The 242,931-nt window shown below is 45.0% G+C and overlaps 5 protein-coding genes and 4 long non-coding RNA genes across 13 annotated transcripts; 8 read left to right on the top strand and 1 right to left on the bottom strand.

Annotated features, from left to right (window-relative positions):
* The first annotated feature begins 4,297 nt into the window (after window positions 1-4,297).
* Window positions 4,298-26,909, top strand: EI24 (EI24 autophagy associated transmembrane protein). Of its 3 annotated transcripts, none has more exons than XM_083713777.1 (11): window positions 4,298-4,468; window positions 11,365-11,512; window positions 14,375-14,520; window positions 15,378-15,438; window positions 17,417-17,483; window positions 19,065-19,189; window positions 20,682-20,801; window positions 21,786-21,897; window positions 22,955-23,066; window positions 23,881-23,955; window positions 25,172-26,909. In XM_083713777.1, the coding sequence occupies exons 2-11, from the start codon at window positions 11,471-11,473 to the stop codon at window positions 25,335-25,337; spliced, it is 1,026 nt and encodes a 341-aa protein (XP_083569903.1). In that variant the 5' UTR covers window positions 4,298-4,468; window positions 11,365-11,470; the 3' UTR covers window positions 25,338-26,909. The 3 variants fall into 3 exon arrangements, with proteins under 3 accessions (XP_083569903.1, XP_083569904.1, XP_083569905.1); XM_083713778.1 differs by lacking the exon at window positions 4,298-4,468 and adding an exon at window positions 6,644-7,032; XM_083713779.1 differs by lacking the exon at window positions 4,298-4,468 and adding an exon at window positions 9,050-10,898 and having other exon boundaries at window positions 11,262-11,512.
* Window positions 26,910-29,089: 2,180 nt separating this feature from the next.
* On the top strand, window positions 29,090-42,910 carry STT3A (STT3 oligosaccharyltransferase complex catalytic subunit A). Of its 2 annotated transcripts, none has more exons than XM_083713574.1 (18): window positions 29,090-31,959; window positions 32,338-33,828; window positions 34,063-34,123; window positions 34,856-34,977; window positions 35,269-35,414; window positions 36,123-36,213; window positions 36,314-36,420; window positions 37,003-37,167; window positions 37,704-37,884; window positions 38,402-38,557; window positions 38,892-38,983; window positions 39,122-39,277; window positions 39,539-39,727; window positions 40,925-41,041; window positions 41,252-41,354; window positions 41,465-41,653; window positions 42,038-42,153; window positions 42,646-42,910. In XM_083713574.1, exons 2-18 carry the CDS (start codon window positions 33,741-33,743, stop codon window positions 42,682-42,684), a joined length of 2,118 nt encoding a protein of 705 aa, XP_083569700.1. In that variant the 5' UTR covers window positions 29,090-31,959; window positions 32,338-33,740; the 3' UTR covers window positions 42,685-42,910. The 2 variants fall into 2 exon arrangements, with proteins under 2 accessions (XP_083569700.1, XP_083569699.1); XM_083713573.1 differs by having other exon boundaries at window positions 29,877-30,228; window positions 33,706-33,828.
* Window positions 42,911-45,163: 2,253 nt separating this feature from the next.
* Window positions 45,164-64,410, top strand: CHEK1 (checkpoint kinase 1). 2 transcript variants are annotated; one of them, XR_014558137.1, is made up of 14 exons: window positions 45,164-45,771; window positions 49,026-49,110; window positions 49,762-49,985; window positions 50,604-50,668; window positions 50,764-50,833; window positions 53,295-53,483; window positions 55,612-55,716; window positions 55,998-56,093; window positions 57,219-57,327; window positions 59,169-59,346; window positions 60,447-60,578; window positions 61,669-61,770; window positions 62,942-63,873; window positions 63,978-64,410. XR_014558137.1 is itself a non-coding variant. In XM_083713611.1 (13 exons), exons 1-13 carry the CDS (start codon window positions 45,585-45,587, stop codon window positions 63,035-63,037), a joined length of 1,638 nt encoding a protein of 545 aa, XP_083569737.1. In that variant the 5' UTR covers window positions 45,164-45,584; the 3' UTR covers window positions 63,038-64,410. The 2 variants fall into 2 exon arrangements, 1 of the variants encoding a protein (XP_083569737.1); XM_083713611.1 differs by having other exon boundaries at window positions 62,942-64,410.
* A 1,546-nt stretch (window positions 64,411-65,956) lies between these two features.
* Window positions 65,957-72,289, top strand: PATE4 (prostate and testis expressed 4). The gene is made up of 3 exons (XM_083714221.1): window positions 65,957-66,090; window positions 68,727-68,840; window positions 71,657-72,289. The coding sequence occupies exons 1-3, from the start codon at window positions 66,027-66,029 to the stop codon at window positions 71,788-71,790; spliced, it is 312 nt and encodes a 103-aa protein (XP_083570347.1). The 5' UTR covers window positions 65,957-66,026; the 3' UTR covers window positions 71,791-72,289.
* A 26,036-nt stretch (window positions 72,290-98,325) lies between these two features.
* LOC310833025 lies at window positions 98,326-101,198 on the top strand. The gene is made up of 3 exons (XR_014558519.1): window positions 98,326-98,436; window positions 98,821-98,940; window positions 100,840-101,198. It is a non-coding gene; the product is annotated as an uncharacterized lncRNA (long non-coding RNA).
* An 18,975-nt stretch (window positions 101,199-120,173) lies between these two features.
* Window positions 120,174-127,234, top strand: LOC310832182 (nucleoplasmin-like). Its single transcript, XM_083713826.1, has 7 exons — window positions 120,174-120,258; window positions 120,347-120,432; window positions 122,132-122,251; window positions 122,519-122,612; window positions 124,218-124,420; window positions 125,692-125,761; window positions 127,174-127,234. Exons 1-6 carry the CDS (start codon window positions 120,189-120,191, stop codon window positions 125,746-125,748), a joined length of 630 nt encoding a protein of 209 aa, XP_083569952.1. The 5' UTR covers window positions 120,174-120,188; the 3' UTR covers window positions 125,749-125,761; window positions 127,174-127,234.
* Window positions 127,235-129,691: 2,457 nt separating this feature from the next.
* LOC310832258 lies at window positions 129,692-132,776 on the bottom strand. Its single transcript, XR_014558215.1, has 3 exons — window positions 132,669-132,776; window positions 131,746-131,865; window positions 129,692-130,263 (listed from the first exon to the last, which is right to left on the bottom strand). It is a non-coding gene; the product is annotated as an uncharacterized lncRNA (long non-coding RNA).
* LOC310832259 lies at window positions 132,679-153,899 on the top strand. Its single transcript, XR_014558216.1, has 4 exons — window positions 132,679-132,809; window positions 149,484-149,604; window positions 151,274-151,393; window positions 153,458-153,899. It is a non-coding gene; the product is annotated as an uncharacterized lncRNA (long non-coding RNA).
* A 6,603-nt stretch (window positions 153,900-160,502) lies between these two features.
* LOC310832464 lies at window positions 160,503-163,658 on the top strand. Its single transcript, XR_014558315.1, has 3 exons — window positions 160,503-160,612; window positions 161,302-161,412; window positions 163,109-163,658. It is a non-coding gene; the product is annotated as an uncharacterized lncRNA (long non-coding RNA).
* Window positions 163,659-242,931: the final 79,273 nt, after the last annotated feature.

The following is a 242,931-nucleotide window of genomic DNA, read 5'->3' as shown; positions in this document are numbered from 1 at the left end:
GTTTTAAAGGAGAATCAACAGTAGTGCAGGTATATCAGTGCTGTTGAAAATACAGGAACACAAATTTCAACCAGATAAGCTTTGGGATCTCAACTGAATTTCACTCTGAGGGTGTTCGAAGTGCAGTGAACTATTAACAGTGCAGTGATGTGGTGCTGCTCACCTGACTGGCCATACAGCTCGCTGCTGGATCAGGCCAAAGGTAGCCTAGGTAGTCCAGCATTCTCTTCTCACAGAGGCCAACCAGAAGCCCCAAGGTGGCAAGCCCATTGGTGGGAGGTCCAGGTTGGCTCTGGCAGTGGGCTTGAGGATGTTGATTGTCTGTTATGGGCCATTGTTAGAAAACCAAACACAGAGGGGTTAAATCTTGACCAGCAGAATATTAAGGTAGATTCCATGGGTCATATTACTGTTGATGAGTTCCAAAATACCAGCAGAAAGGGGATCTACGCTGTTGAAGATGTATGTGGGAAAGCTCTTCTTACACCAGTTGCAATAGCTGTTGGAAGGAAACTGGCACCCAGGAGTTTTGACAGGAAAGAAGATTCTCAACCTGACTACACCAACATTCCTACTGCGGTCTTCATTCATCCACCTACTGGAACGGTGGGACAAACAGAAGCGGAAGCTAGAACTACATATGGAAGCGAGAATGTGAAAACCTATACAACTTCTTTTATCATACTGTATCATGCTGTAACTAAAAGGAAGACGAAGTGTGTAATGAAACTGGTGTGTGCAGCTAAACAGGAGAAGGTAGGCCTTCATATGCAAGAGTTAGGATGTGATGAAATGCTTCAAGGCTTTGCTCTGGCTGTCAAAATGGGAGCAACAAAAGCAGATTTTGACCAGACAGTGGCCATCCACCCAACATCTTCTGAAGAACTCATGCTCACTGGAAGGACAGATCGTGAAGCTGAGGCTCCAATACTTTGGCCACCTCATGAGAAGAGAAGGCTTCCTGGAAAAGACCCTGATGTTGGGAAAGATGGAGGGCACAAGAAGGGGACAACAGAGGACGAGATGGTTGGATAGTGTTCTCGAAGCTACCAGCATGAGTTTGACCAAACTGCGGGAGGCAGTGGAAGACAGAAGTGCCTGGCGTGCTCTGGTCCCTGGGGTCATGAAGAGTCGGACATGACTAAACAACAACAACAAGATGTAATCTTCACAGAATCATGGCAGATTCTGGTGAGATCTTGTGAGATCTCCCTGAGCTCTTGCAAGATCTTACAGAGCTCATGAGATCTTGAGAGATTTCAGGAAGATCTCACAAAGTCTTGCTAGCCTAATACTGCTATTAAACCAACTAGATTTAGTAGGATTATGCACAGGGTTTCCATGTTGGGTTGCAGCTAGCACTGTTGGCAGGGTAAGGTCCTGGCCCTTACATGACCTCCCATTACTGACATTGCTGGTGCTGGCAGGGTTGAGTAAGGTTGGCACAGTGCAAACACACCGGTGCAGCCAAACTGGTGCTCATGCCAGTGTGTTCACACAACATCAACCTCACCTCCTTCCTCCTCTACCTTCTTATAAGCCACAGTGATGTCAGCGTTGGGATATATGCTAAGTGCCTCTCCCCACCAAATGCTATTGGTTGTGGGTGACCCATGATTTTAAAAGATTCCACCTTCTGCCCAAGTAGTGTTTTCAAGTCCCATTGCAGAAGTGGAAGTTGCTCAGCTCATGAACTTATTCCGCCAAATACTGCCTATAATCCTGATCTCAAAGGTTGTCCCCATGGATCCTATTGTCCACCTTCTCCACTGCATATTATTTCATAGTCCATATTTTATATCTTTCCATATTATCCATAATATTCACTACATTACAAGTGTTATTAAAATCCTGCTAAGGTTTTCATCTGCTTACAGTGGTCTCCAAAGATATTTTTTTTAAAAAATCCCATTCTTGGTTGAAGTTTTGGCCTTCTTGGTTCCTGAGCCTTCCAGTCAGTTTTGTCATTTCCGCATAGTCCAACAGCTTGGTTTGCCATTCCTTTCTGGTAGAGACCTTGTCTTCTTTCCATCTCTGGGCTAGTAGCATCTGCATTGCTGTTGTCACATACATGAAAAGTCTTTTCTGTTCCTTTGGAATGTCGGTACCTACAATTCCTAATAAAAGGCTTCTGGGTTTGTTTGTTTTTACAAAAGTTATTTTAAACATTTTTTTTCCAATTCATTATACCAGTAGTTTATAAATTTTACCAAAAGGTAGACCTCTGTTATGATGGACTCAAGTTCTGTCTTTTCTCTGATTTAACTGTTTGCCATACAGTCTTTGTTGAATCTGGATATTAGTTGACAGTATGTAAGCAGTTTCATATTTTTTCTCCTCTTTAATACTTTGGCATATTTTTGATCTCTTCTTGAAGATGAACCATATCTTGGTAAAATATATAGTCGTACATTCTTCTCTTGGCTCTAATAGTAACATTCCAGTGGTGACATTAACAGTGCTGGTGAGTGCCTTTTTGTGATTTTTGTGGTGCAAGTGATGATTTTTGTGGTGCAGGCTGTGCCCCTGGCCATGACGTGTGATTTGACGGTGAGTTTGGGGTTGTTGTTGTTTATTCGTTTAGTCGTGTCCGACTCTTCGTGACCCCATGGACCAGAGCATGCCAGGCACTCCTGTCTTCCACTGCCTCCCGCAGTTTGGTCAGACTCATGTTCGTAGCTTTGAGAACACTGTCCAACCATCTCGTCCTCTGTCGTCCCCTTCTCCTTGTGCCCTCCATCTTTCCCAACATCAGGGTCTTTTCCAGGGAGTCTTCTCTTCTCATGAAGTGGCCAAAGTACTGGAGCCTCAGCTTCAGGATCTGTCCTTCCAGTGAGCATTCAGGCCTGATTTCCTTCAGAATGGATAGGTTTGATCTTCTTGCAGTCCATGGGACTCTCAAGAGTCTCTTCCAGCACCATAATTCAAAAGCATCAATTCTTTGGCGATCAGCCTTCTTTATGGTCCAGCTCTCGAGTTTGGGGTGACCCAATGCAAAAACTCTGAGGATGCATGAGGATCCATGGTTTGGAACCACATTTTTGGCCCACGGTGTCGTCAGGAAGCCATGGATCCTTTTTTTTTTTGTGGTGCTGGCTGTGCCCCTGGACACGCTGTGTGATTTGACAGTGAGTTAGGGGTGGTCCAATGCCAAAAGCGTGAGGATCCATGAGGATCCTTGCTTCAAAACCACGTTTTTGGGCCATGGTATGGATAGCAAGCCGTGGATCTGTGATTTTTGTGGTGCAGGCTGTGCCCCTTGCTATGTGTGATTTGCCGGTGATTTAGGGGTGGCCCAATGCAAAAAGTGTGAGGATCCATGCTTTGAAACCACGTTTTTGGGCCATAGAGTTGCCAGGAATCCATGGATCCGAGGTTTTTGAGGTGCAGGCTATGCCCCTGGACATGATATTTGATCTGATGGTGACTTCGGGCTGATCTAGTGCAAAAATCATGAAGATCCTTGAGGATCCATGTTTTTAAACCATGTTTTTGCGCCATTGCGGCACCATGAAACCGTGCATGCATGATTTTTTTTTGTTCTGCCTACAGACTAAGATGTGGAGTACCATGGTGGTTTTATTTTGTTTCAATATAAAAATCGTGTGAATTCATGAGGATCCATGCCTCAGATCCATGTTTTTGTGGTACTGCAGTGCGGCAGTGTTGGATCCACCTTTTTTATACTCCAGTCTGTAGGCGTGCCTTCCAGATGTGATTTGACACTGGATTTGTTGGAGTTATTTTTTTAAACAGTGGAGGATCCATGTAGATCCGCCTTTAACCCAGTCCCGTAAAAGTACAAAGGATTTCTGAGCTTGTTCCTCCTCCCTTCTTCCTTCCTATATTTAAGCACATCGTTATGTCATCCGCACATGCGGAACCTGGGAATCACCTAGCCCTACTCAGAGGTAGGTTAAGAGCACAAGCTTGTGCATGCCTACTCGGAAGTACGGTAAGTCCCATTAACGGGGAACTACCTCCCCCATCCCGGTGAGTGTAGGATTACAGCCTAAACGGCGGATTTCCCCCCACCCCAACCGGTCTTTTCAGGCATGCTAAAATGGAAGGTTTGGGCACTGATATCAATTGTGGAAGCATCCGCAGCAGACGGTGCTCGCTCTAGATCTATGCACAGAACCCGGCGCTGCGATGGGATCCCGGATGCGTGGGGGGGCAACGCACGGAAGATTTCTCATTGGACGCCGAGAAAGCGGAGAAGGACCCATTAGATTGAACTACAGCTCCCAGATTGCTCTCCGCGGCCACTCAAGGCTGTGTAAAAGTGACACAACCCTCCTGTTATGCAAAGCAAGGGAAGGCTCAGAACTACGTTTCCCAGAGGGCACCGGCTGTGTACAAAGATGTCCCTGGCCTTGGACAGTGGAGCTGTTTGCACAGAACAGAACGACAGAGACTGACAGGTGTGCGGACACCTGGATGAGGTCTGTTTGGAGAGCCTCCGGAGGTAAGTTTGCACCTGGAGAAAGAGGGGCTGTAAATACCGGGGACTCGGTTTGCATAGTTTCAGGTTCTAAGGGCGGAAACTGACGGGTCTTTTCGTTTTCAGTTTTGGATGAAAGCAAAATCAGGTTGTGGCTCAGGCAGGGCGCGGGTTTTACGCATTACAGAGCTGTGCTAGAGAATCTTGTGCATATGCATGGTGGAATATAAACTCTGTTTTCGTACTGGTGATTACAGACCCTCTAAGTTCCCCTATTTTCCAGGGACGTTGCTGATTTACAGAAGCTGTCCCAATTTCTGATTTGATCTGGGAATATCCCACTTTTCCTTAGGATGTCCCTCTTTTCATTGGAGAAATGTTGGAGGCTAAGAAGTTATCCAACCTCCAAGCCGCCTGAAGGCAATTCTGTATATATATATTTAATGTTTTATTATGTTTTTATATATGTTCAAAGCTGCCCAGAGTGGCTGGGGAAACCCAGTAAGATGTGTGGGGTATAAATAGTAAAATTATCATTTTGGAATGGGATGTCCCTATTTTCTTGGGAGAAATGTTAAAGGGTATGTGATTATATATAAACCAATTTACCTGGGGATAAGCACCCCTGAACACAGTGAGCTTTACTTCTCAGTAAACACAGAAGTACATTGTTAGTAGCTATAATCCAACTCAAGATTGATTGTGCCCCCCCCCTTTTTTAAATAGTGGATGAAGTTAAAACAGTCCTGCAAAAAACTAATGGTATATCTTGTTGCACATGTGGACAATGAAAAATGTTATTCATTTAGTACTGCTAAGAAAATACAATATGCTCCTTTTGTGAAATGGATGTATCAGATAAAGAAACTTAATAAAGATTTAACAAGTAAAATGCAAATGGTTGCAGGTTCAGTTTCCAGAATCTCCCAGCTAGGGCTGGAAGAGACCCTTGCCTGAAAGAACTGAGAGCTGCTGCCAGTCGGTGTCGACAGTATTGAGTTTCCATTCTTCCTAAGTATCTTTGTTATGCCTGAATACTATGCAAGAGAAGCTACTTAAACAAGTGATAAACATTGGAGATCTAGGCACCACAACTTCTAAAATTTCCTTCTTCTCTGACACAGATTCACCGCTAGTTTTCAGACTGTGTTGTAGGAAACCATAGGATTTCTCAAAAACTTTTAAGGATTTTTTTTCAATAAGGAAGATCAGTAATAAGAGACAAGCTTCCCTGAAAGGCTCCAACAACCTGCCGCCATAAGAAAATCTTAAGTGTTGGGGTGTGTGTGTGTGTGACTATTTTGCTCACACAAGTTTATGGTGAAACCCAATAGGCCCTGTAAATACCGTGAGCTCTAATTTGCACCCCAGAGTGTATTTCAGTCTCCTCTACAATATTTTTGGGGACCTGGGGCTCCATAGCAGACAAGTTGATGCTGTAGATATTTCCTAAATGTTAAGAAAGGCTGAAAATCACTGGTATATTCCAGGAGGGGTACAATTCAATAGTGTCTCACCAAAGGCTGAACTGTTGAAATGCTAAGAGTTGAATACATATATGCTTGTGTGTGGAATTGGAATTTTAATCCACTTTTTGTGATGATGACTCTGAGATGACGGATGGGTTGGTATTCCTGTTTAACATGGAACTAAATATTGGCCTGTGTATTTCCTCTGTCCATGGATTGAAATGTTTTCAGGAGAGCATCGGTGCAAGTACATGTTTACTCAGAAGTCCAGCTGAGTTCAAATGGGTCTTATTCGCTGAGGCAGCAGTGCTATGCAGCCTTGACAGAAAGTGCTGTTGACTTCAACCGCTTAGTACCTGAGTTAATATTGGCTTGTATTTTATTTACCGTATACAAAGGGGATGCAGCCGAATAATGCAGAGGCCATATGTTTGTGTGTGTGTGTGTGTGTGTTTTCCAGACTGGAAACATCGTAGGATTGCAAGCCACCTGATTATTAATTTCCCTGTCACCTTTTTACAAATATTTACCACAGCTTTCAAAATAAAAGGGCAATGTACTTCTCAGGTTTGGCTTGTTGGCACTGGGTAGAGGAATAAATATTTCAACAGGGCGAACCTTATGGATGTGTGTTTTAAGACAACCTGTAAAAAAAGAGCACAGCAAAAAGCAAACGAGTCACACATTGAGATGCTCTTAATTTTTATTTTCATTTGTCAAAACAGGTCTGTGAGAGACTGAGCAGGGGCGTCTCCATAGCAACGCTGCATTTCCCCCCCCCCCTCTGAGGAGCTTCCCGCTTCCGTCTCCTCCTCCATTACTGCGCTTGCTCTTTACCTCGGGGAAAGGAGTGGAGGGGTGAGAATCCGCGGAAGGGCGCACGCGCGTTTCCGTCATACCCAAGCCGGCCGTCTCGCTCCTTGTAATCTGGAGAGAGAGGCGGGGGGGCGGGAGGGGGTACCCGGTGCGCCGCGCCTGCGCAGTGGCTTCCCGGTCGGCGCTGCCCAAGGAGCTTGTTATTCAGCTCAGTCAGCCTTTTCTGGCGGCCGGGGCAGCTGCTTGTCAATTGCTTGGGTCGGGTCAGCCGCCGCCGCCACGGACTCCGAGCGCCCTAGGCCGGCAAGTATCGAAGACCCCGTATATATGTGTGTGTGTGTGTGTGTGTGTGTGTGTGTGTGTGTGTGTGTGGCTTGCGACACACCTTTACCCTCCCCCGCCTCCCCTCCTAATTCCCTCTTCTGGGGCTCCCCCCTCCCCGGTCCCTCTTTTCCTAGTTGCAAGCCTAGACTGGGGACTCTCGATCCGGTTCCTCCATGCCTGTCTCCTACCCACCCAGCAATATCCTCCTACCATTTCCCTTTTGGGCAACCTCACACCTTTTTCCTATTCATAATCTTAATCATAATAATTTTACTATTTATACCCCGCTCCTCTGGGGTATAATAAATTACCTCGTCCTCAGAAACACTCTTCTCTAATAATTGCATGCAATTGTGACCTGCAATACCTCCCCCCCATCCCTTCTTTTCGTTTGCTTTAATAACATAATACCACCCTTTTTATTTGTGCTCGCCATCCCATCTCTTCTCCCTGGTCTGCAATACATAACCTCAGATCTTTCCCCATATATAAACTTTACACTCCTCCAGATTGTTGCTCTGGCACCTTCTCTCTGTTTGCTCTGACAGGCATCCTTCTGTCTTTTTCTGTTTTGGAGGACCACAAAACACACACCCTTCAAACCTTTTGTTTCCATTCCCATGTACACCCAAACCCTTTAAATCTCGCATCTGTCCCTGCAATTCAGCACTGCTGCACCCAGTTCTCCTTGTCTGCTGTGCTTAAGCTGCCCCTTTTCTCTCTAACTAATTTAGCTTCATCGCTGGACTCTTACCCTCTTTTTGCATCATCCCCACACTCCATTCCCATCTTTTTCTGAGTGTTTCTGAGATCAATTCTCTGTTGAAGTGTGCAGCTTTATTTTCTCATGAAATGACCTAAATTGCCATTTTGAGGTGGAGTGGCTGTTCGTTGGCAGACAGGTGCTAAAGGTGGAAGACGGGGTGCATATCACTGCTGATTGTTTTATGATTTTCTGAAACTAGCACCTATTTGTATATATTGTCTAATTTATAAGTCCCACCCTCCACCACATGGTTCCAGAGTGGCCTATTTGCCCTGTGTGAAATCTGAGCTTCTGACAGCAGCAATGAGACTGAGTGCGATCCTAACCATATATACTCAGAAGTAAGTCCTGTTGAAATCAGTGGGACTTACTCCCAGGTAAGTGTGGATAGGATTTTAGCCTGAACCAGGAAGTCCCTAGTTCAAGTATTGCCACAGCCACAAATTTGTTACATTGGCTTGGTTCTCTCAGCCCATCATGGCTAATACGGGAAAAATAATACTGACGTACAAGACAGGGCTAATGTAAGGATTACTAAGAAATTTTCTTCAGGTTTTTTTAAAGTATGATATGAATGGTCACTATTATCATTAAACTGAAGTGTAGCTTTAATATTGTAGGTTGTGTTGTGTACATTATTTTAACAGGAGCACTCGGCAACTTGCTAGGAACAGCACAAATTCTTTTTTGGCAAGAGGATGAATGGATAGTCAGATCAACACAGTAATTTTGTTCTCAAGTAGGATGATTCAGTGAGCTGTGCTTGCATATTGTAGTCCCTAGGGTGGTGTTAGGCAGTATTTCATATACCAGAGATGGACAAACACTTGTTTCAGACTGAATAGCTTTTGTTAGGAAGAGTTAATGCCCATTAGTGAGGACCTGTGAGACCCTATAATACATAATTATGCTTTGCATCTAACTATCAAAGCTTCTTGCAGTGGTAAGGAAGTAGTGCCATCCTTGTTTAAAATATGAACAAGCTGGGGCTTAATTTGGAAGGGATTTTAGTTGCCATTCAATATGTGCGTACTCAGAGCTATGCTCACTAAACTTAATGGAATTGCTGTATATGTATGGGACGCTAAGGCCAAATTTATACCGCTCATTTTAAACCAGTTTGAAATGGGTGTAATGAACCCAGATTCTCCAGGGGGGTTGTGGGAACAGTAGTTTTATGAGAATGAAAAACTTATTTGCTAACAGATTCTTTGTACCTTCATAGAACTATGCTTCCCATGGGCTCTGGATGGGAGCCTTCAACTAACTGTGTGTAAAACTGATTTCAGTCTGTAGTAGTGCAGACATACCCTAAAGAGAAACTTTCTAATGACATAGAGGTTCTATATCTAATTGTTCACTTTGGAGTGACTGCGCCATTAGTGTGGTCTAACTAGTCTAAACCTGTGCTGAGCAAATGAAACACAAAAGAAAGCACACACACACATTCTGCTCTGAACAGGAACGTGTGCTTTCCTGACACTCCTTCTAATTACCTTTTGCTGAACGCTGGAGGCAAAATGTGTATATGAAGGCATATATTAATACGGAACTTGAGAATCCAATGCAAGACTAGGAACAATATGATTTTGTTCAAGATGAGTCACAAATAGTTTCTTTATAAATGCCAGTTGTTTGCTTTTCTATTTTCTTTATCTACAAAAATTGCTAAGTAGAATGATTTCACTGATGGAGATCACAGTAGTTGTCATTTAAAATAAGGTATAACTTGCTAGAATGGTGGCTCTTATGTACTTGAACTACAATGGAAATAACATTTCACACAGAGCTGATCTGACTCTTTAGGTAATTCCTGAATTGACGGTATTTCCAGTGATTTCAGAAGCTTGGTAGTTTTTCATTATGCCAAACCACACAAACTATAGTTTGAAAACAATGTTTTCTGATGCTAGCTTTCCAGCCAACCCCAAAAGATGGTTTGTCAATTCAGACACCACACTAAAATACATTTGACACAGCATTGTTACCTGTGTTTGGATGCCTGGATTCAGCCTTAGTCTAAATATTAAAAAATGCATTTATTCACAGTTAGCCCAGATTACATTTCCAGTGGTGCTCCTCAATCCGCTCCCCTCCCCCTTGATTCACTGTCTGCTGTCTAAATGTAGATTGTAGATTACTTGGGGCAGAGAGCTTTCTTTTTTTGACACCATTTTGTCAAGTGAGATGTACAGTGAGCATGCTGTGTGAAGAAGCAGCACAAGGAGCATACAACACTGACAAATTAGAACCTTACATTTTATTCAAATTTCATGCGCACTAGAATCAATTGCTTAGCCATTTTGAATATGGAAGACTTTTATTTCCTTTTAAGTGTTCGCTAATTACAGACATCCGTTTATCATTTGTTGGCTTCAGGTTTATTTTCCTCAAAGAGCCTTTTCCGCTGTGTAATGGGATCGCCATACACTTTGCCACCTTCTGCACTCACAATAAATATTCTTCGTGGTTAGGTTTGGTCACTATTTTAGTCTTAAAAGTGCAAGGACATCTATGAAGCATTGCTTTGTTTTATATTATGTGTGTAATTTCATAGCTGAGAAAGCGGAGATTCAGAATAAGTATGTGAAATACACTTTTTAGGGTGTGTCTGTTTTGTGACTCTTTACTTCCCTGCCTCCTTGGAACATATGTATTATTTTTTGGATGAAGGTAAAGAGTGATGTAGAGATAAAGGGAGATTTGGAGAGTTGGGTTAAAGGACGCAGACGGTTTGGACTGGTTTAGCATGTGGAGGAGGGAACTACATGCAGGCATTAATTCCCCACCTATGATGGAAACCACCTCCTGTAATTCTGTCAACATGCTTCACCTCACCTCACCCCACACACAAACCACAACAGCTGAATGCTTGGGCAGTGTGTGAATGCCCAATTACTTGTGGTTGTTACGGCAGCTGGAATGTTTTGCAGAATCTTTGACATTATTACTTGAGTGTAGGTTGCAAGCAGCAAAGTTAGAAATTATCTCAGAACTTCATACAAACCAGAGATCTCATTATTACTGATATAGTCTTGGAAGTTGGAACACTTTTAAACATCTGTTATGCACTGCAGCTGTAAAGGTAAAGGGACTCCTGACCATTAGGTCCAGTCGTGACCGACTCTGGGGTTGCGGCGCTCATCTCGCTTTATTGGCCGAGGGAGCCGGCGTACAGCTTCCGGGTCATGTGGCCAGCATGACTAAGCTGCTTCTGGCGAACCAGAGCAGTGCACGGAAACGCCGTTTACCTTCCCGCCGGAGCGGTACCTATTTATCTACTTGCACTTTGATGTGCTTTCGAACTGCTAGGATGGCAGGAGCAGGGACTGAGCAACGGGAGCTCACCCCGTTGCGGGGATTCGAACCGCCGACCTTCTGATTGGCAAGTCCTAGGCTCTGTGGTTTAACCCACAGCACCACCCGCATCACTGCACTGCAGCTGAGAATGATTCAAATGAACACAACTGTTTTATTTATAATCCATCACAAATGTGTTTTGTTTCTTCAGTAATGGCAATCTCTGCTTTTCTCTCTCCTATAAGGCTCGACCAGTTTTCCACCTCTTCACAATGAGACAGTTCTGGCTTCACTTCTTCCCTTCACCCTGTAGTTGATAGTTCTAGATGTGGAGGCAATGCTGGAGTAGAGATGGCAGACAGTGTCAAGATCTTCCTTAATGATCTCATCAGGGTAAGTCTTTCCTTTTTATTATGGCCATCTATTTTTAAAGTGTGTTTATAGGCTAAAATTTGATTCCAAGTATTTCCAGTTGGATATTAAGATTTGTGGGTTCTAGTTTTCTAAGGTCCCAAGCTAGCCTCTTTCTCTCAGGCAGCACAAACAAGGAGAGGGCTCAGACCCTCCATGGCTATTTCCATCTGGAGTTGCATTTTTGGTGGGCAATAAATGTGATGGTAGAGTAAAATCGTTCTTAAAGCAAATTTCCTTATGAAGGGCTATGCGAGCTGATAATAGGATTGTTCATACAGCCATGGTATGGTCCTATAAGATTAGGCTATCTGGTGTACCCTTTACCCTTCTTACACACTCTACTTATTTAGCTCCTGGTTTGGGGCAAACCATACGTCTGAACTGGAAAACTGGTTTACACTTGCCCTCAGAATTTGATTGTGGAAACCTGGCTTGAAAATCAAGAGCAAACCACAGTGTAATACCCAATGTAATACACAGTGTAATATACCCCTCCAGATATTGCTGGTCTCTAACTCCCATCTCCAACCTTGTGGAAGATGGGCGGGCATGAATTTGAGGCTTCATTTTGCTTTTTCCAATCTTGTCTCCAATTATGATTCCATTTACCTTGTTGCTCAAGCATCTTTGGTTCCTTTCTACTTGATTCAATCAGCTTTCCCATCTTCCTCTATACCACTGCCATACTCCGACTGTTTTCTATTCTTTCTAGGTTTTTTTTTGTCTGTACTCTTATTTCACACTTTGCAACAACCAAATGTGTTTCACACTGACCTTCCCGAATTTCATCTTGATATAGTTATCTCTGTGCAGCATTCTGCTACCACTATTAACCCCCTTGCCAGCTATTTTGATCTCATTTAACCACTCCTCCGTTGGTTTTTTGTTTCGTTTTTTGCATCCAGTCTATGTTTTCTGCTCTTATTTGGGAACTTCTAGAGGCAGCGTTTTGTATGCCATAAGAGTCCTGAACTGTAACACTTTACACAAGTTTGGGGGTGTTGATCCCAAAGCCAGCTGTTGATGGTTCAGGTATAGTGGTAACTCAGGTTAAGTACTTAATTCGTTCCGGAGGTCTGTTCTTAACCTGAAACTGTTCTTAACCTGAAGCAACACTTTAGCTAATGGGGCCTCCTGCTGCTGCTGCGCCACCGGAGCACAATTTCTGTTCTCATCCTAAAGCGAAGTTCTTAACCCTATTGAGCGGCTTCCTAGTTTGGCACTATCATTCCCATTGGCAGGGAGATTTAGAAATGCTCATAAATAGCTCTTCATGGTTCTGTCACAGCTTATCTTTTACCCCTCATTTTCCATCAAGCCCTTTCTTTCATCCTCTGTTCTTTATTCATTCTACAATCCCTTATTCTTAAAACCAGCTCTGCCTCTTACTCTTGGAACTCCTTACCAGACAATGCCCACAATACTGTTTCAGTTTCTATGTTCAGATCTGTTCTTAATAGCAGATTCTTCTCTCTCACAGTCCTAAGCATTCTAGATTTTTTACTCCCCCCCCCCCTCCTTTGTTGCTTTCCCTACCCATCATGGTCTTGCAATTCAATTATGTGCATCTTTTCTCAAAAGGAAGGCCTACCTAATTTAATCAGACTTAGGACTCGGCTACATTAGTAAAGAAAAAGCGTTTTATATGTGTTATAACACTGTGCAGTCTGGCCCGCCACAAGGTCTGAGGGACGGTGAACTGGCCCCCTCCTTAAAAAGTTTGCTGACCCCTGGACTACACAAATCTTTGAAGGAGTAATAGTTTGCCAAAAGAGAAAGCAAACTACCCTCTGATGTCATTTTCTCTGAGTCCCTGGAACATTTAATTATTTTATTCTAGGTCACTGGGTAGCTAATACTAGGTGTTGCTCATGGATTGATTTTTGGCTAAAATTGAGAGTGTTGGAGCTCCTGCTTGGCTAGAAAGCCATTGGCAGACACCCAGGCTTGTCTTTTGAGAAAATATTAGAAGGAAAAAGAAAATGTAATGCAAGTATCTGAGTTGTCCCAAACACTTGAGCTGTGGTTTGCCATATAGTACAATGGACTATGTGTGTACGTTGATTCCATTATTGCAGTATGCAGCTGTAAGATTTGGCATTAGGCTTGTCATACAGCATCCTGAAAACAAAATCTGTCTTATGTTGTCATGTTTCTAGACCTCGAGGCTTGAAAAATATGTTCGAAAATGTGTAGATAATGTTTGACTGAAGTTTCAGAAATCCAGCAGGCGTTGCAATAGGCTTTCCAGTAGCTGGAGTTGCCTATTTCTGTGTAACTTCTCATGGTTTAGTTGTTCCACTCCAAGTAGGTTTCCCTGAGTAAACCTTCATTTCAGACTCTTTCTTTCCTCTACTGGAATTTGGTCAATAAGATGGGAAGAGGGTATGGCTCATCTTTGAGCTGGCAGAGCAAGTGAGTCTTTCCCTTTCTTCTTCCTAAATTCATCCCGTAGTTCATAAATCAGAGTTGTCACAAGGTTATTGATTAATCTGTAAAACTCACCTATTCCGTTTTCCTTCCACAGTTTCTCCAAAATTTACTTAATTTAGGCCTGATTACAGTCGTACCTCGAAAGTTGAACAGAATCAGTTCCAGAAATCTGTTCGACTTCCAGAATGTTTGGAAACCAAGGCGCAGCTTCTGATTGGCTGCAGGAAACTCCTACAGCCAATCAGAAGCCATGGTACCTGCACTGGACATTAGGGTTCCAAAGAATGTTCGCAAACCGAAACAATCATTTCTGGGTTTGCGGCATTTGGGAGCCAAAACGTTCGAGTCGCAAGGCATTTGGCTTCCAAGGTATGACTGCATTTTGTCTCTCTCTCCCTCTTTGTATAGGGAATTAAAGACTCCATATGGGGGATCTGGACAATCTCCAAGTTGGATGCTCGAATCCAACAGAAAAGGGAAGAGCAGCGAAAAAGAAGAGCAAGCAGTGTGCTTGCCCAGCGAAGAGCACAGAGTGAAGAGAGGAAGCAGGAGAAGTGAGTTTGGGAGGGTTTGTTCGCGCTCCCACTTTCAATATACAAAGATAAGAAATATTTTACAAACCAAAGTAGGAATGCCTACTTTGATATGCCTACTATGCCTACTATGATAACGGCACTGTGGGATATATAGAAGTTGGAACCGTGTATTTTATACATGCAGATCCTACTTACCAAACACAATGTTTTCCATGGAGATCATTTGTTAGGCGAGTGTTTGCACAACGAGTCTGTGATTTCCATTATTTCCTATGGAAATATTTCTCAGCCCCCCCCTCGCCGCTTTTTCAGTGGTTTCTTCCTAAAGTGGTTGCAACCAAAAGGGGAAAAAACAATTTGCCTTATCTCTCCTGCTCTCTAATTCACTCAATCCCTCTCCCCACCTCCATGGTTTCTGCCTGAACTTTACTGCTACCGACAAGGGAAAAAACATAGAAGGAAGAAAACTGGCTGTTCAGATAAGGGAATCTATGAAGTGTATAGCGAGACTTGGGCATAATGTATGGATAAGTGAATTTTTGGGAAGTGAGTGTGTGGATAGCAGGACCTGTGTGTATTTCTAAATATGGTGGGCTTTTGGAAAAAGAGAATTAAAAAGTAGATTTATTATTCTACTCGGAAATGGGTGTCCTGGTGGTCTCCCATCCACGGAACTGATCTGGTCCACATCTGCTCAGTTTCAGCATCTAAAGTTATCAAACCAACCACTAGGTTGTGGATAAGTGGGAATTTGACAAGAGTAATTTAAGGTATTTATTATGGTTTTTTCCCTGTTTGAGAGAGAATTGGGCAGAATGTACATTCACATCGTCACTTTTGGGAAGCTCTCACACATTCCCCTTGTTTCTCTTTAGTGAGCCCCGGATAGTAAGCCGAATAGTTCAGTGTTGTGCATGGAATGGCGGTGTATTCTGGGTTAGTATATTTTTGTTGTTTTAAACACCTGAACATCACTGAAATGATTGTGTACATGTTTGCTGGCTTGCATGCAGGAATCTTGTAAATCCGGGAGCAAACCAATAAGTGACTTAAATCTTCCGTGTTAGATTGGTTTGCCAATGTTTTACTATCTCAAATCAGATTTTATTTTTTCAGAGGGTTCCTGAAAAAGGGATTTGGATATGCAGCCTACTTAATTCTTCGGCTGCTTTGTTGCCAGTAATCATTGCCAGCTGCCTTCTGGCCTGCCCACAAAATGTCTATGAGCCACCGGAATGTCTAGACTTACATTTTTGGGGAATCGTTGCCTTCATAAACCAGTCCTTTCATTTGTGAGCCTATTTCTCAAACCTCAAAAACTTCTGCACATTCAGATCTAGAAGTGGTCTTGGGAAGAACACCACTGAACTGAATTGTGTGTTAGAACCAGCTCAGTCTTCTGACTTTGTGATTAGTATAATGGATGTTCACAGCCTTGATTACCGGTATTTATTGTGGGTTTTAAATTTCCATTTAGAGTGTGTCTTGGCTGGTGAAGGTTTAGTATGGAAGCACTAAAAAGGAACCCATCTAATATGGATTTTGGCTGTATTTAGAGGAAAAGTCAGAACGCTACTCCAGATGTTCTTTTGTTTTAATAGAGCTTCTAGCTCTTTCTCTGCTGTGTGCATGCAGACATATTAAAGTGCATAGGCAATGCAAGCTTAAGTGATCGGGGGCAGAATTTGGGGACTATGGCAACAACCATTCCCCCCCCCCCCCAATGGCGGCCGTCTCTGTAACTGCCTCTCCTCAAAACAGGGGTGGGGGACCTTTTGGCTCTTTCCAGAAGTTGCTGAATTACAACTCCCATCATCCCTGGCCATTGGCCACACTTGTTGGGGCAGATTGGAGCTGTAGTTCAATAACTTCTGGAAGGCCAAAAGTTCCCTGCAACTTCCTTAACAACAACAAACGAGTTGTTCAAAGTGCTTCAGATCCCAAAATTAGCCAATATGATTCCTTCCAGATGTTTAGCACTATAAGGTGCATCAGGCCCAGTCTGCATGGCCATTGACCAGAGATGATAGCAGAGTTGTAGTCTAAATCTGCATTGCACCAGATGAAATGTCTACTGTAGGTTCCATGTCTGGTTCTTCCTTGATGATTACGCTGTAGTGTTGATGGTTTAGCTTTATGCAACTCCATCTGTGTCGTTCATAATTCAGAGTGGATTAGCATATGCCTGTAGAATTCCCAACGTCTGTCGCTTTATACTGTTCTCCACATACATAGAGATGCAAGTGCAAGGGGTTACTTTCTGATAGTGTGTGCTAAGGTGCATGGGCAATACTTTGTGTGTGTCGTCTTGTGCACCTGTCTGAATGTGGAGAAGAATAATACACACCTGGAGGAAACTGTAGACTTTGAAAGGGTAAACTAATTTGCAAATATACCGTATTGGCCTGAATATAAGCTTCACTTTTTTCCCAAATTCTGACCGCGCAAAGTTAAAGCGTGGCTTAAATTTGCGACCTTACAAAAATTTGTGGCCTTACAAAAACGATATCGCTGCTGAAACAGACATATGGTAAAACGGAACAAAAAAGTTTTCTTGCCTATTTACGAGCTTGAGAGTGTTCATTTGCCATTTACGGGTGTGAGTGCCTGTACGATAACTTTTGTAGGCTTGCAAGATTAAAGGCTTAAATTGGCACGGAGTTGCAATTCTACCAACTGCAGCGATTTTCAGCCTGTAACCCAATTTTAAGGGAGCGACTTATATTCGGGTATTGTCTTTTTTTCTCTCCCCCCCATCCCGAATTTTAAAGGTGTGGCTTATTCACGGGTGCAGCTTATATTCAGGCCAATACGGTACTGGAGATTTCAGAATTATGGCTAAATTGTAGAACGGAGCATGTCTGTATAAACATGTTAAACGGTACTGATTTCCTTCTTTGCTTCTTCTTCTTAGCTTAGTCTCCTCTTGTTCTATCAGGTATTTATACCTGTACTTCAGTCAGCCACAGCACAAATAATTGGTAAGTATTAGAAGTGCCTTTTATTAGCTGCACCTGGTATGACAACTTTAACTGTTGACCACAGTAGTTCAGGCACTGGTGACTTCAATATTGAATTACTGCAATGTCCTCAGTGTGGGGCTTCCCTGGTGCTTGACCTAGAAACTTCAGCTGGTGCAGAAGGCTGCAGCATGCTTGCTGATGGGAGTGAGACCCTATCAGCATATATCCTCTGCTCAGAGATCTGCTGTGGTTTCCTATTGGTATCAGGCTTTCCTGTACAGTTCATTGGTGCCTGCTTAAAACATTCTTGTTTAGGCAAGCCTAGCCTGGCAAGTAAATGTTGATATGTTTTTGATCTTTTTTTTACTGTTAATTTTAGTTGCCTTTAAATGTTTTAAACTGTTTTATTGATAATTTTAACATTTCTTGTAAACCCATTGGAGGTTACGCTACAATCAAGTGGTGTATATAAATAAATAAATTTCGATGGAGCTCTTTATCAGCTCCATCTGGTACGCAGGCTGAGACCCTACTTGCCCGCGGACATTGTTAGCCGCTTTGAGACTCCTTAAAGGGAGTGAAAGGCGGGATATCAAATCCAAACTCTTCTCTTCTTCTTCTCGCCAGAGTGGTGCATGCTCTAGTTATCTCTCGCTTGGACTACTGCAATGCGCTCTATGTGGGGCTACCTTTGAAGGTGACCCGGAAAGTACAATTAATCCAGAATGTGGCAGCTAGACTGGTGACTGGGAGCAGCTGCCAAGACCATATAATACCGGTCTTGAAAGACCTACACTGGCTCCCAGTACGTTTCCGAGCACAATTCAAAGTGTTGGTGCTGACCTTTAAAGCCCTAAACGGCCTCAGTCCAGTATACCTGAAGGAGCGTCTCCACTTCCATTGTTCTGCCTGGATACTGAGGTCCAGCGGTGAGGGCCTTCTGGCGGTTCCCTCTCTGCGAGAAGCCAAGTTACAGGGAACCAGGCAGAGGGCCTTCTCAGTAGTGGCGCCCGCCCCGTGGAACGCCCTCCCACCAGATGCCAAAGAGAAAAATAACTACCAAACTTTTAGAAGACATCTAAAGACAGCCCTGTTTAGGGAAGCTTTTAATGTTTAATAGGTTATTGTATTTTAGTGTTTTGTTGGAAGCCGCCCAGAGTGGCTGGGGGGACCCAGCCAGATGGGTGGGGTATAAATAAATTATTATTATTATTATTATTATTATTATTATTATTATTATTATTATTATTATTATTAAATAAAAAACTGCCAGGAGACAATTGCTCACATCTTGGTTAGCCAGTCATCAACTCATGGCAACATGAACCGTGTGCGCAAGGGACCTTGGACTTGTTTCAGCTATTAACCCTGCATGCCAAACCTCTTTGGAAACCGATGGGAATCTTAAAAAATAATTGGGAATCTGGTATACAGGGGTCTGCCATTCAAAAGCGGGCTGGGTGGGAACTGCTAGCTTTTGCCATCTCCTTCAGTGCACCTAAAGTAGCTTTTTGGCTCCTGTCACAAGCCTTGTAGAATTCACAATACTTTGGTCCCAGACATTTGTGTGGCTGATTTTTGTATCTTTGTCTCTGGAAGGTGACCCCTCCTTACACGGTGATGTCTGGTCCTGGCTGGAATTTATCCTCACCTCCATCTTCAGTGCCCTTTGGGTTCTTCCCCTCTTTGTGCTGAGTAAAGTTGTCAATGCCATCTGGTTTCAGGTAGGTGACCTTGCCAGGAAGATGTTGCTCCCTTTTGTGCAATGCTTGTCAATTGAGGATTTCAGAACTTGTCTCACTAACACCAAAGTCTTGTACAGTCATACCTCGGGTTAAATATGCTTCAGGTTGAGCATTTTCAGGTTACTCTCTGCGGCGACCCAGAAGTAATGGAACACGTTACTTCCGGGTTTCGCTGCTCGTGCATGCGCAGATGCTCAAAATGACGTCACATGCATGTGCAGATGCAGTGAATAGCGACGTGTGTACGTGCAGACGCGGGTTGCGTTTGCTTCAGGATGCGAATGGGGCTCCTGAACGGATCCCGTTCGCATCCAGAGGTACCACTGTACTAATTTATTCAGAAATAAGAACACTATATTCATTGGTGCTTATTCTCTTGTAAGTACATTTAGGATTGTAGCTTAAGGGTGTATCTCATTTGGCTGGTCCATATCTATTTATATCTGTATATCCACACACACAGGGACATGGGTGGTGCTGTGGGTTAAACCACAGAGCCTAGGACTTGCTGATAAGAAGGTCGGTGGTTTGAATCCCTGCAATGGGGTGAGCTCCCATTGCTCGGTCCCTGCTCCTGCCCACCTAGCAGTTCGAAAGCACGTCAAAGTGCAAGTACATAAATAGGTACTGCTCCGGCGGGAAGGTAAACGGCGTCTCCGTGGTTCGCCAGAAGCGGTTTAGTCATGCTGGCCACATGACCCGGAAGCTGTATGCCGGCTCCCTCGGCCAATAAAGCAAGATGAGCGTTGCAGCCCCAGAGTCGGCCATGACTGGACCTAATGGTCAGGAGTCCCCTTACTTTTATCCACACACACAAACTACACACGCACGCACGCGCACACACACACACACACACACAATGCATGCAATCAGACACACTTGGATATGCACACATACATCCAGTAATTTTAAGGCCGCTCCCCCTAAGTCTGCTGTTCCAGCTTGGTCCCCTTTCGGTGTGCATATTGCAAATTAAGCAGTATGTAAAGTGAAAATGGATACATGTCTGATTATGTACCAATGATGTGCACCTCATGATTGGTTGTATCTCATCAGTTTCCAAAGCGGAACAAAGTAAAGTGATGGTATTAGGAGAATTCTATTACTGCCCTTACTGCCACCTGTTTTGAGTGGTGTATTGAAAGCTTTCATATTTCATTTCATTTTTTAAGGAAGGGAAACAGCACCTTGGAAGTTAAAGCAGCTGTGTTAAAATGCAGGACAGTAACAAATGCTACTGACTCTTACCTTAGGAAGAACATGAATGAAATCCTTGGTTTTCTGATGAGATATTCTGTGTTTTCTTTTAAAACAAATAGCTACAGATGTTTTACCCAAGATGGTTTATATTTACTATGCCTGTTTTTATTCCTTGTACAAGCTGATTGTGATGAGAGTGGTCCCAAGTAGTGAGAGGATTAAATCTTGTCTTAAGAAATCAGTTTTGCAAAAACATTTCCCTGTGTTTCAGGACATTGCTGATCTGGCTTTCGAGGTGTCGGGAAGAAAGCCCCAGCCTTTCCCCAGCGTCAGTAAAATCATTGCTGACATGCTGTTTAATCTCTTACTGCAAGCTCTTTTCCTCATCCAGGTAAGAGCAAGGAAGGCCTGGCATCTCTTAACAACAACCCAGTTACTTAGTACCATCAGTATATGCAAATGTCTGGCAAATTTAAGACTAAATAGAACTTTTAGTTTCAGAAATATTGGAACTCACAAGTGGGGAATACTTTTGTTTTTATGAATCTTTTATTTGTAAAGGGAATATTTGTATGAGTTAATGCTTTATAGTCCCTTTAGTATCTTTGTATTTTTGTCCTTCTAGGCTGTGAAGCTTTATGGTCTACATTTTTGATTCTTTCTTTCTTTTCTTTTTGCTAGATTTGCATCGTTGTTGTTGTTAATAAAATAAAATTTAAAAATAGCAAGGAAGGCCTGGACTCTGGCTGCACAGACACTTAACAGAATAGTAAAGAATGGGACCTGAATATCACCTAGGCCTTGTACATCCACACTGTACATGTAAAGTATATTTATACCACTTTTTGCAGACCTGACGTCTCCCAAGCATCATGGGAACTGTAGTTCATCCCTCACAAATCTGACAGTTCCCAGGATTCAGAGCGGGGGGGGGGGGGAGGGAAGCCATATGCTTTAAATGAATAGTGTGGATGTGAGCTATGAGGCAAAACCTGGCACCAGTCAGGCTTTTAAGAGACCAGACTGTGCATTCAGACCATGAGGTACCTAAAGTAGAAAGCTGCTCAGGAAGCTGCATGCAGGTAAAATATTTCCAGAAGACTCAAGGGTGAGAACTGAGTACCTCTCCTGCCACGCCACTGTAACCTCTTAAGAATGATTACTTAAGCAGCTGTTGCCTCGCAGGAATGATGGTTAAACTTTAGTGGTGCCCAAATGGGTGGCAATTAATGGATGAGAGAAGCAAAAGCTTCTAGTCCCTTCATTTTTTTGCTTTTTGGGGGCTAAATGATGGCGCTTCTGTTGTGATTGGAAGGCACCTGCTTTGCAGATAATAATGCCTCTTTTTAAGCTGATTCCTTCTTGCCTTCTGCAGGGAATGATTGTAAGCCTGTTTCCCATTGATATCATTGGCCAGTTAATTAGCCTGCTTCATATGTCGCTGCTCTACTCACTGTACTGCTTTGAGTATCGTTGGTTTAACAAAGGTAAGTGCTTCTATTTGCTTCCTTATTCAAATAGCTGAGTTTTCTTTAAAGCTTTGGTTTGGTCCATACATATTTACCTTTCTTTTGTGCCTGGGGTCTCCGTGGCAATTGAAGGTGACTTGCCGTAGATTCTGGCGTATTAGTGGGCGTATAAGACGACCCCCCCAAATTGGCAGCTGCCAATTTTTTTGGGGGGGTCGACTTATACGCCCAGTCTTATACGCGGCAGCTTCGCTGGGCAGTGGTAGTGAGCGGCAGGCTCCGTGCTGGGAGCTAAGCTGGCTTTGCTGGGCGGCTTCCTCCTGGGGCAGAGCCCGCCGCCCACTGCCGCTGCCCAGCGAACCCATACCCGGCGTATAAGATGACCCCTGACTTTTTAGAAGATTTTCCGTGGTTAAAAAGTCGTCTTATACACCGGAATCTACGGTAAATGGAAGGGTCTCAGCACCAGCCGTCGAGATTTATGACACTGTCATGGGAGCTTTTAGCGCAATCCACCCATCCCATGTGCTTAATGGATATAAATGTTCCCACCACAGATGAGATCTTGATCATCTATGAACTGTCCCTCTGGTGGTGTGTCTAGGATGTTGGGGTCAGGTCAAGGTCAGGTTCATTTCTCTGCTGCTCTGCAGAGCAGATTGGGAAATACCTTGAGAATGTTGCAGTATTTCAGTCTAATCTACTTCACTGGGTTATTGTGAGTTTCTTAAAATGTCACTCTGAACTTTATGGAGGAATGCAGTGTGTGTGTGTTTGTACACTTATCCAGAACTAATTCCCGCAAATTCAGTGAGACACATTCCTTAGTAAGCGTGCCCCAGCTGTGTGCTGGCAAAAGACCATACCACAATGTATGACCCAAGTTTTTGGCATCTTTGTGAAACTCCCATTTGTTGCGAAACACTGTGAGTTCAACTGCACAAGTTTGCAAATGGCATTTGAGGGACTTCCGCCCTTTTGATGTTGTTGCAGAGAGATCTTGGAATGTGAAATCCAGTATCTATGTGTCTTTGCCTTCTTTTAACCACTTTGTGATTGGCTTTTGTCATGTCAGGAATTGAAATGCATCAACGATTATCCAACATTGAAAGAAACTGGCCTTATTACTTTGGATTTGGCTTACCACTGGCCTTCCTCACTGCAATGCAGTCTTCTTACATTATCAGGTGATTTGTTTGGATATATTTTCTTTGGATATTACAGCAGGCAAATGTAGAATCAAATGTACACAAGATAAAGCAGTGGAACAGGAAGGGAGGGTGTGGGGTTAAAACAGCCACCCCCGACCTGGTGCCCTCAAGATACTTTTGAATCCAACTTGCATCTTACATTACTATTGACTATGCCGGCAGGGTCTGGTGGGAGTGGTAGTTCAATAACTATCTGGGGGCATCAGTTTGGGGAAAACTGTGATGAGTGCAACTAATATTGAGTGAATGATAAGAAAACAGGATAGATGGTACTGGTGTGGGGCAGGGAGATAAGTTGTAAAGACAATTTTTGAGTCTAGGACAGGCATCCCCAAACTGCAATTCCCATCATCCCTGACCACCTGTGTCCCTCGAGTAGGATTAGTGCCTCTTAACTGTTATCTCAAATTAGTGTTAGTGAATATTGAGTGTGGGAAAAGATCTTGATCGCTGACCAATTTTATTGTTGGATTTCTTAACATTAAAAAGGGCTGCAGCAAAACGTTGCAAGGAAAATGATTAGACTTGCTTGTGCGATAAGAATTTGCCCTGAATTTGCGTTTGCATTTCTCTTGCCTCTGCTACCCAATTCTGCAATGTGGATATATACTTGTGTTCAACTTGCACAATGTTATTTGCTCGTAGGTTGAATTTCACAGATCTACAGAGATACCCTTAGCAGTAGTTCTGTAAACATTGCTGCTTTATCTTGTGCCAATAGGCGCACGTGTGTGAACAGAAACCATCTCATAATAAGAATGCTCTGATTAATTTCTTATTTCTTTTCCAGTGGCTGTCTGTTCTCCATTCTTTTTCCTCTGTTTATCATCAGCGCCAATGAAGCAAAGACACCAGGGAAAGCATAGTATGTATTCTCTCTTCCTGTATGAAATGATGGAAAAGAGGTCTACCAGTTGGCTATGAAATCTGTTCAATTCTTCTTGCCATCTTTGTGATTTAGTTTAACCCTCTGTTGGTGAACTAGATAACTTTGGGAGCCCTGACGGCAAGTTTAACATTCTCTGTATTCCTGATGGGCAGTGTGGGGTGTGCTTGCTATTTGATCAGCAGAAACTGGAGTGTTGAGTGGAGAGAGAGTCAAAAGAGGCATTTATCTTCTGTGTAGAGTAACCGGGACAGAGTTAAGATTCCCAAAATGACTACAGGTGCCACTTGCGGAGACGACTTTAGTGGAATGCTGAGACTTGAATCTCAATAAAGCAAATTACATGTTGCTAAAGACACTATCCTATCTGATGCATACTGTAGTGTATACAGTTGCTCCCAACTGTGCTCAGCTACAAAGATATTTAAACCCTGAATGTCCTACAGTCTGCTTATAAAGTACTTCAGTTACGGCTGCATGAAATGCCCTTAGGCTGTGTTATAGCCCTTAGAGTGCACACACATCGGCATATTTTGTATGTTTTGTGTTGTGAACTGCCTTGTGATCTTCAGATGAAGGACAGTATGCAAATTAATTAATTACCGTAGATAGTTTTGAAAGTGTTACTTTTAGACTGCTTGGAAGTAGGGCTGTAGAAAGATACTCGCAAAAGGATCATGTGCACCTGCGTATAAGATTTCTGAGTCTAAACAATTGCAAATCAAAAGGCAGAATTTCAGTGCTAGGTCCCCTTAGAACAGGGCTGAGAAACCTTTTTTTTTTTTTCCAGCTGAGGGCTGCATTCCCTTAGGGCCAGTTTTCCAGAGGCCACATGCCAGAGAGAAAAGTGGGTGGAACAAAGTATGTGATTCTTTCTTTTGCGCAGTGGAGCTTCATTCCAGCTATGCAAAATAAGAGAGGATTCTATGCATGTATATGTACATGCAAACATGCACTCCCTCTCCAGGCAAGCAAACTAGAGCATGCCCACTAGAGTGTGGGCCAGGGCGAGTGAGGGGTGTGGCTTGGGGAGGGAGTGGCCTGAAGAGAAGCACATGAATTGTGCTCTGTTTTTTCATGAACTGATGCAAGGCAGAACTCGGGCAGTGAAAGGTCAAAGTGCTCCGATCTTATTTTGGACCAGAAAGCCTTTGGCTGGGAGCTAACAGCCATTTCCCCCCCTCTTGTGTTCCAGCCACTTCCAGCTGCGCCTCTTTTCCTTGGTGGTCTTCCTCAGCAACAGACTCTTTCACAAGACGGTTTACCTTCAGTCTAGCCTGAGCAACTCTGCTTCAGCCGATCGACTTCAGCCCTCTCCACACTCATCACCTGCCAGACAAAAGGCTGCTTTGGCGCACTGAACCATAACCAAAGCAGAGGGGGGCGGGAAGAGTACTGTTCCTGGCTGCTGTATACATGGTCCTTTGGTGCAGGGGAGGGCAGTCAGTGTTCTGCCAAGGGGCTTGTGCATCCTCCTCCCCCCTCTCATCATTGTCGTGAGCCCCAGTTGAACACCAGCTCTGTGTCACACTGAGCGTGTGGAGCAAAATATTGGGGTGGGGGAGGGAAGGGAGCAGTAGAGCCTGGGTTTTTTAAACACCTTTTGTGAGTTTTTCAAAAGCAAGGTTCTTTGCTTGTTTTCACAGCATGCAATGAACCTGTGTCTATACTGGTTGGTGTTTTTTTGTTCGTTTGTTTTGTTTTTGATACTTCTCCACCTGACCCTGTGCCATTTCCCCCTCCTGATGAATGATTTTTTTGTAATGCATATTTTGTCGTAGCTTTGTGATAACGCTGATGGGGTCTTTACGGTGAACCGCACCAGGAGTGTTTGGGTTTTCTCAATGATCGTAGTTCTTTGTATAGCATATAACTCAGGTCAGGATTTTGTAATCCCTGTTGTGCTGAAATGAAAAGTGGATCATGTAGTTCTAGGTTCAAGATCAAGACACAGAGTAGGAGGATTCCGCCCTCTTTTTTTTCTTTTTTGGTATTTGGTGACATCTGTACAGTTCTTTCTGCCAACTGACACACTTTGGTAGTGTCACTTTAAAGGACCTTGATGAGTGCCACTCAAACTGTTTTATGCTGGAAGGGATCTGCTTTGATGGATGAAACAAATTCCTAACCTTAACAGCAGAATGTATGGATTTTTTTTTAAAAAAAACCTACATCCTTGGAGCTCCCCCACCCCCCCAAAACTCCTTCTGAACTTTCAAAGGGAAAATATGAAAAGTGTACGGGTAAGTTCAGGCACTGAAATGGAAACATGTTAAATCTGTGGCTGGGGTTGTAAAAATTGCAGTATAATATTTTGTTAATGGAAAGAGGTAGATGTGTGTAAAAATTAGTGTCTTTATAGATCCTGGTGGTGTTTGATGGCAAAAACCACAATGGCAGTTCCAAAGGATATCCACGAAAAACAAGAGAACTCTTTTTCCTACAGCACTTCTGTACAGGGTTTCAAGAGGTGTCACTATCTTGTTAAATCTAGGTATGGTGGGTGTGCATTTGCAGCAAAAAGATTTCAAGTCACGGTTAAGAGGCCTCCAGCTCATATGCAACCTGCCTGATCTGCAATTGTTGTCCCAGCCAACTCTTTCACAAGAATGATGTATGCCGAAGAGCTCCTGTGTGGTTGTAGTTGCAGCTGAAACTAACTGCTAGTCAGCTCAGGATATGTGATATTTGTATGTATCCGTCTGTCTGTGTGTACATATGTAACTGTGTATACATCACAAAGGAAGTGCAAATGATCCTGATTTTAGACAGTGTTTCTCATGCATGTCAAGACTTCTGTAGGGCCGAAAACTATGAAATTCAAAAAAGCCCTTTGGTTTTTGCAGAACTGAGGTCAGTCTACAGATAAACCTTTTCTCTAGTATTTTCACACTGAAATATTAAATTAAAATGCAAAAAACTCAACAACCTTACACGACCTTGAATTGATTTTGTGATTGAATTTTGAAGCTAATTTCATTGTGGTGCTGATACAGGGGAGAACTTGGAGTTGCACTCACTGCCAATTTCTGTATATTTTGGAAAGTTGCATTTGGATACCTTTGAACATATTGGGTTGTATCCAGTTAAATACTACTCATAGTAGACCCATTGAAATTAATGAATCTAAGTTTGGCATGCCCATTAACTTCAACTAGACTATGCTGAGTAGGACTAGCACCGGAAACAACCCAGTGGAACCACATTTTTAATTATAGTTCCCGAGATCAAGGAAGGAACAGGTTTTCATTTATTCTTGGATATACAATCGTAGCTTGAAAGTATAATGGAATCCGTTCCGGAAGTCCATTCGATTTCCAAAACATTCAAAAAGCAAAGCGGAAGCTCCTGCAACCAACTGGAAGCCCTGTCAGATTTTCGGCTTCCAAGCTGCAACAGTCACTTCCGGGTTTCAACTGTTTGGGAGCCAAAACGTTCGAGAACTAGGCTGTTTGACTTCCAAGGTACGACTGTACTGTAATAGGATGCTATTTGAACTAAGATGGTGGACCGAACCTTTCAAAACTGCACTTATTTTTGGGTTTCTTAGAACTCCCAAGGCCCGCTGACACCAAACTCTACATACATTAAGCATAATAGAAACACCACTACCCGACCCCACCCCCATCCATCTCCCCTCCCTCCACCCCCCCTTTTTTTTCTTCTCCCCCTAATGCCTCAACAAATGAAACGGATTTGTAAAAATGTTACATGGAAAAAAAAATACGAGGCATTACACTTACACTGTAAAACAAGAAAACCCTTAATAAAATATTTAAAAAAACAAAAACTACATGGATCAATGAGTCTGAGTCAGCATAAGACAGTTTCCTGTTCTCATGAGGACTCTCCTTCCGAGGATTCCTCAGACGTTCCAAAAATCATTTAAAAACCACAAAAAAGAACTCCCAAGGCTGATAGTGAACTAATACTTCTTTTAAAATAGGTTTTCTTAAATTGTTTCTGTACTTAAAGATCTAATGGCTCTGGTTGTCTGAGACTACACAGTCCTAAGTAAGGAGGTAGACTCCACCGTGGAAGCAGGGCCTGGGCGGGAGTGTGCTAAAATTCTGTCTAGTCCTGTTACATGGGATCAATTCCAATCTGTTACCTCCGAGGATGTGGACAGGCTGCTTGGACAAGTGAAACCAACCACCTGTCTCCTTGATCCTTGCCCATCCTGGCTGATAAAAGCGAGCTGGGAAGGGCTGGGCGATGGGCTCTGCGGGGTGGTGAATGCTTCCCTCTGTGAGAAAGCCTTCCCAGACCCGCTGAAAGAGGCGGTTCATTAAACTGCTTCTTAAAAAAAATCTTTAGACCCGACCAATTTGGCCAACTATTGCCCAGTCTCAAATCTACCATTCTTGGGCAAGGTGATTGAGCGGGTGGTTGCTGAACAACTCCAAGCACGCCTGAAGGATGCAGACCATTTGGAATCCCTTCCAGTCAGGATTCAGGCCTCACCATGGGACTGAAACTGCCTTGGTCGCGCTGGTTTATGATCTCTGGCGGGCTAGGGACAAAGGCGAGAGCTGTTTCCTAGTTCTGCTGGATCTCTCAGCGGCCTTTGACACCATCGACCATAATATCCTTCTGGACCGTCTAGAGGGGCTGGGAGCTGGGGGCACTGTTATATGGTGGTTCCGCTCCTTTCTCCTGGGCCGTGTCCAGAAAGTGGTGTTTGGAATACAGTACAGTGGTGCCTCGCAAGACGAAATTAATCCGTTCCGTGAGGCTCTTCGTATAGCGGTTTTTTCATCTTGCGAAGCAAGCCCATTGACAGCTTAGCGGATTAGCGCTATTAGCGGTTTAGCGGCTTTTAGCGATCAGCTGTTAAGCAGCTTATCAGTGGATCAGCTGATAAGCGGCTTAGGAAAAGGGGGGGGAAGGGAAAAAACCGTGCAGGAACTCGCAAGACATTTTCGTCTTGTGAAGCAAGCCCATAGGGAAATTTGTTTTGCAAAGCGCCTCCAAAACGGAAAACCCTTTTGTCTAGCGGGTTTTCCGTCTTGCGAGGCGTTCGTCTTACGGGGCACCACTGTAGTTGCTTTGGAAGACAATAATCGGGCATCCGAACAACATGACCAATCCACCGAAGTTGATGTTGAAGAATCATTGTTATGACACTGGTGATCTTTGCTTCTTCCAGTACACTGGCATTAGTTCGCCTGTTTCCCAAATGATGTGCAACATTTTTTGGAGACAACCTTGATGGAATCTTTCAAGGAGTTGGAGATGACATTTATCAGTGGTCAGTGTGTCACAAGCATACAGTATAAAGGTAAAGACCCCTGACCATTAGGTCCAGTCGTGGCCCACTCTGGGGTTGCGGCGCTCATCTCGCTTTATTGGCCGAGGGAGCCTGCAGACAGCTTCTGGGTCATGTGGTCAGCATGACTAAGCCGCTTCTGGAGAACCAGAGCAGTGCACGGAAACGCCATTTACCTTCCCACCGGAGCGGTACCTATTTATCTACTTGCACTTTGATGTGCTTTTGAACTACTAGGTTGGCAGGAGCAGGGACCCAGCAATGGGAGCTCACCCTGTCGCAGGGATTCGAACCACCGACCTTCTTATCAGCAAGTCCTAGGCTCTGTGGTTTAACCCACAGCACCACCCCTAGCATACAGTATGCATACACCTAAATATGGGTGTATAGTTCTGCAATTCCAAAACTACTCATCTTTCATCTTCCAACGTGTTCTTGAAAAATTATGCAACGCTACCCCCGTTGCGCCGCCCTCCCAGCTCTACAATTCTATAAATCCCATTGCACTAAACGGAGCTCACCAAATGCATCTGACTGCACCCGCAGAGCACAGAACCCTGATCTCCTTCCCCGGCCACGCCCCCTCTGCATCCTGTCACGTGGAGAACTGTGGCCACACCCCTCCTGCCCGTCTCCGAATTCTACCAACAGGGAGCGACACGTCACTGCTCGCGCCCTCAACCAAACTTCCCTGGTCCCTCAAAAGACAGCCTTCCCCGCCGTCTCCCTCCCCTCCGCCAATCAGCGACGGAGGCGGCGGAGCGTGCCTCTGAAACCTCCCCTTTGGCGAGAGACGCTGGCCTCGTCCTAACGGCGCTCTTCGGAGAGGCCGCACCCCTTCGGCGTGATCGGCAGCCGTCTCCACCAACCGCTGGCCGGCAGTTGGGCTGGCGGGAGGCGGGCCGTCTCTGCCGCAGGGAGTGGATGCGCGTGGAGCGGATGGCTGAGGGAGCGGGCTGAGGAGAGGCGCCCGAGTCACACAGGTGAGGGGAAGCGAGCGGGCGCCGCTGCAGGGCTGGGGTTTCCTGAGGGGGGGCGGGAAGGGATCTGGCCGGGGACTGAGGGAGAGCAGGGGAGGCTGAGGGCTTCTGCGCGAAGCGGGGCCGGCGGGACCCGCGACCTCGGAGCGAGCTGGCCGCCGGCTGAGGCGGTTCCGCTTTCTTCTGCCTGGCAGGAGCGGCGACGCCTTCTTTGAAAAGTGCCTCCCCTTCAGCCCTGAAATACGGTGCTTATTTCTCCCACGCCGGTCACAAAGGCCCATGGTGCCGCTCTTTAGCACCCCAGCCGTGCCCCGGCTATTACGCGGAGGGCAGGGCCACAGGCCCCTTCCCTCGAGGGGCTTGCGGTCTGCAGAAGATGAACTCTGAGGGAAGCGGTTTTCCTTTTTTAAAAGCAGCAGGGCAGGGTCTGTGTTGCGAGAAGCAAAACTGCATACGGAGAGAACAGTGGCACGTCCCCTTTGTCATGCTGGTTTCCCCGCTCATAGAATCGTAGAGACTTCTTTGAAATGCCTGGGGAGCTTTGAAAGTGGTAAAACGGTTTTCCCGCTTCTCCAGCGGCCCATCTTGAAATCTAGAGTGGCACATGCCCGTCACCACCTTTAGCTTTGCCTAGATCTAGGCCCAAACTTGGGTCTCCATCTGTTTTTGGACTGCAGTTCCCATCATCCCTGACACGGGTCCTGCTTAGCTAGGGGTGATGGGAGTTGTAGTCCCCAAACAGATGGAGACCCAAGTTTGGGAAACCCTGATCTAGGCAATGCATGCTTAACTTTTTTAAAGGAAGGGTGCCCTCTCCCGCAAATCTTGAAAGCCATATCAAAGCTGTGAGGCAAGATATGTCTTTCCTGCTTAGTTGGCAACCTCCTTCCCTGCCAGGGGCTATAGAGGCAGGACACATGCTTCGTGTGCAGAAGAGCTCAAGGTGTCTCCCGTTAAAAGGCATTGAAGAACTAATGGTCCTTAATGCAGACAGCTGTGGACTAGATGGACTGATAGTGTTATTCATTGTAAATTAGCTTTATTTAAACAAGCAAATGTTTGCAAAGCAGATCTCCCCTATTCTGGTTCTATAAGGATATGCTCCCCACCCCATTTCATCATATTGTGGCAAGTTTCTCATGAACCATAGAATTCCTTCCTTGCATTAAGAAATGTACTGGTGGCACATGTGTATGTGTAGATCAGCAGTATGGCTAATCAAACTCTGGTTAATCCCTGCACATGCACACACCCACAGAACATGCAAACAAGCCCTTACACTTGTATAGCAAGACAGGGTTCCCTCTACAATGTCATCTAACAAAAAATAATAATAATAATTTCTATAAAATTAAGTAGACCACCAGGGTATCAAAGAGATACTGAAAGCATTTCTTCTTCCTATCTCTTTTTTAGTCTTATTTGGACCCTTGGCAGATATAAAATACTGTGTCATAATTACTCATTTTTGCACTCTTTGGGACAGGGCGTTAATTGAGGTAGTAACTGTGTGCCTTGTGTTCCTAGAGGCTGGAACCTTTAGTCATGTAAGAAATATCCCCAGAAATATATAACATTTCATCTTCAGCTCTCTAGAATCTGCTGGGATGAATTCTCTCATCAGAGTATAAGGCATATTGCTTTTTTTTAAAAAAAAGTCCTCATGGTACAAAAGATTTGTTTCTTAAAGGTTCTGCTTGTGATGAGGATGGACATACTGGTGAGTAAGCTGTAGTCTGGGACGCAGGTGGCGCTGTGGGTTAAAGCCTCAGCGCCTAGGACTTGCCGATCGAAAGGTCGGCGGTTCGAATCCCTGCGGCGGGGTGCGCTCCCGCTGCTCAGTCCCAGTGCCTGCCAACCTAGCAGTTCGAAAGCACCTCCGGGTGCAAGTAGATAAATAGGGACCGCTTACCAGCGGGAAGGTAAACGGCGTTTCCGTGTGCGGCTCTGGCTCGCCAGAGCAGCGATGTCACGCTGGCCACGTGACCCGGAAGTGTCTCCGGACAGCGCTGGCCCCTGGCCTCTTAAGTGAGATGGGCGCACAACCCCAGAGTCTGTCAAGACTGGCCCGTACGGGCAGGAGTACCTTTACCTTTACCTTTTAAGCTGTAGTCTTGCAAGTTGAGAACATCCAGTGTAATGCAGCTAGCTATATTAGTTGTAGGTATAGAGTCAAACCTTAGTTCCCAAACGCCTCCGTTTTAGAACGTTTCGGCTCTCAAACGCCGAAAACCCGGAGGTAAGTGTTTCAAACATTTTTCGGAAGCCAAATGTCCAACGCGGCTTCTGCTTGAGTGCAGGAAACTCCTGCAGCCAATCAGAAGCTGCACCTTGGTTGTGGAATATTTCAGAAGCCGAATGGGCTTCCGGAGCAGATTACATTCAACAGCCAATGTTTGACTGTACAATGCTTTTTTGGGACAGTTCATTTCTCTCAATTTCATATCCATATGTGTCTTGCTGGTAGATTTACCCATTTGTCTACCGATCACTATTACTCAATATTTACCTAGTGCTATCAGTGTTGTAGACAGTGACAAGCCAGTCAGTGTCTGCTGCGCTTACACAGTTGCATCAAGTTACTTAAAATGGCTTCTATTTGTTTTGTCTTTATTACCCTTCCAAAATTTTGTACTGCTGAATTTCTGATAGAAAATGCACATTCAGTATTTGTGTGTGTGTTTTAATATGATGTTTGCAGTTTGTAAGATACTGGGTGGGAAAATAAAAGTAACTTTGAAATGTATAAGTGAATATATTTTGAAAGTTGTGACTATATAAGAGAAAATTCCCATTCAGGCTGTCATTACACATTTTATTTATTTATTAAAAGTTTATACCGCCCTATACCCATAGGTTTCAGAGCGGTTCACAACATAAAGTTTTAATATAAAAAGCACAAAATACATAATAAAAATGATTAAAACAGTTAAAAATACTAATGTATACAAACTAATAAAAATACATTCCCCAACAAAAGCCTCTAAACAATACCCAGCCCACAAATATAACTACAAAATCCAAATTAACATATAACATTTAAAAACAAGTTATAAACAATTAGCTGGCATAGGCTTATTTTATACCTGAAATCTGCTATGTTAATGTGTCGGAACAATTGATGTTGGCTAACACAGCTCTATGAGTATATACTCGGAAGCAAATCCTTTTGAGTCCAGTGGAACTTACTCTCAGATAAGTGTGTATGGGATGCAACCTTAGAGACTTTATATGGGCAGAGGATGGTATTGGATCAGTTCCTCTGAAACAGGAATGCTTTTGTGTGGAATTGTGTCACTGAGATTTTAGATTGGTTCTCATAGGAGGGATACCTTGTAAATGACCCAGGAGATGACCTGTCCTAGGAAATATGTTTGATTGTAATGTTATAATTTAGAAAGCCTGAAGACTTGGTTGCACTAGTTCAGTTTAAAAAACCCTAACAACCTTGGTGATCTCTACTTTCTGTTTTCCTTCCAGGTATTTAAGGATTGCTTGCTGTTGCCTTTGCCAAAATGACCAAGTTAGGCTTCCTCCGCCTCTCTTATGAGAAACAGGACACTCTCCTCAAGCTCTTGATTCTGTCAATGGCAGCTGTGTTATGTAAGTTTGAGTTTAAAAAAATTAGTCAGGGATAACTATATAACTATAAGCATCATCTGCATCTGCTGGTTCATTTTGTATCTTATGCCTTGATGCTTATACCGAACACAATGCTAGATGCTTCTTTGATGGCTATAACAGTTTCAAACTAATAAGCTTCCACATAACAAAGGACCAGCATTAAAACATTTTACCTGTACAACTGCATTAATATTCCTTTCTTTTGTGTTGCAGCTTTCTCTACTAGACTCTTCTCTGTATTAAGATTTGAGAGTGTCATTCATGAATTTGATCCGTAAGTATTCCTGTTGCCTCTTAGTAGTCTACTTTGCTTTGAGAGAGCAATTGTTCTGCTATGCATAGGTGTTGATTGTGGTGTTACCCAGAAGGATATTGATAGATTGTCCTTCTCTAATGACAGGGCTTCAAAAATATTTGAACGATAAGAGTTTTTCTGCAGAAAATTTTAATAGAGTTAGCCTTGGTGAATTCAACAGTAGAAGTAGTATCAATTTTAGTTAGACCCATCTGGATTGAATAGGGAATTGATTTAAAAATGTAAAGATGAAAGTATAGTAGAATGAATGTTTTCGAAAGTAACTTCTGAAGCTGTGAGACCAATGACAATTCTGTTTTTCAATGAAACACTTAAATCAGTGGTTGCATGAACATGTTTATGGGAGATGGAGCTTCTTTGCTTCAGATTTCCAGTATGATTTAGAGAAGCTTGTATAAAGCAATGCACTTTGTGTTGCAGTATGCCAAATGATATATAAAAGTAATTTGGATGCTTTTAGTTGCTTGTGGTAAAAACTGTTTAGAGTGTTTGTGTTTGGAAATCAGATCCCTACCAACCGAAACTGGAAACATATCTCATCAATCAGGCTGACACTGGTTTATGTATTAGATGTGGCAGTGCTTTTCCATAGGAACTTTAGATGAAGGCTCAGACTGTAATATGAGGAGCAGCAAATAGTGTGTTGTATATGCAACTGAAGAGGCACTCAGATTTCTGTTGTTATCACAGGTATTTTAACTACCGCACAACTCGCTTCCTGGCAGAAGAGGGTTTCTATAAATTCCACAACTGGTTTGACGACAGAGCATGGTATCCGCTGGGTCGAATCATTGGTGGGACTATCTATCCAGGTAAAATGACGTTCGGAACTTTGTCCTTTTTTTTAACTAGAGAGAATGGGAAACACTTGCCATGCATCTTCCAGAAGGGTTGTAGTGTTTTGTCAAACTTATTTAGAGCAAATAAATACTCTGCGAGTATTGAAGAGGCTTTACTTGGCTGTTTGGAGGTCAGACATCACCCCTTGCTGGATGAGATTTGGCTCATATTTCCAAGTCCTGCACCCGCTCATTCTGTTCTTTTGCATTTGGAAAATCTGTGATTTTTTGCCAATAGAACATCTTTCCTTCCCTCTGTCTCAGGTTTAATGATCACATCAGCAGCGATTTACCATGTTCTGCACTTCTTCCACATTACAATTGACATACGAAATGTGTGTGTTTTCCTGGCCCCCCTTTTCTCCTCCTTCACCACCATAGTAACGTATCACCTCACCAAAGAACTCAAGGTAAAAACAAGGATGGGTCATGGTTGCAATGCTTCCTAGTGCTAATTTCATTCATCACTGTAAAAGATCTGAGGCTGGTATTATTAGTTTCTAATCGTTGCTTACACACAATTTATGAGGCAGTTAACATTGTGCATGTTCCCTTTAATTCATATAGATGATGCAATTGTATGTTTGCATATGAAAATCTTCATTTTTTAAACAAGAAAATCCACATTCTACAAGTAGACCTCATTTGCAAACCTGCATTGTAATGCATACAGTGGTGCCTCGCAAGATGAAAAGAATCCGTTCTGCGAGTCTCTTCGTCTAGCGGTTTTTTCGTCTTGCGAAGCAAGCCCATTGACGGATTAGCGCTTTTAGCGGCTTAGCGGATAAGCAGATAAGCGGCTTAGCGGCTTAGAAAAGGGGGGGGAAGGAAAAAAAACCCGCAGGAACTCACAAGACATTTTCATCTTGCGAAGCAAGCCCATAGGAAATTCGTTTTGCGAAGCACCTCCAAAACGGAAAACTCTTTTGTCTAGTGAGTTTTCCGTCTTGCGAGGCATTCATCTTGCGGGGCACCACTGTACTTGCTAACTTGAAGCCTGTACAGATCTTAAAGTCACTATTGGGATTGATGAGTAAGAAGGAACCGGGAAGTCTTTTGTTACATATCGTGAAAGACAGTCTAGGCAATAAAAGTTCATTTTTTTTTATTCTGTCTAGGATGCAGGGGCAGGTCTCTTGGCTGCAGCAATGATAGCTGTGGTACCTGGTTACATATCTCGTTCTGTCGCTGGATCCTATGACAATGAAGGTAAGATCAGTGTGTAAAGCACACTGCTTACTGGCATGTGGAGATTGCATGATGGGGGGTTTCTTCATGCGGTTGACTCCTATGTCTTGTTTATTTCCAGGTATTGCTATATTCTGTATGCTTCTGACTTACTACATGTGGATCAAAGCAGTGAAAACAGGCTCCATTTATTGGGCAGCCATGTGTGCACTTGCCTATTTCTACATGGTAAGTGATTTTTCAATAATGCTTTGAATTTCTTGAGCAGCAGTTGTTTCACCCATCAGATTAATCTTCCATCATCAGAGCTGGCCAGAGTGAGTGGAATTCAGCCTACCAAGCTGAATCCTGGACCCAACATCACTGCAAGTTTGTGAAGGGACTAGGTATTGGTAATAAGGAGTACTCAGCACCGCTACAGAAATATTGTTATTGCTGTATTTGTGGGAGGGGTGGTGGTGGTTGAATTGGTGATTGGTGCCATAACAGTCAAGTTGTCTGTGAGCCTTCAGATTCTCTTGTGTAAATTTTACTTCAGTCATGAATACACAAGAAAACCTTAAGCAGTCATCTTCACCACATCCCTCCATCTGTGAGACTATCAGGCCCAGGCCCAGCTGTTTCTCACACTAGCTCAACAGGGGTATTGAGTGGCCTTTTCATTTAGCAATTGAACAAGGCTTTTTTGTAAGAGTATGCCTCTGTAGTATTGACTTCTACTTGGAAGTTAAAAATATTTTGCTTTGTGGAGTAAACAAACAATAGTATTTATAGATGTAAAATGCTGTGCTCCCTTTAATCTTTTTTCAGGTTTCTTCATGGGGTGGTTATGTGTTTTTGATTAACCTCATTCCCCTTCATGTGCTGGTGCTGATGCTAACTGGACGATTCTCCCATCGGATATATGTGGCTTACTGCACAGTATATTGCCTAGGAACCATCCTATCAATGCAGATATCTTTCGTTGGTTTCCAGGTGAGAAATCTGGCATACTGAAGAAAGTTGGTTGTGATTTTGTGCAAATCCATGTCTAGCAGAACCTTCCTTTCTGTATGATAGGGAAAAGATGAGATCATCCACTAGGATCAGCCCTCAAATAGCATTTCTCATTTAATAAGAGGAGTATTATTGCATTGTTGCCTCTTGATAAAATGCCACTCTTGCCATAAAACAACCATATTATCTCTTTATTATACTCGCCACAGAAAAGCATGGTCTTTCTGGGCTTTACCCAGATTGTTTAGCTCTGCCTCAGCTACATTAAGATAAATGTTATTAAACTGAAATAGAAAATTGGAGGGGGAGACACTCGTCAGATCCATATAAAGTAACAATAATAGAAATGGGGCTAATACGTAACTGTATTCTATGTTGGACTAATTGTCCATGTGTACAGCGATAATTCTTCGTGGCAAAGAAGTGGCTTACGTATGTGATACTGTTGGCCAGAGACAAATTATTTAGTTGTCACATAATGCAGCTTAATGGTGCATGTTTGTTCTTTCCTGCAGCCTGTCCTGTCTTCTGAACATATGGCTGCCTTGGGTGTATTTGGCCTGTGCCAGATTCATGCCTTTGTAGATTATTTGCGCAGCAAACTGAACCCTCAGCAGTTCGAGATTCTCTTCAGGAGTGTAATTTCCCTGGTTGGGTTTGTCCTTCTGTCAATAGGAGCCGTTCTGATGCTTACAGGTGCAGTTGGTGCTACTAAAATGCATGCTATTCCTATACTCTTACAGTAGGAACAATATTTTTCCTAATCAATAGAGAATTTGCATGTTTTTGTCTGGAACCATTTTTTCCATTAAATATTTTAGTACTTGTTTTTCTCAGCTGTGTGCATACACACAGTTGCTGAACTGTGTAAGCATTTGGTTTTGCCATGCTGGGAATAACAGTTTTTATTTAGATACATTCTGAGTAGCAATAACTGAATTATTAATATCCTTATTATATATTGAATTTGCTTAAGGAAAGGGGAAGAAACCTGTTTTGATATTTACCTGAAAACAATGAAAAACAAATATTACTAGGGGTCCATCAGGTTTTGTTTTACCTTTTAGGAAACTGAACTTTTAAATTTGAGCTTTGGGGAAATTTAGGTATAGAATATGCATATTGGAAATGAGATATTGTGTAAACTTGTTGGGAGATATTAATTACTCTGTAAACTTGAACATGTACATTTGGATCTCTTAATCTCACACAGGAAAGATCTCCCCATGGACTGGCCGCTTCTATTCACTGCTGGATCCTTCCTATGCGAAGAACAATATTCCCATCATTGCTTCAGTCTCTGAGCATCAGCCTACCACATGGTCATCCTACTATTTTGATCTGCAACTCCTTGTTTTCATGTTCCCAGGTGAGTTTAGCATAGCTTTTTACTATGCTTTCATACCAACCACCTTTTGCAGATATCTGACTCTTGAGTGGGGAACTGCTAGTCTCTTATGACACCCTTCCACCATCTGGTGCCCTCCAGATATTTTAGGCAACCTCCATTATTCTTGACCATTAGCCACACTGGCTGGAACTGCTAGGAGTTGTAGCCCCAAACATTTTGAGGGCTTCAGGCTGGGAAAACCTGCCCTAATGCCAGTGTTAAACACTGTTTTAATAAGAATGCTTTATTTGTATTCTCTGCATGCATAGATGTAACTCTTCTGGCAGCTGACTCATATCTCTTTCTGTTACAGTTGGCCTGTATTATTGCTTCAGTAATCTGTCTGATGCCCGCATTTTTATCATCATGTATGGTGTGACCAGCATGTACTTCTCGGCTGTGATGGTGAGTACTGAGAGTTGACTTATCATAGGACTGGCAATTTTTTCATGGAATCTCTTTGTTTCTGCTGTCCCTATGCTTCCACAGTTTTTATTTCATTTGCATAGTAGCCAAGCACTCCGTATACTGCTGTCTTAACAGGTTCGTCTCATGCTGGTATTGGCCCCAGTTATGTGCATTCTGTCTGGCATTGGAGTCTCCCAAGTGTTGTCAACTTACATGAAAAATTTAGATATCAGCCGACCTGACAAGAAGACAAAAAAGCAACAGGATGCTACTTACCCCATCAAAAACGAAGTAAGTGGCTATGTGAGGTTACTTTCTTGTTAGATTCTTATCATACTTTTCTGGAAGATACTAAAAATATGACTCAAAAGGAGAAGGCCGGGTACTCCACTAAGATGTGCATAGGAAAGAAATATTGTGGGAATTGCACTTGAATAGTCTACAGATCACCTGCTATATATGGGTAACAGTTTTTGTGTTGTAAGTAAGGTAGTTTCTGTATAACTACTGAATGGCTGTTTCACATTTTGATGGCTACTCTTGCTTTCCTAGGTTGCCAGTGGCATGATCCTGGTCATGGCTTTCTTCTTGATCACCTACACTTTCCATTCAACTTGGGTAACCAGTGAAGCCTACTCTTCTCCCTCCATAGTGCTGTCAGCACGTGGTGGTGATGGCAGCAGAATAATCTTTGATGACTTCAGGGAAGCTTATTACTGGCTTCGTCACAATACACCAGAGGTATAAATCTCTACAGGGCTGGTCTCTGCACACACATTGTTTGTTTTAGGTGCGGTGGAGAGGTTGGAGGGCCTGCCCTAAAGGAGCAGGTATGCTTCCTAATCTTTATGTTGGCTGACGTTTAGTCTAAAGCACATGTGTCAGCTATTATAAATACTTTAAATATTTCATTTACAAAGATTCCTGAGGCAACTAACAATACACAAAAAGAAAATCATTAGACAGCAGTATTTGAACTGATAAAATAATCTACAGATTCAGTAGGAGCATCATGGATCAGGTCCTACTCAGGAATAAAGCATTGCTCAAGGAGGTACCTTGGCAAGTGAGTGGGAGTTGAGGACAAGGGTAGGGATCCTGAGTAGGGCCTCTGAAGATGATTTTGATGATCCATCAAGTTTATTTGGAAGCAGGTGGTTAGTTTACATTTTAGGGAATCTGCATATATTTTCTCCTTCAATCTGAAATATTTGTGGTGGCATGAATGTTCAGTTACTGCCTGATTATGTATTTGTAATGTCATTATATGAAAGGACTGTTGCCTAGTCTGTCTTGTTGGCATACATTCTTGGCACTGGTACCTGTCTGAATGTGTGCTGTCTCTAATTGTCTTGAATGAACTTCAAGGTGGGGAGAGAAAATGCTGTTGGCTACTGAATCTGTTGAATGTTGAACCTTCAGAATCTGCTGAAACTTCAGAATGTTTTATAATTAATTGGGGGGAACGACGACACATGCAGATACATAGTATTAAAAAACTAAATTCTTCCTCATCTCCCAATAATTTAAAATACATATAATAAATTGGCACTGTACAATTCTTGTAAATACTTTTTAAAAAAGCTTTTTTGAAAATCACTAATGTGAAATGGCATGTGAAGAGTCTCCAAACCCAAGCAGAATGGTTTCTAATTAAAACACTTCTATTGTTAAAAATACTTTGTCAGCATACGTATTAAATTTGTTCACAGTGGCAAATTCATCATTCTTCTATTGTGCAAAAACCTGCTTCATATGGTCACATATGAATTTTTGAGAATACTGTCATTTCCATTCAACTGATAATCCTAGGATACTGACCCACAAAGAGAAATTTTTGTAGTCATTTTGTCCTTTCACTGCATCACAAATCAGCTCAAACTCATTTACTGCCTTTTATTTCACTACATTGATTGCTTTCTTCTGTTTTGAGCTCAGGATGCGAAAGTAATGTCCTGGTGGGATTATGGATATCAGATAACAGCCATGGCAAACCGAACAATTCTTGTGGATAACAACACTTGGAATAACACCCACATTTCTCGAGTTGGTCAGGTAGGTGCAGTAGCTCTGTGAATTCCAGGGTTTTTTTTCCATCGCATTCCAGAGAAACTGAAGGCATTTTGCAGTTTTCTTGTCCCTGCTATTTATTATGAACTACAAAATTGAATGAAGGAGTTAAGACTCTTTATTTATGCATAGATAATAGAAGGCATGGTAACCGAGATACGTGAATTTATAAGCTGCTTTTTGTTTAATTTTCAGGCTATGGCATCCACTGAAGAGCGAGCGTACGAGATTATGAGGGAGCTGGATGTCAGTTATGTGCTGGTAATATTTGGAGGCCTCACTGGATATTCCTCGGATGGTAATCTCATACGTGTATTGTGCAAATTTCCCATGAATGGACCTTTAATTGTTCTTTATTAATGGGCTTTCTGCTCTGTTACATTGACAAAGTTGCCGCTTCTTCCTTAGATATCAATAAATTTCTGTGGATGGTGCGAATAGGAGGCAGCACAGACACTGGAAAGCACATAAAGGAGCATGATTACTACACACCAACAGGAGAGTTCCGTGTGGACAGGGAGGGCTCTCCTGTGCTGCTTAACTGCCTCATGTACAAGATGTGCTACTATCGCTTTGGCCAAGTCTATACAGAAGCCAGTAAGTCACTTTTATCTGGGCACTGCAAATGAGAGCCATAAATTTTGCCTAGGAATTGTGTTTTTGGATGACCCCTGGTCTTCTCTTTGACACGTAATTAGTGTTTATAGCATAATAGATTGTGGCAGGGGAGGTTTTTTCTTTCAGTCACACATTATCCTGTTTAATTTGCTTCCTCTCACTCCCCTTTTATTTAACAATTCATTGGCTGTGAATTGATGGAAAGCTAGATGGGGGGGGGGAGTTGATGTTGAAGCATCTACATTTTTGCTAACACAAACAGATTTTTTCTTACAGTGGTAAAACTAGACTTAATAGGGAGAAGGGCACCAGGGAACTGACTGAAGCTACTTTTGTTAATTCTCTCTCCCACCTCTTTTCCAGAGCGTCCTCCAGGTTATGACAGAGTGAGAAATGCTGAGATTGGCAACAAGGACTTTGAGCTTGATGTATTGGAAGAGGCATATACCACAGAACACTGGCTAGTCCGAATATACAAAGTAAGTAGCTGTGCTGTGTGTGGTCTCTGTCTGCTTCCAGACACTGAGTTTTCTTTCCTGTATTTGAAAGTCATGGGAGAAATGTCGCATGGGCCCCATTTGCTTCTGGAATGGTATGTGTCTTGGCTGTTCAAGGTCCTAAACCCTAGAAAGTAATTAACACTGTCTTGCTACAACATTTAGATCTATCACGAGCCACTACATCACAATACAAGTGAAGTGGAATGGTTGCTCTGCTTTTTACCCAGACTGGATGGTGTTGGGGAACAATTTGAGCACATTAAATTACTAGATTTCTCAGCAGCACTGAATAGCAAAAGCATAAAGAGCCATTTCTTTTTCTATTGAAGATATAAAATCCTTTGTTAATTGCTAGGTTAATTATCAGAGATTTCATTGAAGAGTCCTCTGTTTTTACTGGTTAGAGACCTTTTCCCTAATAAAGCTAAACTGCAAAAAACATTTTTTTTAATATTAATTTTGCTTTAACAGGTAAAGGACTTGGATAATCGTGGATTGTCGAGAACGTAATTTGCCTTCAGATACACCATAATGAGCACTGACCGAGCCATTGCCTGTGAAGCAGTTGGATTTTTTTTATACTGTTTGTCAGTAAGGAATTGGGATTTAATTGCCCAAGAAATCCCGTCCTCATGTAATGAGTCTGTATTAGATGGAATGATTTTTATAAATATGAACTGGCTACCAAATCAGAAACAGTAGCTTTATGATGGGATCATTAAAAGGGGTATGGAAACAGTGTGTATTTGTATTCATTTATCTCTGTCCCTTCACTTGATGGTTTTCGACTGTATTCTACATGATCAGACATAAGTAACTCGGAGAAAAAGGATCTGTCAACGCTTGAATTACTTTTCCTCGTTCCCTCTTGTAAGAGAATGAAGCAGCTGGAATAGGTCTTCCACCTATGTAAATAAGGCTAGCTTCTTAATTTTCACACACACTTGCCATACAAAAAGCAAGCCTCCAGCTGTCGCCATTGAAGGAATCCAAGTAATTTGTGGGTAAATGAAGTATATTTTCATATGCAGTAGGCATCTTAAAAACTAGGCAGTTAACATTTGCATTAACACCAAAGTCAGTCTCCAGACATATCACGTGTATTCTAAAGGTCAGGGGTGAGCAAAACCAAAAAGTGGCAACCATATTGGATAAATGAACAAGCCTGACTGAGAATTGTCTCCTTGTTCTCATGGCCTTTACTTTAAACGCCTGGATTTTGAGCCAGATTCCCAGTGTTTTAAAGCTTCTCAAGTACAAGTTCAGTGAGGTTTGCTTTCAACCAAGTATAATAGGATCCTAAATTTGCAATGCTCTTCAGTGAAACTTAGACCTAGGATTTCTGCTAGAGTGGTCTGTCCTATTTTCCAGGGGACAGTCCTCTGTTTGAAGTTCTTTTTGGTCTAAGTCCAGTTTAAAGAGAACCTTAAGAGAAACCAGGGCTCTCAAAATTGCCCATTAACTGCTACATCTGGACAGTAGTACACTGGGGACATAGATCACCTAGTCAGTCTTCCCCGTACACTAGAGTGGGAACCTCAGTCCTAGGGGTCCTGGAGAAGGGCAGTAGGTCTGTGGTAGAGAATTTGCATGCAGAAGGACCCAGGTTCAAATCCCAGCATCTCCAAAAGTAGTTGGGAAAGACCTCTGCCTAAAACCTGGGAGAGACTTGCAGACAGTACTGAGCTAGATGGGCCAGTTGTCTAATTTGGTATAAGACAGTTTCATTATTGGATTTGGGGGTGGGGCTGAGGCTGAATTTTGAAAAATGACGGTGCTACTAATTTACCCAAAATTTAGCCAGGCATCTCCCAGAAGATATAAAAAGGGGCAGCACTGTTCACAGAAACCCAAAGAAACAAGCCTTGCAGCACTTCAAAGCAGGCATTGGAAACGTGGCTGTGCAGATGTTGGATCCGCCTCTCATCAGCCCCAGTCAGCCCAGCCAATGCCACGGTCAAGGTGCAGGAAGCTGGAGTTCAAGAACACCTAAATGCAAAACTTTAGCACCTAAAGGGCATTCATGCTCTTACATTCAACAACTGGACCATTTGCACACATAGTTGAGCTGCACATTTTCAGTCAGCACACAATAGCTGCGCAGTGTAAATTGGCAAGCGTGCACTCTTACAAACACTTGTACACGACACGAGTACAAGCCAACGTGTGAACGCATCTCTAGAATGAACATGTGCATGGGGGAAGGGCAGGATCCTCTTCCGAGATACGTGCGCTTGTTACAACACAGGGACCAATTGCAATGACGTGGTCCAGCAACCTGTGGGGAAGGGAGGGCTACATAATAGAAATGTTAGTCTGCTTGCCCAGAGCTTGAAAGATGATAAAATACCTGCGAGGGCAGACTGGCAGATGAAATTATTGGACTATGCGGAGATGGCAAGATTAACGTGGAAAATCAGAAACCGGGAGGATCAAAAGTGCAACAGAGAAGGGGGCAAATGTAGATAGTATTTAAAATACCACTGCAAACACATGAACTCTTGGGCAGGCTTTAAATAACTCCTGCAATGATACACAGACTTTGGGTATACGCAATGGAGGACTGTAAACTAAGGGGTGATATGATAGCCATGTTCAAATATATAAAAGGATGTCACATTGAGGAGGGAGAAAGGTTGTTTTCTGCTGCTCCAGAGAAGCGGACACGGAGCAATGGATCCAAACTACAAGAAAGAAGATTCCACCTAAACATTAGGAAGAACTTCCTGACAGAAAGAGCTGTTCGACAGTGGAATTTGCTGCCAAGGAGTGTGGTGGAGTCTCCTTCTTTGGAGGTCTTTAAGCAGAAGCTTGACAACCATATGTCAGGAGTGCTCTGATGGTGTTTCCTGCTTGGCAGGGGGTTGGACTCGATGGCCCTTGTGGTCTCTTCCAACTCTGATTCTATGAAACTAGATGGACTAATAATATGCAGTTGAAAAAGTTGCCTAAAGAACCCACGGAGGGGAGGAGGGAAGTCCTAGGATTCGAAACCACCTTGTGTAAAATTGTAACATTTGCAAGAATATCATTTCTGTGAATGAACATGTAAAATCAAATTAGAAAAATTATGTTAGTGGAGGTAGGAAGCCCGAGTGTCATCACCCTCTGCCTGACTCTTGTCTAGCAGATTCGGAGTGGAAAGGGTCTCAGCAACAGTTATTTGAAATCACTTTCTTCTGATCCCAGGGAGGAGAAAACAAGTCTCCAAAAATCTCCCTACAAGCGTGCAGGAGCAGTTTCTAGCCAAATACCGCACCGCGTCTACTCGGAAGCAAGAAGCCCCGCGGCGGGATGCAGAGAGGCGCTTCCTACTCCCGCGCCAGCCGGATCGGGACCGACGGCTTAAAGATACCGCGAGTTCGCATTAGTTAGCGAAGCGCTGGCTCCTCTGGCCTCGGGACGCCATTATGCTGCCTCACCCGGGCGGCCGGGACAGGAGGCGGAGCCGGCGCCGGATTCCTCCCCTCGGCCCCTCGCCACCGCCTCTTCCTCCCGGCTCTCTCCCAGTCTCTGCCCGGCTCTTGCTCTCGAAGCTCTTCGGCGGGAAACGCCGCTTGCTGATCAGCCGGGGAAGCGGCCCTCGCCGCTGGGCGGGTAAGGACAAAAAAATGGCCAAAAAGTGGAGAGGGAGGTTGGGCTGCTCCCCTTTCCTCTCGCTCTTCTTTCCTCCCCACGTGGGGCGGAGGAGGGTCTCTATTCTTAGGGAGCGGGGCGTGGGAGAGATGCTTTGGCTTGCCAGCCGACCCCCCCCCCCCACCGTGGGAGACTTTTCTTCCTTGTTTCCTTCGCGCATCCCGCTTTCCCCTCCCCGGAACGGCATGCATATGTTTCCCCAATTTGCCCTCCCAAACAACCCTGTGAGGTAGGCTCGGAGGGAGGGCCAAAGGAGCCTCGTCATGGCTTGAGTATTTGTGCTTTTCGTTGCTGTTTTAATAAGTCCATATTTCATATTGAAAATTAATTTTGCATATTAATTTAATAAGTCCATAGTTCAAAACAAAGAGACTTACAACTTCATTTAAAAAAACCAGCTCATTTCATTGGCTGTGCATGCACGTGCCCTTCTGCGTCCTAATGCACGGATGTTTTCAAAAGGGTGGGCGGCAATTCATATATGTTGTGTCTTTGCAGTTTTTGGTACCTTTCTGAAAAGTGAGCATGGGGGATATTTGAGGGAGGCACGTGTGTGTGTGTGTGTGTGTGTGTGTGTGAGAGAGAGAGAGAGTTCTGGGTTGGGATAAACTTTTGATTGAGAGCAGGAATTGGGGCAGATAAGGGATTTTTAGTTTTAAACTCTGATTTATATTCACGATCTGTTTTATGAATGCTGTTAAAATGCTACAATGGTTGAAAGCTGGTTTATGCAATAAATGGCCTGGCAGGTTTGCAGAAGCCCATGGCTGTAGGCAGTAAAGTTATGTCCTGTGTTGGGACCTGCATGCGACAAAAACAGTGCAGTGTGCTCCTCTTCAAGGTGCCATCCAGCTATGTCCTCTAGGAATCTCCATTTAAATCCACATTCTGTGGTTAATCTGCACTCCTCATTTTGCCGTTTTTGTGACTTTTTTTGGCCTCTTACGGTCCTCAATTTTTATTTATTTATTTCTCCAAACTTTTCTCTTGGATAAAGATAATCTAGGCGAATTGAGTTTGCTAATAGTATAGGATGTGTGGGCATTGTTATTGTTTTTTAAAATCCTCCCCCCCCCCCCAACATCCTGACAAAACTCAAGAGTGACTTTGCTGCAATCAGTAGGTGTAGCACTTCATCACTGTGTCTGCAGAACTGGAGAAAGCCTCACCTGTTGAATGACTTCCTGTCTAGCAGTTATTTAAAGTGTAAATGAGGGATGCAACAATGTGTATTGCAGAGAAGGCAACAAATGTTGAGTCATTCATGGAGTTCCTTTCATTTCTCATTAAAAAAACAAAACTTGAAACACAAGCTGTGTTGAACAAAATTCTGTGTAATTGAAAGCTTGTCCGAATTAAAGAAATTAGTGGTTGTAAAAGATTTGAATTTGTTTTGTCCTACTTGCCTTGTTTTGTGCAACCAGGCATTCTCTACAGTGGGTATTTCATTCCACAACACTTTTTAACAACTTGTTGACAGCAATTCAACAAGTGAGGTTCTACAGGCCTGCATAAAAAGGTATAGGAGATTAGAAGCCTTATTTGTACAGTACAGTGGTACCTCGGGTTACATACGCTTCAGGTTACAGACTCCACTAACCCAGAAATAGTACCTCGGATTAATAACTTTGCTTCAGGATGAGAACAGAAATCATGCTCCAGTGGCGCAGCGGCAGCAGGAGGCCCCATTAGCTAAAGTGGTGCTTCAGGTTAAGAACAGTTTCAGGTTAAGAACGGACCTCCGGAACGAATTAAGTACTTAACCCGAGGTACCACTGTACAATATTTAAAAAACCAAAATAATCCACATCCATCCCATAGTCTCTCTACTTCCGCCAGCCATGGAATATGTGCAGCTTGCAGATTTAACATATAGACTAAGAGAACAAGAAGAACAAACGTTTTGAGAAAACTGGATAATGTTTATTGAATATATGGGGGGAATTGTGTACACTTGAAAACGTTGGCAGCATTAAGATTAATTCAACCGTGTAAAAAAGTTTTGATGGATGTAATATAGTCGTACCTTGGAAGGCGAACAGAATCTGTTCTGGAAGTCCGTTCAACTTCCAAAACATTCGGAAACCAAGCACGGCTTCCGATTGGGTGGAGGAAACTCCTGCAGCCAATCGGAAGCTGCAGAAGCCCTGTCAGACGTTCGGGTTCCAAAGAACGTTCGCAAACTGGAACAGTCACTTCTGGGTTTGTGGCGTTCAGGAGCCAAAACATTCGAGAACTAAGGTGTTTGAAAACCACTGTGCACCTGTAATGGAATACTGAATGGTTTCGTTTATGTAAAATATTCAGGGATATAAGATATGCAAAGAGAAGAAGGGAAAGAGGAGAAGGGAAGTCATGGATATTTTAAGGATGTTTAAATGAGTATTCTAAATTGTAAAACAAAATTTAATAAAAATTATATATATAGACATAAACTTCAGTGTGCCTACTCTTCCCCTCCCCCCAATTTTTTTTATTGGTTTTCACAATATTATAAACAAACAAACACATAAGACAAACAAACATAAATCATAGCCTTATTGAAAATTACACTTATTAACTTTGTTAAGTGGCTTCCCCTTGGTTGAATTTCATTGCATTTCCTTTTAACGGTTTCCCAAGTCACAATTCTTATAAAATTTAACTTAAACATTAACATCCTTAAATCTTCACTTTATGAAATTAAACATATTAATTCATCACTTAACATAAATAAAATCCTCAGCCAATTAAGTATCTGCAAGCTGTTTTCATTTAGTTTAACTTAACATAGTTAACTAAATAATCATTAAATTTAATCCATTCTTCCTGATACTCCTCCTCCTTCTGGTCACGGACTCTTCCGGTTAGGTTGGCTAGCTCCGAAAAATCCATCATCTCAGTGCGCCTACTCTTGAGTAGGACTAGCACTGCGCACAACCCCTAGCATTCTGAGGTAAGACTCCTGTATTATCCCCTTTAGTGTTTTTTTCAGAAATAAGCTGCCTTATCCTGATCAGTCCATCTAGCTCAATGTTATCTACAATGGCTGACTGCAGCTCTCCCAAGATTTCAGATAGGGTTCTCTCTTAGCCTTACCTGAAGATGCTGGGGATTGAATGTGGGATCTACTTCATGCAAAGCAAATTCTCTGCCACTCCCCCCCCCCCTTTCTGCCTTGGCAGCCAAATACTTATGACCCTTGACTTCCGATTCCTTATTTCTTTGATCTGCAGAGTGTGTCCTGTTTGTCAAGATGGCCGTGCCTTTCGTGGAAGACTGGGACTTAGTGCAGACCCTCGGGGAAGGCGCTTATGGAGAGTGAGTATAGCTTAGGCAATACCATTCAACATATTATAATAAAGGTAAAGGGACCCCTGACCATTAGGTCCAGTCATGGGCGACTCTGGGGTTGCGGCGCTCATCTCGCTTTATTGGCTGAGGGAGCTGGCATACAGCTTCCGGGTCATGTGGCCAGCATGACTAAGCCGCTTCTGGCAAACCAGAGCAGCGCACGGAAACGCCGTTTACCTTCCCACTGGAGCGGTAACTATTTATCTACTTGCACTGGTGTGCTTTCAAACTGCTAGGTTGGCAGGAGCAGGGACCGAGCAAGGGGAGCTCACCCCGTCACGGGGATTCGAACTGCCGACCTTCTGATCGGCAAGTCCTAGGCTCTGGTTTAACCCAAAGTGCCACCCACGTCCCTTAACATACATGGAGGCAAATGAATGGTTCCAGAACAAGAGTAAACTGTAAATTGAAATTGCTGCTGTATTCTTGTGTCGAGGGTTGTCAAAAATCACAAGAGCTTTAATTTAGGTTGTTGAATTTGCTCATTTTTTTCCAGGAGGAGGAAATGTGTGCTGTGGCTGGCAAGCAAAGCTGAGACTTAACGCGTAATTTTTACTAATGGTGTTTGGTGAGGAAAGCCTATCTATAAAAACCCTGCTTTCAACTTTCTCTTTATAGAGTTCAGTTGGCTGTGAACAGACGCACGGAAGAAGCAGTGGCGGTGAAGATTGTTGACATGAAATGCGCTATAGAGTGCCCAGATCAGATTAAGAAGGAGATCTGCATTAACAAAATGTTAAATCACGAGAACATTGTCAAGTTTTACGGACATCGGCGAGAAGGCACTATTCAGTATCTGTTCCTAGAGTACTGCAGCGGGGGAGAACTCTTTGACCGAATAGGTACAGGGGGTTTTATGGGATAGGAAGGCAGGCCACAGAATGGTAATTGAATGAGGATGCTCTCCAAGGGTCAAATGGTTTATTTATTTAAGTCATCTATATACAGTCGTTCCTTGGATCCTGAACACCTTGCGACGTGAATGTTTTGTCTCCTGAACGCCACAAACTTGGAAGTGACTTCCAGTTTGTGAACGTTCTTCAAAACCCAAACGTCCGACAGGGCTTCTGTGGCTTCCGATTGGCTGCAGGAGCTTCCGCAGAAGCCGCGCCTTGGGTTTCCAAATGTTTTGGAAGTCGAACAGACTTCTGGAACAGATTCCTTTCGACTTCCGATGTACCACTGCAACTTGCATTTCAGGGATATTTAAACACATTAAAAGCAAGCCTCCTCTATGGTAGCCTGCAATCATTTTATGAACTTAAATCCAAACAAAAATGGTGTTTTCTGCTATCAATGCTACTGTGAAACATGGTGTTCAGTTTGTTACCAATAATGCCTTCGGCCATAACTATTTCAGAGCAAACAACCAGAAAGGTTATATTCATTAGAAACACTGCTATCACTGTGTAAATTTCATTAGTTTGTTTCTTCATGAAGCTATGGTGCCTTCCTTGCAGAGCCAGATGTAGGAATGCCTGAAGCAGAAGCACAGAAGTTTTTCCACCAGCTTATAGCTGGAGTCGTAAGTTTATTTATGTTGCTTTTTCAAGCTCTTTTTTGTGTGTGAAAGCAGGTTGAATGAATGCTTTCTATTAATGCCTTGTATCATTTTGAAAGGTCTACCTTCACAGTATAGGAGTAACACATCGGGATATTAAGCCTGAGAATCTGCTGCTAAATGGAATGGGTAAGAGAGAGAGACCGCTTTGTTCTTGTTGTTCTTGTTTAGTCGTTTAGTTGTGTCTGACTCTTTGTGACCCCATGGACCAGAGCACGCCAGACACTCCTGTCTTCCACTGCCTCCTGCAGTTTGGTCAAACTCATGCTGGTAGCTTTGAGAACACTGTCTGTGATGGGTTAAGGGGCTGCTTGTGCGTAAATGGTTGAGTTCTCAACTCATGCAATTAGTTTCTAAACTCTCCCAGTCCGCGGAGCCATGGGTGCATGGCTACCTCAATCGCTGGCAGAATCCGTCAGTGGGCGCTTCCGGAATTTATGCCAACATAAGAGTTCCTTAACGGAAACCCTCCTTCTGGATTCTCTGCGTGACAGTTTCCTGCGCGGAGTAGGCGTCCCCAGCGGAGGTCCTGAAACCTCTCCGCTGTTCTCACGGGAAGTATCTTGGAGCCATCCCTCCGACTGAGTTTCTGCGGGAACTCTCTCCCCCTGCTGGTTCCTTCCTCAGCATCCAAGGGTCTCCTAGCCTCCTTGAGCCCTTCCACCACCTGACTCTCCGATGGCAGTTCCCTGACACTGTCCAACCATCTCGTCCTCTGTCGTCCCCTTCTCCTTGTGCCCTCCATCTTTCCCAACATCAGGGTCTTTTCCAGGGAGTCTTCTCTTCTCATGAGGTGGCCAAAGTATTGGAGCCTCAGCTTCACGATCTGTCCTTCCAGTGAGCACTCAGGGCTGATTTCCTTCAGAATGGAGAGGTTTGATTTTCTTGCAGTCTCAAGAGTCTCCTCCAGCACCAGAATTCAAAAGCATCAATTCTTCAGCGATCAGCCTTCTTTATGGTCCAGCTCTCACTTCCATACATCACTAATTTCTTTAGTTCAGTATCAATTTCCCACAAGTGAAAAAGCAGGCCCGCATTTTGGATGGGAAAGCAACAAGTCCTCTCTGTTACTAACACCAAACATCAAGCAGTCAGAGGACTTGGGTTTGGTTTTTTTTAGCATTTCACTTGGCTGTCCTTGATTCGGGGCAGCAATAGAACACTTAATGCCTGCTTATGTAGACATGGCCCACTAGTACCAATGGGATATTTTTAAGCAGGCAAACTAAGGAGCAGGGTAGATTACCGTATTTTTCAATCCATTGGACGCACCGGACCATAGGAGGGAGAGAATAGGGAATTTTTTTTTTATTGTTCTCCCCCTCTAAAACAAGGTGCGTTCAAGGTACATTCACCCGGGCTTGTGGGGCTGGCGGTGGGGGGAAGCAGTGGCGTAGCGTGGGGGGTGCAGGGGGACCGGCCGCACCGGGCGCAACATCTGGGGGGGTGCGCTTGCTGCCTCCGGAGTCGCCGAAGAGCCTCGGGCGCAGGCTGTAGCAGAGCCCCATGTCTTGCGGAACCGACGAGCTGTGCGCGCGTCCGGGCTGAAGGCGTCCGGCAGGCAGTGGCTCTCAGCGCTCGCCACAGTCCCCACGTGTCAGGGCTGCGGAGGGCGCGCCAGGCAGCCCCTCCTCACAGCCCCGCCGCCGCTTCTGCAGCTGCTGGGCCATGTTGCATTTTCCTCGCCTCTCTGCCCTCCTCCGGGCAAGCGGCGTCGTTTGGGCGGCAGCGCCAGCGGCAACTCGCCTCAGATCACCTGACACGGACCCGCTGCCGCCGCCATGGCTACCTTACCGTAAATACCCCAGCCCAGGCAGCAGCAAGAAGAAGCTGGCAGCAGCGGTAGGTTGGGGCGCAAATTACTTGCCTTGCCCCGGGTGCTGACAACCCACGCTATGCCGCTGAGGGGAAGCGCTGCTTTCCCCCACCGCCAGCCTCAATAATCCCTGAAGCCTTTAGAGCGCAGCGCCCGCTGTCCTGAAGAGGCTGTGCGTGCAGCCATCCCCAAGCTAGAAGAGCGAGACGGAGCCCTCCGCAGTGCTCCGTCTCCCTGTTCTGGCTTTGGGCTTAGCGGCGGAGCCTGCATTCGCTCTATAGGACGCACACACATTTCCCCTTAGTTTTTGGAGGGGGAAAAAGTGCGTCCTATAGAACGAAAAATACGGTAGTATCAGTGACAAATTTCTGAGCTGGCATACTTGAAAGGACCATTTTTGAAAGGTTAAATGTTTGTGTCTTTAGATCAATGTTACTTTAGTGCAGGGGTCAGCAAACTTTTTCAGCAGGGGGCCGGTCCACTGTCCTTCAGACCCTGTTGCGAGGCCGGACTATAATTTGAAGGGAAAAAAATATGAACAAATTTCTGTGCCTCACAAATAACCCAGAGATGCATTTTAAATAAAAGGACACATTCTACTCATGTCAAAACACGCTGATTCCCGGGCTGTCCGCAGGCCGGATTAAGATGGCGATTGGGCCGGATCCAGCTCCCAGGCTTTAGTTTGCCTACCCATGCTTCATTGTGCCTCAAACAAAGATGATGAATTAGAATGATGTGCAAGATACCTTCTTTATGCTTGTATTTGTTTAGATAATCTCAAAATCTCTGACTTTGGACTAGCAACTGTGTTTAAGTACAATGGCCGTGAGCGATTGTTGAACAAGATGTGTGGCACCCTCCCGTACATCGCTCCAGAAGTCCTTAAAAGAAAAGAATTCCATGCCGAGCCAGTTGATGTTTGGTCATGTGGAATCGTACTCACTGCCATGTTGGCCGGAGGTAAGAGCTACACAAGTTTTAATTCGTTTTATTAACATTAGTTTGTTGATAATGTTTCCTGCTTGGCAGGGGGTTGGACTCGATGGCCCTTGTGGTCTCTTCCAACTCTATGATTCTATGATAAGGATTTGCCTCTTAAAACTAATGCTCTACATTTACACAACAGGGATGCAGATCAGTAGTGTGCCTTGGTGTATTATCTCTTGGGAATTCAGGATATTTATTAAGCTGTGGTTCTTGATCTAGTTCATTACAGTGGTACCTTGGTTCTCAAACTTAATCCGTTCCAGGTCCATTCCAAAACCAAAGCGTTCCAAAACCAAGGCGTGCTTTCCCATAGAAAGTAATGTAAAATGGATTAATCTGTTCCAGACTTTTAAAAACAATGCCTAAAACACCAATTTAACATGAATTTTACTCTCCAACGAGACCATTGATTCATAAAATGAAAGCAATAAACAATGTACTGCAGTCACACAATCAGTCCATCAGTAGCTGAACTGGGTTCCACACAGTCACAAAAACAAAACAAAAAGAGCCGCAAAAACAAAAATGTAAAATGAATAGCAAAACCAGACAGACCTCAACGTAACACTCAAAACGGAAGTGTGGCACTCAGATCAGAAGCGTAACACTCAAATCGGAGTACGTTCGGCTTCCAAAAAAGGTTCGCAAACCAGAACACTTACTTCTGGGTTTGCAGTGTTTGGATTCCAAGTTGTTTGAGTACCAAGGTGTTTGAGAACCAAGGTACCACTGTAATAATCTACAGGCCTTCACGATTCAGCAGAACAAATATGCTGGTGGGGAGGGGACATTAAAAAAACAGAGAAAGGCCCATGTACATTTTTCATTCTTGAAAAATTTAAGCAAGAGTAGAACAACCAACACCCACAGCAGTTCTGCAAAAGTTGCTGGCTGATCTTATTAACTTGAAGTACAAACTTAGTGACTGATTCGGTTACATGAGATGAGGCGCCCATGGCTTGGAAGGTCGTACACCACTCTAAAGCTTGAGTTGCAAAGGGAGCCATCAGAGGACAAATACAAATGGTTCTTTTTTCTCTTTAAAAATGATACCATAGTAGCACATTTATTAGCACACAGTTACGCAATTCATATATGGAGTGCCGCTAAATCTTCTTTCCAGTGTAGCTAAGGGGAGATTGTTGAAGCTAATTAATTACCCTCTAACCACCACTGTCTGTATGGTTACTCCCAAGAGGACATCTCTCCAACTGTCTACCACAAGAAAGCTCTCCTCTCCACAAGAAAGCTATGTGAACTTTCCCCTCTCCTTCAATACATCCTTTTAAAATATTTATATATTTTTAGATCAAATTTAAGCAGATAGAATAAAAGCACAAGCATTTTGACCAATTCAACACCAAAAGTAGCAATAATATGCCACAACAAATTTCCAGTGTTTTGATAAACCTGCAAGATACTGCATTTTTTTTTTAATGCTTTGGAAGGAAGAGCCATTTAAGTTAAAGCATTCTATACATTCAGCATAGAACGTTCATTTATAAATGTGTTGCCAAAACCAGCATTTAAAATAATAATAATAATAATAGTAATAATAATAATAAGAAGAATGAATTCTTCACAGTTTTAACAGCATACAACTACTGACTCTCTCAGTGGTAGATAATTTCATATAGTTTTAAATATTGCAAGCAGCCCTGAGCAGTGCTTTTGCACCAGAAGGGTAGGATATAAATGTTGTAATATATATAATAAAATTAATTTTAAAACAAGTGTATCTGCAAGAATTTTTCAAGGGATTTAGCTTACTGCATAAATCTGGAGCATATTGCATAGTAACCATGTTTTCTGATAGTGTGACATTTGTAGCCAAGCTGGAACAGAAAAAAAGAAATCGCTGGAGATTTTCCTTGCTCACAGCTTTAATGGATACTATTCTACCAGTCTAAGTAGTTATTAATTCCACGTTTTGAATTTGCTGTGTAACTAATGTAGTTATTAGTGACCTTATTATAACCCTTGGGTGTGTCTCTTCCTCCTAAAATGCTAACATCCATTTGGTTGAAACCCAAATACATTCTTAGTTTGTCCCCAGATCACTGACAAGTTTTGTCAAGAAATGTGGCTTTCTTTCTTGCAGAATTGCCATGGGACCAGCCTGTTGACACATGTCAAGAATACTGTGATTGGAAAGAAAAGAAAACATATTTGTCACCATGGAAGAAGATAGACTCGTTGCCACTAGGTACAGACCTTTACTGGCTGTTTTTATATTTACTTGGCAGGCAGTCTTGATAGCTTTGCTAAGAAATGTGTGTGTTATTTTTCTCAGTACAGATCATATCCTCCAAAGAACATCTTTAAAGGTTGGGTGACTCTGGTTCATGTAAAAATTGTAATGATTTATTTGGAAAGCCACAATGTTTGAGGGCATCTCAATTGAATTGCAAGCCATTGCCACAGAAGGTGGACAATTTCAGGAACTTGTAGGCCATGCATATAAACAAATTCTTTATTTCTTTGTAGCTTTACTCCTCAAACTATTAACTGAGGACCCCGCATCAAGGCTTACTATTGAAGACTTAAAAAAGGACAGGTGGTACACAAAAGCTTTAAAGAAAGGTAATTTTAAAAAATAAATTCATGTGAATTTTGTATGTAGCTGCATATTTGAAATCTTTTCACATCTGAAAATGGTTCAGTTGACATCTCTCATATATGCCACTGAAAGGAGTGAGTTATATATTTAAAGATATTGATATTTACAATTTAGGTGGCTCACCCTGTTTTAATCTTACTTGAGGATAGATTTTGCTTGCCTTTTCATCCCCTTTGCTGATCAGTCCCATTTATCAAGGTCTGCTACTAATAAGGGCTCATCTTGGGTTAATCCAGGCTTCCTCAACCTCGGCCCTCCAGATGTTTTGGGACTACAATTCCCATCATCCCTGACCACTGGTCCTGTTAGCTAGGGATCATGAGAGTTGTAGTCCTAAAACATCTGGAGGGCCGAATTTGCCTATGCCTGAAATCGGTACATTCACGTTTGAGTCTAGGATGAAAACCAGTGTAAATCATTCCAATATTATGATTCTGCACACACACCCCTCCCTTGTGACATGTGGGAGCACCAATCTAAATGAAAAATGTGATGTGGAAAGCCTCCTTAGTCACTTTGAATCAACATTTTAATTAGCTCTAACAATGGGAAGAAGTTGTTGGCCTCAGAATTCTGCAGATCATTTGGCAGTTCTATTGCAATTATTTGATCCCACCATTCATGAAGTTTGAATACAGTGGTACCTTGGTTCTCGAATTTAATCTGTTCAGGGAGTCCGTTCGGCTCCCAGAATGGTTCACAAACCAAGGCGTGGCTTCCGATTGGCTGCAGGAGCATCGGATGTTCAGCTTCCAAAGAACATTCGCAAACCGGAACAATCACTTCTGGGTTTGCAATGTTCGGGAGCCGATTTGTTCGACAACTAAGCCGTTCAACTACCAAGGTACCACTGTCAGTGGTTTTGAGTTTACATTAGTGTTCACAAATACAAGTGATGTGCGTTTAGCTTCTTTTGGTCTTAGGAAGAATGACAAGCTGGCACACAGCACCTTTGGAAAGGTTGGAGCCATTAAAAAACAACAGCAACAATCCAATCATTTTACTTGGGATTTACTATGTACTTAACAGTGAATGACAAAACTAATGCCCGCCCCCTTTGAAAACTGAGTACTAGTTTTTCTTTCTAGGCATCAAGCGGCCTCGAGTCTCATCGGGGGGACTATCCGATTCCCCAGGGTGTTTTTCTAAGCACATCCGATCCGATACGGACTTCTCTCCAGTGAAAAGTGCACGCAGGTGAAAATATATATTCGTTCATTGTGTCCAACACACAGGCAAAAGCATGTGTGTATGTGATGTCTGGCTAATATTTTTAACTTGATGGGGAACTTTTTATTTTTTACTCTGAAGCTCTGCAATGACTTATTCTGTGCTGCCATATCTTAAGACGTGTTCCACAAGTAACAAAACCAGAGGTGATCTATGGCATGTCTGCACTGTGCCACTAGGCTGCAGTAGCCAGTTTAACAGAGCCAGATCTTCTCTTCCTTCTTGCCCCTCCTTCGCTGCATTGTTGCCTGCCCCCTTGATCTGACAGAATAGTAGCAAAACAACTCATACACAGAGAGCGAGGGCAGCAGCGGAGATGGTTTTGTATCTGAAAGCACTCATTCTATCCTGTTTAAATACCAAAGTTGGGGAATTTTGGGGACTTTAATATGAGGATTAATCTGTTGGTTCTAGCGTCTGGGTTTTATTTAAGTGCAGGACAAAATGGGCAAAGGTGGGGGTATGTTTTAAGTCTTGCAGAGCATAACAAAGTAATATGTTCAAGTTGTGTGGTAAATGCTACTGTCGAGGCTATGTGTGTTTTATGATTCTGCAAGCATGCAATGCAGAAAACAAGTGACTTTTTACATTGAGCAGGGGTGGCCAACTCCCAAGAGACTGTGAACTACTCAAAGAGTTAAAAAACTGGCAGTGATCTACCCCCTTTTAGGGGTTCAGATCAAAGTTGTTGAGCTTTCTTTAAATCCCCTGACCATTAGGTCCAGTTGTGACCGATTCTGGGGTTGCGACGCTCATCTCGCTTTATTGGCCGAGGGAGCCGGCGTACAGCTTCCGGGTCATGTGGCCAGTTAACCTAAACATTAACATCCTTAAATATTCACTTTATGAAATTAAACATGTTAATTCATCACTTAACATAAATAAAATCCTAAGCCAATTAAGTATCTGCAAGCTGTTTTCATTTACTTTAACTTAACATATTTAACTAAATAATCATTAAATTTAATCCACTCTTCCTGATACTCCTCTTCCTTCTGGTCACGGACTCTTCCGGTTAGGTCGGCTAGCTCCGAAAAATCCATCATCTCAGTGCGCCTACTCTTGAGTAGGACTAGCACTGCGCACAACCCCTAGCATTCTGAGGTAAAGGTAAAGGGACCCCTGACCATTAGGTCCAGTCGTGACCGACTCTGGGGTCACAGCGCTCATCTCGCTTTATTGGTGGAGGGAGCCGGCGTACAGCTTCCGGGTCATGTGGCCAGTATGACTAAGCTGCTTCTGGTGAACCAGAGCAGCGCACGGCAACGCCGTTAACCTTCCCGCCGGAACGGTACCTATTTATCTACTTGCACTTTGACGTGCTTTCGAACTCCTAGGTTGGCAGGAGCAGGGACCGAGCAACGGGAGCTCATCTCATCGCGGGGATTCGAACCGCCAACATTCTGATCAGCAAGTCCTAGGCTCTGTGGTTTAACCCACAGCGCCACCCGCATCCCTAAGGAGCTTTCTTTAGGGAGGAGGAAAGCCCCGTTCTTGGGGGGTGCAGGGCAAAAATGTTGAGCTTTTTTTTTTATGGGAAGCCTAAGTTGTTGTTGAGCTTCTTTGCATCAAAACAACACCACCACAAACTGGCTTATAAGTCTAAAACCAAAATTGCTAGAATAGAGATAGACTTGTAACCATTCAAGCATAAATAATGACAAAAATTGCCAAGAAAAAGGCCGACTTAATGCCCAGTTATGAGGACCAATGCATGTAGCGGTTAACTCCCGGGGAAAAAAAAGTTCTAGACAATGTGTTCTTGTGCCATTTAGGAACGTAACACCGCTTTGTTTTCATTGCTGCAGTGAGGAGAAAAAGACCTGCTCCAATTCTCAGCCGGAACCCGGCACTGGACTTTCTTTGTGGGATAGCGGTCCAGCTGGCATCGATAAGCTCGTGCAAGGCATCAGCTTCTCCCAGCCAGCTTGCCCTGAACACATGCTGCTCAACAGCCAACTACTTGGCACTCCCAGTTCTTCCCAGGTAACTTGGTCTGGTGGCTTGGCTATCGACTTTCGTTGCTTTTGGAACTTGTAGAGGCCCTTGTGCTTTTGTTTTGCACCGTAACAGCAACCCGCCCCCCCAATTTAATGCTTCAGCACTCGGAAAAAAAATATACACCCTTGTGCAAATTAATTGAAACAAACAATGTAGTTTATTGTACAAAACTCACATACAGTGGTACCTCGGGTTACATACACTTAAGGTTACATATGCTTCAGGTTACAGACTCCGCTAACCCAGAAATATTACCTTGGGTTAAGAACTTTGCTTCAGGATGAGAACAGAAATCGGGCTCCAGCAGCGCAGCAGCAGCAGGAGGCCCCATGAGCTAAAGTGGTGCTTCAGGTTAAGAACGGACCTCCGGAGCAAATTAAGTACTTAACCTGAGGTACCACTGTATACATGTACAAACCTCACAGATACCTATATTAGTAACGGATATGACCTTCGCTATTTTTAAGCAGCACTTGAACACGGTTTGGCATGGAGTCTACTAGTTTTGAACATTCACTGTACCACACTTAAATCAGTGCCTGAATGACCATCTCCATAGTCTTCCAGTCTACAGCATGGAGACTTTTGCATATAGCCCACAAATTCTCAATGGGATTTACGTCTGGGGAATTCCCTGGCCAATCAAGTACCTGTAGTTGCTGCTCTGTCAGGAATTTCTTCACTGCTTTCAATGTGTGACAGGGGGATAGGTCCTGCTGCAATATCCCAGTACCGCCAAGATACCTCTTTTCCAGCTCTGGAATAACTCTTTCGTAGAACCTCAATATATTGTGGCGAGAGCATCATTCCTTCTATTGGCTGCAGGCTTCCGACACCATAATGATCAACTGACTTTTTGTGTTTGTTTTGAGTACAGGATTACGAGTAAGATAGAAAACATGCCTTGTTTCAGTTAATTTGCACAAGGGTGTATATATTTGGTTCATGCACAGGACACCTATATTTTTAAATGATTGCTATGCAATTCTTTAGCATCATAAAACAATGCAAAGCCTTGATGAAAACTCGACATTCGTTTTACCCTTCAGCTGACTTCTGGTGTCTTCCGTTCCTTTCTCTCTTAGAATTCATGGCAGCGCTTAGTGAAGAGAATGACCCGTTTCTTTTTGAAGCTGGATGCTGACCAGTCTTACCACGTATTGAAGGAGGTTTGCCAAAAAATGGGCTACGTCTGGAAGAAGGGCTGCACAAACCAGGTGCGAATTAATTGTGTGTGTCCATCACACACAAGATGGACAGACAGGCATTGTGGTGTAGGCACGATAGATGGCAGCAAGAGAGAGGGTCTTCTCAGTGGGTGATATTTTATTGAATTTTCACAATAAAAAGATTATAAACAATAAATAAAGAAAATACCAAAAAAGATACAAAACCACAAAAGTACAAAAACACAAAAATACAAACACTCAACCTAAAAAAGAAGAAAAAGAGAAGAAAAAAGAAAAGACTCCTTTCAAATTCATATCCTTCGTAGCCTTATTTTCTTGACTTCCACCCACCATCCTTTCTTGTATTCCACTTCTAATTTAATTTAGCAAATTCATTTGGGTGCATCAATATTATGGAACACCTGGCCCTGTGAGACATGGGCCATTCCTTCTCTGGTAGTTGTTGTTGTTGCTGCGTGGTACATCCATTTTTATTCTGTCAGTTGGCAGGAAAAACCTGCTCTAAAAGTCGTGATTTGTCTGTGATGCTTGCTTTTGTTGTATTTTTAATTCTTCTCTTTTGCATTTTTGTTTGTTGCTTTATTTTATTCAGCGTAATTTTCTTATATTTTCACGCTGTGATTTTAAGTTGTAAGCAGCACTGAGTAGGGCAGGTAATGTTAAAAAATAAAATTAATTTGCATATACATACTTTAAAGCAGTGCTTTTTTCCCTGGGGGGAGGCAGGGGTATGCGTACCCCTAAATATATTTTTAGAAAAAAAGCACTGCTTGTATGCATTTGCATACAAAATAAATATATGTGATTTGTTGTAACTAGGAGATACACAGTGTCCTGGAAGAAATTGTTATTTTTTAATTCAAGGCCTGTTGGGGAGCTCTTTAGACAGATCCTCATTTGGTTGCTAGTGAGAAAAATAGTGTGAAGGCTGCCGTAAACTTAGAGAGCCTAACTTTGCAACTCCAGAGATTTATTTTTTGATTTGATTTGATTTGTATGCCACCTTATATCGGCAGACCTCACGGCGGTTCATAGCATAAAAAGAGTGAGCATTATTGATTGTAAATATGCTTTGTAAACCTCTTTCCCCTGATAAAATACTTGTTTTCCTTCTAAGGTTACCATATCAACCACAGATAGAAGAAACAACAAACTGATTTTCAAGGCAAACCTCTTAGAAATGGATGACAAAATACTTGTTGACTTCCGCCTGTCTAAGGTATATACAAAGTTAACCAGCGCATTTCATTCTAAGGATAAGAAGGATGCCTTGGCACTTGTAGTAGATGTTACCTAACCAGTCAAACTTACTTAAATAGGAATAAAGCTACATTTTTACCTAGCACAATAGAAAGCAAAGATTTTATTCGACCTGGGTTTTTTAATCTCTTGAGAGATTTGCAAATTGTGGGGAGAATGTTTTATGTGCGGGAATAGTACTTGGGCTCCATCCAGTGGTAGCTCCTCAGTATTACAGAAGGTTTTCACACTGCCAGCTGCCAACATGTTCTGATTCAGAATATTATATTTGCCATTGTAGTCATTTTATTTTCTAATCTGTTCTAGCATACTATATGGGCTGGGGCTGGCAGTTAGCCTTCTGCTTGGTTCAAGAGTTGCAGGGTGCTTAGTGGAAAACAGCTATGTGGATGAAAGCGCTCTATGTGAGGCTACCTTTGAAGGTGACCCGGAAACTACAACTAATCCAGAATGTGACAGCTAGACAGGAGAATGTTCTTTGGAAACCTAATATCCAACAGGGCTTCTGATTGGCTGCGGGAGCTTCCTGCAGCCAATCGGAAGCTGCACTTTGGTTTCCAAATGTTTTGGAAGTCGAACGGACTTCTGGAACGGATTCCGTTCGACTTCCGAGGTACGGCTGTACTCATAATGTTGTTTACTTCCCGGCCCCTAAGGAAGTTAGATTAGCTTCAACCAGAGCCAGGGCCTTTTCTACACTGGCTCCGGCCTGGTGGAATGCTATGCCTCATGATACCAGGGCCCTGCAGGATCTGATTTCTTTTCGCAGGGCCTGTAAGACAGAGTTGTTCCGCCTGGCCTTTGGCTTGGACCCAATTTGATTCCCTCCCCCTCTTTCTTTTTTCTTTTTCCTATCTCCTCCTGCGATGAGGCTGCATTTTAATATTTTAATGTTTCAGTATTTTAATTGTTGTATTTTAATCTTGTTTTTAAGTTGTATTCATTCAACTTGTTTTTATTATTGCTTGTTAGCTGCCCTGAGCCCGGCCTTGGCTGGGGAGGGCGGGGTATAAATAAAAATTGTTATTATTATTGTTACCTCCCTCTTGTATCATTTCTCTAGCTAATGCATGCCCTTCCAATGACATATACTGACTTGGATTCTTTCCCCACCTCCCTTCCCTATGCAGGGTGACGGCTTGGAGTTCAAGAGGCATTTCCTGAAGATCAAAGGGAAGCTGAGTGATGTCGTCAGCACACAGAAGCTGTGGCTTCCTGTCACATGATGACATGGTGGTTGAGAGCGGTTCTGTTTTGATTCAGCGGCTTCTGCTAAGGGACAGTCATGCCTGCCGCACCCCAAACTCCAGTCTTTCAATGGAAATCTTTTGTTTTGTTTAGGTTTTATGGGGATAGGCGTTAAAGCTATCCACATATGGTAACAGGCAATAACTGTTGTGAAGTTGCACATTTGCAATGGTTGGCTGGGGTATCTCACCCTTGATTACGATCATGAAAGTCACGAGTGGCTTAGCTTAGTTCACATTCTTGACTTAGAAGTGGTGGTTTTTTTTGTAGGTTGCTCAAGCTCCTCATCCATATACATGTGTTTTCCTTCTTTTTCCCCATAGTAAAAAAAAATTCAGACTGAGCTTGAAAGTTGCTCCTTTGTAAAGCATAACATGAGTCTTATCATGCTCCTTCGATGACTTTGGTTTTAAAACAACAACAAAAAAACATAAGTTGATGTTATATAAACATGATAAGAGTTGTAGGAATGTTAGGTCCAGAATAAGGTCCTTCTCAAATCACTTGACTCAGTTTATGATAATTTGCTCCTAAAGTCAGGGCTTCTGAATGAAGCTATACAGTTGCAGTTCATTGCTTTCGGTTTCTACTGTCACCCTTGAGAAAACATAAAGCCCAGTGGTTGTTTTTAGCATCAGTTCCAATTTTAAAACATTTTTTTTCTATTTTTAGGGTAAAATTTTCTCCCCTCTAATCCTTAATAGGTCTGATTAGACTGGCTGAGCCTCTAAAGTATAAGTGGGCAAACCAGGGTGGGCAAAGATAATGGGTTTTGTAGTCTAAGAACATCTTGTGGGACCATAGGTGCCCCAGGGTTTCCCAAACTTGGGTCTCCAGCTGTTTTTGGACTACAACTCCCATCATCTCTAGCTAGCAAGACCAGTGGTCAGGGATGATGGGAACTATAGTGCAAAATAGCTGGAGGCCCAGGTTTGGGAAACACCGGTCTAAATGGAAAGAGATGTAATGGATTAACAGACCCCTCACTCTTTTTATTTCCTTTTGTACTGTTCTGTCTTTCGGGAAGCAAACTTGTTTCTAACTGGTTAAACTTGAATGTACCATGCAAACACACTAGAGTGGAGGTGGCCAGATACTAGACTGCAGCTGTCATCGTTCCTGACCTTTGACCATGCTGGATCGGGCTGATGGGGAGTTGTAGTCCAGCAAAATCCGGAGGGCACCAGGTTGGCTACCCCTGCACTAAGAGAGTAAGGGGATGACACACAAACCTTGTTTCTGACCATACTTCCTGACCCATACTTAAATCTACAAAACTGTGAATTTTTAACGTGTCTGTAAAGAAAATAAAACAATTTGCAAAATAAAGAATGATCTCGGATTAAAAGAACGCTGTCAGTGTATAGCATGCAAGAGGGATCCTGATAATTCCCTCTTGTAGCAAGGTGGTTTGGAATAAACTATATCACAAAGGGATATATGCTTGGGCGACCAAAACGGGGGGAAATATCTCTGGGGAACTTGACTTTTGTGTTAAATTGAGAGAATTCTAGGGGTTTCAGTAACTGAAGATCTTGTAGGAAGATGTGGTGTGGTATACAGTGTGTTTCCATTGATACTTGTACAGTAGAACCTCAGTTTCCGAACAAAATCCGTTCCAGAAAACCGTCCGAAATGTTTGAAAACCCAAAACTCAATACAGAAGCCTCAATACAACGTTGTTGTCGTTTAGTCGTTTAGTCGTGTCCAACTCTTCGTGACCCCATGGACCAGAGCACACCAGGCACTCCTGTCTTCCACTGCCTCCCGCAGTTTGGTCAAACTCATATTGGTAGCTTCGAGAACACTTTCCGACCATCTCGCCCTCTGTCGTCCCCTTCTTGTGCCCTCCATCTTTCCCAACATCAGGGTCTTTTCCAGGGAGTCTTCTCCTCATGTGGTGGCCAAAGTATTGGAGCCTCAGCTTCACGATCTGTCATTCCAGTGAGTACTCAGGGCTGATTTCCTTCAGAATGGATAGGTTTGATCTTTTTGCAGTCCATGGGACTCTCAAGAGTCTCCTCCAGCACCAGAATTCAAAAGCATCAATTCTTCGGTGATCAGCCTTCTTTATGGCTCAATACAATAGGGAAACTCAAAATGGAAGTCGCCTTGGAAGTTTGATTTCCGAGGTGCGTTCGAAAATGGAAGCATTTACTGTGGGTTTTTGGTGTTTGGGTTCCGAAATGTTTGTCAATGGAGATGTTCAAAACCTGAGGTTCCACTTATGTATTTACCAGTATGTAGCTTCTATGTAGCACAGTGAAGTTTTGTGGTTTTTTTTTTTTTTTTTTGCTGTGACAAGCACATATTTTCAGTCCATATTAACAGCAACCCCACACATGTTTACTTGTACTGCACTCAGATGGTACGTTTAACTGGTATATTTATTATCTGTGGCCTACATTAAGTGGCTCCCAACATGTTTCTTCATGGCTTGCCCAACAAAGGATTTTTAAAGATTTCCCTGGGAAAAGAAAGGCCGAAACTGGGACATTTCTTCCCTCTTTACTCTGGATAGGAAGAGGGTGGTGTTCTTGCCTGTGTTTCTGACATGTGACAGGAAGGCTGCTCTGAATTGGGGAAGCTACGTCATTTTAGCATGTACAGTTCTGGATTTTTAGAAAATAAAACTGCTAGTTTGTGCCATCCCGTATGACAGATAAGGAACCGTAGGAGACTGTAAAGGGGAAAAGCACTTGTCCTTGGAACATTTTGTGGGCTGTTTGTTGCCTGAAGCACCAAACCAACAAATTGATGTTTGCAGGTGTGCATGTCTGCATCATAATCATTACTGGCTGTTCTGTCTCCTGTTGACTGATAACCTGACCAAGACTGAGAATATAAATAGGTAATCCGGACTGTTTCAGCACCACCACGTAATATGGAGGAGGAGACTTGGAAAACCTCACATGCTGTTTAGACCAGACTTGAGCGGGTTCTTTTTGTCTCTCTGCCCTTTATAGAATGAAAACTAAAGCGAATAAGGTTCTGGTGTTTGGCTTTTCAATGATGCTCACTTTCGCAGCAGGTAAGTCCATACGCTGGGGTAAAGCATTGCATATTGGGGCACAGCCAGTTCAGAGGATTTAAATTCAAAGAATCTTCCAAGAATTATTTGGAACAATGCTAGCATCATCTTGGGGCCAGGAATGCTCTGTAAATAGAGCTGGAATTAGGAATTTGTGGGATTAAGAGGTTAGTATTGTCGGTGGGAATGAATGAATGGTTTTATAAGCCAATCAAGTACCAATATATTACATTTTCTATAGGCTCCAAGCAAAACTGTGTTATCCAATCAAAAAGTGACAAATGTTAAAACTGAGTGCTTGCAGCACTTAATGCAATTTGGATGAACTAACGGTGTTTACTGCAGTGGTACCTCAGGTCACAGACTCCGCTAACCCAGAAATAGTACCTCAGGTTAAGAACTTTGCTTCAGGATGAGAACAGAAATCGTGCTCCGGTGGTGCGGCAGCAGCAGGAGGCCCCATTAGCTAAAGTGGTGCTTCAGGTTAAGAACAGTTTCAGGTTAGGAACGACCTCCGGAATGAATTAATTACTTAACCCAAGGTACCTCTGTATTCCTGGTTTGGGATCCCAACATTGGATGAAAGAGCATTACTCAATCAGACCAAAGGACCCAATAATCGGTTGCCAACTAAATCACTTGGGGACATTTGGCCTTCTGGATGTTGCCAAACTACAACTTATCAGCTCCATCAAGCATGGCCAGTGGACGGGAGTTGTACTGCAACATTTTGGGGGCCAAGGGCTTTCAGGTTGCACAAAAACAAAAACAGCACTCGTATTGTTACACTTTTCCTGCTTACCCAAACAGGATGTGCAGGGGTGCAAACTCTTACCCAAATTTAATTACTTAGGAAGCACATCCTTGCAGACTTATGAGTGTCTCGTCATATCTTGGGTTTAATTACATATATTCAGGTTCACCCTAATTGGTGGCACAGCTTAAACATTCCTGCCAAACCACCCCACTAAAACTCAGGAAATCTCTTCTGCCCCAAATGTTCTCCCAGGGTTACCCAACCTAAAGCACTCTCTTTTTTCAGGATCACACACACACACACACACACACACACACACAAAATCTCACACAGAAGCACCAAAAACTATCCGTTCACATACTTGCTTGCACCGAAGTCATGTACTATGTGCATAGATGCATCCCTCCATTTTCTCCAAGCCTCTCCACGTACAAATGCTCTCCCACGATTACCCAAATGGAAATGCACCCCCAGGATCCCCGCACCCCAAATCTCACATTTGCAACCTGAATACATGCTCTGAGAATTCTGTGGAAATGAAAATGGCAGCTGCCGGCCTTTTGTTTCGCAGCATTCACAGCCACCCTTGTGAAAATGAGGAGACCAATATACACACACATACACACAGTGCTTTTTCTCTTAAAATAATGTTTAGGGGTACAGTACTCATGGGACGCGGGTGGCGCTGTGGGTTAAACCACAGAGTCTAGGGCTTGCCGATCAGAAGGTCGGCGGTTCGAATTCCTGCGACGGGGTGAGCTCCCGTTGCTCAGTCCCTGCTCCTGCCAACCTAGCAGTTCAAAAGCACGTCAAAGTGCAAGTAGATAAATAGGTACCACTCTGGTGGGAAGGTAAATGGTGTTTCCTTGAGCTGCTCTGGATTGCCAGACGCGGCTTAGTCATGCTGGCCACATGACCCAGAAGCTATACGCCAGCCCCCTTGGCCAGTAAAGTAAGATGAGCGCCCGCAACCCTAGAGGTATCCGCGACTGTACCTAACGGTCAGGGGTCCCTTTACCTTTACTCTCATTTTGACTCAGAAAAATCACCATTTTATAGTTCAAATTGGGGAAAATAAATACAGTAAATGGACAAAAGTACAAAGATTTACAAAATGTTTAGGGGTATGCTTACCTCTGCGTATCCCCCAGAAAAAAGCACTCTGTGTGTGTGTGATCTCAAAAGGGGCAGGGGAACATTGGTCTCAGAGCCAAGATGGAGTACTGTTTTGAGCAGGGGTAGGCAACCTAAGGCCCGGGGGCCAGATGCGGCCCAATTGCCTTCTCAATCCGGCCCGCAGATGGTCCGGGAATCTGCATGTTTTTACATGAGTAGAATGTGTCCTTTTATCTAAAATGCATCTCTGGGTTATTTGTGGGGCCTGCCTGGTGTTTTTACATGAGTAAAATGTGTCCTTTTATTTAAAATACACCTCTGGGTTATTTGTGGGACAGAGGAATTCGTTCATATTTTTTTTTTCCAAAATATAGTCCGGCCCACCACATGGTCTGAGGGATGGTGGACTGGCCCCCTGCTGAAAAAAGTTGCTGACCCCTGGTTTTGAGTGTCAGAAAAGTACCTAATCCCCACTCACTAATGGAACTTCATGGGTGACCTTGGGCCAGTCACTGTCTCTTAGCCCAAACAACCTCACAGTGTGGTGGTGAGGATAAAATGGGGAGGGGGAAAAGCCATAAATACCACCTTGAGCTCCTTGGATGAAAGGTGGGGCGGGGAAACAAAACGTTGCGTACTGTGGCTAGAATTCCATGAGATTCTTCCTAATCAGCCTCTGGCCCCTCAGACCCCTTGATCGACTTCTCAAGCTAGGCTGGCATTTTGTTTTCTTTAGCCTCATGTCCTTGCTGGTGTCGCTCAGTTGCAGGACTCAGATGCCATTCCTGTCGAAGGGTTAATGGAGCTAACGCTTGTGCTGTTCCGCAGAGACAATGCCAAACAGACGGATTCTGTTACACTCGAAGATTGTTCAGAGGTAATGCCTCTAATCTTACAGAAACATAAAGCTGGAAGGGACCCGAAGGTCATTTAATCCATTTAGTCTCTGCAATGCAGGAATACATAGCTGCCTCATACGGGGATCAAACTCGCAACCTTGGCATTATCAGCACCACGCTCTAACCAACTGAGCTACTGTCTCTTGTTGGGTCTTCCGTAGATGTAACAGGAGGAGAGAGATCTAAAAATTGCATACTTATGTGGCATGGGTAAAGGGACGGTAGCTATAGCTATATTGGCGGAGATCATGGCCATTTCACAATATAGCACAGTGGTACCTCGGGTTAAGTACTTAATTCGTTCTGGAGGTCCTTTCTTAACCTGAAACTGTTCTTAACCTGAAGCACCACTTTAGCTAATGGGGGCCTCCTGCTGCTGCCGTGCCACTGGAGCATGATTTCTGTTCTCATCCTGAAGCAAAGTTCTTAACCTGAAGCAATATTTCTGGGTTAGCAGAGTCTGTAACCTGAAGCATATGTAACCTGAAGCGTATGTAACCCGAGGTACCACTGTACTTTATATGCCAGGTAAACTGATAAAACTGCCCTTAATGACAACAGTAGCAGTGCAGTGCACTGGCAGCAGGCTTCATGCTTACCTGGTGGTATTGCGACCCAATTTTAAAATGTTGGAGTAAAGTGTTGAACAATGTGAGGTGGATAACCCACGCACAATTTCCCAGTGAAACCTCAGCTCCGTTATCTACCCTAGATAAACCCACAAGCAAACTAAATATTCTCAGAGTCGAGTGTGAATTTCATGCTCTTTATTCAGCTTGTGGTAGCAATAAATGAAACTTTCCCCAGAACGTCTGCTATATATACATTATTTACACAATGAGCTCCGTGTGATTGGCTAATTCTGGGCTGCTCCTGTAGGCCAATCAGGTTGCGGATTCACTTCCTCCAGAAGTCTGATTGGCTGCTCCTGCAGGTCAATCAGGTCGCTGATTCACTTCCACCTGGAGCTGGATTGGGTGGCTCCTGCGGACCAATCAGACTGCTGCATTCTGGATCCTATTGTTCTAGGATTCAGCTCAGTACATAACAAATCTTTTGCTGGATCCTCAATGCTGCTAACAAAATTCTGGAAAATGATAAAATTAACTTGAGGTGAATTAGGGTTGCCTGATACCCACAAAGTTGTTGAGGCCTCCACTGTTTTTTCCATTGCATTGCTATACACCTGGATTTTCCCAGACGTTTTGCAGATTCGGCAAAATTCACCCCAAAGCCATTTTTACACCTGAAAATCAGGACATGTCAGGCATTTTCCTGACGTATGGCAGGCCTAGGTGAATAGTGCCGGAAATCTTGATATGTGGTGTTAGTATCCAGCTATTTAGCTTAGTTACGGTAAATGCTTGCAAGCAGACAGTGGCGCTTTGATCTTTCACTAAAAAAATTGGGGGAGGAAATGGTGGTTTTGTTGTTGGAATACTAAACATTCTCTGGAAGGTTCACGCAATGAACAGTTATTGGTGGTTGTTCTTTTTGCTTAGATTTTTATTTTGTATTTATGGCATTTATGTGCTGTTTGATCATTCACATTTCTGAACAGTGTATATAAAGACAGTCCACAGAAAATGGGGGCAACAAAATAATTTATCACAATTTATCATTTATCCTGCCCTTCCTCACAGAGCACCCACAGGTGGCGAGCAATAAAACAATACAAACAAAAACAAAAACAAATTGACAACAACCAAATGTTTTCACAACTAATAGTTTCAAGGTTGCCAGAAATAAGTACCTAACTCTTTCAGCTGGCAACAGGAACAGCAATGCTTTAAAACTCCCCCTAAACATTTGCAATAAATTGGGCAGATATAAATCACCATGAATATAAGCTTTTTCCTTTTCTTTTTTTACCAGAACATTTTTGGTGGGGGGGGGGGGAGGGTATGTTATCCTGTTAATGTGTGTATTTTCCCACAATATTTTCTAATGTGCTTTTGTGAAGTTTGGCAATTGTATTATCTCGTTTTTTAAAAGTTGAAAGAGCAGGAGGGAATGTTAGTAGCTGGATCTTACACATGTGTGGATCAGACAGTGTTTGAGAACAGAGTAGTTTAACAATCAATCCTTCTTCCCAGGGAACTCTGGGAATTGTAGTTCTGTGTGGGGAATAAAGTCTAGTTGCACCCTTAACAACCAACCATTCCCAGAATTCTTTGAGGTGAGCCATGATTATGTAAATGGCATCATAGTGCTTTAAGTGTACGACGGGAACGTAGCAAACACTGAGCTAAATGCCTGATTCCATACAAGGCAGCTTTCTATAATAATAATAATAATAATAATAATAATAATAATAATAATAATAATAATTTATTATTTATACCCTGCCCATCTGGCTGGGTTTCCCCAGCCACTCTGGGCAGCTTCCAACAAAACACTAAAATACAATAACCTATTAAACATTAAAAGCTTCCCTAAACAGGGCTGCCTTCAGATGTCTTCTGAAAGTTTGGTAGTTATTTTTCTCTTTGACATCTGGTGGGAGGGCGTTCCACAGGGCGGGTGCCACTACCGAGAAGGCCCTCTGCCTGATTCCCTGTAACTTCCTTTTCCCAACTCTGTCTTTGAATGTGAAGGCCAGACAAATTGGTTTGTTGGGACTCATCAGTTTTGCCTTCAGGTGCTGCAGTACAGAAATAAACAAAGATGGGTGAACTCCACCTGTCATCATTTGTTATGGGCAGAGGTCTGGGAAATGGAACAACCCAGAACAGAAGGAACTTCCTTCATACCGATCCTCTATAATGATCAATCTCTCTTATTTTATTTGCAGGAGGAGCCATTAGGAGAGTTTACCGAGGTTGCAGCAAAATCTGCAGACAGCTCGTAAATATCAAAAAGAGCATGAGAGTCAATAACTTTTGCTGTGAAGAGGATTTCTGTAATATTCATAATGTTTGGGTTTAAAAATGGCTAAGGACATCCTGAGTTGGGGTGGAGCTGCTCCTACCAGCTTTCAACAGCAAAAGACCCATCCATATACTGGAGCACATTTCCAAGGCATTGCTGTGCTGATTTTTCGTTTTAAGAAATGAGAATATTGCCTGCTCTGTGTCCACACAACAATGAATATTGTGCAACATCCCCTGTATTGGTTACATTATTCCTTGCAGTATATCCCCAAGGATATGTAGAGTGGGAGGTGCATAAATAGTGGGGTGGCGTTTTCTTTTAGCTCAGCTGTGCTGTTCCAGGGGACAGCTTTTTCTTGGGTACATGCAGGCACACCTATGCAGGATGCTTAGCCAAGAAAGAATAGGTGACTATCTGTAATGATCTCAGACAGGCAAGCATGCCTCGATAAGATTTAATGACTCTCCGGCAGTTTTATGGTACGTTTATTTTTAAATTACATCCAGAGCGCGGATCCCAGACTACTGCTGCTTTTTGAAATGAGTTGGTCACTCTGAGTCTCTGCCCCATCACAGCAAGAAGGACTCGAAAGTCCAGCCCTTCTTCCTTTGCACTTCTGTTGCACTTTAACCCTTTCAGCTCTCCGGGTTCGGGGAGAAGGAGGGTGTAATTCCCAATTCTCAAAAGAAAAACTCTCAGCGTGCTGTTTCTCTGCTGGTTGCATAGCAACCCTCTCACTGCCACCTTTCTCTCCCCTCCCCCCTCTTGTGAGCTGTCTGTGTCTGCTGCTCTAGCTGATTCAGGGAACTCTTGGTGAAGGGGGGCCGAGCCCACCCCCTCCTGCTCTGTCTGCAATCTTTCATCTCCAGAGTCAGGTTCTGTTTCTCTTAGTACTGGCAATCCTTCATCTCCTGAGTCTGACTCTTCCCAGGCATTCGATTCAGCCTTGTCCCTGACACTCTATCACCATCTAATTGTCAGATTGAGACTTTGCATTCATATATGTAAATTTGACTAAAATTCTGTGTCTACATGCATGCACAGACACATACATACATATAATAAAAGTTATGTCATAGTGGAAAATACTGAAATATAGAGGGCCTAAGGTCTTCCCTTTCAACTGATTCATAATATTGAATAATACTATGCATAATCTCACCGGCATTTGTGAGTGTGACAATTACTTATTTTTTATTATTATGTCACTTTTAAAATATAAGAGGCGACAAGTGTGTACCTTGTTACTAAATGATATGAACCGTTCATACAAGATAAAGAGTGGTGTCGCATGGCTTGCATCACTGAAATAGGGAAAGAAGGCAATATCTTCACCTGTAGCCCCTATCACCCTCCCCCCAAATCTGCTCCAAAGGGTTGAGGAATCCTTTGGGCAGTGCCGGATCTACAAATTTTGCCACAGAAGGCAAAAACCTGCACTGCAGTGCTCCTCTCCTGCGCTGTGAACACCAAGCGGCTAGATTCTATTATTGATTGATTTGAATATTTATAATTCCTGCTTTCATAAAACACATCAAGGCGGCTTGCAAAACAGCAGGCTCTTTGTCCTCCTCTCCCACCCCGACCTCCCTCCCACATCCAAGCCATAGCTGTCAACTTTCAGATTTGAAAATAAGGGATCAGCAGCCTCGAAAATAAGGGATCTGCAGCCTCACCTGTCCCGGGGACTGTCTACGGGATATCTAACAATCCGGGATAGCAGCGGGAAGCAGCGGGAAACGGCGAAGGAATAAGGGGATTTTCTGCAAAAAATGGGAAGGTTGACAGCTATGATCCAAGCAGCAGCAAGAAGCTGGGCCATCACCATCTTGCTGCCATGCCCCCAGCTCAGCGGTGTGGGCTCACCGGGGGTGGCGCATGCCACCAGGAGGCACACTCACCCACTGGAGCCTGCTTCTCCCGCCTCTTGGTCAGGCATGACCAGGAGGGGGCATGGAGCTGCAAGGTCTAGAATCAGAGGTGGACAACACCACCTTTCTGACACTTGCGTCTCTGGGTCAGGCTTGGCCCGGAAGTGGAACTAATGTGGCAGGGCATGAGGAAGTTGCCTCGGAGAGCCAGTGTGGTATAGTGGTTAAGAGCGGTAGACTCGTAATCTGGTGAACCGGGTTCGCGTCTCTGCTCCTCCACATACAGCTGCTGGGTGACCTTGGGCCAGTCACACTTCTCTGAAGTCTCTCAGCCCCACTCACCTCACAGTGTTTGTTGTGGGGGAGGAAGGGAAAGGAGACTCCTTCAGGTAGTGATAAAGCGGGATATCAAATCCAAACTCTTCTCATGCGCCAGAGCCAGGCTCCAATGAGGGGCCTGTCATGGGCATGCTGCCTCCCAAAAATGCGCGCTGGGGCCATGGCCCCCTCAGATTCCCCATGCTGCGCCACTGCCCCTCCTCTCCTCAGGCTTTGCTAGTCATGCCTAGCCTGATTGTGCCATGGATAAAGGAAAGGGGCTTCAGGGATCTGGGCTGCTTCCCAGAGAGCAGCAAGAACAGGGTGCCGCTGGAGGATGACTGGGTGCTGAATCCTGTCTTTGGAACAGTGGGAGAGGTGATGAGGGGGGGGGGGCAAATTGCAAGAAAATGGTCTCCCTTGAGTTAGCAGAGGGGCTAACCCAGGATACAGCATAGGAAGCTGCCTCTTAGGAAGTCAGCCCATTGTTCCATCTAGCGCTTTACTGCATACACTGACTGGCAGCAGCATGCCAAGGTTTTGGACAGGGGGGGAAATTCCCAGCTCAAGCTGGAGATGCTGGTTTTGAACCTGGGACCCTCTGCATGCAAAGCGAATGCTCTGCCATCAAGGAAGGACCTTACCTCAAAGAACGGTCCCTAACTCCAGAGGGTGAATTGTGGCCCATAGTGCAAGGCATGGTGTGGGTTATTCAATTATGTACCAACAAATTAAATCAAGGCTAATTTCCCCAGTTGGGGGGGAGGACCAGGCAACTGGTTGGAGAAGGCTATAACGCAGGTGTAGGGAATGTTTTCTAGCCTGAGGACTACATCCCTTCTGGGCAATCTTTCTTTTTATATATATATATATATATATATATATATATATATATATGCTTTTTATTGGTTTTTCCTTTAATACAAACGAACAAAATACAGTGAAATTTAATAGTCATTCACCCACATTCTTTCCCCACACTCTGCCAAGCACTGACTTCTTTCCCTCCCTTCAACAGGCTTTCTTACTTCAGCTGCTTTCCCACAGTTTCTTATTGTAGCCAATCCTATCTACGCTGTAAGATTTACAGTGGTACCTTGGGTTAAGAACTTAATTAGTTCTGGAGGTCTGTTCTTAACCTGAAACTGTTCTTATCCTGATGCACCACTTTAGCTAATGGGGCCTCCTGCTGCCGCCGCTGCACGATTTCTGTTCTCATCCTGAAGCAAAGTTCTTAACCCGAGGTAATATTTCTGGGTTAACGGAGTCTGTAACCTGAAGCGTATGTAACCTGAGGTACTACTGTATTTCATTCCTGCCAGAGTCTTCAAATTTCTGCAGTTATTACTTATATAATCTATAATTTACTCCAATCTCTTTGGAATTTTGTTTCCTCCTGATTTCGGATCCTACAGGTCAGTTTTGCTAGTTCCGCATAATCAACCATCTTCGTTCACCACTCCTCTATTGTTGGTAATTCTGGTACTTTCCATTTTTGGGCTAACAAAGTTCTAGCAGCAGTCGTAGCATACATAAATAACCTTTGGTCTGCTTTTTCTATTTCCTCTCCTATCAAGCCTAGCAAAAAAGCTTCCAGCTTTTTTGGGAAAGTTTATTTAAATATCTTTTTCAATTCGTTATAAATCAGTTCCCTTCTGGGCAATCTTTCAAGGCCTGCATGCCCCTTTCAAGCCCCTGTGGGGGCGGGCAGGGCCAGAGTCAAATGGGAAGAGAGCAACTCTTTTGAGCAGTAGACTAGTTTCTGTGCACATTCACAGCCCCTCCACCCCCCCCCCCCCGGTTCTCCATTCAGACAAGAAAGAGGCATAAAGATAAAAGTAGCAATTTCTATTTTATATCAAGGTGCTGAACAGGAATATGACAATGGAAACACAAAATTGGTGGCTGTTTCTTAAAGATCCACAATAGTTTATTAATCGAGGAATATGTAGCTGCAACACGTGCTGGTCAAATCCAGCTTCTGTGTCCAATGCTGCATTGCTTGTTGCTTGTATAGCTGCTCAGGATCATTACCACTTTGCCACTTGGGTGCACTTCTTCGGGGATCATAGAATCTTAGAGTTAGAAGGAACCCTAAGGAGCATCTAGTAGAATCCCGTGCAATGCAGGAATATGCAGCTGTCTCATACGGGGTTCAAACCTGTAGCTTGGCGTCATCTTCATCATGCTCTTAACCAAACGAGCTACCCAGGCTTCCCTGGCGAGTGTCCAACAGTAGCCAGCCAACATGAAAGTGGACCACTTTCCCTGGCATGGTTTCTCCGTTGCTGAAATTTCCTGACCTGATGAAAAGGTTCAACGTGCTCATGACTAACCATACCTCAGTTGTCAGAGAAAGAGCTAAAACAGACCAAGTCCTTCCTGAATCCCCTTGACATACGCATAGTCTAGGGCTGCATACCTTTAAAGTGCCCTCCTCCAAGCAGCCTGGGAACTGTAGTTTACCCCTCTGAGAGTCACGGTTTTCAGCACCATTAACAAAGAACAGTTTCCAGGACTCTTTGGGAGGGGCAGATTGTGCATTTGTTCTGCTTTAAATGGATTGTGCAACCTAAGGCTCGGGGGATGGATCCGGCCCAATCGCCTTCTCAATCCTGCCCGCGGATGGTCTGGGAATCAGCATGTCTTTACATGAGTAGAATGTGTCCTTTTATTTAAAATGCATCTCTGGGTTATTTGTGGGGCCTGCCTGGTGTTTTTGCATGAGTAGAATGTGTGCTTTTATTCAAAATACACCTCTGGGTTATTTTTGGGCATAGGAATTTGTTCATATTTTTTTTCCAAAATATAGTCCGGCCCACCACATGGTCTGAGGGACAGTGGACTGGCCCCTGCTGAAAAAGTTTGCTGACCCCTGGATAGTGCCTACACAGCCTGGAATGCTGGGTTTTTAAAATAACCTTTGGTTGTAAATATTAGCCAATGTACTAATGGCCCAATCAGCCCACGGCATCATCATTTGATCTTTACTAGAGGTCCTCCACCCGACAGGATCATGGTGCACTTTGTGGCCTCATGAAAATGCCACCAGCTTGGGCTGCCCATGCACTGACCTTTTCCCAGTGAGAAACTCAATTTCATCAAAGACCAAATGCCCGTCTGTGGAACGTTTCAATGCACTTCCTTCCCAGCAGAAGAATCTAAGACTCCTGTCTGGATTTTGGTGAAACTTCAAGGAGAACATTGCCTGCTATTTTCCAGCAAGGACTGGGAGGTGCTTAGCAAGTGGCTTTTACTGCCACCAGGTGAGATATGATTGCATCCTTATCCATTCTGCTCTTTGAGTTCTGGCTCCAAGTTTTAACAGAAGTGATGTTGCCTGATGTCTGATTACTTTGGATCTAAAGGTAAAGGGACCCCTGACCATTAGGTCCAGCCGTGACCGACTCTGGGGTTGCGGCGCTCATCTTGCTTTATTGGCTGAGGGAGCCGGCGTACAGCTTCCGGGTCATGTGGCCAGCATGACTAAGCCACTTCTGGCACACCAGAGCAGGGCACGGAAACACTGTTTACCTCCCCAACACAGCGGTACCTATTTATCTACTTGCACTTTGACGTGCTTTCGGACTCTAGGTTGGCAGGAGCAGGGACCGAGCAACGGGAGCTCACCCCATTGCGGGGATTCGAATCACCGACCTTCTGATCAGCAAGTCCTAGGCTCTGAGGTTTAACCTACAGCGCCACTTGCGTCCCACTACTTTGGATATAAGCAGGGGTTAATGAGGAAGCAGGGTATGCAAGAGATCCTCTGCGATAGGATGAGCCCTGCTCCTTTGGAGATGGATATCACAACCTGCCATGGAGTTCTGCTCTGGATCAGTATTGACTAGAATTCCATGGAATTCCAAAAGAGCAGATGATATCTCTGGTCACTTTGGGGCCCCAGCACTAGCCACATATGCAGATGGAAAATCCAGAGCTGCTATTTACTAGAGATGGGGGAGAAATTTCCATTAAAAGGCAAGCTCACCAAATTTGTCCCTTCTAAAGCTATGTGCAAACCAAAGAATGCAATCCTTCAAAATTTGCACAAGTTTCTGAATTTTGCAATGCCAAGTAATGTGTACAAAAATCAGAAACTGGGGTCAGTTGTGCATATAAATGCATATATTAGTGAAAATAACATGCAAAATGTATTTTTGAGGGGGAAATCACTTTGCCAAAAAATGGGGGAAATTGCATTAAATGTGCGTAATAGGAGAAATTTGCACTAAAATGTTGGTTCTTTTTCATTACCCCCCCACCCGAAAAAAATCCACAAACTGAAGTGGAAAAGTGTTATTAAATAGTATGTTCTCATTTAATTTTTTTTAAAGATTTCTAAACAATTGAAAGGGTAAAAAATAACTTTTCTATTAGCCTGTACAAATCGTATCTAAGATACTGAATACCTTGCATGCTTTCTGGATCGGATTCATGGGTTTATTTTTCTATCTGATCCTTTTAGAATGAAGGCTCCGATGAATAAGATTGTGGCTCTTGGCTTCTTGATAATACTCTCTTTAGCACCAGGTAAGTCCTAAAGGCAGGGATATCTCTTCTCCCCCAGTACAGCCCCTTGAGAGGATTTCAATCTCTCTTTCTATAAGCTGATACATGGCACCCAACTCGGTCATAGGGTGGACACATTGAAACCAACAGAGAAGTTAGTCATGATGCCTAACTTCAGTGTATTATTTTCACTGGGCCTGCTCCAGGGGCAATTTGGTTGGACACTATCCACTATGTCTTCCAGGTCCCTTTCCATCTTACAGTGCTAAACGGCCTCTCTTTAAAGCACCCTCCTCGAATGTTTCATTTAGTTTCATATGACTTATGTTGGCTTTTCATACTGGTTTAAGGAATGGAAATTTAAAATGTTCAAAAGAGTTTTAATGTTGTTGTTTTTTAGTATTATATCTGTGCAGGGGCGTAGCAAGAGGGGTGGGTGCGGTCCGCCCTGGGTGTCCCCACTGAGGGCAGTGACAAAATGGCGGGCGGCACTCACCACAGGGCTTGCAGCCTGCCTGAGCCACATGTTTCTCCTGGGAGTGACGTGGTGACTGAGCTCCCGCAGGCTCCGCGCTGCCCCAAACAGTCCACCCGTTGTCTCTCCCTCAGCTGTAGGGTGGCTGAGTGGGAGGAGGCAAGCAAACTCCTCCATAGCTGCCAAGCGTCCCTTATTTGACGGGACAGTCCCTTATTCTAGCGCCATGTCCCACTGCTGTCCCTTATTGATGAAGCTTCATTTGGCTGCTGGCTGGGCTTTCTGCCTTTGGCTTGGAAGGGCATAGAAGTTGAACATACTTGTGCCCGGAAAATCCCTTATTTTGGCTGCTGATCCGTTATTTTCGAGGCTGCTGGTCCCTTATTTTCAAATCTGTAAGTTGACAGCTATGGACTCCTCAGAGGTGAATAGTCCTGCAGGCGCCCAATCAGCTTGGTCCGCTGCTTGGTCTGCTGCTGTATATGTGTTGACATAGTTTGTAAGGTGCTCTGGGAAACATTTTTGGAGGGATCTATACCTGTGTGTGTGAAAGAGAATGTATTTGTGTATCTGCACATAAACCCACATGTGCACACATACATATACAACCCCTTAAATCAGCCTTAAATCACCCCTAGCTAGCAAGGCCAGAGCTCAGGGATCATGGGAGTTGTAGTCCAACAACATCTGGGGACCCACAGGTTGAGAACCGCTGCCTTAAATCATTGCTGCCTACTGTGATTAAGAATTCCTTGAGATACTTCCGAGCTAAACTTTAGCCTCTGTAACTTCCTGTGACCTTTACTTCAGCTAGGATCTGTTGTGGTAATATTATTCTCTTTTATTTGGCTTGAGCTGAAAAACAGCAAACACCATCACTGATCTAACACTGTAACTACTACACCACACTGCCTCTCTGCAAAACAAGGAGTTTTTGACAAGTGTCCCGGTGTTTTTCTATAGGGCAGAACCATTCCCTTAACTCACAGGTGTGCAATCTATGCCTTGCAGGTTACATGTGGCGCTCAGCCTTTCTCAGTATTGGTATCAAACTTTATTTGGGTCACAGACCAGCATAAGATAAAACATACGGATAAGCTGAACACATAAGATTTAAAACACGTAAGGGATTAAAAAACACACATCCTAGTAATTAAAAGGTGATTATATCATACATACTTAAAAAGATAGAAAGGACAAACTGTTAAAAGCAACTATTAGGGAGGGAGCGTGAAGGAGCAAAGGTCTTGCATTTTGAGCCTAGTTTGTGGAACAAACCATCCTTCGACAAATATCCATCATGGAAGTGCAGAATCTAGCAACTGAATATGTAACATCTCGGTTTTCATCTTCAAGCAGCAGAGAGGTATAAAGTTGTTCTGTGTGACCTGGGAATTTATGTAGTGTAGGCAAGATGAACCTAGCTTGTATATCTGTATAGTATTGGCAGTGAAAAAAGGCATGCTTCGTTGTTTCCAGTTGCCCAGAGTCACATGTGAGCCAGTGTGGTGTAGTGGTTAAGAGCGGTGGACTCGTAATCTGGTGAACCGGGTTTGCGTCTCCGCTCCTCCACATGCAGCTGCTGGGTGCCCTTGGGCCAGTCACACTTCTCTGAAGTCTCTCAGCCTCACTCACCTCACAGAGTGTTTGTTGTGGGGGAGGAAGGGAAAGGAGATTGTTAGCTGCTTTGAGACTCCTTAGGGTAGTGATAAAGCAGGATATCAAATCCAAACTCTTCTACATGGGCATTTCCTCTCCTCATATGGTGTCTTCTGAAAGTGCCAGCCTTTCTCTGTGTGGCCCTCTAGTACATCTGGACAGGCTGGCTTGAGGCAAGCTAGTAAGGAAGGGGGTGGGAGGAAGGCCGGGTGCAAGTGGAAGCTGATAGCCACACAGGGGTGCAGACATTTTGGGGAGTGTGTGTGTGTGTGTGAGAGAGAGAGAGAGAGAGGGTGTCACATACCCTCCAACATTTCTCTGCTGAAAATAGGGACATGCTATTCCATAATAATTTTTTTCCTATTTATACCCCACTCATCTGACTGACTTCCAACATATTTAAGGACATAATAAAACATTAAACATTAAAAACTATACAGGGCTGTCTTCAGATTGCTCGGGGGTTTGGATAAATCCATACCCTCCAACATTTCACTGATGAAAATAGGGATGTTGTAAGGAAAAGCACGACGTTCTGGGACCAAATCAGAAACCAAGATGGCTTCTGTAAATATGTGACTGTCCCTGGAAAATAGGGACACTGGGGGGGGGGGTCTGGTGTTACCACCTCCTTGGGCTTTTGACCCATCTGCATATTCCCCTGAGGGAAAATTTGCCTGCCCCCCAGCCTTAACTCACCACTGCTTGCTGTGGCAAGAGTTCTATGAGATCCTTTTGAACTCATCCATAGCCATTGGCCTGTCTGACCATTTTCTCAAGATGGATTGTATTTGGTATGTTTATATCTATGTTTTTGACCTCACATTCTCCCCCTTTCTGTTTGCTCATACAGTTGGAGGACTTAAATGCCATAAATGTACCAGAGTTAGAAAAGATAACACATGTTCAAAACAGAAAATCTGTGATGTCTCTCCCAGTAGATTCTGCTTCATTCAAAGAATTTCCAAAGGTGATTCTGTGGAAAATAATTGTTTGGGCAATTTACTCTTAGAGTTGTGTGAAGTATTAAAAGAAGCAGGCTTGCGAGAACTAGTAGTTTGAAATGTAACCATTCCAAAATTCAATTTAATGTGAATTAATGTACTGCAAGCACACTATACTAAACACATTTCCCCCATCAGATAATTCTGGGCACTGTAGTCACCCTGAGAGAGTTACAACTCCTGGAAACCCTTAACAAACTACATTGTCCAGCATAGGAGCCTACTCCTATGGGCTGAGGTCCCCTTAGTCCCCCCCCCCAATAAAATATTTGAGGGAGCTGCCTCCCCAAATTGATGGGCATTGCAAATCAAATGGTGTGAGTGTGCCACATCTTGTGATTGATTATGTGGGATGGGGCTTACTTGCCCCCCATATGTTATTCAAGTTGGCACCCCTGTTGCTCAGAATTCTTTGTTGTTGTTGCATAAACCCCTGTCCTAGCATTTGAAGACAGGACTAATACAATTTTTCAATTATTTTTAATATTCCCCATCTGCTTCATGAACATGCATGCACAAGCAAAATCAAGCACAGACAAACCCCACCTATCCTCATATTTCAACACAGTATGGAGGAAGCTTATAAAACACAAGTCATGCATAGAAAACACAAGTCATTCATAGAAAACACAAGTCATGCATAGAAATGATGAGCATGTACCGACACTCAGGGATTCTCTATGCAGATCCTCTGTAATCTCCTCTTTCCCACTTTTCATTTGCAGGGGGAAATATCAGGCGAGTGCACCGTGGTTGCACTTCAGTTTGTGTAACAGTCACCAACTTGAGCATCGACTACATAAAGTATACTTATTGCTGCCAAACAGATTACTGTAATAAAAATAATATCTGGCAGCTTTACTAAGCTTAGCCTGACAGTGGCGTAGCGTGGGGGTGCAGGGGAGGCTGGCCGCACCGGGCGCAACATCTGGGGGTTAGGGTTAGGGGGCGCAAATCCATGGGTTAGGGGGCGCAAATCCACAGGTTAGGGGGCGCAAATTACTTGCCTTGCCCCGGGTGCTGACAACCCACGCTACGCCACTGTAGCCTGATGTTCTGGAGCTTCTCTGTTCCTCCGTTTTCTGGCAACTTATTGTCTGCATCCTTCAGTCCTTTGGTTTTGTTTTTTTAAATATTCAAATGGTAGCTTTTATTAAAAACAATGTGGAAACAATTTTATGGGATTTGGATAAAAAGGTTATTCCTGCTGTTTTGTTCCCTGATCAAACCTTTTAATAATGATTTTACAAGAGCTATTTATGCAATTATTATTTGCAGGTTTCGGTGCTCCCCTCCCCTCCAGTTCTCTTAGATTGTGTCCAAATCCTACATTTTGGTTCACTTTGATTGACAGTGGATGACATGGCATGACTAGGAGCTGAAGGCCTTTGTTGAACAGACAGCAATCATATCTCTGACTGTGCTTTCGCCTGACCATACTTAAATGTACAACACTGTGAACATTTTTTTCTCTTTAAAGAGAGAACACTTGCAAAATAAAGTTTCCAAGAGGGGAAGAAAGCAAATGAGTGTGTCGAGTGGATTCTCATTTATTTCATAGAATCATAGAATTGTAGATTTGGAAGGGACCCTGAGGATCATCTAGTAGTCCATTCCCTTGCTATGCAGAAATATGCAGCCATCCCAAACAGGCATTGAACCTGAAACCTTGGTGTTATCAGCACCACACTCTAACCAGCTGAGCTATCCATTCTATTTTATGTGCTTAAGGTAAAGGTAAAGGTACCCCTGCCCGTACGGGCCAGTCTTGCCAGACTCTGGGGTTGTGCACTCATCTCACTCTATAGGCCAGGAGCCAGTGCTGTCCGCAGACACTTCCAGGTCATGTGGCCAGCGTGACAAGCTGCATCTGGCGAGCCAGCGCAGCGCACGGAACGCCGTTTACCTTCCCGCTGGTAAGCGGTCCCTATTTATCTACTTGCACCCGGAGGTGCTTTCGAACTGCTAGGTTGGCAGGCGCTGAGACCGAACGACGGGAGAGCACCCCGCTGCAGGGATTCGAACTGCCGACCATGTGATCGGCAAGTCCTTTTTTAAAAAAAAAAAATTATTAAGGGTTTTTTATTACAATAGAAAGAAAAAACAGCATAGCAAAAAACAAACAAACAAAAAAGAAAAACATACATAAAATTTAACATCTCATAGTAACCAACCTTTCTTCGTTGTTGGACTTCCTCACATCTCTCACTCCTACTTTCCAAATTTATAGAGCTTTAACCAGCAATTTATCACCTTGTTTCCATTCTTATTGTACACTTTTCCAATATTTTGTCGGCAAGTCCTAGGCGCTGAGGTTTTACCCACAGCGCCACCCGCGTCCCTATTTTATGTGCTTACTTACAGCATTTTTACCCTGCCATTTAGGCAAAAAAGGCTCTCAGAAGGGATTACAAAAATAAACTAAAATAATCTGTGTTACCGGCTCCTTGGGCCCTTTCCCATCAAATCATACCCAAAGCGGATTATAGTGATTTTAAAGTATATACAGGGTTGAATGTAAAGGCAAAATTGTGCTAAGTCAGAACAACCCCTGGATCCTCTCCTGCTGTCCAAGATCTCATGAGAGCCTCCAGAGCCCAGTAAGAGAACAGGCCTTCTCTGCAGTGGCTCCCCATCTGTGGAATGCTCTCCCCAGGGAAGTTCGCTTGGCACCTTCATTATACACCTTTAGGCACCAGGCAAAAACATTCCTTTTTAACAAGGCCTTTTGTTGATTTGATTGACATCCAACACCCTTTTAGAATGTGGTTCTTTTTTTTTGGGGGGGGAGTGTTATTGGGTTGTTGTTTCTATTTTGATTATGTATATTGTGGTTTTATAATTTGATTTTGTTCTGTGAACCGTCCTGAGATCTCTGGGTATGGGATACTGCCGGGGAGCCGGGGGCATCAGGAAGACCCCCCAGCTGGCTCCAGCCACCAGCGGGCAGTCGGGCGATCACCTTGGAAAAGCATCCTTTGGAACAGCGATCCCTTGGAACAGCATCAATCAGCAACATGAGCCTCAGATACGTTTAGAAGCTGTGCATGCTCTATCAGCAGAGTGAAGAAATCTTCTCACAACGGAAGTGGCAGACAGAGTCATGTGTAAGCATTTATTCAGCATAGTTCAGGAACAAAGGAAAAAACATGTCTGCTTCCCTTCGTGTCCAGCTAAACAGCAAAGCAAAAGCATTATACAAAACGGAAGTTCCCAGCAGACTGTGCTGGAAATGTAAACAGGCATGTGACACACAATAGTCATGCCTGTACCCCTTTAAGGTGGAATAGAACTATATCCTAACATATAAATCCAATAAAAATAAATAAATAAGCAAGCGTATCCCGCCTCTTTTCTATTTATTTATTTATTGGCAATCCATGTAAAGCTGTGATTGCATGAGTCAAACCAGTGTAAGTTGCGATCCCACTGCAGTAATGCAATTCAATTAAACATATCAGAAAAGAAAAAACCAAATGATATAGTGGGGCCTTCAAAAGAGACAACAACAAGAAGTAGCCCATCAGCTGCAACAATGGTAAGACCCCTTTCCCTTGAAACAATATGGGACAGGGTTGCATCATTGCCCTTAAAAAAGAAGAAGAGAAGAGTTTGGATTTGATATCCCACTTATCACTACCCAAAGGAGTCTCAAAGCGGCTAACATTCTCCTTTCCCTTCCTCCCCCACAACAAACACTTAAAAAAGGCACTGACATGACCATATCTCATTCTCCACCCAGCGCGGCATTGCTCTTTCAGTCTGCACTTAGAAGAAGGAAGAAGAGTTTGGATTTGCTATCCTGCTTTATCACTACCCTAGGGAGTCTCAAAGCAGCTAACATTCTCCTTTCCCTTCCACCCCCACAACAAAGACTCTTTGAGGTGAGTGAGGCTGAGAGACTTCAAAGAAGTGTGACTAGCCCAAGGTCACCCAGCAACTGCATGTGGAGGAGCAGGGAAGCGAACCCGGTTCACCAGATTACGAGTCCACTGCTTTGAACCACTACACCACACCTAAGCCCTGCAATGAGACACACCACTACAGCTTTATGCGGGATTGTTGACCCAGTAAAGGGCTACCTTTGTACTAATTGCCCCACCAATAGTGCAACCCAGCAGAGAAGATGCCATTATTTAGTCAGCATTTCCAGATGTGTATATTAATTAATCAAATTTCTATACTGCCCTTTGTCTGAGGATCCCAAGGCACTTTACAATATAAAAACACAGATTTTTATGGCTTTGGTGGGCGAACCGAACCTGCAAGCCATGGTGTTCAGCTGCCTATGAACATTGATATTATCAATGCCTACCTGCCTATGTAGGCTCAGCATGATCTAAGGGGGAACATCAACTGCTGTGCTCCCATCGCTGTGTGCTGGGAGTGGGAGAAGAAGCTAGAGAACCTGTAGCCTGTTAACCAATCCTATTTTAAATCAGTTTGTGATGGGACATTGCTGTGCTCTTTCTTGGTTTGTGGCTTCAGAGCTCTCCTGGGAATCCCATTAAGAGAGCTGCTGAAAGGAAGGTAGGTAGGGAGGGAGGCAAAATCCTGAGTGCATCAAGCACACACTTTGAACAGCACTGTGCTATCCCTTGCATGTTCCAGCTCCGAGATCATCCCCAGGCTAGTTAAGGATTGACCGTCCCAGGAGGTAATTAGTCAGCTGGATTTGCTAAATGTGACCCACAATCCTGTGTTTATTTTGTTTTACTCTCTGTCTTATTTTTCAATTGATGGAGATCATCATCTGGAGGGAGGGAGATTCAGGGCAGCCAGGTGGAAGCACTTATTCACAGGGTGTGTTTTTGTTTCTACGTGAAGCAGTGATAACCTCCATCTAGGCTAGTGGCCAAGACTTTAAATGGATGCTAGTTGTGATGGCTATAAGATGCAGGCAGCATGTTCTTGAGGGCAATCACCTCTTGCTTGTGGGCTTCCTGGAGGCATCATTCTGGCCACTGTGCTAAGCAGGAGCCCGGACTAGACAGACTTCAATATGATCCAACAAAGGCTTTCCTTCTGTTCTCATAATCCAACTAGGAAGACCTTACTCATCATTTAAAGCAACAGCAAGCAATGTCAGCAACCCAACAGGTGAAGATGAACAAGTTTCTGGTTGGGGAGCTATGGATGTTTCTCAGCTTTTCCACTGGTAAGTTGAAAACTGGAAAGTGTTTCTGGTCTTGGAGCAAGATCATAACATCTTGTAAATCCCATGTTAGGCTTAACTAAAATTTTGTGTTTCCCGCTTCTGCTATATAAGCGTAAGATTGACTTTTCTTTTTTTAATAGGGGCTCTTTGCTCCCTGCCCGCCACTGACAACATCCACATGCATTCCACCAATGACATGCATATGTAATGGGACGGAAGAATCTGTCAGTTACAGGAACCATCCACACTCAAGCAGTACCATCCCACTTTAAATAGCCATGGCTTCCCCCCAAAGAATCTTGGGAACTGTAGTGTCTGAGAGTTGTTAGGAGGCTCAAATTCTTCTCAGAGCTACACTTCCCAGACAATCCCAATTGGAGTCTGTTGGGTTGGGAAGCACTGTACATTCTTTGAAGGGCCTTGGCATTCTTCCCCATTACCTATCTCAGGTTTGAACCTGGGTCTCATACTTCACTCTACCAAATGGCGCTTAAAAAAAATAATCTCCCTGTTACAAACAGATTTCAACAACAAAAAGTGTATGATAAGCCCTCTGTGTTGATTTCTTGTCCCTCCATTTTTCTCTTCTCTCTCCTATTTCTGTTCCTCTCACTCTTTTGCCTGAAGGAGTGTCTCCACCCCCTTTGTTCAGCCCGGACACTGAGATCCAGCGCCGAGGGCCTTCTGGCAGTTCCCTCACTGTGAGAAGCAAAGTTACAGAGAACTAGGCAGAGGGCCTTCTCAGTAGTGGCCCCCACCCTGTGGAATGCCCTCCCACCAGATGTCAAAGAAATAAACAACTACCTGACTTTTAGAAGACATCTGAAGGCAATCCAGTTTAGGGAAGCTTTTAATATTCATGGATTATTGTATTTTAATATTTTGCTGGAAGCTGCCCAGAGTGGCTGGGGAAACCCAGCCAGATGGGCGGGGTATAAATAAACAACAACAATTACTATTTGCAGCAAATGCCATGTGGTGCTATTCTTGTGACAAGCCGATCCCAACGCTGCCTTGTCCCGAGGGAGAAGAAATGTGCTGGGCTGGGCAGGGAGCAGCATGCTTCACAAGCAACGTTTACATTGGTAAGACTGCAAGGAAAAGCACAGCTGGGTTGACTTAGCAGGGAAAGGGGACAATGTTCAGCCTGAGGGATCCAGCCGCTAGTAGGGCCAGAGGCAAAAGTGGGCAGAACAACAAATGTGATTCATACATTTTGTGCCACACAAAAGCTGAAGGCATGGGGTGGTGGTGGAGCAGGACCGGCAAGGGGTGTTGTCTAGGGAGAGGGTGTGTGGCTTAGGGGAGCCCCTAGGTCTGAGGTTCCCCACCCCTGCCTTCCCATGAGGGTGCTTCCAAATGGGTCTCAGTGAAAATACCTTTGCTCTCAGCAAGCCTCCCTTGTGGTTCTGAAGGATTCACAAAAGCTGGTTATGTCCCAGAAGTTATCTCCACCTCTAGAGAAGTCGGAGCGAAACCAACATTTGACTGATTTGAATACCAAGGAGGGGGATTCCAGTCTGTAGCACCTTTCCGTGCAATCCTATACACGCATGAACAGAAGTAATTCTCACTGAGTTCAATAGGACCTACTCCCACGTAAGTGGGTGTAGGATTGCAGCCTTTGCCTCCTCTTTTGGCTGTATTGACATTATGAAACATAAGTGGTTTAACAATCAATTTCCTCCCTCAAGAGTAGAGATACATTTTTCTCCCCAGCATCAAAGCTCAAGTACACCCTATAACCACATTAGTTTACTGGGTTGGTTTTTTAAAAAAAGGCCTCGCAAAAGTGTGTTGCATTTCAATATGCCAGCAATTACTCCTAAAACAATGCATTTTTTGCACATTGCTGTCAACAATATATGCCTGTTTCAGACATGCTTCTCTGCAAGATAAACCTTTTTGTACATGTTCCCCACACCACCCCCGAGAATTGCAACACAACATTCAGAAAAGTGCAAATTTTGAAGGATAGCTAGGTTTCAGGTCACATATTGTTTCAGGAAGTGGAAACTGATACGGTTTTCTCACCATCCCTACCCAAGGCACACTGAAAATTGGAGCTAGCAGATTTCTCTTTTCCTCATGATTCTTCTTGGATAAGGGCCAACCCTACCATTAGGCAGAGTGAAGTGCTCCCCTCAGGCCATAGATGCTAGAAAGCAAAGTAATAACCTTACACTCCCAGATGTTGTTGGACTACAATGGCCATCAACCCTGACCACTGGTCTTGCTAGCTAGGAATGATGGGAGTTGTAGTCCAACAACATCTGGGGTCCCATGGTTGGGAAAGGCTCCTCTTCGCAGATTGTCAGTGGCCACACAGCAGGTTTAATGGGAGCCTCAAATGTTTATGCACTGAGCTCTTCTATTCAAGAGGGAACCTCTTCAGAATAGGTCCCCTTTCAGATCCATGCTGAACTGTGGCCACCAGAGAGACATGACGGGCAGTCAGGTCAGAACAGAGAAGGCATGCTTAGAAAGTATCATATTGCTCTCTCTCCCCCCCCCCCCATGCACGTTAATTAAACCTGTCTGTGTTGTGTGTGGGCATCTTCTGAACAGGGATTTGGTCACTCAGAAGTGTAACTGGATGCTCAGAGAGAGAGGATGGAAGTTTGGGAATCCTCTAAACTGAGAATCATTACATCTAAGTATGTTGTGTCCCTTCCCCTTCATTCTGTAAACTGATATATAGACCACCAAGTCTCTTGGGAAAGATATAGCCCAACTTTCTTGAAAACTCTGACTTCTCATATATTTTCCCTCTTCCATTTTTGTTCAAATTCCTGCTCAATTTTAATCATCTGCGAGCTTGTGTCACTGAAAAATCCATCACAGAACTAGAGCTCATTCTGTTGAGATACCTGCTATGAGCATATGTGTAAAATACCAAGTTCTGCTAAATGAGATCTCAGGCTGTAAAGAAAGATCAGCCGCTAATAAAGAATGCCCCTTATATCACACAAGGTCCCTTATGTTCTCTCTCTTTTGGTTTCCAGGAAACAGCATGGTCATTTCTGACGTTGGTTGTGTCCAGAATTGTCAAAATTCCAAATCAGAGGATCTTTTCATGTGGAATGAGTTCATTTGCTGTCACAGCGAATATTGCAATAAATAGGCTAGCGTAGCTTAGAGCAGCCACAACCTCAGTGTCAAGACATCAGAAGCAATGTGCTCTTGTCACTCAGGTTTTCCCCTTCTCCCAACTTGTTGCTCTTCTGAGAAACTGGGGGACAGATTTCAGCATGGGCCTCTTCTTTCCCAATCTGCAGCTGCCACCGCCAGACATAATGCTAATTTCTTCCCTTCTTGCATGTGCTGTGCTAACAGAACCAGAGAGGTCTTTGGAGTCAGGTGAGAGTCTATGAAGGAAGCTTTCCAGTTTTCCTCCCAACGATACTTTATCTGGATAATCTCCCCACATGGTTCCTTCTGTGTGTGAGCAAGAGTGGTTGTCCTGTTTAGAAATCAATTGCTCTTCCTTTATTTTGACTCCTTGCTCCCCACCATATCCCAGGAAGAGTGCTTCCAAGATAGATAACTAGCTGCTACTATAAAACTGCCCTGTCCTTCTGGCCCCATCAACCTTTCAACTTATTCTAGGATGCTGAGATCAGACTTCATGGTCCAGCTCTTGAGATGGTTCCAGTGGCTATACAGTACAGTCGTACCTCAGAAGAAGAAGAAGAAGAGTTTGGATTTGATATCCCGCTTTATCACTACCCGAAGGAGTCTCAAAGTGGCTAACATTCTCCTTTCCCTTCCCCTCGCCCTCACAACAAACACTCTGTGAGGTGAGTGGGGCTGAGAGACTTCAGAGAAGTGTGACTAGCCCAAGGTCACCCAGCAGCTGCATGTGGAGGAGCGGAGATGCGAACCCGGTTCACCAGATTACAAGTCTACCGCTCTTACCACCACACCACACTGGCTCTCAAGTTGAAGGGAATCCATTCTGGAAGTCCGTTCGACTTCCAAAATGTTCGGAAACCAAGGTGCGGATTCCAATTGGCTGCAGGAAGCTCCTGCAACCAATTGGAAGCCATGGAAGCCCTGTCGGACGTTTAGGTTCCAAAGAACGTTTGCAAACCAGAACACTCACTTCCGGGTTTGCGGCATTCGGGAGCCAAAACGTTAGACTCGCAAGGCATTCGACTCGCAAGGCAGGAATGTATGTTGTCATCTCTATGTAGAAAAGTATTTGGGTGGGAGGGAGTTCAGCAGAAATGACAACTTGCAGGAAGGGTTTTGCCCTCCTGGATCCTCCTTGAATTGCATTTATTTGACTGAATTAATAGCTCCAAAGGCTGTTCTGTATTAAAGCACAGGAAACACTGAGCAGAAAGATACAACTTCATTTGAAACTTCCGTAACTTGCTTCTGTCTCTGGCAAGAAATGGCTTTGATTAAAACCAAGCAAACTTCATCTGAAGCACCAAAAGTGTGCTGTGTGTGTTCTTTCATTAACTAACAAATACAGGAAACTAATATAGCAAACCTGAGCATACAATGTCATTTCATGCAATCCCATTGTCCAAGTGGCGAGAGACTCCAAGCATGCCAGCCCTTACCCAGTGTTTGCTTTCTTTGGAATGAAGGTCAATGGAGTCTGTGGTATCTTTAGGATATATGATTTTATATACACATAGATGCAACCTGAGTAGAGGATGAAGGGACTCCCAGCCTCAACATCACAACAGATCTGGCTTCCCCATTAGGTTTCCATGGAAGCCCCAAGTCCAGCCCAGAGCAAGATACATCCCTGTGCCCAGCTTCCAGCATCTCAAAGCACAACTCTCACATAGCCCTTGTTGGCCTATTGTTCTCCATCCTAGGATGACATGGCGTCCAGCCAGGTGTGGCAGGAAAAGGCCCACCCATTGAGATATCTCCAAATTTGTCTGGCAGGGCAAAAAGCCCAGAATTAAGTTCAAGATATTAACTGATGCTAAAGAAAGAGGGGGCTTTGCCCTGCCAGACTTAAAGTTGTATTATGAATCAGCAGCTTTCTGCTGGTTGAAAGATTGGCTGCTTCTTGAAAACACTGATGTTTTGGATCTGGAAGGTTTTAACAATGCTTATGGATGGCATGCATATTTGTGGTATGACAAGGTTAAAAGTCACAAGGCTTTCAAGAACCATATTGTCAGGAAAGCAGTGTTTAATGTCTGGACAAAATATAAAGACTTATTGGAAAACAAGACCCCAAGGTGGTTATCACCAATGGAAGCTAAGGCCCAGAAAAGACTCAATATGGAGGCCAAATGGCCGAAATATTGGGAAATATTAGAAAAAGATGGAGATAATTGGAGGTTGCAGAGTTTGGAGAAACTAAAAGATAAAGTGCGAGATTGGTTACATTATGCTCAGATTAAAGAGGTTTTTAAGTTGGATAAAAAGATAGGATTCCAGGTGGAAAAATCAAAGTTGGAAACGGAATTGCTAGAACCTAAGACTAAGGTACTTTCAAGAATGTATAACTTGCTGTTAAAATGGAATACACAAGATGAAACGGTCAAATCGGCTATGACAAAATGGGCACAGGACATTGGGTACAATATCATGTTTGCTGACTGGGAAAGGTTATGGACCACCGGTTTGAAATTCACGGCATGTAATGCCTTGAAAGAAAATATTATGAAAATGATATATAGGTGGTACATGACTCCAGTCAAGCTCGCAAAAATATACCATTTGTCTGACAATAAATGTTGGAAATGTAAAGAAACTGAAGGAACGTTCTTTCACCTCTGGTGGACCTGCCCTAGAGTTAAGGCTTTCTGGGAAATGATATATAATGAGTTGAAAAAGGTATTTAAGTATACCTTCCCTAAGAAACCAGAGGCCTTTCTTTTAGGCATCATTGGCCAGAGGGTGTTAAAGAAGGACCGAACATTTTTTATGTATGCAACAACAGCAGCAATGATACTTGTCGCTAAGCACTGGAAAACCCAAGATTTGCCCACACTGGAAGAATGGCAGATGCAACTGATAGACTATATGGAACTAGCAGAAATGACCGGCAGAATCCGAGACCTGGGAGAAGAGGCAGTGGAGGAGGACTGGAAGAAATTCAAGGACTATTTACAAAAATATTGTAAATTGTATGAGTGTTAAGAAAGATGTAAGATTATAAATAATATGGCACCATTAAGTTAGTTGAAAGGAATATGAAGATAAGTGAAAATTTAAGAAAAGATAAATTTTGGATAAATATTATGTTAAAATTAAGCTTTTAAGGTTTGGGTAAAAATATCTAAAATTAGGGACACAATATTGGAAAATTATAAATCCCCGGGGATAGAGAAGGCGAGTACACATTCATAAATTCAAATGGGGCCAGCACAGTAGACTACTGTCTAACTAACAGACAGGCCTTCAAATCAATTAAAAAATTCACAATAGATAATAGGACTGAAAGTGACCATTTACCTCTTATCATCTCCACTACTGGCCAAAATTCAATTCAGCACTCTCACATAGAACATGAGGATATAGTCAAAGCAAATGATCCAGCATTGCGTAGGAAAAAATGGACACCTGAGATAGCAATTGCAGTTGAGAATAGATTGAATTCACAAACTGCAATTGAGTTAAGATCAATTATAATAAACAATTTATCAATAGACTCCTCCCTGACAGCTTATGAAAATCTCATTGAGTCCTTGCAGGATGTGGTCTCGGTTAATATAAACTCAGCCGGCAAGCCACGCACTGCTAAAGGGCGCAGCTGGTTTGACCAAGAGTGCCACACAAAGAAGGAAGCCTTAAGGAACGCCTATTTGGCCTATAGAAACGCTGGATTAAGCTCCTTACCTCAATCTTATTTCAAAATCAAAAAAGAGTACAAAGCCCTTTTGGCCTCAAAAAAAAGGCAGTCCGAACAAAATTCCTGGTCCCTACTATTGAATGCCTCACTAAACAATGAAACTAAACTCTTTTGGCAATTGGTCTCCGACTCAATGAAAAATAGTTCCTCAGCCCCAAGCTGTGTCATTCCAGCTCAGGTTTGGGAGAACCACTTCAGAAATATATTTATGGAAAATCCAAACCTCCCTTCCAGTTTACAGGAGGATGACAGGGCACAATTGTCACTGCTCCCTAATTGGAGGCCGGTTACTGTGGAGGAAGTCCATACATTAGTTGGGAATCTGAAGAGTGGAAAGGCTCCGGGGAAAGACTTTATCCCAGCTGAGTTGATTACATCAAACCAGCACTGGTGGGCTCCGCTTCTGGCAGCACTCTTTATGGTAGTAAATAACTCTGGTAAGGCACCATATAGCTGGAAACATGCTATAGTAGTTCCAATCTTTAAGAGAGGCCACCCAAACGTACCTTCCAATTATAGGCCTATTAGCCTGCTCTCAATAATTGGGAAACTGTATGCCCATTTCCTCAGTAGCAAATTGACAACTTTTCTAAATGAACATAATATACTATCTGAAGCCCAGGCAGCTTTCTGTGAGAATCATTCAACAACAGACCATTGTCGAATGCTGTCCTTCCTAGCTGAGAAGTATACCAGACACCTACAGGGTAAACTCTTCGTGGCCTTTATGGACCTGAAATCAGCATTTGACTCCATCCCCAGATCCCAGCTATGGTCCAAATTGAGTCTGATCTTGCAGGACAAATGACTTCTCTTTCTTATAAAAGCCCTGTACAATGGAACCAAACTGCAGGTCCGATGCGGTCGACAGGGACAGCTATCGAACAGCATCGAGATGACTAGGGGGGTGAGACAGGGTTGTATTTTGGCCCCCACACTGTTTTGTCTATTCTTAAATGACCTAGAAGAGAACTTAATGGACCCAGATGGACACATTCCAAAAATAGGAATGAGAAGGACCCCTTTGTTGTTGTATGCTGATGACGCAGCCATCATCTCGCGTTCCAGGCCGGGCTTGAATTATCTGTTGAGGAAATTTTCTGATTACTGTTCTGGAAATGGTTTATCCATTAATTATGAAAAATCTAAAATCTTAGTCTTCGAAAGAAGATTCTCCCAGTCTAAATGGGTGCTGGATGGCCATAACCTTGAACAGGTAAAATACTTCAGTTACCTAGGGCTTACATTCCATCATACAAGATCTTGGAAGCACCATTGGCAAACCTCCCTTCAAAAGGCGGAGATTACAAAGCTAGCCATACATAGATTCTTCTTCACAAAGGGCGGCAAATATGTTCCAGCAGCCTTAAGGGTTTTCAACGCAAAGCCCGTCTCCCAACTCCTGTATGCAGCAAATGTCTGGCATAATGGGGACCTGCCAAAGCTAGATGGTTTTCAGGCAAAATTTATACGATCTCTGCTGCAGGTACCTAACTGCGTCCCCAACTCCGTACTTTTGTTGGAAGCTGGTGAATGCCCAATTTCAGCTAGAGCATGGTCGGCTGCCCTAAGACATTGGCTCAGGATTTCAGTGTTTAATCTAGGGAAGGGTCTGTACCAACATTTGACCAATGAGGAATTTGTCAGCAAATGGCAGAAAACCATGGCTAAAAAAGCCACCTCTATTGGTCTGTCTCCCCCCCCCCCAACTGTATTACCTGGGCTATGAAGGCGCCCAAAAGGCTTTAAAGCAAAGATTATGGGACAATGCACACAGTGACTTGCGATCTCGATCACATGCAGTCTGTAGTCCACTGGCAGCAGGAGTTCAATATGGGTATGTCTTTGAGTTAACATCTTACATCAAAAACCTGACAGTACCTAACTATCGAAGGCTTTTTACCAAGGCCAGACTGAATGTCTTCCCCTCTGCAGTGCTGGATGGTAGGTTGAGAGGAGTTCCCTACCAGGACAGACTTTGCTCGTGTGCTCAAGACATCGATTCCATAAATCATATTTTGTTACATTGTGCGAAGTATGAGCAGGCCAGGGCTGAATTGATACTACCCTTGCTGGTGCCTTTCCCGGGAAAGTCAGAGATTCACTATGTCAGGTTCCTACTGGAAGACTGGACAAAAGCTAGAACTTTGGCAGTGGCAAAGTTTTTATCGGTGGTTGCAAGAACAAATGAGCCCTATATTCCAAACAAAGTGCTTGATTAACCTGGAGGTAGGCTGTATGAACTCTGTATTGATTTGTAATGTTCTGTTGGTCTCTGGACCGTAATAAAGATAAAAAAAAATAAAAAATAAAAAAATAAAACAAGAATTGAAATAAGGTGATAAATTGCTGGGTAAAGTTTGATAAACTTGGAACGCAGGAACGAGAGATGCGAGGAAGTCCAAAGAAGCGAAGAAAATATGGTTATTATAATGTTATATGTTACTTTGTTTTTTTTAATTATTGTATTAAGAAAATCTTTAATAAATATCTTATAAAAAAAGAAAGAAAAGGCCCACCCATTTGTCTCTATGGCAACAGAGCTCACTCTTTTAAGATGCAGACGGTGGGCATTTAACTCTTCCACACTTCGGTTTGTCCTGCTACTTTCCTCTGGGAAAGCCCACTGTTTGCTGCTGAATATGAAAGAAATGTAAACCAGGGTTTTCCCTAATTCTGTGATCAACAGTTGATTTTCTTAGGGAAAGTGGTGGGACAAATGGAAAAGACGCTCAGTCCTGTGCCTAGAAAGTGTTGGATGAACTGTAAACCTCTCGTACCAGTGTTTTCTAGGAATGGGACAAACAGAATTGTTGGTGTCTAAGGTAGAGGTTTTCAATCTTTTTGAGTCCATGGCTCCCTTGACCAACTGCATTCTTTCTGCGGCACCCCTGTGGGGCTCAGGAGCCCAGTTATGTCACCCCTTGTCTGCAGAGCTGGCAGCCCCTCACCCCTTTCTGGACACCCTCCCTTGTGGAGTGTTCCCTCAGGCTCCTCTCCTCTCCCCTCTCCTTGGGAGTCCTCTGGGCAGCTGCTGCCACCTCCCGTTGTCTCTTAGCTGCCACCCCCCCTGCCCCAAAGAGAGATGCCTCCTCACACTGCCCAACAGGGGCCCGGGAAGAGGATGCCCCCAGCCTTAGTGGCCCAATGGAGACTGGGCCAAGGTGAATGTGAGGCCAGCACCTTACTCACCTTGGGAGGCAGCAGCTGGGCCTGCTTGATGGAAAGGCTTCTCTTTGGTGCCAGGCACTCAGCTCCCAGGCAGGCATCGCACACAGCAAGCCCAAGAAACACAAGCATGGCGTCTGCCTGCCTGCCTGGTCTCCCACTTGTCTGGACTTTCTCAACAGCAAAGGCTGGCGGACTGACTGGCTGGGCCCCTTCACCCACTTACTTGCTTACCCCGAGGGCACCTCAGGTCCTGGCAACAAGCACCCCCTGGCTAGCCCCAGAAGAACCATTCACCTGGGGAGCTTGTAGCGAGGGCTGCGGCAAGAAACAACCATGCAAGCCTTTGGGAGGCAGACATGAGAGGGCATCAGAGGAGGAAGGGATGGAATGAGGGACTGAGGCCAGTGTTGCCCGCGGCATCCCTGACCATCATTCAAGGCATCCCAGGGTGCCACGGCACACTGGTTCAAAACCACTGGTCTAGGGTCATTCTCTTGAGAAAGGAACTTGCCTGACTGGTTCAGCCATCTTCTTCCTATAGCATTTAGCTTCCCACACACAGGCTCACAGGTCTTGAAGGGACCCAGGGCAACATCTGGATTGGTCCCCACAAACTCATAACAATATATGATTCCATCCTCCCCGCAAGGGCTTCAGGGCAGTTTTTATGGTCTCTTCATCTTCACAACAAGCCCAGCAAAACTGAATGCAAAGGTGAGGGAGGAACAGTGACTAATTCTAGACTTTAGCTTCACTATGGAGGGTCACTCCAGATGTCACCTGGGGGATCCCTCATAGACCTGAGATAAGGAAAACAGGAAGATGCCTTATGCCAAGTCAGAACACTGGTCCATATAGCTCCATCTGCACTGAATGTTGGTGGCTCTTCAAAGTTTCAGATGGGGGACATTCCCAGTTCTACATGGAGGTGCTGGGAATTCTGCCTGGGATGTTCTGCATGCAAAACAGATGCTCTATCACGAATATACAGTTCACTGAACTGCAGGAATTTTCACCCCTCTGCTCCTAAAACTATTTGGGGGGTTGGGAGTACCATTTTAGAAGTAATGGTGCACAAGTTGCCTCCCTCTTGCTGGATTGGGTTCTTGTACTCACAAGAGACACCATTCAACCACCTGCGTGGCCTTGGTGGGCGAACTCCAGACCACAATGTTCTTCTGCTCCTGGGCGTTGATGTTATCATTTTCTGCATTCTTGTGTACTAGGCCTGAGCCATGATCTGTGGGGTGACATTATGCTATGTGCCCATCACAGTGTGCTTGGAGTGGGAGGAGGAAGTTGAGAACAGCTAATTCTTATTCTAGCATATTTCAAATCAGTGGTACATTTCCATACTCTCGGTTTGCTGCTTTAGAGATTTTCCAGAGATTCAGTAAGAGGGTGCTGAAAAAGAAGGCATCGTGGACACAGGAGAAATCTGCAGTTCATTAGCCTCACAGCTTGGAGGATGCATACTGCACTGCCAGCCTGAATATCATCCTCAGCCCAGTTGAGGATTGATTGCCCCACAGACTTTTTGAAGGAGGAGGTGTTTCCTAAGCTTCTTCCATTATCACATTTCTGCTTGTTCCCCAGTTCACAGAGGCCACCATCTGAACCAGCTGGTAGGATTTCCTCAACAATGAAGATGAAAAAGCTTCTGGCGTTTGGGATATGGATGCTTCTTTGCTTTTGTACTGGTAAGTCTCTAAAGGACAACCGGAAGAGCAAAAATATTTTCAAATCTCAAGCTACGCTCTCGACATTTTGTAAACCAGCAATGACATTTTTCACATGCAAAAGCAATTTTAAGGAAGTTGGGGGCAGTGGGAGGGGTACTGCACATGATGTTGGGGGCCTGGAATTTTTCATCTTCATCCATCACAGTTTTGAACCCAGCTCCCCTACTTCACTCTACCCAATAGCACTTGCTGGTATGGTGGTATGTGTGTTTTGCTTTCCTGTTACAAACAGATTTGAACAAAACACCACAAAAGCCTCCTGAATGATAAGCCCTCCACATTGATTCTTGTCTCTCCCTCCTTCCATCCCTCCCCATTTCTGTTCCACTCACTCTTCTGCAGCAAATGCCTTTTGGTGTTACTATTGCGAAATAAAGCTTCCAGCGACTGCTTGTCCTCCAGAAGCAGAATTTTGTTGGGCTGGGATGGGAGCATCATGTTCCACACTGAACACTTATGTCAGTAAGTATGCGAGTGAGTTGGACTGACTCAGCAGGCTGAGGGATCCATTCCCTCAGGAATAATGCTTGGGAGTAGAGCTGTGTGCCTGCTGTAAGACCAGAGGCAATAAGTAGGTAGGACATCAAATGAGAATCTTATCACTTAGCCACACAAAAGCCAAAGGTTTCTAGACCTCCACAGCTCTCTCTGTCTGCACAAACAGGAAACATTCTCACATTCCAAGGACACATTCTGGCCATCCGGGAGAACTTGAGAAGGCTGTGGAGCAGTGGAGCGTGTGGTCTGAGGAGCAGGGATGCAGCCTGGGGCCAGAGAGAGGTCATTCCCCACCAATGCACTATAGCAGAGATGATTCCAGGTTGGCCATGGTGAAAATGCCCTTACTCTGAGCAGCTCCACCGATTCTGAAGGATGTATAGTAGCAGGTCATGCCTCAGACGTTATCTCCACCTTCAGAGGGTTTGTTTTCACTGGCTGTACAATGTTCTCCCTGATGAAATGCAAGGGCATCCACCCATATTGGCATTCTGCTGGCTCTTGAAGATGCCGAGCTGTGTCTCTTCCCCAGGAGACTGTGCCAGTACTGATGGCCTTCAAGCAGCTTTCCCTTTCAATGTAACACTGCCCTAAAATGATTGTTTTTCATGTATGGATGAATGGTGCCTCTTCACTTATAGATGAGGAAGGAAAGCCCATTTGAATTGGGCCCTACATCTGCTCCTTGCTCTTGACGAAGCCACCCAACCTGTTTCTACCTGCTTGACCTCACCCTAGGTACTATACCTGCTCAGAAGATCCAACTCACATGGTCAATGAATGCATGTGGAGGCAATGGGAATGTACCCTTTAGCCATGGCGCATCAGCATCAGTACACCCACAGGCCATGGCCCCCTAGTGGCTATGCAGTAGGTTCTTCTATGCAAGGGGGAACCCTTTCAGAGTAGGTCCTCCTTCAGATTAATGCTGGATTGTGGCCACCAGGGAGGCATGGCCAGTAGTCAAAACAGAGAAGGCACACCTTGCAAGTGTTACCTTTCTCCCCTATCTTCATGCACATTAATTCAACTTGTTTGTGCGTGCTGGCATCTACTGAATGGCGATTTGGTCACCCAAAAGTGTGACCTGATGCTCAGAGTGGATGGAATTTTGGGAACCCCCCAAATTGGGACTATATTCATCTATCTATTTTGTGTCCTCTCCCCATTCTTCATTCTGTAAGACTCATGGGGTGGGGACACATCTATTGTACTTCCTTGATAATGGGGACTTCTCAGAAATTTCCCCTTTCCCATTTTTGTAAGAAAAAAATATCACTATTTGTGAGCTTGTTTCATTGAGCAAAGAAACAGTATTCATTTTGTTGAGGAAGCCTATAAGGCCCCTGTGACTGAGCATAGATACAAAATATAGTTTGCTCATTGACATTTGAGATCTCAGGGTATCAATAATAATAATAATAATAATAATTATTTATTATTTATACCCCTCCCATCTGGCTGGGTTTCCCCAGCCACTCTGGGCGGCTTCCAACTGAATATTAAAAACAATACAGCATTAGACATTAAAAACTTCCCTAAATAGGGCTGCCTTCAGTTGTCTTTTAAAAGTAAAATAGTTATTTATTGCCTTGACATCTGCTGGGAGGGCGTTCCACAGGGCGGTTGCCACTACCAAAAAGGACCTGTAACCTTACTTCTCGCAATGAGGGAACCACCAGAAGGCCCTCGGCGCTGGATCTCAGTGTCCGGGCTGAACGATGGGGGTGGAGACGCTCCTTCAGGTATACAGGACCGAGGCCATTTAAGCCTCAAGAGAGATCAGTGATAACAGAGCAGAGGGTAACGAGTGTTTCATGCATTGTACAAGGTCTCTTACATTCTCTCTCTTTTGGCTTCTAGGGAATACAAAGATTGGTTCTGTGGTGGGTTGTACCCAGGACTGTAGGAATTCACATTCAGTGACACGTGGTTTAATACTTGAGGAGGTCATATGCTGCCCCACTGAGTACTGCAATTCCTAAGCTTGCATAGGCAGTGGAGCGAAGCCTAGGACAGAAAAAGCCTCAACATCAAGATGCTTGTCACTCTTTTGATAAATTGGAGGACACATTTCAGCACAGCGATGTTCTTTCCCGTCCTCTCTTGTCTCTCTGCAAGCACAGTCTGCAGCTGCCATCATCAGCCATCATGCATGTCTCCTGCCATATGCTTTGCTGTCAAGAACCAAACAGATATTGGGGGTCAGGTTACATACACACACACACCTTATTGGTCTTGGATCCTGTTCTAGGGATTAGTTTTTAAGGTCCAGCTCTTGAGATGCCTTCAGGGCCAACATCTTACCCTCCATTTGTGGCCAAGGCCTTGAGGGCTGGAAGCTGAGAAGAAAGGACAGCTTTGTGTGGTGGCGAGGGATTGTGCTACCCCTCTACTGCCCCTCTTTGAAATTGAATTCATTTGACTGAATTAATTGCTTCAGAGGGGACTTTGTACATACTTTAAAATAAATAAATACAGAAAACATTGTGGGGAAAGATACACCTGACTGCGTGTCATGCGAAGTTTCCATTAACTTGCTTACTTCTCTGGAAATAAACTGCTTTGATTAAAACCAATCAAACTTTTCTGAAGCACCAAAACTTTATACGGGTATCTTTCTGTGTGAATAATTTCATAAAGTTCCTATCAGTTTATACTCACAACAATTTAAAGGACTACCTAGACAGCTTGAGCAGGAGGTAATGGTGCACAAGTTGCCTCCCTCTTGCTGGAGTTGGGTTCTTGTACTCACAAGAGACACCATTCAACCACCTTCGTGGACTTGGTGGGCGAACTCCAGACCACAATGTTCTTCTGCTCCTGGGCATTGATGTTATCATTTTCTGCATTCTTGTGTACTAGGCCTGAGCCATGATCTGTGGGGTGACATTAAGCTAGGTGCCCATCACAGTGTGCTTGGAGTGGGAGGAGGAAGTTGAGAACAGCTAATTCTTATTCTAGCATATTTCAAATCAGTGGTACATTTCCATACTCTCGGTTTGCTGCTTTAGAGCTTTTCCAGAGATTCAGTAAGAGGGTGCTGAAAAAGAAGGCATCGTGGACACAGGAGAAATCTGCAGTTCATTAGCCTCACAGCTTGGAGGATGCATACTGCACTGCCAGCCTGAATATCATCCTCAGCCCAGTTGAGGATTGATTGCCCCACAGACTTTTTGAAGGAGGAGGTGTTTCCTAAGCTTCTTCCATTATCACATTTCTGCTTGTTCCCCAGTTCACAGAGGCCACCATCTGAACCAACTGGTGGGATTTCCTCAACAAGGAAGATGAAAAAGCTTCTGGCGTTAGGGATATGGATGCTTCTTTGCTTTTGTACTGGTAAGTCTCTAAAGGACAACCGGAAGAGCAAAAATATTTTCAAATCTCAAGCTACGCTCTCGACATTTTGTAAACCAGCAATGATATTTTTCACATGCAAATGCTGAGATGGGTTTTGCATACCCCAGATTGCTTATACAAATGGTAAGCAGAGATTTGTTTGTTTGTTTGTTTTTCAACATGGTATTTGACTTCTGGCCTCCATTAATGAGATACACAAAGATTCAAACGCACTTCTCGTTTATGTCTGTGGACCAGTTTGTATGATCAGCAGGATCGTGTGCTTCCCTGTTCTCAGCTTAGTTGTTGAAATTGGAGCTGTAGGTATATGGTGGTGGTGGTGGGGAGGGTTTACGGCTGGGGGCTCACTGAGATTGACTTTGTTCCTCTTGTTTCCTTCCCTCTTATTCTCACCTTCTGGGTTAAATAACTCCTACTTTCATTCCCTCCCTGCATCTTATTCAGTTGCCAGCTAATTGTTCCTCCTATTTACTTTAAGGAAGTTGGGGGCAGTGGGAGGGGTACTACACATGATGTTGGGGTCCTGGAATTTTTCATCTTCATCCATCACAGTTTTGAACCCAGCTCCCCTACTTCACTCTACCCAATAGCACTTGCTGGTATGGTGGTATGTGTGTTTTGCTTTCCTGTTACAAACAGATTTGAACAAACCACGAAACCCCCCTGAATGATAAGCCCTCCACATTGATTCTTGTCTCTCCCTCCTTCCATCCCTCCCCATTTCTGTTCCACTCACTCTTCTGCAGCAAATGCCTTTTGGTGTTACTATTGCGAAATAAAGCTTCCAGCGACTGCTTGTCCTCCAGAAGCAGAATTTTGTTGGGCCGGGATGGGAGCATCATGTTCCACACTGAACACTTATGTCAGTAAGTATGCGAGTGAGTTGGACTAACCCAGCAGGCTGAGGGATCCATTCCCTCAGGAGTAATGCTTGGCAGTGGAGCTGTGTGCCTGCTGTAAGACCAGAGGCAATAAGTAGGTAGGACATCAAATGAGAATCTTATCACTTAGCCACACAAAAGCCAAAGGTTTCTAGACCTCCATAGCTCTCTATGTCTGCACAAACAGGAATCATTCTCAGATTCCAAGGACACATTCTGGCCATCTGGGAGAACTTGAGAAGGCTGTGGAGCAGTGGAGCGTGTGGTCTGAGGAGCAGGGATGCAGCCTGGGGCCAGAGAGAGGTCATTCCCCACCAATGCACTATAGCAGAGATGATTCCAGGTTGGCCTTGGTAAAAATGCCCTTACTCTGAGCAGCTCCACCGATTCTGAAGGATGTATAGTAGCAGGTCATGCCTCAGACGTTATCTCCACCTTCAGAGGATTTGTTTTCACTGGCTGTACAATGTTCTCCCTGATGAAATGCAAGGGCATCCACCCATATTGGCATTCTGCTGGCTCTTGAAGATGCCGAGCTGTGTCTCTTCCCCAGGAGACTGTGCCAGTACTGATGGCCTTCAAGCAGCTTTCCCTTTCAATGTAACACTGCCCTAAAATGATTGTTTTTCATGTATGGATGAATGGTGCCTCTTCACTTATAGATGAGGAAGGAAAGCCCATTTGAATTGGGCCCTACATCTGCTCCTTGCTCTTGACGAAGCCACCCAACCTGTTTCTACCTGCTTGACCTCACCCTAGGTACTATACCTGCTCAGAAGATCCAACTCACATGGTCAATGAATGCATGTGGAGGCAATGGGAATGTACCCTTTAGCAATGGCGCATCAGCATCAGTGCACCCACAGGCCATGGCCCCCTAGTGGCTATGCAGTAGGTTCTTCTATGCAAGGGGGAACCCTTTCAGAGTAGGTCCTCCTTCAGATTAATGCTGGATTGTGGCCACCAGGGAGGCATGGCCAGTAGTCAAAACAGAGAAGGCATACCTTGCAAGTGTTACCTTTCTCCCCTATCTTCATGCACATTAATTCAACTTGTTTGTGTGTGTTGGCATCTACTGAATGGCGATTTGGTCACCCAAAAGTGTGACCTGATGCTCAGAGTGGATGGAATTTTGGGAACCCGCCCAAATTGGGACTATATTCATCTATCTATTTTGTGTCCTCTCCCCATTCTTCATTCTGTAAGACTCATGGGGTGGGGACACATCTACTGTACTTACTTGATAATGGGGACTTCTCAGAAATTTCCCCTTTCCCATTTTTGTAAGAAAAAAATATCACTATTTGTGAGCTTGTTTCATTGAGCAAAGAAACAGTATTCATTTTGTTGAGGAAGCCTATAAGGCCCCTGTGACTGAGCATAGATACAAAATATAGTTTGCTCATTGACATTTGAGATCTCAGGGTATCAATAATAATAATAATAATAATAATAATAATAATAATAATAATAATAATAATAATTTATTTATACCCCACCCATCTGGCTGGGTTTCCCCAGCCACTCTGGGTGGCTTCCAACTGAATATTAAAAACAATACAGCATTAGACATTAAAAACATTCCTAAAGAGGGCTGCCTTCAGTTGTCTTTTAAAAGTAAAATAGTTATTTATTGCCTTGACATCTGCTGGGAGGGCGTTCCACAGGGCGGTTGCCACTACCAAAAAGGACCTGTAACCTTACTTCTCGCAATGAGGGAACCACCAGAAGGCCCTCGGCGCTGGATCTCAGTGTCCGGGCTGAACGATGGGGGTGGAGACGCTCCTTCAGGTATACAGGACCGAGGCCATTTAAGCCTCAAGAGAGATCAGTGATAACAGAGCAGAGGGTAACGAGTGTTTCATGCATTGTACAAGGTCTCTTACATTCTCTCTCTTTTGGCTTCTAGGGAATACAAAGATTGGTTCTGTGGTGGGTTGTACCCAGGACTGTAGGAATTCACATTCAGTGACACTTGGTTTAATGCTGGAGGAGGTCATATGCTGCCCCACTGAGTACTGCAATTCCTAAGCTTGCATAGGCAGTGGAGTGGAGCCTAGGACAGAAAAAGCCTCAACATCAAGATGCTTGTCACTCTTTTGATAAATTGGAGGACACATTTCAGCACAGCGATGTTCTTTCCCGTCCTCTTTTGTCTCTCTGCAAGCGCAGTCTGCAGCTGCCATCATCAGCCATCATGCATGTCTCCTGCCATATGCTTTGCTGTCAAGAACCAAACAGATATTGGGGGTCAAGTTACACACACACACACACCTTATTGGTCTTGGATCCTGTTCTAGGGATTAGTTTTTAAGGTCCAGCTCTTGAGATCCCTTCAGGGCCAACATCTTACCCTCCATTTGTGGCCAAGGCCTTGAGGGCTGGAAGCTGAGAAGAAAGGACAGCTTTGTGTGGTGGCGAGGGATTGTGCTACCCCTCTACTGCCCCTCTTTGAAATTGAATTCATTTGACTGAATTAATTGTTTCAGAGGGGACTTTGTACATACTTTAAAATAAATAAATACAGAAAACATTGTGGGGAAAGATACACCTGACTGTGTGTCATGCGAAGTTTCCATTAACTTGCTTACTTCTCTGGAAATAAATTGCTTCGATTAAAACCAATCAAACTTTTCTGAAGCACCAAAACTTTGTACGGGTATTTTTCTGTGTGAATAATTTCATAAAGTTCCTATCAGTTTATCCTCACAACAATTTCAAGGACTAGCTAGACAGCTTGAGCAGGGGGAGAAATCCGGGGCGGCTGGGGGGGGGGGGAGAGACATGCAACTCAATTCTGTTAGAAAATACAATAATTACAAAGCTCATCTACAATATTATTCCCCCAGTAAGGTTTGGACCACAAAAGGGGATAACTTCCCAGTTCTCTGCTGCCTATATTATAGGGCTGGATCAACTATTTCAGCCTGGAGTTTGTTTGTTTTGTCAACCGTGGATGAGTGTTGGTGCTCCATACAGTTAGTGGGGAGATGAAAGTTTGAGCAAGGTGAACATCTCTGGGATTTTGGAAGGTACTTACTTTATATCCCTGACCAATCACTGAGGTCTTTGTGAGAGGCTCTCCTAGTGGTTCCCCCATGACTTGGATGCACAGCTTGCATCCACCAGGAGTCTTCCTTCATTGGAAGTTTTTAAGCAGAGGTCAGTTAGTCATCTATCATGGATACTTTAGTTGAGATTCCTGCACTGCTGCGGGTTGGACTAGATGACCCCCGTGGTCCCTTCCAACTCTACAATTCTATGGTTCTGATCTCCCTTGTGGCTGAGATCAGACAGACTCTCTCCATGCTGAACTTCAGGCGCTTGATGAAGACCTTTCTATTTTGGCGGTCATTTTAAGTCAGTTGTACTATGCCTATTTATTGATTTTCTGTTTTTACCTGGGGTTTTGTTTTGCTTTCAACACCGTATTATCTTAACTGATGGATCATTGCATCAAATGTTGTGTAAACCTCTCTGCAACCACCTTTGATGAAAAGCCCCATTTGCTCAGCAGATACCTATCTACCTCTTGGAGAGGCGGCTTAGCTTGTTTAAAAAATTAGAGAATAAAGGAAAGGGGAGAGAGCCACATTTGCAATCTCATAAAACTGAATGCACCCCCACCTGATTTTCTCCTGCTTCATGGAAACCACCAGTCATGAAAGGAGAGAGAGGAACGCTGACTGGCTCTCCATTTACCCTAATATGCAATTATGTATTGGTGTAAGTTTGGGGGAGTTTAGTCTGACTGTCCTTTCAAGGATCCCTTATTGGGAACACAGGAAGCAGCTTTCTACTGAGTCAGAACATTGGTCCACCTAGCTCAGAACTGTCTGCCCTGATTGACAGTGGCTCTCCAGAGTGTCAGGTGGCAGGCACTCCCAGTTCCACCTGGACATGTTAAAGACTGAAGGTAGGACTTTCTGAATGCAAAGCATGTGCTCTACTACTGATATACAGTTCATTGAACTACAGCAACGTCAAGCATTTATTTCACCTGCCCCAGAACCAGGGGCAACCCCCAAACCAGCTAGGGAGACAGCTTGCTGCAATTTTTAGCATCTCTCGGGGAGGTGAACATGGCTGTTGTCAAACCAGCATCTGTTCAGGGCTGCGCCAAGTCGTCCGGTGACTTACTGTAACAACTTCATGGTGAATTGCTTTTGACAAAAAAAATGCCCTATTGAATGGCAATACCTAGCTAATGGCAATAAATAAGTTGGCAGCAAGGGGCTTGACCTGTCCAAAGGCATTGCAGTCACGTTGCAAATGCGCTGTATACACTCACATTGCAAATGCACATGAGCTTATGGTTCCAGCAAAGGGATCTATTTTGGGGGTTGAGTAAAGGTGCACAAGTTGCCTCTCTCCTGCTGAAGTTGGGTTCTTGTGCTCACAAGAGACATCATTCGACTACCTGTGTTTTCAGAAAAGTGGCCTTGGTGGGCGAACTCTGGTCCATAATGTTCTTCTGCTCCTGCGCATTGATGTTATCGTTTTCTACATTCTTCTGTACTAGGCTCAGTGTGATCTTTGGGGTGACATTATGCTGTGTGCCCATTGCACTGTGCTTGGTGGGGGAGGAGGAGGAGGTTGAGAACAGGGAGTCTGTTAGCACACCTAATTCTTATTCCAGCTTATTTCAAATCAGTGGTACATTTCCGCACTCTCGGTTTAGAGCTTTTCCAGAGATTCAGTAAGAGGGTGCTGAAAAAGAAGGCATAGTGGACACAGGAGAACTCTGCAGTTCATCAGCCTCACAGCTTGGAGGATGCACACTGCACTGCCTGAATATCATCCTCAGCCCAGTTGAGGACTGATTGCCCCACAAACTGCTTAGTGGAGGGTTTGTTTGTTTGTTTCATTAAGCTTCCTCTGCTATCCTATTTGTGTGTCCCCACCCTGTCCCACGTTAACAGGGGCCATTCACATGACCCAGCTAGTAGGACTTCCTCAACACTGAAAACAGCTGAAGATGAAATGGCTTCTAGCTTTTGGGATATGGATTCTTCTCTGCGTTTGCACTGGTAAGTCCCTAAAGGAAAACTGAGCTGAAAGAGCTTCAAATCTCAAGTCAAGCTTTTCACATTTTGTAAATCAGTAAGAGCTACTGCATTTTTCACATGCAAGAGTTTTGGCATATTGCTAATAAAACACTTTAAAATATTTTTTTAAATTAAAAATATTTCTTTAAATTAAAAACTGTTTTTTATTTCTGACTTCTGTTAATGCACATGCATGCACAAATAGCATGCAGCAATCCTAAAGCCTGTTTAGTGTCAAGTGTGAAGATAGACCAAAAAAAAATCTACCCTTCAAAATTGGTACTTCTCTGTGGACTGGTTTTTTGTTTTACAATCAGCCATCTTCAAATATCTTAGTCCATGTCACATGCAAGAGGGAGCATGCTTGTTTTCTCTTGCTCTTGAGGGTAGAACTCGAAGCAATAGCTTCAAGTTACAAGAGATTCCAACTAAACATTCAGAAAAACTTTCTGAAAGTAAGAGCTGTTTGGCAGTGGAAGGGACTCCCTTGGGATGTTGTGGACTCTTCTTCCTTGGAGGTTTTTAAGCAGAGGTTGGATTGCCATTTATCATGCATGTTTTAGCTGAGATTCCTGCATTGGAGGGGGTTGGACTAGATGACCCTTGGGTCCCTTCCAGCTCTAAGATTCTAGGATTTTATGGGCTTATTTATTCTGCTGCTCTCAGAGGTAACTGTATGGGAAAGATATGGCTAGCTGATGTAAAAACTGGGACCTGCCAGACATTTTTTTTCATATAATTCTTTCTGAGCATGATGGAATGTCTGTTTCTCCTAGTGGGACTTGCTCTACTGTAATCAAAGAATGAAGTAGCAAGCAGTTTCACACACAGACCACACCAGCCTGGGGATGGCTGTTATGGAAATTTAAAAAGGAAATTGGGAAAATATTACCCGCAGAGGTAGCAGTGTAGCCCTCAAACCAAGTCATGCTCACATTAATTTTTTAAATTTATATTTCTGCATGCACTTTTAAGGATTTCCTCTTTAAAACCCACACAGAAACTGGGACAGGATAGACTTAGTCCTTTCTCCAGGCAGAACTGGGGTGGACTGGACAGGACAGGTCCACAGAGACCTAGTTTTGACTCTTGGTGAATTGTCAAAAATATACAATAATGGCATGATACATTCCACAATCTGGGAATTGTATTATGGGGAGCTTTTGGCCAACTAAACTTCCCTTCCTCATGGACAACAGACTTGCTGAAAACTCCCCACATACCTCACATATTGAATTAGCATTTCTTGCTCCCCAGGAGTATGTATTTGCATTAAAAGTAAAATATAATTTGATCCTGAATGAGTCTGCCAGTTTAAAATATTCTCCTACATGAGACCTAAATTGCTCCCATGTATCTAATTTTTAAAATCATATATATATATATATATATATATATATATATATATATATATATAATATCTCAGAACTAGAAGCATTTGTAAAGCAAATTTGCATTTAGGCCAATGTAAGTTCCTATTACAAACTCTCCCCCCTTCTTTCTTCTCCTCTTCTACAGCAAATGCCACCTGGTGTTTCCAATGTAGAAAGCCACGGAAAACTGGGATTTGTCCAGCAAAAAAGGAATTGTGCTGGGCTGGAGGTGAAGCAGCCTGCTATACATTAAACCTATATATTTGTAAGTGGACGAAGAATCATATATTTGGGTTCAATGCAGTGGAGGGTCTTCCAGATTGACTTCACAGTTCTAAAAACATTGTGGTTGCTTCCAGGCTGCAAATATTTTGCAGGTCGGATGCAATTGCCTACCAGTGAATTCAGGTAACACAGTTAAAGTGGATTTGATACTCTTGTGTAGAGATGGGGAATGTTTTTCAACTGGAAGGCCACGGTCCCATCTGGGTCACGCCCAGTGGCAAAAGTAGGCAGTGCAACAAATGCAAATTTGACCTTAGTCCAGTAGACATCCCTCTCTAGGCTCCATCTAGATAAGCAACAAGCATTCTCAGAGTTCAAGGATATATTCCACCCAGAAAAAATCCCTCAAAGAAGGTTCAAAGCAGGGGTGGTGAGGCAATGTGTCTCAGAAAGGTTTGTGCCCTGGGGAAAAGGCCAGAGATTCTCCGTTGCTGGTCTTGTGCAATAAACTTACTTCCAAATAATAATAATAAAACAGATTTTCCTTTGCAGCAAGGAAAGTAGCAAGAAAATGCATTGGAAGGCGTGGGAGAACAACTGCTTGATGTCAAATAACCTCCCCACAAACTAATCAGAATGACAACTACTGTTATCTATGCTCTGGTAACCTCAAGGTTAGATTACTGCAATGCATTAGGCGTAGGGCTGCCTCTGAAGACGGTTCAGAAACTAGCTAGTGCAGAATTCAGACGGTTTGAGCATATTACACTGATCCTGGTCTAACTGCACTAGCTACGGATTAAGTTTCCGGGCCCAATTCAAAGTGCTGGTTTTGACCTATAAAGGCTTAAATGGCTCAGGACTGCAATACCTCAAGGACTGCCTCTTTCCATATGAACCTACCCAGACCCTGAGATCATCTTCTGAGGCCCTCCTTCATGTGCTGCCTCCTCAAGAGGTCCAGAGGGTGGCAACACGAGAACAGGCCTTCTGTGAAGTGGCTCCCTGTCTGTGGAATGCTCTCCCCAGGGAAGTTTGCCTGGCGCCTTCATTATACACCTTTAGGCACCAGGCAAAAACCTTCCTTTTTAACCAGGCCTTTGGTTGACCTGATCAACATCCCATACCCTTTCAAAATGTGGCTCTTTTTTTGGGGGGGGGGGTATTATTGGGTTATTGCTTTTAATTTTAATTTATATACTGTGATCTTTTTATGTGAACCACCCTGAGACCTCTGGGTATAGGGCAGTATATTAATAAAAATAAAAATAAAAATAAAAATAAAAATAAAAATAAAAATAAAAATAAAAATAAAAATAAAAATAAATAATTATTAATAGTAATTAATGATACTCAATAAACAGCCCCACCCCATGTAAACTTGGTGCAAATCAATAAGGATGAATTCTCATTAAGCAGGCTGTCTTACACTCATAACCAGCCCCACCATTATGTCCTCTCCTGCATCAGTAAGGCCCCTTAGCAGGTTTACTGGGTAGAGGCAGCAGCAACCCTATAAGTACTAAGCTGCTCAAAGGGAAAGTCTGGCAGCTGCCATTTTCATTTTCCATAAAACGCCTAGCATGGCTACATTGGGAGATTGTGGGAAGTTTCAATAGCACCATGCCACTAGAAAAACAGTTAAAGAAGTAGAGTGGGCCTTTATTAATCACTGGTGGCTCTTGATATCAGCTGCTAAGGAGCATAGAGATGAGAGAGGCCAGCAAATTTACTGTTACATCGCTTCCTATCAGATCTACTGACCTTCAAGCATGTGAGTCTTGGCAGAATTGGGAAGAGGAAGAGAGCTGTTAGGGCTGAAGAGAACTATAGTTCACCAACATCGGGAGGCAAAAAGGTTCCCCATACCTGATTTAAATCATTGAGAGAGAGACAGGATTCAAGAGTGAAAGGCACATTCCTTTTCAGTGAGACCTCATATTATTCAGAAAGATCAGAGGGAACAGAGGGAAATGGCTGTTTTGCAACTCTCTTTCCAGCCAATGCAATGATCAGTTTCTTTTTCCCTTTTCAGCAAAAACCTTGATCGCTACCGTGGTTGGTTGCCTCCAGCAATGTGAAGGTTACAGATTATATGGTCCCTACACATGGCACGAAATCTCTTGCTGTTCTACAGATTATTGCAACATGTAGTTTTGAATGGGAAGTGGAGGTGATCTTAGGAGAACAAAAGCCTTCAGCACCAAGAGGTCAGGAGCAGCATGCTCTTGCTCATGATGTGCCAATAAATTTCTCCTGCATTCTCCACCACCACTTTATCAGTTAACAAGAAAAGAAAACGCCTTGAAAATTAGCAAGGAGAGAGAAAATATCCTGGTAATAGTCCCATGAGTGGGATGCAGGGTTTTTATTAATCTAGGCATACTCATCAGTTACGGAACATTTACAGTTATGCAGACAGCAGAGCAGCCACATATAAATGCTCAGTTTGAAGAGGTTCTTTTGGAGATCTTTTTGTTTTTATGACCCCTGACAATTTAGTATCATCAGCAAACTTGGCCACATCACTGCTCGCTCCTAACTCTAGTTCATTTATGAGCAAGTTAAAGAGCACAGGACCCAATACCGATCCTCAGGGGGCTTCACTTTATACATGTCTTCATTCTGAGAACTGTCCATTTATTCCTTCTCATTGCTTCCTACAACTTAATGAATTTGGGATCCACAAAATGGAAGCCTCTATTGAGGGATCCACTGAGTATTAGGCTTGGGCATGGTATGCACTGGCCTTGGCTGGATTGCCAAATTAACAGCACTTGCTTTAGATTTGAGGTGGCCAAGGGGTGTTTTGTGGGTGTCCTTTCCTTCATTGTGCAAATCATCTCACTCGTGGCTTGCACTCTGCAGCTTTCTTGAGTTGCCATGCTTTAGTCAAAGCCCTGGGGAAGACATCACAAGATTCCTCTTTCCAGAAATCACAGGCAGCCAGGGAGTCTGCAGAGAGATGCATACTGTAAAGAAGAAACATGAACCACACCTTTGGCTATCGCACAAGCAGCCCTGCTTTCACCAAAATACTAAAGAAATTCTGAAGTGCAGCAAAAATGAAGACAAAAAAATGGAGCCTTCCCACCTCACTCCTTGGAGGCCAAGAGAACCTTTTTGACAAATTGGAATAAAGATTCTGGCACAGCACCATTCTTTTCCTGCTTCTTTTGTCACCCTGCATGCCCAATCTGCAGCTGCCATCATCTATCACAATGTATGCCTTTTTCCCTTCTCCCGCGTTCTTTGCTATCAGAAGCAGCAGGATATTGGAGGCCAGGTGTGTTTGTGAGAGATGATGGAGAAGATGTATTATGATTTCTGCTCCTATTGATCCAGAGCAGACTCAGACGTATACTTAGCAGAGTAAAAATGTAAACACGTTGCAGGATTCCCCCCAAATAGACCAGAGGCAGTTAGCTTCATCCAGCAGAGCTTTTCACTACCAAAGGCAAATGTGCTTAATGGTCACAAATCCATACATCTTCAGGATTGGCACAGTCCATAAGAAATCCAGTTGCAGCAAACTTAACTTAAACATACTATAAGACTAAAACCTTAACACTTAAACGTACTACGTACAGAACACCACAGCAGAAGGAAAAAGAGACAGAAAGTGAAACCCAGGCTCCTTCTGGCCTATAATTATAGTTAGCATGACCTTGAGTGAAAGAGATAACAGAATCAGTTTTTAAACCAGCTGTACTCAGCTTCTCTGAAGGAATCGTCAAAACACCAGGAACCTTCTGCTTGTTTTCAAGCAGAACAGAAGCTTGCTTGTTAACTAGAAACTACCAGCTTGTATCACACAGAGAAGCTTTCAGAACCCTCTTGAATCTATTAGAATAGAAAATATCTCTGTACAGCAGATCAGTACCTTCTGCACCAAAAAATGCAAACTGACAAAGTGTCCAAACAGATACATATCCCATTGGCACCCACCGTGAATAATTTCCCAATGTAGTTCCTTTTATCAATAAACTTTCAGAAATCTGCCTGGAGGCCTTTCATAAGGTGGTAAACACACACTTAACTGAGACTAAGACTGCAATCCTGAGCACATATATTTCCCCACCATGGAACCGAAGAGAGTTTACATGGTGCCTGGCCTGTTACTTTATCCTTATAACAAACCAGTGAATAAGACTAGGTGGAGAGATAGGCATGTGTTGACTCATTTCTCTTCAAACATAAGAAAAGTGCTGCTGGATCAGGCCACAAGGCTCATATAGTTCAGAGTTCTGCTCTTACAATGGTCAGCCAGATTCTTATGGGAAGACCACAAGCAAGGGTCGGCTGCAAAACGAAACACAGGAGAGGGTTCCTGCACCTTTAAGAGAAAATTTCAGCAGGTTTAGCTTGCATGACATGCTACACCTGCCGAAATCCCATTTTCTGCACAACAATTAAAGGTGCAGGAACCTGATCCCTTTCTTATACAGCATCTTGCTATCCTAGTTGTAGGGTGGCTGCCTTTTATTTCTTTCCTTTGTAGGGCTCTTTAACAGCTGCCGGATGAGCAGGCATTCAGTGGGAAAACCAAATAGCTCTAGAGGTGGAGATGGAGATGTGGAATGACAACAGGGATGAGAGATTTGAAGCTGGGGGAGAGGGATTGTACCACTTCTTATTGGGGAAATTACCCTCCCCATCTGAACATTTTACAGCTGTTTTGTAGAATCTAGCATCTGCAGACATGGGTGCATTATACCTCAGTGACTTGCAGGCTGTTTGTTGATGATGGTGATGGTGATGATGATTAAAGGTAAAGGACTCCTGACAGTTAAATCCAGTCACGAATGACTCTGGGGTAGCAGTGCTCATCTTGCTTTATTGGCTGAGGGAGCCGACATTTGTCCGCAGAAAGTTTTTCTGGGTCATGTGGCCAGCATGACTAAGCCGCTTCTGCCAAAACCAGAGCAGCGCACGGAAATGCCATTTACCTTCCTGCTGGAGTGGTACCTCTTTATCTACTTGCACTTTGACATGCTTTATCTACTTGCACTTTGACTGCTAGGTTGGCAGGAGCAGGGACTCAGCAACGGGAACTCACCCTGTCATGGGGATTTGAACTGCCGACCTTCCAATCGGCAAGCCCAAGGCTCAGTGGTTTAGACCATAGCACCACCATACCAGCAAATTCAGATTACATAAGAGAAGTGAATTTGGTCCTGTTGGGTGACTAGCCCACTTCCCCCTAAAAATGAAACCTTTGTAGTAAGGACAATGGGTGGAAATTGCAGTGGAAAGTGTGCAATAATGCCACATCCTATTTCATTTGTTCACAGAATGAATGCTTGATAAACAGTCCCATTGTATAAAACTCTCTGCAAACTTTGGTGTGAATGAAGCAGGAGGAATGCACACCAAACAGATCATCTGGAAGTGACCCTCGCTTCCCTTAAGTTCACCAAATTCACAACATGAGTTTGTTTCTCCAGTATTTTAAGAACTACACAAAAGAGAGAATCCTTTCAGGTTCGGTTCCTCTCACCTTCAGAGCAGCGATGGCTTGGAAAACGAAGGAAATGCTTGTACCCTCAAAAAGGATTGGATGAGGGAGAGCAAAGTTTCCTCCTCTTGGTAAGAATATTTGAAGCAAGAAGGCCTTTACAAGGGATGTTTGTTTATTCCTTATCCAGTTCCTTGGAAAATCTGGACCTACTCCAGGGATGGGGAACCTGTAGCCCTCCAGATGTTTCTGGACTCCAGCTCCACCAGCCTCAGCCACATGACTAATGTCTAACAACATCTGGAGGGCTAGAGATTCAGTCCACATCATATGGAAATGTAGTGATGGATACCAGCTTGGATGGCTTTAAAAGAAGATGAGACAATTTCGTGGAGAATAAGATTATCCAGGGTCACAAGTCATGTTGGCTATTTTCTCTCGTGTGTGTGTGAACCATGGAAAGAGAATATATATATATATATTCATTGTGTTTTACAATTTAAAATACTCATTTTACACCCTTAAGATATCAATGACTTTTCTTCTTCTCTTTCCATGGTTCATTTTACATATAATAAATCTCTGCATATTTTACAAAAACTGTATCAATCAGTATTCCATTATTGCATCCATCAAAACTTATTTACACTGTTGAATGTATCTTAATGCTGCCAGCGTTTTTAGCTGTACACAATTATTTCCCATATATTCAATAAACTTTTTCCAGTCTTCTTTAAAAGTTGTTTCTTCTTCTCTTATTCTTATGTTAAGTCTGCAAGTTGTGCATATTCTGTCAACTTAAGTTGCCAATCTTCTTTGGTTGGGACCTCGCTCGCTTTCCATTTTTGGGCTAACAAAACATGGGCCGCAGCAGTAGCATACATAAATAACCTTGGCTATTTTCTGTCTCTATTTTTGGATCAAGTATGCCTCTAACTGTGAGTCACTGAGAATCAGAGGTAGAGAGAGTGCTGTTGTACTTGGGTCCTTCTGTGAAAATAGGATATTGGACTAGATGGGTCATTGGTCTGATCCAACAGGGCTCTCTTTAGGACCTCTCCTATATAATTATTTAAAAAATCAGAAGCCCTTTGCATCTCTTCCCCTACAGCCTTTGGATAGGACAAGCTATTCCTTGCTGAAATGCCCTCTTAAAGGCACACAAACTGTCACGATTTTGGGGTGGGATTCAATCGCATACTGGTGAATTCACATTGCACAGCAAACCCATCACCCCTTCAAAAGAAGAAGAGAGAAACCAATAAGAAAAGTTATTGGAAAATGCACTCAAAAGTGCAGGATAAAAAGTGCTTGCTATGACTGCATAAAAACTCACGGTGAAGAAATCAGAAACAGCTGACTTCAACAGGGTGATGTTCTCTAACCTCCCTGAGATCTTTATGCAAATGAATAAGGATGAGTGCTCAATAAACAGGCTACCTGGAAACAATGTTACATTTTAACGTACAGCCATAGGCTTAAATGATAGGGCAGTTATGGTGATCTAATGTAAGAGTGAAGGCGAAAAAAGCAGTAGCCTTCAATCGCATGTAGGGTAGTCGGATGCAAGTTACACCATCACAACTATTACAGGGGCAGAAACCCTGCCTTCAGTTTCACTAAGACCATGCTAGTAATGTACTTACTAACCAGATGGTTGCATTACATGGATTTTATAAGGCTTGCTCCTTAATTAAAGAACTGGAAGTGATCATGCCTGTTTCATCCTTTTGTGCACTGCTCAGTTTTGGAGATAGATGCAGTCTCGCACACTGGGGCACCCAAGAGTTGGGTCTCTTTAAGATAAAATGTTAGCATCTTGTTTCAGGGCTAAGTTCATTGGCCCAAGCTGAAGCTAAGCACCTTATCTCTCTATATAAACGGTCTCTAGTTTGTTTGGGAGGCTCCTGAGTTACAGTTTTTGTGAGCGGCACTGACTCCTTCACGGACCTAAAAGTGGTAGGAAAAAGCTGTAACTTGAATGGTTATTTTATATGTTGGGCTAGTATGCTTATTCTGTGGTAACTTAGAGGGCATTTCAGCTATATTATTATTTGCTTTGGAAACTTCATTTTTGTAGTATTTCTTATTAAAGGCTTAGGGGCGTTGCCTATGCCTTGGAAAGGTGCTCTTTAATCTTTATTTCACAGGGCTGTAAAAAGGATACCCCCCTGTTGCTTCATCTGAATAGCAGTAGTGAAGATGAAAGAGGCTTGTTTCAAAGTCTTCTGATATGCTTAATATTTTTTAAACAGGGCACTCTTGCAATTATGATGCTGTAGTAAGCAGGAGTGAGTTGCAGGATTGTACCCAACCGCAGCTTGCCAAGAAAAAGTACAGTAAGTGAGGAGCTGGGCCTGTAATTGGGGAATGTGGAGAATTGGAGTTCTGTTTAACATTTCTCCAATTGACAAGCTTTGGCGATATCTAGAACTTAGTCACAGTTGGAAAGATTAGTAAAAGAAACAAATCATAACTGAATGTAGAATCCATTGTCTATAAAACCTTGAATCTGTAAAGCTAGCCATACATTTGAAGATTTGTTGAACTGTGTTCTGCTTGAGAAAACATTGTTGGGTGCCTATTCAATGTAATTAAGATGTTCAAACAAAAGTATGGTAAAGTGATTTGAAAGCTGTGACCTTTCTGAAACCTTTGGAATCTAACATTGAAACAGATAGGAAGAACAGCTTAGAATCAGTTTTTAAGAATTAACTTGGAAGGCTGGAGATAGCTAGAATTAGCTGACTTGGAGCAGAGGGTAATAGATTTGTTGTCTGTGCTCTGAGATCAGTCATTTTGCTGTTACATAGGCTTGTTTCTGGTAGGTGACTTCTAAACCAACATTGGCACCACTAATCGCCGGTGCATGTAGACACAAACAAAGCAAAACTCTTTAGCCTTCTCATTGTAATACAGCAGGTTGTATGTCCCAACTCCACCATGGAAGGGAAATAACAATTTGCAATTCTCTATCTATGAATGCAAAACTTGATATGACTTGATTGCAATGAGTTCCTGTTCCCCTTATTTCCTCGCTATTGGCAAAATTTAAGAAATGCTGTTCATACTGCTGCCAACAAAAGCGTAAAGCAAGGAAGAAATCCCAGTAAAAATACTTCTGCCTACTTAATCTCCCCCTCTTGTGTAAGATTCCCTAGCTAGTCTCCTTCTCAAAGAGTTGCTCTTGTGTTTTACCTTGACTTGACTTGTTTTTTTATATGTTTGTTAGTTTTCTTACTTAACAAATACACACAAAAAATTAACAAAAATGATAAAATAACAACCCCCCAAAAACATCAATAAATCCATATGTTCTTACGAAAGAACTTATGCCACCATGTTCTTAATTCCCAGTTCCTTATCTTCCCCAATAGACTTCGTCTTTCTCAAAGCGGGTCTGTCTTACCTGTTGAATTAACTGCTTCCTTAACCATTTTGCCATTTCTTCTGTTATCTGAATACTAATAATCCATATTGTAGTTTGTGAAGAAAGCATGCCCAGGTTTTAACTTTATAAATTTCCCACTCCTTTTTGAACTTTTGGTTTGGCTGTCTCCTAATTGTCTGTCATTTTTGCCAGTTTGAGATATTCAAATAATTCCTCTTTTGTTGGTACTAATTCTCCTTTCTAATTTCTGGCAATTAATATTCTTGCTGCCGTTGTAGTATATAAAAATATTCTCTTTTTTTATTTGGAATATTTGAATCTAAAATGCCTAAGAGGAAGGCTTCTGGTTTCTTTATGAAAGTTTTCTTAAACATTTTTTTTTCCAATTCTTCAAATCCCAATTATTTTTTTTTGCAACCCCACCACACCTCCAGCACGTATTAGATCTTGTTTTATAAATTTTGGATAGTTTGCTGGGAGTTATATACCACCTGTAAAACATCTTCAAAAGATTTTCTTTTAGTGTATAACAGGCCATAAATTTCTATTCTTTATTCCATAATCTTTCCCATGCCAATAGTTGGATATTTTTACCAAAATCTTTCTCCCACTTAATTATTACTTCTTTCATCTCTTTAGCTTTCACCTCCCATTCTAGAAGAAGCCTATACATTCTCGATATTCTTTTTAAAAAATAAAAATAAAAATTGGTAGCATTATTTGACTCTATCTGTTTTCCACCAGGAGCCTTTAGCAAATAACTCCCTCCTCACAGATTCTAGTTTAGAGCATACCATCAGTAACATGTCTCTAATTCAGTGTGTCTGCTGTTTTTCTGACGTATGTGCTTACACATACATACACCTGTGAATAACAAAGGCCAAAATATTTATCCATGAAGAACCTTTCTATCTTGGCTCTAGACTGGAATGTCAGCCTAATTCTAAACTTGGGGATTAATCTTGTGTGTAAAACTGTTAGCTAATATATGCATTTTTGTGCACGTTGCTTGGCTGGAGAACTTCATTGCAAAATTCAGAGACATGCAAGTTTCAAAGGCTGTGTTGACTCTCATACTGTACTGTACTCGGTGCTTGGGAAGGTGGGGAGTGCATATTCAGCTATTAAATGTAGCTCTTCCTCACTGGTATATAAACAGCCATTGGCTGGCAATACAGCTTTCAGAAGCTAGATTTTCCTCCATTCCTGTGGTTCAGAGGAAACTCCCCTACCATACCTGCTGCAGTGCTCTTAATAGTCGCTTGCAGCTGATGCAATTTCCTTTTTCGAAAAAGATAATAAAAGTATTCGTTTTGTAACCTTTCCTCCAGTTTACCTCTCAAAGCAAAAGAGCATTTGCAGAGCTGAAATGAGGCACGCTGCCTTTTCTATATTTTCCAGGTTCTCTCCTTGTTAGAAAAGTACAGGTTTTACCACATTCCTTTTTTCCCCCTCAGATTTATCCCTCTGTAAATAATGGTACTGGAAGACAGCACGGCCACCACTCAAAGCTCTAGGTCAGAGCAGCCTACTTGTGTCATTTGGGGTAAGAAGTTTTGCATCTCCGTGCGCACTAAGAAGCCTTTGCTCATTGGCTGGTGAGGGCTTTCTGACATCTCCTTTATTTTGCACAGGATGTCGTCTAGATGGTAAGAACCCGAGCTACACATTTGATATTCCAGAAGAGGAGGCATATGAGCAGCAGCTGTCCCTGAGGACAGTAAGTAACTTGCTAGCCTTGTCGGTGAAGGATATTAACAGTTGGCTGGCCATGGTATGTAGCATTTGGTTCACATCTGGTGTGTGAGAAGGTTTGACTTTGGGTGTATATAGAGGAGGTAAGCGGGTGGCACTGTGGGTTAAACCACAGAGCCTAGGACTTGCCGATCAGAAGGTTGGCAATTCGAATCCCTGCAATGGGGTGAGCTCCTGTTGCTCAATCCCTGCTCCTGCCAACCTAGCAGTTCGAAAGCGCGAAGTGCTAGTAGATAAATAGGTACCGCTCTGGTGAGAAGGTAAACGGCGTTTCTGTGCGCTGCTCTGGTTTGCCAGCAGCACCTTAGTCATGCTGGCCACATGACCCGGAAGCTGTACGCCGGCTCCCTCAGCCAATAAAGTGAGATGAGCGCCACAACCCCAGAGTTGGTCACGACTGGACCTACCGGTAATAGTCAGGGGTCCCTTTACGTTTAGATCAGGTAAGAGTGGGGGGGGGAGCCTCTTCAGCCTGAAGGTCACATCCCTTTGTGCGCAGCCTTTCATGGGTCACAGGCTAGAGGCAAACGTGGGTGGAGCTATGGACCCGACTCTTCCATTTGTTCAACACGCTACATTTCAGAAAAGTCAGAGGTTTCTACCCACACACCTGTCTTCATCTAGGCAAGCAAGAGGCATTGCGTTCCCCCTACTCTTTGGTCCTCCCCAATATCAAGAATAAGAGACATGACAACCAATATTTGGGTGAAATCAGGCCACAGCTTCAATGACAACGGATGTAAGAGGTTTGGCATAAGCATTAGGTAGATCCCCATGCCTTCTGGCCCACCAGAAATGAGGGAGTCCCTGACTTACATCAAGGGGTAACTCCCCCACTGGATTGTACCTGGGGAGTGCTGTGGCCCCCAAAATCCAGACAGAAGCATCTCCCCTGGATCCTTTTTAACGGGGTGCTACATTCCAGAAAAGTCAGAGGTGTCTACCCACACCCATGTCTCCATCTAAGCAAGCAAGAAGCATTATCAGTGTTCAAGGATACATTCTGCATGAGGAAGGCACAGAGCAGGGCCAGTAAATGTGTGGCCTGCAGAGAGCCTTGAGGGCCAAAGACACCTTTGGCCCCTGAGGTTGCCTGTTCTTGGTACAGAGTACCAATTTGGTTTCCTCCAGGAGTTATTGGACCACAACCCCTATCATCCCTGACCACTTATGGCTCATAACTAGAGGAACACAGGTTCCTCACCCATGACCAAGCCAATAGACCCTGGTCCCTCCACCCAGTTTATTCAGCAAAGTACAGTTTCTGCAGCCAAGTCAAACCAAAATGAACTGTAATGTTACATGACCTCTGTTCACATGTGCCTCATATCTCGTGTGCCAGGGCATGGTTGAGTTCAGTGTCTGGAGGGCCACAGGTTCCCTGTATTTGGCCTAGGCCTTGAAGTGGTGGGGAACTTCACATTGCAGTGGGAAAGAGATCATCCAGTTCAGTATCTCACTTTGCTTGTTTCTTATTTGCAGTCCATTTGATGGCAAGAATCTGATTGCAGTCTACATTATAGCTAAAACAAAAACACTGTACTTGGGGTTGGCTCATGGGGGAACTATCATGGTGTTATGCCAAAGATACAAGACTACTTTCAGAAATAGTGGTCTTACTACAATTTCTTTGAGGTCTTGATGGCTTTGATTTCTGCCAAAAGGTCTGCCTAGGGGAAAATGCAAGGGATGAACTCAATATGCTGGAGATCTTGCCCCCCAAAGATAGCAAGCCATCTACTGCAGTGCATATAGCAACCCTGAAACTTTCTGTGCTTCCAATGGTGAGTACTTCCTTTGCCATTTATTTATGCATTTTTTTTAGAAGTGTTGATTACCTCTGCCAAAATAATTTCCAGACAGCTCAAATGTATTGTCTGAACCTCCCAAAGATCTGACTGGGGAGACCATCAACTAGAGGAGGACTGATCTAGCATAGATCACAATAGGTTTTTTGTTGCCAATCTATCAAAATGGAATAGCTGATGATGTCAATGTTATGATATGTGTAGTGGTGAGTGTCTCAAAATATGAACTTGTGTACCCTCCAGGCTTCCTTAATGGGACTTGACCTGGCTCTTCCTGTCACATTCAGGCTAAAATCAGGCTCTGGGCCAGTCTACCTTGCCGGACAATATTTATCAGGTAACGTCTACTGGGGCGGGAAATCCTTCTCAGCTCAAGGACTGAATTCCTTTCCAGGGCCCCCATGTCAAGGGTGGGTGAGGCCAGAGAGAAAAGTAAATGTGACTCATGGGCTGGAGTTTGGTAAATGTATCGCAGGGGAGTGCAGAAATACGCAGTCTGGTAAGAGAGCTGGTTGAAAGAATAAATAAACTTAAGTTTATTAGTCATGGCAAAGAAAACCATTCTGAGTATAGGTTTTACATGTGGCCAAGATAGAGCCAAAAACTAATGGTAGCCTGTGCTAACTCATACTGACTAAATGGGAGAAGAATCCAGAAGGGAATAAAGCCAGAAAGGAAGGAACGAGTATTTACTAAGAGAGAAGAAACTGGTGAGGAGGAAGAACAGGTTGACCTCTGTCTGTCCCTCCCGACTGGTTCAGATAACTCATTGCAAGCATTGCTGCTTTATTCCCAACCTCTTGTCATAGAGACTGCATTCCAGCTATGCAAAAAATTAGAGGTTTCTACTCATGCATACACACCCTTCTCGTTTTATCTAGGCAAGCAAGAGGCATTATCTTGCTTCAGGGATGCAATTCCAGCCAGGCACCCTTTAGACCCCCTCCCGTGGTCTAAAGCATGTGATTGTGAAGGGAAGATGCAAAGTTGATTTTGAGATGCACCAAGTACGCTGTTTGACAAAGGCTCTCCTGAAATCTATTTTTCATGTAACTTCGGGTGGATACATGCCTTGATAGTTGCTTATCCTGTATCCTGTTTCCCCATAGGCATCTGAATTTATGTATGTCATCCATGAGCCCAGGTGGGCTAAATCCTGTTGACAGGCTAGTGTTTCTCCGCTTGCAATCACCCCCCCCCGTACATCTTTATTGCTGCCTCATTCATGCATGCATGTGTTTGGGCATATCAAAATATTGCTATTGCTTAAGTGTTGCCTGAAACCTGGTGCTTTCGAAAAAGCTGCTGCTTGCATTACCAGAATAATCATCATGAGTAACCCTTTCTCCCATATAATCCTGGGGATCATAGCTTCAGGGTATCAAGTGCTCCATTTGTGCCAGTCACTGTCCAGGATTTCCTGTGGCCATCATTTTAGATAAGGAAAACAGACATAAATTACATCTACAAAATTTAACGCGGCATCTGAGTGGCTTCCAACAAAATATTAAAATACAATAGTCTGCTAAACATTAAAATCTTCCCTAAACAGGGCTGCCTTCACATTTCTTCTAAAAGTCTGGTAGTTGTTTTTCTCTTTGACATCTGGTGGGAGGGCGTTCCACAGGGTGGGTGCCACTACCAAGAAGGCCCTCTGCCTGGTTCCCTGTAACTTGGCTTCTCGCAGCGAGGTAACTGCCAGAAGGCCCTCAGAGCTGGACCTCAGTGTCCGGGTGGATAGATGGGGGTGGAAATGCTCCTTCAGGTATTCTGGACCAAGGCCGTTTAGGGCTTTAATGGTCAGCACCAATACTTTGAACTGTGCTTGGAAACGTACTGGGAGTCAGCAGGAAACATGGCTGTTTACCTGTGGCTTGATTAATCATGGTAACTTTTCATACACCACCTCCTACATGATCATGAGCCAGCTCTCCTCTTGCAGTTGGTCCCCCTTTGGACGAGGATGAAGATCAGGAAGAGTCCTCTAATGAGGAAGAGGAGATGGAGGCTTCTTCCAAGGAAAACCTGTCAACAAAGACAGATGAGATGGAGGCTTCTCCTGTAAAACCTGTCAAAGCTCAATCTAGCAAGCAGGCAAGCACATCCAAGGAAGAGGCACCACAACCTATTCAGGAGGACTCTCTGGTAAGCCTACACTCATGTATTTAGAGAATCTTCACCTACTGTTATTTTCCGTACGCTCTGGCTTTTGTCATGGTGTTCCATTGTGCCAGAAGCAAGTTAGTCATGGTGGCCACATGACCTGGAAAGCTGTCTATGGACAAACACTAGACTTAACCACACTGGGGTCCTTTATTTTTTACCTTTTTACCTATCCATGTAGATAATTTGTTTGAGAGCCAGTGTGGTGTAGTGGTTAAGAGCGGTAGTTTCGTAATCTGGGGAACAGGGTTCGCGTCTCCGCTCCTCCATATGCAGCTGCTGGGTGACCTTGGGCTAGTCACACTTCTCTGAAGTCTCTCAGCCCCACTCACCTCACAGAGTTTTGTTGTGGGGGAGGAAGGGAAAGGAGAATGTTAGCCGCTTTGAGACTCCTTAAAGGGAGTGAAAGGCGGGATATCAAATCCAAACTCCTCCTCTTCTTCTTCTTCTTATCCCTTAACCCCAGTCATCTGTAAGCAGTGTACAAGAAATCTAAAGGAAAAAATCCATTAAATCAAACTTCAGTTAAAATGTCTGCTGGAATTTGTTTTTAAAATTCCTTCAGTGGGCACTGGAAAAATAAAAAACGACTGGTATAGAGAAGTTATTTCCCCACTTAGGTTTAGAGATCTCCCCCTTCCTAAAAATTGGTCATAGAAAGCTAGCCTCTATGACTATACTGAAGTATTTTAGAATTTATTTTTTCATACAGAGTAATGATGCTCCCTTGTTGCATTTCAGACTTGCAACACCCTTGGTCTAAACCAGGCTAGATGATCAGGCTAGATGAACAGACAACCTATACAGTGGTACCTTGGGTTAAGAACTTAATTCGTTCCAGAAGTCCGTTCTTAACCTGAAACTGTTCTTAACCTGAAGACCACTTTAGCTAATGGGGCCTCTTGCTGCCATTGCGCTGCAGGAGTACGATTTCTGTTCTCACTCTGAAGCAAAGTTCTTAAACCAAGGTACTATTTCTGGGTTAGCGGAGTCTGTAACCTGAAGCATATGTAACCTGAAACATTTGTAACCCGAGATACCACTGTAAAATGTTTTGGGTGGGTTTGGCAGTGGCTAGAGCAGATCCAAGACTGTTGCCCCAAAGGTACTTCAGGATACAAAAGCATCACTCTAAGACTTCCTTCAGTGTTCGAAGTGACCCTTCAGTGTTCGAAGTGGTGCTCCTAAAAATATTGCCCTCCTTCTTTGCATCTTGATCTTCATGAAAGTGCCGTTTAAACTTTCTTCTACAGGGGAGAAGAGGAAGCAAAGGAGGGAAGGCTGCAAACAAGGGACAACTACGATTATAAGTTCTGATTGAAGGTAAGGTAGAAATGACATAAGAACATATACCGAGGTCAGAGCATTGGGCTATCTAGCCTAGCACTGACTGGCAGGAACTCTCCATGGTGCTGAACAGGAATCTTTCTTAGCCCGACCTGGAAATACTGGAGATGGAAGTTGGGACCTTATGCATGGTTCAGCAAAAGCTCCACCAATGAGCTACAGCCCTCCCTCAATGTTGTTGACCTTCTTGATGATGGTTGAGAGAAGAAATAAATTCATTATATAATGCCCAAACCTAGAATGTGGCTACAGGACTTCCCTAAGGTGGATAGCAACATTTGTTAATACACAAGTGTCCCATTTCTCCTGGCCTTGTGGAAATATGTTCCTGCCCCTATCTGGTCTTCGATGGCTGTATATATAAGAAAATCCTTTTGGATCAGGCCAGTTGCCCATCTAGTCCAGCAACCTGATCTAGAGTCCAGCAACCATTTGTGAGCAACCTGCAAGCAGGACCTAAATAGAAGAGCACTCTCTCGCCTTGTGGATTTCCAGCAATTGGTATTCTGGAGCATTACTGATTCTAGGCATGGAGCAGAACCATAATGGAGGGCAGAGCTATCAATCGCTACTTGCCATGATGGTTGCCATGATAGTTGCCATGATAGCTGTGCTCTGTCTCTATGGTTGGGGGCAGAAAGGCTTCTGAGTACCACTTGCTGGAAACCACAGGAGGGGGGACTGCTTTTGAGCTCAGCTTCCGCTTGCAGGTTTCCTGTAGGCACCTGGTGTTGGCCACTAGATTCTGAATTAGATGAGCCATTAGGCTGTTCTTAGGTTCAGCTATAGGACTCCAGATTCTTTTTGCTCTGTGGCATGTGAGTGAAACCAAAAGAGTTTCAAGGAATGGTTATTGTTATTGTTTAATTATTAAATGTCTATACTGCTCTTCATCCAAGGATTGTAGAGTGGTTTGCAATATAAAAACAAAAAAATGTGTAACACAGTAACAACAACAACAACAACAACAACAACAATAGTAATAATAATAATAATAATAATAATAATAATAATAATAATACCACCATAGTTTGCTGAATTGACCAAAGGCTCAGAAGAAGAGAAATGGTGGGGCTTTTTTGGTATCTTCTCAGGCAATTATGCAGCGGTTACAATCAATGAATGAATGAATGAATCTGAATTGTGGTCAAAGATCAGACAGCAGCAGCAGTCACAAATATAGGCACTATTCCCTTGAAGGAGGAGCTGATTCTGGGAGACCCTCTGTTGTTTGGAACCTTGATGGATGCTTTAGGGACTCCCTCCCAGGAACAAGGACCAGTGTTTAGCCCAATGTAGACCACAAGGTTCTGTAGAGTATCCTCTATCCATAAATACACGTGACCATGTTCTAGAAAATCCTAACACTTCCTTTTTCCTTTTTCCAGGAACCGAAAGAAGAGTTGGGTCTATTTAGCACAGCTCAGAAGAAATAAAATGTGCATAATGTATTATTCCTGAGTCTGAATCCATCCTTTTTTCTTAATCTGACTGGAATTTAGGCAAGACTGACCCTCAACAATGGCAATTCCTGTGGCAACTGAAAAGAACAGGTCCTACTAGGATGCTGGCTTTTAACAAGCATTATTTATTTTTTTCCTAACAGTGGTTGAAGTTTGGAAAAGGAGGACTGATGGTTCAGTCCCCTTTTAAGTAACAGAACAGCCAAAACATGAATAAGCTTTGTGACTTGCCTTTTTAGAGAAATATGGAAACACTTGCAGGAATACCAGGGGTGGCCTGTGACGTTTTGGTGCCTGAGGCTAAATGCCCCACAGCTGCAATTTGGGGAGCATGGGGATGTACAAGGGCTTCTGCTTCAGGAATAAGCCCTTGCAGAGCCCCGCCAGCAGAGATTTGACAAGGGCATATTTTTGAGGAAAAGCCCTTTCGAAAGCTTGCTGTCAGGTGGGGGGGCAGGGAGACTTGAGACTCTGCAGGTTTTGCACTGGAGCTCTTGCTGTGAGTAATGAGGAAGAGGCTGGATGTGATCTGAGTTCACCAACTGGTTTCAAATCAAATCAAATCAAATTTATTTATTTACGGCTATTAGCCCATAAAATATATACAAACCTAAAAGCACAGAAACATAAAAACTGGTTTCAGAATGGGAGTACAACAATAAAACAAGTGGATAAACTAAAAACCATAAATACATTTTTAAAATAATAATTTTATTTATACCCCATCCATCTGGCTGGGTTTCTCCAGCCATTCCGAGCAGCTTCCAATGTAAAAAAGTCAAACATTAAAAACTTCCTGCTAGAGGGCTGCCTTCAGATGTCTTCTAAAAGTTATATAGTTGTTTATCTCATTGACATCTGGTGGGAGGACGTTCCACAGGGCGGGCGCCACTGCCCAGAAGATCCTCTAGTTTCCTGTAACTTCACTTCTTGCAGTGAGGGAACTGCCAGAAGGCCCTTGGAGCTGGACCTCAGTGTCGGGGCTGAACGATGGGGGTGGAGATGCTCCTTCAGGTATAATGGGCCGTTTAGGTATAAAGGCCGTTTAGGGCTTTAAAGGTCAGCACCAACATTTTGAATTGTGCTTTGGAACTTACTGGGAGCCAGTGAAGATTTATTTAGCACCGGTGTTATATGAACCCGGCTGCCACTCCCAGTCACCAGACCTCCTTAAAATGCGTGAAATTAGGTAAAGATAAAGGGACCCCTGACCATTAGGTCCAGTCGTGGCTAACTCTGGCGTTGCAGCGCTCATCTTGCTTTATTGGCCGAGGGAGCCGGCGTCCAGCTTCCGATTCATGTGGCCAGCATGACTAAGCCGCTTCTGGTGAACCAGAGCAGTGCATGGAAACACCGTTTACCTTCCCACTGGAGCAGTACCTATTTATCTACTTGCACTTTGATGTGCTTTCGAACTGCTAGGTTGGCAGGAGCTGGGACCCAGCAACGGGAGCTCACCCCATAATGGGGATTCATACCACTGACCAGCAAGTTTCTGATCAGCAAGTCCTAGGCTCTGTGGTTTAACCCACAGTGCCACCCGCATCCCAAAACGCATGAAATTGGCTGATGATAAAAACAGGTTCAAACTGTGTGGCTTTCTCCAGTTTTCACCTTCTCTTGCTAAGAGGTGCATCTTCACAAACAGATGAAAAGTGTCATGTTGGGGGTAGATGCACCTCTGAAGAGAAGTTATTCTAGAGATGAGAAACTGTGGCGAAGGCCTTACACGGGGAGCTCCACTCCTCGATCCCTACCTATTGATGGAACCACAGGTTGGGGGACTCTATGGCAGATCTTCACACATGAGCAAGGTGATATGGGAGGAAATATTCTAACTATTGTGCTGGAATTGGCCTTTTCACCGTTTGAAAAACCAAACACCACACCCACATTTTGATACCGCTGTCATTTTCAGGCATGACCTTCTGACAGGCATACTTTTTTTGTTTTTTGTTGAGAGCCTGGCTATTGAAGACAGCACACCCTGTTACAGCTTTACCTCCCAATAGTGGTTATGTTAAATATAAAAAGTCTGTCGGAAAAATAGCAAAGCACCCTAAAAATCAACTATGGCAGAACCCAAAAACATTTGTCCTTATAGGTAGAAAAGTGGATTTAAAATAATTTCTTGTGGAACCTATTTTCTCAAATGATTGCTTTCCTGGCAACTTATAATCTAAACCAGGTAAGGTGAACCTTTGGCCCTCCAGATGCTCCTGGACTAAAATTCTCATCAACCCCAGCAAGCATGGCCAGTGGGCAGGGATGATGGGAGTTGTGATCTAGCAACCTTTGAAGGACAAAATGTTCCCCACAACTGACTAAATTTTTTTGTAAAGTGGGTGGAAATTGTCAGCTTTAAAAACAAAAACGTACTGCGGTTTGGAATTGTTATGGTTTAGCATTTTTCATACCAGAAGTGGAAAACAAGCAGGGTGAATATCTTTGACGTTTGCTGTTTATTTGATGCACTGGCAAACTTAAATTTTATATTCTCCACAAACTGCTCATAGGCTTTCTTTACAGTTGAGCAGTGAACAAATTCTGCTCAATAAATCAAATGATTGTGTATGTCAAAGTTTCTGGTAATGAGGCAGCTGAAGGCGGAGGCCAAATCTTGATTGTCCTTTGGAAAATAGGGTTCAGGGGGAGTGTTAAATCCCTTTGCCGTTCCTTACAACAGACCTGAATCTCCATCTCCTCTTCTTCCTTGGTATAGCTACTATTTGCCAACATTTTTAAAAAATGAGAGACCTTATCAGGGATCATGGCCTCTAGTTTGGTCTTGTGATTGGGAGGTATTCAAGGAAAAGAGGCCTGTAGAAGCTTCCAACTCTCGAAACTTCATTCAGAAAGCAGATGCTTTGGTGCTACTCAACACCACTTAGAAATTGCAGAAACTTCTATTAGAGCAGCATTTGAAAGTTTGGGTGATGGTATTCTCTGCTGGCTTTTCTTGAACATTAACACAGTGGGTGCTGCAGCCCTTCTTGGAAAAGAGAAGAGTATTTCCTGTAGAAGAAGATTGATTAGTGGGACCACGACAACTATGGATAATAGTAAACCAAGCTAGTGCCTCTCTCATTTTTGTACCATTGTTTCAGGCTTGGAGAGTTGGTAAGGTTGCCACTTTTATCAGCCTGTGCTCCTGAACAACATGGGATGCAAGCATTAGCAGGTGACCATTCTCATCTTCATGTGCAAGACAGAGTGGGTGATTAACCAATGTGAATAGAGGAGGCTGCTATTTTTACTTCTGAGCAAACAGCAGCCCTGATTAGGAGAGAGGACATCCTGTCTTCAGAGGACTGCACCACATCACCACTTAATCCCTGCATTTAAGTTACAGTTTACAGGTAGCATGCATCAAGCATGTCCAGTAACTTCTTTGACTGAGAAGCCCAGACCATTACGTCCTTGACTGCAACTGCCCCATGATTGCAAGAGCGCACAGCAAATGCCCCAAAGCACACTTTCTCCACAAATTGTACACAAGGGAACCACTGTGACATGTCTGATCATTCATTCAAAATGACTGTATTGACCTGGGGAAAGGCTGCAGTTCAGTGGTAGAGCAGCCGTGTTGCATGCATAAATCTCATGTTCAATTCCTGGCATCTCTGAGTAGGATGGAATGAGACTTTTGGCTGAAAGGTTGGAAAGCTACTGCCAGTCAGTGCAGGTGGTGGTGATGATGATGATGATAATAATAATAATAATAATAATAATAATAATAATAATAATAATAATTTTATATCCTGCCCTCCCCAGCTGAAGCTGGCCTCAGAGTGGCTAACAACAGTAAAAATAACACAATGAATTAATTGAAATACATTCTAAAATCAATTCAGAGTCAAATTAATGGCAACCATTGGGCTAGAGTTCTTGGAGGATTACAGAAGGAGGGGATCAGACTGTGCCTTGGCCAAAGGCCTGGTGGAACAGCTCTGTCTTGCAGGCCCTGCGGAAAGATGTCAAGTCCCGCAGGGCCCTAGTCTCTTGTGACAGAGCGTTCCACCAGATCAGGGCCACGGCCGAAAAAGCCCTGGCTCTGGTTGAGGCCAGCCTAACCTCCCTGTGGCCCAGGATCTCCAAGATGTTTTTATTTGAAGACCGTAAGGTCTACCAGGAGATTGAGCCAGCTGGACCAATAGTACGATTCAGTGTAAAGCAGTTTCCAATTTGGTAACTATTCAAAGATCTAAATGGCTGCTCCAGAGGGTAGGATCCAAACCAAATGGATTCAAATGTCAAGAAAGAAGGTTCTGACTTAACAATAGGAAGAACTTTCTGATGCCAAGAACTGTCTGACAGTGGAATGAACTCCCTTGGATGGTGGTGGACTAGAGGTTTTTAAACTGACGTTGGGGTGGCCATCTGTCTGGGATTCTTTAGCTGTGTTGCCTGCATTGCAGGGGTTGGGCTAGATGACTTTTAGGGTCCCACCTCTACAATGCGATGAGTCTATCATTCTGTGGTCCTGCCATTACATACCAAAGTAGACGGTCTGTTTGTAGCAAGACTTCCCCACGTGCAATCTGCAAGGACGTTTCCGCTCAAGGCAGATACCTTTCGGATGCTGAAAATGACAGTGAGCACATCTGATGCTGACAACTAGAGAAAAGCAAAGATACCAAGATCAACAGGTGAAAGGTGCAAAAAATCACCCAACCTGTTAACAACCCATCAGAGCCAATTCACTCCTTGCTTTTCAAAATGTTTGCTTGCAATGTCAGCCCATTCTTGGTAAGCCACAAAGAAAGAAAGACGGCAGAGTTAATGAGCAAACCTCCAACTCACTAACCTCCAAGCGCATATCAAAGTGCCTTGGGGAGAGAACGGGCAGAGGAGCACAGAATCTCTGCCCAGGATCCTTTCTCTGTAGCTGTGTCTTCCACCTCCTCCTGCTCTAAATGGGGGGAATTGACTACACTCCTTATAGACACAGGGTGCAGGAGAGGGGAAACTTCCTGTCTTGATCCCAAACCTGCAGGGCCCTTTGATAATTTTCTCCAGATCGTAGAAGCCTAAAAGTTGGTCTTGAGTGGGTGGCTGTTTAAGCAGCTTACTTCATCATTTCATTCTCCTCTACAGGACAGCTGTACATTTAGCAGGTGAACACACAACAGCCTTGCTGGTTAAAATGAGACTATATACCTACCTACCCACCTAACCAGTAATCTATATTGATCTTTGCACACACACTCAGATTCAATTGGCCCTAGACTTTGGGGAATGTATGTACATTAGCGACAATATCATGCAAAAGTTTGTATGCGTACATTGAGATACATGCAGGCTAACATTCTGCAAACTTTTTTGACAATAGCAGCAACCATCACAGACTGATGCAGAAATATAGAGAACTGAATTTAAGACTAGAAAAAAAATCAGAAACTTACCCACCAGAGACTTACCTATCTCAACAGACAGCAGCAGCCAGAACCCGAGATACAGAAGGCTATTCATGTTCTGTTTTCTATCTTTGTCAACACTATGTGCAAGGAGGGTGCAGCTGGAATCTGAATTTATCTCCACCTCTGACGATCAGATTTGAGGTGAGCCTGTGATTCGTTTCTGGAGGACACGCCTTTTAATTTTGCTTGAATGAAAAACCCCCGACGGATCCTTGTGATCAGAACGTTTTATCCTTTTGAGTGATTAGGTGCATGCATGAAGGGGGAAGAGGTCTGCCCAGTCCCAGCCTCTGCATATTCGACTGACTGCCTGTACAGAGGTAATGTGGCACCTACAAGGGGTATTACACATGATCTTAGCTAAAACACCAAGAAGCAATACAAGAGTGTCGGTTCCCTAGAAGTCTTTGTATGATGTATGAGTCATGGTGCCCATGCAATTTATACTGAGCACAGACCATCAGATGGGTAGGTGAGCAACAGGAGAAGGGACATGGATTTTCATTCTATCCTATCTAGGCTTAGGCGAGGATTTTGGAGCAAACCTTTCTTGTCCATATCCTGGATTTTTAAAAAAATGTTTCATCAATTCATTGCTCCCCCCCCCATTTTTTTTACTGCTTCCATCCACCACCCAGATTTTGATTGTGCAGAGAACTCAGGTGTATGTTGTGATATCACAATGCTGAATGTTTATGAATCCATTTGGATGTGTTTTTTATTGTGCTTTAATGATGGTATCAGGTTGGTTATCCATCTCACTTTCAATACTCTTTATGGCTATAGTTTTGGGGTGGCCCCACTGTTTCATTTCCAATCAGTTCCTATCTTATGAGCTCGTGCTGAAATTCCATAACTTTTTATACCACAAAAGTTCTGGTTTATTTCCCCCCCACAGAACCACACACTTTTATTGTACTATAAGCCCTCTGAGCAGCAGTAATGTGGCAAGATCAGAGAAGCATCACAGGACAAAGCAGAATAAATCTACCACTGTTGTACTATTATTGTGTTAATAACAGGTTGCAGAATACATCCTCAATAAAACACCTGTCTGGAGGGGCCCCATGTCTGTCTGGAAAAACTGGACCTATAGAAACTCCCAACTTAATGAACATTAAATATCCTAACACCTTATTTTTTTATTGCATTTGATGGCCACCAGGACCACAAATGTTTCAGTCTTTCTCTCATTTGTTGGTTGCCCCTGGAAACCCTCAAGGACAAATATTTGGATGCTACTACAGTGCAAAGCAACTGAAATCATAACCCATTGTGGCTGATAACTCGCCGGTTTACATGGCTTTGACTGGAGACTAGACAAATTCATGGTGCTTAGATCTATCATTTGCTATTAATGGTTTGTTGTTGTTGTTTAGTTGTTTAGTGTGTCCAACTTTTTGTGACCCCGTGGACCAGAGCATGCCAGGCACTCCTGTCTTCCACTGCCTCCTGCAGTTTGGTCAAACTCCTGTTGGTAGCTTCGAGAACACAGTCCAACCATCTCGTCCTCTGTCGTCCCCTTCTCCTTGTGCCCTCAATCTTTCCCAACATCAGGGTCTTTTCCAGGGAGTCTTCTCTTCTCATGAGGTGGCAAAAGTATTGGAGCCTCAGCTTCACTATCCATCCTTCCAGTGAGCACTCAGGGCTGATTTCCTTAAGAATGGATAGGTTTGATCTTCTTGCAGTCCATGGGACTCTCAAGGGTCTCCTCCAGCACCATTAATTAATGGTTTAGGGATTATCAATGGCTTTTAATCTATTCACACTGAAATGGATCAGGTTCTGGAGCTCCTCTTAAAAGGCAATCCATATCTATTGCAAGTCCCTTGGTTTATTAACAAACTTGGACACAGTAGGCGGATTGAGGTGGATTTGTTCCAAGCATTGATGCTCTTTTTTGATGTACCATCTGTTGGTACAGCTGGAAACTCAGAATGGTTTTTTTTCACCCTGAGATGATCTAACAGGTATCCCTACATTCCTTTCTGCTGCAGTATGAAGATGTGCTTCTTGCTGGGTGGGAGAATCAATGGGGGAAATGTGATGCAGTGCCTACCCAATGCTCATGCATAAGAATCAAACCACCTTAGCTGTAGGCATTCATTAAAATGTCAGATGGACATCTCTCAGGGTTGAATGATAACTCAGTAACTCATTAACGTAGCTGGCTTTATACAGCTTCAAAGGGGGATCAGAGAAATTTATCCTATCCATGGTTGTTAGTCGTGGCAGCTAAAGAAGCTAAAGAAGACCTCCAGGTTCAGAGACAGTATGGAGCCCAGAGATGACCCAAGACATTTTGCTACATGAGGAAAAGAACAAGGTGATACCCCCTTCCAGGGATGGGGAACCCTTGTCAACCCAGAGGCCACATTCCCTTCTTCCAAACACTGAAAATTCACCAGCATTTTAGTTTGGATTTATTCTGCCCCCTCAGCATCTGCCAGCTAAGGCAGCCTCCTCAGAGTGCCCAATGGTTGGGCCAACCTTGATGGTGACCATGGAAAGTTATTGCCAGTTGATGTATGCAATACAAATCTAGATGCAGGGATGAGTAATCAGACTGTTTCTGGTCCATGCTACTTATAAATCATTTCAGCACCATTTCCATATTAATTTGCAATTGAAATAAACTGACAAAAATTTGCTTTGGAAGCCAGACATAGGAGAGAAATTAAAGGACCACCCAGACCCTACAATCATCATCTGAGGCCCTTTCTCACGTGCTGCCTCCATGAGAGGTCCAGAGGGTAGCAACATGAAAGAAGACCTTTTCCGCAGCTGCTCCCTGTTTGTGGCCATCTAAGTTGGTGACCATTTTTGCATTATGTGAGAGAGACTTCCATACATTGAACTATGCACTGTGTGAAGAAGGACCTTTTCCCTGCCCCAAATCTTCCAAAATTCAGCATCATTGGATTGCCCTGGTTTTAGAATTATGAGATAGGGAAAAAATGTTTCCCCAGCATCATGTAATTTAAATATTTCCTTAAAGTGGGTGGAAATAGGCACCTTTGATAGCCTGAGCATTTATTTTTAAAACATGAACTGTGGTTGGAAATAGTTACAATTTTGTATTTTTGGATACTGAGGGCATGAAAAAAACAAACATTCAATCTCATCTAGCCTGGCCTTAAGACGAAGAGGTATCTGTAGAAAGGAGACCTGCAGTAGCTTCCAGCCCTTGAAATTTCACCCAGAAAGCAGAATCTATGATGCTCTCCACTGACACTGAAACACCACGACTGTGCCTTAGTGGTTACAGAAATTTCGATCAGAGCAGCAAGTATAGACTTCACTCACTGTCTTAGGCTTCTTTGGTGTCAATACATTTATGCAAGCTGAAGAACAGCCCTTGATGGTATGGAGAGGAGTCCGTCCTGTAAAGGAAGAAATATAAGGGTGTATCCAGGTACTGGCAAACTCCTTCCCCTTCCTTCTGATCAAATGCTTTGATGTCAATCACACATCTACAAGTGAATTCTTCTAGATAACATAGGATTATACCATAGATATTGCCATCATTGTACCATTGTTTCAGAGGCAAAAACCTGGTAGTAGGGTTGCCAACGTTGAGTATCCTCTGTTTCTCTGCCTTTAAGAATCTCATGGTCTGCAGGCATTCAGTTGATCATATACCTATTTTTATTTAATTTTATATATCACCTTGAGATATGCGTGGAAAGTGATTGGTTAATTCATTAACCAATCATCATTCTCATATCTGCGCAGTGAAACATTTCATCTATAAATTTCGGCAGAGCAGAGTGCTGCTAAGACAACATAAGCAGATAAGACTTCCGGAGGCGGCGCGAAGGGTAATGGCTGCCCTTTCCTAACTGGGAAGGGAGCTCCGTCCGAGAACGGGTCGCCCGCTACGGCGAAGCGGAGACCCACATCGGAAAACTGCAGGCAGCAGAAGCCTGCAGTCTTGGGACCCGGCGGGCGCCAGGCGCAGCCCCCAAAACGTTGAAGGAACCCCGTAAGGGGCTCCGGATCGCGGAGGAGGCTGCGGCGCTGAGGGTCGTTCCGCAATCGGCGGAGTGAAGCCGCGGAGCCGTTGCCGGTGAGCGCTGACCTTTCTTCTTGTGACTGCTAAAACTGGAAAGGAAGAAATTCGTGAGTAAATGGGACTTATACTTTTAACACCCCGAAAACCCTGAAATTGGCTGAAAGCGGATTGACGATAAACAGGAAGTCCGTCTTCCGCTAACACTGAACTTGAAAGCAAAGAGCAGGAGGAGTGGAGACAAAGAGCCAATTTTCAAACTGACAGATCTGGCACCTATTTAACTATCGCATTGGGTGGATTAAGGACTAAAATTTGCTACTTTTTATTGGACCTATATGGAAACAAAGATACCTCTCTTCTGTCTGGCTTTTGGATACAATTAAAAGAAAGAACCCAGGCGCGGGTTTTGCCTGAGTAAGTGGCTGTCAGCCTGCAAAGCTGGATACTTAGATTCAGAACTTTGAAACATTCTGAGCTTGAACTGGTAACTTTGAAACTTTGGCTGTCTAAGCACTGATGGAAATATTGATGGGTTTTTAAGCCCTAACTCTGCCAAAATTTATATTGTGGAGATCTTTGGACATTGAACTGTACTTATTGATTTGATTTGATTTGATTTGGATATCTCTCTCCCTAAAGACATTATAAGCTCCCCCTAGAGGCATTGGGAATTAAAGCAGTGACTTTAATTTACTTTCTCTTTCCCGGCCTCCTGTTTGAATGTGAACATCTGGGTTGTTGCTTTCTCATGGGAACATTCAAAGTTGACCTTGGCTTATAGATAGCTCTGGAATGAGTGGAACAAGAAAAAAAGGGGGAAGAACAAAACAAGCTACTCTAACGTTATCTGCAGTCTCGCAGCGTAGATCATCTGTGCCTACTTTACCTTCTACTTTACCTCCTGAGGCAGAAGCGGCCTCCCTTCTTCAGTCAGGGGAGGGGGAGACTGAGGAACTGCAATTGGAAGAAATGGCCACAGGAGGAAGTGGCTCTATTTTGGAAAAGATCTTTGAAAAATTGGAGGCTCTGGACAAAAAAGTTGATCAGCAAACAGCAAAAATTGACCAAAACACAGAAAGCCTGAACAGACTAACTGGACAAGTTGCACAGAATGCTCAATCTATTGGAGAACTAAAAGAGGCTGTAGGTGAAAATCGGAAATTGGCTGAGGAGACCAGCCAAAGAGTGGGCCAGCTTGAAAAAGAAGTGAGACCACTCAGCAAACAAGTAGGGGAACATCAGATCTACTTTTCTATGACAGAACTTCGGAACAGGGAGGCCAACTTGAGGATACGTTCATTACCAGAAGTGGAAGAAGGCAACCTAGTCGAATTTTTAACTAAAGAATTTTCCAAGTTTTGGAATTTACAAGAAGAAGATTTTAAAATTGTATCTGCTTTTAGACTTGGAAGGCTTATAAGAAAAGAGAAACCCAGAGATTGCCTGATAATATTGAGATCAAAGGAGGAAAGGGACAAGATTTTGGGCCTGCACTACGGGAAGTCACTGGACATTTTGGACAGAAGAATTGAAATTTACAAAGATATTCCTAAACAGCTATTAGATCTCAGAGCAGAATACCAGGAACTAGCAAAACTGTTAAGGAGCAATTCGATTATCTTCAGGTGGGAGTTCCCTCAAGGAATATCGTTTACTTTTAGAGGGAGAAAGATTAAAATCAGAACATTAGAGGACAGAGACAAATTTTTGGCGGCACACGGAGAGGATCTTCACAAAGGACTTGGACTGCCTTCAGGGCCTGAACCTTCAGGGGGAACAGCACCCTCAGATCCTGAAAACTCGGAAAATAAAGCACTCCCACAGCAAGAATAACCAGATTTTTTCAGGATGTCTCTGCAACTTTTGAGTTGGAATATAAATGGCTGTAACATCCCAGAAAAAAGGAAAAAATTTTTTCACATATTAAGAAAGGAACAATTGGACATTATTTGCCTACAAGAAACACATGTGACTAGGCTCCACAGAAAAGTGCTAATAAACAAGAGACTTGGTCAGGAATTTATATCTTCGGACAATGTCAAAAAAAGAGGTGTGGTGATTTATGCAAAAGAGAGCCTGTCACCTAAATTTCTGTTTAAAGATGAACATGGCAGAATCCTAGCAATAGAAATACAGTTCCAAGGCGAAAAAATTTTGATATTAGGAATTTATGCCCCAAACGAAGGAAAATCGGAATTTTACAAGAAATTGCATGAGACTATGCTGGACTATCTGGACTATGACAACATCATCATGATGGGAGATATGAATGGAGTTGCTTCAACAAACATGGATAAGTCACAGAATCAAAATGTTACTAAAAACGGAAGATTACCAAAGACTTTCTTTGAAATGACAGACAATATGGACTGGATTGACATTTGGAGAGTGAGAAACCCCTTGGGAAGGGAAGGAACATTTTTCTCTGAGGCCCAGATGACATGGACAAGAATCGACCAGATATGGATAACTAGAGGCCTGGCTCCAAAGATCAGAAAGGTGGAAATATGCCCAAGGACATGCTCTGACCACAATGCCCTGAGAATGGATATGATATTGACTTCAACAGGTTCCTTCAGATGGAAGATGAATGATGGCCTGTTTAGAGACCAAGAGATTATCAAGAAGGCCCAAAAAGCACTAAAGGACTATTTTGAGATTAATATGAATACTACAATTGAAAAAAGAACTATCTGGGACGCGAGCAAGGCTGTAATGAGGGGGTTGCTGATACAACAGAATACGATAAAGAAAAGAAAGCAAAACGAAAAGAAAGATAAAATTTTGGAAAGAATTAAGGAATTAGAGAAGAAGTTAAGATCTAATCCAAAATCCCAGCCGATTCTAAGAGAAATCAAACTTCATCAAGCACAATATTCAACATTGATAAACCAGGAAATAGAATGGAAAATTAAGTTAATGAGACAAAAAACTTTTGAATCGGCAGATAAATGTGGAAAACTGCTAGCCTGGCAGTTGAAGAGGCGACAAAAGTTAAATACAGTGACAAATTTAGAGATAGAAGGAAGGAATATCCAGAACCCCGGAGAGATTAGAAAGTGCTTCCAGAGATACTTTAAAAAATTATATACCCAAGGGCCACAAGACGAAACCGAGATTAAACGATTCTTGGCATCAAATGGACTAGCAAAACTCTCAGAAGAAAATAGAACAATTTTAAACGGCAAGATAACACGACAGGAGATTGAGCAGGCCATCCAGAATATGAAACAGGGCAAATCGCCAGGACCTGACGGGCTGACCTCCAAGTATTATAAGACATTGAAAGACTATTTGATACAACCACTAATGGAGGTCAGCAATGAAATCATGGAGGGAAAGAAGGCGCCGGAATCGTGGAAGGAGGCTTTTATCACATTGATACCAAAATCGGAAACTGAAAAGAACCAACTCAAGAACTACCGCCCCATCTCCCTTTTGAATGTGGATTACAAAATATTTGCAGATGTTTTGGCAAGTAGATTCAAGAGGGTTTTAAACAAAGTAATTCATAAGGACCAGGCAGGCTTTCTCCCAGGTAGACATATGTATGCCAACACTAGGAATATTATAGACATATTGGAACTCTTACAAACAAATATAAATACAAGAGCAGTTTTAATCTTCATAGATGCGGAGAAGGCCTTTGACAACATTTCCTGGAAGTTTATGAAGGGGAATTTAAAAGAAATGGGAGTGGGGCGGGGGTTTGAAAATGGGATTGATGCAATATATTCAGAACAGAAAGCAAAATTGATAGTTAACAATGTGGTTACAGAAGAGTTTAAAATTGAGAAAGGGACACGACAAGGCTGCCCGATCTCCCCGTTACTGTTTATTTCAGTCCTGGAAGTGCTCCTGAACATGATTAGAGGGGACCAGCGGGTGGAAGGGATTCAGGTCGGAATGAAACAATACAAGCTTAAAGCCTTTGCAGATGATCTAGTTTTAACACTACAGGAGCCAGAATCTAGTACGAAAAGAGTTTTACAACTGATTCATGACTTTGGTCGAGTGGCTGGATTTAAACTAAACAAGCAAAAAACTAAGGTGTTGGGGAAAAACCTGACGGACACTGAGTCGGAACGGTTTCAGAGAGAGACAGAGTTGACTGTGGTTAAGAAAGTGAAATACCTAGGGGTAAATATTACAGCTAAAAATTTGAGTCTGTTTAAAGACAATTATGAAAAATGTTGGTCTGAAATTAAGAGGGACTTGGATAGCTGGTCAAAACTAAAACTTTCCTTGTTAGGACGAATAGCTGCCATCAAGATGAATGTATTGCCAAAAATGTTGTTTTTATTTCAGACACTGCAGATTGTTGACAAAACGGAGTGCTTCCGGAAGTGGCAAAAAGATATCTCCAAATTTGTCTGGCAGGGCAAAAAGCCCAGAATTAAGTATAAGATATTAACAGACGCAAAAGAAAGAGGGGGCTTTGCCCTGCCAGACTTAAAACTGTACTATGAAGCCGCAGCTTTCTGCTGGCTAAAAGATTGGCTACTTCTTGAGGACACGGACGTGTTAGATTTGGAAGGTTTTAACAACGCATTTGGGTGGCATGCATACCTATGGTACGACAAGGCTAAGATTTATAAGGTTTTCAAGAACCATATTGTCAGAAAAGCAATATTTAATGTTTGGACTAAATACAAAGACTTACTAGAGAACAAAACACCGAGGTGGCTGTCCCCTCTGGAGGCTAAGGCCTTAAAAAGACCCAATATGGAGGCCAGATGGCCGAAATATTGGGAAATAATAGAAAAAGATGGAAATAATTGGAAACTGCAGAGTTTGGAAAAAATGAAAGGTAAAGTGCGAGACTGGCTACATTATGCTCAGATTCAAGAAATTTTCAAGAATGATAAAAAGTTAGGATTCCAGGTGGAGAAATCGAAATTGGAAACAGAACTGTTAGAACCTAAGACGAAGGTATTGTCAAAAATGTATAACTTGCTGCTGAAATGGAATACACAAGACGAAACGGTGAAATCGGCTATGATAAAGTGGGCACAGGATGTTGGGCATAATATTATGTTTGAGGACTGGGAAAGGTTGTGGACCACCGGGCTGAACTTCACTGCATGTAATGCACTGAAGGAAAATGTAATGAAAATGATATATAGGTGGTACATGACCCCAGTGAAACTGGCCAAAATATACCATTCGTCTGAGAATAAATGTTGGAAATGTAAGGAAAATGAAGGAACATTCTTTCACCTCTGGTGGACTTGCCCTAAAGTGAAGGCCTTTTGGGAAATGATATACAATGAGTTAAAAAAGGTGTTTAAGTATACCTTTATCAAGAAACCAGAGGCCTTCCTTCTGGGTATGGTCGGCCAGTATGTGTTAAAGAAAGATAGAACATTTTTTATGTATGCTACAACGGCGGCAAGGATACTCATCGCTAAGAATTGGAAAACCCAAGATCTACCCACGCTGGAAGAATGGCAGATGCAGCTGATGGACTATATGCAACTAGCCGAGATGACAGGCAGAATCCGCGACCAGGGAGAAGAAAGGAGTGAAGAAGACTGGAAGAAATTTAAGATTTACTTACAAAAGCATTGTAATTTGGTTGAATGCTAACAAGGTTGCCAGATCAAAGATAATTGTCTATCACTAAATCATATTTTATAAGTTATATTTTGAGTTCAAACAAAATTATTGAGTTTGTGAACATTTAATAATTTGTTTTGAAAAATTTTATTTTTAAATGTGCAAGTGGAAGCGGGAGGCGTGAGGGAGTCTATGACAGAATGAAAAGATGTTAACAAAGGTATCATTTGTTAAATATGTATTATTATGGAAAACTTAATAAAAAATATTTATAAAAAAAAAAAAAAAAGACTCGTTGTTTTTTTAATGAGTGGTTGGCAACCCTGATTGGTAGGATTGGCCTACTGTTATCAGGAACTGCATCACAGCAGCCCACCTTGTTACCACTCTTCTTTGCTCTATAAATTCCCCACCCTCTAGTCACTTGTCTTGGAAAACATGGACAACAGGTTGCATTTAATGAAAGGGTGAACAAGAACAGTGTACACTGTGAAGTTGATCATTTTCACCACTCCCTAAGGTCCCACTCCTTTACTTATTGCTCCACTCAGCAGTCTAGGCGCCACCCCCAGGTGCTTGGCTCTGCATGGATTCTTGAATATGGATTTCTATTGCAGGTTGGAGTTCCAAGAGAATCTCAGCTCTGAGTCTCCCTCATTCCCTCAACATGCCCCAGAACAGAGCCAGAAACTCTGCTAGCCTGAGAGCTTGAGTTAATTCTATTAGAAGTCATGGAAGAGAACCAAAGATAAAAATGAAAAACAATCACCCCGCAACCCAACACACATTTCTTCTCACCTGACTTAAGAAATAGTGGTAGCTCCACCATGACTCTCCACCTCCCTCCCACACCCTGTAGGATTGCTTTGTAGAATGTACTGGATTACTCAATAGCACTCCATAAAATCCATTTCCACCTACCTGTGTCCAAAAGTGATAATTCTGGGAGCTTTGTCCATTAATTGCTGTAGAGGTTGGCTGTGGTTGCCTTGTGATGATGTGGAGAAAACCCATTTATACGCTCCGAGAAAGGCTTCTTTCTTGGTTATTTATTTACAATAGCATTGGGTATACCACCAATTAACACAATAGTGTGTGGTGGCGTACATGCAATAAAATAAAACATCATAAAAACCATAGAAAATTATTGTTAAAAAGACGGGTTGGGGGAAAAAAGTTAAACAGTCGCATTGGCCTGTCTGTATAAAAAGGTCTTCAAGAGACACTGGAAAATCAAGAGCGAGGGCACCTGCCACATCTGTGTTAGAAGAGCATGGGACCAGTGACACTAAAAGCCTGACTTCTAGTGGAGGCCAGCTGGGCCTCTGTATCATGGGGACAACTTGCAGTGCTCCTTCCGATGATCTGAGTAATAAAGCTGCAAGGGCTTACGTGGTCCTGGGATATATTACAGGATCTGAGTCGTGAGTAACCATAATCACTTACCAAAATAAACCATCTGCTTGTAGCATGACTGCCCTGAGTGCAGTCTGCACGGACGTCTCCATTTCTCGCACCCTTTACCTGGGAGCTGATATGCACACTGGGAGCACTTGATGCCAGCAACTAGGGGAAGAGGAACCAGGAAGTGAACTATGAACTTTGAAAGAGAATCGGCTGCTAAACTGATCTCATCCCAGAGGACAAGAGGGCACTGTTCCTTTTCTACCAGCTTGCCTGTGGTGGGTGTTACTCTGTGACGTGTGGGTTGTAAAACAGGCTTAACATACAAAAAGAACCCGCTTGAAGGGATGGGGTAGAGATGCAGTTCAGCTTGCATTTAAAGGCCCAAAAATGGCAGTGGTGTGTGGCAGGCAGCATGAGCAGGGGTTGGGGGGAGGTCTAGGGGGAAGGGATGCAGTTTGGCCAAGACGTAAGGGGAATTTGGCAAGGATCATGGGAAGGGTGGGGGGTTGGTGAGTGGTGAGGTTGCAGAAGTGGGAGTGGGAAGAGGGGTGGCCAAGCCAAGAGGTTGGGTGTGGTGCAAAGGGCAGGGGGTTGACAAGGGGGTAGGGCAGAGTGTGGAGTTGAGGAGGGTCGGTGAATGAATCAAAGAAGGTGCAGAGCCCCTAACATACCTGAAATTTCACTTTTCATTGGTGAAAATCCAGTCCGCACCTCTCCCTATTCACTTCCAAATTTGCATCCAATAAAATCAACTGGTTTTGCCTCTATTTTTGCCTCCATGAAAAGGTCAAATTAAATAATTAAAATTAAATAATTGACTGTACCAGGCCTTGGAACCAGAAACAAACCCCACTCTCACTTGATCACACATCCACAAGAGAAGCTTCACAGTTGTGGCACGGAAATTTAATACACATTAGTCATCTTTAATGCTATAACCATTTGAAGGTAATTCAGCAGTAACACAGAACTATGTAGAGCTCTGTTAGCAACAAAAGGATTACATGAGCAGAAGATGACCCATTTTCTTGATATGCCATTTTGAACATGCTCCCTCAGCTGCAACTGGTGCAAAGCTTATTCGAGCTCTTGTAACAACATTGGAATCAGGTATATGCTGATGGAGAAATGCAGAGAACTGAATACTGGGGTGGGTGGTGAAGAAATGGAGAGAAACCAAAATTGACATGTTGGCCCATCACAGACTTACCCAACTCAATGGATAGCAACACCCAGAACACGATATTCAGAAGCCTGTTCATGCTGCCCCTTCTGCCTTCACGTCAGCACTGCATGTGAGGAGAGTACAACTTGAATTTATCTCCACCTCTGAGGATCAGGTGTGAGATGAGCCTGTGATTGGTCCACAGAGGACATACCTTTTAGTTTTGCTTGGATGAAAAGCTACGAGCATATCATTGGGATCAGCTAATGCAGAACATCTAATCCCTTTGAGTCATTTGGCGCATGCATGAAGGGGGAAGGAATTGAGGTTGCTCCTGTTCTGCCCAGTCCCAGCCTCTGCACATTCAACTGATTGTCTGTACAGAGATTGTGTGCCGCCTACAAGTGGTATTGCATGTGATCTTAGACAAAACACCACAGAATTCTTTGTATGCTGTACGAGTCTTGTTGCCCATGCAATTTCTACTGTGCACAGAGCACTTAGATATATTTGTTGGATATTCTTTCTGTGTGAGAGAGAATCGTTTGTCCCAGAAACAGAGAAGAACAGAAAAGAAGTTTCAAGAGGCAGCAGAAGGCTGAGATTGTTTTGTCTATGCAAGGACATTTTCTGTGGGAAGTGTTCTTTGGACATGTGAAGTGTGACAGGAAGTAATGATAACAATGGTTCCGTGTAACTTGTTGTGAGTCTCTTGCTTGCACCTTGTGGTGAGTGAAGCAGAGAGAGAGAGTTTTGGACTCTTGCTGGACTCTAAGCATGCCTTGACCATGGCAGTGGTGAATGTCTGTATATAGTTGCTACCAATATGCTTTTATACCTGCCAAGTAGCCTCTATACTTGACTGAATCTTTATGGTGCCCATGAGTGTTTATTGTCTACTGTGTGTACCTTCAATCCTGAAGACACTTCCAAGCAAGCAGCTGTGTTGAGATGTAACTCCGCTGAGTATAGATACTGCCACACATGGGCAGCGAAAGTGATGCTGGACCCAATCCTTCTAAATCATCCATCAGAGGTTGATGGATTGATCCAACAATACTGGCATTATTTCCTTTTTCCTTTTCCCAAATATTTTTTTATTAGTTTTCACTTACAATAATCCAGTAAAAACCTCATTATAACAATGCCGAATTATAATACCATTAATAATGCCAATCATTCAAAAGCCAAATTATACAATTTAGGTGGCCCCTCCGTGTGCTAGAATGGATGGTTTGATATTTACTTTATTTCTGCATTCTTATAAATTTCCATTTCATTTCAGTCAGAATAAAAAGCCCTTATATCCAACTGCAATTTTAACGACTTCCATTCATGTTAACACATTAAATTATTTATTGTCCTACAGGTGAAGCATTCAAACTCTTTTTGTTCTTCTTGTGTGTGGCAATTATTCTGTCCATGATGTTTCTTCCTGTCCTTGTAATAGATTATGTCTATCTTTTGTCAGTTGTTGCTGTTCTCCATAATAGTCATTATTTTCAGCTCTCCTATCCCACTTTCTCCTTCCCCCTTGATGATCAGGTCAGGTGAAGACACACACACACACACACACACACACACACACAGAGAGAGAGAGAGAGAGAGAGAGAGAGAGAGTTAGGCCTCTCCCTGCCACTTTCTTTTTCTCGTGCACACAGACAGTATGCACACTCTTCCATCTTTTATTCTCTTTCATGTCCAATCATTGATATTATATGGAGTGAATTCTGCTTGTCACTTGTTTGGGCAGCATTGCAACCTGGTTCTGTTTCCCCATCACAATCTCCTCCACTACACCTCAACAATCAGGACAGCCAAGTAAACACACAGACCAAAAATACATACGGTACTTCTCTCTCTCTCTCTCTCTCTCTCTCTCTCTCTCTCTCTCTCTCTCTCTCTCTCTCACACACACACACACACACACACACACACCTCCATTTCTCTCTCTTGCACACATTCAAGCGACACCATATTGTCCTTCCAGTTCAACATTTTTGATGTCCTCCTTTTCCTTATCCTCCTTTTCTTTTGGTCAAGATAAAAGTTAGCCTGCAAAACATAAAGCTGTGGGCTCTCACCTGGTGTGTAGGTAAACAGAGTGTTTTGGTCTTAGATGGGACTCTGATCAGAATCAATAAGCACACACCCCCTTACTATTTATGTATATGACAACAGCAGCTAGGATATCATATTCACAGAAATGGAAAGAAGAGAAGGTTCCAATGAAGGAGGAGTGGCTTCTCAAAGCAATGGACTATGCAGAAATGGCATAGATGGAGAGATGTGATGAACTGAACATTAGTGGGAAATTTTGGAACAAGAGGGAGACAAATTGAAATTGCAGAGCTTTGAGAAACTAAAAGACAAAGTGCGAGGTTGGCTTCATTATTAATGGAGGCTTACAATTCGGACAAGAAAATTGGCTTCCAGGTGGAAAAATCAAAATTGGAAACAGAACTGTTAGATCCCAAAACTAAGATTTTATCAAGAATGTATAACTTGCTGTTGAAATGGAACACTCAGGATCAAACGGTGAAATCTGCTATGATTAAATGGGCACAAGATGTTGGACACAACATTATGTTGGCTGACTGGGAACAGTTATGGACCACAGGTATGAAATTTACGGCATGTAATGCCTTAAGAGAGAATATTATGAAAATGATATACAGGTGGTACATGACACCAGTCAAACTTGCAAAAATATATCATTTGCCTGATAATAAATGTTGGAAATGTAAAGAGATTGATGGTACATTCTTTCACCTTTGGTGGACGTGCCCAAGGATTAAGGCTTTCTGGGAGATGATCTATAATGAAATGAAGAAGGTATTTAAATATACCTTTTTGAAGAAACCAGAGGCCTTTCTCCTGGGCATGGTCGGCCAATTGGTGCAAAAGAAGGACAGAACTTTCTTTATGTACGCTACAGCAGCAGCAAGAATACTCACTGCAAAGTATTGGAAGACACAAGATTTACCCACCAAGGAAGAATGGCAGATGAAGGTGATGGATTACATGGAATTGGAGGAAATGACTGGCAGAATCCGAGACCAGGGAGAAGAATCGGTAGAAGAAGATTGGAAGAAGTTTAAAGACTATCTACAGAAACATTGCAAAATTAAGGAATGTTAGAAGGATGCTGGAATGAAGTTATGTGGTTTTAGCAGTAATGTTATAAAGGAGTATGTAAAAATGGGCTGTCAACAGGTGAGAATGTAAAATCATAACATATTAAGATAAATGATTAAGATAAAAACAAAGATGGAAAGGATTTGCTGAATTAACTAATTGAACTAGAATACAAAAAAGGAAGGTGTGAGGAGGTCAAGGAAATAAGTAAATGAAAGATAAGCTATGGAAAAATTGATTTATTTTTAACTTTTTATTTTACAGTTTTTTGTAATTTTTTGTTTTATTATTTATGTTTGTAATTTTTTGAAATGTTAATAAATATTATTATTAAAAAAAAATGAACTGAACATTAGGAGGGAAAATGAGAAACTAAAATTAACAGATCCATGAAAAGCAGACCACTGCCTCCACCAAGCACAATTTATTGCCACCTAGTTCCAAAACACTGGCAGGTTTTGTGCCAAAAAAATTAGTTGCACAAACCATTCCTTTCATTCTACATCCTGAATATAGTTGTCGCTTCAGCTCCTTTCCACAATGATGATTTGTTTTAGAAAGAGAAAATGCCTCTGTGTGAAACCACATCACACAACAACTGCACAAAGGCGTGAGAAAGTTTCCAAGGGCCCATGGGTGTGTGTGTGTGTGTGTGTGTGTGTGTAATGTCCAATGCACCTCAGTGTTTCAAACAATGTTCTTCAAGGAAATCAGAATTATATATATTGTATACAACTCACTTCTACTCAGAGTAGACCCATTGAAATGAACAGACCTAAGTTTGTCATGTTTCTTACTTCCAGTGGCTCTGAGTAGGACTAGCATTGGACACATCCCGTAATATTTTAATAATGTTAAAAACAAAGTCAATGGCCGGGAAATTTATGGAAGCTCGTCTCCATCATGGTTGTTCTGGAAAGAGAGAGGCATGATAGGCAAGGAATGTCTGCACACCAGGCATTCTCTAATTAGGATGTTTCAACCTTGGTACCCGAAGTGATGCTCTCCAGATGTTGCTGGAGTTCAGTCCCCATCAGCTCCAGTCAGTATAGTCAACAGTTGGGGATGATGAGAGCTTGAACATTTGAAGGGCACTGTGGTTGCTACTGTTTTTAGCTGCTAGTTTCGAAAGCTAGTGATGGGTGGCCTGTCCCTTGGGTGCCAAGTTGTAAGTAAGCCCATAAAAGTTACTAGCCTGAATCAATCAACCACTAGGTTTCTAGGGTCTAGAGGGGTGAAGAGTTGTGTCCCTCCTGGAGCAGCCCACTCATTCACTTGCATGGAACCCCATGCACTCCCCTAAAAGCCAACCCTTCTCACCTACATCTACTTAAATGCACCAATCCCAGCTCATTACACTGTGCTGTTAACTGCACAGTTGCAGGGGTCAGTTGAAAAGTTGGCAGCCCTTCCCAAAAACAAGAGCCATTTGTTTCAGGGACTAACCATTCCTGTTGCCCCTCCTTTGATCTTTAGAAAGGGATTGTTGTACCTGTGTTAATGTTTAATGGATCTTTGTACACTGCTCCAGGTCAGCCCTTCATAAGCATCCTGGCTAAATATCCGGAACAAACCTGGTGCGAGAGTTGCAATCCACAGCATGAACAAGCTTTTGTCGCTCGGATTATGGATCCTGCTTGCTTTTTCAATGGGTAGGTTTCTAAACAGGCACCACCAGCAACTTCCGAGTCCTTAGCTGACCATATTCTTTATGCTTGTACTTGTCTGGAAGGTATGATTCCTGTTTTTAACTGATGGGGTTGTTTTGGTTTGAGCCGCTCAACATACAACTTGCTGGAGACTGGAAAGCAGAGGTGAGTAGTTCTAATATATGCAAGGAACTGAGCTCATCCTGGACCCACAAGCCAGCTTTAGTTTTTGCTGATCACCCCATAGAAAGGAACTGTCTACTTTGCAAAAGCACACCAAGAGCATAGCAGTTTCCAGAGGGCGTGCTATGTTAGCCTGCTGCAACAAAAACAGGCTTGTGGCACCTTAATGACATATTGACTTATTTTGGCATCAGGTTCTGCAGAACTGTGTCCACTCAATCGGATGGATGGAAAATTATTAGCTGCATGGGAGGAAAAGAATGTTAGCAATAAGGTCAGAGGGAAATTTTTAAAAAATGCTGTTCAGTATAATTGTATTAAAGTCTCAGTTCAATCAAAGGTGGGTTGCAGGAGCACTTCCACCATAAAATATATACGGGACAGAATATTGGTCCCCAAATGCATTTTTGCATTCAAGGTTGGTCCTGGGAGGTGCTATTTTTCTAGAAAAAGAGGTGCTGGAGCTCACTATTAACTTCTCCCTTGTTTTCTGAGAAGTGCTGGAGCTGAGCTCTGACTGGAAAAATAATAATCTTGTCCTGAGCAAGAAAAGGTCAAAAACTGCTTAGAAAGGTGATACTTGCTCGGACAGCCAATGGACCTATTTCCTATAAGGCAGCTTACTGGACTCCTATCAAACTAAATGAGGAATTGTTGGGCTTTGCTGGATTAGGAGACCCCAGAGTTGGGCAACCAGATGTTGTTGGACTCCCATCAGCCTCAGCCAGCAGGGCCAGTGATCATGCATGATGGGAGTTTGAGATCAGCAGCATCTTAAGGGCTGCAGGGTCTCAAATTCTGGGGTAAAAAGCTTCTGTTGGACAAGGTGCTGATCCTAACTTTCTTTTATACCAAAGACTAAAATCAAAGTGTCTGGGACAGTAGACCTGCTTCAGGAGAGTTAACTGTCCAAGCTGTCCCTCAGGCTGCAGATCCTTTGGCCCACTGGCCCACCAAGTATTCCAGTTTGCCATGTGAGACCATTTTTGTGAAAACCACACCCATCCGTCTGTCAGGTGGTGTCATTCCATTGGGTGAGGTTTGATGGGGGTAGTCAATTCTTGCAGAAAGCAGGACTGAAAGTAGGAGATTTAGGTGTAGTAAGTTCCACGGTGCCACTGCTGTCTAACTTTGAGGTTGTCCATCCACTGCACTCTCTGTCCACTCACCTGTAAATCTCCAGGTGTCATGATGACCTCAGATAATTCAACATGGGTGATCCCATCCACCTGTAAAAGTTGGCCCATGGAGGTGGTGCTGGAGATAAAGAACTGACCCACCGAGCCAAAAAGCCTCCCCTCCCTTTGCTTTAAGAGCTGCAGGCAATGAAGAAATCAGAAACTGTTCAAAGCATGTCTGCACATTTTCAAATGATGCCCACACACCATGACCGCTGTTGATTAAAGTTTCATTTGCCAACTGATGGGCCGTCAGGCAAACTTATGCCATGCTGTTTCCCAACTCTGTATTTATCTACCCTCCTCTCCAGTCAACAGCCTCAAATGCTACACCTGTTTGTTTGAACTTAAGAATGGCACCTGTCCTGCACCAAAGCCTCCCTGCATAGCGCAATCTAGGGAGTCCTGCTTCCGGCAGGCGCTCTTTACAGGTAAGGTGTGTGATTCTTAGTCCTAATGGGGCTTGCTATGGGACTCTGTGTATCTATTTATTTCTACTGTCCAGAAAGGAATTCTTAAAAGGATAGTGAATAAATGTGCCCCTTGGCATGCACACCCTCAATACCAAGGATGGGGAATCTGTTGTCCTCCAGACATTGTTGGACTCCAACTCCCATCACCCCCAGCCAGCATGGCCAGTGCTCACATATGATGGGACATGTAGTCCAGAAGCATCTGGGCAGCCACAGGTTCCCATTCCTGCTGCAGAGACTGGTGGGCTAGCATTTTTTAGTCATGCCCACAACAACAGGTCTTCTTCTTTCAACATCCACTGCTGCCCACGGTTGCCATGAGAACGTAAGAAGATCCTGCTGGATCAGGCCAGCTCATCTCACTCAGCATGCTGGCCAACCAGATGCCTGTAGGAAACCCACAAGCAGGACCTCAGCAGAAGAGCACTCTGCCCTCCATGGTTCCCAAGAATCGACATTCAGAAGCATGGTTGTCTCCAACCTTGGCAAAGCCATCATGGATAGTAGCCACCGATAGCCTTCCCTTCCATGAATTTGTCCAGTTCTCTGTTAAAGCCATCCAAGTCGGTGACCATCACTGCCTCCTGTGGGACATTGTTCCACAGTTCACCTATGCACTGTGTTGAGAAGTGCATTCTTTTATCTATGCTGTATCTTCCAGCTTCATTAGATGTCCATGAATTCTAATGTAATGAGAGAGGGAGACGAGAGGCTGCCATGGTGAGTCAGGTGGGATGGTAGGTGAGGCTTTGTTCCTATTAAGGAACAAAGCTCTTTGAGGCGGACTGACCAACGGAGGGATGGAGGGTGGGCAGGTGAGCGAGTAGGTGCCAATCTGGCACCTGGAGGCCCCTGTCAGCCAGGCAGCCAAGCCATTTGCATGGACAGGGAGAGTCCCCCAAACCCAGGGCAGCCCCCATGTGGAATAATGACTCAAGACAATGTGCTATGGGATTAAAATTGGCCACAACTTTATTATGTTTCAGATGTGGGTAGACCTTGGCTCAGGCATTGGGCGTTTATTCCTCCCAGTTCCTCACTGGGGTTCTGGGGAACATTAAGGTTATCCAGTGTGTGTGGAGAGGGGATGGGCTGGCTCTGGAGAACATATGTTCAAGCAGAGAGAGCCCGCCCCCGTTACGCCCCCGTCACAGGGGAGAGCAATGACAACCTCTAGGCGTACGGCCAAACCTTCCCTCAAACAACCCCTTTAACAGGGAACCCTGCTATCGCTGCCACAAAGAGAAGGGAGGCGCGTGGGTCACTGCTACACACCCACCCCCATTTAGGGAAGATAGACTAAAGGATTGCACCCAAGGCCCGATACTGCCAAAGTTGTGACATTTTGCTAGGGGAAAGGCAAACCTGCCAATGCAGGAGAATTCCTTTCCGGCCCATCACCAGCGACCTTGACGTAGCAGCCCCCGCATACCTGTAGAGAATACGTTAACTAAGGGTGGGTAGGGTGGGAGAAGCTCTGGAGCCAACTGACGATTCTCAGGTAAGATCCTCCTCCTATTGTATGGGCAGGTGGTCCCTCCCCCTACCTTGGCAACGCCTCCCCAGGTGGGATTGGGCAACTGGCTGAGGTAGGCAGAGACCTCCAGGTATCCCACCTGGGGAAGGCGAAGCCAAGCCTGTGCTAATGGTGCCATATAGGGTCCAGGCGGCTGCGCACAACCACGCAAAGGGCACCCCCCATTTAATGTGAGGAGCGGTCATCGCTTGCATGTCCGTCTAGGCAGTGCTGTGCTCCTGTGGGTGCACATGCAGCCATCCCACCTCTCCCAGCCAGCTTTGCTCTCTGAGCCTGGAGAGCCAAGGGGAAATAAATTGACCCGCCCAGGTTCAGTGGCAGTCCACCTCTGATTTTTGAGGGTGCTGAATTTTGTCATTTACCTTAGGTGGCAAAATGTATTAGTCTGGTCCTGTCCCAGATGTTCAGTTGGACATATAAGCAGGCAACTAATAGGAACTAGATAGGAAGTCTGCCTTCTTACTGATTTTTCTTTTCCTTTCCAGAATCTGTTCTCCTTTACACTACAGCAGGCTGTGCCTATGACTGCAGGGATGTAAATGGAGGAAGGCACATTCATCACGTCAACAAATGCTGCACTACAGAAATGTGCAACTCTCCCTAGGCTTGGGATGTGTATGAATGGGCTCCATGCATCTTCTGCCTGATTCGAAACAAAAGATTCTTTATTGATTTCATGCTATTGCCATCTGTTTTTCCTGGAAACCTCTCTAATTTGAAATACCTTGGGGGAAAAAAATCAACATTTAATTACCAGAAGTGAAGAAATTTTTGCTGTAAAATTTAAATGAACTAGGGCAGTGATGGTGGAAATTCCTGGACAAAATTCTCTCCATTCAAAGCCAATAGCAACATTTTCATTTAGGGTTGAAAAACATTGGAGTTTAACTGATGGATCTATTGAAACCTTACTCAATTGTCTGAAAAAGAATACTTGAATAATTTGGAATTCTTTTCTTTGTAAAAAAGTTAATTAGTTTTAATGGATTGTATTCAACTATTAAGGAACAGAATTTGTGCTCTGTCAATGGAGCTTTGCTTCCCACATTACAACCCCAAAACTTTATATATATAAAAAACACTTTTATTAAACCAAACAAAATGTTACAAAATAGTGTGCAAGTTGTGAATTTGCCCAAACTCCCCACCAGGTTAGAAAGTAAAAATGCAAGAGTGGGGGCTGAGGGGGAATTGGAGGCTAGGATTATTCAAGCCACTTTTGTCTGCTTCTGCTAAAAGTCTTAAAATGGAGTGTGGGGTCAGGCAACAATGTAGACAGAACAACCCTAGATGGACCAATGGTCTGACTCTGTATGAGGCAGCTTCCTCTCACAGTGGCTTTAATGAGATGAATCGTGGTATTTATAAATGGCTGCATATTTCGCATAGACAGAGCCAGTCCTTTAATTTGGTCCTTTGCATCGACCACTAATAAACTGTTCAGTCACAACAATGGGTGTCTGGCTGAGTCCTTCAATGGGTTTTAAGGTTTTCATGCAGGCTGGTTATGTATTTCAATGGAAAAGTGGAAGGCTTTAAAAACAAACAGACAAATAAATATCAAATCAGCAGCTACTGTGAAATTAGAACTGTATATCTTCTTCAGTTGGTAGAGCACGAGACTCTTAATCTCACAGTCAAGAGTCCTGCGTTGGGCAAAAAGATTCCTGCATTGCAGGGGGTTAGACCAGATGACTTTCACAGTGACTTCCAACTCTATGATTCTGTGATTCTTTTATTACTTCTTTTTTTTAGGTAGGCTGCACAGCCAGCCCAAGAAATCTTGCTGTCTGGTGCAAAGTACAAGGTGGTGCTATTTGTTTGTGCATTTAGAATCATAGAGTTGGGAGGGACCACAAGGACCATCTAGCCAAACACCCTATGTTGTAGGAATCTTTTTGTCCAAAGTGGGGCATTTGTATCCCACCTTGCCCCCCAAGGAGCTCAATGTAATGTACACCATTCTTCCCCTCCTCAATTATTCCCCACAACACTGTGAGGTTTGTTAGATGGAGAGGTAGTGACTGGTCCAAGGTGATCTAGGGAGCTTCATGGTCAAGTGAGGATTTGAAGTCTGGTCTCCAAAGTTCTAGCTCAGCCTTCTAACCGCTACACTGCACCGGCTCTCATTCCATGTAAAATGTTTGAACCGTCTGAAATTTGCATCAGCTCCAGGGATGTATTCCAGAACTTTCAGTGTGCACAGTTAAATTGGAGTCAAAGGCTCTGTCTCCCTAGTGCAACAAGGCTTTTTTAAAAAATAAAAAACCCAGAATTTATGCAGTTGTGAAAGTGACAGGGAAGCACATTGAAAAATCTGGGACGAATGAATAGTTAGGGAAGACATTTCAACACCACACAAGCAAATCTGGAAGAAGACAGGGTGAATTAACAGAGATAATTCTCCAAACACTTGATGATAACACCAGAGGGAGAGCATCCCATTTTGCCATTTGAGACAAAACAAAGTGCTGCCGAGGTTTGCAAATCAGTCCATGAGGGTAAAAGGGTTGGCACCCTCTGATGTAGTGTAACCCAGCAGTTTCTTGTTCCAACCTAATTGCGGACTGTAGCCCATGAAAGCTTATGCCATATCTTGAATTAGAAGACACACATATCCTGATCCTGTAACAGCTGTTCTTTCAGGAAAGCTACTACAGGGCTGTGAAATATGTCGGGATTCATGCTCTTAAAATGGGAGATACTGCCTGCAAATTTCATCCACTTCTGGTAAAAAAAAAAGTCAGAAGCTGTTCATTTTGTGTGTGTGTGTGACATTTTAGGGTATATGCCTGTAATTCAACAGGATTTATTCTCTTTGGAGGGGTTACTATGTCTTCAAATTGCACCCACTTCTGTATAGCCCTTTTGAAATGTCCTAATAGTGAATCGGGATGGGGAAAGAAGCAGATTAGGCTCCATGAGTCATATTGGGTAGTCTCTGAATGGTCTGTGAGAAAAATTGGTTTGTTACTGAAGTCACATCATTTGGTCTGAATCAAACCCAGTGGTCTGTATTGTCTGCCATCCTCCCTTTTGCAAATATGAGCAGCAGTTTATGTGAGAAGCACACAGCCCTGCAGTGTAGATGGTAGCTTCTCATACCTGCAAGTCAAGTTTATGTTTACCCCTTGTGCTGGTCCTGCCTAGATGGCTCATAACACAAACTGGGAAGAACCTGAAGTTAATTTGGACATCCATTGTGTCTGGTTCCTGCCTGGCCATTTACACAGCACACAGATTTATTTCTTGGGATAATTATGGTCTCCAGCTCTAATTCCAGCTCTAAAAACAGACTATGCAATAATAATAATAATAATAATAATAATAATAATAATAATAATAATAATTTATTATTTGTACCCCGCCCATCTGGCTGGGTTTCCCCAGCCACTCTGGGCGGCTTCCAACAGAGATAAAAAATACACTAAAATGTCACATATTAAAAACTTCCCTGAACAGGGCTGCCTTCAGATGTCTTCTGAATGTCAGGTAGTTGTCCATCGCCTTGACATCCGATGGGAGGGCATTCCACAGGGCGGGCGCCACCACCGAGAAGGCCCTCTGCCTGGTTCCCTGCAACTTGGCCTCTCGCAGTGAGGGAACCGCCAGAAGGCCCTCGGAGCTGGACCTCAGTGTTCGGGCAGAACGATGGGGGAGGAGACGCTCCTTCAGATATACTGGACCGAGGCCATTTAGGGCTTTAAAGGTCAGCACCAACACTTTGAATTGTGCTCGGAAACGTACTGGGAGCCAATGTAGGTCTTTCAAGACCGGTGTTATATGGTCTCGGCGGCCGCTCCCAGTCACCAGTCTAGCTGCCGCATTCTGGATTAGTTGTAGTTTCCGGGTCACCTTCAAAGGTAGCCCCACGTAGAGCGCATTGCAGTAGTCCAAGCGGGAGATAACCAGAGCATGTACCACTCTGGCGAGACAGTCCACAGGCAGATAGGGTCTCAGCCTACGTACCAGATGGAGCTGGTAAACAGCTGCCCTGGATACAGATTTGACCTGTGCCTCCATGGACAGCTGTGAGTCCAAAATGACTCCCAGGCTGCGCACCTGGTCCTTCAGGGGCACAGTTACCCCATTCAGGACCAGGGAATCCTCCACACCTGCCCGCCTCCTGTCCCCCAAAAACAGTACTTCTGTCTTGTCAGGATTCAACCTCAATCTGTTAGCCGCCATCCATCCCCCAACCGCTTCCAGACACTCACACAGGACCTTTACCGCCTTCACTGGTTCTGATTTAAAAGAGAGGTAGAGCTGGGTATCATCTGCATACTGATGAACACCCAGCCCAAACCTCCTGATGATCCCTCCCAGCGGCTGCATGTAGATGTTGAAAAGCATGGGGGAGAGGACAGAACCCTGAGGCACCCCACAAGTGAGCGGCCAGGGGTCTGAACACTCATCCCCCACCACCACTTTCTGAACACGGCCCAGGAGGAAGGAGCGGAACCACTGTATGACAGTGCCCCCAGCTCCCAGCCCCTCAAGACGGTCCAGAAGGATGTCATGGTCGATGGTATCAAACGCCGCTGAGAGATCCAGCAGAACTAGGAAACAGCTCTCACCTTTGTCCCTAGCCCGCCGGAGATCATCAACCAGTGCGACCAAGGCAGTTTCAGTCCCATGATGAGGCCTGAATCCCGACTGGAAGGGATCCAAATGGTCCGCTTCTTCCAGGCGTGCCTGGAGTTGTTCAGCAACCACTCGCTCAATCACCTTGCCCAAGAATGGAAGGTTTGAGACTGGGCGATAATTGGCCATCGTGGCCGCATCTAAAGATGGTTTTTTAAGAAGCGGTTTAATAACCGCCTCTTTCAGCGGGTCTGGGAAGGCTCCCTCACGGAGGGAAGCATTCACCACCCCACGAAGCCCATCGCCCAGTCCTTCCCGGCTAGCTTTTATAAGCCAGGATGGGCAAGGATCCAGGAGAGAGGTGGTTGGCTTCACTCGTCCAAGCAGCCTGTCCACATCCTCGGAGGTAACAGATTGAAATTGATCCCACACAACTTGACCAGACAGGACTCTAGCACTCTCCCGCCCCGGCCCTGCTCCCACGGTGGAGTCTACTTCTTCCCGAATCTGAGCGATTTTATCTGCAAAAAAATTTGCAAAATCATTGCAGGAGAACATGTGGCCCGTACTGGGCCCCGATGTTACAGGTGGTTCCGCTAAATTGCGAACCACCTGAAAGAGTCTCCTGCTGCTGTTTTCTGCAGATGCAATAGAGGCGGTGAAGAAAGTCTTCTTCGCCGTTGCTATCGCCACTTGGTAGGCTCGACGTTGAGCTCTAACCCGTGTCCGGTCAGATTCAGAATGAGTTATCCGCCACCGGCGCTCTAGCCGTCTCAACGATTGTTTCATTGCCCTCAGATCCGTGGAAAACCACGGAGCTCTCCGGGCTTCATGCAATCGGAGAGGGCGCTTCGGAGCCAAACAGTCAATAGCCCTGGTTAACTCCACATTCCAGCGGGCCACCAGGGAATCGGCTGAAAGGCCATCAACATGGGATAAAGCATCCCCAACCACTCTCTGGAAACCATTTGGATCCATTAAGTGGCGGGGGCGGACCATCCGAATCGGTCCCACCTCCCTGCAGAGGGGATGGGTCGCAGAGAAGTCCAGTTGCACCAGGAAGTGGTCTGACCATGGCACTTCTTTCGTTTCGCTTTTACTTAGTGTCAGATCACCAACATCCGTAGAGGTAAACACCAGGTCCAAGGCATGTCCGCAGCTATGGGTTGGGCCAGACTTATTCAGGGACAGCCCCATGGAGGCCATGCTTTCCACGAAGTCCCGAGCGGCCCCTTGTAAGGTCGTGTTGGCATGGATGTTAAAATCCCCTAGGACGACCAAGCTAGGTGTCTCCAGGAGAACATCCGCCACGACCTGAAGCAGCTCGGGCAGGGAATCCTTGGTGCAGCGGGGAGGTCGGTACACCAAAAGGAATCCTGTACTGCCCCTATTGCCCAACTTCCAGAACATGCACTCAGAAAACTGGGTCTTCCCAATAGGACGCCCGGTGCAAACTAATGACTTCCTAAAAATCACTGCAACCCCCCCTCCCCGCCCACATGACCTGGGTTGCTGTGCGTAAGAGAAACCTGGTGGACAAGCAGCGGCAAGGACAGGCCCATCTGCTTCATCCAACCAAGTCTCTGTTACACATGCCAGGTCAAGTCCTCCATCCATGATCAAGTCATGGATGGCAGTGGTCTTATGAATCATTGACCTGGCATTCCACAGCAACACTTTCAGGTCATGTGGGTATCCCTTGCTGATTCTAGTATTCATCCGGTCAGGACCAGACCCAGAGGCAGGGATAGTCCTCAGACAACGACAAGAACCTTAAGACCACAAGGGTGTGCATATGTCAGGGCTGGGTAACCTTCCAAAGACTGCATGTTAGTGGTGGGCAAGGCCAGAGACAAAAGTTGATGAAGCAACAAATGTCAATGTTACTTTTGCATGGTAGGTAAGTTTCTGCAAACAATCACACACCCTTCACTTTCCTCATCCAGGACACGCAAGAGGCATTATCAGAGTTGAAGGACACATTCCACCCAGACAGAAACTGTCATGGAGCTCTACTCAAATTGATCCAGAGAAGTACTCCAATGTATAGTTAGCAGAGTAAAAACTTAAACATGTTGCAAGATTCCCAAAAAATAGACAATGAAGTACAATTGTATTTCATCCAGGAACTGAAGGCAAAGGAGCATAATGGTCACAAATCCAATACATTCAGGATTGGCACTGTCCATAAGAAATCCAGTTGCAGCAGACTTAAACTTACAATAACTAGTAAGAAGACTAAAACTTAACACTAAGCATACTATATACAGAATACCACACCAGAAGGAAAGAGAGATAGAAAGAGAGTGAAACTCAGGCTCCTTCTGGCCTTACTATTATAGTCAGTGTGACCTTGACAGAAATAGATAACTGAACCAGTTTAAGCCAGCTGTACTCAGCTTCTCTGAAGGAATAACCCAAACATCATGAACCTTCTGCTAGAAGCTTCCAGAACCCACTTGAATTAATTAGAATAGGAAAGATCTCTACACATCACATCAATACTATCTGCACCAAGAAATGCAAACTGATGAAAACACCTGGGTCCAGGGATGAGGGCTGAGTGGGTGTGTAGCCCAGGGTTTCCCACCTCTGATATAAGCACTGAAGGTACTCTCACACTGAATTCATAATCTTCACATCTTGACCCATCACCTGCCTGGATCATTTGTGAATCAATCTATGCCTCCCACTGGCTACCCTGAGACCACAGCTTCTCCTATATTTAGACTAATTGATGGAAACGGCACCTAATGGTCCAGCATTTGGCAACAGAACACTCAAATGGGCAAAGGACATCCAGTTCCTAGGCTGTACTTCGCTGCTAAGACTGTAATCAACCACCGTAGCAGGTGGAAAATGTAACACGAGGTTCCTCCAGAAGCAGCCTATAGTGTCCATGAGAGTTTAAATCCATTATCCTGAGTGACGTTTTGTTTTTCCTTTACCAGCTCCACTGAGGAGACCTTGTTGTTCTGCTGGGTTGTCAAGAATGGCAAGAAAGCCCAAGATGATTAACTTGGTTGTGCTTCTCGGCATTTTAGCTCTGCTCTTTTGTGAGTAAAACAGATGGGGTGTTGTCAGTCTCGGGTGTGGAGATAATTCCCTTGCTTCATGTTACACCATTTGCAACCATTAAGTCTTTTCCATTCTATCTTGGTATGAATTTTGTGCATTTCCCATACATATGTGCTTTATGTCCTGTAAGTGTTTGTTGTTGTTATTAGCAAAGCGGGACCATAAATGTTAATTTTTTTTGAAATGGCATGAGCCTCTGTAAACAAGGCTTCAAGTGATTTTAATGAAGTCAGTTTATGCACATTATTGATAAGGGGTGTTTGGGACAACTTTTAGCATACACTACTGGGACACCTTTAACAAGATGAAAGGTTACACCAGCACTATCCTATAAAAACAGGATGCTGGACTAGATAGGCCCACAGAGCTCTTCCTATGTTCTTATGTCATGTTCTCTGCATAATTCTTGTTCAAAATGAATTCTAGTTTATTTTCTATATAAATGTTTTTCTTAAACTATTCCTGTGATTGCACATTGTAGATCAGTAATGATGACCAACAGCTGCAACAACAAAATGGCCTCGTATATATTAGCAGTAAATGCTTACTGGACCTCAGATCATTCTGTAACTTTATCTCGTATTAGTTTTGATGCATGTGAAGCTATTTAGAATTAGGGTGGGTTGTGATGCAATTTCATGCTAAATTACTTCCCCCTTTCAAGCAGCTGCAGCTATCAAATGTAAGGTGTGCAAATTCCAATATCCTGGTTTTATCTGTTTCAAAGGAAGTGATATATGTTCAGCCTTAAGTTGCAAAACAACCTATATCAAAGAAGGTATGTTTGCCTTGAAATTAACTCTTATGTGTTAATTTAAGTGGGATGGAGTGGCCATACTAGTTTCATGGCATGTGGGTCATTGAGCCTGTTGCTTACTGGAAAGGAGAGGGGTGTGGAGGTGGTTGTGCTGCAAAAGCACCGGGAGAGCAGTTCCAGAGCTCCTGGTGGTGCTTTGCACCAAGCCAACCGCCTTGCCCTTCTCCCTTCTGGTAAACAATAGCGATCCAACTGCTGGGAAGCAAATGTAGCAGTTCCCTCGAGCTACTTCTGTGCATGTCTCATCTCACTGGCTTATTTTCTGTCTTTTAGTGCTATATGCTAGACTAGGGCTCATCCAGGGACGCAGGTGGCGCTGTGGTCTAAACCACTGAGCTTTGGGCTTGCCGATCAAAAGTTTGGTGGTTCGAATCCCTGCGATGGGGTGAGCTCCCATTGCTCGGTCCCAGCTCCTGCCAACTTAGCAGTTTGAAAGCACGCCAAAAAGTGCAAGTAGATGAATAGGTACCGCTCCGGAGGGAAGGTAAACGGTGTTTCCATGCACTGCTCTGGTGTCGGTGTTCTGTTGTGCCAGAAGTGGCTCAGTCATGGTGGCCACATGACCTGGAAAAACTGTTTGCAGAGCGGACAAACGCTTGCTCCCTCGGCCTGTAAAGTGAGATGAGCAACCCCAGAGTTGTTCGTGACTGGCCTTAACTGTCAGGGGTCCCTTTACCTTTAGGGCTCATTCAGACTTCCTTTGGTGGGCCATTTCTAGGCACAAGTTCAAGCTTTAAAGCTCCGCATCTGAGTAGGTTTTTTGGTTTGGTGCTGGTGCTTTCCCCAGGAAAACCCACGTTTTACCACTGAATCAGAGCAAACAGTGATCAGGTTTTCCATGGATAGCTTCATTAATGAACTCCCAAATCTGGAATCCCCTTAGAACTGGTGCCAAAGTTTTGCAATAGTTTTGCAGTGAAGGCCCCACGTTTGCAGTACCCCACAAATGGAGTAATTGATACATCAAAACGGGGCTCATAATTAATGCCCCAAACCCAAAGTTGTCCGATTCACTCCAAACAGATGACAAACACTGGCAAAAAGTTTTGCAGCATTGGTCAGTGAAAACCCTATGTTTTGCAGCACCCCAAAAATGGAGCAGTAGACATTCAAACCCGGGGGTCATGGGGTCACCAAAATCCCAACGTTGTCCAATTCACTTCAAACCGGCGCCAAGCTTTGGCAAAAAGTTTTGCAGCGTTTTGGAGTGAAAACCCTGAATTTTGCAGTGCTGCACAAAGACCAAGGGAGGGAGCAGAGCAGGAGCCCCTGCCATGATGCTGATGCCCATGTTGCCACCGACCTCTGGCCCTTCCCTGGCTTGGAAGGAGCGGTGCATGGTGAGGGGGTGGGGTGAATGTGGGGCCCAATGTTTTGTTCAAGTTGGCACTACTGGCTAGAAGGAAATTGGATTCCCTCTGCATGTTTTATGTGTGGGGGGGAGGGTAGCTGCCGTGACTTCTCTTTGAATGTGGTTTTACCAATTATGCCAGCCTTTCTCAAGCTTGGGTCCCCAGATGTTGTTGAACTACAACTCCCACCATCCCTAGCTAGCAAGGCCAGAGCTCAGGGATGATGGGAGTTGTAGTCCAACGACATCTGGGGACCCACAGGTTGAGAAACACTGACTTATGCATTTGTTTTTATTCCTCTGCAGTTGAACGGATGCTTTACGTGGAAAAAGGATGCACCACAATACCACCTGACAGGTGTCATTATACAACCGGAAATCTTACCCACAGCCGCATGACAGTCTGCTGTAAAGGAAAAGATTATTGCAATGCCTGAGCATTTCCTAGAGGAGCATGACCCTCTAGGCTGAGCTTCTTTATGGCAGCCATACTTCTGAGACCATTTCAGCTGTGCTTTAAAAGGCTTTGCCATGTAAAATTGTCTTCCGAAATATCACCCTTTTCCTGAAAGAGGGATAAAGTGGTTTGTTACCCTTGGATCCTTCTCCTTAGTGTTTCTTTTCCTTTTCCTTTTCCTTCCTTTTTGGCGGGGGTGAGGTGTCAGTACTCTAATCTTGATAAAAGTGCTCAGAGTGCCAGCACAAAAGGGCTACCATGGCGGGGGGCAAAAAAAGAGGTCACGGTATTCCATATAATTGAGTAGTATCACGCCAAAACAAAACAAAATCCTGCCTCTTCCAATTGCCCAGAGAGCCATGTTTTAGACATTTTCCAAAAAAAGAAAAGAAAAAAAGATTGCCCAGGATTTTACTGATTTTATATTTACTGCTTTTTTATTTTTACTGTTGCTACAACAACTGTTTTTGTTTTTAACGCTTTTGATCTGTTTTATATTTGTTTTATGGTTCTCTTTCTTGAAAATCTCTATTTTCAAATTCTAGATTAATAAAATTATGTGTTTTTTGTTTTTTAAATGAATCAAAATACATGATGGTTCAACTGCTGGTCATGGACAGATTACCACTTTACCATTGTGATAAACCACAAAGACAAAATAAAATAAAATAAAATCTTTGTGCTCAGCTTTGCTAATCTAGAGCTAGACTTTTTTTTAGATTACAGTTCCCTTGGAACTTAAGAACTTGGGCTGGAGCTTGATTTTCCTTCTATCCTTTGTGTACTGTGCCTTTTCAGAGACCACCTTAAAACTGATTTTTATAAGCTTCTCTGAGAGACTTTTTGACTGAAGGGTGGGGTATAAATAAATGCAGAAATCCAATGAACATCTCCACTTAAAGATGTATTGGAAGATCTAGGTCTTCAATGAGCACTGAAAAACAATATTTCCTTAAAAAAATTACATTAATATACAGTGGTACCTCAGGTTACATACGCTTCAGGTTACATATGCTTCAGGTTACAGACTCCGCTAACCCAGAAATAGTACCTCAGGTTAAGAACTTTGCTTCAGGATGAGAACAGAAATTGCGCATCAGCAACACGGCAGCAGCGGGAGGCCCCATTACCTAAAGTGGTGCTTCAGGTTAAGAAGAGTTTCAGGTTAAGTAAGGACCTCCAGAATGAATTAAGTACTTAACGCAAGGTACCACTGTACTACTTTTTTCTTCCAAGGAACTCAAGGTGGTGTACATGGTTCTCCTCCTCCCCATTTCACCCTCACAACAACCCTGAGAGGTAGGTTAGGCTAAGAGTTGGTTACTGGCCCAAAGTCATCCCAATGAGCTTCATGTCTGAGTGAGAATTGGCAGTATGGTCTCCCAGGTCATAACCCAACACTCTAACCATTAAACCACATTGGCTGAAACAAAATAGCAGGAGGGGGTAATAAATCTGCTACTTTACTTGTAGTATCTCTGGCAGTCATTTTCTGAAGCTCAGTGGACAAAGAGTAGCAAACAGACATAGGCAACAATATACTTCAAGATTGGTAAGCAGGAGCTGGAAGTAATTCCTTCTTACAATGAACTTTCCAAGCGCTGGTTTCTGCATCTTTCTCCAAGGTCACAATAAAGTCTGCAAGCTATTCATAGAATTGTAGAATTCAAAGGGTCATCTTGTCCAACCGCCTGCAATGCTGGAATCACAAAGAAGGATCCCTGACAGATGACCCTCCAACCTCTGTTTAAAAACTTCCAGTGAAGAAGACTCCATGACCTTCTGAGGTAGTCTGTTCCACAGTGAAACAGTTCTTCACCTCTGAAAGCTCTTCTTAATGTTCAGTCAAATTTTATTTCTTGAAATTTGAATTATTGGTTCAGGTCCTACCTTCCGGAGCAGCAGAAAACATATTCCATTGTTCCATCTTCCATGTGACAGTCCTTTAGATATTTGGCAATGGCTATCACCTCACCTTGGGATGCGGGTGGCTCTCTGGGTTAAACCACAGAGCCTAGGGCTTGCTGATCAGAAGGTCGGCGGTTTGAATCCCCGTGATGGGGTGAGCTCCCGTTGTTCTGTCCCTGCTCCGGCCAACCTAGCAGTTTGAAAGCACATCAAAGTGCAATTAGATAAATAGGTACCACTCCAGCGGGAAGGTAAATGGCGTTTCCATGCACTGCTCTGGTTCACCAGAAGCGGCTTAGTCATGCTGGCCACATGACCTGGAAGCTGTATGCCGGCTCCCTCGGCCAATAAAGCGAGATGAGCACCGCAACCCCAGAGTTGGCCACGACTGGACCTAATGGTCAGGGGTCCCTTTACCTTTATCACCTCACCTCACAGTCTTCTATTCTGCAGGCTAAACATACCCAACACCCACAACTGTTCCCAATAAGGTTTTGTTTCCAGACCCTTTGTCATCTTGGTCACCCACCTCTGCATGCACTCTTTATGAAGAAATGAAACCTGTGTCTGATTTGGGTCGGGGGGAGGTCCAGTGTCTGAGATGACCCAACACATGTTTTGAGTCAATATTGCTTGCTTTGATTGTGTAGGGAAATCTGCCATACAAGAAACCATGCATGGAAAATGTGAAAGCTGTGATACCATAAAGCACATTTGAAATGGATTGTTTGTTTCTTACATTGATGATATTTTGAGATAAGTAGCTCAATGATCCTCCTTACCTGAACAAATCGTCCCATGTTATGAAACTATTATCAAACCTGATCAGTGAGCTTTGAAATTGTCAGCTCCATTTACTTCTTATTTCTTTGATTTCAGAGAGCTTCCATTTCAGATCTTCACAGGTTAATAGAAATGGTCAAAACCCATCACTTCAGCAAAGAACAACAGAGATTCTAGAATTCCAAGGACAGACTGAACTTCATGGATATGAATATAGTTAAATGATGGCATAGGTAAATCCCATATCTGATACAGCCTATTTTTTAGAAAACACTACATCTCTCATCATAACCTATTTCATATCATGAGCTACCTGGGGACACACACAAAAATAATTAAGAACATATGCATGCACCAAGTGGTCTCTTGGGTGGGGGCAAGATTGAAATGCATACCCCTCAGAATCCCAGATTTTGGTGTCTTTACCCATTTTCCCACCTTGGCTCAATCTGCTCCATTTTCCCACCTTGGCTCAATCTGCTCCTAGATTGCCACTTTCTGATAAGGTTTTATTTAACTTTAAGGGCACCTATGGGCTAAAGTTTCATTATCTGTTCTGAGTCTTGTTCCTCCTTACAAGAATGATAATTGCAGTTTGCTGGTAGCACAAGATTAGTGTGCTGATCTTTACAGTAAGCATTAGGAGGCCAGGATATTTGTTTGTAACTTCCACGTCATGTTTAAGATAAGAGTTGGTACCAGAGTCTTTGAGGGGCAAAAAACCCAGAATTCAGTTTAAATTACTGACAGATGTTAAGGAAAGGTGGGGGGCTTTTCCCTGCCAGATCTGAAACTGTACTATGAGGCTTCATGCCTATGTTGGATAAAAGAGTGGGTAAAGTTGGCGAACACGGAGTTACTCGATTTGGAGGGCTTTGATAACAGTTTTGGCTGGCACGCCTACTTATGGAAGAACAAAAGGAAAGTACATAAGGGGTTTGAAAACCATATTTTTAGAGGGCCGCTAATTGAAGTGTGGGAAAGATATAAAAATTTGTTAGAGTCGAAAACTCCACATTGGCTATCACCTCTTGAAATAATGAGTATAAAGACTACTAATATGAGAAGTAATTGGGCAACATATAACCAGCTACTAACCAAGGACGACGGGAAATGGAAGCTAAAACAGTATGAGCAAGTAAAGGAGCATGTCTATGACAGGCTACATCACTATCAGGTGAATCAGATGTTTAGTAAAGACACTAAAGAAAGAGGCTATGCAGACAAAGACTCTAAATTCCAGACGGAGATAATAAATAATGAAGTGAAAACCATATCCAAAATGTATAGGATGTTGTTAGACTGGAATCTAGGCGATGAGGAAGTCAAATCAGTGATGATCCGCTGGGCAAGGGATATAGGCCATAGTATACAATTCGAGGACTGGGAAAAACTTTGGAAGGATGGGCTAAACTTTACGGCGTGTATAACGATAAAGGAAAATGTCATGAAGATGTTTTATAGGTGGTATCTGACACCTATGAAATTATCGAAAATGTATAAGGTGGATAACAAGTGCTGGAAATGTAAAGATAATGAGGGCTCCTTCTACCATATGTGGTGGGAGTGTGGAAGGGTGAAACAGTTCTGGGAGAAAATATACATTGAATTAAAGAAGATATTAAAGTACACGTTCATAAAGAAACCAGAAATTTTCCTAATAGGGATATTAGGACAAGAGATAAGAAAGGATGATCGTAGACTAGTATACTATGCGGTCACAGCAGCAAGGGTAGTACTAGCCCAGAGGTGGAAACAGCAGGAAACACCAACGGTGGAGGAGTGGAGATCTAAGCTGCTAGACTACGCAGAGTTGGATAAATTAACAGGAAATGTCAGATACATAAGAGACCAAGTGTTCATCAAGGATTGGGGAAAGTATGTAGATTATCTGGAATGTATTAGTGAAGGACAAACAACGCTAAAGGGATTTAGAGACGCACTGTGAAAGAATAAGAGTTATTGTGTAAAGCAAATAGGAGATAGGAGTAGGCATAATAGCAATACAAGCAATGAAACGTGTAATCTTATTTATTGCCTCGAACGATTTACGGACAAGTTGAAGGAAGTCTCGATAGGGATGGCTATGTGACACGGTTGATGTGAAAGCAATAATTTAGTGTATTTTCCCTTTTTTTTCTGTGTATTTTATCTTTTCCTTTTCTGTGTATTTTTTTTCTTTATATGTGTGTGTTAATCTTTATTTTCTTATATGGAAACAACTAATAAAAAGAATGCTGAAAAAAATAAAATAAAGCAATGCCAAGAGCACTGATGCCATGATCCACTTGATAAACCACGTAAGAAGTCCAGATAAGCACACAAACTCTTTGCAAACTCTTCAGTATGAACAAGGAACTTCTCATTTTGTATAGTTCTTTCCATTCTTGCATGCCAATTGACATGAACTGATGGTCACCTTGTAAATTCCCTCAGAATCCTGGTTTTTGGTGGCGTTCCCCATTCTTCCACTGAAGCTCAGTCATGTCCATGTGTTTTCACTGAGTCAGTCATGTGAAGGTCCATTAATCTGACCATCAAGCATTCATCTGAAGCCTCCAAATGGGCATAGCACAACCTGCTCCTTGGTTGTTAATTCTTGATACAATCAGATTTAGCATATGGACTTCAGCAATCTAGATCTCCAACAAGATCTACCAACTTACATGGTGGTGAAAGCCATCTCTGATTGCTGAACTCACAACTGTATAATAATTGCAGCATAGAGTCCAGCTGCCACTCCTGCGCTCTCCTGTGGATTGAGTTCTGCTGACAAGACTTTGATCCTCTATCGAATTGTCACTCACCAGGAGAAAAGAAACTATGCATAAGATTCTATTTCTTGGCCTCTCCATCCTCCTATGCTGTGCTCTGGGTGAGTAGCAAAAAATATAGCTTGGCACTGTGCAGCTGCAGCAAATCTGTCATTCTTGCCAATTTAAGCTATCTCCTCTTTTCACTAACCAGCAGAGGCATACAATGATGGGAAACCAGGTAAACAATGTGCTACGAGTCACTGCGAAAATCACACCCTTTCTCACTTTCTAGTAAGAATGCCTTCCTGCCAGCCTCTCCTTCTCTCCCATCCCACCCCTCAATTATCAGACCTTTTCACAGCTCCAGATCAGTCCAGCTGGGCTGACTTGACTCAGGGTTACCCATCACTGTCTCAAGCCAATCTGGCTGAAGTCCAGATCAGTCCAGATCATGCCCCTGCTTTATCTATGCCAGGGGTTGGCCAGGTTTACCTTGCCTGGGCTGGTTCACTCCAGCGGAGATCCCTCCTTGGGCCAGATTGCGTGCAGGCCCGCGATTTCCGGCGTCTGCGCAGACGTGATTTCCGGTGCCTGCCTCTGTGCAGACGTGATTTCCAGCATCTGCGCATGCACAGACAGAATTTCTGGCACCACAGAAGCAAGTCCCCACACCGCTCTGTGCCAGCTTAGTGCAGAGTACGGGGACTTGCCGAGTGGGGGGCAGCTCTTGGGCGGGTTAAATGAGCCCCGTGGGCAGCTTGTGGCCTATGGGCCTTAGGTTGCCAATCTATGCTATTAACAGGTTTGCATCCTGTCCCGAAACAGAGGTGTCCATGGACAATAGAGATGCATATTTACACAATGAAAGCCAATGTGGTTTCAAGGGCTATTCCAAGGATAAAAATGTGTATTTTGAGGAACCGTGAATACTACCTTGGGAGACATGTGGGTTGCCTCCATTCAATAACTTTCAAACTTGCTCGACATCAACTATTGTTTCAATGTGCTTCATGCAAGTCACACAGAGTTTGTGAAAGGCAAGAATCAATGCTTTCATTTATTTATTAATTTTTAAAAGAGGTTTGACTCCTCTTTCCAACAGTTCCAACAGTTGATGCTCTCAACTGCTATGTCTGCGAAAAATACGAATTGGTTGGTGGATGTGTCGAGAAAAACATCACTTGTGAAACTTTCCCGGGAGAAAAGTGCCTGCTGATCTACAGCGACAGTATGTTTGATTCCATATGAAATCATGCTTAAGTTAATGTTATATAGCATGCCTGTTCTTTACCTTCTAGCTCCTGGATCTTCACACCACATTACTACCTGTAATATTCTGGAATATTATAATACTTGGGGCTCATTCAGACTTCCTTTTGTGCCATGTTTCTAGACACAAATCTAGAATGGTTTGAAGCTTCCATGCTTTGAAGCATCATGTCTGAGCCCCCCCCTCCAGTGTTTTCCCTCTGAAAACCTGTGATTTACTGCTGAATCAGAGACAAACGGCAATCCTTGGAAAACCTGAATTGCCATTTGTTCCAATTCAACATTACAGATCAGATTTTTGAGGTGAAGGCTCCGGACATGGTGCTTGGAAGCATGGACTGGTGCCTAGAAAGGGCGTGGCAAAAGCTAAGTGTGGATGAGCCCCCAGAAAGCCACCGTTTCATAAGCAGTCCTTATAGCAGTGTTTCCCAACCTTTTTTGGGCAAAGGCACACTTGTTTCATGAAAAAAATCTCGAGGCACACCACCATTACAAAATGTTTAAAAAATTAACTCTGTGCCTATATTGACTATATGCCGCTTGGGGCGGCAGCCTGTTGCCCGAAGCACAGGGAGCCCTACGGAGGGCTCCCCGTGCTTCGGGCGAGTGTCTGCAACCCTGCGCGCCCGGCAGGAGCTCCTGCCAGGCGCGCAAGGCTTGGGGCGGCAGCTTGTTGCCCGAAGCACAGGGAGCCCTACGGAGGGCTCCCCGTGCTTCGGGCGAGTGTCTGCAACCCTGCGCGCCCGGCAGGAGCTCCTGCCAGGCGCGCAAGGCTTGGGGCGGCAGCTTGTTGCCCGAAGCACAGGGAGCCCTACGGAGGGATCCCCGTGCTTCGGGCGAGTGTCTGCAACCCTGCGCGCCCGGCAGGAGCTCCTGCCAGGCGGCAAGGCTTGGGGCGGCAGCCTGTTGCCCGAAGCACAGGGAGCCCTACGGAGGGCTCCCCGTGCTTCGGGCGAGTGTCTGCAAGCCTTGCCCGCCCGGCAGGAGCTCCTGCCAGGCGCGCAAGGCTTGGGGCGGCAGCCTGTTGCCCGAAGCACAGGGAGCCCTACGGAGGGCTGCCCGTGCTTCGGGCGAGTGTCTGCAACCCTGCGCGCCCGGCAGGAGCTCCTGCCAGGCGCGCAAGGCTTGGGGCGGCAGCTTGTTGCCCGAAGCACAGGGAGCCCTACGGAGGGCTCCCTGTGCTTCGGGCGAGTGTATGCAACCCTGCGCGCCCGGCAGGAGCTCCTGCCAGGCGCGCAAGGCTTGGGGCGGCAGCCTGTTGCCCGAAGCACAGGGAGCCCTACGGAGGGCTGCCCGTGCTTCGGGCGAGTGTCTGCAAGTCTTGCGCGCCCGGCAGGAGCTCCTGCCAGGCGCGCAAGGCTTGGGGCGGCAGCCTGTTGCCCGAAGCACAGGGAGCCCTACGGAGGGCTCCCCGTGCTTCGGGCGAGTGTCTGCAACCCTGCGCGCCCGGCAGGAGCTCCTGCCAGGCGGCAAGGCTTGGGGCGGCAGCCTGTTGCCCGAAGCACAGGGAGCCCTACGGAGGGCTCCCCGTGCTTCGGGCGAGTGTCTGCAACCCTGTGCGCCCGGCAGGAGCTCCTGCCAGGCGGCAAGGCTTGGGGCGGCAGCCTGTTGCCCGAAGCACAGGGAGCCCTACGGAGGGCTCCCCGTGCTTCGGGCGAGAGTCTGCAAGCCTTGCGCGCCCGGCAGGAGCTCCTGCCAGGCGCGCAAGGCTTGGGGCGGCAGCCTGTTGCCCGAAGCACAGGGAGCCCTACGGAGGGCTCCCCGTGCTTCGGGCGAGAGTCTGCAAGCCTTGCGCGCCCGGCAGGAGCTCCTGCCAGGCGCGCAAGGCTTGGGGCGGCAGCCTGTTGCCCGAAGCACAGGGAGCCCTACGGAGGGCTGCCCGTGCTTCGGGCGAGTGTCTGCAACCCTGCGCGCCGGGCAGGAGCTCCTGCCCGGCGCGCAAGGCTTGGGGCGGCAGCCTGTTGCCCGAAGCACAGGGAGCCCTACGGAGGGCTGCCCGTGCTTCGGGCGAGTGTCTGCAAGTCTTGCGCGCCCGGCAGGAGCTCCTGCCAGGCGCGCAAGGCTTGGGGCGGCAGCCTGTTGCCCGAAGCACAGGGAGCCCTACGGAGGGCTCCCCGTGCTTCGGGCGAGTGTCTGCAACCCTGCGCGCCCGGCAGGAGCTCCTGCCAGGCGGCAAGGCTTGGGGCGGCAGCCTGTTGCCCGAAGCACAGGGAGCCCTACGGAGGGCTCCCCGTGCTTCGGGCGAGTGTCTGCAAGCCTTGCGCGCCCGGCAGGAGCTCCTGCCAGGCGCACAAGGCTTGGGGCGGCAGCCTGTTGCCCGAAGCACAGGGAGCCCTACGGAGGGCTGCCCGTGCTTCGGGCGAGTGTCTGCAAGTCTTGCGCGCCCGGCAGGAGCTCCTGCCAGGCGCGCAAGGCTTGGGGCGGCAGCCTGTTGCCCGAAGCACAGGGAGCCCTCCGGAGGGTGCCCCGTGCTTCTGCGAGTGTCTGCAAGCCTTGCGCACCCGGCAGGAGCTCCCGTCGGGCGCGCGAGGCTTGGGGCGGCAGCCTGTTGCTCTAAGCACATGGAGCCCGCCTCCCTCCCACGGCACACCAGGCAAAGTCTCGCGGCACCAGGCGCGCAAGGCTTGGGGCGGCAGCTTGTTGCCCGAAGCACAGGGAGCCCTACGGAGGGCTCCCTGTGCTTCGGGCGAGTGTCTGCAACCCTGCGCGCCCGGCAGGAGCTCCTGCCAGGCGGCAAGGCTTGGGGCGGCAGCCTGTTGCCCGAAGCACAGGGAGCCCTACGGAGGGCTCCCCGTGCTTCGGGCGAGTGTCTGCAACCCTGCGCGCCCGGCAGGAGCTCCTGCCAGGCGCGCAAGGCTTGGGGCGGCAGCCTGTTGACCGAAGCACAGGGAGCCCTACGGAGGGCTCCCCGTGCTTCGGGCGAGTGTCTGCAACCCTGCGCGCCGGGCAGGAGCTCCTGCCAGGCGCGCAAGGCTTGGGGCGGCAGCCTGTTGCCCGAAGCACAGGGAGCCCTACGGAGGGCTGCCCGTGCTTCGGGCGAGTGTCTGCAAGCCTTGCGCGCCCGGCAGGAGCTCCTGCCGGGCGCACAAGGCTTGGGGCGGCAGCCTGTTGCCCGAAGCACAGGGAGCCCTACGGAGGGCTGCCCGTGCTTCGGGCGAGTGTCTGCAAGCCTTGCGCGCCCGGCAGGAGCTCCTGCCAGGCGCACAAGGCTTGGGGCGGCAGCCTGTTGCCCGAAGCACAGGGAGCCCTACGGAGGGCTCCCCGTGCTTTGGGCGAGTGTCTGCAACCCTGCGCGCCCGGCAGGAGCTCCCGCTGGGCGCGCGAGGCTTGGGGCGGCAGCCTGTTGCCCGAAGCACGCGGAGCCCTCCGGAGGGCTCCCTGTGCTTCGGGCGAGTGTCTGCAAGCCTTGCGCACCCGGCAGGAGCTCCCGTCGGGCGCGCGAGGCTTGGGGCGGCAGCCTGTTGCTCTAAGCACATGGAGCCCGCCTCCCTCCCACGGCACACCAGGCAAAGTCTCGCGGCACCAGGCGCGCAAGGCTTGGGGCGGCAGCTTGTTGCCCGAAGCACAGGGAGCCCTACGGAGGGCTCCCTGTGCTTCGGGCGAGTGTCTGCAACCCTGCGCGCCCGGCAGGAGCTCCTGCCAGGCGGCAAGGCTTGGGGCGGCAGCCTGTTGCCCGAAGCACAGGGAGCCCTACGGAGGGCTCCCCGTGCTTCGGGCGAGTGTCTGCAACCCTGCGCGCCCGGCAGGAGCTCCTGCCAGGCGCGCAAGGCTTGGGGCGGCAGCCTGTTGACCGAAGCACAGGGAGCCCTACGGAGGGCTCCCCGTGCTTCGGGCGAGTGTCTGCAACCCTGCGCGCCCGGCAGGAGCTCCTGCCAGGCGGCAAGGCTTGGGGCGGCAGCCTGTTGCCCGAAGCACAGGGAGCCCTACGGAGGGCTCCCCGTGCTTCGGGCGAGTGTCTGCAACCCTGCGCGCCCGGCAGGAGCTCCTGCCAGGCGCGCAAGGCTTGGGGCGGCAGCCTGTTGACCGAAGCACAGGGAGCCCTACGGAGGGCTCCCCGTGCTTCGGGCGAGTGTCTGCAACCCTGCGCGCCGGGCAGGAGCTCCTGCCAGGCGCGCAAGGCTTGGGGCGGCAGCCTGTTGCCCGAAGCACAGGGAGCCCTACGGAGGGCTGCCCGTGCTTCGGGCGAGTGTCTGCAAGCCTTGCGCGCCCGGCAGGAGCTCCTGCCGGGCGCACAAGGCTTGGGGCGGCAGCCTGTTGCCCGAAGCACAGGGAGCCCTACGGAGGGCTGCCCGTGCTTCGGGCGAGTGTCTGCAAGCCTTGCGCGCCCGGCAGGAGCTCCTGCCAGGCGCACAAGGCTTGGGGCGGCAGCCTGTTGCCCGAAGCACAGGGAGCCCTACGGAGGGCTCCCCGTGCTTTGGGCGAGTGTCTGCAACCCTGCGCGCCCGGCAGGAGCTCCCGCTGGGCGCGCGAGGCTTGGGGCGGCAGCCTGTTGCCCGAAGCACGCGGAGCCCTCCGGAGGGCTCCCTGTGCTTCGGGCGAGTGTCTGCAAGCCTTGCGCACCCGGCAGGAGCTCCCGTCGGGCGCGCGAGGCTTGGGGCGGCAGCCTGTTGCTCTAAGCACATGGAGCCCGCCTCCCTCCCACTGCACACCAGGCAAAGTCTCGCGGCACACTAGTGTGCCGCGGAACACCAGTTGGGAAACACTGCCTTATAGCCAGGAAACGAGTGGAATTGCATCTCTGTGTGGGGAATAGGGGTCTCCTAACAACTCTCAGCACTCTGAACAAACTACAGTTCCCAGGATTCTTTGGGGGAAGCCATGACTGCTAAACTGGTATCATACTGCTTGAAAAATATAATGCACACAAGAATAATGAAACCCATCTCATATCAGAAATGGATATATATATATACATATAGTGATACCTTGGGTTAAGTACTTAATTCATTGCAGAGGTCCATTCTTAACCTGAAACTGTTCTTAACCTGAAGCACCACTTTAGCTAATGGGGCCTCCTGCTGCTGCCGCACCGCTGGAACACAATTTCTGTTCTCATCCTGAAGCAAATTTCTTAACCCGAGGTACTTTTTCTGGGGTAGCGGAGTCTGTAACTTGAAGCGTATGTAACCTGAAGCATATGTAACCCGAGGTACCACTGTATATATAAACACACAATGTGGGAGAACTTTCCAAACAGAAATCAAATGGAGTATTCTGGAGTGGGGCATGACTGACTAGTTGGAATCTTGAACAAGAGCTCTTCAGACTATAGTATTTTTCTGCAAGTCCCATTAGGCCCATTCCAGTGTGAGAAGCAGGGGTGGCCCAGCCTGTTTCACCTCATCAGGTAAAGTTGGAAGGTGCCCCATGCAGCTGATCATGCTGCTATTGTAGGCTGAGCCTAGTCCATGCCAGGGAATCGTTGGCCCGCGTCCCCAGATCCGGAGAGAGAGCAAAGAAAGCACCAGGAAAGATTCTTCTTTGGAGGAAAGAATTTATTATCTGTGCACAGAGACAGCCAGCCGAATCACTTCTGGAAAAAACTGGCTGCAGCGAAATACGCCTTTGCATACATTCTTATACCTTGAAGAAGCTCCCTCCTTCCTCCCAAACGCCCACTAAGAAAAACTCCCCAATCGGCTGGAAAGTTTTCAACTTGTTTCTCTAATATATAATGGCATATCTATATTCTAAGCAACCCCTAAACAGCCCCTATTCTTGCTAAGCGTCCTGTCTCCTCTGCTATCTTGCATTCCTAAAGTAGAAAGCGAGATGGTTATTTCTGGCTCACAGTCTTCTTTGTGTGTTTCTTATCTTGCATTCCTAAAATAGGAAAGCGAGGGGCCCCTTTTGCAGGTCTGATTATTTCTTGCTAGCTGCTAGCTAACCATATTTTGCAGAAATCAAATTAGCTTAGAAATTTACTTAGATCCAAGGTACAGAGAATGAAGAAAATCCTTCTTAGGTACAAGGTACAAGATATAGAGAGCATATAGAAAGCAAGCAACCCTTGCCTCTCCCTTCACTCCCTCCTCTTCTTTTGAACAACCTAATACTTAGGTTCGTTCTGGGGCAGGGGTCTATATTTTCTCATGAAAGCAATCACGCGAGGTCCCATCATGCGAGACATCATCTTCTCCATCATATTTTGCATACATTGCATCAAGCAGGGAGACTGCTGCTAAAACTCTAGCCTGGTGAGGAGTCAAATGCCCAATGGGGTGATCCCCTTCCCAAATTATTGTAAGTCTCACTCTGTCCCTATACTGTGGTAGGATATTCTCAGGTGGGTGAGTTCGTAGAGCAGGTACGTTGGGAGCGCTGCCCGCGGGCGCCCCTCCCATCCAATTCTTCAGCCGTGCGTAGAGGTATCAGCCTCCGGAGTGATACCAGCAGGGCGGTCGTCTACCGGGCGCCTGGAGATGGTCAGCCGAAGGGAGTTATCTGGATCTGGTGTTACTGTCCAGTCGGAAATGGCTTTCTTCACTCGAGTATGGTGGACCCACGGGGTGATGCCGGCAACCTTCACAGCAGTAGGTGTGGAGAGTAGCACAGTGTAAGGTCCCCTCCAGCAGGGCTGTAAGGGGGCTCGCTGCCAGTCTTTCACCCACACTTCGTCACCTGGCTCGAACTGATGGAACGGTTCAGTTAACACACATGGGGTGCGAGCCTGGGTCCACCTATTGAGACGAGAGAAAACTTGGGAGAGTGACTGTACATAGTTATTCAATTGCACATCTTGGCTAGCATATGGAGTTAACATTCTAATATATGGAACTGGTCTCCCAAACATAACTTCAAAAGGTGACAAATGGGTCCGTTTTGACGGGAGACTGCGGACCCTGAGTAACGTCAAGGGCAACATGGTCACCCAATTAGACCCAGTCTCCTGTGCCAGCTTGGACAGCTGATTCTTTAGAGTTCTGTTCATTCTCTCTACTTTTCCAGAACTCTGGGGTCTATAAGCAGTATGCAGCTTCCAGTTGATCTGGAGCGCTTTTGCCAGTCCCTGTAGGACTGCATGAACAAATGTTGGTCCATTGTCAGATCCTATGGACCTTGGCAGTCCATAGCGAGGGATGATTTCCCTAAGCAGGCACCTGGTTACTTCAAATGCCTTTTCAGTCTTTGTGGGCCATGCTTTGATCATCCGGTGTAGGTGCTCACTGCTACCAGCAGGTAGCGGTGCAGTCCACAACGGGGTAATTCAGTAAAGTCCACGACAAGATCTTCCATAGGTGCAGTTCCACTGTGCTGAATCCCTGGGGGAGCCAGTGGTCCGGCTCTGGGATTATTCTTTTGACACAGCAGGCATTTCCTGGAGACCTGGGCTGCCAGTTGGTAGAGGTGGGCTATATAGAAGCATTTTTCCAGCTGCTTGGTTGTAGCATCTGGTCCTATGTGGGTTGAATCATGGTATCTCTGAGTGACCTGCCGAGAAAGGGACTCTGGAATCCTTATCCTGTCATCAGGGGTAAAGTACCATCCTTCTTTGGACAGTGTCAACTCCTGAGCGTCCGCAGTATCCCTTTCCTGCTTCGTATAAGCTGGCTTGTCAGTAGTGCTTAAAATCTCTTCTGGGACCAGTGCTCCAATAACCGAGGCGGGGGCCAGTTCTTGGGCTGCTTCCTTGGCTACTCTGTCTGCCAATCGGTTTCCTCTGGCCACTTCCCCTGGTCCAGTCTTGTGTCCATAACAATGGATAACTGCCACTGCCTCGGGCTCCCATACAGCATCCAGAAGGTTCAATAAGGCTTGTGGGTGGGCCACCTGGTTTCCTCTGGAGGTAAGCAAACCTCTTTCTTTCCATAAGGCTCCATGGGCATGTAAAGTCAGGAATGCATACTTAGAATCTGTATAAATGTTTATCTTCTGTCCCTTTGCCAGGCTCAGGGCTCTGGTAAGCGCAGTTAACTCTGCCAGCTGGGCCGATGTTCCAGGTGGGAGTGACTTTGCTTCGATCACCTGGTCTTCCAGGGCTACTACTGCATAGCCTGCTTTCCGCTGTCCAGTCTCAACAAAGCTGCTTCCATCTACAAACCATGAAGGCCAGTGGGGGTTTGCCTCATCTTTTAGGTCAGGTCTGCTGGAAAAACTTCATCCATCACTTCAATGCAATCGTGCATCTGCTCCTCACCTTCTCCTACCGGCAACAGGGTAGCTGGGTTGAGGGCGGTGGTAACCTGGAACTTCAAACGCGGGTGCAACAATAGCATCTGGCACTTTCTCATTTTTGCTTGGGAGAGGAAATAGGTACCCTTCATGTCAAGCAGGGCTGGGACTGCATGCGGGGTCACACAAACAGTGTCTTGGCCAAAGGTAAATTTGTCTGCTTTGTTCAGTAGGGTGGCTACTGCCACTATTGCTCTCATGCATGGCGGTAAACCTTGTTCTGTAGGCGTCAGGCGCTCAGATAGGTATGCCACGGGTTGCTGCCAGCTTCCCAATTTTTGGTATAGCACTCCCTTTGCTGTTCCCTGGTCTTCATCCACAAATAGGGAGAAAGGCTTCTCAGGATTTGGGATGCCCAGCGCTGGTGCTTGCTGCAATGCCTTTTTCAGATCCTTGAAGGCATGCTGTTGCTCTTCTCCCCACACAAAGGGGTCCTTTTCAGTTCCTCTGGTTGACTCATGCAGAGGCTTGGCAATTGTGCTGTAGTCTGGTGTCCATATTCTACCGAATCCTGCTGAGCCCAAAAAGCCGCGAAGTTCCCTGCGATTCTTTGGCTCTGGAATCTGGATGATGGCTTGCTTCCTTTCTTCCCTTAGGGTCCGTCGCTGATGGGATATATCAAATCCAAGGTATTTCACGGTGGGTTGACTTGGGGGATAGGATATTGGTTCACAGCCACAGGGTTGGCGAATAGCTTGGGCTTGACTATTATAGGTGGGATGTTCTTTGCCATTCCGGGCGGGTTGCTTTCTGCCCATACACCAGGGTTAACTTCTTGCAGGAGGTCTTCTGGAATAATCCCCTCCTCTTCTTTTGTCATCATTAAGCGCCAGTGTTCCCTCATGGGTACCTCTAAGGAAAACTCTCCTGCTTGCCCTGTAGTCATTGTCACTTCTCCTGTCGGTTGGAAGGAAATCTGGGCTTGCAATTTTGATAGCAGGTCTCGGCCCAATAATGGGATGGGATACTCTGGTATATACAAAAACTTGTGTTGGACCACTTGACCGCCCAGGCGACAGGCAACAGATTGCAAGAAGGGGGCTCTTTGTGATTTGCCTGTAGCTCCTATTATGTTGATTGTTTGCTTGGTGGGCTTGGACACTGGTACTGGCAAAACAGAGTGGGCAGCTCCTGTGTCAACCATGAAGGGGATGGTTCGGTTCCCTGTTTGTATTTTGACCATGGGCTCACGGGAACCTAAATCAGCTGGGCCCGGTCTGTCCTAGTATTCTTCCTCCTCCTCTCTCAGGCTCATCGCGGCGGGCTGTCTTTGGGCTGGAGGGTGCCAGGGAGGTCCCTGTCCACGTCCTCTATCCCTGCCTGTATTTGCCGATGTCCAAGGTCTCAGTTCTTGTCCAGGTCCCACGGGGATTGGGCCTGGGATTCGCTCTCCTCGTCCTCTTCCACCTGAGTGAGCCTGTGGGCATTCTCTTTTCCAGTGCCCTTCCTGCCGGCAGATGGCGCACTGGTTCCTCCCCAGACGGCCTTGCCCTCCTCCCCGGGCACCTCCTCTTTCCTGAGGGGTGGGTGCGGTAGCCTGTAGCACTATCAACTTCTTTGCTTGGTACTTCTCCTTTTTCTTTTGTGCCTCCTCCTCCCTCTGATTATCTCTCTAACCTTCACAAAGTTGGTGGGTTTCCTAGCTGCCCTTCTCATACCGTTTAACACATTCTGGCGGTAGGTAGTGAGGGTGTTCTGGCCATCAACAATCTGATAATTCCAATCTGCACTTGAAAAGGGTATATGCTGGACCGTGTAGGTCCGTTCTGCTGCTGCTCCATTAGCCCCTGGAGGTCCTGGTGGGTCATAAACCCTTCTGAGGGGCATTACTCCGGCCCCACCCTTTTTCTGTGCCTCATGGGACTTATGGAAGGCTGCCCTGGTTGCTGCTTCTATCCATTCCCTCTGCCATTTCTTCCCTTGTGTTGAGGAGCATCCTGCTGCAGCCAACACATGGGGGCTAACATCCACTTTTTCTGCATAGGGTTGTACATACTGTTGCAATCTCAAAGACTGATACTGAGTCCACTCTCTCCCCTTCTTTGCTAACTCAACCAATCCCTTTACAAATTCCTCATCATCCTCTTCTTCCTCTTCTGATTCATCAGCCTTAGGGGGTTCAGGCTGGGGGCTAGCTCCTCCCGGGGCCTGGGGACCTGGGTCCAGGGGAGGGGCAGTTGGTGGAGCATAGGGTGGAGGTGGTTTAATGACTTCCCCCTCCTCTTCTTCTGGGTCTGGTATCACTGGGGGCCTCTCTGACCTCCCTGCCGGTCGAACTGTACAAACTGCACTTTGTGGGGCGTTGCCCCGGCAGGCTTTCAACCATGATGGGTTCTTTTCTACATTGGTTTTCCAAGTAGAAATGTAGGGGATCTGGTCTGGGTGGACGTTCAAGATATTTTGATACAGTGGGTTGATTAATTGCAAATCAAAGCTCCCCTCCGAAGGCCAGTTATGCTTTGTGGCTGCTTTCCAGTTGATTAAAAAGCATTCCAGAGGACTACATTGGCTTGCCCAGACCCCATTTTCAGATACCCTGCTCCTAACAGGTTGTAAATTCTTTCACACTCCACACACTACAGCCCTACAATCGCTCGGCCAAGGGGGGCACTAAGCCCCGGCCCACACTTGACAATTCAGTCACTAGGGTATCTGACATGCAACATACAACATACAAAACACATCAATATAATTTCAACATGTAACACACTAAACACATACAACATACAAAACACATCAATATAATTTCAACATGTAACACACTAAACACACCAAAATAATTTCAGCATGCAATACACAAAACACACCAAAATAACTTCAGCATGCAATACACAAAACACACCAAAATAATTTTAGCATGCAATACACAAAACACAAAAAAATAATTTTCCCCTCTGTTTCCCCCCCCCCTTTTTTTTTTTAAAACCAACAACCAACCATAACCGGCAGCGCTTAGACTTCGACCGGGGCCCAGCAGACCCTTAGCTGCTTTTTCTGGGCACAACAACCAACCATAACCGGCAGCGCTTAGACTTCGACCGGGGCCCAGCAGACCCTTAGCTGCTTTTTCTGGGCACAAAACCCTGGCGGTACTCTACTACACGACCAGGTGAGGCTGATCAGGCCTCCCTCTTTTCCCTATAACCGGCAGCGCTTAGACTTCGACCGGGGCCCAGCCCTTTCCCTTGGGCTTACCGTTTTCTGCTGCAGATTCCCCTCCCTGGCCAGTCCTCTTTCCTCCCTCGACCTGGGTCCTTGCTCTGGAGCGGTGTGGCTGGCTCCCCCCACAAATTGGCAGGGCGCGCGTGGAGCCTGCAACCGCCGATCAGAGCTGTCCACCTGAGGTCGAGCCTGACTCTCCCCAGTCCTCAGGGGTGGGGCAGATTCCCGGTCAGGGAACCAAGATGTAGGCTGAGCCTAGTCCATGCCAGGGAATCGTTGGCCCGCGTCCCCAGATCCGGAGAGAGAGCAAAGAAAGCACCAGGAAAGATTCTTCTTTGGAGGAAAGAATTTATTATCTGTGCACAGAGACAGCCAGCCGAATCACTTCTGGAAAAAACTGGCTGCAGCGAAATACGCCTTTGCATACATTCTTATACCTTGAAGAAGCTCCCTCCTTCCTCCCAAACGCCCACTAAGAAAAACTCCCCAATCGGCTGGAAAGTTTTCAACTTGTTTCTCTAATATATAATGGCATATCTATATTCTAAGCAACCCCTAAACAGCCCCTATTCTTGCTAAGCGTCCTGTCTCCTCTGCTATCTTGCATTCCTAAAGTAGAAAGCGAGATGGTTATTTCTGGCTCACAGTCTTCTTTGTGTGTTTCTTATCTTGCATTCCTAAAATAGGAAAGCGAGGGGCCCCTTTTGCAGGTCTGATTATTTCTTGCTAGCTGCTAGCTAACCATATTTTGCAGAAATCAAATTAGCTTAGAAATTTACTTAGATCCAAGGTACAGAGAATGAAGAAAATCCTTCTTAGGTACAAGGTACAAGATATAGAGAGCATATAGAAAGCAAGCAACCCTTGCCTCTCCCTTCACTATGTCTTCTGGGTTATGGGTGAGTAGCCCATAAGACCTTGCCAGAACCTGTAAGCCCCAACTGCTTCTCCTTGCTTCTCTGATCGTGGTGGTGGGCAGGTGGGCAGGGCATTCTTTACCATGGGAGAAGTGAGGAGAAGCAGCAGCGGCGGCAATATCTTGTGAGAACCTGCACAGCGACAGGTGCAGGTGAGGAGCCCACGGGGTGCCACCTTTTGGGATTCCACAATCCGAAGTGGCGGCTTCAGTCAACTTTCTGGGCAGGCTGGCCCTGGTTAGAGGAACACATGAAGGTACATTCAGCAGCCCCGTCCCCAGTTTCAGTGGCCCTGCCCACTTCATCTCTGACATCCCCATGCTGAGTGGTCTGCTCCCCACATACTTGGGGAGAGAACCACTGGTTCTTTGACAACCTAAACAGGGCTACTGCCTTTCTACATTAAATCTAGCATCTCAATGTAAAACATGTCAGAGGTCCAAAGCGTGGTCCATTTAATGATTTATGCTCAGGGCAGATCATAGGAAGAGCTGTGAATATACTAAATGAGTTCCCTTTTCTCCTTTTCCATAGAGAGTAAGAAACCATATTTTAGGCAACAGTGCTCCTCGAAGAGATTTCCATGTGACCATGTGGACGTGAGCAGAGATCGTACAAAAACATCAACATGCTGTGATTCCCATGACTTCTGCAATGCACCATAGTAATATGTCTGTGAAACCATTGGGTCTTTTTCCTCTACCATATTCCAAGACTCTTTGTCTCTTTCCTTTCTCCTCCCAAGTATCCACACCCCCTGCTTCAGATAAATTGGTCCTGGGTCAGCTATTAATTTAGCCAAGTATTAACAGCAGCAGACCCCAAATTGCATTGCATGGCTGGCAGGACTTTTTTGCAGCTGAAACACTGGCACCATTACCATTATGAGAGAACAAGGGAGGAATTCAAGTTGAGTTCTGGCACCTCCTTTCCTAGAAAAAAACAGCACTGATGGCAGGTAGCAAATGCTATCAGCTGCTGAAAAGAATTACAGATGCATGTCAGATCAGGATTGCCATACACCTCCCCAAAAAGCTCAACAATTAATTTTGGAGTTTTCCTTAAGAAAGCTCAACAACTTTCAGGGTGTCCTGGCTTTTACTTTTTGAAATATGGCAACCCTATATTCTGACATTCAAGCTAGCACTCTGTTTTCTCCAGTAGTCCTAAATACCACTGAAAGTTTAATGCCGTTGCATTAAATTACTTTTACAATTTAAAAATAATTTTCATGAACTCCAAGGCCATCGTCATCTATCATCCCTGAAGTGCACACTTATTTAGTCAGCTTCTCTGTCAAAATGTTTTGTGTGGCAAGTTTCCTCCCCCAGTTGAAATGAAGACACAGACACGTTGCTTTAAGGTTAATGGGCGTGAAAGGCCACAACTTTATTGATTACGGAATTGAAGGTATTGGCCTTAGGCATTGGCTTCTATCGACTACCCGGCATGGTGACCGGGAAGGGTTGAACACGCCGCAGGAGTCCTGTTGAAGTACGCCAACTAGGATCCCACGGGTGTCACCGCTCGGGGGCGTGCCGGAGGCCCTACCTCTCCAGGCTTCGGACAAGGCCACGCCCCCCTGGGAGTCCTCTACCGGACTACCCCTTCTCGTTGGGGGAAGGTGATGGCGCTCCCTTCCCCCCTCCTTTTTCCTATAATTTGCCCCATGCCAATGCCTAACCACCAACACCGTGAAAGTTGTGACGATTGCTACGAGGTAGGCTAAAAAACCAACTGGAAGGAAGTGCGCCAATTTGGAAAAATTCCTACCAGGCCCCTTCCGGCGACCAACCGAAGTCCATAGCAAGGCCAATTCTAGCTAAACCTAAGGGTGGGTGGGATGGGAAAACCGCTCAGCTGCTCAGGGTGAGGGGAAAAGAGGGCGGTCCCTGGGCGTGCCTGGCCTTAAGTAGCCCAGGCCGCGCCTCCCCTTGCCCGCCGATTGGCGGGCTGGGTTGCAGGCACGCCCAGGGATTCCCCAACTCTCGCGGGGGGGGGCGAGGGAAGCCCCCGCGAATGTGGGAGTGTCCTGCCCACAACACCCTCTCCTCCTCATGCTCGGAAAGGGCTTTGCCAAATCATGTAATGACACTGTTCCTGTACTGAATCCCCATTTTCATTTCCCAATGGTTCGCAATCATCTGTCTTGTAGTAATAAAATAAAAAATAGCATTTCTTGAAATGGCACTGTCTCATTCTTTCAATCAAAACTGGGTAGTAATGCCAACGAAAATCTTTTGTCAATAGAAGAGCAAACTGTTCCACTACACTCCAATATTATTTTGCCCCAAAACTCTCAGCATTTTTTCCAACAACCCGCCCCCCCCATGCAGATATGTGCCTAATTCTTTAAAAAAATCTTTCCTCCAGCATTTCCAATTAAATGCATCATAAATATAGTTAGACTTCCGGGATAGTTTTTGCTGAAACAGACTTACTGAGCAATCCACCCCCCCCCCCAAAGAAAGACAGTGTAACTTCTTCTGAGTTAACCCTGGCAAAGTTCTGGGCTCAGCAGAATGTAACTAAACATAGAACACAACTTGCTAAAAATGAATGGTTAAGTCCAGTTAAAGGCGACTATGGGGTTGCGGCGCTCATCTCACTTTCAGGCTGAGGGAGCTGGCATTTGTCCACAGACAGCTTTCCGGGTCATGTGGCCAGCATGACTAAATTGCTTCTGCCGCAACGGAACACCGTGACAGAAACCAGAATGCATGGAAACACCATTTACCTTCCCGCTGCAGTGGTACCTGTTTATCTACTTGCACTTTGATGTGCTTTCGAACTGCTAGGTTGCCAGGAGCCGGGAAAGGGCAAAGGGAGCTCATCCCATTGCGGGGATTCAAACAGCCAACCTTCTGATCGGAAAGCCCAAGAGGCTCAGTGGTTCAGACCACAGTGACACCCACGTCCTATGAGGTGTGTGACTCAACTCACATGCATCTCAAGCACTGATAGATATTCAATGCAGCAACTCAAAAAGGATTGGAATCTTTTATTGGATACAGTACATGCACCCATTAGGAATATGTGTTTACTTTCTCGCTTATTCCCCATAAGTTGCACCCACCAGAGGAGTATTGAAAGATTGGTTTATTCCTTGAAATGAAGGAATGAAGGAGACATGGCAGATATGGGTATGGTTTCAGACAGACAAGTTACAGATACACAGGCAGCAAAACACATTGTATATATACACCTTAGATCTAAAAAGGAGATGATCCCTAACAAGTCCAAGTCAGAAAAGTGAGTGAAAGCAATGTTTCACAGACCCTAGGTGCTAGCTACCTTGGGCCCTGGGTTCCTGAGCACCCACAAAATTCCCCATGAAGGGGCCAGGCAACCCAAAATTCTGGTGCCAGGGCCATGTATGCTGTGTGGCACCCACAGCTCCGGGCACCCACAGTCATGGGGCCAAGCCGGCACTCCTGCTACAAACTCACAGTTGGAAAGGAAAGGAAAGAGGAAGAGGAAGAGGAAGGAATCCTTGCAGAACACAGAGTCAAGGATCAGAGCTCTGTGCATCTGAAAGAGTTAAGCTATTTGCTTTTTATCTTATACCATTCAGACAGCAGAACTCTCACAGGTTCCTGTGGTCTGCGTGCAGAAAGGCCTAGAGATGATCATAGAGATCATTAAGGAGAGACAGCTGTGAGCTACAAAATCATTGAAAGACTGGGGTTGAAGTACAATTGAGGGCCAAATATTCCCTTTGGGGAGGGAAGAGGTCTTCCCAAGAGAGGAAACAACGTGAAGTTGAAGGGACGTGACCCTAGGTGGAAATGACTAAGTAATTATCTGGATATTCCCTGAAACATGAATTTACTATTGAAAGTACCTTTCATTATCTGTGCTGAGTCTTGTTCCTCCTTACAAGAATGATAATTGCAGTTTGCTGGTAGCACAAGATTAGTGTGCTGATTTTTACGTTAAGTATTAGGAAGGCAGGATATTTACTTGTAACTTCCACGTCATGTTTAAGATAAGAGTTGGTACCAGAGTCTTTGAGGGGTATATTTATATTAAAGTAATGCCAAGAGCATTGATGCCATGATCCACTTGATAAACCACGTAAGAAGTCCAGATAAGCACACAAACTCTTTGCAAACTCTTCAGTATGAACAAGGAACTTCTCATTTTGTATAGTTCTTTCCATTCTTGCATGCCAATTGACATGAACTGATGGTCACCTTGTAAATTCCCTCAGAATCCTGGTTTTTGGTGGCGTTCCCCATTCTTCCACTGAAGCTCAGTCATGTCTATGTGTTTTCACTGAGTCAGTCATGTGAAGGTCCATTAATCTGACCATCAAGCATTCATCTGAAGCCTCCAAATGGGCATAGCACAACCTGCTCCTTGGTTGTTAATTCCTGATACAATCGGATTTAGCATATGGACTTCAGCAATCTAGATCTCCAACAAGATCTACCAACTTACATGGTGGTGAACGCCATCTCTGATTGGCTGAACTCGCAACTGTATAATAATTGCAGCATAGAGTCCAGCTGTCACTCCTGCGCTCTCCTGTGGATTGAGTTCTGCTGACAAGACCTTGAGCCTCTATTGAATTGTCACTCACCAGGAGAAAAGAAACTATGCATAAGATTCTGTTTCTTGGTCTCTCCATCCTCCTCTGCTGTGCTCTGGGTGAGTAGCAAATAATATAGCCTGGCACTGTGCAGCTGCAGCAAATCTGTCATTCTTGCCAATTTAAGCTATCTCCTCTTTTCACTAACCAGCAGAGGCATACAATGATGGAAAACCAGGTAAACAATGTGCTACGAGTCACTGGGAAAATCACACCCTTTCTCACTTTCTAGTAAGAATGCCTTCCTGCCAGCCTCTCCTTCTCTCCCATCCCACCCCTCAATTATCAGACCTTTTCACAGCTCCAGATCAGTCCAGCTGGGCTGACTTGACTCAGGGTTACCCATCACTGTCTCAAGCCAATCTGGCTGAAGTCCAGATCAGTCCAGATCATGCCCCTGCTTTATCTATGCCAGGGGTTGGCCAGGTTTACCTTGCCTGGGCTGGTTCACTCCAGCAGAGATCCCTCCTTGGGCCAGATTGCGTGCATGCCCGCGATTTCCGGCGTCTGCGCAGACATGATTTCCAGCATCTGCGCATGCGCAGACAGGATTTCTGGCACCACAGAAGCAAGTCCCCACACCGCTCTGTGCCAGCTTAGTGCAGAGTACGGGGACTTGCCGAGTGGGGGGCAGCTCTTGGGCGGGTTAAATGAGCCCCGTGGGCAGCTTGTGGCCTATGGGCCTTAGGTTGCCAATCTATGCTATTAACAGGTTTGCATCCTATACCAAAAATGTACAAAACTGTTAAACAGAGGTGTCCATGGACAATAGAGATGCATATTTACACAATGAAAGCCAATGTGGTTTCAAGGGCTATTCCAAGCATAAAAATGTCTATTTGGGGGAACCGTGAATACTACATTGGGAGACATGTTTGTTGCCTCCATTCAATAACTTTCATGCTTGCTCGACATCAACTATTGTTTCAATGTGCGTCATGCAAGTCACACAGAGTTTGTGAAAGGCAAGAATCAATGCTTTCATTTATTTATTAATTTTTAAAAGAGGTTTGACTCCTCTTTCCAACAGTTGATGCTCTCACCTGCCATGTCTGCAAAAAATACGAAATGGTTGGTGGATGTGTCGTGAAAAACTCCACTTGCGAACCTTCCCCAGGAGAAAAGTGCCTGCTGATCTACATCGAAAGTATGTTTGATTCCATATGAAATCATGCTTAAGTTAATGTTATATAGCATGCCTGTTTTTTACCTTCTAGCTCCTGGATCTTCACACCACATTACTACCTGTAATATTCTGGAATATTATAATACTTGGGGCTCATTCAGACTTCCTTTTGTGCCATGTTTCTAGACACAAATCTAGAATGGTTTGAAGCTTCCATGCTTTGAAGCATCATGTCTAAGCCCCCCCTCCTGTTTTTTCCCTCTGAAAACCTGTGATTTACTGCTGAATCAGAGACAAACGGCAATCCTTGGAAAACCTGAATTGCCATTTGTTCCAATTCAACAATACAGATCAGATTTTTGAGGTGAAGGCTCCGGACATGGTGCTTGGAAACATGGACTTGTGCCTAGAAAGGGCGTGGCAAAAGCTAAGTGTGGATGAGCCCCCAGAAAGCCACCGTTTCATAAGCAGTCCTTATAGTCAGGAAACGAATGGAATTGCATCTCTGTGTGGGGAATAGGGGTCTCCTAACAACTCTCAGCACTCTGAACAAACTACAGTTCCCAGGATTCTTTGGGGGAAGCCATGACTGCTAAACTGGTATCATACTGCTTGAAAAATATAATGCACACAAGAATAATGAAACCCATCTCATATCAGAAATGGATATATATATATATACATATAGTGATACCTTGGGTTAAGTACTTAATTCATTCCAGAGATCCGTTCTTAACCTGAAACTGTTCTTAACCTGAAGCACCACTTTAGCTAATGGGGCCTCCTGCTGCTGCCGCGCCGCTGGAACACAATTTCTGTTCTCATCCTGAAGCAAAGTTCTTAACCCGAGGTACTATTTCTGGGGTAGCGGAGTCTGTAACTTGAAGCGTATGTAACCTGAAGCATATGTAACCCAAGGTACCACTGTATATATAAACACACAATGTGGGAGAACTTTCCAAACAGAAATGAAATGGAGTATTCTGGAGTGGGTCATGACTAACTAGTTGGAATCTTGAACAAGAGCTCTTCAGACTATAGTATGTTTTTGCAAGTCCCATTAGGCCCATTCCAGTGTGAGAAGCAAGGGTGGCCCAGCCTGTTTCACCTCATCAGGTAAAATTGGAAGGTGCCCCCTGCAGCTGATCATGCTGCTATGTCTTCTGGGTTATGGGTGAGTAGCCCATAAGACCTTGCCAGAACCTGGAAGCCACAACTGCTTCTCCTTGCTTCTCTGATGGTGGTGGTGGGCAGGTGGGCAGGGCGTTCTTTACCGTGGGAGAAGTGAGGAGAAGCAGCAGCAGCGGCAATATCTTGTGAGAACCTGCACAGCGACAGGTGCAGGCGAGGAGCCCACGGGGTGCCACCTTTTGGGATTCCACAATCCGAGGTGGCAGCTTCAGTCAACTTTCTGGGCAGGCTGGCCCTGCTAGGAGGAACACATGAAGGTACATTCCGCAGCCCCGTCCCCAGTTTCAGTGGCCCTGCCCACTTCATCTCTGACATCCCCATGTGAGTGGTCTGCTCCCCACATACTCGGGGAGAGACCCACATTCTCTTTGACAACCTAAACAGGGCTACTGCCTCTCTACATTAAATCTAGCATCTCAATGTAAAGCATGTCAGAGGTCCAAAGCGTGGTCCATTTAATGATCTATGCTCAGGGCGGATGATAGGAAGAGCAGTGAATATACTAAATGAGTTCCCTTTTCTCCTTTTCCATAGACGGGAAGATGCCATATTATAAGCAACTGTGCTCCGTGAAGAGATCACCATGTGACATTGTGGACGTGAGCACAAATCGTAAAAAAACATCAACATGCTGTGATTCCCATGACTTCTGCAATGCACCATAGTAATATGTCTGTGAAACCATTGGGTCTTTTTCCTCTACCATATTCCAAGACTCTTTGTCTCTTTCCTCTCTCCTCCCAAGTATCCACACCCCCTGCTTCAGATAAATTGGTCCTGGGTCAGCTATTAATTTAGCCAAGTATTAACAGCAGCAGACCCCAAATTGCATTGCATGGCTGGCAGGACTTTTTTGCAGCTGAAACACTGGCACCATTACCATTATAAGAGAACAAGGGAGGAATTCAAGTTGAGTTCTGGTACCTCCTTTCCTAGAAAAAAACAGCACTGATGGCAGGTAGCAAATACTATCAGCTGCTGAAAAGAATTACAGATGCATGTCAGATCAGGATTGCCATACACCTCCCAAAAAAGCTCAACAATTAATTTTGGGATTTTCCTTAAGAAAGCTCAACAACTTTCAGGGTGTCCTGGCTTTTACTTTTTGAAATATGGCAACCCTATATTCTGACATTCAAGCTAGCACTCTGTTTTCTCCAGTAGTCCTAAATACCACTGAAAGTTTAATGCCGTTGCATTAAATTACTTTTACAATTTAAAAATAATTTTCATGAGCTGCAAGGCCATCCTCATCTATCATCCCTGAAGTGCACACTTATTTAGTCAGCTTCTCTGTCAAAATGTTTTGCCAAATCATGTAACGACACTGTTCCTGTACTGAATCCCCATTTTCATTTCCCAATGGTTTGCAATCATCTGTCTTGTTGCAATAAAATAAAAAATAGCATTACTTGAAATGGCACTGTCTCATTCTTTCAATCAAAACTGGGTAGTAATGCCAACGAAAATCTTTTGTCAATAGAAGAGCAAACTGTTCCACCACACTCCAATATTATTTTGCCCCAAAACTCTCAGCATTTTTTCCAACGACCACCCCCCATGCAGATATGTGCCTAATTCTAAAAAAAATCTTTCCTCCAGCATTTCCAATTAAATGCATCATAAATATAGTTAGACTTCCGGCATAGTTTTTGCTGATACAGACTTACTGAGCAACCCCCCCCCCCCGAAGAAAGACAGTGTAACTTCTTCTGAGTTAACCCTGGCAAGGTTCTGGGCTCAGCAGAATGTAAGTAAATATAGAACACAACTTGCTAAAAATGAATGGTTAAGTCCAGTCAAAGGCGACTATAGGGTTGCGGCGCGCATCTCACTTTCAGGCCGAGGGAGCTGGCATTTGTCCACAGACAGCTTTCCGGATCATGTGGCCAGCATAACTAAATTGCTTCTGCCACAACGGAACACCGTGACAGAAACCAGAATGCATGGAAACACCATTTACCTTCCCGCTGCAGTGGTACCCATTTATCTACTTGCACTTTGATGTGCTTTCTAACTGCTAGGTTGGCACGAGCCGGAAAGGGCAAAGAGAGCTCACCCCATTGCGGGCATTCAAACAGCCAACCTTCTGATCAGAAAGCCCAAGAGGCTCAGTGGTTTAGACCACAGTGCCTCCCACGTCCTATGAGGTGTGTGACTCAACTCACATGCATGTCCAGCATTGAAAGATATTCAATGCAGCAACTCAAAACAAGACCTTGATCCTCTATCGAATTGTCACTCACCAGGAGAAAAGAAACTATGCATAAGATTCTCTTTCTTGGCCTCTCCATCCTCCTCTGCTGTGCTCTGGGTGAGTAGCAAATAATATAGCTTGGCACTGTGCAGCTGCAGCAAATCTGTCATTCTTGCCAATTTAAGCTATCTCCTCTTTTCACTAACCAGCAGAGGCATACAATGATGGAAAACCAGGTAAACAATGTGCTACGAGTCACTGCGAAAATCACACCCTTTCTCACTTTCTAGTAAGAATGCCTTCCTGCCAGCCTCTCCTTCTCTCCCATCCCACCCCTCAACTATCAGACCTTTTCACAGCTGCAGATCAGTCCAGCTGGGCTGACTTGACTCAGGGTTACCCATCACTGTCTCAAGCCAATCTGGCTGAAGTCCAGATCAGTCCAGATCATGCCCCTGCTTTATCTATGCCAGGGGTTGGCCAGGTTTACCTTGCCTGGGCTGGTTCACTCCAGCAGAGATCCCTCCTTGGGCCAGATTGCGTGCATGCCCGCAATTTCCGGCGTATGCGCAGACATGATTTCCAGCATCTGCGCATGCGCAGACAGGATTTCTGGCACCACAGAAGCAAGTCCCCACACCGCTCTGTGCCAGCTTAGTGCAGAGTACGGGGACTTGCCGAGTGGGGGGCAGCTCGTGGGCCGGTTAAATGAGCCCCGTGGGCAGCTTGTGGCCTATGGGCCTTAGGTTGCCAATCTATGCTATTAACAGGTTTGCATCCTATACCAAAAATGTACAAAACTGTTAAACAGAGGTGTCCATGGACAATAGAGATGCATATTTACACAATGAAAGCCAATGTGGTTTCAAGGGCTATTCCAAGCATAAAAATGTTTATTTGGGGGAACCGTGAATACTACCTTGGGAGACATGTTTGTTGCCTCCATTCAATAACTTTCAAGCTTGCTCGACATCAACTATTGTTTCAATGTGTGTCATGCAAGTCACACAGAGTTTGTGAAAGGCAAGAATCAATGCTTTCATTTATTTATTAATTTTTAAAAGAGGTTTGACTCCTCTTTCCAACAGTTGATGCTCTCACCTGCCATGTCTGCAAAAAATACGAAATGGTTGGTGGATGTGTCGTGAAAAACTCCACTTGCGAACCTTCCCCGGGAGAAAAGTGCCTGCTGATCTACGTCGAAAGTATTTTTGATTCCATATGAAATCATGCTTAAGTTAATGTTATATAGCATGCCTGTTCTTTATCTTCTAGCTCCTGGATCTTCACACCACATTACTACCTGTAATATTCTGGAATATTATAATACTCGGGGCTCATTCAGACTTCCTTTTGTGCCATGTTTCTAGACACAAATCTACAATGGTTTGAAGCTTCCATGCTTTGAAGCATCATGTCTGAGCCTCCCCTCCAGTGTTTTCCCTCTGCTGAATCAGAGACAAACAGCAATCCTTGGAAAACCTGAATTGCCATTTGTTCCAATTCAACATTACAGATCAGATTTTTGAGGTGAAGGCTCCGGACATGGTGCTTGGAAGCATGGACTGGTGCCTAGAAAGGGCGTGGCAAAAGCTAAGTGTGGATGAGGCCCCAGAAAGCCACCGTTTCATAAGCAGTCCTTATAGCCAGGAAACGAGTGGAATGGCATCTCTGTGTGGGGAATAGGGGTCTCCTAACAACTCTCAGCACTCTGAACAAACTACAGTTCCCAGGATACTTTGGGGGAGACCATGACTGCTAAACTGGTATCATACTGCTTGAAAAATATAATGCACACAAGAATAATGAAACTCATCTCATATCAGAAATGGATATATCCTGTATATATATATACATATAGTGATACCTCGGGTTAAGTACTTAATTCATTCCAGAGGTCCGTTCTTAACCTGAAACTGTTCTTAACCTGAAGCACCACTAGCTAATGGGGCCTCCTGCTGCTGCTGTGCCACTGGAGCACGAATTCTGTTCTCATCCTGAAGCAAAGTTCTTAACCCGAGGTACTATTTCTGGGTTAGCGGAGTCTGTAACCTGAAGCATATGTAACCCAAGGTACCACTGTATATATAAACACACAATGTGGGAGAACTTTCCAAACAGAAATGAAATGGAATATTCTGGAGTGGGTCATGACTAACTAGTTTGAATCTTGAACAAGAGCTCTTCAGACTATAGTATGTTTTTGCAAGTCCCATTAGGCCCATTCCAGTGTGAGAAGCAGGGGTGGCCCAGCCTGTTTCACCTCATCAGGTAAAATTGGAAGGTGCCCCCTGCAGCTGATCATGCTGCTATGTCTTCTGGGTTATGGGTGAGTAGCCCATAAGACCTTGCCAGAACCTGGAAGCCACAACTGCTTCTCCTTGCTTCTCTGATGGTGGTGGTGGGCAGGTGGGCAGGGCGTTCTTTACCGTGGGAGAAGTGAGGAGAAGCAGCAGCAGCGGCAATATCTTGTGAGAACCTGCACAGCGACAGGTGCAGGCGAGGAGCCCATGGGGTGCCACCTTTTGGGATTCCACAATCCGAGGTGGCAGCTTCAGTCAACTTTCTGGGCAGGCTGGCCCTGGTTAGAGGAAGACATGAAGGTACATTCCGCAGCCCCGTCCCCAGTTTCAGTGGCCCTGCCCACTTCATCTCTGACATCCCCATGTGAGTGGTCTGCTCCCCACATACTCGGGGAGAGACCCACATTCTCTTTGACTACGTAAACAGGGCTACTGCCTCTCTACATTAAATCTAGCATCTCAATGTAAAGCATGTCAGAGGTCCAAAGCGTGGTCCATTTAATGATCTATGCTCAGGGCGGATGATAGGAAGAGCAGTGAATATACTAAATGAGTTCCCTTTTCTCCTTTTCCATAGACGGGAAGATGCCATATTATAAGCAACTGTGCTCCGTGAAGAGATCACCATGTGACATTGTGGACGTGAGCACAAATCGTAAAAAAACATCAACATGCTGTGATTCCCATGACTTCTGCAATGCACCATAGTAATAAGTCTGTGAAACCATTGGGTCTTTTTCCTCTACCATATTCCAAGACTCTTTGTCTCTTTCCTCTCTCCTCCCAAGTATCCACACCCCCTGCTTCAGATAAATTGGTCCTGGGTCAGCTATTAATTTAGCCAAGTATTAACAGCAGCAGACCCCAAATTGCATTGCATGGCTGGCAGGACTTTTTTGCAGCTGAAACACTGGCACCATTACCATTATAAGAGAACAAGGGAGGAATTCAAGTTGAGTTCTGGCACCTCCTTTCCTAGAAAATAACAGCACTGATGGCAGGTAGCAAATACTATCAGCTGCTGAAAAGAATTACAGATGCATGTCAGATCAGGATTGCCATACACCTCCCAAAAAAGCTCAACAATTAATTTTGGGATTTTCCTTAAGAAAGCTCAACAACTTTCAGGGTGTCCTGGCTTTTACTTTTTGAAATATGGCAACCCTATATTCTGACATTCAAGCTAGCACTCTGTTTTCTCCAGTAGTCCTAAATACCACTGAAAGTTTAATGCCATTGCATTAAATTACTTTTACAATTTAAAAATAATTTTCATGAGCTGCAAGGCCATCCTCATCTATCATCCCTGAAGTGCACACTTATTTAGTCAGCTTCTCTGTCAAAATGTTTTGCCAAATCATGTAACGACACTGTTCCTGTACTGAATCCCCATTTTCATTTCCCAATGGTTTGCAATCATCTGTCTTATAGCAATAAAATAAAAAATAGCATTTCTTGAAATGGCACTGTCTCATTCTTTCAATCAAAGCTGGGTAGTAATGCCTACGAGAATCTTTTGTCAATAGAAGAGCAAACTGTTCCACCACACTCCAATATTATTTCGCCCCAAAACTCTCAGCATTTTTTCCAACAACCACCCCCCATGCAGATATGTGCCTAATTCTAAAAAAAAAATCTTTCCTCCAGCATTTCCAATTAAATGCATCATAAATATAGTTAGACTTCCTGCACAGTTTTTGCTGATACAGACTTACTGGGCAATCCCCCCCCCCCCCCAAGAAAGACAGTGTAACTTCTTCTGAGTTAACCCTGGCAAACGTCTGGGCTCAGCAGAATGTAAGTAAATATAGAACACAACTTGCTAAAAATGAATGGTTAAGTCCAGTCAAAGGCGACTATAGGGTTGCGGCGCGCATCTCACTTTCAGGCCGAGGGAGCTGGCATTTGTCCACAGACAGCTTTCCGGGTCATGTGGCCAGCATAACTAAATTGCTTCTGCCACAATGGAACACCGTGACAGAAACCAGAATGCATGGAAACACCATTTACCTTCCCGCTGCAGTGGTACCCATTTATCTACTTGCACTTTGATGTGCTTTCTAACTGCTAGGTTGGCACGAGCCGGGAAAGGGCAAAGAGAGCTCACCCCATTGCGGGCATTCAAACAGCCAACCTTCTGATCGGAAAGCCCAAGAGGCTCAGTGGTTCAGACCACAGTGACACCCACGTCCTATGAGGTGTGTGACTCAACTCACATGCATCTCAAGCACTGATAGATATTCAATGCAGCAACTCAAAAAGGATTGGAATCTTTTATTGGAGACAGTACATGCACCCATTAGGAATATGTGTTTACTTTCTCGCTTATTCCCCTTAAGTTGCACCCACCAGAGGAGTATTGAAAGATTGGCATAGAGTGTGCAGAAAGGCATAGAGATGATTATAGAGATCATTAAGGAGAGACTCATTCCAGCTGTGAGCTACAAAATCATTCATGTGGCCAGCATAACTAAAGACTCTGCTCCTTGAACACCGCCCCCTGCCTCCAGATCACCTGGCTGGCGCTTACGCCCCCCCAGTGGCCGTCCAACCAGGTGCCGTGGGGGGGGGGCGTGTCCAGCAGCCTTGATGCTGCAACGTCAGCCTCTCCCCGGCCTCATTTCTCTTCGTTGTCCTGTGCGAGCCCATTAACCTTAAAAAAAAAAAAACTGTGCAAGTCAGGAGTCATCGTAGGGAAGAGCTCAGCCACGAGGTTTGGAGTCGGGGGGGTGTTTGTGTGTGTGGAGGCTGTCTGGTTCCTGGCTTGCCTTTTTAAATTTAGGAGGCTTGCGTGCGCTCATTGCTTTACTGCTTTTAAAAACCTACGCACCCAAGTTTGCCCAGCACATGGTCACTCCACCACCAGTGAGGTCTGAGTGTGAATGCCATCTTACTATCTCCCTCATTAACCTTAAAACAAAACAAAACAAAACAAAACTGTGTCCTCTTTTCTGTGTAAAAACCTACATTAACCTTTTATTTCCCCCCACTCCTGGTGCTGGATTTGTTTGGGTGTTTTTAAGTGTGAATTACCTTTCTTAAGCTGCAGCTTGTTTCTTTGCCTTGGTGGCTGTGTGTTTTATTTTAATTTTGGCCAGTGGGCATGTATGTTTTTTCCCCTCTATTGCCCTTGCCCGTCTGATTGCCTGGCTGGTCTGGGTGACTGAGTGGGTTTGCCTTTGGGTTTGCCTTACATTTTAATTTGTTGGCCAGGATGCTTGTACGTTTTCCCCCCTCCCTTGCCCTTGACTGCTCCTCTCTAATTTTAAGTCATGTGTGTGTGTGCTGGCAGCGTGTGTTTGTGCCTGCCGTTTGTTGATTTATTACTCTTTTAGTGTGGGTTTGATTTACCCAGCCATCCATTGGTACCACTTAAATCGGGAGCCCCCTCTGAAATTTTAAATGATGCTGGGGCTTAGAATAGACTGTGCATTTAAACCTCACCCCTCTTACTTTATCTAAGCCACACACCCCCTTTTCGCTTGGCGTTTGGGGGAAGAAATAAGGCAGGGCTTGGGGGGGGACAATTCAGGGTTTCTGACCAGGGAACCATTCCTCAGCATTGTACATTTATATGTTTAGAACCTTTGAAGATGTACCTTTGCCTGGTTCTTGTCATTGGCTTCACTTGCCAGTACAGGGTCCCTAAGGAAAACCGCTTTTAAACAAAACAAAACAAAACAAAACAGGTTGCGGCTTATAGAACCTTACTGAAAAGTCCAGGCTAACCCACGGTTTATATTTCCACTTCATTTTGGCTCACTGTAAAGGACAGCTATTTTCCTTTTATTCTAAACTTTTCCTTGCCAGGCATGTTCATTTTACCCCCTCCTCCCCCCAACTCCCCCCCAGGCTTTTCTTCTCCTCCCTCCACCCCTCCTCCCTCCCAGCACCCCCACCCTTTCACAGTTCCCTTTGCTTCTGGCCTGAGTCATCACAGTTACCAGACAGGTTTTTCAACTTGCTTGCTTGCAGGCTTGATTGCTCTCTGAGTGACCAGCAGTTTGTTAGGCATTGTCTTTAAGCACCTGGCAGTTCAGCAGCTCTAGTTTCATTGTCAGTTTAACTAACCAGCAGTTTGACCATTTGCAGTCTTTTGTCTGTTTAAGCACTCTCATGGAGCTGACCTTGTGGGCAAGGATTTACTTTTCTTTGTTTGGCAAAGTTTCCTTTGTTTGGTAGACGTTTTCCCAGTAGTGAGATATTCCCCTTAAGAGCAACCTCACCCCTCCTTTTCAGAGGGCCATTGGTGTGGGCCTGGAATCTAGTTGATTTCCTTTTCTCTTAATTCGGCTGCAGCTTCTGGGCATTTCCTAGTAAGCAGTTATTTTCAATTCTGATTACTTGGTTTGCTATGCACCTAGATTTGCCTATCATTTAAAAGGGGCAACATTTAATTGTGGGCAATTATCTTCCAATTCTGTCTGACTGCAGTTGAGGTTTCTTTGTGTATGGGTCTGTTCCTTGGAGCCAGGTGCTAACAACTAGCTGAGTGATGCTGCTTGAACTCTTGCTGGGTTGTGATTTAATAAATATAAATAAATACAAGCGGTGCATTTAAGTGACGTATAGCTTATTCTGCATGGGACACCGTGCATATTCCTGCATTGCAGAGGATTGAATGAGATTTTATTTATTGATTGATTTAAAAGGCTCACTGTTCTGCCGAAATGCTGGTAGAAGGACCATCTCCTTAAGTGTATTTTTCCTACATTTTCATTTGATAGCAGTTCCTGTGTCTGTTGTTCTCTGATTGTTCTATGGTACCATCCCTCTTAATCACTAGGAGTTTTACCTGAGGAAGCAGCTCTATATAATTGATTGTGTGCATCTGCCTGAATTGTATATTGACTAACAGATACATAAATTAATAAGGAAGTACGTTCTGAGCATACTATTGCATGGAATTTGCACAGTGTAGTTAATTCAGCTGATGTTAAGAATTTATATAGCCAAGCATTAATAATCAACTCAAGGAAACATTATATAGCCAAGCGTTAATAATCAACTCAAGGAAACATTGTTTTTGGCAGCATCTTCCTTCTGCTCGGCCTCCAGCATTACCTTTTTTTTGCAAAGTGTTAGTTAAAGGACATTTCCCTGAGAGCGATTTTCTTTGATTCCATTTGATTGCAGTATGGGGGCTGCGTTGCTCTGCTGTTCCTATTGTTTCATCACTACATGCTTGTGAGTTGCTCTTCAGGAGGCAGGTCTATCCACCTGACCCATTTGTTTGGTGTCAAATAAATTTATAGACATATACAAACAGAACAGTCAAGTGATGAATAATTATTTTATATCATCGTCACGGTAGACAATTGATAGTATCAGTAATTAATTCTACTTACAGTGGTAATTGATTGAACAAATAATTGGATTAGATTCTAGTAAATAACAATAATAATAAATAATAAGAACAATAAATAAATAAATAATAGATAAATAATAATAGAATGATAATAATAATAATAATAATAATAAAGAAATAAAACATTAAAATAAAGAATATTAATAATAATATATAATAAAAATAAATAAAGAGAATAAGTGGAATGGCATCACATACCAAGATTAAATTGATTAATTAATTAAGTAAATCTAAAGATAAATATATAAATAGACAAATAAAACTAATAAAAATAAAAATAAAAATAAATAATTGACATATATTTCGGAACCCTCAGTTGCTTAGATCATGGTGACAATAATGCCAAGGTTGCAGGTTCGATCCCTGTATGGAAAACTGCATATTCCTGCATTCCAAGGGGTTGGACTAAATGACCCATGGGGTCCCACACAATTCTAGAGAGCCTGGATAGCTCAACTGGTTAGAGCATGGGGCTGATAATGCTTGGGAATCATTGTTTATTATAAGTAAAACAATCATTAATTAGTATATTTGTTCCAGAATCAATAACATGTCCCTGTACAACTGCTTGTAAGCGGTAGCTCGTGTTTGTGGCAGTAGCTTTAGCATGTTATCCATGGTGCCTAAGAGGAAGCGCTCTGCAACGGAATCAGCTCACACCTCAGGCTGCATGGGTGCCAATAGCCGTAATTCATCGGGGGTGCCACATGGACAGGATAATAACCTATTTCACACTGCCTAAATGCATTTAGATCGTTCATTGATGATTATGAACAGCTTTTTTCCAATCAATCCCCTAACCCCATGCCCTCCACTGCTACCCCTGATATGCTCTTGGACAGTAACTGCAGCAGTGCAAACTAGGTCTCGGGCTCACTCGGCATCATCTGGTCCTCAGAACTACATTGGGTTGCCTGCGAGGAGGCTGCTGGCCTGTGTCAATAACCCTGTTGTGTCCAGTTCTTCTAGTCCTTCGCAGAATAAGCAGCCCTGGGTCCAGCTTCCAGAATTGGGCACCTCGTCAGCCGGTGAGGAGGAACAGCAGCTGGAGGGGGAACTTCAGACAGCTGAGGGGCACAAACTGTCAGGCAAAAGACGCACCAAGAAGAAGCACGTTTGTAAGAAGAGCAAGTTGAAAACGGGCAACACGGAAGAAGAGTCAGAACAGCCTATGTGCCTTATGGGGGGGGCCGCCACCGTTAGCTATGATAAAAGTTCTGAAGGAAGGCTTCCAGGATCCCGCTAGCAGCTGGGATCAATTTGAAAAGGGCATCTGGTCGGTGGCGGTCATCCCGTATGTTGAGAAGAAACCATTAGATTCTCATCGCATGGGTAAGCTGGACTTAAGAAGGGAGCCAAAGCGCAAGGTGTGTTGGAAATTCAATAAGGGGTCATGCCAAGGCAGTCTGGTAAGTATCCACACGAATGCGAGAGGTGTGCAGGGGTACACCCAGCTGCAGCGTGTTACAAAGAGAAGCAGCCCTTTCGGGGAGGTCGGGGGTTCCACCATTCTAGCTCCAGAGGAGCCCCCGCAGCAGGGAACAGACGATAGGGACCCTCCGGGTCTAGCATTTTCACTGATCCAGCTCCCTCCTCTCTGCAATCTCTTGTCTAGCTATCCAGATGGAAGCGCAGCATCCTTTCGTTGGAAGGGTTTTGTCAGAGGGTTTCAGAATACCAGTAACCAACTCTTTAATTGCAAAGGATTTCCCCTAACCAGATGTCAGTAAGGGAAAGGCTTGAGGTTGTAGAAAAAGAAAATAGCTAAGGAAGTGGCCGCAGGGAGGGTGGCTGGTCCATTCGTACACCCCCCTATCCCAAACCTGCATATCTCGCCCCTTGGTATTGTACCTAAAAAGACCCATGGTGAGTTTAGATTAATCCACAACCTTTCTTACCCTAAGGGTCTCGCTCTCAGATGTCTCGCTTCCGGTGGCTAGCACCTGGAGCTCATGGGCTTCAGGTCAGGGATATTGGGGCTTTTGCCTAGCGTGCCACCCACCACGGATTACATTCTGCAATACCTTTCCCATCATGATGATTTGGGACGGGACCCCAAAACTTTAAAGATACATGTAGTCGCCATCAGATTCTTTGCTAGAGCCATGTTTTCCTCTGACCTGTGCAGTGACTTCCTGATCCGCAGAGCTATTGAGGTTTGGGGCAGGCTACAACCCCCCTAGAGCCGTAAGCCAATTTCTTACGGGCTGCTATCTCAGATACGCACAAAGCTTAGGTCAATCTGCTGGGCCAAGTTCAAGGCCTGCCTCTTTTCCGCAGCATATGCGATCACCTTCTTTGGCGCCTTGAGGGTTGGTGAAGTGGTAGCCGAGGTTAACGCAAGTGGGAGGAACTGCAGTTGACCGAAGCTAGCATGACTGTGCGCATACGTCAATCCCAAACGGACCAGGCAGGTAGGGGTTCCCTCGTAAAACTTACAGCTTCAGCGCAGCGCAGCCCATGCCCGGTCAAAGACACTAGTTGGTACCTTTACCTCAGACTGCCCGGTCCTGGCCCAGTCCTGGTTCACGAGGATGGGTCACCTTTGTTGAGACACCAATTCACAAGGGCACTCCGCAAAGTTATTGATGCCTGTGGTTCATCTTCTCAGGATTATGCAGCACACTCATTTAGGATTGGCGCCGCCTCAACAGCTGCACGCTTGGGCCTGCCAGTGGATAAGATTAAGGAAATGGGCCAGTGGAATCCGACGCTTATAAAGGCTACATTCGTTAGAATGCGCCCTGCTCCTTTACCTCTACTTATCCGTAATTTTCTTTTCTTTTTCTTCTCTCTCCTTTATTTTCAGCCGTTCTCAGAAGTGTCTGGATTTGGGGCCATGGTATAGTCCATTGGCCCACGTACGGTCAGTTAGCTGTGGCCTCACCCCTAACCTCGGATTGCTACCTGGAGTGGGAGTTTCCTGGTTTTCGAGACGAGGCATTGCTTATGCCATTGCTGAGACGGGGAGTTGCCACGTTTGGCCCTCCTGACAGCCACCTGGAGTGCGAGTTTCCTGGTTTTTGTGACGAGGCATTGCTTATGCCATTGCTGAGAGGGAGAGTTGCCACGTTTGGCCCTCCTGGAGTGCGAGTTTCCTGGTTTTCGTGACGAGGCATTGCTTATGCCATTGCTGAGACGGGGAGTTGCCACGTTTGGCCCTCCTGACAGCCACCTGGAGTGCGAGTTTCCTGGTTTTTGTGACGAGGCATTGCTTATGCCATTGCTGAGAGGGAGAGTTGCCACGTTTGGCCCTCCTGGAGTGGGAGTTTCCTGGTTTTCGAGACGAGGCATTGCTTATGCCATTGCTGAGACGGGGAGTTGCCACGTTTGGCCCTCCTGACAGCCACCTGGAGTGCGAGTTTCCTGGTTTTTGTGACGAGGCATTGCTTATGCCATTGCTGAGAGGGAGAGTTGCCACGTTTGGCCCTCCTGGCAGCCATCTGGAGTGCGAGCTTCCTGGTTTTCGTGACGAGGCATTGTTTATGCCATTGCTGAGAGGGAGAGTTGCCACATTTGGCCCTCCTGGCAGCCATCTGGAGTGCGAGTTTCCTGGTTTTCAAGACGAGGCATTGCTTATGCCATTGTTGAGAGGGAGAGTTGTCGCGTTTGGCCCTCCTGACATCCTTATCAGCAGAAGAAGTGTGGACTTGTCGTGGCACATAAAGAGAGATTTGGATGAGGTGGCTGCCTTGTGTCCCCGAACAACGGTGTTTTGGTCCTCCTTCCTGAAGAGAATTGTGTGACGCAGTGTGCAGAACTGTATGGCCATTGAAAAATCCAGGAAACTCTTAAATCGTGCAATAGCCCGTTGGGTGCACTTTTTGTATGGCTGAGTCATTTATCATGACCGTATCCGGATCGGCGACCAAGCCTTATACCGGAATGACGGTGTCCACCTATCGGATCTGGGGAATGACAGTTGGTTAGCTAGTGTCAGCAAATGCATCTGGGATTGGTTACAGCTTTGAGGGTATTGGCGGCGAGCCTTTCGGCTCGAGTGGCAGTTAGGCATTGGAATAATGTGCTGTGGTGTGTCGAAGTGCTAGGTGTGGCCATCGCCTATGCCTTCAATGTTTAGGGGTATTCCGTTAAAGGAATCTGGCGGTCGTGTATTCTGTCCGATGCCTGCTTGGCGGGAGGCCATGGCACGACCCTCGGTGACAGCAGGGGTGAGCCTATAGTTGGATTAGCATCAACAGGTGATGAACCCCTGGTGAATAAACCCACTTGTTTCGCGATCCAGTGCCTAAGCCAATACCTTTTCATTGCTGTAATCAATAAAGTTGTGGCCTTTTCTAGCCCATTAACCTTATATCACGTGTCCCTGTGTCTTCTTTTCACGTCGCGGTGGTCGGGTCCTCGAACCACAAAGTCTCTCCTCCCTGAAAGAGAGGGGAGTGGTTGTGGGCGGGAGCCTGAACACCGCCCCTAGCAGGGGGCGTAGCCCCCTGCCTCCAGATCACCTGGCTGGTGCTCATGCCCCCCCAGTGGCCGTCCAACCAGGTGCCGTGGGGGGGGGGGGGCGTGTCCAGCAGCCTTGATGCTGCTGCGTCAGCCTCTCCCCGGCCTCATTTCTCTTCGTCGTCCTGTGCGAGTCACCCACCCTCCACTCCCATTGAGTTAGGGCTTAGGTCATTGGCCTTGCTATGGACCTTAGGTTGGTCACCCCGGTTGCACGGGGGGCCTGGTAGGAGTTTTTACATTTGGCATTAGGCTTTTTGGTTTTTTCGCCTACCTCGTAGCAATCGTCACAGCTTTTGTGGTATTGGTGGGTAGGTTAGGCATTGGAATAATGTGCTGTGGTGTGTCGAAGTGCTAGGTGTGGCCATCGTCTATGCCTTCAATGTTTAGGGGTATTCCGTTAAAGGAATCTGGCGGTCGTGTATTCTGTCCGATGCCTGCTTGGCGGGAGGCCATGGCACGACCCTCGGTGACAGCAGGGGTGAGCCTATAGTTGGATTAGCATCAACAGGTGATAAACCCCTGGTGAATAAACCCACTTGTTTCGCGATCCAATGCCTAAGCCAATACCTTTTCATTGCTGTAATCAATAAAGTTGTGGCCTTTTCTAGCCCATTAACCTTATATCACGTGTCCCTGTGTCTTCTTTTCACGTCGCGGTGGTCGGGTCCTCGAACCACAAATTGCTTCTGCCACAACGGAACACTGTGACAGAAACCAGAATGCATGGAAACACCATATACCTTCCTGCTGCAGTGGTTACCTATTTATCTACTTGCACTTTGATGTGCTTTCTAACTGCTTGGTTGGCAGGAGCCGGGAAAGGGCAAAGGGAGCTCATCCCATTGCGGGGATTCAAACAGCTAACCTTCTGATCGGAAAGCCCAAGAGTCTCAGTGGTTTAGACCACAGTGCCTCCCACATCCTATGAGGTGTGTGACTCAACTCACATGGATCTCAAGCACTGATAGATATTCAATGCAGCAACTCAAAAAGATTAGAATCTTTTATTGGAAACAGTACATGCACCCATTAGGAATATGTGTTTACTTTCTCGCTTATTCCCCTTAAGTTGCACCCACCAGAGGAGTATTGAAAGATTGGCATAGAGTGTGCAGAAAGGCATAGAGATGATTATAGAGATCATTAAGGAGAGACTCATTCCAGCTGTGAGCTACAAAATCATTGAAAGACTGGGGTTGAAGTACAATTGAGGGCCAAATATTCCCTTTGGGGAGGGAAGAGGGCTTCCCAAGAGAGCAAACAATGTGAAGTTGAAGGGACGTGACCCTAGGTGGAAATGACTAAGTAATTATCTGGATATTCCCTGAAACATGAATTTACTATTGAAAGTACCTTTCATTATCTGTGCTGAGTCTTGTTCCTCCTTACAAGAATGATAATTGCAGTTTGCTGGTAGCACAAGATTAGTGTGCTGATTTTTACGTTAAGTATTAGGAAGGCAGGATATTTACTTGTAACTTCCACGTCATGTTTAAGATAAGAGTTGGTACCAGAGTCTTTGAGGGGTATATTTATATTAAAGTAATGCCAAGAGCATTGATGCCATGATCCACTTGATAAACCACGTAAGAAGTCCAGATAAGCACACAAACTCTTTGCAAACTCTTCAGTATGAACAAGGAACTTCTCATTTTGTATAGTTCTTTCCATTCTTGCATGCCAATTGACATGAACTGATGGTCACCTTGTAAATTCCCTCAGAATCCTGGTTTCTGGTGGTGTTCCCCATTCTTCCACTGAAGCTCAGTCATGTCTATGTGTTTTCACTGAGTCAGTCATGTGAAGGTCCATTAATCTGACCATCAAGCATTCATCTGAAGCCTCCAAATGGGCATAGCACAACCTGCTCCTTGGTTGTTAATTCCTGATACAATCGGATTTAGCATATGGACTTCAGCAATCTAGATCTCCAACAAGATCTACCAACTTACATGGTGGTGAAAGCCATCTCTGATTGCTGAACTCGCAACTGTATAATAATTGCAGCATAGAGTCCAGCTGCCACTCCTGCGCTCTCCTGTGGATTGAGTTCTGCTGACAAGACCTTGATCCTCTATCGAATTGTCACTCACCAGGAGAAAAGAAACTATGCATAAGATTCTCTTTCTTGGCCTCTCCATCCTCCTCTGCTGTGCTCTGGGTGAGTAGCAAATAATATAGCTTGGCACTGTGCAGCTGCAGCAAATCTGTCATTCTTGCCAATTTAAGCTATCTCCTCTTTTCACTAACCAGCAGAGGCATACAATGATGGAAAACCAGGTAAACAATGTGCTACGAGTCACTGCGAAAATCACACCCTTTCTCACTTTCTAGTAAGAATGCCTTCCTGCCAGCCTCTCCTTCTCTCCCATCCCACCCCTCAACTATCAGACCTTTTCACAGCTGCAGATCAGTCCAGCTGGGCTGACTTGACTCAGAGTTACCCATCACTGTCTCAAGCCAATCTGGCTGAAGTCCAGATCAGTCCAGATCATGCCCCTGCTTTATCTATGCCAGGGGTTGGCCAGGTTTACCTTGCCTGGGCTGGTTCACTCCAGCAGAGATCCCTCCTTGGGCCAGATTGCGTGCATGCCCGCAATTTCCGGCGTATGCGCAGACATGATTTCCAGCATCTGCGCATGCGCAGACAGGATTTCTGGCACCACAGAAGCAAGTCCCCACACCGCTCTGTGCCAGCTTAGTGCAGAGTACGGGGACTTGCCGAGTGGGGGGCAGCTCGTGGGCCGGTTAAATGAGCCCCGTGGGCAGCTTGTGGCCTATGGGCCTTAGGTTGCCAATCTATGCTATTAACAGGTTTGCATCCTATACCAAAAATGTACAAAACTGTTAAACAGAGGTGTCCATGGACAATAGAGATGCATATTTACACAATGAAAGCCAATGTGGTTTCAAGGGCTATTCCAAGCATAAAAATGTCTATTTGGGGGAACCGTGAATACTACCTTGGGAGACATGTTTGTTGCCTCCATTCAATAACTTTCAAGCTTGCTCGACATCAACTATTGTTTCAATGTGTGTCATGCAAGTCACACAGAGTTTGTGAAAGGCAAGAATCAATGCTTTCATTTATTTATTAATTTTTAAAAGAGGTTTGACTCCTCTTTCCAACAGTTGATGCTCTCACCTGCCATGTCTGCAAAAAATACGAAATGGTTGGTGGATGTGTCGTGAAAAACTCCACTTGCGAACCTTCCCCGGGAGAAAAGTGCCTGCTGATCTACGTCGAAAGTATGTTTGATTCCATATGAAATCATGCTTAAGTTAATGTTATATAGCATGCCTGTTCTTTATCTTCTAGCTCCTGGATCTTCACACCACATTACTACCTGTAATATTCTGGAATATTATAATACTCGGGGCTCATTCAGACTTCCTTTTGTGCCATGTTTCTAGACACAAATCTAGAATGGTTTGAAGCTTCCATGCTTTGAAGCATCATGTCTGAGCCCCCCCTCCAGTGTTTTCCCTCTGAAAACCTGTGATTTACTGCTGAATCAGAGACAAACGGCAATCCTTGGAAAACCTGAATTGCCATTTGTTCCAATTCAACATTACAGATCAGATTTTTGAGGTGAAGGCTCCGGACATGGTGCTTGGAAGCATGGACTGGTGCCTAGAAAGGGCGTGGCAAAAGCTAAGTGTGGATGAGCCCCCAGAAAGCCACCGTTTCATAAGCAGTCCTTATAGCCAGGAAACGAATGGAATTGCATCTCTGTGTGGGGAATAGGGGTCTCCTAACAACTCTCAGCACTCTGAACAAACTACAGTTCCCAGGATTCTTTGGGGGAAGCCATGACTGCTAAACTGGTATCATACTGCTTGAAAAATATAATGCACACAAGAATAATGAAACTCATCTCATATCAGAAATGGATATATCCTGTATATATATATACATATAGTGATACCTCGGGTTAAGTACTTAATTCATTCCAGAGGTCCGTTCTTAACCTGAAACTGTTCTTAACCTGAAGCACCACTAGCTAATGGGGCCTCCTGCTGCTGCTGTGCCACTGGAGCACGAATTCTGTTCTCATCCTGAAGCAAAGTTCTTAACCCGAGGTACTATTTCTGGGTTAGCGGAGTCTGTAACCTGAAGCGTATGTAACCTGTAGCATATGTAACCCAAGGTACCACTGTATATATAAACACACAATGTGGGAGAACTTTCCAAACAGAAATCAAATGGAGTATTCTGGAGTGGGTCATGACTAACTAGTTTGAATCTTGAACAAGAGCTCTTCAGACTATAGTATATTTTTGCAAGTCCCATTAGGCCCATTCCAGTGTGAGAAGCAGGGGTGGCCCAGCCTGTTTCACCTCATCAGGTAAAGTTGGAAGGTGCCCCCTGCAGCTGATCATGCTGCTATGTCTTCTGGGTTATGGGTGAGTAGCCCATAAGACCTTGCCAGAACCTGGAAGCCACAATTGCTTCTCCTTGCTTCTCTGATGGTGGTGGTGGGCAGGTGGGCAGGGCGTTCTTTACCATGGGAGAAGTGAGGAGAAGCAGCAGCAGCGGCAATATCTTGTGAGAACCTGCACAGCGACAGGTGCAGGCGAGGAGCCCATGGGGTGCCACCTTTTGGGATTCCACAATCCGAGGTGGCAGCTTCAGTCAACTTTCTGGGCAGGCTGGCCCTTGTTAGAGGAACACATGAAGGTACATTCTGCAGCCCCGTCACCAGTTTCAGTGGCCCTGCCCACTTCATCTCTGACATCCCCATGCTGAGTGGTCTGCTTCCCACATACTTGGGGAGAGACCCACATGCTCTTTGACAACCTAAACAGGGCTACTGCCTCTCTACATTAAATCTAGCATCTCAATGTAAAGCATGTCAGAGGTCCAAAGCGTGGTCCATTTAATGATCTATGCTCAGGGCGGATGATAGGAAGAGCAGTGAATATACTAAATGAGTTCCCTTTTCTCCTTTTCCATAGACAGGAAGATGCCATATTATAAGCAACTGTGCTCCGTGAAGAGATCACCATGTGACATTGTGGACGTGAGCACAAATCGTAAAAAAACATCAACATGCTGTGATTCCCATGACTTCTGCAATGCACCATAGTAATATGTCTGTGAAACCATTGGGTCTTTTTCCTCTACCATATTCCAAGACTCTTTGTCTCTTTCCTCTCTCCTCCCAAGTATCCACACCCCCTGCTTCAGATAAATTGGTCCTGGGTCAGCTATTAATTTAGCCAAGTATTAACAGCAGCAGACCCCAAATTGCATTGCATGGCTGGCAGGACTTTTTTGCAGCTGAAACACTGGCACCATTACCATTATAAGAGAACAAGGGAGGAATTCAAGTTGAGTTCTGGTACCTCCTTTCCTAGAAAAAAACAGCACTGATGGCAGGTAGCAAATACTATCAGCTGCTGAAAAGAATTACAGATGCATGTCAGATCAGGATTGCCATACACCTCCCAAAAAAGCTCAACAATTAATTTTGGGATTTTCCTTAAGAAAGCTCAACAACTTTCAGGGTGTCCTGGCTTTTACTTTTTGAAATATGGCAACCCTATATTCTGACATTCAAGCTAGCACTCTGTTTTCTCCAGTAGTCCTAAATACCACTGAAAGTTTAATGCCATTGCATTAAATTACTTTTACAATTTAAAAATAATTTTCATGAGCTGCAAGGCCATCCTCATCTATCATCCCTGAAGTGCACACTTATTTAGTCAGCTTCTCTGTCAAAATGTTTTGCCAAATCATGTAACGACACTGTTCCTGTACTGAATCCCCATTTTCATTTCCCAATGGTTTGCAATCATCTGTCTTGTTGCAATAAAATAAAAAATAGCATTACTTGAAATGGCACTGTCTCATTCTTTCAATCAAAACTGGGTAGTAATGCCAACGAAAATCTTTTGTCAATAGAAGAGCAAACTGTTCCACCACACTCCAATATTATTTTGCCCCAAAACTCTCAGCATTTTTTCCAACGACCACCCCCCATGCAGATATGTGCCTAAGTCTAAAAAAAATCTTTCCTCCAGCATTTCCAATTAAATGCATCATAAATATAGTTAGACTTCCGGCATAGTTTTTGCTGATACAGACTTACTGAGCAACACCCCCCCCCCCGAAGAAAGACAGTGTAACTTCTTCTGAGTTAACCCTGGCAAAGTTCTGGGCTCAGCAGAATGTAAGTAAACATAGAACACAACTTGCTAAAAATGAATGGTTAAGTCCAGTCAAAGGCGACTATAGGGTTGCGGCGCGCATCTCACTTTCAGGCCGAGGGAGCTGGCATTTGTCCACAGACAGCTTTCCGGATCATGTGGCCAGCATAAGTAAATTGCTTCTGCCACAACGGAACACCGTGACAGAAACCAGAATGCATGGAAACACCATTTACCTTCCCGCTGCAGTGGTACCCATTTATCTACTTGCACTTTGATGTGCTTTCTAACTGCTAGGTTGGCACGAGCCGGAAAGGGCAAAGAGAGCTCACCCCATTGCAGGCATTCAAACAGCCAACCTTCTGATCGGAAAGCCCAAGAGGCTCAGTGGTTTAGACCACAGTGCCTCCCACGTCCTATGAGGTGTGTGACTCAACTCACATGCATGTCCAGCATTGAAAGATATTCAATGCAGCAACTCAAAAAGGATTGGAATCTTTTATTGGAGACAGTACATGCACCCATTAGAAATATATGTTTACTTTCTCGCTTATTCGCCATAAGTTGCACCCACCAGAGGAGTATTGAAAGATTGGTTTATTCCTTGAAACGAAAGAAAAATGGCATATATGGGTATGGTTTCAGACAGCCAAGTTACAGATACACAGGCAGCAAAACATATTGTATATATACACCTTAGATCTAAAAAGGAGATGATCCCTAACAAGTCCAAGTCAGAAGAGTGAATGCAACAATGTTTCACAGACCCAAGGTGCTGGCTACCTGGGGCCCTGGGTTCCTGAGCACCCACAAAATTCCCCATGAAGGGGCCAGGCAACCCAAAATTTGGGTGCCAGGGCCACGTATGCTGTGTGGCACCCACAGCTCCAGGCACCCACAGTCATGGGGCCAAGCCGGCACTCCTGCTGCAAACTCACAGTTGGAAAGGAAGAGGAAGAGGAAGAGGAAGAGGAAGAGGAAGAAGAAGGCATCCTTCCAGAACACAAAGGATCAGAGCTCTGTGCATCTAAAAGAGTTAAGCTATTTGCTTTTTATCTTATACCATCCAGGCAGCAGAACTCTCACAGGTTCCTGCGGTCTGTGTGCAGAAAGGCATAGAGATGATTATAGAGATCATTAAGGAGAGACTCATTCCAGCTGTGAGCTACAAAATCATTGAAAGACTGGGGTTGAAGTACAATTGAGGGCCAAATATTCCCTTTGGGGAGGGAAGAGGTCTTCCCAAGAGAGCAAACAACGTGAAGTTGAAGGGATGTGACCCTAGGTGGAAATGACTAAGTAATTATCTGGATATTCCCTGAAACATGAATTTACTATTGAAAGTACCTTTCATTATCTGTGCTGAGTCTTGTTCCTCCTTACAAGAATGATAATTGCAGTTTGCTGGTAGCACAAGATTAGTGTGCTGATTTTTACATTAAGTATTAGGAAGGCAGGATATTTACTTGTAACTTCCACGTCATGTTGAAGATAAGAGTTGGTACCAGAGTCTTTGAGGGGTATATTTATATTAAAGTAATGCCAAGAGCATTGATGCCATGATCCACTTGATAAACCACGTAAGAAGTCCAGATAAGCACACAAACTCTTTGCAAACTCTTCAGTATGAACAAGGAACTTCTCATTTTGTATAGTTCTTTCCATTCTTGCATGCCAATTGACATGAACTGATGGTCACCTTGTAAATTCCCTCAGAATCCTGGTTTTTGGTGGCGTTCCCCATTCTTCCACTGAAGCTCAGTCATGTCTATGTGTTTTCACTGAGTCAGTCATGTGAAGGTCCATTAATCTGACCATCAAGCATTCATCTGAAGCCTCCAAATGGGCATAGCACAACCTGCTCCTTGGTTGTTAATTCCTGATACAATCGGATTTAGCATATGGACTTCAGCAATATAGATCTCCAACAAGATCTACCAACTTCAATGGTGGTGAACGCCATCTCTGATTGGCTGAACTCGCAACTGTATAATAATTGCAGCATAGAGTCCAGCTGTCACTCCTGCGCTCTCCTGTGGATTGAGTTCTGCTGACAAGACCTTGAGCCTCTATTGAATTGTCACTCACCAGGAAAAAAGAAACTATGCATAAGATTCTGTTTCTTGGTCTCTCCATCCTCCTCTGCTGTGCTCTGGGTGAGTAGCAAATAATATAGCTTGGCACTGTGCAGCTGCAGCAAATCTGTCATTCTTGCCAATTTAAGCTATCTCCTCTTTTCACTAACCAGCAGAGGCATACAATGATGGAAAACCAGGTAAACAATGTGCTACGAGTCACTGCGAAAATCACACCCTTTCTCACTTTCTAGTAAGAATGCCTTCCTGCCAGCCTCTCCTTCTCTCCCATCCCACCCCTCAACTATCAGACCTTTTCACAGCTGCAGATCAGTCCAGCTGGGCTGACTTGACTCAGGGTTACCCATCACTGTCTCAAGCCAATCTGGCTGAAGTCCAGATCAGTCCAGATCATGCCCCTGCTTTATCTATGCCAGGGGTTGGCCAGGTTTACCTTGCCTGGGCTGGTTCACTCCAGCAGAGATCCCTCCTTGGGCCAGATTGCGTGCATGCCCGCAATTTCCGGCGTATGCGCAGACATGATTTCCAGCATCTGCGCATGCGCAGACAGGATTTCTGGCACCACAGAAGCAAGTCCCCACACCGCTCTGTGCCAGCTTAGTGCAGAGTATGGGGACTTGCCGAGTGGGGGCAGCTCGTGGGCCGGTAAAATGAGCCCCGTGGGCAGCTTGTGGCCTATGGGCCTTAGGTTGCTAATCTATGCTATTAAGAGGTTTGCATACAATACCAAAAATGTACAAAACTGTTAAAAAGAGGTGTCCATGGACAATAGAGATGCATATTTACACAATGAAAGCCAATGTGGTTTCAAGGGCTATTCCAAGGATAAAAATGTGTATTTGGGGGAACCATGAATACTACCTTGGGAGACATATTTGTTGCCTCCATTCAATAACTTTCAAACTTGCTCTACGTCAACTATTGTTTCAATGTGCGTCATGCAAGTCACACAGAGTTTGTGAAAGGCAAGAATCAATGCTTTCATTTATTTATTAATTTTTAAAAGAGGTTTGACTCCTCTTTCCAACAGTTGATGCTCTCACCTGCCATGTCTGCAAAAAATACGAAATGGTTGGTGGATGTGTCGTGAAAAACTCCACTTGCGAACCTTCCCCGGGAGAAAAGTGCCTGCTGATCTACGTCGAAAGTATGTTTGATTCCATATGAAATCATGCTTAAGTTAATGTTATATAGCATGCCTGTTCTTTATCTTCTAGCTCCTGGATCTTCACACCACATTACTACCTGTAATATTCTGGAATATTATAATACTCGGGGCTCATTCAGACTTCCTTTTGTGCCATGTTTCTAGACACAAATCTACAATGGTTTGAAGCTTCCATGCTTTGAAGCATCATGTCTGAGCCTCCCCTCCAGTGTTTTCCCTCTGCTGAATCAGAGACAAACAGCAATCCTTGGAAAACCTGAATTGCCATTTGTTCCAATTCAACATTACAGATCAGATTTTTGAGGTGAAGGCTCCGGACATGGTGCTTGGAAGCATGGACTGGTGCCTAGAAAGGGCGTGGCAAAAGCTAAGTGTGGATGAGGCCCCAGAAAGCCACCGTTTCATAAGCAGTCCTTATAGCCAGGAAACGAGTGGAATGGCATCTCTGTGTGGGGAATAGGGGTCTCCTAACAACTCTCAGCACTCTGAACAAACTACAGTTCCCAGGATACTTTGGGGGAGACCATGACTGCTAAACTGGTATCATACTGCTTGAAAAATATAATGCACACAAGAATAATGAAACTCATCTCATATCAGAAATGGATATATCCTGTATATATATATACATATAGTGATACCTCGGGTTAAGTACTTAATTCATTCCAGAGGTCCGTTCTTAACCTGAAACTGTTCTTAACCTGAAGCACCACTAGCTAATGGGGCCTCCTGCTGCTGCTGTGCCACTGGAGCACGAATTCTGTTCTCATCCTGAAGCAAAGTTCTTAACCCGAGGTACTATTTCTGGGTTAGCGGAGTCTGTAACCTGAAGCGTATGTAACCTGTAGCATATGTAACCCAAGGTACCACTGTATATATAAACACACAATGTGGGAGAACTTTCCAAACAGAAATCAAATGGAGTATTCTGGAGTGGGTCATGACTAACTAGTTTGAATCTTGAACAAGAGCTCTTCAAACTATAGTATGTTTTTGCAAGTCCCATTAGGCCCATTCCAGTGTGAGAAGCAGGGGTGGCCCAGCCTGTTTCACCTCATCAGGTAAAATTGGAAGGTGCCCCCTGCAGCTGATCATGCTGCTATGTCTTCTGGGTTATGGGTGAGTAGCCCATAAGACCTTGCCAGAACCTGGAAGCCACAACTGCTTCTCCTTGCTTCTCTGATGGTGGTGGTGGGCAGGTGGGCAGGACATTCTTTACCATGGGAGAAGTGAGGAGAAGCAGCAGCCGCGGCAATATCTTGTGAGAACCTGCACAGCGACAGGTGCAGGCGAGGAGCCCACGGGGTGCCACCTTTTGGGATTCCACAATCCGAGGTGGCAGCTTCAGTCAACTTTCTGGGCAGGCTGGCCCTGGTTAGAGGAACACATGAAGGTACATTCTGCAGCCCCGTCCCCAGTTTCAGTGGCCCTGCCCACTTCATCTCTGACATCCCCATGCTGAGTGGTCTGCTTCCCACATACTTGGGGAGAGACCCACATGCTCTTTGACAACCTAAACAGGGCTACTGCCTCTCTACATTAAATCTAGCATCTCAATGTAAAGCATGTCAGAGGTCCAAAGCGTGGTCCATTTAATGATCTATGCTCAGGGCGGATGATAGGAAGAGCAGTGAATATACTAAATGAGTTCCCTTTTCTCCTTTTCCATAGACGGGAAGATGCCATATTATAAGCAACTGTGCTCCGTGAAGAGATCACCATGTGACATTGTGGACGTGAGCACAAATCGTAAAAAAACATCAACATGCTGTGATTCCCATGACTTCTGCAATGCACCATAGTAATATGTCTGTGAAACCATTGGGTCTTTTTCCTCTACCATATTCCAAGACTCTTTGTCTCTTTCCTCTCTCCTCCCAAGTATCCACACCCCCTGCTTCAGATAAATTGGTCCTGGGTCAGCTATTAATTTAGCCAAGTATTAACAGCAGCAGACCCCAAATTGCATTGCATGGCTGGCAGGACTTTTTTGCAGCTGAAACACTGGCACCATTACCATTATAAGAGAACAAGGGAGGAATTCAAGTTGAGTTCTGGCACCTCCTTTCCTAGAAAAAAACAGCACTGATGGCAGGTAGCAAATACTATCAGCTGCTGAAAAGAATTACAGATGCATGTCAGATCAGGATTGCCATACACCTCCCAAAAAAGCTCAACAATTAATTTTGGGATTTTCCTTAAGAAAGCTCAACAACTTTCAGGGTGTCCTGGCTTTTACTTTTTGAAATATGGCAACCCTATATTCTGACATTCAAGCTAGCACTCTGTTTTCTCCAGTAGTCCTAAATACCACTGAAAGTTTAATGCCATAGCATTAAATTACTTTTACAATTTAAAAATAATTTTCATGAGCTGCAAGGCCATCCTCATCTATCATCCCTGAAGTGCACACTTATTTAGTCAGCTTCTCTGTCAAAATGTTTTGTCAAATCATGTAACGACACTGTTCCTGTACTGAATCCCCATTTTCATTTCCCAATGGTTTGCAATCATCTGTCTTGTTGCAATAAAATAAAAAATAGCATTACTTGAAATGGCACTGTCTCATTCTTTCAATCAAAACTGGGTAGTAATGCCAACGAAAATCTTTTGTCAATAGAAGAGCAAACTGTTCCACCACACTCCAATATTATTTTGCCCCAAAACTCTCAGCATTTTTTCCAACGACCACCCCCCATGCAGATATGTGCCTAATTAAAAAAAAAAAAAAATCTTTCCTCCAGCATTTCCAATTAAATGCATCATAAATATAGTTAGACTTCCGGCATAGTTTTTGCTGATACAGACTTACTGAGCAACCCCCCCCCCCGAAGAAAGACAGTGTAACTTCTTCTGAGTTAACCCTGGCAAAGTTCTGGGCTCAGCAGAATGTAAGTAAATATAGAACACAACTTGCTAAAAATGAATGGTTAAGTCCAGTCAAAGGCGACTATAGGGTTGCGGCGCGCATCTCACTTTCAGGCCGAGGGAGCTGGCATTTGTCCACAGACAGCTTTCCGGGTCATGTGGCCAGCATAACTAAATTGCTTCTGCCACAACGGAACACAGTGACAGAAACCAGAATGCATGGAAACACCATTTACCTTCCCGCTGCAGTGGTACCCATTTATCTACTTGCACTTTGATGTGCTTTCTAACTGCTAGGTTGGCACGAGCCGGGAAAGGGCAAAGAGAGCTCACCCCATTGCGGGCATTCAAACAGCCGACCTTCTGACCGGAAAGCCCAAGAGGCTCAGTGGTTTAGACCACAGTGCCTCCCACGTCCTATGAGGTGTGTGACTCAACTCACATGCATGTCCAGCATTGAAAGATATTCAATGCAGCAACTCAAAAAGGATTGGAATCTTTTATTGGAGACAGTACATGCACCCATTAGGAATATGTGTTTACTTTCTCGCTTATTCCCCATAAGTTGCACCCACCAGAGGAGTATTGAAAGATTGGTTTATTCCTTGAAACGAAAGAAAAATGGCATATATGGGTATGGTTTCAGACAGCCAAGTTACAGATACACAGGCAGCAAAACATATTGTATATATACACCTTAGATCTAAAAAGGAGATGATCCCTAACAAGTCCAAGTCAAAAGAGTGAATGCAACAATGTTTCACAGACCCAAGGTGCTGGCTACTTGGGCCCTGGGTTCCTGAGCACCCACAAAATTCCCCATGAAGGGGCCAGGCAACCCAAAATTTGGGTGCCAGGGCCACGTATGCTGTGTGGCACCCACAGCTCCAGGCACCCACAGTCATGGGGCCAAGCCGGCACTCCTGCTGCAAACTCACAGTTGGAAAGGAAGAGGAAGAGGAAGAGGAAGAGGAAGAGGAAGAGGAAGAGGAAGGAATCCTTCCAGAACACAGAGTCAAGGATCAGAGCTCTGTGCATCTGAAAGAGTTAAGCTATTTGCTTTTTATCTTATACCATCCAGGCAGCAGAACTCTCACAGGTTCCTGTGGTCTGTGTGCAGAAAGGCATAGAGATGATTATAGAGATCATTAAGGAGAGACTCATTCCAGCTGTGAGCTACAAAATCATTGAAAGACTGGGGTAGAAGTACAATTGAGGGCCAAATATTCCCTTTGGGGAGGGAAGAGGTCTTCCCAAGAGAGCAAACAACGTGAAGTTGAAGGGATGTGACCCTAGGTGGAAATGACTAAGTAATTATCTGGATATTCCCTGAAACATGAATTTACTATTGAAAGTACCTTTCATTATCTGTGCTGAGTCTTGTTCCTCCTTACAAGAATGATAATTGCAGTTTGCTGGTAGCACAAGATTAGTGTGCTGATTTTTACATTAAGTATTAGGAAGGCAGGTGTCAGGACTGCCGCTAGGTCCCAGCTCACAGAGGACCAACGCCCAGTGGATATTATATACAAAAGTCTTTATTGAAGTTTAGTTTCCATTTCCAAGCTCTGGGCGCACAGGCCCACGTCTTAACGCTAGACCGGCTAAGTCCCCTCTGACTCACTGCTCCACCCACACCAGTTTAAGATTCTAGCCCGGCTCCACCTCTTGCGCTGCTCTTTCCTGCGTTGGGTCCTTCTGCCCTCTGGGGTTCCCTCCTTCCTGGACTCCTCTGACGCGGAGCCTCCTGAGTCTTGCCCCTCCCTCCGGCGGGCTTTAGGACCTGGCTCCCTTCCCGGGCTCCCCGCTGTGCCGCGCTCCTGTACATTTGAACTTGGCGCGCGCGCCCAGCCGGTGACTTTCCTTCTGACCATTTCCCCGCTTCCTGATGTGGGTGTTGCCAAACCTGACTCCTCTCCTCCCTCTGGTGGTGAGGACACTGGTCCCGACTCCTGGGACTCCCCCTCCCCACTGCGCTCTGGTGGAGACGCTGGCCCTGATCTCCAGCTGCTGTTCAGGGACTCCCCGCTGGCCCCTCCCTCTTGAGGTTTCTCCCTTGGAATCTCCCTTGCTCTGGCCACCGGCGCTCCCTTCTGTGAGTCCTCCGATTCGCTAGAGAGGCTTGTGGAATAACTCTGGCCACTGTCACTGCCTGCGCCCCCCTCGTACTCCTCCTCCTCACTCTCCATTTGCTCCCCCTCCTGTGTCTCTCCTTCTGAACCCCTGACATCCATCCCCCCCTCGAAGCCCCCCCTTTCCCCCTCCCCCTCTTCCGGTGCGGGTTCCGGGTGCTCCATTGTTGTAGGGGTGAGTCCAGGATACAGCTCGTCCCCTGAGGCTTGCAACCATCGAGATAAGTCCGGGAAGTCCCCCATGGGCTCGTCGACGACGACCTCCTCCGCTTCCATCTCCTGCGCGGTGTGCTCGAAATCTGCGCTCGACCCCAAAAAACCCAAGAGCCCTCCTCCCCCTGTTGCTTGATGGGGGTCCACCTCCCAGGACCCCTTCGGCATGTCTCTGCGCCAGCCCACTTCGGGTTGGTCCTCCCACCAATAAGATCCCCCCGTGCCAAAACCTGAAAGTGATCCCTCCGGAGAGCTGCCTCCCGGAACCGAGTCCTCAGCTGACGAGAAACCCCGGAAAGTGCTGGCCGAGAGTGTGGGTGTGAACAAACAATCCTCGAAAAAGCCCGCCGGCATAGGCTTGTGCGGGAAAAGTGTGTGGAATTCTTCCTTGAGCAACTGCTCTTCCACTGCGTAATCCGGCACCCACCTGTTGGCGCTGGCCGGGGTGTCCTCTGTGGCGAGAAGATATTCAATCCCGTCCTCCCCCCACCTTGAGTCTAAAATCTCAGTGGCTTCATTAAGTGGCTCCCCTTTCGGCGACCCCCCTTTTTTGGGCGCTTCTCTGAGCGGGTCTGGCGCCTTCCCCGGTGCTTGAAACCTGTGGGGCTCTCTGTAGGGCGTGAGCACTGATCTATGAAAGACCGGGTGCATTCGGGAACCCTCCGGGAGTGTCAACCGGAAGGCCACTGGGTTGATCTGCGCCTCTACTTGGTAAGGCCCTAGCTGCTTGTGCCCTAGTTTCTTCTTGGCTAACAATCTGGCTGGAACTGCTTGTGCTGCCAACCAGACCCAGTCTCCCACCTGGATGTCCTCCCCAACCCTCCTGTGTCGATCTGCCTGCACTTTGTAAGCCTGTTTTGCCAACTCTAACTGCCTCCTGAGCTGCTCGTGGATCTCCTGCAACTCCGCTGCCACTTCCTCTGCTCCCTGTGGCTCCCCCTCCCACACTGTGTCCAGACCCGGGAAGGTTCTGGGATGCCTCCCGTAGTTGGCGAAAAATGGTGTCACCCCCGTGGACCCGTGCTTCGTGTTGTTGTAGGCAAACTCGGCCAACGGTAGATAGTCCACCCAGGTCGATGGCTGCTGGTTCGCGTAGCATCTCAGGTACTGCTGCATGATGGCGTTGACCCTTTCCGCCTGCCCGTTAGTTTGCGGGTGTCTCGCCGACGCCAGGCTGACCTTGACGTTCAGGAATCCCATCAGCTTTTGCCAGAAGTTGGAGATGAACTGGCGCCCCCGGTCGGACAAAATAGACCGTGGTAGGCCGTGCACCTTGAACACGTGGTCTATGAACATCTTAGCAGTCTGCTCGGCCGTGGCCACCTTCGCGCACGGAATGAAGTGGGCCATCTTGGTGAACAGGTCCACTACCACGAGCACTGCCGTCTTGCCCCTTGAGCTGGGTAGATCTGTGACAAAGTCCAGGGCCACCCTCTCCCACGGTACGAACGGTGTCTGTAGCGGTTCCAACAGGCCCGCCGGCGGCTGGTGCACAGGCTTAGCCCTTTGGCAGGTGTCGCACCTATTGACATAGTCCGCGACATCCCCCCACATCTTAGGCCACCAAAAGTCTCTGGCTACTAAGTCCACCGTCTTCTCCTTGCCGAAGTGCCCCGCGCTGGGCGCGTCGTGCAGCTGTTGCAGGACCTTCGCGCGGAGGCTGTCTCCTGGTACGTAGAGGACTCCCTTGCGTAGGAGCAGGCCGTCGCGCACTTGGAATTCGTCGCCCCTCGCCTTGCCACTGCACACCTCCTCCATCTTGGCTCGGGCGAACGAGTCCGTTTGCAGCGCGCGGCGCACCGCGTCCAGGTCCACCGTGGCTGACGCGCATGCCCACGCCTGTGGTGTGAAAATGTGCTTGGCCGCCGCCGGTGCCTCTGCCTCCAGATACTGCGGTTTTCTGGACAGCGCGTCCGCCAAGACGTTGCTGTTTCCTGGGATGTACTCAATTCTGAAGTCGAAATCTGCAAAGAACTCCGCCCAGCGGATGTGTCGCTGGTTCAGGAACCTCGCCGTGCGCCAGTACTCCAAGTTCTTATGGTCTGTGCGGACCTGCACCGTGTGCTTGGCTCCGACGAGGAAGTGCCGCCACGCCTTGAAGGCTGCATGTATGGCCAGCAACTCCCTGTCCCAAATGGTGTAGTTCTGCTCCGCTTTGCTGAGTTTTCTGGAGTAGAAAGCGCACGGCTTCCAGTCCCCCTGGTGGTCTTGCTGCAACAGAACGGCTCCCACGGCCCTGTCTGAGGCGTCCGTCTCCACTCTCATGGGCCTGCTGGGATTTACGTGCAGTAGGTTCTCTTTGGAAGCGAAGAGCTGCTTGAGCTTCTGAAAGGACTGCTCTGCCTGCTCCGTCCAGATGAACCTCTTCTTCTTGGAACTGAGGGTGTCGGTGATGGCCGCTGTCTGCATGGCGAAACCCTTGATGAACTTGCGATAAAAGTTGGCAAAACCGACAAACCTCTGTACTTCCTTCCTATTGCGTGGGCTCTTCCAATCCAGTACTGCACGTACCTTGGCACCGTCCATAGCCAGTCCCTTGTCGGACAGTTTGTAGCCCAAGAAATCCACCTCCGTCTTGTCGAACTGGCACTTCTCCAGCTTGGCGTACAGCCTGTGCGCCCGCAGCCTCTGCAGAACTTCCCTAACATCTCTCTCGTGAGCCTCCGGCGATTCCGAGAAGATTAGGATGTCATCCAGGAAGCAGACGCACTTCTTGTAGAGGAGACCCGCCAAGACATGATGCATGAAGGCTTGAAAGCAGTGAGAACCATTTTTTAATCCAAAAGGCATAACTCTGTATTCATAAGTGCCCAGCGGCGTAAACATGGTTGTTTTCCACTCGTTGCCTTCCCGTACGCGAATGAGATTGTACGCTCCGCGCAGATCCAACTTGGTAAAGATGCGACCCTTCCTCACCGTCACCAGCAGGTCATCGATCTTGGGCATAGGGAAGGCTGAGGGCTTGGTCTTGAGGTTCAAGAAGCGGAAATCAACGACCAGCCTCTTTTGGGGCGTGTCCCGCTTCTTTACAAAGAACACTGGACTGCCTCCTGCCGCCTTGGACTCCCGGATGAATCCCCGCTTCAGGTTGTGATCTATGAACTCCCTGAGCTCTTGCAATTCATCCTCAGACATGGAGTACAGTTTCCCCGTCGGGAGCGTCGCCCCGGGCAGGAGGTCGATCTTGCAGTCGTAGGGTCTGTGGGGTGGCAGCTTATCCGCCTCTTTCTCGCAGAAGACCTCCAAAAACTCCTTGTATTTGTTAGGCACCGCTTGCAACATGCCCAAGTTCAGCTGTGGTCCATCCTCGTACCCCTCATCTTCCAAGTCCGCCAGGATGCAGTGTTCTGCGCAGTAAGAGGAGCCGAAGGTCAGTTGCCGCTGGTACCAAGCTAATGCTGGGCTGTGCCTATCCAGCCAACTCATTCCCAACACTATGGGCGTGTCTGACAGGCGGGTGACATTGAAGCTGATGACCTCACGGTGGTTTCCAATGCGCATCACCATTGGCGGCGTCTGCTGTAGCACTTGCCCTCCCAGTAGCTCCCTGCCGTCCACTGTGACGACTTTCAGAGGTACCGCCGCTGGCAGAAGGGCTATGCCATGTTGCTGGAGGAACTGCATGTCTATAAAATCTGCATTGCTCCCCGAGTCGATGGTGATGGGAATTTCCACAAGTAGCCCATTGGGGAGCTGAAGGGATGCGGTGAGCTGCACTACTGGTTTGGGTGGGAGGGGGTCGGTGGGCTGTAAGATCCCTGGGGATTGCTTCACTGACTTGTCTGGCTGGTCCCCAGAGACGCCATCTCCAGCCAGACAGTGGAGTTTTCCTGCTGCGACTCCCTCTGCTGAATTGCGTCTGTTACTGTCGCTGCGGCTGCAGTATGCTTGTGAAACCGCTGGGGACACTCTTTTGCCATATGCTGAGCACTGTCGCAGATGTAGCACTTCCTGGTTCCTCTAGGAGGCTTCATCTTGACTGCTCCCGGAGTTAGGGCTCCGACTGTGGAGTGAGCCTTAGCACCACCTATCTCCATCGGCTCCTCTCCCCCTCCCAGCGGAGGCATGGATCGAGCGCACGCCGCCTCCTTGGGGAAGGGAGGCAGTCCTCTCGCTGGCGTGCGTCCCAAATGCCCTTCCTCCCTGCCCCAAGGGCGTCCTTCCAACCGAACCCCAATGGAGAGTGCCCGTTCCACCACTTCCTTGGTGGTTTGGGGTCTTCCCCCCCTTGCGATCTCGTCTTTCACAGCTCCGCTCAACCCCTCCCAGAACAGGTCTCTGACGGCAGGCGATTCTTTCTCCCAGGCTAGTACATTCACCAATCCGAAAAAACGTGAATGATATTGCCTCACAGTGGCTTTACCTTGTCTTAGTCCGTGAATCTCCCTCCTAGCGATATCCACATCAATCTCAGATAAAAAACACGCATCCATCACTTTAATGAAGGCAGTCGCATTTTGGAGGGCTGGATCCTTGTCTCTCCATAGATTGCGCAGCCACGATTTTGCCTCCCCCCGTAAATGCGAAATAATAAATCCCACTCTCTCTTCCTCATTTTTAAAGTCTTTGTCAAGCAGCTGCAATGCATAAATCACATCTGCTCTGAAGTTAGGATACTCCTGCAGGTCCCCATTGAAGTGAGATACCAGGCTCCCTCCTCTGTTTCCCAGCCCAATCCCTTCTGGTCTGGTGGCGGGTAGCCTCTGTGTACTTAGCACTTCTAACCTGGTTCGCAGATCCTGGCAGGCAGCAGCTGCTTCCTGTTCTTTCTTTCTGGAAGCCGCAATTTCTGCAGTCAACTGCGTCACTGCGTTTTGCAAACTCGCTATCCTCTCTTCGGTAGTCATTTCCCTGTTTTTCGTGAGCTCGCGAAGCACCAATCTTCACCCCTCGCTGCTTTCCCGCACTCCACGAGGTTGCAAAATTGGTGAAAATGGAGAGGGGACTTACTGTCAGGACTGCCGCTAGGTCCCAGCTCACAGAGGACCAACGCCCAGTGGATATTATATACAAAAGTCTTTATTGAAGTTTAGTTTCCATTTCCAAGCTCTGGGCACACAGGCCCACGTCTTAACGCTAGACCGGCTAAGTCCCCTCTGACTCACTGCTCCACCCACACCAGTTTAAGATTCTAGCCCGGCTCCACCTCTTGCGCTGCTCTTTCCTGCGTTGGGTCCTTCTGCCCTCTGGGGTTCCCTCCTTCCTGGACTCCTCTGACGCGGAGCCTCCTGAGTCTTGCCCCTCCCTCCGGCGGGCTTTAGGACCTGGCTCCCTTCCCGGGCTCCCCGCTGTGCCGCGCTCCTGTACATTTGAACTTGGCGCGCGCGCCCAGCCGGTGACTTTCCTTCTGACCGTTTCCCCGCTTCCTGATGTGGGTGTTGCCAAACCTGACTCCTCTCCTCCCTCTGGTGGTGAGGACACTGGTCCCGACTCCTGGGACTCCCCCTCCCCACTGCGCTCTGGTGGAGACGCTGGCCCTGATCTCCAGCTGCTGTTCAGGGACTCCCCGCTGGCCCCTCCCTCTTGAGGTTTCTCCCTTGGAATCTCCCTTGCTCTGGCCACCGGCGCTCCCTTCTGTGAGTCCTCCGATTCGCTAGAGAGGCTTGTGGAATAACTCTGGCCACTGTCACTGCCTGCGCCCCCCTCGTACTCCTCCTCCTCACTCTCCATTTGCTCCCCCTCCTGTGTCTCTCCTTCTGAACCCCTGACAGCAGGATATTTACTTGTAACTTCCACGTCATGTTGAAGATAAGAGTTGGTACCAGAGTCTTTGAGGGGTATATTTATATTAAAGTAATGCCAAGAGCATTGATGCCATGATCCACTTGATAAACCACGTAAGAAGTCCAGATAAGCACACAAACTCTTTGCAAACTCTTCAGTATGAACAAGGAACTTCTCATTTTGTATAGTTCTTTCCATTCTTGCATGCCAATTGACATGAACTGATGGTCACCTTGTAAATTCCCTCAGAATCCTGGTTTTTGGTGGCGTTCCCCATTCTTCCACTGAAGCTCAGTCATGTCTATGTGTTTTCACTGAGTCAGTCATGTGAAGGTCCATTAATCTGACCATCAAGCATTCATCTGAAGCCTCCAAATGGGCATAGCACAACCTGCTCCTTGGTTGTTAATTCCTGATACAATCGGATTTAGCATATGGACTTCAGCAATCTAGATCTCCAACAAGATCTACCACCTTACATGGTGGTGAAAGCCATCTCTGATTGGCTGAACTCGCAACTGTATATAATTGCAGCATAGAGTCCAGCTGCCACTCCTGTGCTCTCCTGTGGATTGAGTTCTGCTGACAAGACCTTGATCCTCTATCGAATTGTCACTCACCAGGAGAAAAGAAACTATGCATAAGATTCTCTTTCTTGGCCTCTCCATCCTCCTCTGCTGTGCTCTGGGTGAGTAGCAAATAATATAGCCTGGCACAGTGCAGCTGCAGCAAATCTGTCATTCTTGCCAATTTAAGCTATCTCCTCTTTTCACTAACCAGCAGAGGCATACAATGATGGAAAACCAGGTAAACAATGTGCTACGAGTCACTGCGAAAATCACACCCTTTCTCACTTTCTAGTAAGAATGCCTTCCTGCCAGCCTCTCCTTCTCTCCCATCCCACCCCTCAACTATCAGACCTTTTCACAGCTCCAGATGAGTCCAGCTGGGCTGACTTGACTCAGGGTTACCCATCACTGTCTCAAGCCAATCTGGCTGAAGTCCAGATCAGTCCAGATCATGCCCCTGCTTTATCTATGCCAGGGGTTGGCCAGGTTTACCTTGCCTGGGCTGGTTCACTCCAGCAGAGATCCCTCCTTGGGCCAGATTGCGTGCATGCCCGCGATTTCCGGCGTCTGCGCAGACATGATTTCCGGTGCCTGCCTCTGTGCAGACGTGATTTCCAGCATCTGCGCATGCACAGACATAATTTCCGGCACCGCAGAAGCAAGTCCCCACACCGCTCTGTGCCAGCTTAGTGCAGAGTACGGGGAGTTGCCCAGTGGGGGGCACCTCGTGGGCCGGTTAAATGACCCCCATGGGCAGCTTGTGGCCTATGGGCCTTAGGTTGCCAAACTATGCTATTAACAGGTTTGCATCCTGTCCCGAAACAGAGGTGTCCATGGACAACAGAGATGCATATTTACACAATGAAAGCCAATGTGGTTTCAAGGGCTATTCCAAGGATAAAAATGTGTATTTTGAGGAACTGTGAATACTACCTTGGGAGAAATGTGGGTTGCCTCCATTCAATAACTTTCAAACTTGCTCAACATCAACTATTGTTTCAATGTGCTTCATGCAAGTCACACAGAGTTTGTGAAAGGCAAGAATCAATGCTTTCATTTATTTATTAATTTTTAAAAGAGGTTTGACTCCTCTTTCCAACAGTTGATGCTCTCACCTGCCATGTCTGCAAAAAATACGAAATGGTTGGTGGATGTGTCGAGAAAACCTCCACTTGCGAAGCTTCCCCGGGAGAAAAGTGCCTGCTGATCTACGTCGAAAGTATGTTTGATTCCATATGAAATCATGCTTAAGTTAATGTTATATAGCATGCCTGTTCTTTATCTTCTAGCTCCTGGATCTTCACACCACATGACTACCTGTAATATTCTGGAATATTATAATACTCGGGGCTCCTTCAGACTTCCTTTTGTGCCATGTTTCTACACACAAATCTAGAATGGTTTGAAGCTTCCATGCTTTGAAGCATCATGTCTGAGCTCCATCGCCCCCAGTGTTTTTCCTCTGAAAACCTGTGATTTACTGCTGAATCAGAGACAAACGGCAATCCTTGGAAAACCTGAATTGCCATTTGTTCCAATTCAACATTACAGATCAGATTTTTGAGGTGAAGGCTCCAGACATGGTGCTTGGAAGCATGGACTGGTGCCTAGAAAGGGCGTGGCAAAAGCTACGTGTGGATGAGCCCCCAGAAAGCCACCGTTTCATAAGCAGTACTTATAGCCAGGAAACGAGTGGAATTGCATCTCTAACAACTCTCAGCACTCTGAACAAACTACAGTTCCCAGGATTCTTTGGGGGAAGCCATGACTGCTAAACTGGTATCATACTGCTTGAAAAATATAATGCACACAAGAATAATGAAACCCATCTCATATCAGAAATGGATATACCCTGTGTATATATATATATATATATATATATATATATATATATATATACACATACATATAGTGATACCTTGGGTTAAGTACTTAATTCATTCCAGAGGTCCGTTCTTAACCTGAAACTGTTCTTAACCTGAAGCACCACTTTAGCTAATGGGGCCTCTTACTGCGCCGCGCCGCTGGAACACAATGTATGTTCTCACCCTGAAGCAAAGTTATTAACCCGAGGTACTATTTCTGGGTTAGCGGAGTCTGTAACCTGAAGCGTATGTAACCTGAAGCATATGTATCCCGAGGTACCACTGTATATATAAACACACAATGTGGGAGAACTTTCCAAACAGAAATCAAATGGAGTATTCTGGAGTGGGTCATGACTGACTAGTTGGAATCTTGAACAAGAGCTCTTCAGACTATAGTATGTTTTTGCAAGTCCCATTAGGCCCATTCCAGTGTGAGAAGCAGGGGTGGCCCAGCCTGTTTCACCTCATCAGGTAAAATTGGAAGGTGCCCCCTGCAGCTGATCATGCTGCTATGTCTTCTGGGTTATGGGTGAGTAGCCCATAAGACCTTGCCAGAACCTGGAAGCCACAACTGCTTCTCCTTGCTTCTCTGATGGTGGTGGTGGGCAGGTGGGCAGGACATTCTTTACCATGGGATCAGTGAGGAGAAGCAGCAGTGAGGGATGCCACCTTTTGGGATTCCACAATCCGAGGTGGCAGCTTCAGTCAACTTTCTGGGCAGGCTGGCCGTGGTTAGAGGAAGACATGAAGGTACGTTCCGCAGCCCCATCCCCAGTTTCAGTGGCACTGCCCACTTCATCTCTGACATCCCCATGTGAGTGGTCTGCTCCCCACATACTCGGGAGAGACCCACATTCTCTTTGACAACCTAAACAGGGCTACTGCCTCTCTACATTAAATCTAGCATCTCAATGTAAAGCATGTCAGAGGTCCAAAGCGTGGTCCATTTAATGATCTATGCTCAGGGCGGATGATAGGAAGAGCAGCGAATATACTAAATGAGTTCCCTTTTCTCCTTTTCCATAGAGGGGAAGATACCATATTATAGGCAAGAGTGCTCCTCGAAGAGATCTCCATGTGACCTTGTGGACGTGAGCATAGATCGTAAAGAAACATCAACATGCTGTGATTCCCATGACTTATGCAATGCACCATAGTAATATGTCTGTGAAACCAGTGGGTCTTTTTCCTCTACCACATTCCAACACTCTTTGCCTCTTTCCTTTCTCCTCCCAAGTATCCACACTCCCTGCTTCAGATAAATTGGTCCTGGGTCAGCTATTAATTTAGCCAAGTATTAACAGCAGCAGACCCCAAATTGCATTGCATGGCTGGCAGGACTTTTTTGCAGCTGAAACACTGGCACCATTGCCATTATAAGAGAACAAGGGAGGAATTCAAGTTGAGTTCTGGCACCTCCTTTCCTAGAAAATAACAGCACTGATGGCAGGTAGCAAATACTATCAGCTGCTGAAAAGAATTACAGATGCATGTCAGATCAGGATTGCCATACACCTCCCCAAAAAGCTCAACAATTAATTTTGGAGTTTTCCTTAAGAAAGCTCAACAACTTTCAGGGTGTCCTTGCTTTTACTTTTTGAAATATGTCAACCCTATATTCTGACATTCAAGCTAGCACTCTGTTTCCTCCAGTAGTCCTAAATACCACTGAAAGTTTAATGCCGTTGCATTAAATTACTTTTACAATTTAAAAATAATTTTCATAGTAGACATATAGAGTGATAATTATTTTAGCTTGATTTCGTGAAAGTAATGGGAATGATGCATCTAAGTACATCAGATCATTAGGTTGTCTCCCAACAAGTTCTACTCAAAGTACACACATTGAAATTAATTGCCCCAAACAAATCAATCCCATTAGCATTAATGTGTCTACTTTGAATATGGCTAGTGATTGATAGGACCCTTGGACTTCAATGCCTGCCCTTGAGCTGCAAAATCATTTCAGTAAACTCTGAAACTCACATGTATTTAGTCAGCTTCTCTGCAAAAGTGTTTTGCCAAATGCAACAACTCTGTTCTTGTATTGAACCTCCAATTTTATTCCCCACTATTTTACTATTACCTGCCTTACAGCAATAAAATAAAACAATAGCATTTCTTGAAATGGCATTGTCTCGTTCTTTCATTCAAAACTGGATAGTAATGCCAATGAAAATCTTTTGTCAATGGAAGAGCAAAGTGTTTCACCACATTCCAAGATTATTTTATCTCCGAACTCTTAAGTTTTCTTCCATCGCCACCACATACAGAGATAAGTGCCTAATTCTGAACATTCTTTCTTCCAACCTTTTCAGTTGAGCTGAATGAGAGGCCCAATGAGGCAGTTGTGAGGACTGAAGGTCCATGCATTCCCACCACTCTCTAAGGAAGGGTTAAGCAAACTTACCGTGCCTCGGGCCGGTGTCTCCAGTGCTGATCTTGCGGCAGGCCAGAGGGCAGGGGAGCACGTGCCCATACTCATGTACACACACTATTTCTGGCGCACTTCCGGGTTGGAGGAGCACCGGAAATAGCTTGTCCACATGTGCATGGGCCTCCTCCAACCCGGATGTGCACCGGAAATAATGCTTGCGCATGTGCACAAGCTATTTCTGGTGCTCCTCCGACCTGGAAGTTGGCAACCGCGCAGTGCAGCGCTGGTAAGAGCGGGCGGTGGCAGCAGGCGGTGGGGTTTGGCGCTGGCCGGATAAACGAGTCCCTCGGTCCTTATCCAGCCCGCGGGCCTTAGTTTGGAGACCCCTGCTCTAAGGCTCCTCTCTCAGCAGTCTAAGGCTGCTTTGCCTGGTCTCTTTGCTCTTCCCACTTCCTTTCTCTCTGTGCTCTCTGGATATGAGTAATTAAATCCTGGGTTGTAGAAGAAGGGATTGAAAACCTCCCCCCCTTCCCGGAACAACATCAAGCAATTCTTTTATTGTTGCACTCATTGCATGGTCCCCTGAATCCAAAAAACCCCCAAAAAACAATCAGTGCCGTCAGGGGGAAGGAAAGTTGGGTCAGTGTAGATGTCAGACTGGATGTGGCCTCCAGGACCAGGGTCATAGGAGTTTCCCACTGGAGGGGAAGGGCATTCAGCCCCCGAGTTGAGATTCCTTGTCCCTACCAAAACACGAGATCAGTCTTGGAAAATGGTTCTGTATTGTCCTTTCCATTCTGTTCCTGCTGATAAGATTTTGTGGATCATTGCAGTTGGGTGCAGAACATTCTCTACCTATAACTGCAGTGGAACTTTGGAGCTGGGAGCCCATTTTAGCGAATGAACCAGAGAGACAGACCTGCCAAGATTCCAACTAAGAGCTTCCTGATTTGTTCAGTGGTTTCCCTTGTGGTAGCACAGTGAAAAGAGAAGGGGTGGGATGGAATTGCTGCCCAGGGTCCCAGCACGGCATCACCAACCCAGGCAAACTACTGGTTTCTCTTGATCTGGTCTGCTGCAAATACTTCTAGGCCAGCAAGCCAATACTCTTTTTGAGTTTGTGACTCCTACTCTTTATCTGGGATTCCCTGCCTGTTAAGCCACCTTGTGTCTCTTTCCTCTGCCTCCCACAAGCTGTGCTCCTAGTTTTCAGACTTTCCCATCCCTTTGTCGATTCTTCTGCTTATTGGATTCTTGCAGCCTCATTCTGGCTTCCCTTTGGAGTGACTTTCAGTCACTGGCCTGCAATGAACTCCCCCTGGCTGGCTTACCTGTGGATCTGCTCATTCCTCCATCTAACTCCAGCCAGAGGGAAGGTTCATTGCTCTGTGATAGAACCGGGGCTATTTCACTTTGAACATCTTTGGACTGATCCGCACCATACTTAAGGATAACTGTAACTGCTGCGGAATAATCGAAAGATTTGTATGTAATTTACTACAGCAGCATTCTATGTATTTGCTATTACCATTTTGCCACGGTCCTTGCCACCATGTTACACTATGTTTACAAATCAATTACTTTCCCTTTGTGTTCCCTTTCAAAGTTAATGGTTTTCCAGAGGGATAGCTTTGTTAGTCTTATGCGGCAAAAGCGTGAGAGAGACTTGTGACTCCTGCCAGCGCTAGAGAAGTGAGGGGCAGTGGTGGCAGCTGCGAGATCTGATGAGATCTCACGCAGATCTCACATCTTGTGGAATTCTCACAAGATCTTGCCACTGTGGTCACTTCTCTTCCCTTCTACCACCTGCTGCCCACCAGCGTCAGAGAAGCAAGGAGAAGCAATTGCGCCTTCCAAGATCTGGGTGTGGCTTGGCGAAAGTGACTTTGCTTGGCTGGCTAGGGATGGTGCAGAGCACACAAGAGCTGTCCTATTTCTCTCTGAACAACTTTGTGCTGATCCACACCATACATACAGAGTTGGTGCCATCATGCCTTCTCCTTGCCCAAATAACTGTTGCTGAATAATCTTAGAACTTTGAGCCACAACTATGATAATTAGAACCAGAGACTTCATGAGAGTGAACAGCCTATAAAATGTCTCAGTTTAACACAAAATCTGCTAGAGTAGTCAGTTTATTAACAGTCTGCTTCAGAAGCCAGCATGGGACATTTTATTGTCAATAAAAGAAAACATCAAGCAACACTTGAAGAAGCTATTTCAGCAGCATGGCACAATGAGGATATGAGGGTTAGGTGATGGCAAGTGCTCTGCAGTAGCTCTATGTTACTCATTTCGCTTTTGTTTATCACGTAAACAAAGGTCAGATTGCTTACAGCAAACAGTTTCCAGAATTGCTATATTTGGTGTGACTTCTCGGATATCGCACTTATCACCTGGCCTAGTGCATCTTCTTGTGGAAGAAAACACATTCCCTAGAGAGGATAAAAACAAGCACATTGGTATATGGAAATCATAAGATCCTGCCCAGATTTTCACTAACACTGAATTAAAGGAAAAGTCTGGATTAGATACACAACTTGATGGATGTTCTTGTCATCTTCTTCTAGTCATTTACCTCATAACAGTGACTCAAAGTGACTTTCAAAGACAATATAGGCACAAACACCAATTGCAACAAAGACAGCCAGTAAAAATATGAAAAACACATCTATACAAATAAAAGACAGCTCTTATAGATCCTGGCCCACTAAAAGATGCTACAGATATGCAATACCTTCAAATTAAATGCCAGAAGCTGATCAACACCAGGCACGGCTGGAAGATGCAGGCCATTTGGATCCCTTCCAATCGGGATTCAGGCTGCATCATGGGACTGAAACTGCCTTTGTTTCACTGGTCGATGATCTCCAGCAGGTTAGGGACAAAGGTGAAAGCTGTTTCTTGGTCTCAGTGGCTTTTGACACCATTTATCATGACATACTTCTGGACTGTCTAGAGGATTTGGGAGCTGGGGGTACTGTTATATAGTGGTTCCGCTCCTTCCTCCTGGGCCATGTCCAGAAAGTGGTGTTGGGGGATGAGTGTTCAGATCCCTGGGCCCTCACTTGTGGGGTGCCTCAGGGTTCCGTTCTCTCCCCCATGCTTTTTAACATCTACATGAAGCCACTGGGAGAGATCATCAGGGGGTTTGGGCTGGGTGTTCATCAATAGGCGGATGATACCCAGCTCTACCTCTCTTTTAAATCAGAACCAGTGAAGGCAATGAATGTCCTGTGTGAGTGTCCAGAGGCAGTTGGAAGATGGATGGTGGCTAACCGATTGAGGTTGAATCCTAACAAGATGGAAGTACTGTTTTGGGGAGACATGGGGTGGGCAGGTATAGGGGATTCCCTGGTCCTGAATGGAGTAACTGTGCTCCTGAAGGACCAGGTGTGCAGCCTGGGAGTCATTTTGGACTCACAGCTGTCCATGGAGGTGCAGGTCAATACTGTGTCCAGGGCAGCTGTCTACCAGCTCCATCTGGTACGCAGGCTGAGACCCTACCTACCTGTGGACTGTCTTGCCAGAGTGGTGCATGCTCTGGTTATCTCCCACTTGGACATCTGCAATGTGCTCTACGTGGGGCTACCTTTGAAGGTGACTTGGAAACTACAATTAATCCAGAATGCGGCAGCTAGACTGGTGGCTGGGAGTGGCTGCCAAGACCATGTAACACCGGTCCTGAAAGATGTACATTAGCTCCCAATACGTTTCCCCGGCCTTCGGCTAATTAAACCATCTATGGCCTTTTAAGAGACATCACCTTGTCAACAATGGTCTGTATAGTTAAAGCTATGGTTTTCTCAGTAGTGATGTAAGGAAGTGAGAGCTGGACAATAAAGAAGGTTGATTGCCGAAGAATAGATGCTTTTGAATTACGGTGCTGGAGGAGACTCTTGAGAGTCCCATGGACTGCAAGAAGATCAAACCTATCCATTCTGAAGGAAATCAGCCCTGAGTGCTCACTGGAAGGACAGATCCTGAAGCTGAGACTCCAATACTTTGGCCACCTCATGAGAAGAGAAGACTCCCTGGTAAAGACCCTGATGTTGGGAAAGATGGAGGGCACAAGGAGAAGGGGACGATAGAGGACGAGATGGCTGGACAGTGTTCTCGAAGCTACAAACATGAGTCTGACCAAACTGTGGGAGGCAGCGGAAGACAGAAGTGCCTGGCGTGGTCTGGTCCATGGGGTCACAAAGAGTCAGACACGACTAAACGACTAAACAACAACACATATGCTGGAGACCATATGCTAAATCCAACTGTATCAGCAATTGACAGCCAAGGAGCAGGTTGTGCTATGCTCATTTGGAGGCTTCAGCTGAATGCTTGATGGTCAGATTAATGGACCTTCACATGGATGGCCCCATGAAAACACAGAGATTAGATTGAACCAAGGTGGAAGAATGGGGAAATACACCAAAAGTCAGGGGACATACAAGACGACATGCAAGAATGAAGATAACTATACAAAATGAGAAGTTCCTTATTTGTTTTGGAGTGTGTGCAATAGTGTGTGCTCATCTGGACTTCTTACATGGTTTATCAAGTGAATCATTACATCAGTGCACTTGGCATTGCCATCAGGCAATGACATCAGGGCTCAATGCTGCAAGCTGCTAATCAGTGCTGAAGTCATATAAGCACAGAGCTTAGTTGACTATTCCCATGTGAACTTGTGGCTCTCCCATAAGCTGTGCTATTTTTCTAGAAAAAGAGGTGCCGAAACTCAACATGAATGCCTCCCTTGTTCTCTTATAATAACAATGGCACCTACCTGAAAGGTGGCAGAACTGAATTCCAACTGGGAAAAAAGCCCTGCCAACAACAACAACATCAAAATTTTTTTTGAAAAAATATCTCACCCATCTTGCTGGGTTTCCCCAGTCACTTGGAAGTCAAATGTAATCCGTTCCAGAAGTCAGTTCGACTTCCAAAACATTCAGAAACCAAAGCGCAGCTTCTGATTGGCTGCAGGAAGCTCCTCTAGCCAATCAGAAGCCGCAGAAGCCCCATCGGATGTTCCGGTTCCAAAGAATGTTCACAAACCGGAACACTCACTTCCAGGTTTGCGGCGTTTGGGAGCCAAAACAGCTGAGTTCCAGGGCGTTTGGGATCCAATGTATGACTGTATATAGAAACACAACAAAGCATCAGGCATTAAAAAACAAAATATCCTATACGAGCAACAAGCAAACCAATAAATCAATAGAAACCAATAACAACAACAACAATAAACATTTTACAGTTTTACCCAAATTAAAATAACCGCCAAGCCCAACTAAACATTTAACCAACATCAACGTGACAAAAACAAAACAGAGGAACCAAAGTTAACACCGTTCAAAACATTTTAAAACGTAAGACCCTCTTGGCCTCCCTGCCTAGTGCAGTGGTGTTCAGCAGTGAACCATGGATGGTTGTCGGCGAACCATCTCAAACATTGTCGCTAGAGATGCTGGCGGTTTCCCAGGCTGTTTTGCATTATTTCTTCTGGAGTGGAAACAAGGTCTACTGCAGAATTGCATACTGTAATTCTAAATCATGGTGCGCAGTGTTGATCTTCTTGCACGCCCCTTTTCTCATCCCTTGGGCAAGGACATACCCCTGTGTGTGTGTGTGTGTAGTAATATGAAGGTTGTCGCATTCATATAGGGGATTGTTTCTGATCCTTTGCCTGCAGCTGAAGCTCTCTGCTGTCAGGTCTGCAACAATTTTAGAAGTGCCCAAGGCTGTGCCGTTGGATGAAGCACCTGCGTGGCTCCCCCTGGAGGGCAATGCATATATATCAGAAAAATTACTAGTAAGTATGTTTCTTTGCTTGTTTATTTTATTTCAGCCATCTTGTATACTGTTTGATAGTAAAAAACAACAACAACAACCCAACAACTTCAAAGCATGAAGTTTTGCATCTGCCTGTTTATATTCTGTGACCAAGCACATATCTAAACTATGAAAGCACTTGTGCAGCTGCAGTCTGCAGGATTGAACCCTCCATTCATCAGCTAGTGAGTAGAGGATTCAGTCCTATGAACTTCAGGGTGCTCCTTCATAAGTGCTTGCCAAGCAGCAGCCAGCAGGATTGAAACCCTCCTCCTCTCAGGAGAGGAGGAGAAGAAAATGATGGTTTATTACATTTCTGTACCTCCCTTCATCCAATCACAGGTCGGTTTACAATATAAAAACACAAAATAGATACCACAGTAACAAACAAAAACATTACCCACCTCCCACAGTTTAAAAGGCCATGTTGTCGTTGTTGTTTAGTTGTTTAGTCATGTCTAACTAAACATGGACCAGAGCATGCTTTTGAATTATGGTGCTGGAGGAGACTCTTGAGAGTCCCATGGACTGCAAGAAGATCAAACCTCTCCATTCTTAAGGAAATCAGGCCTGAATGCTCACTGGAAGGACAGGTCATGAAGCTGAGGCTCCAATACTTTGGCCACCTCATGAGAAGAGAAGACTCCCTGGTAAAGACCCTGATGTTGGGAAAGATGGAGGGCACAAGGAGAAGGGGATGACAGAGGACGAGATGGTTGGACAGTGTTCTCGAAGCTAGCAGCATGAGTCTGACCAAACTGCAGGAGGCAGTGGAAGGCAGGAGGGCCTGGCGTGCTCTGGTCCATGGGGTCACGAAGAGTCAGACACGACTAAACGACTAAACAACAACAAACAGCAATAACAATGAATAAGCAATGCATTCCAGTTCCTTTTTTTTAAAAAAAAACATCCAGTTACAAAGAACAACAGCAAACTAAAAGGCATTCTTAAATGGAAGCAAGAGAATGACAAACATAAACACAAGGAACAGAAGGCTGAAAGAGATTGGTATGCAGAGCACTCTGCACAAAATCCAGATATATATATATATATATATATATAGAAAAAGCACAACAGATCATTCCTAAAACATCATTTTAATTTCAGAAACAAGATTAGGCTATTTGGAACTCTGAAGGGAATTTTGAATGTGGACAATTTTGGAAGCACCCCTAAACATGGCATTGGACACCTTTAGCTTAGAGAAGCTTTTAGACAAAATCCACTGAAAATTGGGATAAGATTTGTTTGAGATATCACAGCAGTTTTCAAACGGGGGCCCTGAATAAGTTGAGTAATCATCATAGCTGAGACTTTCTCATATTCACCCAAGCCAAAGCAGCAGATAATGAATAAAAAGCTTACAAGCTGCATTCTGTATATGTTTTGTTTTCTCCCTTGAGATGATGACTCAGGAGAAGGAATCAAGTGTCCTGTGCTATGTTCCTCATATAATGGCTTGGAAATGTGGGCAGATATGCATTTAAAGTGGACTTGTGGCCTCTTCCTGAAGAGACTCATTTTTCATGCCAGAACTGAAATTATGACCCATTACAATCTTATCGGGAAAGCACAATCTGAGCCTGTGACATTCTTTGATCTTAGAACACCATAGCATTATGCATAATCTGTTACAGATATTTGACTATAGTGCCACCATAAGCAGATGTGGCAGAGTTGCTGCCAGCAGCCACAACACCAGTTGCCAGACTGCTTTTTCTATGCCAATCAGGCCTGTGTGTCCTTCTGCTTGTGGTGGTGAGAGCATGCCTGGTGGTCCAACTGCCAGGAGATTATTTAAGGATTCAGGAGCTCGTTCTACACTTGAGTAGGACCCTGGCAGAGACACATGCCCAACTGGCATGTTCTCTCCCTCCTGGTCGATCGTACGGGAGCTTCAAAAGCTTTCTTCTGCCCGAACATCACAGTGACTGATGGCAACAGACATCAGTATACTTAGGGATCCACAGAGTTTGCGCAGCTTGCATAACAGACCTCAGCAACTCAGCATTTTGGCTAATCTACTTTATTTACATATAAACACACATGGAGCACTGCAACATGGGTCCTTCTCTCTCTAGCATCAGACAGCAAAGAGAAACAAAAAAAAGGACAATAGTTCCACTTCATGGAACACAGTAACACAAACATCCTGTCTCCATCACTTCCCACTCTGTGGAGTTAAAACATACACCGTCATGTGATAGACAAAAATTCCATGACTGCAATCATGGAGCAGGAATTCTAACAGATATTAGCTGCGGCAGGAAGCCAGGGCCACCTCGTTTGGTGGAACCTGGGAGGGAGCCTGAGCCTGGACTGCTCATGGAAGCCAGGGATGTAGTTGCCAGAGTCAAAGCTCAAAGGCCAGTTACTTTTTTTTCAACAGAGTCCCTGGTGGGTCCCTTCTCCAGTGTCCTAGAGCTGTCCAATCAGCATAAAATGGAAACTTTATAGTCACTGTGTGCACAACGTAAGCATTTAGGGGCACTGAAACCATTAGAGGGCCTTCTCGGTAGTGGCACCCACCCTGTGGAATGCCCTCCCACCAGATGTCAAAGAGAACAACAACTACCAGACTTTCAGAAGACATGTGAAGGCAGCCCTGTTTAGGGAAGCTTTTAATGTTTGATGTATTACTGTATTTTAATATTTTCTTGGAAGCCGCCCAGAGTGGCTGGGGAGGCCCGGCCAGATGGGCAGGGTATAAATATATTATTATTATTATTATTATTATTATTATTATTATTATTATTATTATTATTATTATTTCAGTATAATAATTATTTTCAGCATCATTATTATTATTATGAATATGAATAGTAATAGTAATAATATTTTTGTACTTTGCCTTGATGGGACTCATGGCGGCTTACTGATAAAAACACAAACTGCTAAAAAGGCAGAAAAACCAATCATTAAAATACAATTAAACATTGATAGAATTAACTATATACAGATATGAAATCTGTTTAAAACATACCAATAATTACAATAAAATCTGCTCTGCACCAGCCCTTTATTAAAAGCTGTCAATTCTCAAAAGCCTGTTGGGATATGAGTACTACGCAGCTGCGAACAAGCAGCTGGATGTTTACATCACATGATGGAGCTGACTGTGGGACAGGAAGTTCCAGGGAATTCACAGGGATTTGTTCTTTGTGTAACATGAGACCTTCCTGTTGCTTGTGTGAAGGAAGTCTCAGTGAGTTGCTCGGAGGAGACTGAGCGAGCAGACATGTTTTTGTACAGTTGTATAGTCAGAAATAAACTAGAGATGAAATAGACTTTCTGACTATCTTCTTTCTCCTGCTGGTATGCAAGGAAGAAGGGGGTGTGCACCTTTCACCCAGGGAGGTGTCGCCTATCAATATCTGCCTGGACTTTTGGGATGCCAGCCAGGGTAGATCACCGGCAAACAGGCCCCTGGAGCCTGGGAGAGGGGCCAGCCTCTCTTGAGGGGGCTAGTTTTCCAACAGTTACAGCAAGAAATTCTTCCCCTGCTGGCAGGAGGACAGCAAGGAGACAGCCAGTCAACCTTCTCTAGGAAGGGAGATCCATATGTTGTATTTGTTTTCCTTTGGGTGAACAACATGCATTTAGGATAAATACATTTAGAAAATGCACTTGCAGTTTCTTTTAGCTCAATGATTCCATGAACACATCAGGATATATTTGAAGAGCCTCAAATTCTCAGTATCCCCCCCCCCCAAAGATCAGAGCTGACAGTGGGACATGTTTGGGTGCATATTATAGGTGGCTACATCACTTTAAAACTATTGCTTGTCTCCATCTTGCCTGATGCTTCTCCATATAATTCCAGCAGTTATTTTGCTCTCTTATTTCATGTAAGAGGCTGTGAGTTTGGGAAAGGTGGAATAAAATGTTGCAAATACCAAATTAATATTAATCAATGGGAGGGGGTACTTGGAAGAAACTTGAGACAGAAACACAATAAATAAAGTGGAGTTGACAAAAACTGGGAGGTCGCACTTCTCTTCATCCATGCAAGCAAGAGGCATTATTAGATGGTGAGGACACATTCCAGCCTAGCAAAAGCTCCAATTGAGAGTATGGAAGAGGAACAGAGGAGGGTGGGACCTCAGAAGAAGGGGTGTGGTCTGGGAAGGGGTCCATTGTCTGGAAGAATCCCAAGGGCTGGATAAAGAGTCTTGAAGGGCTGTATTTGCTTCCTGGACCTGAGTTTCCCCACACCTGCATGAGCAAGAGAATGACATCAACAGAGAGGTTCTTTCCAACACTTGAGGAGTGTTCATATGTGTCAGGGGTTCAGAAGGAGAGACACAGGAGGGGGAGCAAATGGAGAGTGAGGAGGAGTAGTACGAGGGGGGCGCAGGCAGTGACAGTGGCCAGAGTTATTCCACAAGCCTCTCTAGCGAATCGGAGGACTCACAGAAGGGAGCGCCGGTGGCCAGAGCAAGGGAGATTCCAAGGGAGAAACCTCAAGAGGGAGGGGCCAGCGGGGAGTCCCTGAACAGCAGCTGGAGATCAGGGCCAGCGTCTCCACCAGAGCGCAGTGGGGAGGGGGAGTCCCAGGAGTCGGGACCAGTGTCCTCACCACCAGAGGGAGGAGAGGAGTCAGGTTTGGCAACACCCACATCAGGAAGCGGGGAAACGGTCAGAAGGAAAGTCACCGGCTGGGCGCGCGCGCCAAGTTCAAATGTACAGGAGCGCGGCAAAGCGGGGAGCCCGGGAAGGGAGCCAGGTCCTAAAGCCCGCCGGAGGGAGGGGCAAGACTCAGGAGGCTCCGCATCAGAGGAGTCCAGGAAGGAGGGAACCCCAGAGGGCAGAAGGACCCAACGCAGGAAAGAGCAGCGCAAGAGGTGGAGCCGGGCTAGAATCTTAAACTGGTGTGGGTGGAGCAGTGAGTCAGAGGGGACTTAGCCGGTCTAGCGTTAAGACGTGGGTCTGCGCGCCCAGAGCTTGGAAATGGAAACTAAACTTCAATAAAGACTTTTGTATATAATATCCACTGGGCGTTGGTCCTCTGTGAGCTGGGACCTAGCGGCAGTCCTGACAATATGAAAAGACCCTTATTAACAGGATCAGGTAAGGCAAACATTCCTCTGATCTCACAAATTCATCCTTAATATCTAAAGGTCCACAAATTGTGATGGTTACAAAGGTCTTTCTTGCAACACCACATATCTTCCCTGGATAACTTGTCCTGAAACTTCACCCTACGGCATACATCGGTGCAGCCCCGGTCCATTCGCATCACAGCACCATCTGGAAAGGGATAGTAAGAAAGAGAAAAATATATCCAAGCTCCATGATAAGCATATGGTTTCCATCATCACCACCACCACCATTTTATTATTATAAAGGAAACTTGTATGGCAAGTTTCATGCTATTAGCCTGATGGATTTCACTTTTACAAGCTGTAAGGTAAAAGGAGCCCTGGACAGTTAAGTCCAGTCAAAGGTGACTACGGGGTTGCGGCACTCATCTAGCTTTCAGGCCAAGAGAGCCAGCGTTTATCTGCAGACAGCTTTCTAGGTCATGTGGCCAGCATGACTAAACCACTTTTTCTGCAACGGAACACCGTGATGGAAGCCAGAGCACACAGAAATGTTGTTTACCTACCCGCCACAGCAGGACCTATTTATCTACTTGCACTGGTGTGCTTTCAAACTGCTAGGTTGGCCGGAGCTGGGACAGACCAACGGGAGCTCATCCTGTCACGGGGATTCGAACCGCCGATTTTCTGATCAGCAAGCCCAAGAGGCTCAGTGGTGCCATAAGCTGTAGAATGTTGTGCTCTATATAGATGGTTTTACTACTTGCCTGAACTATAATAACATAAATTAGCCTCCACTAACAGCAGAATTTAGCCTCCAACTGTATATATAAGGCTAGCATGCTGTTGCTTCTCTTACTGGGGAACAAAGCAAGACACCATTCTTTATATGCCATGGATTTTGGAAAAGATGAGCTTGGTACTTACAAATGTGACATTTTCTTACGGTGAAAATGTTTTTTAGCAAGGTTCATTTTAACATTTCTATAACAGAAGTACATTGCCGCCCAAACTCTTACTCTTTCATCCTGTGTATATCTAGAGCAGTGAACCTAGAATCATAGAACTCTAGAGAATCGTAGAGTTGGAATGGACCGTAAAGGATAATCTAGTCCAACCCCCTGTTATGCAGGAATCTCAGCTAACCAATTCCTGAAAAGCTGGAGTATAGTTGCAGTACAACCGTCTCTGCAGCTGCTGCCATGTTGCCTCTTGTCTCTGCACTCTTCTTACTGAGGATGCACTACAGCTCAGCCACTGGCGTCTAGCACACCTGCTTAGAGCATCTGATCCATACTCTACCCAGCCCCAAGTGCATAGTCTATATCCAGAAGAATCAGAGGTAGACTCACTGGTAAAAAGTAAAGGTAAAGGGACCCCTGACCATTAGGTCCAGTCGTGGCCGACTCTGGGGTTGCAGAGCTCATCTCGCTTTATTGGCCGAGGGAGCTGGCGTACAGCTTCCGGGTCATGTGGCCAGCATGACTAAGCCGCTTCTGGCGAACCAGAGCAGTGCACGGAAATGCCGTTTACCTTCCCGCTGGAGTGGTACCTATTTATCTACTTGCACTTTGACATGCTTTCGGACTCAGTGGTACAGGGCAGGAAAGAGTGGCTATCAGATGTCCACAGGCTGAAGCATTGGAGCACTTTAGCATCAAGTGTAAGAGTACTCATGCTTACAGCCAGACTCACTTGTAACAGTCATCCGGCTGTAGCAGAATCTCTGAGGTCCTGCCTTGCAAGTTTTTTCTCTATGCTCACAGGTGTTATCATGCTGAACTTCTCCACAGTGAAGGCACCTGATAACTCCAGCTGGACAAGACGAGCAAAAAAGGGGGAATAGAAAACAAATAAACAAATAATAATAATAATAATACATAATAATTTCATTCTTTGTACCCTGCCCATTTGACTGGGTTGTCCCAACCACTCAGGGGTGATGTCTGGTTAGAGGAAGATTGCTGGCAATACACCTGCTTGAAAAGAAATGCATTAATATGGAACACACCAAATGCCACCACCAACTGCAAGTTAGGTACCGTATTTTTCGCCCCATAGGACACACTTTTCCCCCTCCAAAAATGAAGGGGAAATCTGTGTGCGTCCTATGGGGCGAATACAGGCTTTCACTGAAGCTTGGAGAGCGAGAGGGGTTGGTGCGCACCGACCCCTCTCACTCTCCAGGCTTCAGCAAGCTATCCGCAAGCCTGGGGAGCCTGCGGGAGTTCCCGCAGGGCTCCCTAGGCTGCGGATAGCAGCCTGCTGCACGGAGCGCGCTGAAGCAGAGCGCCCCGGGCTTTGGGCAGACAGCGGGGAGGCGGAGCGCTGCCATCCCACTGTTCTCCGACCTGGTTTGGATTCCCCAACCTGGTTTTTTTTGGGGGGGGAATAAAGTAACTCCCCCCCTTTATTGCCCCCCCAAAAAACTAGGTGCGTCCTATGGGCCGGATCGTCCTATGGGACGAAAAATACGGTATGTGTTCAGAGGTCCTCTATGCTGGGGTGGGGGTGCGACAATGATCCTAATTGGCTCGGAATCCCTGCTCATGTAGCAGAGTTCTACATGGATATGTTGACATGCACATGGATCAACATACCCATGACAGACACAATTGCTTTATAACCATGATTGAACCCCAGCTTGTGTTTGCCAATTCTCTGGAAAAGGACAGGACTTGATCAACAGCGAAGTGTATGAATATGTGATGAAGCCTCTTCTTAGGAGAGTAATGAGTCATCCATCAAAGCATCAGGGGTTGTTACTAAGTGTACATTTACACTTAGGTGTTGAGGAGACAGAAGAGAACTGTGACTGTGGTCAAGCTTCAAAGAAGCAAGCTCTCCATTATTATTGGCATCTTCTTTCCTGAGCTGCTTCAACTCCTGAGACTCTACAGCAGCCTTTGTCAACCTGTTGCCCCAGATGACAGAGACTACAACATGCAGCAGCAGCAACAGATAGCATGAGAACTGAGGCATTATTGGATGATGTGAACATGCCTGCACTAATGCAAAGGGTGAAACTGAGATCTTCTGGACTGCAGCTGAGGGATCCCCGCCCCCTCCTGCTTGCACACAAGTAAGGGGAAACATGGCGGCTGAGGTCAAGGCAGGGCTAGATTTAGATGAAGAGAGGCCCTAGGCTACTCCACTTTTGAGGCCCCTCCCCACCCCCCACCCTCACAACTAGAAGAAAATGGAAGAGTGTTATAAATAAATACAGTGGTACCTCGGGTTACATACGCTTCAGGTTACAAACTCCACTAACCCAGAAACAGTGCTTCAGGTTAAGAACTTTGCTTCAGGATGAGAACAGAAATCGTGCTCTGGTGGCGCAGCGGCAGCAGGAGGCCCCATTAGCTAAAGTGCTGCTTCAGGTTAAGAACAGTTTTAGGTTAAGTACGGACCTCCGGAACA

The sequence above is a fragment of the Podarcis gaigeae genome (genome assembly GCF_964106915.1).
Source record: "Podarcis gaigeae genome assembly, chromosome: 15".
In the NCBI taxonomy this organism is placed as follows: domain Eukaryota; kingdom Metazoa; phylum Chordata; class Lepidosauria; order Squamata; family Lacertidae; genus Podarcis; species Podarcis gaigeae.
Note: the sequence above shows the minus strand (reverse complement) of the source record. Positions and strands in the feature narration are given on the sequence as shown.

What these genes read in the sequence shown, in the direction of transcription:
- CHEK1 (XM_083713611.1), top strand. Translation starts at nt 45,585, where the DNA reads ATGCTGCCTCACCCGGGCGGCCGGGACAGGAGGCGGAGCCGGCGCCGG. An exon ending in CGGCCCTCGCCGCTGGGCGG is followed by an intron (nt 45,772 to 49,025) that starts GTAAGGACAAAA and finishes TTTGATCTGCAG; the next exon opens with AGTGTGTCCTGTTTGTCAAG. An exon ending in GCACTCCCAGTTCTTCCCAG is followed by an intron (nt 59,347 to 60,446) that starts GTAACTTGGTCT and finishes TTTCTCTCTTAG; the next exon opens with AATTCATGGCAGCGCTTAGT.
- PATE4 (XM_083714221.1), top strand. Translation starts at nt 66,027, where the DNA reads ATGAAAACTAAAGCGAATAAGGTTCTGGTGTTTGGCTTTTCAATGATG. An exon ending in GATGCTCACTTTCGCAGCAG is followed by an intron (nt 66,091 to 68,726) that starts GTAAGTCCATAC and finishes GGTGTCGCTCAG; the next exon opens with TTGCAGGACTCAGATGCCAT. An exon ending in CACTCGAAGATTGTTCAGAG is followed by an intron (nt 68,841 to 71,656) that starts GTAATGCCTCTA and finishes TTTTATTTGCAG; the next exon opens with GAGGAGCCATTAGGAGAGTT.
- STT3A (XM_083713574.1), top strand. Translation starts at nt 33,741, where the DNA reads ATGACCAAGTTAGGCTTCCTCCGCCTCTCTTATGAGAAACAGGACACT. An exon ending in TATCTTTCGTTGGTTTCCAG is followed by an intron (nt 37,168 to 37,703) that starts GTGAGAAATCTG and finishes TCTTTCCTGCAG; the next exon opens with CCTGTCCTGTCTTCTGAACA. An exon ending in CCTTGTTTTCATGTTCCCAG is followed by an intron (nt 38,558 to 38,891) that starts GTGAGTTTAGCA and finishes TTTCTGTTACAG; the next exon opens with TTGGCCTGTATTATTGCTTC.
- LOC310832182 (XM_083713826.1), top strand. Translation starts at nt 120,189, where the DNA reads ATGGTACTGGAAGACAGCACGGCCACCACTCAAAGCTCTAGGTCAGAG. An exon ending in AACTTTCTGTGCTTCCAATG is followed by an intron (nt 122,252 to 122,518) that starts GTGAGTACTTCC and finishes TGTACCCTCCAG; the next exon opens with GCTTCCTTAATGGGACTTGA. An exon ending in TGCCGGACAATATTTATCAG is followed by an intron (nt 122,613 to 124,217) that starts GTAACGTCTACT and finishes CTCCTCTTGCAG; the next exon opens with TTGGTCCCCCTTTGGACGAG.
- EI24 (XM_083713777.1), top strand. Translation starts at nt 11,471, where the DNA reads ATGGCAGACAGTGTCAAGATCTTCCTTAATGATCTCATCAGG. An exon ending in GGAATGGCGGTGTATTCTGG is followed by an intron (nt 15,439 to 17,416) that starts GTTAGTATATTT and finishes TCTTCTTCTTAG; the next exon opens with CTTAGTCTCCTCTTGTTCTA. An exon ending in AAGACACCAGGGAAAGCATA is followed by an intron (nt 23,956 to 25,171) that starts GTATGTATTCTC and finishes CTTGTGTTCCAG; the next exon opens with CCACTTCCAGCTGCGCCTCT.